General features: G+C 43.2%; 18 protein-coding genes and 2 long non-coding RNA genes across 34 annotated transcripts in view; 6 read left to right on the top strand and 14 right to left on the bottom strand.

The window, feature by feature from the left end:
- The window catches only part of zgc:101765 (uncharacterized protein LOC450036 homolog), a 5,096-nt gene extending 2,402 nt beyond the window's left edge, over positions 1-2,694 (bottom strand). Inside the window, exons 1-2 of one of the 3 annotated variants that reach the window (XM_063187342.1) lie at positions 2,567-2,694; positions 352-2,295 (exon numbers count right to left, since the gene is read on the bottom strand). In XM_063187342.1, the coding sequence (XP_063043412.1) occupies positions 1,429-2,295; positions 2,567-2,605 (906 nt within the window). In that variant the 5' untranslated portion in view covers positions 2,606-2,694 and the 3' untranslated portion in view covers positions 352-1,428. Of the gene's footprint in view, positions 1-351; positions 2,296-2,420; positions 2,482-2,566 lie in introns of those variants that run through there. The other 2 variants (XM_063187343.1, XM_063187341.1) reach the window with 2 other exon arrangements.
- A 160-nt stretch (positions 2,695-2,854) lies between these two features.
- gpha2 (glycoprotein hormone subunit alpha 2) lies at positions 2,855-16,253 on the top strand. Its single transcript, XM_063187629.1, has 15 exons — positions 2,855-2,979; positions 3,439-3,572; positions 3,657-3,702; positions 3,783-3,858; positions 4,058-4,180; positions 4,312-4,343; positions 4,863-5,002; positions 7,043-7,094; positions 7,591-7,642; positions 8,547-8,637; positions 9,091-9,109; positions 10,382-10,409; positions 14,001-14,129; positions 14,489-14,673; positions 16,110-16,253. Exons 2-15 carry the CDS (start codon positions 3,472-3,474, stop codon positions 16,212-16,214), a joined length of 1,179 nt encoding a protein of 392 aa, XP_063043699.1. The 5' UTR covers positions 2,855-2,979; positions 3,439-3,471; the 3' UTR covers positions 16,215-16,253.
- A 556-nt stretch (positions 16,254-16,809) lies between these two features.
- On the bottom strand, positions 16,810-18,073 carry LOC134437583 (glycoprotein hormone beta-5-like). The gene is made up of 3 exons (XM_063187066.1): positions 18,014-18,073; positions 17,342-17,543; positions 16,810-17,222 (listed from the first exon to the last, which is right to left on the bottom strand). Exons 2-3 carry the CDS (start codon positions 17,540-17,542, stop codon positions 17,034-17,036), a joined length of 390 nt encoding a protein of 129 aa, XP_063043136.1. The 5' UTR covers position 17,543; positions 18,014-18,073; the 3' UTR covers positions 16,810-17,033.
- A 5,212-nt stretch (positions 18,074-23,285) lies between these two features.
- ppp2r5b (protein phosphatase 2, regulatory subunit B', beta) lies at positions 23,286-47,510 on the bottom strand (the record flags this gene model as incomplete). Its single annotated transcript, XM_063187628.1, has 12 exons — positions 47,318-47,510; positions 39,932-40,128; positions 38,365-38,466; positions 37,421-37,644; positions 37,243-37,302; positions 34,059-34,167; positions 28,546-28,599; positions 27,997-28,047; positions 27,630-27,749; positions 27,116-27,243; positions 24,901-25,002; positions 23,286-23,412 (listed from the first exon to the last, which is right to left on the bottom strand). Coding segments are annotated over exons 1-12 (1,467 nt in total), but the record flags the coding sequence as incomplete, so codon positions are not given.
- A 7,956-nt stretch (positions 47,511-55,466) lies between these two features.
- On the bottom strand, positions 55,467-60,012 carry batf2 (basic leucine zipper ATF-like transcription factor 2). The gene is made up of 3 exons (XM_063186970.1): positions 59,662-60,012; positions 59,385-59,495; positions 55,467-56,138 (listed from the first exon to the last, which is right to left on the bottom strand). The coding sequence occupies exons 1-3, from the start codon at positions 59,749-59,751 to the stop codon at positions 55,767-55,769; spliced, it is 573 nt and encodes a 190-aa protein (XP_063043040.1). The 5' UTR covers positions 59,752-60,012; the 3' UTR covers positions 55,467-55,766.
- Positions 60,013-63,593: 3,581 nt separating this feature from the next.
- arl2 (ADP-ribosylation factor-like 2) lies at positions 63,594-71,353 on the top strand. Its single transcript, XM_063187340.1, has 5 exons — positions 63,594-63,787; positions 63,948-64,058; positions 64,698-64,860; positions 69,340-69,420; positions 70,841-71,353. The coding sequence occupies exons 1-5, from the start codon at positions 63,723-63,725 to the stop codon at positions 70,973-70,975; spliced, it is 555 nt and encodes a 184-aa protein (XP_063043410.1). The 5' UTR covers positions 63,594-63,722; the 3' UTR covers positions 70,976-71,353.
- A 1,529-nt stretch (positions 71,354-72,882) lies between these two features.
- On the bottom strand, positions 72,883-75,416 carry LOC134437486 (uncharacterized). Its single transcript, XM_063186969.1, has 2 exons — positions 75,229-75,416; positions 72,883-73,620 (listed from the first exon to the last, which is right to left on the bottom strand). The coding sequence occupies exons 1-2, from the start codon at positions 75,287-75,289 to the stop codon at positions 73,004-73,006; spliced, it is 678 nt and encodes a 225-aa protein (XP_063043039.1). The 5' UTR covers positions 75,290-75,416; the 3' UTR covers positions 72,883-73,003.
- Positions 75,417-81,410: 5,994 nt separating this feature from the next.
- sb:cb1058 (uncharacterized protein LOC394209 homolog) lies at positions 81,411-88,095 on the bottom strand. The gene is made up of 3 exons (XM_063187339.1): positions 88,004-88,095; positions 86,981-87,610; positions 81,411-82,737 (listed from the first exon to the last, which is right to left on the bottom strand). Exons 2-3 carry the CDS (start codon positions 87,593-87,595, stop codon positions 82,597-82,599), a joined length of 756 nt encoding a protein of 251 aa, XP_063043409.1. The 5' UTR covers positions 87,596-87,610; positions 88,004-88,095; the 3' UTR covers positions 81,411-82,596.
- A 1,232-nt stretch (positions 88,096-89,327) lies between these two features.
- On the bottom strand, positions 89,328-95,463 carry b3gat3 (beta-1,3-glucuronyltransferase 3 (glucuronosyltransferase I)). 3 transcript variants are annotated; one of them, XM_063187338.1, is made up of 7 exons: positions 95,296-95,463; positions 95,082-95,186; positions 94,790-94,955; positions 92,460-92,826; positions 91,758-92,048; positions 91,025-91,134; positions 89,328-90,165 (listed from the first exon to the last, which is right to left on the bottom strand). In XM_063187338.1, exons 2-6 carry the CDS (start codon positions 95,167-95,169, stop codon positions 91,036-91,038), a joined length of 1,011 nt encoding a protein of 336 aa, XP_063043408.1. In that variant the 5' UTR covers positions 95,170-95,186; positions 95,296-95,463; the 3' UTR covers positions 89,328-90,165; positions 91,025-91,035. The 3 variants fall into 3 exon arrangements, with proteins under 3 accessions (XP_063043408.1, XP_063043407.1, XP_063043406.1); XM_063187337.1 differs by having other exon boundaries at positions 89,328-90,143; XM_063187336.1 differs by having other exon boundaries at positions 89,328-91,134.
- Positions 95,464-95,907: 444 nt separating this feature from the next.
- naa40 (N-alpha-acetyltransferase 40, NatD catalytic subunit) lies at positions 95,908-104,513 on the bottom strand. The gene is made up of 8 exons (XM_063186967.1): positions 104,114-104,513; positions 102,139-102,234; positions 101,163-101,215; positions 100,720-100,815; positions 99,774-99,932; positions 99,000-99,083; positions 98,655-98,732; positions 95,908-97,146 (listed from the first exon to the last, which is right to left on the bottom strand). Exons 1-8 carry the CDS (start codon positions 104,117-104,119, stop codon positions 97,002-97,004), a joined length of 717 nt encoding a protein of 238 aa, XP_063043037.1. The 5' UTR covers positions 104,120-104,513; the 3' UTR covers positions 95,908-97,001.
- Positions 104,514-109,541: 5,028 nt separating this feature from the next.
- On the top strand, positions 109,542-124,049 carry rcor2 (REST corepressor 2). The gene is made up of 13 exons (XM_063187335.1): positions 109,542-109,899; positions 111,254-111,379; positions 111,522-111,578; positions 112,454-112,534; positions 113,034-113,086; positions 113,615-113,776; positions 115,932-116,056; positions 116,311-116,377; positions 116,803-117,036; positions 118,933-119,010; positions 120,050-120,107; positions 121,230-121,453; positions 122,306-124,049. Exons 2-13 carry the CDS (start codon positions 111,256-111,258, stop codon positions 122,717-122,719), a joined length of 1,677 nt encoding a protein of 558 aa, XP_063043405.1. The 5' UTR covers positions 109,542-109,899; positions 111,254-111,255; the 3' UTR covers positions 122,720-124,049.
- Positions 124,050-125,579: 1,530 nt separating this feature from the next.
- mark2b (MAP/microtubule affinity-regulating kinase 2b) lies at positions 125,580-180,674 on the bottom strand. 7 transcript variants are annotated; one of them, XM_063187327.1, is made up of 19 exons: positions 179,322-180,674; positions 160,853-161,014; positions 156,040-156,093; positions 155,575-155,623; positions 152,121-152,186; positions 151,903-151,973; positions 151,679-151,735; positions 149,468-149,704; positions 148,515-148,634; positions 147,962-148,061; positions 147,336-147,448; positions 147,049-147,181; positions 146,260-146,417; positions 145,669-145,754; positions 141,486-141,635; positions 136,995-137,264; positions 133,686-133,712; positions 130,590-130,628; positions 125,580-129,357 (listed from the first exon to the last, which is right to left on the bottom strand). In XM_063187327.1, the coding sequence occupies exons 1-19, from the start codon at positions 179,370-179,372 to the stop codon at positions 128,829-128,831; spliced, it is 2,472 nt and encodes an 823-aa protein (XP_063043397.1). In that variant the 5' UTR covers positions 179,373-180,674; the 3' UTR covers positions 125,580-128,828. The 7 variants fall into 7 exon arrangements, with proteins under 7 accessions (XP_063043397.1, XP_063043398.1, XP_063043400.1 ...); XM_063187328.1 differs by having other exon boundaries at positions 146,278-146,417; positions 179,322-180,673; XM_063187330.1 differs by lacking the exon at positions 130,590-130,628 and having other exon boundaries at positions 179,322-180,673.
- Positions 180,675-188,860: 8,186 nt separating this feature from the next.
- On the top strand, positions 188,861-202,463 carry efs (embryonal Fyn-associated substrate). Of its 2 annotated transcripts, none has more exons than XM_063187326.1 (8): positions 188,861-189,056; positions 189,925-190,197; positions 192,695-194,044; positions 195,301-195,429; positions 196,414-197,367; positions 198,196-198,270; positions 198,756-199,013; positions 200,097-202,463. In XM_063187326.1, exons 2-8 carry the CDS (start codon positions 190,186-190,188, stop codon positions 200,277-200,279), a joined length of 2,961 nt encoding a protein of 986 aa, XP_063043396.1. In that variant the 5' UTR covers positions 188,861-189,056; positions 189,925-190,185; the 3' UTR covers positions 200,280-202,463. The 2 variants fall into 2 exon arrangements, with proteins under 2 accessions (XP_063043396.1, XP_063043395.1); XM_063187325.1 differs by having other exon boundaries at positions 198,196-198,288.
- A 506-nt stretch (positions 202,464-202,969) lies between these two features.
- On the top strand, positions 202,970-232,413 carry acin1b (apoptotic chromatin condensation inducer 1b). The gene is made up of 18 exons (XM_063187324.1): positions 202,970-203,293; positions 210,589-210,654; positions 211,524-211,635; positions 212,046-212,119; positions 212,273-213,991; positions 214,341-214,399; positions 219,006-219,174; positions 223,873-223,918; positions 224,701-224,843; positions 225,649-225,789; positions 225,968-226,148; positions 226,458-226,600; positions 226,947-227,054; positions 227,172-227,279; positions 227,773-228,015; positions 229,185-229,314; positions 230,032-230,132; positions 230,472-232,413. Exons 1-18 carry the CDS (start codon positions 203,156-203,158, stop codon positions 230,829-230,831), a joined length of 4,041 nt encoding a protein of 1,346 aa, XP_063043394.1. The 5' UTR covers positions 202,970-203,155; the 3' UTR covers positions 230,832-232,413.
- Positions 210,604-218,987, bottom strand: LOC134437792 (uncharacterized). The gene is made up of 4 exons (XR_010032482.1): positions 217,656-218,987; positions 211,030-211,186; positions 210,798-210,926; positions 210,604-210,688 (listed from the first exon to the last, which is right to left on the bottom strand). It is a non-coding gene; the product is annotated as an uncharacterized LOC134437792 (long non-coding RNA).
- A 1,359-nt stretch (positions 232,414-233,772) lies between the features above and the next one.
- Positions 233,773-245,375, bottom strand: ajuba (ajuba LIM protein). The gene is made up of 8 exons (XM_063187319.1): positions 242,169-245,375; positions 238,983-239,084; positions 237,937-238,004; positions 237,283-237,345; positions 236,675-236,805; positions 236,194-236,245; positions 235,850-235,918; positions 233,773-234,938 (listed from the first exon to the last, which is right to left on the bottom strand). Exons 1-8 carry the CDS (start codon positions 243,817-243,819, stop codon positions 234,831-234,833), a joined length of 2,244 nt encoding a protein of 747 aa, XP_063043389.1. The 5' UTR covers positions 243,820-245,375; the 3' UTR covers positions 233,773-234,830.
- Positions 245,376-245,855: 480 nt separating this feature from the next.
- mrpl52 (mitochondrial ribosomal protein L52) lies at positions 245,856-249,113 on the top strand. Its single transcript, XM_063187322.1, has 5 exons — positions 245,856-246,283; positions 246,556-246,625; positions 246,776-246,843; positions 248,706-248,770; positions 248,949-249,113. The coding sequence occupies exons 1-5, from the start codon at positions 246,250-246,252 to the stop codon at positions 249,090-249,092; spliced, it is 381 nt and encodes a 126-aa protein (XP_063043392.1). The 5' UTR covers positions 245,856-246,249; the 3' UTR covers positions 249,093-249,113.
- A 134-nt stretch (positions 249,114-249,247) lies between these two features.
- LOC134437789 (ciliated left-right organizer metallopeptidase) lies at positions 249,248-259,211 on the bottom strand. 2 transcript variants are annotated; one of them, XM_063187320.1, is made up of 15 exons: positions 258,987-259,211; positions 257,797-258,241; positions 257,517-257,610; positions 257,273-257,324; positions 257,006-257,155; positions 256,290-256,415; positions 255,561-255,645; positions 255,062-255,207; positions 254,160-254,343; positions 253,437-253,506; positions 253,199-253,295; positions 252,730-252,831; positions 251,961-252,089; positions 251,254-251,381; positions 249,248-250,979 (listed from the first exon to the last, which is right to left on the bottom strand). In XM_063187320.1, exons 2-15 carry the CDS (start codon positions 258,194-258,196, stop codon positions 250,772-250,774), a joined length of 1,971 nt encoding a protein of 656 aa, XP_063043390.1. In that variant the 5' UTR covers positions 258,197-258,241; positions 258,987-259,211; the 3' UTR covers positions 249,248-250,771. The 2 variants fall into 2 exon arrangements, with proteins under 2 accessions (XP_063043390.1, XP_063043391.1); XM_063187321.1 differs by lacking the exons at positions 249,248-250,979; positions 251,254-251,381; positions 251,961-252,089 and adding an exon at positions 252,298-252,349.
- Positions 259,212-259,440: 229 nt separating this feature from the next.
- On the bottom strand, positions 259,441-271,184 carry lrp10 (low density lipoprotein receptor-related protein 10). Of its 3 annotated transcripts, none has more exons than XM_063187318.1 (10): positions 271,111-271,184; positions 270,216-270,403; positions 269,866-269,898; positions 269,079-269,220; positions 267,871-268,055; positions 266,863-267,395; positions 263,788-264,218; positions 263,393-263,587; positions 262,348-262,477; positions 259,441-261,433 (listed from the first exon to the last, which is right to left on the bottom strand). In XM_063187318.1, exons 2-10 carry the CDS (start codon positions 270,262-270,264, stop codon positions 260,738-260,740), a joined length of 2,394 nt encoding a protein of 797 aa, XP_063043388.1. In that variant the 5' UTR covers positions 270,265-270,403; positions 271,111-271,184; the 3' UTR covers positions 259,441-260,737. The 3 variants fall into 3 exon arrangements, with proteins under 3 accessions (XP_063043388.1, XP_063043387.1, XP_063043386.1); XM_063187317.1 differs by having other exon boundaries at positions 270,216-270,441; positions 271,111-271,155; XM_063187316.1 differs by lacking the exon at positions 271,111-271,184 and having other exon boundaries at positions 270,216-271,027.
- Positions 271,185-278,966: 7,782 nt separating this feature from the next.
- On the bottom strand, positions 278,967-279,948 carry LOC134437483 (uncharacterized). Its single transcript, XR_010032390.1, has 2 exons — positions 279,808-279,948; positions 278,967-279,100 (listed from the first exon to the last, which is right to left on the bottom strand). It is a non-coding gene; the product is annotated as an uncharacterized LOC134437483 (long non-coding RNA).
- Between the last annotated feature and the right edge of the window lie 5,703 nt (positions 279,949-285,651).

Raw genomic sequence — 285,651 nt, 5'->3', positions numbered from 1 at the left:
ATGCAAACGATTAATCGACTTTAATCGATCAATGCTTTAATCGATTTAAAAACATTAATCGCAATTAATCATCAATTCAACTGACAAGAGAAATGAGGCATGGTGAAATGGACATATGAAGAGTGTGTGAACTGTGAATAGTGGGAATATTTAAATCACCTTTCCATTAAATAATTTAAATAGAATTAATTTAAATTTAGTATTTTCTCAATTTTGTATTCAAATTTTGAGATTTAGTAGGGTTTTTTTTTTTGAGAAACCGACATTTCAGGGGAAAAACGCAGCTTATCAATTAATCATAAGTCAATAGACAAGGCAATCAACTAAACGATTAATGAATTAATCGATAATTTGCATCCCTATGCGCTATATTCATGTTGTAATACATGTCATTACCACTTTCATTCATCGTCTCTTAAGTGTACACCATCATCTTCTAAGTATTCATTATGACTTTGAAATGTATACTTCCCATATCCTGTATTAAAAAGTGGATCTTCTCCATGTCTGCCATTTTGAATTACCAGTCATACATATTTGGCTGCAAAAAGTACTGTGCTTTGACCAGACCAGTAAATATTAGTTCATCACACAGTAAATATTCATGAAAAGGTCGGATTTGTGAATAGAGCAGCATACATTTTGAAAAGAAATGCCTAGAATTACATACTACACCTTTACACAAAAGGCACAGAATTGCATTTTCCACAAAATGAATGACATTACCTAATCAGGCCTCTATTACTATTACTTTGAACATGACCTTTTCAAAAAAATCAATGACACATTAATCAAGAACATGCATGTGATGAATGTAAGGTTTGTTGTTTATCATTACTACTGCATCTCATAATTTTTTGACACATACAAAATAATATCTTGCAAAACATGTGACTGAGTTGGTTTTAACTCATGTGACCTAACTGTAATTATTTGACACATACGCACATCTTCGCTGCACAAATAAAACATAAATAAATGAAGATGCACCTCACAATCAAAACATTCATTCAAGGCAAATCACAAATGTTACAATGTCTCACAGTGGACTAATGGTCCAGACCATGCCTTATATTTTTTGTCAAGATAAATTCAATTGAGCTATGGTTGCACAAAGCACACAATCTTTCAGAACACCTTAATGTTTCATGAAAAAAAACAAAAATGTTTCTTTGCCAAATTTCTTAACCAGAATCAGTCTGTATTTAACTAATAATGTTTGACGTTGCCAGATAGTGTCATAAAATTGTTCAATGAAAACTCAATGTGATTGAAAACATGAATGCTTGAAGCATTATGCTATTTCATCCTCACCCCACACCATGGGCTAATTCCTTAGGAGAAATGTTCTGTATATTAACGACTCGGAGAACTGATTTAATTTCAGTTATGCTCAATATATAACGTTTTCTGAATTCTTGTTGCATTTTAAGCTACTAATGTGGGATCCCAGCAAAATCTCTGCCCGTTGTCTAAACTGGTCAGTTTTTTCATGTCCTCCTGACTAAGCTCAAAATCAAACAGCTGTCCATTTTCCAGCACCCTGCTGGGGTTGCATGATTTGGGCAGGACGGGGACGTTCTGCTGCACAGCCCATTTCAGCAGCACCTGAGCTGTGTTTCTCTTACATCCACTGGCCACTTCCAGCACTGCGGGATCAGACAGCAGTGCCCCTGTGCCCAGCGAGGAGTAGGCCTCAAAGCAAACCCCTCTCTCAGCACACAGGGCCCTCAGTTCCTTCTGGATGAGCCTGGGATGGAATTCCACTTGGAGGACAGCAGGGACCACCTTGCAGCTCGCAAGCAACTCCTCCATGTGGCGTACAGTGTAGTTTGACACGCCTATGGCCCGGAACAGTCCACGACTGTGGAAGTCCTCCAGGATCTCCCAGGTCTGTGCCCGGTTTACCCTGTTCTGTGGATCTTCCACACGTAAGCCTTGTGTGCCGGGCCAGTGAACCAGGAACAAATCGATGTAGTCTAGATCCAACTGGTCCAGGCTGCGCTGGCAACCTTCAGATGCCATGGGGCCTTGGTCCCGAGGCCCCAGCTTGCTGGTGACAAAAACATCGGCCCTTGAAATCCCATGTTTTGGCAACAGTTCACGGAGTGCCTGTCCTACTTCCACTTCATTTCGATACACAGCAGCTGTGTCAAAGTGGCGATAGCCTGCACCAAGGGCTGCATCCACAGCAAGCATTACGTTCTCCTTGCCTCGCAGTTTATAAGTGCCCAGGCCCAGGAGTGGCATCCGGGTCCCTGTATTCAGCAACACTGAATCCTGGTGGTCAGACATCTGTAAACAAAACACAACTCACTAAAATGCACAGTACAACACATCTCATTGTACATCTAATTAAATAGGTGGCATATAATGCACTCCAAACACTGCTGAAACAAGTTAACGTTCAAACTACTGACACCAGTATTAGTTGCAAGGACAGCAGGAATCTTCATAGCCCTACTTTCCTACTCGTTGTGGGTGCACAGACCAAGGCGCGCGCTGGATGCTTGCTATAATAATCGACCGTTTATATAGAAGGACACTGATAATCTAGTGTTTTTACCTGTGTCTTCCTGTCAGCTTCATTTATTGAGTCCACCATTTCGCAGGTTTAGTAATATAATTTATTTTCTGGGTTTTAAACTTGGTAGAATCATTTCTCACATGTAGGCTACTAGCAACAAAACTTGCTCCCCCACATCACGTGTGTAAACTAAAGTCATGTGACTTGCTGCTGTGGGTGGTACTACGCCTGATACCGACGAATCCTATCACAAAATCTCCACATACGGGCTGTTGATTGGATATCAAGTTGTGACCAATCCAAGTTGGAGATTTGTCTTCATTGGACAACTTGAATGTTGTGATAAAATACCGGTGTCACGACCACAAACTATTTTTAATACATTTTCTGTGTTCTGTTATTAGCCAACATTGTGCATACTGCTGATACAGAGCGTGGACATTGTGTCTTTGGTAACATGCTCATAATTTTCTTTTTCTTTACATCGATAAGAAGCTCAGATATCTTACTAATGGTCTTTGGCTAAAGTACCTGTTTGCTTTGGCTAATTTTAAAGGGTTTAATGAAGAGTTAAAAAAAAGTCTTTCCTGATGTGATATGATATTCAGACTGAAAATGTAATGACTTTAAATATGACAACCACTATTTAATGTCACAATTTATGCATAACATTAACATAGTAGGCTATGTGAATTAAGCTTACTGTAGGTTTTGTTTGCATATGCTAGGTTAGCTATTTCTTTGAGAGTATTGGGATTTTTCCTTTAGTGTGTCAGTAGCACCACACAGTCTGTAACACCACACAAGCCTTTTCAGTTGTATGATAACTGTTAGATTTACTATCAAATGCTGCTCTGCTTCTGAAGCAAGCGTGTATTTGTGATAAAGTTTCCTTATCTGTTGTCTTGAAGATCTTTTTCATCACACAGAGTAGAGCTACCACAATGCCAGTGCAGGCCTTTTCATTCCCAGTGCCAGAGACCAGGTTCTTCCAGGCTGGCCGATGTGTCTTCAAATTCAAGATCACTTGTGGTGGCAACTACAGGCAAGTGGATAATGGCGGTACCTGGTTTGTTGGTTGAAGGGATGAAGCTTATGATTAACTTCTGTCTTTTCTAATGGTACATAGTGGTGAAGACATGGCTTATGACGATTTTGTGAATGAGGAACTAGAGGTAAGGATACTATGCACATGGACATGCTGTCTTCAAACCAAAGAGGGCAATAAATTCACATGTGGGCTTGTGTTTCATAGGATACAATTCGCATCACTCTTGCCAATTTGGATGCCCTTCAACCGTTTGCAACCAAACACTTCATTGTATTTCCATGTAAGTAATGGTGATCTTTTTGAATTTTAAAATGGATATTGCTTCAAAATAATAATAATAATAATAATTATAATTATAATAATAATAGTGATGTCTTACCTTCATTTGCACTTGTGCTTACTTTCCACTACAGTGATAATTAAGTAGTATACGTTCTTCTGTATGAAATCAAATTTGTGAACCTTCATGTTTTCAACAGATAAATGTAAATGGGAACGAGTGTCAAAGCTGCGTTTTGCTCTGGATGGAGCAAAGCTGTCACTGTATCCCTACCTTATCACTCTCTACGTGGAGCCTCGTCTGCAGAGCCACGAAAACACAGGTGTGAAGCAGTGAAACTCTGTCTTATCCGCTGAATAAATGTTATCAGTTTTATTGTATATCACTTATTAGTTATCAGTTTTTTGTCTGTTCAGTTCAGTTATCTTTTTTTGTCTTTTGTCTTTCATCAAGTAGACAAGCAAACAGAGGAATGGTGCATTGCTGTAAGTTTATCCTCAGTTTTTATGCTTTGTTTTGATTATATTTTCCATATATTAATTGTGTCAGCTGAATAGTTTAACTACTAAAAACTAAATTGTTTTGAATAGTGTTGCACCGATACCGATACCAGTATCGGCCGGGGCCCCGATACTGCACTAAAATATTGGTATCGGTATCGGCCGATACCAACAAATAGGGCACCGATACCATTTACAGATGCTAGTATGACAGTTAAACAGAGTCTTGATCTTAGTTATTTTATATCGGTATTTACAGGTAAAAGTATAAAAAGTTCTACTGGAGTAGGAAGCAGCCTGACAAAGCCATAATAGCAATGATGTTACATCCAAGTAGTAGCCTATATAACTTTTTCATATATATACTGTATATAAATTTCGAACAGAGTAGTATCGGTATGGTATCGGTATCGGCCGATACTGCACAATCAGGTATCGGGTATCGGTATCAGGGCTGAAAAATGGTATCGGTGCAACACTAGTTTTGAATGTTATTGTGTGCAGGAGACTGGGTCACTACAGGAGTCTGCTCCTTGTCCTTCGAGCCCTGGAAGACCAAGAAAGCGCAGTAAGAGGGAACAGCCACAAGAGTGTGCCCTTCCACAGCCCAGTATGGACGCACACAACCAACAGCAGTGCGATGAGTAAGCACGCCTTACTGTGTGTGTGTGTGTGTGCGTGTGTGTGTGTGTGTGTGTGTGTGTGTGTGTGTGTGTGTGTGTGTTTGTGTGTGTGTATGCATTGGGTGTCAAGAGCAATCCTATCAACCTTTGTGTGAACATAAGTTATTGTGGTTTTCTTTTTGTCTTTTTTATTTTACCAATTTTACTTATTTTAATTTTAATTACTCCCTGTGCTTTGATTTCAATTGCCTCAGTCTGTCATAGAGACTGAGTAGAGAAATTAAGGAGCCTTATAGATGATGTATGTCGCTCTCTCTAGGTCGTCCTCAGACGAGCCTTCCATCGTTGCTTCCAGTCATGCCGATTCTCCTCCATTCATATTTTCAGTTCGCTGGTACTCTGGGCTCTGGCGTCCTTCTTGAGTATGTCCACAAATGTTAGTGTGGGACGTTTTCTTAACCGGCACCCACGTGATGGTTCCCATAGCACCAGTTTGCTGGCTGGCAGTTCTGCGTGCCTTTGGCAATGTCCTGCAAGTCTCATTCTCCTTATAGCTATCTTCTCGCTCACCCTTGGTATTCCCTCGTATAGGATTTCGTTGGTTACATTTGCACTCTTATTGATGTTAAGCACTGCACACAGCATCCTGGTGTAGCACCCATCAAGGGACTTCTCTAGGGTTGGATTCAGGGTCCAGCATTCACTGCCATAGAGGAGGACGGACTCTACTGTCGCGTAGAAGAAGATGAGTTTGATTGAACGGGGGAGATTGGAGTTCCATACACTGGCCATACCGTTCAGGGCCCTCCACGCAAGTGCCTTCCTCACTTTTAGATCTTGCTCAGTAGAGTTGACCCATGAGCCCAGGTATTTGAAATCGTCGACTTCTTTCAGCACAGTGCCTCCTGCTGTACTCAGAGGTTGATGTTCAGGTAGGATGTTGTAGGTGACTGGCCACAAGATAAGCATTGGAAGCCATTATGCTTCAATGTGTAGCAAAACGTGTCCTCTCTTGATACTTGACAAACATTTCATTCATTATTAGTGAAGGGGGGGCACTTGCTTCGCTGTGTAGAACTAATAGAGGAGGAACACACCACTTGCTTGTTGCTTGTCTCGATTATGTGAGGCCCCTTAAAGTAAGATACTTTAGACTCTGTTATGAAATATACGGTATAGGCCTCCGGGTCTCATCATCTCACTCTCAACCTACTGGGTTGCAGATAATAATTTAGTTCCTGGGGAAACCCCCTACTGTGGCACAGGGCACTGCACACCCACTCTCAGGCGTCCACTGTCGTGGCATTCCATAAGGGGAACAGTCGAGAGCACACAGCTAGCCGCCTCTTGTCCATTCTGGCCCTTTGCTTTGGGGCTGACTCAAACACCGAATGTTTATTGCCTCCCTATAACCGGATGTCCATGTGTAGTCAGTGTTGTGTGATAATGTTGGTGGTAGTCGTGACCAAAGACATATAATGTCTACAGTCGTGACCCTCAGCAAATGAGGTTGCAGACTTGCCCCTGCTGGGCCTTTTGTTTTGGTGTTTAATGTGCTGGAAATGGCCACGGGAATGGGACGTGTCTGTCTGGAGCCGACACATCAAAACATACACACACACACACACACACACACACACACACACACACACACACACACACACACACACACACACACACACACACACACACACACACACACACCGTCCCATACACAAAACTCACAGCACACGCACAAATACAACATCAAGACACACAGACAAACACACACACACAAACTCTCACACACACAGACTAGCACAAATGTCCCCTTTTTTGTGATTGTTTCTCTTTCTCGAATGTTCTCTCTCTCTCTTTCCGCCACCCTCTGTGTTAAAGCACAGTCATGCTTTCAAGGAGATTAATGAGCAATTTAACACAGACAAATCCTGACTCATAATAGCTATGAGACGAAAATAATTCAGCTGAAATAGTGCTCCTCTCTCTCTCTCTCTCTCTCTCTCTCTCTCTCTCTCTATCTCTCTCTCTCTCTCTCTCTCTCTCTCTCTCTCTCTCTCCTAGGGACTCTCCGGAGCAGGTTGATGAGGCAGAAGAAATAGTGTATGACAGTAAGGTAAGTAACTTGTCTTTGCATCTCATCTCTGAATGGGGCTTTATTGGCACCGCAGGGCAGCAAAACTGACACGTTAGCCCAGAAAGGCGCAATAAACTTGGCACCATTACGTTAATTATAGCAGCAGATTAAAAATAAAAGCTGGGAAGGATTTCATATTTTTAGACAACTTGATAATGCTGCTCGTGTTCAAATGTGCAGAAATCTGTCTCTCTTTCATTCATCTACCCCCCGCCCCCAACCACCACCACCACCTTTCTCATGCTCTCTCTCTCCTCACTCTCACTCACTACTTCTCCTCACTCGCTCTCATATGTGTATACATACATACAGGTTTTTATGCATTTATGAACTTCTCACACACATTTCTATACTATTTCTTCATTGATAGATTCGCCTAGTAGTACATGTTAGCATTAAGGTAATAAAATACTTATGAACCTCAAATGATTCACGTTTACTGTGCACACACTCTTCTGATTCCTCTGTCCTCCAGGCCAATGCTGAAGGCTCTGAAGAAAACATGCAAGAAGAAGCTCTTACAGAAGGTGAACATATTGCGACTTAAAGATGACACACTAATGCTTTGGACATTACATACGCATGACAGTTAAATCATCATGGTATAGTGTTACATGTAATAAAGCATCAGACTGTTCGTTTATTTTACACCTTGATCACAGAATTTGAGTTTAATCGTGGCCAATGTTGTTCATCAGCAGCCGTTTATTTTATTTTATTTCTTTAAGATATTTTTTGGTCTTTTAGATTTTATTAGTGACAGGACAGTTTGAGAGACAGGAAACATTTGGGAGAGAGAGATGGGGAAGGGACGGCAAAGTACCTAGAGAACCCAAAGAACCCAAAGAACCCGGGCCGGCCGCGTAGTAGACGAGTGCCGTTAAGCCATGGTAGGGCCATCAGCAGCAGTTTAGTGGTAAAAAAGAGAACTACTGTACATAGTTCGATAATAAACTACACTTATCCTTAACAGAAGCAATGATGAAAGTAAATACCTGATTGATTGGGTTTTTTAAAAGCTGTACGTGTCAGTCCCTTAATACAATGGAACATTCGCTGTCTAATAGACAACCTACATGAAACTTGTGCTCTTTATAATTATTGATGAAATATCATACTATAACATTACCTAAAATATGTCAATCATTTTCATTGCACCTTTCTCTTATGACACTGTTATGTCAATTAAATGTTTAGGAATGTGTTTTATTTAGCTGGCCTTCCATTCAATCTGTTCATGTGCAATTACCTATTCAATCAAGAATATCTGAATGCACTTATATGTTTGCAGGCTAAAAGCGATGGTTGTCTCAATAAAACACATCACTACGAAAGTGCGTAACTGATTATAATAATGTTGAGTGGAAATCTGACTACTGTCTCACTCGCTTCTCTGTCCTCTCCCACTACACTGCTTCATATTCATCACAGAGCTACTTTATGAAGAGAATGATGACGCTGAGGAAGAGGAACAAGAATCACCTGAGGAGGGAAAGCCGAGCATTCTCACTCGAATAGCCAGGTACGTGCCCGTCGGCACAATACAGCTCTGTCTTTAATACATTGTCTCATACAAGCAGGCAGAACAGATGTGGTATACCTGTACACTGGAGCCTCATAATGCACACCGTTCCACCAGTGGAACACTGTAATAGTCTTTGAAAAGTTAACTGCCACAGTACTACACTACTCTAATATAACACATGGCCTTTGTTAAGGCACTATGACTTGGTCATTGTCATTCTGGTAACAGCAAAAATGTATAATGCCATGTCTTAATCAGTTAAGTCTCCAATGAGATACAATACAATACAATACAATACAATTATGCAGTACTATCCAGTATTGCATATTTCATAAGCTTTCATACTACCACTTCCCCTGTATCAAGTGGAGTGGTAAAACTAGATAATTTAAATCCAAGTCTGGTATAAGACAAACATCTAATGACTTGTCCTGTTTATTTTCTCAACAGAGCAACGTTTCCCTTCTCAGTTTTCTTCCGAAAATGAGAGATTCTCAAGTTGTTTCAGTGGTGATTAGTGTTAATCTGCTTTTTTAAGAATGTTATGAGTCTTTGAAATGAGAAAAGTATTTTAATGCTTGTCTTAGATATATGATATAATTAGTAGCCTGTACCTTATTTTTTAACAGCTTGAATACATGCCAAATGCCATGTTATGACAATAGTTATGACAATAAATCATTTTTATTTGCACCAGATCAATTTCCCTCATAATAGGTGTGTGTACGTGACTGTTAAGATGTGTGGTATTGTTTAAAAAAACAAACAAAAAAAACATGAATTTGTGTGCATTACAACACGTAAGACAACTCAAAAGACAAAACAGTGCCAACTCTTATTAAAGATTTCTCTTCAACTGCTTAACACGTCGTGGCTACTCAAGCAGAGGTGTTGTGTTGTCAGAGGGCTTCCCCGTGCCATCTCATCATCACACAGTATCTCTTCTCTCACATGTTGAGCCTTTGCCAGTTATGAAACCGTGACTAAATGCCAATTACTAAGCCCTTTGTTCCTTTAGTACTCCTGACAGTCAATTATCACTGAGGTGCATGTTTTTGATTTGATTGCTTTGCTTTATGAATGTATTCATTCTTTTTCTTCTTTTTTTTCCAAATGTGTACATACTGCACATGTTCTCAGACCCAGTCAGTGTCCTTTTGTCTTAAAACTCATGACAACTGACTCATTTGTTCTCTCACATCCACTGGATCTACTCTACTGTAACCTGGTACAGTATGATCAAGGACATTTAGTTTATCCTCGGGCCTTTTGTTTGATCTCTACATGGCCATTTTCAATATTGAAAATTGGGGCCCTACAATGTCTTAACGGTAGGGCACTCGTCTGCTACTCGGCTGGCCCGGGTTTGATTCGGGCCCGGGTACTTTGCCAACCCTTCTTCTGTCCACATGCCACATAAAGTAGAATATCCATTCTACACATACAGTACATCTAAACAAGGTTTCAATGTGTTTATCAGCTATCAAAAGGCAATTTTCTAGAATGGCAACATATTAGACAATAAAGCTTTTGAATCTTTGAATCTTGAATCTTGAACTTGAGTTCTGTTTATGGTCTATAATTACTCTGGGTCCGTGTGGAAAGTGCTACATTTAGATAATTAGATAAATGGGTATTTGAGTTACGTGTTTAAATAAACACCCAACTGCATCATACTGTATGTAAGGGTCTGACTCCACGACTAGTGACTGTGGCTTGTGCAGCGTCTCTGCATTTCCAGGCAGTTTCCTGTAACCTGGAGACGCAGCGTGCCTTGTAAAACGATAATATTATGAATCTGTTGACTTCCACTTCCACTTTGCGGGCCAGTTATTCTGGGCAGCCTGACGCCAGTTTAGGGCTTAGAGCATTTTCCCCACTCATTATTAAAACCAATTGCACTCGGCTCACCTCTTGCCCTTTCACCCTCTCTAAGGACTTGCCCTCCACTTAATGACTCCTCTCTTCCTTTTCCTCTTCTTTCCCTCTCTTTTACCCCCTTAGATTTTTTGTCTCACTTGATCTCACCTGAGAAATTATTTGTGCATTTTAGGTAATTTAGTATAGTAAAAAGTATATACCAAGTTTCTCTTGGTGTGAGTGTGGTATATTTTAACCATGGATAGGAGAAAGATAGCAGGAGCCTGTTAAGTCACAGGAATGTTACAAATGTGAACGGAGAAAAAAAAGAGTTGTCTCCTGACTGACATGTGACATCCTTCTTGTAAGTGGAGCGGCACTCGGAGCCCATTACACATGTGTGCGTGTGTTTGCATGCGTGTTGTGTGCACACACGCGTTGTGTTTACACATGTGTTTGGCGAGGTATGGGGGGGGACTTAGTGATGTAAGCCATTCCGTTTCCGATGACATCAGGCAAGTGGCCTGTGATGAGGTTGCAGGGTGTAATAGTTTTTAGCGTTTGTGTACATGTGCATGTGTGTGTGTGTGTGGCTGTTGTCAAGGGCGTGGAATATAATTGTGCTGGTTCGTGAGTTGCACCCCTGGAGTACAGGGGACTGTGGCTGCTTTCTGTTAAAACTTGGGGGGTAGGTCAGGCATCAAGGATCTGCCGCCTGGTGTTGCGGGTGGCCCTGGCTCTGTCCCTGTCCTGGCCTGGCAAGACCCGAGCAGGGAGTTCTGCTGTCTCATTCACAAAGTGCTGCACCATGACTGGCCACCGAGACACGCATCACGCCATTCAGTGTTACATTACGAAACGCGATCCTTAAAATGAAACATTCTGCGGCCGAGAGTGCATGTGTAGTCACTGAGGTAAAACAGTATTAGGCATCATTAGAAAACCCTATTAAATACTAATAAACTAAAAAAGCACAGCAATGTGTGTGTATGTGTGTGTGTGTGTCTGAACACAAACACACACACTTGAGTACAAACCCACAGAACCTTATGACCCAGCCACGGACTTCCTCCTTCAACAACCTAGCCCAGAATAATAGAGAGAATGGAAAAGCCAGGCCCAGGACATAGAGGGGGGGTATGTTGAGTGGGGGTTGTTAGCCCTGGGTGTATCTATCGCCCACTTTAACACAACACAGATACAGCACGTCAACCAGATGCGCCACACACACACACACACACATGCAGAGATCCGGGTGTATTTATAAATCGAGGGGGAAAAGTAGTATCCCGAGGATACCATGCTCTCGAGGTTCACATGTAAGGTCAAATACAAAAATGGCTGAAGTTAATTTGAGCTGTATAAATCCCATTTCTTTAGCTTCTACTGGGAAAGCAATCTGCTCTTCCAGTTTTACCCTCAGTCACGCTATCCCTTTCCTTTTGATTTACAACTAGAGGATATTGAGGCTGAAGCAAGCTAGGAAATGAAAGCAAGAGAGAAGAGGTGTTTGACCGGAAAGGTATACATATAGTACATACAACTAACTTAAACTGGAAGGAGGGTTTAAGGGTTTATCCTCACAAACTTAGATTGTTTGAAAGCAGGGGGTGGGTGTGCCTGAGGGGGTGGTGGGGTGGGCTGGAGTGGAGAGGAGTGGAGAGCTTATCCTCACCTGCACTACTTATAGCCCTGTGTGTGAGGCAGTGTCTCCACAGCACACTCACACACCTGTCTGCCTGCTGCACGCCCGTTTGACTTACCTGCGCACACCTGGATCCAGCTAGAACTTGCTTACAGGTAAAGGAAATCAACGCTTCTTTTTCAAACTGAGCTATTGCTAAGCAAAGTTGTATTGTTAAAGTAGTGCTTGTCAGTAATAGTCAAATAATTGTCAACTGTATTTATTTGGCTATGCTTGATTTATTGCTTATCATGTCTTCATCATTGCTGGAAACAGCATACTTTCATCACGTTTGATGTATTACTTTGAGTTATGGATATACACATGGGTACTGCTAACTTTTAACTTCATTTTGCATTTGTAAAAGAACCATCAAGTTTTGTTCAGTAACTTTTCAGCAGAATCAGTACTGATAGCAGTGCAGCATTCTATCATTATTCCTTACAAAGAATGTAGAGGCATGCTTAGCCATGTCCCCCTTTTAGAGGAGAGGAAGGAAAGTTGCCCCCTAAAACGAGGGGGCCAATTTGACATCACGCCCACCCCCCATAATGGTGTCCCAAGACAATAATTGGAAAGCGTGCGCGCCTCTTTTAGAATGCCAGCGCTGGAAAGGGACTGAGATGGGGTCAGGTCATACACACAGCAGGAAAATTGAGAAGCAAAAGGAAACGATGACTTTAGTGCAAAGGCAAACATTGTTTAATCACTCCCAAGGACATGGAGGCAACTGCTAGCGAGAGGCTTTTTTTTTTTTTAAATGTGAAGCATGGTCCAACCAAGAGGTGGTCTGTCTTTTAATGCTGACACTTTGGGGAAGCTAAATGCTCTTAAACCAGGAACTCTCCTCTGAAATATACAATGTATTGTATTCACTTGATTTGACTTGAGAGGATATTATTATACTTGGATTATTTACTGCTATACTGTCAACTCGGATAATAGATTGTTTTTCTGTTTTCCCCATGGTTAAGCAAGCATGGCTCCAGTCTGTCAAATGAGTCGTGTGGTGTGAGAGAGATGGGATTCTGATAAAATACATAAAGAGCACATTGTCTTCCTTCCTACACACTAACACCTGTCTTAATGAGAGCAGAGCAGGTGAGCTGAAGGGGGTATTCCACCTCAGACATCCAAACCATTACTTAAGCCTGATGGGATTCAACCATTTGATGGAATGATAGGGTCTTACTTGCTTAAGCATCAGACCACCTTCCAACAAAGCAAAGCAAACATGCATTCAAGAGGCAATGTGTAATAAAGAAAGGCTGTCTTAACTACGGGTGTGCAAAAATGATCATGACAATATAACGTGTCGGGCCTCTTTACGCATCGTATCGTGATGCATATTAGTTACAGGTTTTGCCAATACTCAGCCTTGTCACTTGTCAGTAGAAACAAGTCCACACATTTATCTTATTTAGGAGTGAAACGCATTACCAGTGCTATCATAACGATAAATAGTTCTAGTGAAGGTGGTGACAGGAAGCAAGTGGGGAGAGAGACAAGGAAGGACTAGCAAAGGACCCGGGCCGGGAATCTAACCCGGGTCAGCCGCATGGTAGATGAGTGCCCTACCGTTTGGGCACGGCAGGGCCGATAGGTATACATTAACACTGTAATGACCTCAAAGGCAGCAATACACACAAAGAAAAATTGCCATAAATGTTGTATCACATGTATCGCAATGTGTGTTGTATCATGACCCCTGTATCATGATATGTATTGTATGGTGAGCTTGTTGCAAATTCCCTGCCCTAGTCTTAACCACAATAAATGAATCTCTATTTGACCTTTGACCTTTTTCTCCCCTCAGACCGTGTGGTGATGTCGAGCTGTGTGACTCCGTGTGTTCTCCTGCTTGTGGTCCCTCTGCTGGCCCTGCTACTTCTCAGCCCCATCAGCCACAGCTATGAGGTCTTAAGCCCTGGCTGCCACCTCTACCGTACGTTGCACACACACACACACACACACACACACACACACACTCTTCAGACCACCAAATACCATACAAACCACACACCACGTACAAATTGAGGTGAAGATTATGGTTCTGTTAGTGATTCACAGGCATTCAAATGATCTCCATCACCATTTATTCATGTAGACAACTAAAACATATTGCATTTCAAATTTTCCTCTGTATCCATGCGATACGATTTTTGCTGTTGTCATGTTGCAGATTGTTTTGTTGTATAGATTAGCTGAGTGGGACATGTTCACAGGTTAGGTTTGGTAAATAAAAACTCGCCGAACATAAATATGTTCTCTTACCCATTCTGTCTCTCTGTCTCCTCTGGACAGCCTTCAACGTGACCATCCGCAGTGACCGCAAGGGGACGTGTCGCGGGACCCACGTGGTGTACGCCTGCGTGGGCTACTGCGAGTCCAGCGCCTTCCCCTCGCGCTACTCTGTCCTGCTGGCCTCCAACTTCACCCACAACATCACCTCCGCCTCCCGATGCTGCACCATCAGCAGAGACACCAAGGTGAGGGAGGACGCAGATACTAGAGGAAAACTAGAGGAGACGCGCGCACACTATCGCCTAATATTTAACCCATTTTGTCCTAAGCCATTTTTGGGAAAGGGTGCCCTCTACCTATTAAATCCTAAATATCGCAGCCTCCGAAGCTCATACAAACATGAAATTTGTTACATTTAAAAGCTAGGACCCTCGTTTTGCCTTAGAATGTGTTCATTCAGCTCTAACTTACCCACATTTTTAATAAAACAGCTCAAATCTCAAGAATCTGAATGCAGCGTATATGTGTATTCAGGATACAATGGGTTAACACAGTTCTTAACTGGGTGCTGAATATAAACCAGATGATAAAGGAAGCGAAGGAGAGCACTCTTCCTGTTTTTCTTTGTTTATTCGCCCACAAATGTTTCGGGCAGAGCCTTTCCTCAGCATGTAAGGGTGATGACATTGTGGGCGACTAAACAAAGAAAAACCTGAAGCGTGCTGTCATTCGCTTCCTTTATTATGGAGGACGCAGATACCCGTCATGCCATGGGGAGGGCTCACCATACAGAGATGGCAGCCTGCATTCACTAGTTGTTATATCCAGGGCCCCGTATTCCAAATAGCCTGGTTTTAGCTGTCCAATTCAGCCAGGTGGTTGCCAGCTTGAATGATCACCTGGTTTACTTGCACAGGTAAAACAAGGTCATTTGGAATATGTGGCACTGGATTATAAAAGCAGTGGTGTAGTCTACGTAGAACGCAGGTATACGGAGTATACCCACTTCTAAATTTTAGGGACTTCAGTATACCCACTTAAAATTGATTGATCCATTGTTTAGAATAGCATAAATATATACAGTATACCCACTTCAAAAAATGCTCAAATATACAGTATACCCACTTCAAAAAAGTAGACTACGCCGCTGTTGTAAACTACTCCATCTAAATTACCCATCACTGTCCATAATGTTGTGGGGAGGGCGGAAGGTAGAAGAGGGTGTTTCTAATATATATATCCATGGCTGTCACAGATTATGAATGCACATTGATGTCTTTCTTAATGTGTAACTTTAAGTCCCTTAAGGTCTTACGAAATAAATGGTAAAAAATACCAGCAGGTATTAACAGCTACCTGTACAATCCTCCCCCTCCTGTATCTGTTTTGTTTTTCAAAAATGATACAACGGGGGGCGCCATGGGTCAGTGGGCTAAAATGCCATCCGTGATGGGTTCAGTGCCACATATTCCAAATGACCTGGTTTTACCTGGTGATTGTCTGGCTGAATTGGACAGGTAAAACCAGGTCATTTGGAATATGTGGCCCTGGAATGTAACTGTTAAATACAGGTTTCCCATCACTGGATGCCATACCATACATACAGGGATCTAGGGAACCCTCTCCTACACATTTCTGCTATACTCTCCCTGACCTAACTTTTTTGTCTCTGCCTCCTTAGGTGAAGGTTCGCCTGGACTGCCCGCGGGGCCGCCGCCATGATGACATTGAGATTCTAACGGCACAGGCCTGCAGGTGTGACATGTGCCGCAAGTCCCGCTACTGACCGAGAGACGTCATGGAAAACTGGCAGTATTCAACCAACACAAACTTAGCAAACTTTAAAACAGAACAGAACAGTGTAACTTGTCATTGTCATTGTGTGTGTGTGTGTGTGTGTGTGTGTGTGTGTGTGTGTGTGTGTGTGTGTGTGTGTGTGTGTGTGTGTGTGTGTGTGTGTGTGTGTGTGTGTGTGTGTGAGAGAGAGTGTGAGTGAGAGAGAGAGAGAGAGAGAGAGAGAGAGAGAGAGAGAGAGAGAGAGAGAGAGAGAGAGAGAGAGAGAGAGAGAAGGTTAATATTGTTATAGTATGCAAACCACTGTTTCTGAAAAGTGCACTTAAACCTGACACAAGTTAATGATGTAGTGAATGTACATATTTAATTTATATTTATGTGTCTTTTGTAAATGAGAAATGTTTTAATAAACTAAATAAAAAATAAGAAAACACGTACTTATATTGTGTATTTATTTCTAATAACACTGCCACACTGTGACCATACAGTACATGGGTGAAGAAATGCCACTTAAGTTCATTAATAAATGAATGAAATGCCACTGAATTTCATTAACAAAAATGTTATTTAACAGCACCAATCTATGGTTGTAGACATCATTATGACAAAATGTTGAGCATTAGTTTGCGCCAATAATAATAATAGGCCTAATAATAAAAAAAAATGTTCATATCTGTGTACTTGGGGTGAACTTCAAAATGTGCGTATGTAACAATATCATGTGGCTATTGTAATGTTTAGCCTAAGAGTTCGTAGTCTCCTATCTCCCGTATTCCGCAGATGTCATCGTCACATCCCTGCCTGTGTCCTCTCAGAAGGTCTGGCACTCGGTGTGGAGCGAGGAGCAGACGGAGCAGTCACACTGCAGCGCGTGTGGGTAGTGGTAGAGAGGCGAGACATTGGGCTGGCAGCCAGGGAGTCTGGCTGTCAGGTGGCGCATGCGGCTGTAGGTGCATACTCGGTGATGGCGCTGGATGTAAGGATGCTCCGGCAGAGGCTTCTTGAAAAACGAGCGAAGCAACAACAAAAAGGCAACAGTAAATTTCAATTCAAACTGTGAGCCATGTTGAAAAAGGATATTGTTTAACTGTGTCGGAATACATCCCGTGCATACCATACCTCCCAGGTGTGGCATCTTCCCCAGCACGCTTCTGTCTGTATGCGCAGTCCCCTGCAGCCAGGCTTGTGCGCCATGAAGGAGAAGTCGCGCACGGCGCAACCACGAAAAGTGTGCAGTTTCGCCACAACGACGGACACCCCCAGCGCAGTGACCAGGAGCAGATGAGCGAGTGGAGAAACTCTGGGCGAACCTGTCCACATTCTGAAGAAATGATAGACACACATAATAGTGAATGAAAAATGCCCTTTACAATCACAATATTCTAAATGCCGAATATGGACATGGTTGGTGATAACGTGGACTTCTGATTTAGCGCCCTCTTTGGTGCCCAAATGGATAGACTATACAATTTGCCTCTTTACCGACATGCATCTGAATTCATTGTGGTGTATTAAAACTGACAAGGAAACTCCCTAAAGTCCCAAAAGCATTGGTACAGCGAGCGATTAAAGTTGTGCGAAATTACGCGGAAAAATAACGCGCAAAATTACGCACTGCACAAACACGTTTACTTTTCATTCAGAAGTTTCGTTGCTCCAACAGTAGGCTAGTCTCTTTATCTACATCGCCTTCTAAGTCAGCTATTGTGTTACACGGAGAAAGAGAAATTAATTGATCGCGCACAGCCTATAATTATTCTAAAAGTCAACCGGACATTGTTTTAAGCCTACCTGTTATTTTCAGGCGCTAATCCTCCATGTAAGTCTGGACATGTATCTCGTGTCGTCTCTCCAAAGAGCATTGTTTTAGCCTGGGCTGTGGGACACTCTGACATCATCACAATTATAGCAGAAATCCCATTAAGAGAGGGATACTCCCCGGAAAATAAGGCACAACTATTTTCATGAAGCTTAATCAAAATATTATGTTGAGGTTTGACCTAGATAAACTCCCCTCCTCACTGCTCAAGAATCTTACATGTGTGTTAAGTATCCTATAGTAGGAATTGGTCATTCATATTTTGGTAATAGCTAATACAATAATATTAGGAACAGATTGTCCAAATTCATTTCATTCATTCATTTTTTCCTATGATGAATTCCCCAAGTGTCAAACCAACATATTAACACTTGTGTCTGTTGTCCATTTTCCCCTGAATATTTTTTCTGTCAAGTGAGGGTCAAGGGCAATGGTTAGTTATAATCAATCAGTAGTTCTAACAAAACATGTACCACTGCAACAAAACAGCTGCCTGTCTCTATGGAGAAATCATCTTTCAGCTGTGTCATGGAAAGTTAAACAAGACCAATTAGCATTACATGCCAATCATGTCATTAGCGGCACTTACAGTAACTAATACCCTCACTTTGGAGACATTTCAGTGATTATGGATAATCATCAACATGAAATGTGTCCATGGTCACAGCATTTTAAATTAAGTCCACGAAAAGTAGAAAGCACACAGCAAAATGTAGACTATATGTTACCGAGTGATAGTATCAAAGCAGCATTATCTACAGGTGTATGCAGGAGTCTATGCTGGCTTCTCCCATGTCTTCTCCACCCTCCTCTAACCTGTGAACACTCCTCATTTCACCCAACCTACAATCTGATGTGTTGGGTGGTGGTTATCAGAACTTCTGGCTCAGAAAGTAGTTGCTCTGATGTTTTAATAAAGTTTTAACCGTTTGACGCCAGGAAAATCCACTTGCGGCTGCCATGACAATCATATGTGGAGCTGAATAAGAAATAAGACATAGAACACCAGCATGTTTCTGTGTATGTTCCATTATTTAGCTACATCTCCACTGTAATATTTCAGATTTGAAACATTCATCATATCTAAAAGTCTCAACAGGTCCTCAAAAATACATGTTCAAAACACCACACATCAACAGAGGGGACAGTGAGTGCCACTTTCAGTGACGCTACCTAATGCGTACATGTTCAACCCACTTTATTGCCTTCTCTAATTCTACAGCAGTCTCTCAGCACTGGACCTCTCGAGAGTAAGGAAGCTGTTCAACTATTTCAGTCATGTTGTTTTGCCATGTCTGTTGGGGTTCATTTTGTCACTCATATATCACACAAGATATTTTAAGAGAACTTCAGCCAGATGACATCTGAACATTAGGAGTCAGTGACGGTTGCAGCCTATCAACATGACAGAAAAAGTTGCCAAGTATGCTCAAGTTAATGTGGTGCAAAAAAAAGAACATGTATGTTAAGAGAAATGAAAAAAATGCACAGAAGGTAGGGTAATGGATTGTTTTTCATCGGTAAACAAAGACAATTCAACTTGGATTCACATGGCTGGTTTGGCACTGTGACACCAGAGACCAGCAGCAATGCTTTCAGGAAACAAAGAAGAACAATCAATCAAAGAGTTATACATTCCAATCGCAAACCCTGTGCTGTCTCAGGACGCTTCGTCATTGTACAACACTCTCTGACATTGCTACACATATCCTAAGAGAGCACATAAATAACGCGCAAAGGCACACACACGCAATGCACACTCAAGCAGACTCACGCGGACATGCGTGCACACACACGCACGCACGCACGCACGCACGCACACACGCGCACGCACGCACGCACACACGCACACACACACACACACACACACACACACACACACACACACACACTCATGCACGCATACATACACGCACACACATTTGTGTCTGTGTACCCAAATCAATCACCTCAACTGTCAATCAATTGTATCAACCATATCATATCAACCATATCCTGTCATATCATATCCTATCCTATCATATCATATCATATGTCACTTTTAAATAAAGTTGCAAGAATAAATAAAAAAAATACAAATAAACATCATAATAAATATCCAGTAACAACAAATTTCCTGTTTCGTAAAAACAAAGATTCCATACGAATGTAAACAAATGTAAAGTAACATTCAAATGGGGGTTTGCACAGAACTACAAAGAGACACTGTCACGTGCCAAAGGAGACGAGAACTCAACCAGGCACACAACCATCCAATACATGATGGAAATATTGCTAAAATAACATCTTTTGGACTTTTTTTCCTTTTATCCTCAAAAATAAGAAATCAAAAGACTAGTTCATTGTCACATCAGATCATTTTTTTAGTCTAGCAGCATACTTCTGTTGAGTTTTTTTTTTTTAAAGTGGTGCTACACTAGGTTACCCCCACCAACACTATATCCAGACATAGATAGAATATTTGTATATATATATAGATTTATATATAAAAACATCGGTTTATAATAGTAGTAGAAGTAGTAGTTGTAGAATAAGCAGAAGTAGGAACTTTATAATCATTACTTTTACAGCATTTTAACCATAAGCTCTCTTTATCTTCCTCATAATTGTCTGGAAGGACTTTGAAGTCCCTTAATCGGTACAGAGTGAAGAGGGTTCTCTCTCTCAGGCAGAGTTTTTTTTAACTCAACCAATTGGGAATGACTGCATGTGGCATATGTCTGTCTGTGTGCATTGTGTGGAGAAAAGAGAGAAGAGATAGAGAAGGGACCGAGATGAGATTCAAAGGGTCAAAGAAAGAAAAAGAGAAGAATCCAGGAAGAAAAAAAAACAGAAAGAAACTGGACACATGATGGAGAGATGTGCTGTGATGTACTATGTCATCATGCATGTGCTGCGAGTGTGTGTGTGTGTGTGTGTGTGTGTGTGTGTGTGTGTGTGTGTGTGTGTGTGTGTGTGTGTGTGTGTGTGTTTGTGTGTGTGTGTGTGTGTGTGTGTGTGTGTGTGGTAATTCAGTGTGTGAGTGCCTTGTAAATTCACGGGTCATAATTATCACATGGCCTGTGACATCATCTGGGAGCATTTGCATGGGAATGTACTGTATGGCAAATTAGAGTATATACTACTCCGAACTACGGCAAGACCAAATGTGAATTCTGTTGACTTGCGATTAGTATTCAGCACCAAGAGATGGATGTAGTGCCTGCTAGATCCACCAAAGCCCCCCAGGGTGCTACTGTACCAACCAGGCAGACCAACTCCTCAAAATGTCATAGTGTACGGATGGATACAGACCCATCACCTCTCACTTTTGACCAGGTTGCTTTTCTGAGCTGTTGACATTTACCACAATTTCAAACAACGACACAATCCACATTCGGCAAAAGATTCACTTGCAATGCTGTTTTGCGTTTGAACCCTTGTAGAGTCTTTAGTACATTGAATCATAGATGAAGCTTGTCATTGGTCAAGAATATCTCCGTTTGTTTGAGATGGTCCCGGTTCCCTGCGCCAGGCTGCATGTGTGTGTGTGTGTGTGTGTGTGTGTGTGTGTGTGTGTGTGTGTGTGTGTGTGTGTGTGTGTGTGTGTGTGTGTGTGTGTGTGTGTGTTTGAGTATACCTGTATGTGTGTGTGTGTGTGTGTGTGTGTGTGTGTGTGTGTGTGTGTGTGTGTGTGTGTGTGTGTGTGTGTGTGTGTGTGTGTGTGTGTGTGTGTGTGTGTGTGTGTGTCTTATGGCTATTGTAGGTGTTCTGTAAATGCAAGTGTGTAGGCTACATTTAGATGATGGAGCTCATGGCACAGCTGGCATGGCACATTTTTGAGGGTCAATTCAGGTCTGTCTGGTCCTTAATCGAACAGTGGACCATTGAAAACTTTCTTTCACTTATCCGCATTGGAATTTGGTCATGTCTAGAAAGACATAGCCTGGCTATTGCGACTACAAAGCTCTGTGAATGTAGTCTGGTCAAGTTGAATTGTAAACCGAGTTCTCAGAGGGTGGGAGGAACCAGTGTCTGTCAAATGGCTCTGTATGCTACTGGTTGATGCTACAATAAATCAGATCACTCTTTTCCTCTGATTGCCAGCAGAACCAATGACAGAACTATAGTAAGTGCAGTAGGCCTTCACCTTGAACCTGCCCCATAGAGCCATTGGAAATGGTCCTTTAACAGGTCCTGATTTGGTTGAGAAGTTGAGATGGCCAAGATAGCCAGGACTGTTTGGCCAGACTGACGTGGTGGTCGTGAAATTTGTGCAACATCGCGCATTCTGGCTGACTAAGAAACGTGCACGTGACCGTTCCCATGTCTAATTGCAAACCGCACATCGTGTACACGCCACAGATCTTAGCGTTCGTGAACTGGAAAGTTGGTTCGCAATGCGAACCGTGACGACAACGTGGCCATCAGCAGGTTCATCCGGGTAACACAGTCACGTCGGAAAAAGTTCAGAGCCCAATATGGCGGTTTGCAGATAGGCATTTTTGTGCGAAACGTAACTGCTGTGGGCACCAGCACCGGCTCCGTTCTGGTCGGCCTGAAAACCTCCACAGAGAGTATGGGCAGCCCCAGCCAGGCAAAGTAAGACAATCACTACAAATTTGGAAATGGGACCAATTTCTCAAAATAACTGAAAGCAAGCAAACATATGAGCCCAGAGTAACTGCTACTGTACACACAGTAAGTGTCTGTCCCCTGTGCCAAGACTTTTACACTACCTAAATGTAGCCCTCCACCTGTGGAGTATCTGTGAATGCACAGTAGGAGCCACTTCTTTTGTCCCCTTCCATGTCTATACCCAGGGGAGCCAACAAGGGGGGGGGGGGCAAAGGGGGTCAGGTGCCCCTTTGTCCTGGGCTCAGCAAAAGCTGACAGCGGCCCTGCGCATACCATGTGGCTTCCACGAGATTTCCAGGGTGGTTAATGTGTATGGGGATTAATGGATATTGCCCAGGCGTTGCCAGGAGCAACCATGGTGCAGTCAAGAAAACATGGTACAAAAACCAGTGGCTTCTACTGTACGGTATGTATATGTGTGTGTGTGTGTGTGTGTGTGTGTGTTGTTTGGAACTGTAGGAAGTGTTGTATTGTGTGCTTGCAGGTTGTTTTGGTGGTTGGTTGTCTCTAGGTGGCGCTGGTCTCTGGCTGAGTGGTGGTAGTGTTGGTGTTGTCGGTGGTGGTGTTGGTGTCGGGTCTCTCCCTCTCCCTCTCCCTCTCCCTCTCCCTCTCCCTCTCCCTCTCCCTCTCCCTCTCCCTCTCCTGCAGGTTCTTCTGGTTGCGGCTGGCCTCCATCAGGCTCTGCAGACGCCGCTGCTGCTGCTCCTCCAGCCCACGCCACAGCTCCAGGCGCTCACGCTCACGCTTCAGCTCCCTGGGACACGGAGAGACGGAGAGAGAGAGAGAGAGAGAGAGAGAGAGAGAGAGAGAGAGAGAGAGAGAGAGAGAGAGAGAGAGAGAGAAAGAGAGAGAGGAGAAATGTAAGAGATATATGAAATTTGTGTGTGTGGGGGGGGCATACATGAAAGATAATGCTTGTTAACATTTTGTCTCGACACACTCCAAATATCATTCCAAACTCAGCATCACCAGACAGCTTACAACACAGCACAAGCCTTTGGGATGATATTTGGAGCATGTGAAAGGGTCGTATAAAGAAGGGGTAGGAGTACCTTTACAGATGTAATTACAACACTAATGGTATGACAGTAGCCTACAAAGCCTAACCCATGTTATGTCAAACCACTGGCTTTGAAGAGTATAGTACTTCTACTTCTAGTTTATACAACTCTGTGAGTAACATCCTCCAACGTGTCTCCTCCAGCGACAACGCATGTAACATGTGTCAAGCATCAAAAATTGAGAGGGTGCAATTTGCCACACAGAGACATGGGACGGCTGCCAAGCGTAGCGATGCGTAGGCTTGTGGACATGTGCGTATGCATTAGGATACCTCAACTATGTAAGCCCGGTTCAAACAATATGTAAACAAACCCTTGCCCACATTAGCTGGCATAGACCTCAGAAAGAGCTGAACAAAAAAACAGAGCTGAGCACCCTACTTCGGGTAGGGTGAGCAGTACAAAGGCATGTTGTAATCGAATGGAATCCTCCTGTAAATAATACGGTGCATATTTTAAATGAATCACTGAAAAATCATCTCACCGACAGGAATAGAAAGTGAGAGACAAAAGGATCAAACTGAGCAACCAATAGAGCACAGGAGAATGTTGCGTGATAAGAACAAGCTAGTGAAGCGATGCAACCTAGTTGGACAGTGTTGATAGCAGAAAAAAAACATTTTGAAGATGTACAGACTCAGCTGGCAAGGCCACACTGGATCATCAAGCAGGGTTGGACTGGGGGAGAAATAAGGCCCAGGCACTTTTGGCTTAAAGCGGCGCAGAACTGACTCACCGATGAGTCAGTGAGTCAGTCAAAAATGTTTTTTTTACATTTCTGAAAATAGGGGCCCGCGAGGGTGCGGGGCCCACTGGGAAATATCCGCTATGCCGGATGGCCAGTCCAGCCCTATCATCAAGAGCCACACATTGCCCAAACACACTGGACGGGACATGCTGTGCTTTGAAGGAGAACAAACTAGAGGGACAGGGCTGCACTTTGTAAAAGCGCCCATTATGAGAATACACGAGTCAACATTTTGTTTTCTTTTGGATTCCAAAACCTCCACACACACACTCAGCCTCTGTTCACGATCAGATCACAATTGACCTATTTTTGTTCAAGCGTACGATGGGGGCAACTAAGAAACGTGCCACACACGTACAAACTCTTGGCACCAACACAATGACCACACACACCACACAGGCATGCACACTCACACACACAGAAGAATACCCACTTCTGTTTCTCCACTTTGTAGGTGGCAGTGAGGTCATCGAAAAGTTTGCTGTTCATCTCCATGAAGGTCTTGAGAACGTTGTAGATGAGGGAGACGATCGTCCTGGTGAGAGAAATGCTAGCTTATTAGAGTTAAGGCAAACTAGATAGACCCATACTCTTCAACGCAGCAGTACAACGGTGAGGATCGAGTGGAGTGTTCATGCATGCCAGTGGTGTAGTCTACGTAGAATGCGGGTATACGGAGTATACCCATTTCTAAATTTCAGGGATTTCAGTATACCCACTTAAAATTGATTGATCCATTGTTTTGAATAGCAGAAATATATACAGTATATCCACTTCAAAAAATGCTCAAATATACAGTATACCCACCATAAAAAAGTAGACTACACCACTGATGCATGCTTCATAAGAAAACTGCTAGGCCTAGTCTAGTCAAATGTTGGAGCTGGCAATACTGATTAACTTGCACTGCAGCCCCATAATGCACGCCGCTCCACCTGTGGGACGCTGTAATAGTCTTTGAAAAGTTAGCAACCACAGTACTACACTACTCTGATATTACACAGGGCCTTTAGTAATACACTACGACTTGATCATTGCCATTCTGGTAACAGCAAATGTAGAAGGCCATGTCTTAACAGGTTAAGCTTCAATGTATTAGTCCAATAGTGTTACTATGTTTAGTGCACCTACATTCCACTTTCTTTAAAATGTCATACGGTGTGACCTTCCATGTATGCTCCCTAATTGGTTTAAATCATCTATTGCTATTAACTGTATATATTTAAAACAAGCTGACTTTTAACTGTCAGCCTTGATGTTGCCATAGTGCACTTGCGTATCCTCCCTTGTCATCCCTTTTCATTTCGTTTCATTTCGAGACGATTCGAGCCAACACAGCCCCTTCTCTATCGGATTTTAATCTGGGGTGTACTCACTTTTGTGAGTACATGTTCAAACATTAATGGCTGTATTTTGTTTTTTTCTGAGTAAGCAAGAAATTTAAGCGGTTAAATATGTTGTTAAAAGGTCACTAATCATTGTGTCAAAGTTACATTTCTGTAATGCTTTCCTATGAAAAGATATACTCAAAAATCTGCAAAACTGTGAGGGGTGTATTCATTTTCGTGATATACTGTATGAGCTAGACATCTATATTGCTTCTGACGGTGACCTTTCTCAAAGGCGTTTTTTTCTTTAAGTAGCCCACCTACGTACCTCCACCACTTCTAATTAGACCACCTACTTGACTGATCAGTTGTGCTACTTCAGAGATGGAGCTCTCTGGTAAACTGGGACAGCACCCCTGGAGCAGCGAGGGGTGAGGTGTCTTGCTCAAAGCCAGGGCACTTCAGAGTTTAGGACAGTGGCTCTCAATCATTTTTGAACAAACGCCCCCATGACCTCATCATAAGCCTCAAAACGCTCCCTTGACCTAATCATAACTCTGCCAGCGCCCCCTTAGTATTGAAAAATAAAATAGACTAGTGTCCCCCCCCCAATGGGAAATAAGCCCCACCCCCCAATCAGCTGTATCCTTCTCAACGCCCTCCTAGGGCTTCCCAACAACCCCGGGGGGACTGTAGCGCCCCTGTTGAGAATCACTAGTTGAGGACATTTAGGACAGATTATTCGCTCCACCACCCGTATTTTCCGGTTACGTACAAGAACACTACTACAGGACGCTGCCAAGACCAACCCCTTAGTCAGAGATTCTTTAAGTATATAGAGATATGCCAATGTAATAGGTTGCTATGGGCACCTAACATGACCAGGTTCCGGTCTGCCTAAAGGAGCGTGTCATAATACTCCTAGCATTGAATAGAACAGTCCTTAGGTCTGCCTAAAGGGGGATCCCCCCCCCCCCCCCCCCTTGCAATAATAGAACCCGGAAACAATGGGCCAATGGAACCTCTCTCTCTCCACTCTCTCTGCCTTAGTGGTTAAATCACACAGCTTCCACCCTATGTGTGGTATGACACAGCATTACATCTACATTACGCACAGCTGACACTTTCATCTCACGCAACTAACAGTTATTATAGCAGGGTATGGATTACAGTATTCGTTTGCAATGTGAGGTCAGCTGCCTTGATCAAGGGAACGTCAACCATTACGTAGTGCTTAGGGTGGGATTCAAAGCTGCAACCCTCTTGAATGAACCCCAAACCATCTCCCTAAACAGGTGAGGTAGAGAAAGGGCTCCTTACTGGTTCCAGTGCTCTTTGGATACTCTGTAGAGAGTGGAGAAGACCAGAGGCAGGATGACCTGGCAGTTCTCCTCGATCAGGCTGAGGATGTACTCGTTATTCCAGAAGTACAGGGCCCTCTCAGCCACCTGAAGACACACATCACACACATCAGTTAACTCAATTCGAGGCTTAACTCAACTGGAGGCTTTCTCGCTCGCAGAAGGGGCAACTAACTTTCTTACATTTGACTGACTGTAATGTTTTACAGTGCATAGAGTAGATACAGTAGCTGGTCTCTTGTCTGTGAAAAGGATATATAGAGTAAGTGTGTGCATGCGTGCGCACATTTGTGTTTGTGAAAGGTCAAGTATGTGAAAGGTCAAGGGTTTGGGTACAGTTCCATTTTTTTTTTTGAGTTGAGCATGCATATTCTCACCAGCCAATGGGAGTCCCCCATAAAGATAGGAATGTGTATGTGCATGGGTGCGCGTGCTTGCATGCATGTACAGTATGTGTGGTTGCTTGCACATACTTGGAAGTGTGGACTGGAGATGCAGGCAGCGATCTGCTTGAAAAGTGGCTCCTGGATGCGAATAAACTGAGACGGCTCGATCACGTCCAGGATCTCCTCAATCTCTCCCAAGAACATCACCTGGGTGGACACAGGAACACCTAGTGTTAGAACGTTCTCTCGACTTCCTGCACAAGATGCAATGCATCAACGATGCGCAACAGTATTAGATTCAATTCCATTTTATTTTATTGTAGTCTGGTTTCACAGAGAGCCATGGCCCCTGAACACACATGGTCACACGTGGCCCATAGCCCATAAAACATTTTAGAGTAGGTCTTAATAGTATTTCTCAATGCCAAAAAAGAAGCATTTCATCACTTCTCACCTCTTTCTGGGTGCATGTTTTTGGCCAATATCTGAGCAGTCCTCGAATGATCTGTTGACAATTCAAACAAGTGGGTAAAATAACACAGAACACTTTTTCAAACAAGTATATGCAGTACAAGACTGAACAATGCACAACCAGTATGGGAACTGACGTCAGCACAACATCAATTTATTTCATGCCCATTCTCTACCTTTTTTAATACCATCTAATATGTCACATCGCTGTTTCTCTAAGGTTTTCACTATTTGTGAAGTTCATGACAGTAGCACTCGTACAGGTATGTTTGTTTCCTGTCCTTGTTTCTCACGAAAGTTGAATGTCCACACTCTTGCTTCCATTTTGCTCATCTGAACGGACTCCCCTTTCAATACAATACAATACAATGGCGGGAACACCCTATTCTAACACCCCCTACCCACCCCCGTGGGTTCCAAAACTCTTGTCCACTCACTGGATGTGGTCTGCATCACTCTTTACCCCTACAGTCCTCATCATCTGTGGTCACTACAGTATGCCCACTGCCCAATATACAGAGAGTCAACTTACGGATTCTGTCACGGTGGCGTCCTTCTCCATGAACTGCACCACACAGTACGCCAGCTGGAGGACACAAGCAGAGAGACAAATTTCCACTCCTTCGAGCACTCAAAGCACTTTACATGGCATGCCTCACATTCACCCATTCACACACCGGTGGCAGTGGCTGCCACACAGGGTACCATCCTGCCACCGGCAGCAATTTGGGGTTAAGTGTCTTGCTCCAAGACACATTGATGTGGACAGGCAGAGTGGGGCTCGAACCTGCAACCTTCTGGTTGCCCACCAGGCTCCTCTGCCACCTGTGCCACCACCAGCCGAGAGCCACGTCAGCCCTCAGATAGCGCGAGCACAGCATTTTAGAATGATCAACTTAATGCCATAGACATTGACATTAACTCATCTTGTATAACTGACATGAAAACCTGTGTGCATAAGTACCAGTGTGCAGTGCGTTTCTGTTTGTGTGTGTGTGTGCGTGTGTGCGTGCGTGCGTGCGTTCATGCATGCATGCGTGCGTGCGTGTGTGTGAGAGAGAGTGAGAGTATACAATTAATTGTTTTGTGTTTGTGTTTGTGTTTGTGTTTGTGTTTGTGTTTGTGTTTGTGTTTGTGTTTGTGTTTGTATTTGTGTTTGTGTTTGTGTTTGTGTGTGTCTTTGTGTGTTGCTGCTGCAGAACACAGGGATTCTAATCTAGTGAGTGTCTGGCCTAATTGGATAGGCACTCTGTAATTTGGACTTCAAAGGTCTGCCGAGTGCCAGGTAGGCTCCTGTGATAAAGTTCCCAGCAGCAGTAGCAGCAGCAGCAGCTTGGTAGGTGGGTAGGGGAGGTCATAGACATATATATATTATATAATGTATATATACATGTCTTTCCATGGGGGAGGTATGCATGGAAGTCAATTTTCCAGCTGAAGAAATTGTGAGGGTGGACCCAAATGGTAAAGACGCTGCGCCTTGCATATAGTGTTTATTTATCATTGCACAAGGAACACATCGAAATGCATCTGTAATAATAAAAACCTCTATGAAAAACCAAGACATGTATATGAGCCATATCAGCCATTGATCAGCGCATGGCCATGAGGGCCTATTGGCATCTCTCTCTCTCTCTCTCTCTCTCTCTCTCTCTCTCTCTCTCTCTCTCTCTCTCTCTCTCTCTCTCTCTCTCTCTCTCTCTCTCTCTCTCTCTCTCTCTATTGACAAACTCTCCATTGATTCTCGCTCACAAAAAAGCCCTCATGCTTCCTCACATTTGGTGCAGGGCACTAAGCAAAAGTAACACACAAAAAAGCTGTAAATTACCAGTCACGTTACAAAACAAAAAGCTCACTGAAGGCGTACTGGTTTACACGATGTCTAACATATCTGATAACATTCCATAAGACAAATCTGAGAGATTTCAGCAAAAAATATAAAAAATATGAATTTAATTATGAGCAATGAAGTTTGAATCTGCCAAATTGTGGAACATTTTGAGAAGAATTGGGAAAAAGTTGGCATATGGACTTAACATATAACAGAAAAGGGGAGGAAAGTTGGTGCCTGTATGTGTTCTGGTGTAATAAAGTGTTATTTCAGTGGGGACCCAGGTAAGATACATGATGACTGAGTAAACACATAGACCAAGCCAACTTTGTTTTGTCTTCTCGCTCTTACACTCCTTCTCTTACTCATTGTTACTCACGCTCTCTCTGTCTCTCTTTCCCTCTCTTTCTCGCGATCTTTCTCTCTTACTCACTCTCTCGCTCTGTCATTCATCTTCACTCCTTCATTCTTGCCTCTTGGTGTGGATTACCAGTCTTCCCAGTAGGAGCATTCCCGGGAGTGGCGACACAATGCTCCTTAAGTTCCTGATCCCTTCTGGGATTAGGCGTTAAGGATCGGAAAAGGGGATGATTTTTCCAGCAGGCGGTTGCGAAGTTTATAGACGATGCTGTGCAAATGGAGAGATACGTGTGTGTGTGTGTGTGTGTGTGTGTGTGTGTGTGTGTGTGTGTGTGTGTGTGTGTGTGTGTGTGTGTGTGTGTGTGTGTGTGTGTGTGTGTGTGTGTGTGTGTGTATGTAGGTGTGTACTCTGCGTTTCCACGGTTGCCCCCTCTTTTCTTCCCCGACTGGTTGCTGTGGTGAGCTGGGGCTGCAGCCACGGCACATATGTGTGTTTACTTCGGAAGGACTGATGTCACTGGAGCTCTGTCCCTTGAGGGGGGAGACTCAACCATTATGAACTCTCTCTCTCTCTCTCTCTCTCTCTCTCTCTCTCTCTCTCTCTCTCTCTCTCTCTCTCTCTCTCTCTCTCTCTCTCTCTCTCCCCAAAGGAGGAAATGGCAGCAGCCAGGAGGTGGGTGGACGGAGAGATGGAGAGAGAGAGGGGGGTTCAGCGCTGTAGGTTAAGTAAAGTGATTAAACGTATTGGCGTAGTGTGTGGGGTGGAAGTCATTGCAGTGAGATCAGCCTCCAGGTCTCTGGGTAAATAATAGGCAGGTTTTAATTGGGGCTGGTGGTGGGGTTAGGCAGGACAGGCACACTGCAGGGGCTTGGGGTACAGAGAGGAGAGGGCAGGAGAGGAGGGCCACAATGATATTTGTCTTCTCTCTCTCTCTTTCTCTTTCTCTTTCTCTCTCTCTCTCTCTCTCTCTCTCTCTCTCTCTCTCTCTCTCTCTCTCTCTCTCTCTCTCTCTCTCTCTCTCTCGGCGACTGAATCAAACCACAGATGTCACCCGGGAGACCAGGAGTCTAAGGTGATTAAGCTTTAACGGCGCAAAGTAAAGCCGCACGACTTAAGGGATATTTGACCCCGCAGACTGATGTGCAAACAAAACCCATTGTTACCATGTTAGCGCACTTCTAGGGTTTAAGCGGAGTTCACTACGTTGGCACCGGAGGGGGTGAGTGGAGAGTCTGGAGCCACAGAACAGATGAAGAGTTTTGTTGCAAAACTACATATCCACCATCTTTTGCGTTTTATTCATTATATATATATTTAATTTCAAATGACTGTTCAGAAGTCCTATTGTCTATGTGTGAATTCTTGCCATTCAAATATTTTGAGAACATACTTTTTAAACCTATATAAAAAGTGTTTTGCAATACAATGCAATGGAATGGTCAATACAAAAATGTCAATTTCCCAAAATGGTCCAAAATGGATATATGTAATTTTGCAACAACGTTCTTCAGATGCAGTGTAGCATTAAAAACGAGAAACTTACGATAAGTGTGATGAAAAAAGCACTACGACTGCGTCAAGAACAAAACTGGTAAAGCCATAAGAATGAGCTATCTTGATGTATGGTTAGCATGTTACTGTGCTTATGGGTTTAAGCAGAGTTCACTACGCTGGCACAGAGGGGGCAGACGCAGAACAGATGCTGTAAACTGAAAAGGAGAAACGTTACTATACTAAGCGGAATAAGTGTGGCAAAAAAAAAGAATCATGACTGCACCAATAAAACCAAGAGTGGTAAAGCCATAATCTTGATCCATTCTGAGCTATATAACACGTTACCGCACTTCTAGGTTTAAGCAGAGTTCACGCCATTGGCACAGAGTGAGTGACACAGAACAGATGGGGTATAATGTCAAACTTACAATACTTAAGTGGCACAAAAAAAGCACCATGACAGACTGCACCAAGACTGGTAAAGACATAATAAGGAACCATTTCGATGTAGGAAATATTCCTGAAACAACCAATTCAACATTGGTGTAAACAAATACAACGCACTGAGCTGTATCTGCAGTGAGCTGCTGACACATCTGGGTTCCTGACCCACTACACACTGTTAAAAATTGCAGGTAGTTAAAAGTAAAAATATAGGTTTCCCTGCTGCCTTCAGTTTGTAAGTTATCTCAACTTGAGAAAGCCTCAAATTCAGTTAACTTACAAACTAAAGGCAGCAGGGCAACGTATGTTTTTACTTTTCACTGGGTTGCAATCGTTCACACTGTAGGAGAGATGCATGGAGGGATGTAAAGGAAAATGGGCCAACGCATACAGATCACTTTCACTGGGGAAAGCAGAGTGGCTGGGCCAAGTCTAATACCAGTGAGCGTCCCGTCCCGTCCCTGTCTGGATGCTCTGCATAATATATGAGAGAGGAGACTGGAATAGACTGCAGGAATGCAGGCCACATTAACACTCTGAAAGTCAGTTAGATACGTACGTGATCGTGGCCATGCATTAAGTTGTGGCCTAATGATTAGGGAGTTGGTGTTATTGGAAGGTTGATTGCTTGAACCCCATATGTCTACAGCTGAGATGCCCGTGAGTAAGGCACCTATAGTCTCACATTGCTTCAGGGACTGTAGCCAATACCCTGTACCTAAATAACTTCCTAACCTACCGGTAAGTCACTTTGGATTAAAGTGTCTGCTAAGTGCAATGTATTGTAATGATACTAGAGATGTAAACAGGTCTATATATTTGCCAAGAAAACACAAACCTCACATGTATTCCCTATGGGTCCGACCTTAATGTACAAGTCCTGCAGGAACGCAGCATTCAGGGATTTTAGCGCCCTCCACTGATTGTGAGTGTGAATAGCTGTGTCTGTGTGCATGGATGCATGAATTTGAGCTATTGTGTCTATTGCAGTGTGTGTGTGTGTGTGTGTGTGTGTGTGTGTGTGTGTGTGTGTGTGTGTGTGTGTGTGTGTGTGTGTGTGTGTGTGTGTGTGTGTGTGTGTGTGTGTGTGTGTGAATGTGCATGGATGGCCCATGATGGCACCACGCATGGCATATAACTCTACTGCCACCCAGTGTTAGTGCAGTGTTAGTGGTATGCTGCAGAGTTGTTGCTGAGACACAATACATTTGTGTGTGTGTGTGTGTGTGTGTGTGTGTGTGTGTGTGTGTGTGTGTGTGTGTGTGTGTGTGTGTGTGTGTGTGTGTGTGTGTGTGTGTGTGTGTGTGTGTGCGTGCGTGTTTTTGTGTGTGTGTGTGTGTGTGTGTGTGTGTGTGTGTGTGTGTGTGTGTGTGTGTGTGTGTGTGTGTGTGTGTGTGTGTGTGTGTGTGTGTTTGGCTGCCTACCATGTCTACTTCATACATACACTGATTTGACTTCAAAAATCGAATTAGAAAATGCTGATGCGTGACATCTTTCATTGATTGTATATTGGTGTGATTACATTATCCTCTAATAGCCTGCTGTAATGTGTGCTAACCGTCCACAACTAGTCATCATCTCATCAAAATACTGTTGTCATACTGTGTGGTGCATTTGGCTGTTGGGCGGCCATTTTAAAGCCTGTGTGTGTCTCTAAACAATTCCTGCATTGGCACTGCTGGCTCTTGCCAAATGTTCTCTAAATGAGATTGAGTTGGTGGGGAGCCTGCCTTTACCTCACACCGTGTGTGTGTGTGTGTGTGTGTGTGTGTGTGTGTGTGTGTGTGTGTGTGTGTGTGTGTGTGTGTGTGTGTGTGTGTGTGTGTGTGTGTGTGTGCGCGCGCGCGTGCGTGTGCGTGCGAGTGGATGTGTGACCACACGTCTGCGAGGGTGACTGCATCTCTCTGGCACTGACCTGTGCGTGAAAGATGGAGAGAGATTTGGCCGTGTGGAGTGGGATCAGGACTCGCACCAGGAACTGCTTATGCTCCGACTTCAGAGGCAGAGCAAAGCCGTTTATGATACTGAGGAGAGGAAAGGAGAGGAGCGGAAAGGAGAGGAAATGAAAGGAAATTAGAGGAAAGGAAAGGAAAGGACAGGAAAGGAAAGGAAAGGAAAGGAAAGGAAAGGAAAGGAAAGGACAGGAAAGGAAAGGAAAGGAAAGGAAAGGAAAAAGAGGAGAGGTCAGTCAGCAAACAGGAGGGGTTAGATATTACCAGCAAAAGGATTGAACAATAAACAGAAGGAGGGGAAAGGAAGTGGGATAGAGGTGTAAACACACATGTGAGGTAGAGGGACAGAAGTTGCATTGGACATCGTACAAGGAGACTAGGTCAGAGAAAAGTGGAGGGCTAAAATATGCGTCTTTCCCTTGTATTGAGATACTGTTTTCGTATTTCAGATCGTATTTTACACATGCATTTTTAAATATTTTATTCAGCCACTATCCTTCAGAACAATGCCACAACACTAACTGACGGAGAGGTCAATAAATTGTCTTGTCCTCATCAAATCTGTACATTCCATCCTCGTTACATTTTGAATACTGATACAGATGTCTATCAGCTGGCAGCGCAGAAGAGAATTAAAAAAAACATTTTTTAAACATTACTCTGTTTTTAAGTTCTCCCTTGGTCATTTTACAGCACCATTTAAACTGAAGTGCGGAAAATGAACAGCGATTTTACGAAGCACCTGCAAGGTTTGGATGCTGTCGCCAACAAGCCATTCAATCATAATCTGCAGAAGACAGTGGCACCTGTCTGGTAGCCTAACCAAACCCAAAGGTAGACTGTTCTTTTGTGAAGAGTTTAACAAGGAGTGGAAAAATACTGTGAAATCTGTTATATTTAAATGTGAAAAACATTTTTCACAAAAAAAATGGGGGTGGCGGTGGGGGGTCGACTTGATATCAGGGCAATACGCAGTTCTCCTCGTCCTCCCAGTGAGTTTATGCCTATCACTTCAGAAGGCAGCCAAAGAGGAAGTGGTTTCATATCGTAACTACACTTTGCAGTATAAATATGAAATTCCTGTGGGCGCGTGTGACAATCTGTCTGTGCTAAGGTCATTGTAAATGCAACAGTAAATGCTTCACTGCTTGGCCCCACATCAATGCTTGCGCTCTATTTTTTCCCATTGAGATTGCTGACCGCAATGCCTTGATGTCCAATAATTATGTAATGTTAGTGTTTTATAAGCGACAGTGGGTTCCATGAAAGGACCTATATAAAAAATATTTTTCCCATTATTATTTTTTGTATTATTATTATTAATAATAATATTATTATTATATTCTCCATACAGTATTTCATCTGCCACATATCAACCTTTTGCTTCAGACGTTTTTTTTGCAGGTTTGCATGGTTTGTACAGGATATGGGAGAGTTAATTACATTCGCAAATCCTATACTTTTGAAAATGTCTAGTTCCATCCTCCATAAATCCCTTTTTCCCTTATCCCTCCCTCTTGCTATGTATAGCCATACCCTCATTTCCCCTCTCTCTCTCTCTCTCTCTCTCTCTCTCTCTCTCTCTCTCTCTCTCTCTCTCTCTCTCTCTCTCCTGTCTGTCTGTCTGTCTATCCATCCTCAGTCTTGTGAATATCAGAGAGGAGATGTGGGAGGTGCTATTAATACTCCAGCTGGCATCAACCTGGATGTGGAGCCATACCGCGTCTCTCCCCTACTGCATACTGACTCACCAAGTCATCAGCCCCCTCCTCTCTTTCTCTCTCTCTTCCTCCCTCACTCTGCTTCTTCACTTTCTTGCTCTCCTTCCTGCCCCCATCATCTATTTCCTTTCCCTCACTCACACACACACGCATACACACGCATACACACAGACACACACACAGTCGCACACACACAGACACACACACACACACACACACACACACACACACACACACACACACACACACACACACACACACACACACACACACACACACACACACACACACACACACAATTTGGTTTCATGTCTTTCCCACTGTCACTACCCCTACCTCTTCCATGTTCCATCTATCTCTCTCTCTCTTTCTCTCTTTTTTGTTTTCTTCTATTTCTCCTTCCGAAAGCTTTGCTGTGCTTACTCCTCAAAAAATAAAAAGACATCATTGTTTTCAACTTACGAAAACTATGATAAACACAATATAGGCAGGACATGACCTCAGAGAACAACTCGACAAAACAAGCAGGCCTGAGGCGATGCAGGAAGGAACAGCCCACTCAGGAAAACTGCAGGTGTTGCAGCCAGAGTCACACGCTGAGCTGAGCTGAGCTGAGCTGCGTTGCTGAGGAGGATGAGATGAGATGAGATGAGCTTCCTCTTCTCTGCATTAAGACTCTGAGTCACAGCCAGGTTGAAGTGCATTTCTCCATCATGAGGGTGTTCAACAGCAGTCATTTGCAAGGCTGAGTTTGCTTGCTATAAGCCCCAGATGGGTGGGCCCCACTTTAGCGCACGCTATGATATTATTGTTGTCAAGGGTCGACGAGAGATGCTGAGTTAAACGCTATGTTTTCATTCGACGATAATTGGATTCTCCTTGCAAGATGGCTCGACTTAATGTCACGAGCTACTGACAAGCAATATGATTTTACAACATGAGCCTCCTGCTGACAGATCCAAGGCAAGACGACACCAAAATATGATTACCACTTAAATACGGTAGCGGCGCATTAAAACTATTCAACTTCTGTTGCCGCCTAGAAGGAGATTTACAGTACAGGTAGGAGAAAGGGTTGGGCGTTTTTAAGTACAGACAGATAGAGTGTAAATGAGGAGAGTGCTGCATAAATAGCCCATGAAATGAAAGGGGGTTGTAATGCAAGTTCCGGCTGTTAACGAGTCTATTAGGGAGGAAATTAGATAGGCCACAAGGTTATTTCTGGCATTGACATTATCTCTCCACAATAGCTCACTAATAATACTTCCTCTAAACTGTTGAACAATATCAGGCATATCCTAACCAGAATGCATTTAAATGGCAAAGTGCGCAGGCACGCTGCGTAGAAAAAGCAGCACTGCTCCATCAAAAACGAGCCCACCGACTCAAAGCACCTCTTATGCACAGAGCAAAATATACCACTTACCTTCCTAAAATCTCCAACAGCTCTGCAACTCCATTGAAATGCTCAGTTTCATATATAAACCTGTTGAAGAAGAAAGACAAAAAGATCAATTAGCTGACAATCAATCAAAAGCTGACAATCAATGAAGATCCCGTTAACAGTCCCATGCACGTGGTGGTGTCGCACGTTGTCACCTCACCTGAGGAAGATGTTGTTGATCTGTTTGCGGATGTACGCTCGAAGGCCGAGCAGCTTGCCGTAGACGCGGTGCAGGATGGTCTTCAGATACTCCCTCTCCCGCGGGTCCTCGCTGTCAAATAACTCCAGCAGCTGCATGACGAACTTCTGGTCGATGTAGCGCTTGGCCATGGAGGGCTGGAAGTCCGGACTCTCCAGGAACCGTAAGAAGAACTCGTAGACCAGCTGTGGAGGCAGGTAGATAGGAGAATGAGTGTTAGGCCTCATTTACATGTATGCAAATATGCCTATGAGCAGTTTGTTTTAATCTGTATTAATTTCAGGTTTACATGATATGTGGATAAAAACCACTTCAACCACTACATCAACACAACTCGATCCACATCAACACAACTCGGTCTTTAGGCTTGGTTTAGGGCATGTGTGGCAGAGTGTGCTTGTGTGTGCTATCAGTGCTGATAAGTGCATAATAATGGGCAGTCATGGGTAAGCGGTTAGGGCGTCAAACTCACAGCCCAAAGGTTGCTAGTTCAACTACTGACCCGCCAGGTTGGTGGGGGTGTAATAAACCAGTGCTCTCCCCCATCCTCCTCCATGACTGAGGTACCCTGAGCATGGTACCGTCCTTCCGCACTGCTCCCTTTGGGTGCCATTGGGCGCTACCCCTTTGCATGGGTGAGGCATAAAATTGGATTCTGTTGTGTGCAGTGAACACTTGTGTGCTGTGGAGTGCTGTGTCACAATGACAATGGGAGTTGGAGTTTCCCAGGTGGGCTTTCACTTTCTCTTCACTTCATGTGTGTGTGTGTGTGTGTGTGTGTGTGTGTGTGTGTGTGTGTGTGTGTGTGTGTGTGTGTGTGTGTGTGTGTGTGTGTGTGTGTGTGTGTGTGTGTGTGTGTGTGTGTCTGTGTGTGTGTGTATGTGAGTGTGTGTCTGTGTGTGTACCTGCAGGTGTGGCCAGGAGGCCTCCAGTGTGGGCTCGTCCTCCTCTGGGTCGAACTCCGGGTTCTCGCTGGGTGGCAGTGTACGGAAGATATTCACTGAAATCTACACCACACCAAATGAAGATAGAAAAATACCTCATCATTCAAAAAAGTACTTTCCTTCATAGTAAAGACTAGCCTGGTAAACCAGCGCCACCCGCTGGGCGCCAACATTTTTCAGCTGCGAGTGGGTCTGGCCTCGGATCTGAGAACGTTTTGAACATTGTGCCCTGAGTCTGGCAAAAAACAATTACAACGCAGAAATTTGTTTTGAATCAAAGCGGGCGGGGTTTTGAGGTAGTGATGACGAAGCTCGCAACACCGTTGGGAAAGCACATCAACGGCAAAGATCTCCGATTGGTCAGAGCACCGGCACAGTTTGAAAAAACAACAGGTTGTTCTCATCAGCAATCGTCGGAGGCATCGTTCATCGGGGCCAGACTAAATTACTCCGGTCTCACATTTAGGCTGGTTTATCAGGCTAAGTAAAGACAGACATGCTGTGCATGCATAGCATGCAAAAAATACTGTATATGCACAAATTTCATTCATTTTTTTTAGGAATCTAATTTTTCCTCCCACTCTCTTTGACATTTGATGCACTGTGGGTGTGCTATTCTGTTGTCCTCCTATAGACTTTTCAGGTGGAGTAAGTGTTTCACAAGTGACTCGTGAGGGTCAAATCAAAAAGTCAGGGTTTACGATTCAATAAGCTGAGCGCTGCTGCAACAGCCCAAGTAATTGTTATTAATGATCTGCCTGAAAAGCATTAACCTTCATGCACACAATCATAAGCAGACACCCACATACTCAAATGTCAAAATGTCTGTTCACTTCTGAGCATCAGTACATTTCACTTTTCATTTTTTCAATGTATGGTGCTTAAATGAATGTACAGATTTGTGTAGAACTTTTAACTGTGTGTGATTTTATTGTTGGACCCCAGGAAGAATAGCTGGGTTTGCGCCCAGCTAATGGGGATCCTAATAAACTAAACTAAACTAAACATTTCCATTTTATTTGTTCTATTTTTGGATTTTATCCTATCATTGCCTTATCTACTCCGCTGCCACTTGTGCTTGAGGAGGGAGGTTTACTAAGTGTAATGTTAGTAAACCTCCCTCCTGAAGAAGCTTCATCAAGTACCAGTAGTGCTGAGCTAATTGGTCTGGTCCTTTAGCTCAGCGGTATCGTGCTGTGCCTCCCACGTCCCAACTGGAGCGTTGACTGGTAGGTGTCGGGTTCAAGACCCGTGGTGAACTATCGCAGGATCACCTCAGTAACACACCCAAACAAGAGATTATTACAATGACGGCAACGGGGCTGCCCCATTGCACGGGTGAGGCATACATGCAATTTAGTTGTGTGCAGTGTGCAGTGTTCACTTGTGTGCTGTGGAGTGCTGTGTCACAATGGCAATGGGAGTTGGAGTTTCCCAGGTGGGCTTTCACTTCACTTCCACCTTTCACTTCATCTCAGAGCTGAGAGGCTAAAGGAGCCCCCCTGTGCCCTGCCTCCCGGCCTCTTACCATCTTGATGATCTCGGGGTAGAGGGGCTCGATGAGCACTCCCCTGTTGGTGGCCAGGCTCTCCACCAGCTCGTTGAGGGCGGCGCGCTTGATCTCTTTGCCCTTCAGGTCGGCCACGCAGTCCAGGAAGTCGAAGAGCACGCAGCACTGCTGCAGCTTCTTGCAGAACAGGTCATGGAGCTCCGCCACGGGGGTGTCTGAACACACACACACACACACACACACACACACGCACGCACACACACACACACACACACACACACACACACACACACACACACACACACACATTTTAATAGTTTTATTTGGATCTCATCAGAAAGACAGCATTACAGATCCTTACACTGGAGTAAAATAATAGGCCTATGTCTGGGTCAGAATGAACACAGTTAGTTTTAGGATGCGGGTAAAGATGGCACCTCCTCCACCAGATTGCTTAACTACCAATTATTGCAGAGATTGAGCAGTGTTTATCATGGTTTTCTGAATTGTCCTTATTACAGTATTTCTCAATTGGTTTTGTACATTTCTCGAATCTCTCTCGCAATTTGCAAAACATAGTATTCATTCTCAAAACAGCTTTAACAAATGGCAAAACACAGTCGATAACCTGCAAAACCGAGTCTCTTGCTCAAAACCCTTATTTGTCTTTCAAAAACCAAGTTTTTGTGTCAATGAACATATCAGCGCCAGCAGAATGGTTAGTCATTGTGTCATAGTGTATGGACAAGCTAGTCGAATCAATGTCTCATGTTATCAATTGAATAATACACTCTTGAGGATCTTTTCTGAAGCGAAATGTTGTTTAGATTGGATGGGAAATGTTGTAAATTCAGTTTTATATTACATTGATCAGATAAGAATGAGATAGTTTCATGCATTCAGTGACAAAGCTTTTTGAGTGATATGACAAAAGCAATTGATAATGTACGAAATCACTGAGAATTGTACACAGCCATGGCATGGTGGACGAGAGCATTTGCTATATGCCGAAAACAATGAGAAACTGATTTGACCATGTGCACAGGTAACACCAGGAAGTCACAATTGAACAAAGACTTTTGAGAATCATTATTCTGTTGTGAGAAATGTACAAAACCAATTGAGAAAAACTGTAAGTCCACAGAGCTGCAGCCCACACAAAGCAACCCTATGTACAAGTCCTAGGCTGCAGACACACACACACACGCACACACACACACACACACACACACACACACACACACACACACACACACACACACACACACACACACACACACACACACACACACACACACACACACACACACACACACACACACACACACACACACACACACACGTCTGTGAAGAGGATTCTCATTCATCCAGGTCATGTTATCCAAAGAGTAGTTTTGCTGTAAGCAGCTGGGCTTTTTCCTTGAGCTTGAAGTACTACTCTACCCATTCCCTTCATCAATCAGAACTGAAGCTGTTCCTTGGATTGAGGAGTGAAACATTTTAGAGCTCAAAGAAGTCTAGTTGTTTACTGCTAAACTGCTTGGATTTATAGTTCTGTTATACATCTATTTAGGCATGTTTAGCTATGCCATCTTTTGCCATGTCCACAATTACTCGTCTAGCACATTGGGGCGCCACTGTAATGCAATTTTGTTGTGTGCAGTGTGCAGTGAACACTTGTGTGCTGTGGAGCAGGATCACCTCAGTTACACACCCAACCAAGAGATTATTACAATGACGGCAATGGGGCTGCCCCATTGCACGGGTGAGGCATAAATGCAATTTAGTTGTGTGCAGTGTTCACTTGTGTGCTGTGGAGTGCTGTGTCACAATGACAATGGGAGTTGGAGTTGCCCAGGTGGGCTTTCACTTTCACTTCACATAGGATTGCAGTATAGCCTACTGCTGTGTTGTGAAATGTACACATCCCCCTATACCAAATGAAGTCATGATGTAACACTTAACTCCTGTTTGGATGCTCACCTACAGACAATGTTTGACAACCTGGATTAATTATATAAGCAGTAAAACGAGTCATTTGAATTTTTTAATTTGACTAAAAAAAACAGTGAAACTACAGTTAAGTTGGGAGGTACTGTCAGGAGAATGCATAGAACATAGTGGATCAGGTTGCCAATTATAGTTGGTATCTGGAAGTATTGTGGAATACTCAAAGTATAATGTAAATATAATATAAACATGAACATATTTTACTTTTGCACAGCCAGCTTATCCTCGTTTGCAATTTTCATAGACTACTTGTAATGATTTCTGTTTTTGCATGAACAACACTTTTGAATAAAATGTCCTGCACAAAATCCATCAAACCATTTTTCTTCCTCAGCGAACACAGCACACTACGTGTAGATGACCTACTTTTCTTTACTGTTACAGAAAGGGGGAGTTTGGATTTATCAATATCGGGTGTTGTTAAAATATTGATTATATGTCATGTTTTAAAACAAAGACAGCAGACTGTGTGTGTGTGTGTGTGTGTGTGTGTGTGTGTGTGTGTGTGTGTGTGTGTGTGTGTGTGTGTGTGTGTGTGTGTGTGTGTGTGTGTGTGTGTGTGTGTGTGTGTGTGTGTGTGTGTGTGTTGTAATGAATGAGGACGTGGGCTTACTGCTGTGGCTTGTGAGAAAAAGACAGCAATGTCAAAATAAGAACTACACATGACAGTCTGACAGTCAGTGGTAAGTCACATGGATATGTAGCATCTTATGGGGAAACTCATGTACTCATATGACTCCATGAATGCTCGCAGATCTCTCACAGGCATGGGCAGTTCTAGATAGGGGCCAGAGTGGGCCAGGGCCACTGTAGATTTCCTCCTGGCCCCTGTTGTGGACCCTGTGCTGAACAGCCAATGACTGTGACATGATAAACATTTTTGTGTATTATATATTCATAATATTAATAGTCTGTCTTTTTTGCAATTTATGTGGCCCCCTGAGAAAATAATGGCCCCACCTCTTCCCCCCTGGTAATTTTGGTCTAGAACTGCCCCTGCTCACAGGTGTCTCTCTCTCACTCTCTGTCTGTCTCACACACACTGTGATCATACAGTGCAGCAATCACATTGTCAACAGTGCTGCCAAATGCAATGAATGTGCAAGTGACACATAACCCAGCACAAAATCCTTCTCAAAGCTGTCCCCAAAAATGCAAACTTATTGAGTTTTCCTTTTTGTTCTCCACATCAACAACGCTTGAAGAAGTTGCATGATTGAGATGGTGCTCTAATCTACATTCTGAGTCATTTCTCTAACAAAAAATGTTTTTTTCAGAATAAATAAATAAAATAAAGGTGAAATATAATTTGTGTTGGCAAGAACAGAAAATGAATAATATTGTAAGAAGCAATAATGTTCTCTGGGAGGTGAGAGGCGGTTCGCTCATGTTGAGTCTCACTTCCTCTGTCTAGGACAAGACAGGCTAAAATCAAATCTATTTTAGTGGCCAGCTATTACAGGGAGAAGTGGTATACCACAAATACGGGAACACATCAAACAACATGTGCCTTCATGTATGTGTGTGTGTGTGTGTGTGTGTGTGTGTGTGTGTGTGTGTGTGTGTGTGTGTGTGTGTGTGTGTGTGTGTGTGTGTGTGTGTGTGTGTGTGTGTGTGTGTGTGTGTGTCTAAGGAGGAGGTGAGGGGGCATTACAGAAAAACAGTGAAAGGAAGAAAAAAGGCCAAGACAGCAAGAAGGGCAGGAGAGCATGCTGTATCTGCTGGGTCAAGGACGGCAAAAGCAAATGTTCTACCTCCTGACACTTAACCTTTTTACAACGCCCAAAGCGGATCCACATTTTTACCTCTCCACTGTCAGCGGCAACACGCACACACACATGCACACGCACACACACACTAACATGGAGGAAGAGAAAGAGAGAGGGAGAGGAAGAGAGGGAGGGAGGAGGTAAGGATGACGGGTGGCAGCAGAGCGAGCAGGTTAAAGCATGACGTCATCCCCTGTGTTGCACTCTCCACCCTCTCGCTCTATATCTCTCCTCCTCTCGCTCTGTGTCTTACCCCCGTTTCTCCCCGCCTCTCTCTCTCTCTCTCTCTCTCTCTCTCTGTGCGTCTGTCCTCCTCTCAGTCTTCCCTTCCCAATCTTTTTCTTTGCACTGTTCTTAACAGAGATTCTCTGAAATAAGATGAGAGAGATGAGCCGGAGCAGCACAACTCGTTAAATAACTATTATCCGGTTTGGGTGTTGTCTATTTTTGGCTACACCCAACAGCCACAGCCGGCGTCACCCTCCCGCTCTTCCTTCATGTTTTTATAGAGCGGTGCAAAACAACACAGCACGAGCCATGATTCACCAGCTGAGATGTGCGTTGTCCATCACTCACTAACTCTTTACTTTTTGCCATGAATTATAACATAGGCCTATATTATAACATACAATCTCTCTCACTGTCATTAATGTATGAAATATGTTGTGTTTATACATGTTATACATTTGTTATTTATATTTGTATGATTATACAATATAAAGAATAAAACAAAATTGCCAACCATTTACCATTTCTGTTAATATTTGAGTGCTGCAAGTATATCTGCACTGGAGTAGTAATCTGACAAGTATAGTCATAACTATGACCATAAGAGGAAAGCACTAGCATTTTGTAGCAGACTCCAATGGCATACCCAGGGGCCAACATACCAGTCTGTCTGTTCTACCACTATCAGGGCTGTCTTTTCTTGCCTTTCCTTCCATCGAAGATCATAGTTATGGGAATTTGTACATGATGCGGTTAAGTTTATTTTTGAATGTGTGTTAATGCCACAGTCACTATCCCCTGTATATCACCAGTGTCCTGCTCTTTTTTAGTGCTCAAGATGCGTTGAGGCAGGCAGGCAGGATGGAGATGTTGTGGCTGCTGAAACCCTACACCAATTAATGCCTGCACATACTGTACACATACTTAACAATACATGCCCACAGCACACACAGTGACTCATGTGAACAATCCAATGCCTTCCATCCAATAACATGATACATGAAGGAACTGATGAGTTGGTCTGATATAGTTTTCACATCATCCTAATGTCCTATGTGGTTCTCATGCATGGGGGCAGCCATGGACATTATGATTAGCTTTTGTCTTGGGCTCAGAGCCTTTTAGGTTTGAATCCCATCCATAGGGAGAATGTGCATTGTCTCCATACCCACCTCCAACCAAGGCTGATAAACCCTTGAGCATGGCATTTAACCCCACATTGCTCCATGGACTGTAATCAATACCCTGTACCTAAATTATATAAAAGCAGTAAGTTGCTTTGGTCACACAGTCCGAATCCCATGCCTGCACCAGTGCACTTAACCTCAAGAGGTGATTCTGTACCTGGGCAAAATTAGCTAATTGGGTGAATATCGAGAGCACAGTTGTCTCACTGGTTTATGAAGCCAGAGTGCTATATAGAGAATATCTTGCAAACATCACAAGTAAGGGACATTAGTAATTCCTAGTGTGCTAGAAACACGAATTTATCCTAGCGATATTAATTAATATTTTTCTATCTTGGGGACAATTTTGATTACTCATCATCCTTTTGAAGCTCAGTAGCTTCTCCCAACCAATCATATCAGTCTATCTTTGTAGAAAACTACTGTGTGGACTTGCACCAATGATGACGGGCCTGTGGTGAATTGGTGTAGTGCAAATGGTAAACAAGTTCCTCTCCTCACTTGATCATAGTGCTGTGCCCTTGTGTGGAGGCATTTTGAAAGATGGCCATGGAAGTAGCCCCACAAACTATGCCTGGCCTATCCATCATCATCACCACATCACGCCGTTTGATAGCATTCTGTCGTCTTGTCTTGTCAGCCAGCATTTTTGTCAGAACCTATTGGAGTTTTTGCAAGTGTAATATTTGTAATGGCAGTACAAATATTTGCTGGGGGGGGGGGGTGTCATATTTTTAATGTCATGTCTGGCTTGCCAGGCGAGAGTTTGACAGCATTCCTGTGGAAAGCAAGCCTTTGGGAGATCATAAGGAAATCCTGAACTTCTATCTCAGGTCCCAAACATGATGACATGTTTAGTTGGGATTCTTTTCAGTTTTTACACTTTAAGTATGCAAAAACTTGGTGTTCATAGTTTTGTTTTTGACATCACCATAAAATGCGGTCATTTTCCAATTGTAACTGAATGCTGACTTGGATGAACTTCAGCACTGCAAGTGGACAGCGAACATCTTTTTTTTTTTGCTGCCAACCCAAGTTTCACTTTAAAGCCAGGTCAGCATGGACATATGAAAACAGCACAGGGGCTAAAAGGTGAGGCAGATATTGGCTGACGTGTGACTATGGGGATAAATGTCCTGAAAGACATTTCTATCAATATCATCTGAAACTCATACACAAACAGGGAACTTTTTGGGCAAGTTAAATCCTTGAGTGAACACTTATTTCTTAGCCCAATGTGTGAACACAAAACAGGGGTCAATGGTGAGAGAGCCAAGGGCCACAACTTACTGATCAAGTCAAGTTAAGTCGGTTTTATTGTCAATGTGTTTACCAGTAATGATGCTCCACATTCTTGTATGTAATTTCATACATTTTGAATCACAAATTGATGATTCAAATTAGACGCACCAATTGGCCGAGGCACACCTTTTTTAAGTTTGGGTAGTCCGTTGGTGTGATTTCATTTCACTAATTATCATTAGCCCATGTGTAAGCCTCTCTGCAATGTTTACCTGATTAGCTGCGTCTGGAAATGGCTGGATCAAACATTTGGCAGGTTTTTTTATGAGGTTACTTCGGTAATTGACACATCTGTTTTAATAGGACTGCTGACTGAGAAGCTTATGCTGAAGGGCCAAAAATATGGCCAAGTATAATCAATGTCTTTCATTTTCTGGAATTTATAGGATTAGCCTATAGCGTCACACCACATTCACCACACCAGTCCTATTTATAGAAACCTTCTCGGAGTTCACACACACACGCACACGCACACGGGCGCGCGCGCGCACACACACACACGCGCGCACACACACACACACACACACACGCGCGCGCACACACACACACACACACACACACACACACACACACACACACGCGCACACACACACACAGCCTCTAATGGCCTCTACAGACAAAATAATATAGGCCCACCATACCATACACGTGCCTCTTTGGAAAGCATACAGCCAATATCACTGGCTGAACTTCATTGGATGTATTTGCCATCTCCCATGCAATAGGAGCCAGTCTTGTTACTATTTACTCGAGAAAGGATTTGGTTACATGATGGAACTCTTGGTCCTGCACTATCAGAGAGGGCTTGGGCTTCTAACAACGTTTTGCAAATACATAATACAATGGCACATGGAAACCCCATGCGTAAAGGGACACGTTGGTGTGCATCCTCCTCCGAGCTAACTCACCTTTCAGTAAAGGCAGCGCTGTAAGCTCCACTTGTGAACTCTGGTAACGGAATTGAGACGAGCTGTGTGAGCGTCGTTGCCGGGCACGACGCATTGAGCGACGGGGAAAGCCATCCACCTTCTCCGCGCTAGGCACCGAGAAGCCGGTGGTAGGTGAAGAGGGGCTAGGGGGTAGCTTGGTGGGAGTCTCCATCACTGCAGCAGTGGTGATGCTTTCGGGGGATACAAACGTGGAAGCCCTTCTCTAGGCTTGACAAAATAGCCTACAAATATATATTTTTAAATCCTGTTTGCTATGACAATGACGATTGGAGATCAGATAGGAAAACAAGTTCACTGATGGTGATGTGTTTCAGGCCGGTATAGGACAAGTGTAGGCTTTGGTGCTCCACTGTATGCCCAGTGACTTTCAGGAAACCAGCTTTTGTGGACTCGAAGTAAAAAATAAAAAAAATAAAAAGATTAATGTCAGACACAAAGGAGCGAATTATAGCCTATAGATTTATATGCCAATGTTGAGACATGGGGTGCAAGTCTTTCGCTACTATAGTGAATGCTTTGCCGTATTTGCGTCATTAGAAAGTCATCGGCCTAAATTTGGTCTTTATTTATATATTTAAGACCGATGGTGTGTTGGAGGATGCTGAAATTAAAAAACAAACCAGACGATTTTTCTTTCCGGATATTCTAGCATCCCTGTTTTCTCGTTTTCAACAGAGCAATTGTTCTGAATCTGGAAACAAACCACGCTTCTCTCCTGTCCAAATAGGCTTAGCCTACAAAATACATCCTTTATCGATTTGGAACGACCACCTCATCGCCAAATGTTTCTCTGGAGCCAGGTCCCTCTGTCTCGCCGTCGTCTCCTCCTGCTGGCGCTCCACTGCTCCTTTCTTCTGCAACGACTCCACCGCTGTCGTCTCACCAGCCTCAGCAAGCAGCATCCGCGCAGGGCGGGGATGGCGATATAGAACGTGCCTACATGTGCTCACCTTCGGAACAGCCCGTCGCAACCAGCGTTGCTCTCAATGTCTCCTCATTCAGTTCGGCTCCAAAATAATGGACACTGCGGTCTATATCAGCGAGCGATGCCAGGCAGCTCGTCTCTTGCGTCTCCAGCTTCAGCACCTCGTTTCGTTTATTGCTTCCGCGTGGCCATCCGAGTGAGCTGGCTCAGGTGCTGAAATGGACTAATATCAGAGCCACACAATGCGGATACGGCTACCTTGGGCTCTTCTGGTGTTTTGGCGTGATTAGCAAGATGGTTGTTCTGTTGTGTCCATTCGTGGACCGTTTTGTTTAGAATCCATCGCGGTATTTACGCAGAGTGGCATCACATGAGATTTTACCCCTCCTCATTCACGTTTGCTCTCTCTCTCTCTCTCCCTCTCTCTCTCTCTCTCTCTCTCTCTCTCTCTCTCTCTCTCTCTCTCTCTCTCTCTCTCCCTCTCTCTCTCTCTCTCCTCCCACCCTCCCTTTTCGGTGTGTCTCCACTCCCTGTCATGATGGTCGCCACTTGCTCTCACACAGCTCTCGTGAGGCAGCCCGTGATGTGCTAGCCTGATTATCATCGACTTTCAAATATCTTCGAGACTAGTGATGTGCAGCTCTGAACCATTGTAGGCTACTGGTGTTCCTTGGCTTACACCAGACGTGGGCAAACTCAGGCCCGGGGCCACATTCATGCGACCCTCAGAACCTTTCCAAGAAAAAAATGCAGATTCATATGGTCACTCATTCTGAAATTGGCTACCAAAAACAAGGGTCTTGGAAACCCAAGATGACTAAAGTCTACATCTAGATACAATTAGTAGGAATGGCATAACTGACAATGGTCTAATTATGTTGGCATACATACACAATTTCTTATTATCGGCATGGGCAAGTTGCCTATGACATCCGGCCCTTTGGTCAACTTTCTAAACCCAATGCGGCCCTTGGGCCAAAATAATTGTCCACCCCTGGCTTACACCCTAGTCTCCTACACAAGTGGTTTTCAAATTGGGTGCTGGTGGTGACCCCTGGGGGCTGCTGCAGGTTATCAGGAAAAGTATGCCAAAACAAAATAAATAACTACTAAATAAATGTATTATTATTAGGCCCTAATAATGTACTCCAAAATAAACCAAACGTAAGCTAAATATTCCCATTAGTTAAGAACTGCATTATAATAATCTATTGCATGTCTGAACATTACTACAATTAACGTTATTATTTTATAAGTGGGGCCTACACTATTGAAATGGTGCGTGCAATGGGCCCTTGGTTCTACCGCTATGGTAGCCTTGTCATATTTGGGAACCCAGAACCACCATGTTGCACGAATATAGAACCAGGCTACAAGTATTGGATCTCAGGTTCAATTTAGTGTGCTATATTTTTGGAGTGAGAATATTTCATCCTACCAAAATTTTTGTGTTCCACCTTTTTTTGGAATGGATTGTAAAAATTGTCTTGCCTGCCTGGCTCTTGCCCGGCTCTTGCCCCACTGTGTGGTTTCGCGCAGCTTCAAGAGCTCTACCACCAGGGAGCTCCAGAGCTACACACTCACACACAGAGGTCTGGTGAGAACTAGGCTTAAAAAAATGTCATGTTGACCACAGAAAAAATGCCAAATAACAGTGGACATGTTTTGTCTTTAAAGTTATTTTATTGAATATTTCTTTTATACAGTCAGCCAAGATGCTGAATTTGTCACATAGCCATGCATACAGTATGTCTTCATATTGATATATTGTGGCCTTCGAATCACCTAAATTTGAAGATTCAAAGCAGAAATGGGAGGTGTCTGGGATTCTTAAGTTTTTCACAATTCAGCCTGCTGGAGTATCATATTTGCAAAGATTAAGTTTGACATGGAAAATAAAAATGATACAGGATATGCTTCTTTGATGTTTCCAAATTAAGATATAGACATTACTGTATGTTTTGATCCCCTTAACCCTATCCAGACTGGGGGGGGGGGGGCTAAAAGTGCCCGCACCAACTTTGATGTCGTATAATTCCTTAACGACTTAAGCTATGACTACGAAACTTTGTGACTTTTCCTAGCATTTAGTTGGCTACAGTTAGGTATCGAAAGATTAGGTTTATTATTTTTTCTGTTGCCATGGCAACGGTTTTCTGACAGGTATGTCTGACCAAAAATCACTTAACCATATCTATGACGCCATATATTTTCATATTTTTTTGTTATTTCCATTAGCATCAGACAACTTTGTGAGCATTTAAGTGGTTTGAAGCATAAAATCATTAAAATTTAAGTGCATTACCTAAATTTGTTGGAAAATCCATTATGGCGAGATTTTGGACATAATAACATAATGATGTCATAATGACGTCATAATAATAGATAATAACACAAACATTATGTCATTCATAGATGTCCATATGTAGATCATCTCCCCCAAGTTTCGTAGTCATACTGTATTCCGTTCATGAGTTATGAGGGGGGGGGTCAAAAGAGCCCCCCCCCCCCAGGCCCAGGAATGCCAAAAAAGCCCAGTCTGAATAGGGTTAATACTACAATCATTTATTATAAGTTGATGGCTCATTGTCATGTGGTGACACCACTACTGATGCCACTCTCGTATTAATTAAACAAATCAATTAACAATATGTAATTAATTGACAAGCAAAAAACAAGCTTATTGGATAATCGAGTGAAAACAAAATGTACTAAGAGAGTGCAGACCTACACCGTGGAAGCTTTTTGACATGTGACATGTTCTATAAATTCTATGTTCTATCTAACATGTTACACCCTAATTTTTTTCAAGTGTTTCTGCCTTGTTTTTGTGGAGTTAGAAACTGGAATGTCAAAATTCACCTTCTCCTGCAATGCGAAGTAGGCCTATCTTTTAAAACGTTCCTGAATCACTTGTTCCTTTCGTCATTTCCAACAACTCCACAAAGTTTCATCCAAATCCGTTCATAACTTTGAGTTATCAGACAGAGATAAACAAGCAGACAGACAAACCAATGCGACCAAAAACATAACCTCCTTGGCGGAGGTTAAAAAAAAAAGTTTAATCATACAATAGTGACATTATCTGTTGTTGCACCACTCTGACATCTGACTAAAAGAACCTCAATGACCCTCATACAGTGATCAGATTTCCTGATTTAGTTGTTTCATTATCACACCCCAAGCTGCTAGTAAGAACATGCTGTATGCATCCATTACAATGGATTAATGGAACTTGTCATGACTTCCAGAAGCGGAAGTCATTGGTATAACACGCCCCGGAGCTGTCACCACCATTATACGATGGAATGGTGACTTTCATTCTCAATCATCAGGATTCCTGGCGCCTTTGCCCCTTCCTTTCCTTTGCCACAACTGTTCTCTTACGCCACAGTAGCTTCCGATTAATATCTGACATCCTCCAAAGTGCCAAATTTCAGTAAAGTCCTAAAAAGGGTTTCCTTCCACTTCCACTTCTAGCCCACTGTATTCCTCTGCCATCTTTCTATTTGTCATCTCACATCACACGATAACACCACTTCTTCTTTGTTTCACCTCAACATTCCTCAGCACTCAGGACGACTTTGGGAATATACCCTTCACATTATACCAGGAATATACCCGACACACTGCTTCTCAGAACTAATGCACACAGTAGTGCACATAACATGCCCAACCCTCAGAATCAAATCAGTTTGAAATGATATCTGGTGTCCCCATAACAAGTGGTGACCCAGATGTGAGAAACACAGTGATTGGTCAAATCAAATCTAAATTAAGAGTGTCATTTACTTATGACCAAACACTGTCGGTTCTGATATTTGGAGAACCAGGTATTACAGAAACCAATCAACAATAGCACTCTTCAGGCTTCAAGTCTGACTACTTCAACAGCTTGACTGTTGATCACTTGTGTTATGTTGATGCCATTGGTAGCAAACACATTTGCCGTAACTAAGATAAAGACTGTCTTTCTACTCAAAACCAAGGACATGTGAACGATTCAGCCCCTCCATGACCTGTTCTCCTTATTACCACTAGATTCTAAAAACTCTGCTGTGTTGTACACCACACCTCCAGAATGGGGAAGAGGTTCTCTTTTCCAGAGAGGGCGTTAGATGATTTAGAGGAATGTGGCACATATGCCACTCCACACATGACACTATAAGTGGTGATGGTGAAAAAAAATCCTGAGCCTGACCTTTTTTCCCTGCTCTAACAACGACAACAATATACTACATAGTGACGTAACGTAGGCCTATTTTGACACATTAGTCAAACATTTAATAGCCTGTGTATGACCATTATTCAAGCCTGATCGTAGAAGAAAACCCTGAACCTGTAACACTTTCTGAGATAAGAATAACCTAATGGCTAATTATTATCAATGTTTTTTTTTTTTTTTGCAAACTCTGTCAAGCCTGAAATCAGGCATCAGCCCTACACTATTCTGGTTATGGCAGGCTACTAAGGCCATGGTAGTACATTTCTCAAACTGTGCCTGGCTGCACCAAAACTCATTCCTAACCCTAACCTGTCAGTGACCAATGTATGTCTAGCAACCTATAAACATGTCAAGCTGTGCCTAGACCAAAACCCATCCCTAACCCTAACCTGTCAGTGAATAATGTATGCCCTGACAAAAATTAACCATGGTTATTCATGGTTTTCATGGTTTTTTTTGGGAATGGTTTGTGACTATGGTTTAACCATGGTTTGACTATGGTTCAACCATGGGTACCCCAAAAAACATTGATAAGTCATAGTAATACTGGTTGGTTCGAAGGACTTTGAGTAGCCATGACATACCATGGTAGAACCGTGGTTACTACATAAAAGCCATGGTAGATTTTCGTAATGTCCACCAACCTAAAACATAGGGATGCCACTTCCGCATGCCACATGCCACTAAATCATCTAACCCCTGCTGTACACATTTCCAAGCAGTTAGACTACTGAGAAACAACTGAGCAACAGACTAAATAGTTCTCTAACAACAAGAAAAGGATACGTCTATGAAAAGGCAAGATATTTTCTGATCATGATGAGCACTTAAAACGTTATATTGCGTACCTTTAATGTGTATAATTAAGAGGCAGCGGATGACAAGGATGTACAATATGTTCAGTGAGAGTGCAGTTGGCATCAGGGCAGAAACTTGTTGCAATATGGAGAGCACATTTTCATAGCCATAGTCTGAAAAAAAATCTAGATTTCACTGTGGCAAGGGCAATCTGGGTTCAGCAGGTCAAACAACACTGATGTGCAGTCCTTGTGCACTTCATATTGGTTGATGCTTATTTCAATGATCAACTCCTCTATCTTTCAGTTTAGTGATAACCTACCCCACCTGATGAATGTGGCTCATTCATCAAACTTTCATCTAGTAGCCTATTATTGCCATACGCTTACTAGCTCTCCGAAGCAGTAGTCTTCACAAAATTCCTTGCACGTGATTGGAAAAAAAACACTTTACATTTTAAATGACATGGTTCTTTAACTACTCACAGATTGCAGAATGAATGTCAACGCTTGAGCCCATGCAAGCTACCATTGTTGTCTGAAACAACGGTCACTTTTCACCTCTTGTTTTCCTTCTCCACTACATTTGAACTTTGACACCTCTGTAAACCCTGCAACCCTGATTAGTCCAGCCACCTGGCAGCTGGGTGAATAGTCTATGAATATCCACCCAGATCCACAAGTTGCTCTCAGAACTGACATGCTTAGAAGTATCTGATGAGAGCCCAGTAAGTTTAGTGAAGGCTGCATGGAAAAACTAATTGCAGTCGCCAAGAGGTAGGACTGTGTACCTCAAACAATTCAAACCACAGGTTAGCACACAAAGCTACTGCCTTCCATGTAGCTGCTCCTATTCTTTGGAACAGTCTCCCCGACCACATCCAGAATGCCCCTTCACTGGCCATGTTTAAACAACACCTTAGACACATCTTTTCCTGGAGGCTTATGGCTGCTCGTTCCACAAGCACATTCACTTACATGCATGCACACAGACACTCACGCACTGACGCGCACACACACGCACACATTTCTACACGATACCTTGTTAAGCGACCTTGGGTGTTTTGAAAGGCGCTATATAAAGCGAAATAATAATAATTATTATTATTATTACTAATAGGCCTATGTAAGCAAACTGTACAAGACTATGGCTGATCATGGGGAAACAGTAGGCCTCAGTCAGCAGCAGTGCTGATGTGAATCATCAGTGTCTGTGTGAATCTCACCCAGCTTCTGGTATGGTCCCTCCGGCCTACTCAAAAGCCCCCGAAAGTCCAGCAGGTCAGTAGTTGAATGACCTCGGTGTTGAATGAGCCATTTCTCGAGAAACCATTTAGTGTTTTTCTCTTGAGGAAATACATGTATGTCACTTAATTGTACAGCATACGCATGCGGTGCTGAATATACAGTAGCCCAGGAGCACCCTGTATGGGAGTTGTTTCATGGGCAACCCATGAGGGGAAATGGTGTGTGTGTGTGTGTGTGTGTGTGTGAAGTGCGTTGTGTGTTCATGCGATGTGTGCGTAGGAGAAGTTGATAATGTAGTGTTATTACTAGGGCAGTCACAATATTCAATAAGTCAATATATTGTACAATCAGTATTTACAAGCATGATAACTTTTTTGGCCAAAACGTTATATTTCCGTGCTTCTTTGTTTTCCTCGTCACTCTCTCTTTTTCTACCCAAGAGACTGAATACCGATAAGGGCATTTCACTCAGCACAATGACGCTTAAACGTTGGTGCACTTTTGATTTTCAGTCAATCTGTCTGCCTTAACTTATCTATCCATCTATCTATCAATCTATCACCCCTGCCACGACGCTTTCAAAGTTAGAAATTATTCATTTGAAAATGACAACGAGAGTGACAATATTATTGTTAATCGCAACAATTTCTTAGCCAATTTATCGCCCTTGCTGTTACTCGCGTCAAGGATGTCCTCTGACTGCCACACTGAAACTGGCTCTCCTGCATGTGTGGTACTTGAGAGACCTGGGTTTGGAGCCATGGTGTGGACTGTCTTCCATTTGACACAGCTCTATATTCAAGGAGAACTCTGAGGGAGATGCTTCTATAGTGCTGGCATGCATGTGCGTGAATTGTACCCTGAACAGACCAGGCGATTGTGAAAATGGAAAAAAAATATATAAACAAAACCTTGATGAACCATTGTTAATAAACAATGAACAATAAATATCCTTTAATTTAACAAATGTACACTTTACAAAGTTCCTTTCAAACACAGAAAAGAGTATAGAATATGTTTGGTATCTGCCAACAAATGGAATATACTTTGTACATTACACATAAAAATAAAGACTTCATTTATTTTCAGCAGAAAAAAAATACCCTAAAAATGCTCTGCATTTACAATAATATTCCGCAACCATTCAAGTCTGCTAATAACCATTGTCTGTTTTGAAACGGTTGGGTTAGTAGTTGCCATTTGTGCTGTGTTTTAAAAACTTGGATTGAGGCCTAAACTCCACAGGTCCGAAGTGCAGAGCTGGGGCAAATCAGAGCTGACCAAGAGTTCTGTAAGGGAGAGGTCATGATGGGAAGCGTCTCCATGACTCGTTGCCGAGGACGCCCCCCTAGCAACAGCTGTGGTGGGGCCTATGTTGAAAGGCAGAGTGGAGGTACTGGTGGTGGAGGTAAAAGACATGGCCTGTGCCGGTGGAGGGACGTGACATGGTGGCCTCGACTTGCTGTGCAGTAAGCAGTGAGGTTCATGTTGCTGAAGAGTTTTAGTGTAGCGCTCCAGCTCAGCTTTGAGGTCAGCGATCTCCTTTTCGAAGGCAACATTGGAGCGCTCCAGATACTGCAGCTCCTGGGGGACAGAAAAAGTCATAGAATCAGAGTCAAGATGCTTGTCAGTTATACAGTTGCAAGTTTGTTGGATGAATGGATATTCAAGGTTTTCTAAGGTCCTCTTAAATGTTTAGGGTACACATGCATGTATGGCAGGGAAGTAGTGTACGTCTATGACAGACCCTTGTCTGGATCTGGAGTACAGTATTCCTCATCATTAAAAAGCTAATGACTCTCCTTATCTTTACAAGAGTGTTGGATTAACTCGCTCCACAGAGAGGGTATTAATGGTGTCCAAAGATGGAATGGTGATACTGCATTTTAATATATATTATTTCTATATTATTATTAAAGGAGCCCAAATGAAGGGTCCTCAGAGCAGCATTGTTGTGTGTGTTACGACAATGACCAAATGGCCACAGCACAGAGAGCGGACTATAAAATTAATGTTTGTCGAAGACGTTAGAGGTTTTCTTTGAGTTCGTTTCCAGCTGAGTTCTTTGAGACAGACATGATTAATCATTATTTGAAGGAACAGTTCCAAGACAAACTGTTCCAGAAACTCAACAACACTCAATCATCAAAGTGAAAGAGAAAGCGTGGTCAACCACAGTAGTGGTGTGTCACACGTGCAAGTTGTAAAATGAAAGCAAAATACAGTAGTAGGCTACTCCAATTCTGTACAGTAAGAGAGTTAAATGGCTGAAAAGAAAAATGATTTGATGCTTAAAAGTCAAATATATGTAGATTTCTGTTTGACTATGAAATAACCTATTTCAATAGAATTTGAGTAGCCTAGTGTTGAAAAATAGGCTACCAAATCGATTCATTTTCTCAAATTTGCAGAATGCAAAGGCAAAAATACTATTCAAGAGCTGAACTGTTACACAAAAAGCAACCAAAGTCATTTCATTTCATTTATTTAAACTCGAAGAATCATTGAGGGCCCAGCCCTCATTTACAATGATGTCGAGTAAAACAAACAATTGCACATATAAAATCATATATAAACAACGAACATACACAATACACCATAAATCATATAAGAGATAAGAATTAAGACAAACTATGAATTAAAACTTATGAGTTAAAACAAGTGCAAGTATGTGATAAAAAACTTCCCAGTGTAACTTTAAAATGTTCTAATGGCACAAAGGCTTGAAGACCCATCCTTAGTTGTAAGTTATTCCAAACTGAAGGTCCACAGACACTAAAAGCTGTTTTACCCAGTTCTGTGCGGGCATAAGGGACCTCCAGTAAAAAATTGCTGCTGCGGGTTTGGTATGGGTTGGAGTGCCAAACTAAAAGAGATGAAATATAAAATGGGAGTTTGCCAGTGAGGGCCTTATAAATAAAAATAAAATAATGCATGTCCCTTCTGTGAGAAAGTGGAGCCCACCCAACTTTATCATATAACAGGCAATGATGTGTACTATATGGATCCCCAGTAATAAAACGAAGAGCTGAATGATAGACAGTGTCAAGTGCCTTCAGATTAGAGAGTGGTGCATGTCTGTAAATAATATCACCATAGTCAAGGGAAGACAGAAAAGTAGCTTCAATTAACTTTTTTCTGCAGAAAACAGGAAAGTGATATTTATTTCTGTGCAGGAAAGATAGCTTTTGTCTGAGCGTAGTGACAAGACAGTCAGTATGTTTCTTGAATGTGAACTTGTCATCTAGCCAGATTCCCAGGTACTTATAATGTGATACTCTCTCAATAACAGACCCATCTAAAGTAGATATATTAAAATCATTTTTCATGCCATGCTTAGATCGAGTAAAGACCATACATTTAGTCTTGCTTACATTAAGTAGAAGCTTAAGACTAATGAAGGCATTTTGTAGGATATTAAAAGACTGCTGCAATTTCTCCAAGGCTAGCTGTACAGAATCCGCAACACAATACAAAATTGTATCATCTGCATATAGATGAATAGAGCAGTTGGAAAGGAGAGAAAGTATGCTATTTATGTACATGGTGAAGAGTACCGGACCTAATACTGAACCTTGTGGGACCCCCTTGGTTATTAGCAGGGGGTCAGATTGAGTATTACCCAATTTTACAGTATGGTGTCTGTTTGAAAGGTAGCTCTGGAACCATTTACAGGCACTTGCATTAAAACCAATACCAGGCAGAATTTGTAGAAGCAGAGAATGGTCCACGGTGTCAAATGCTTTGGATAAGTCCACAAAGATGGCAGCACAATGTTTTTTCTTGTCAAGAGAAGTGATAATATCATCCATTACTTTAGTAGCAGCAGTAACTGTACTATGTTTAGGCCTAAAGCCTGATTGGAGAGGGCTCAAAATATTATTGGTATTTAGAAATTCTTTGAGCTGATCATTTACCAACTTCTCTAGTATTTTTGAGAGACACGGTAGCTTGGATATTGGTCGATAGTTGTTAGGGTCAGTCTTATCACCCCCCTTGTGCAACGGGGTAATGTGTGCAAATTTCCATAGTGTAGGGACAACTCCAGTGGAAATAGAAAAATTGAAAATGTGCAATAATGGCTCTGCTATTATATATGCCGCAGTGCGAAGAAAAAGGGGATCTAGCTGGTCTTCTCCAGTGGATTTGCGACTATCAATTGCTAATAAAGCAGATAGCACTGTATGCTTAGACACAGGATGAAGCCTGAATTCCAGATCATCGTCTCTGACATTGTCTCTGATACGCATATCATGTCCAGCCCTAGGCATAAAGGAATGATTATTGCTATTGTCAAAACTTTGACTGGCTAAAGAAAAATGTTTATTAAGAGCACTGCAAATGTCTGATTTGTCTTGTAGTAGACAATCATCAAACTTAATTGAAGAAGGCATAGGTGTAACAGATTTATTGTTTTTGTAATTTAAGTCTAGCCATTGGCAAGAAGGGCTTATTGGTTGAGTGTGTAATGGTGGTCTGGGGTCGTCAGCGTTTCTTTTCAGAGGCTGCGTTTCCAAGAAATGAAAAGGTTGCTCAATACCGCCGCCTGCTGCCAGCCAGTAAGCCGGGCAGGTAGCCTCCATTGCCAGTGCATTAATGCAAGAGCATCAAAGAGCGTAAAATAATTTAGTATGACCTATAACTTAACACTTTATCTTCTCTTTTAACATAGGCTACTTGTCAACATGATATCAAGTAAAAACTGTGTGGACGGCTAATGGCAGGCTTTGAATACCTCGTTGGTTTTATTTAATCCTGTCTTGTGACCAGCGCAGCAGCTGCATATCGACCAATTATAAAGATGAAAAAGACAGTGAAGTAGGCACATACCTCGTGCAGAACATCAGCTCTTTCCGTCTGTTTTTTTCTGCTCTTCCTCGCTGCGTTGCGGTTCTTCTCCCTCCGCTTTCCAACTCTGACGGGGCCAAAAGCATCTTTGCCCTGTGTACAGCAACAGGTAGATTGGGTTAAGATTCAAATGAATGACATCTCACAATACCCAAAGCCATATTTCTCTGAGTAAAGTTGAACACTGTTTCAGTTAAAGGCGCCTCGGTGTGCCGTTATATTACAGGCCTATTACCAATGTCTACTAAAGTGTATTTACCCAGGAATCTGGAGAGCTCTGGGACTCGTCGCCAGAAAAAGAGGCAAAACTTTCTGCAGGAGTTTTAGTGTCCATAAAAAAGCCCGGCATCCCGCTGTGATGTCTTTGTACGTCGTTTAGCAGAATACAAGCACTTTCATCAACCGAGCAGACGAGTGCCAATCTGCCATGATTTAAGCTTCTTTGGCAACGACGTATTCCAAGGCTCAAGGATGCCAACGTGCTGTCTGGCAAATATTTGAAACTGCTCCAGAATACAGCAGTTTTGAACAGCTGGCTGGTTGTTTGTGAACATTCAGTGAAATTCGTCGTGGCACAGCAGCGATGCGCGAAGGGTTTATATGTAGGCTGCCGATTTTGGCTGTTGCGCGTTTTAAAGGGTCTTGCGTCACGACTGGTCATTGCCCGCGGCGCACAAGGAGGTGGGGGTGTCCATACTTTCAGTTTCAGATTATTCTAAATGGTGGGGCTGCGAAGCAAGCGGAAGCGCGGGTGGGTCGGTGTGGCGTGAACTGAGCAACTTTTACGGCAGCAGCAGTGCCGGGAATTTCTGCTCCAGTGATTGTGTTGTAGCCTTGCTCATTCATCCAGTCTGACCTGCAGTACAACCCTCCCTACCATAACAATACACTTACAGTATGTTATATGGGTCATGCTTTCGCAGATTCCGTTCCTTCCTTCAATCGGTGTGTGTGTGTGTGTGCTTGGGGCTGTAGGATTAATATAATTCAATATCAAATATCAAGGTCAAAAGTTCAACTAATGTGCCTACTATTTGGCTACCACTGGTGGAAACTCAAACAAATGCACTATTCTGCCAATGGTGGTCAGCTGAAAGGTCATTTTTGTAAGTAGATATGAACAGCCTTGCACTTGTACTTGTACATGCGTAGAGTGCACAATATAAGAGAATAATGTAGGCTACTTGTAAATCCAGTGAATGTTTTTTCTCTCTAGCAGCCTGACATAATAGGCCTAATAGGCTATCAACATTTATTGACCATATGACCATATAATGATACAAATCGAAAACGACTCTTCTGAAGATATTAAATCAATTGGCAAAGATGTCAAGCAGACATCTTCACCATTTTATTTTAATTATTCAGAATTGTTGTTTTCTATTTCAGCTATGTCATTTGCACCATGTATTTATTAATGTGCAATATCATATGCAAGATGGACTGTTGGACAATTCTGAACCTACAGTCCACATAGCACATGCTAGCTTTTAAAGTTGGTTAAGAGTTCATTTCTAATGACTTTATTTCCCCAGTAATGTGCTCTTTACAATATCCTTACTCCTCTTGTGGCCTTGTGATGTCACAAGACATCATTGATGACAGAAGTTTAATTCAATATCTCACAAAAGTGCAATTCAAAGGTAATTTTCTCATTTCCAATCGGATGTTGAAAGGGGATAAGTCCCCCAAAAGTTATTGTGGCTAGGTTGACAGCAGGGAAACTGTGTTTTCTCCACGGAGGCGGGGCATCGCGTGAAGTGTGAGGCCACAAGCACAGGTTGAAAGAACCCAATGAATACTTAGAATTTGATGGTGCAAGTATTCATGACAAAGATTACATTTGTGAACGGGCAGCATGACTTCTGGAAAGACACTGCGAAAAAACATTACACAATACACATTACACACTATACACACTTCTGACTCATATCATCTAGAACAGTGTTTCCCAACCAGGGGTACGTGTACCACTAGGGGTACGCGAGCACACTGCTGGGGGTACATGGGAAAATGAAAGAAAAAATGTACGGAGCATAGTCACATTGGGACATAGAGCATGAGGGAGGGGGTACTCATGGACTGAAAAAGGCTTAGGGGGTACGCAAAATAAAATAAAAAAGGTTGGGAACACTGATCTAGAAGATGAGCAAGAATCTTCACAGACCTCTCTGGCAAGCCTTTGTGAACCATTTTTATTTTTAATTCTTTCAAATCAAGCTGTTGCATTAACTGCCTGTTGTGTAACATGACATGGGGGCCAAATGGCAAAAAAGTTGTCAATTTCAAGTAGTTCCTGCCTGACCATATTTGTCTTGACTCTGGACTACATCTTCCTGTTATGACCCGCCCACCCGCATGCCATACGCCCACTCACCTGGCCCTCCACTTGCATCACTCGTTACCCCGTCCCAGATGTTTGCTCTCTGCAGGCAGAGGACTCCCTGGGGGCATCTTTTGCCTCATTGGCCTCAAAAAGTTGGGGCAGGGATGTCTAGCCATGGTGAAGCGGTGAAAGCTCTCTTCCTCTCAATCAGACACCTGTTTAAATACTTTTGATTGATCTCAGCCTATAAAAGACACAGAGTAAGACATTTTGGTGTGTGTTCCAGTTTATATAGTATGGAACTTTTTTGACTTTATTTACCATTGACAAAATATGTGAAACCTGTGCAATGTGGCATAGTGTTTTGCCCAAGCCTTAAGTGAATGTGGCTAAGCATTGTTTCACTTGATTAAGTTCATAGTTTTCAGCATGAGTTTGAGATTATACTACTCTGTTGTGTGTTTTTTTTTAACATGCCAGTTTATTCACATTTTACACATTGACTCACTGTTTTTAAGTCAGCACATCCCGAAATATGAATTCTTAAGTTAGAACTCAAAAAATTCCAATACACATTCTTGACTTCCACTGTTCCATACAGCTGAGATCCCGCACCGTAGGCCTACCTGTAGTTCCTGTGATGGAGTGTCTATGAAAGCGAAAGTGAAAAAAAGTGAAAGCCCAACTGGGAAACTCCAACTCCCATTGTCATTGTGACACAGCACTTCACAACACACAAGTGTTCACAGCACGCAACGAAATTAAATGTTATGCCTCACCCGTGCAAGGGGGCAGCCCCCAATGGCGCCCAAAAGGAGCAGTGTGGCGGGACGGTACCATGCTCAGGGTACCTCAGTCATGGAGGAGGATGGAGGAGGGCACTGGTTCATTACTCCCCCCACCAAACTGGTGGGTCAGGAGTCGAACCAGCAACCTTTGGGCTACAAGTCTGATGCCCTAACCTCTTACCATGACTGCCCTGTAGTCAATTTCATGTTTAGGAAGACACTGCCCATGTAAACCTGTTGGTGAACACAGTTCGTTTTAATAATAATAACTGTATTAAGAAAACATATGCACGCCATGGACATTTGTTTACAACTTTGTATCAATTTTGAAACTGCTAAAATATTCAGAAAAAGGCTGAAAAAGACTGTTATAACCGATTTTTGGACACAAAATCCATCTGGCCTGCTATGACAGGAATACATTGATTCGACTGCATGAAGATATCTGATTTGATGTTACCACTTGCATTTACTGTTGCGCTAGATCGCATAGAACAGGGATGTCAAAGTCATTTTATTTGACCCAAAGAGGTCATTCCAAATGTCTGTGTATTACAGTTGGCCCACATACACCATTACAAGAGCCCTGACCAGTGCAGGGCAGGCAATTTTGATCTACCATATATACAGTAATGGGAATGAGAGTTTGTGAAATTTGCCTTTGTGTATTGTGTGTGTGTGTGTGTGTGTGTGTGTGTGTGTGTGTGTGTGTGTGTGTGTGTGTGTGTGTGTGTGTGTACGCGCAATTTTAGGCTTTTTTTAAATTAAGAAGTTTAGTTTTTAGTTTGGCCCACGACTTCATTCCAGATTTTGATTTTGGCCCTCAAAGTCAAATTAAGTTTGACACCCCTGCACTGGACAAGAATAAACAGTAGGGGCTAGCATGTTTCTGAAACAAAGTACGACACAGATCCCATCACTTTCCACAGGGGGCGTATCTTCTTTAGAAAAATCTGGGAGCCTATCGGTCGTCCACCTGAATGATGGCGTTTTGGTCCAATCGCTTACTCTGCTGTGACGACACGCTAACCACACTGGCCAATGATTGGCCAAATGGGAGGGTCTGTCAGTCAACCTACTTCCTGGTAACAGAGGCTGAATGCTGCATGAGTATAGATGGCTAGCCAGTTTTGTATGTAAACAGATGAGTTTGTAAGGAAGCTGCGTCTTTTTTATTATTTGCTACATATTAATCATTGGATCGCGATGGGGTTGTTAACAATACTGAAGAAAATGAAACACAAGGAGCGCGAGATGCGATTGCTCATGCTGTATCCTTTACAACTGGCAGTTGGGATGTCAGGGTGGTGCCCAATGTGTTATCTCAACGTAATCTAACTAAATTGCATGCTAATATTGATGTTGTTGATTTTGTTCATGTCTGCCGTATCTTGCCAAAGTAAGCGACGCTGTACTTAACAGTGGTTTCAGTGGCCTGGACAACGCTGGGAAGACGACTATTCTTAAAAAATTCAATGGCGAAGATGTCAGCACGATATCACCAACTCTGGGATTCAACATTAAGACATTAGAACACAGAGGGTAGATTTTTCTTGAACATTGATGTTTTAATTTGAATGTTTTCAACACTTTAACTGTACTGTAGTTGTAATGCTGTGCCGTGTATGAATGAAGCCTACACCTAATGTAAAACTAGTCACATCTTAGTCAACTAGTGATGAACTACTTGGATTCAGACCATCTTGTAGGCCTAAGACAAACCACCTGATTCAACATGTGTTGTTATTGTTACAATTTAACCCATTGTGTCCAGGAGACACATATACGCTGCATTCAAGTTTTTGAGATTTGAGCTGTTTTATTAAAAATGTGGATAAGTTAGAGTTGGATGAACACATTCTAAGGCAGAACAAGGGTCCTAGCTTTTAAATGTAATTCATTTCATGTTTGTATGTGCCTCAGAGGCTGAAATATTTAGGATTTCATTGACAGAGGGCACCCTTTCCTAGAAAGGGCTTAGGACAAAATGGTCTAACACATATTAATTGCAATCAGATGGTTTATTGGACATGGTGGCCTACTAGACAATTATATGAAGCCTGGCCCATCTTTGTTAGTGCACTAGCCTGTGTTGATGTTATGGGTTATGTTATGGCTATACTTAATGTGGTGTTCCTAGTGTTGTGTTTAACTCATCAAGGTTCTTGTGATGATCTGCAGGTTTAAACTCAATATTTGGGATGTCGGAGGCCAGAAGTCATTGCGGTCGTACTGGAGGAATTACTTTGAGAGCACAGACGGACTGGTGTGGGTTGTGGACAGCGCTGACAGACTCCGGCTAGAGGACTGCAAGCAGGAACTCAGCTCTCTGTTACTAGAAGAGGTAGGACTAGCTGATCATGTACCATCTAAATACTTTACACGTTACGTACACACTGAAAGAAGAGGCTTCTATACAAAGTAAGTGAGTTAAACAGGGGGTTGGTTACAGTTGGAACAGTGTAGGATTAGGCCGGTGTCTTGCTCTAGGGCACCCCAGCCGTGGATAACGGTGTGGGTCATTCTGTGTGAAATCGGATACTGTGGTGCCAGACTGGCATGGAATTTTGAAATGAAACTTGGTGTGCCCCTTTTAGTGGCAAGTGTAGGCCTATATTGAAACCTGCAACCTTTTGATTACACGATCACCTCCATTAACGCTGCCCCCATTTAGATATTGTCCAGTTATCAAATCTTTATGTAAACCATCACACTGAACACTATACCTCTGTTACATGTCCACGTCAAACAGTTGGCCATTCAAACTCAATTTAAAAGAGTAAAGTAACTCAATTGAACCGGAATGCTTTCTTTAGGAATGCTCATGCTTTTACGCAGGCACAAGTACACGTACACAACATATTCATTTTTCATTTTCATTTTCATTTTCATTTTATTTAAACTCGAAGAATCATTGAGAGCCCAGCCCTCATTTACAATGATGTCGAGTAAAACAAACAATTACACATATAAAATCATATATATATACAACATACACAATGCAACATAAATCATATAAGAGGTAAAAATTAAGACAAACTATGAATTAAAACTTATGAGTTAAAACAAGTACAGGTATGTGATAAAAAACTTCCCAGTATTACTTTAAAATGTTCTAATGACACTAAGGCTTGAAGACCTATCCTTTGTTGTAGGGTATTCCAAAGTGAAGGTCCACAGACACTAAAAGCCGTTTTACCCAGTTCAGTGCGGGCATAAGGGACCTCCAGTAAAAAGTTGCTGCTGCGGGTTTGATATGGGTTGGAGTGCCAAACTAAAAGAGATGAAATATAAAATGGGAGTTTACCAGTGAGGGCCTTAAAAATAAAAATAAAATAATGCATGTCCCTTCTGTGAGAAAGTGGAGCCCACCCAACTTTATCATATAACAGGCAATGATGAGTGCTATATGGATCCCCAGTAATAAAACGAAGAGCTGAATGATAAACAGTGTCAAGTGCCTTCAGATTAGAGAGTGGTGCATGTCTGTAAATAACATCACCATAGTCAAGGGAAGACAGAAAAGTAGCTTCAATTAACTTTTTTCTGCAGAAAACAGGAAAGTGATATTTATTTCTGTGCAGGAAAGATAGCTTTTGTCTGAGCGTAGTGACAAGACAGTCAGTATGTTTCTTGAATGTGAACTTGTCATCTAGCCAGATTCCCAGGTACTTATAATGTGATACTCTCTCAATAACAGACCCATCTAAAGTAGATATATTAAAATCATTTTTCATGCCATGCTTAGATCGAGTAAAGACCATACATTTAGTCTTTCTTACGTTAAGTAGAAGCTTAAGACCAATGAGGGCATTTTGTAGAATATTAAAAGACTGCTGCAAATTCTCCAATGCTAGCTGTACAGAATCTGCAACACAATACAAAATTGTATCATCTGCATATAGATGAATAGAGCAGTTGGAAAGGAGAGAGAGTATGCTATTTATGTACATGGTGAAGAGTACCGGACCTAATACTGAACCTTGTGGGACCCCCTTGGTTATTAGCAGGGGGTCAGATTGAGTATTACCCAATTTTACAGTATGGTGTCTGTTTGATAGGTAGCTCTGGAACCATTTACAGGCACTTGCACTAAAACCAATACCAGGCAGAATTTGTAGAAGCAGAGAATGGTCCACAGTGTCAAATGCTTTGGATAAGTCCACAAAGATGGCAGCACAATGTTTTTTCTTGTCAAGAGAAGTGATAATATCATCAATTACTTTAGTAGCAGCAGTGACTGTACTATGTTTAGGCCTAAAGCCTGATTGGAGAGGGCTCAGAATATTATTGGTATTTAGAAATTCTTTGAGCTGATCATTTACCAACTTCTCTAGTATTTTTGAGAGACACGGTAGCTTGGATATTGGTCGATAGTTGTTAGGGTCAGTCTTATCACCCCCCTTGTGCAATGGGGTAATGTGTGCAAATTTCCATAGTGTAGGGACAACTCCAGTGGAAATAGAATAATTGAAAATGTGCAATAATGGCTCTGCTATTATATATGCCGCAGTGCGAAGAAAAAGGGGATCTAGGTGGTCTTCTCCAGTGGATTTGCGACTATCAATTGCTAATAAAGCAGATAGCACTGTATGCTTAGACACAGGATGAAGCCTAAATTCCAGATCATCGTCTCTGACATTGTCTCTGATACACATATCATGTCCAGCCCTAGGCATAAAGGAATGATTATTGCTATTATCAAAACTTTGACTGGCTAAAGAAAAATGTTTGTTAAGAGCACTGCAAATGTCTGATTTGTCTTGTAGTAGACAATCATCAAACTTAATGGAAGAAGGCATAGGTGTAACAGATTTATTGTTTTTGTAATTTACAGCCTTCCAGAATTTTGCAGGATCAGAGTACGAGCTAGAGACAAGGTTAAAGTAATAGTCAGATTTAGCCTTTCTTACAGATAATGTACATCTGTTCCTGATTTTCCTGAAACTTGCCCAGTCAGAGGCATCCTTGCTCCTCCTTGCTAATGACCAAGCCTTATTTCTTGACTGAAAAAGAGAGGAGAGTTCAGGGGTGAACCATGGGTTTGTTCTACTTTTTACTCTTATCTTTTTAAAAGGTGCATGTTTGTCAACAATGCAAATAAATGAGTTTGAGAAAAACTGTAGAGCCAAGTCAGCATCAGGAATTTCAGTTGTGAGATGAATGTCACTTTCATAGAGATCATTTAAAAAGGCTTGCTCATTAAAATGTTTCATAGTTCTTTTAACCAAAATGCGAGGCAGTGCTTTGGTTAGAGTGCTGTGCCTAATACAGGCAATGGGACAGTGGTCACTGACCCCTAAATCAAAAACACCAGTTGCGCTAATTTTGTTCATCTTATTTGTAAAAAGTAGATCAATAAGAGACGATTTGCTAAAGTTCTTAGAGTTTGGTCTTGTTGGATCATTAATAAGTTGATCCAAAAATAGGCTTGAGAAAACATCTCTAAGATGTTTGGAGGCATCAGTTAGCCAGTCAATATTAAAATCCCCAAGAACCAGAACTTCTGAGTCAGTGAATCTAGATATCAATTCTGCAAGCTGATCTATGGATTTAGAATCAGCTGACGGGGGTCTATAAATCCCAACTATTATGAAGGAGTTGTTATTGGTGCCATAATAAACCTTTAGTGCAATAAATTCAAAGGATTTAGGTTCACTTAAGGAGTACAGAAATGTGACAGAGAAATGTGACTTCACGTAAATAGCCACACCCCCACCCCTCCCGACCCTGTCAATTCTAAATAAATTGTAGCCTGAAAGGTTGACTTCAGAGTCATCAATTTCACTCTTCAGCCAAGTTTCTGATAAAACCAAGATATCTGTGTTAGTTTGAGCAATTAAAATATTCAAGTGGTCCATTTTATCTCGTTGCAATATACTTCTGATATTGAGGTGGATTAACCCAATGCCTTTTCTGTCCTTAAAAACACATGGATTGTCCAAGCGAACAACGTCAGGAGTAGACTCCAATGGACATGTAGCATTCATGACTTCAGGGCTTAGTCCATTATTGAGAGGGATATCAGGAGAAGAATTAGGAAGGACAGTCTCTGGCAGGGAGATATCAGATATCAGAGATACAGCAGGAGAGGGAGAGCTGCAATTATCAGCAGGACCCATAGTAGAGCTGGGTGTGTTTGTGAACTGGATTGGGTCATGCTGTGTTGAATGTCAAGGTGTGCTGAAAGCAATGAACTGAATAAAGTTGGTGGTTAGCTCTAGTAGGCCCAGTTTGTTTGGATGCACCCCATCAGATCTATATAAAAATGATTTGGTCCAGAATATATCAAAATTAGCAATAAAATCATGACCAGCTAGATTGCAGAATTGTTTCAGCCAGGTATGGAGACTATGTAATCTGCTGAAACGCTCTGAATTACTGGAGCTAAGTGGGATAGGGCCTGACATTATGCAGCGTTTCCCGAGGCTTTCAACAGTGAAACATAACGTCTCCAGCTCATTCTGTAGCTTCACAGAGTTCCGGGCCATGACATCATTTGTCCCCACGTGAGCAATGACAGTGTTTACGGAAGAATGTCTGTTCAATAGAGACGGAATGAGATGAGAGATGTCAATAACCCTTCCTCCCGGGATACAGTACGTGATAGCACTAGGAATAATCAGATCTCTGACAATCGAATCACCAACAATGAGAATTTCAGGAGGGCATTGAACATCGCGGTTAAAGTGTATAGAGGTGCGAGGAGGAAGTTGTAGACCACTATTCACAACCCAACAGGTTTTTTTTTGGGGTTTTTTTGTAACTGCAGTAAGATAACTTGATTTCACTCTCACCTGACGGGTGTCTTCTTTTATTTCAGAGGCTGGCTGGAGCCACTCTGCTGGTCTTTGCCAATAAGCAGGACTTGCCAGGGGCTTTGACCAAGGAAGCCATCCAGGAGGTCAGAGAATGCCTTTCTTTCTGTCTTTCTTTCTTTCTTTCTTTCTTCATTATGAGTCACAGTCACACCTCTTCTGTGAGATATAAACCGTGTGGTATTGATTTGCAGATGGACAAACCAGCTTCAGAAAAGTGAAAGTGTACCGTCATGTAATTCCATGCTCTGATTTCATTAGCGAGAAAGGCAATAACTAAGGGCATCCTGCTCTAGTTAACCACTCTGGACTTAGTACAACCTACCAGTCAATGCTCCATCTCGGCATGGGAGGCACAATACAGTAAGGTAACACAATACATAAAGGTCCAGACCGATAGCTCAGCGCTACCTTAACTGTATGAGGCTTTGGAAGGAAGGTTTACTAGCATTCTAGTTTAGTTTAGTTTAGATTCGAGATTCAAGATTTTTATTTGTCACATGCTTTCTTGTGCAGGCACAATTGGCAGTGAAATGAAGGTTGCAACTGCTCTATGCTGTGTAGAATAATTAATAATTTAAAAAAGAAAAATATGAAAACAAGGTCAAGAATAATGATTGTAAAAGAAAAAGTTGTCTCAGGAATTTAAAAAGCGGATGGCTTGTGTAAAAAAAACCTCTTGCATAGTCTCTCTGTCCTGCATTTTATGGAACGCAGTCGTTTCCTTGAGGGTAGCCTTTCAAATATGGAATAGTTCAAACAGGGACCATGCTGGACCCTGTCTGGGCAACGATACTATAAAATGTTGTAGACTGTTTATCATACAATATTTTATCAGCAGCAGACAACTTTTTTCAACCATTCCATCAAAAATGAATAGTAAATCATTATGTTGCCCGGCAACATTACTCAAAAAGTTGCCCTGTGTGTATCATTACCTTTATTGTTGAGGTGACCATCTTGATAACAAGCACCTCCAATCTAAGTGTAAGTCTAAGTCAATGCCTTAAAGGGACACTGTGCAGGAAATGGTCAAAAAAGGTACTGCAACTATGCAGGTCATTGAAACTGGACTGCCTATTGCCAAATTTGATCTTTACATTAAAGTTTACTAAAAAAATAAGCAAATATATTCTAGTATGGTCCAAGTACAGCCCTTTTTGCAGCTAAAAATGGCTATTTTTGGAAATTCAAAATGGCGGACCATGGAGAAGATCCCCCTTTTCATGTATGAAAAGTGCAATATTTCCAGTCATAATGAATACTTAGAATTTGATGCTGGTGGTAAGTATTCATGAAAAAGGTAACATTAGTGAATGGGCAGCATGAATTCTGGAAATAAACAATTAAGAATCTCACACAGTGTCCCTTTAAGTTGCTTCACAAAATTAATGAATGAAGATTTTCCAATCATGACAATCACACACTGACATATCCCCACTATCAGGACAGAGACACTGAGGAGGGCTGACTGACTGACCTTGGCTCTGGGGGTTGTGTTTGCAGGCGCTGGCTCTGGACGACATCAAGACCCATCACTGGTGCATCATGGGCTGCAGTGCCGTGACGGGAGACAACCTGCTGACAGGAGTGGACTGGCTCCTGGATGACATCGCCGCGCGGATATTCACCATCGAGTAACTCACTCGCGTGCCTTTGTCACCAGTGTTGTCAATGTAGACATGAAATTCACTGACACAAAATCAGAACTGTACAGATGCATTACATGTTTCGTGTGCAAACTGAGAGTGCTTTCTACTAAGTTATTTAAGATTTACTTTTTACTTTTACAAAGTGCTTATTTTTTATCACACTTTTGGGCAGTTTTTGTGTTAAGTGCTTTTTTCTGTTAACTATACGTAGCTCTTACGTAATAAGCCTTAGCCTTATCATGGATGTCAACAGAAAATGTCATACGAAAACAAACAGCAGGATGAGCCTTGTGAACAATGGCTGGGGGATTTGTGAGGTGCACACTTAACCTTTTCACACTAATAAAGCAAACAAACATAAAAATAATGTGCTCCTGTCATTAAGAAGAAATTTGTTGATGGATGCAAAGGCTTTGAGGGAAAACAATAAAATGTGTACCGGTACATAATATTTAGCCTGACATAATGACAAATGTATACCTATGAGTATTAAAATGTTTAACATTACTTTGAAATGCAACCATTAGACTCGTAACAAGTTTCTCATGTCAACCTTGCCCTCATAAAACCATTGAAGATGGTATATCAATTATTCTCTTAAGGTAATGAAAAAAGGAGGTGCACACAAGTCTTGTCTGAATGTCTGAAATGTGTATTGGAGCTGAAAAGTTACAAAACTGGCTATAATACACAATTTCCCACACAAGCCTTGTGTGCACCTCCTTTTTTCATTACCTTAAGTCAGGGGTGAGGAACCTTTGTCTCGAGGGCCGTTTGCGGCCCTTGAGGCCGTTTTATGCGGCCCCTGATGTTATTTTAATGTTATATAGCATGATATGCAGCTTCACATGAAACATGGATAATGGAATCTTAGAAAACACATTTGCAATACAATCAAGTTATATTCAGGGGACCTAGAGAAGGTGGGGTCTGTTTTCAACATAGGCCTAAAGTGCAGGGGGAAATCCTGGTTTTTGTTCATAGTACGGCCCTCGTGAGTACTTTTATGGCCCTCGGATGAATTTGAAGTGGCTCCTTGAATGAAAAAGGTTCCCCACCCCTGCAAGTGATCACTACTTTTCAGTAGCGGACGCACCAAGTAATACACAGGTCAGAAGTGTAGGCGCTGACACCAACCTTGCTGGTTTTCCCTTTATATCAATTAATCTCTAAATCATTCTTTAGACCACTTGTGACCGATTCACTGTTCTGCAAAGACCCTGACTGGTGCATGGCTCATAAGTAAACCTGGAGACCACAAATGGAAATGGAAGCTGTAACAAATCAAATTATTTTGAGTACTTACAAGATAATATAGACAATATTAAATTCTACTCAAAATTCTCTGCAATGTTTCATGAACTGTCCAATGACAGTGCTGAATCTCTTGTGGTTGTGCTATTTTCTGCCACAAGGTGTCCCCATACCATCACTTTCTGCTGAGCCGTATATTAAGACTTTCTGAGGATAGTTATGCAAGTAAATACTTGAGTAAACTTTATGGACTGGAGAAAATTAGATATACATATTTTTTATAAAGCAATATACTTTTTCAAGAACAGTATAATTCTTTGAAACAAAAGAAACATACTGACAGATTCATGTTGCTTTATTAATGAAGTAAAGTTAATCTATTTCCACTCCCAGCTCTCACTTCCCATTTGAAACAATCCACGCACACATAATCTGTATAAACTCTACATGCTATCTCTGACTTAACCCTTTGAGGAGTACCATCACAAATATGTGATTAGAATTTTGCCCAAATTTTGAGTTCTCATTATGATGTCATAATGTCTTTGCGAGATTTTTAACACAGACGTCTATAGGAGCTGTAGAGTGTTCCAGTAAAATTCTAGAAGAACCTCTAGAAATTCCTTACTCCTCAAAGGGTTAATTATTGTTCAACCACAGCTAAACTGCCGACATGATCACAAGTCACCTTGAAGGGTTCAACTTTCATGATCCTGAAAGAGTGTAGTGTGAACTCTCCTCCTCCTCTGGTACATTCTGGCCGTCAGACAAGAGCCAGAGCCCCTCCTGCACTACCTGTGTCAGCTTGCCTTTCTCCCGATCCAAGAATCTCCTCATCAGGGGCCGACAGTTTGCCGGTGTGGCTTGTGGTGCTGGTGCTTGGAGCTGAACCCAAGGAAGCAGCTTTAGCCTCCCTCACCAGTCCCTCATCACTCATCCACAAGGTTGGGGAGGCAGACAAAAACTGCTCCACCTCAAGGTCATCAAGCATGGCATCATCCTCTGCAGAAAACAAAGCCACACCAAACGGGGGAGAAAGCAGTAGGTTTGGCCTTGCTTGGCGGTTGGCAGCACCATCATCAGAGTTGTCACTGTCATCATTATCATCATTATCGCGCATTTCCAGTCCAGATGAGAAAGACACAGGGTCAGGTGACGTGGGCAACACTGTGTCTTCTGGCTCAGGCTTGGTTGTAAGGTGGTTCCAGTCCACAGGGGGAGAGGGTGATGTAGTAAAGGCGTAGGTGTCATTCAGGGGGAGATCATGGCCACTGTACTCCAGGTCATCAAGTAGACCTCCGCTCTCACCTGGCTGCTGACCACTGGAACTCAGTTCAGGATGCTCAATGGTGGTGTATCCTGCAAAGGGCCTGCATAACCCTAGGCAGATAAAGAGAGAGAGAGAGCCGTGACGGTTTGTTCAGGCTATGTCTTTGTGTATGTATTTTTTTTAAAGACAAACATACAAACTTGGTGAAAATATAAATGTACAAAATAAGTTTATCAATATGAAAATGATAGGCTGACATAATTATCAAGAATCTGCACCTTACCCTTCTTTTGTGTCTATTCTGAAACCATTTATTTGCTGGGCTGCTAAACCGCAAATGATCCGAGGCAATTCACCTTTGGCTAAGGCCCGCCCTAAAGTGGTTTTTGACCAATCACAGCGCAGCAAAAGGACGACCTCGGACAAACCTCGGACAGTTTTGACAGCGCTCCATTGAACTCAATGCTGAAATCGCATGTTTTCAAGTAGTTAGCGAGATACTGTCGTATTATTATTAAAATATGATTGGAAATTGTGCCTGGGGTATTTGTGAAAAATGTGCAAGTTTCCCCGCGATGTAACAGGTGGTAATCACTTTCCTCTTTACCTAAAACCGGACTAATATTACTAGCAGCTGAATAGTCTGCCTTGAAGGGTCTCGGCAGCCTCACACTCGACTAGAAAGCACACGGATCAAAAACATACTTTGTGTGCTCCGATCATGACACCATCTCATTCATGTCCCTTTTCAGTAAGGTTGTAAGCAAACCACGAACCTGTTTCAGAGTAGGATTTTGGATTTCTGACCTAATTAATGAAGAAACACCGCTAGCAAAGTTAACTATCGGTCACGGCAGGAGTGTTTTGACTAGCAGCTGATGGACGTGACTTTGTTAAGCTACTGAAGATATAAACGCCAAACGTTAATGTTACACATTGCTGTGGTAGCTTTGAAGATGACTACAGCCATTAAGTTGTGTGATTTCGTTTTCGTCTAGCAAGTTTGAGTCAGGGCTCAAAAGATATGCGAGCTCAGCTTACCATGGTGCTGGTTACAAATATCGATACCCATAGAAGAGCCCATAACAGCTGTGGTGCATCGCATGACCGTTCAGAAATTAAATACTTATATTCACAATACTATGAATGCGTTTTTTTTATTTATTATGAGTGAATAACTGCTGCAATTTGCAGTCACTGCATAAATCACGTTGATATCTCAGCATTGAAAGTTTATCTGTCCGACCTAGCAACTGTAACTAAAGAGGGCGGGGCTTAGCCAAAGGCGAATTGTAGCCTATATCCAGCTCAATTGTAATCTCGATTTGCCATGTTAGCGAGTCTGCAATTCTGGTCCAGTGATAAGTTTGTGATCATAAACTTGAAAGGTGCTATCATGAACTTTTCAAAGCTCATTTGTCATGAAAAACATTCTTGCTTGCAGATAGCTGGGCTAGCACCAGACAAACACCACATGTTAGTTAGCTAATGGATGATGATGTGCTTGTTTCTCACAGAGAGGCAGTTTTAACATTAGTGCGATAATTGTTTAGCATTTTAAAGAAATAAATCGATTATTTAAACAATGATAAAAAAAAACCGAATAAATAATCTGGTTGACAGGCTAGGTCCCTTGTTAGCTTATTTACAGCGACCGTTAGCTGCATGGCTGTGTAAATCTGAGGTGAAACGTTTGTAAGACGTGATTGCGGTTTTACCTTGGTTGATTATGCAAAACTGCAGAAGTAAAATCGCTAAAGAATAGGATGCAGTTGCCATAGCCAGTGCCAGACACGAAGAGCAGCCTATTTTTTTTCTTCTTGAATTTATAATTCGACGATAGTTGCTGAGTGACTTTGAAATCCGGGTACCTCGCTGTGAAAAAAATCACTTGTGTGGGATATGGAATCTTCATTAGCATTTTAGGTGCCATGGTAGTAATAAAAACAGCAACAATGTTGCGTTCTGAACTGTTGTCAAAACAGAACGTGTTAACATTCGAATACTGAAACATGAGCCTCATGGGGGAAACCCATTTTGAGATGTCAATGGGAAAACCATAGCCTACAGTGGGACAGAATCTCCCGTCGTCAAATTAATTTGCGAAAGTCCTGCTCGTGGATTTTCTAGCGGAATCAGTGCCTGTAGCAGAACCTGTAGCTAGACCAAAACCCATACCTAACCTAATCTGTCAGTAATAACTGTAGGCCTATTTGTGACCACACGAGGAGTTGCGCCTGAACCCATCCCTAAACCAGACAGATAGCCTACGACTGTAGGTTCAAGTTCAAGTACTTTTATTTGTCACATACATGGTAATTGTAGTGAAATGATGATGGGGTCATCAGCTCTGCATCTTAAAAATTAAAAATTAGTGCACCTACTAGGCTACCAGCCATGAGACGTCTTAAGTGTTTTTTTTGTTTTGTTTTTTTGTTAAAACTTTACAATGGGAAAAGGTGCTTACACAAACAGCAAGCGCGAGACGTTATTATTAACATGTCCGGAGGTATCCTGTATCATCCCGAGACGGAGAACAGGGCTACATGAAAACCGAAATGATCGTCAATTGCACACGAGCACCGTAGAGCGGTGAAGCGTCGCGGGGCAGAAGCGATTTTACCGGTTTTACCGGCCGTGGCGAAAATACATGGAACAGATCTGTCCTTCCACACCAACCGGCGGTAGTCGGGCGGTAGCGGTGCGGGAACCAGATCTGCTCCGCGCAGCATTTGGAAAATAGAACTCGAGTGGATTTTGGGCGGCAGTGACCGGCAGTGTCCCATTCAAATGAGTGGCAAAATAGCGCGCTTGCTTTTGAACAGGACTGGCCGCGCAACGGCGGGAACGGCAGCTTGATGTGCTCTCGTTCCATTGATTGCAGTGGGCCTACCAAATATTCCACGTGCAGTCACGCAGATGTGCATTCTTTCAAAACATTCTCCATGGCAATGGCAAAGGACATCATACAGTTGTCACAACAAACTCAGGCCATTGAAAAAAGCCACAGTTTCTCAACCACACCAATAAGCGATAACATCGTGCGTAACCAAAATTAGTCTTGGTGACGGGCAGGCCTTGCCTATAGCGGCGCTAGACCCACATCGGAATGAAATCAAGTTGAGGAAGTTCGTTGGCTTGTCAAGGGTAGGCCTACAAACAGCCTCAGTTGAAAACCACTTTTTAAATTATTATTTTTTTAAACGCCCTCATGTTGCATTAGTATCAAAGACTGGGGGAAACGGCCAATTCCAGGTAGGGCGCGCCAATTAGAAATGTTGGTTGGCCGTCTCCAACACTCTTACGCAAGGAGAAACTTTGCCAAAAGGTTGAGATCGTGGGCAACAACAGACCAATTCTTCAACGCAATGTGTCACTGAATAGGCCCATTCTTTCACAATATTGTTGCATTTCTCTATACCAAATAGACGTGTTCTCGTGCGTTACCCCGTTACCAAAAAATAAACCTTGCGGACGACGGGCAGGTGAGTAGTCGCGCCACAGTAACCCAACTTGACTTGTTTCTGAATTTGTATTTATCCAGCAATGATGCTACCGTGGCCCGTTTCCACAACAAAACCACCATGGCAACGGCGAGAACCGCAGCATTCGGTAAGATGCGCTCTCGTTCCATTGATTGCAGTGGAACTACCGAATACTCAACGTGCAATCACGCAGATGTGCATTCTTTCAAAACATTCTCCATGACAATGGCAACGCACATCACACAGTTGCCACAACAAACTCTAGCCATTAAAAAAATCCAGCATTCCTCCACACCAATAAGCGATAACATCGTGCGTAACCAAAATTAGTCTTGGTGACGGGGAGGTCTTGCCTAGTGGCGCTAGACCCACATCGGAATGAAATCAAGTTCAGGAAGTTCATTGGCTTATCAAGGGCAGACCTACAAACAGCCTCAGTTGAAAATCACATTTTAAATTATTTTTTTAAACGCCCTCATGTTGCATTGGTATCAAAGACTGGGGGAAATGGCCAATTCCAGGTAGGGCGCACCAATTAGAAATGTTGGTTGGCCGTCTCCAACACTCTTGCACAAGGAGAAAATTTGCCAAAAGGTTGAGATCGTGGGCAACAGACCAATTCTTCAACTCAATGTGCCACTGAGTAGGCCCATTCTTTCACAATATCGTTGCATTTCTCCATACCAAATAGACGTGATCTCGTGCGTTACCCCGTTACCAAAAAATAAACCTTGCGGACGACATGCAGGTGAGTAGTCGCGCCACAGTAAAACCCCAACGTGACTTGTGAAAGGACTTGTGTTCTTGATCTTGATGAAATGCGCCATCGTTCTCCAAGCTACAAACGCACAGTGTATCCGTTTATCCGGCTTGGTGGAGGTATACATTTGCTGCCTTAATGTGTTGTTTGAAAACATTAATCGATGATGGGTAACTATGCGTGTTTCAACAACAAACCATGGTAACGAGAACGCGTCGGCTTTCGGTAAGATGCGCTATCGTTTCATTGATTGCAGTGGACCTAGTTATTACCGAATATTCCACGTGCAATCACGCAGATGTGCATTCTTTCAAAACAGTCTCCATGACAATGGCAACAGACATCACACAGTTGCCACAATAAACTCTGGCCATTAAAAAAAATCCACAATTCCTCCACACCAATAAGCGATAACATCGTGCGTAACCAAAATTAGTCTTGGTGACGGGCAGGCCTTGCCTAGTGGCGCTAGACCCACATCGACAAGGAGATACTTTGCCAAAAGGTTGAGATCGTGGGCAACAGACCAATTCTTCAACTCAATGTGCCACTGAATAGGCCCATTCTTTCACAATATCGTTGCACTTCTCTATACCAAATAGACGTGTTCTCGTGCGTTACCCCGTTACCAAAAAATAAACCTTGCGGACGACGGGCAGGCGAGTAGTCGCGCCACAGTAAAGCCCCAACTTGACTTGTTTCTGAATTTTGTATTTATCCGGCAATGATGCTACCGTGGCCCGTTTCCACAACAAAACCACCATGGCAACGGCGAGAACCGCAGCATTCGGTAAGATGCGCTCTCGTTCCATTGATTGCAGTGGAACTACCGAATACTCAACGTGCAATCACGCAGATGTGCATTCTTTCAAAACATTCTCCATGACAATGGCAACGGACACCACACAGTTGCCACAACAAACTCTAGCCATTAAAAAAATCCACAATTCCTCCACACCAATAAGCGATAATAGCCTGGGAACACCCATACTGCCTTACGTTCTACACAATCGTTTCGATCTGAAAGACATCTCACTTGTGATTAGGTCTGGTGGTAACCAGGCAAAAGCGATAACATCGTGCGTAACCAAAATTAGTCTTGGTGACGGGCAGGCCTTGCCTAGCGGCGCTAGACCCACATCGGAGTGAAATCAAGTTGAGGAAGTTCGTTGGCTTGTCAAGGGTAGGCCTACAAACAGCCACAGTTGAAAACCACTTTTTTTTTAAGCGCCCTCATGTTGCATTGGTATCAAAGACTGGGGTAAATGGCCAATTCCAGGTAGGGCGCACCAATAAGAAATGTCGGTTGGCCGTCTCCAACACTCTTACGCAAGGAGACACTTTGCCAAAAGGTTGAGATCGTGGGCAACAGACCAATTCTTCAACTCAATGTGCCACTGAATAGGCCCATTCTTTCACAATATCGTTGCACTTCTCCATACCAAATAGACGTGATCTCGTGCGTTACCCCGTTACCAAAAAAATAAACCTTGCGGACGACGGGCAGGTGAGTAGTCGCGCCACAGTAAAACCCCGACTTGACTTGTTTCTGAATTTGTATTTATCCGGCAATGATGCTACCGTGGCCCGTTTCCACAACAAACCCACCATGGCAACGGCGAGAACCGCATCATTCGGTAAGATGCGCTCTCGTTCCATTGATTGCAGTGGAACTACCGAATATTCAACGTGCAATCACGCAGATGTGCATTCTTTCAAAACATTCTCCATGACAATGGCAACGGACATCACACAGTTGCCACAACAAACTCTAGCCATTAAAAAATCCACAATTCCTCCACACCAATAAGCGATAACATCGTGCGTAACCAAAATTAGTCTTGGTGACGGGGAGGTCTTGCCTAGTGGCGCTAGACCCACATCGGAATGAAATCAAGTTGAGGAAGTTCATTGGCTTATCAAGGGCAGACCTACAAACAGCCTCAGTTGAAAATCACATTTTTAATTATTTTTTTAAACGCCCTCATGTTGCATTGGTATCAAAGACTGGGGAAATGGCCAATTCCAGGTAGGGCGCACCAATTAGAAATGTTGGTTGGCCGTCTCCAACACTCTTGCACAAGGAGAAACTTTGCCAAAAGGTTGAGATCGTAGGCAACAGACCAATTCTTCAAAGCAATGTACCACTGAATAGGCCCATTCTTTCACAATATTGTTGCATTTCTCCATACCAAAAAGAAGTGATCTCGTGCGTTACCCCGTTACCAAAATAAGCCTTGCTGACGACGGGCAGGTGAGTAGTCGCGCCTCAGTAAAACCTCAACGGGACTTGTGAAAGGACTTGTGTTCTTGATCTTGATGAAATGCGCCATCGTTCTACAAGCTACAAACGCACAGTGTATCCCTTTAAGTTTCTGAACTTGTATTTATCCGGCTTGATGTGGAGGAGGTATACATTTGCTGCCTTGACGTGTTGTTTGAAAACATTAATGATGATGGGTGACTATGCGTGTTTCCACAACAAACCATGGTAACGAGAACGCGTCGGCTTTCGGTAAGATGCGCTCTCGTTTCATTGATTGCAGTGGACCTAGTTACTACCGAATATTCCACGTGCAATCACGCAGATGTGCATTCTGTCAAAACAGTCTCCATGACAATGGCAAAGGACATCACACAGTGCCACAATACAATCTGGCCATTAAAAAAAATCCACAATTCCTCCACACCAATAAGCGATAACATCGTGCGTAACCAAAATTAGTCTTGGTGACGGGCAGGCCTTGCCTAGTGGCGCTAGACCCACATCGACAAGGAGATACTTTGCCAAAAGGTTGAGATCGTGGGCAACAGACCAATTCTTCAACTCAATGTGCCACTGAATAGGCCCATTCTTTCACAATATCGTTGCACTTCTCTATATCAAATAGACGCGATCTCGTGCGTTACCCCGTTACCAAAAAATTAACCTTGCGCGGATGACGGGCAAGTCTTGGTGACGGGCAGGCCTTGCCTAACGACGCTAGACCCACATCGGGATGAAATCAAGTTGAGGAAGTTCATTGGCTTATCAAGGGCAAACCTACAAACAACCACAATATCATGTTGCATTGGTATCAGCAAGACTTGGGGAAATGACCAATTTCAGGCAGGGCGCACAAATAAGAAATGTTGGTTGGCTTGGCCGTCTCCAACATCCTTGCGCAATGTGATACTTTGCCAAAAGGTTGAGATTGTGGGCAACAGACCATTTTTTCAACTCAATGTGCCACTGTATAGGCCCATTCTTTCACAATATCAGAGATTCTTTAAGTATATATCTCTACTCTCCCTGACAATATTGTTGCATTTCTCCATACCATATCATGATTCTAGCATTGACATTAGGTGTTAGGCGACTAAGAGTGCCTCTGTTAAATCTGAATCAGATTTAATGAAAAAAAGTAAAACTTATTTTCATTACTTGTTGAGTAGTTTACGCCATTCGGTGCCCTATTGAAGATTTAAGGCTATTTACAAAATCTCAAACCCGAAATAGACATGGAATGCTTGCCCTTCATGTCAGGAACCACTGTCAGCACTGGGGGCTGAGGACCGCTAAAACGGATCTCTTGTTGAATATGTGATAATGTATTGAATTGTCAATGACTTTTCAAGACACCAACACAATGGATTTGAAGACCTGCATATTGAGGATGTTTTTTCAGCTTCTTTTTATTAACATAAACAACATACAAACAGAGAGTTATTTGACATGCTTATTTGCCATGGACACAGTGCACATTAATAGACACAAAATGTAAATATGAGTTAGTCAAAATGGATAATTTGCACCTGTTGTCCATGGACCGGTTGACTTCACAACAGTTCACAAATAGACACATAAAACACACAGGCACACACATGGCATTACATAATCTCCTCCTCTTGACTCCTCTTGGTACACAGTCCCTACGTCTCATTCCACGCACTTGTGTCAGTGCACTGGCGGTTAGTGCATAGTGCACACATTGCACTGAGGCTTTCAGTGCATAGAATCGTGGAAAAATCTGACCACTATGCACTGCGCCCTCGCTGGAAGTGATGGCTGGGCATGGCATTAGCTCACCAAAATATTGGTTGGCTACTGTTTACATTGCACAGCGTCTCCTGTTGTATTTACATCTCATTCACCCCAAAGGCCAACTATCACACAATACAATTCTCGGCTTGGCATGAAAAGGTTGTTGTCTCAGCGACATTACTTACATAATTAGGAGACTGTTGACCAAACTCCTCTACTGAACTGAACGCCACCTTTCCTCCATTTCATTATCAACATGGCCGTTTAATGCGCGCCATGTCCATTGTTCAAGCACTGCGTTTTCCACCATAGTTAGGGGATTATCCGGGCGCTTTCAGTGCACTAACTCAACCGAAATTTCAGCGTGCGCGCCCTATGCACTGAAACACAGTGCACGAAGTGCACAAGCACATGTATTGAGACACGGGGTGAGTGTTTTTCCTAGATGTCATAGTCAAAAGACTAAACAAGATGAAAACATTTTCAACATGGACAGTAATAAATATAGAATATCTGATGACGTGAATGTTTTTATAATTTACATTTTAAAAAAGTCACAGGCTCACATCAGCACAACAAAATCGGCCTCATTATAGCCATGTGTTAAGTGATTAATAAGGACCATAATCTCAGATAACAGACACAATTGATAATCTTCCTTCAATACGGTCCATTGAGATTTATACCATGCAGTAAAAAGTCTAAATATAGCTAACAGGAAGAACACAGTATCTTCCATTCCCACACAATGTGAACTTTCACCCCCTCCTAATATAACACTGTGTTCTGTGCGGGGATTTTCCATGAGTCAGTTGACCTATCTATAATCGATCAGTACAGATCCACCACTTTGCTGGGCTTTTTGGGGTACTGGAGCAGACGATACAGGACTCAGAGACACACTGTACAGGCTGGTAACAAAGGCCTCCCATCCTCGCCGGAAAGCCCGGTCTATTGCCTGGAAAACAGATAAATCAACCATCAGTGTCAGGCATTTTGAGGTCTGTTATTAACTAGAAATGCACTCAGAGAGGGCAGACCTCCACCAAGGTAATAGAACATGTTCCACCCTAATTCATGTCTTTCTGCCTTGTTTTTGTGGAGTTACTAACTGGAATGTCAAAATTTGCTCTATCCTGGCCGTAATGATGAGAAATCTTTTAAAAATTCACCACCAAAATGTAATCACTTGTACCCTTTGTCATATCCAACCACTTCATCAACATCTGTGCGTAACTTTTTGAGTTACCCTGCTGACAAACAAACAGACAGACAAACAGACAAACAAACAAACAAACCAACGTGACCAAAAACATAACCTGCTTGGCGGAGGTAATTAAAACCGTCATGATAACAATCCTGCCCTAACAAAGGCAAAGGGCAGGAACTACGCCAACACTGAAACTGAGAAAAAAGGCCTTAAAAGTACTGGTATGGGGTTGGATATTGTACTTACTGCAAATCCGACAAAGGAATAATTTCTCTGAAAAGGGGACACATTTGGACCATATGGCTTTGTCGAAGATGTTATGAAGACAATTTTCAGTCTAAGTTCAATTTTGACAAAACATGTCGTTACTGCACTTTGCTTTTGTAGGGCAGACCAAGGTAATGCTTTTGATGATGTTTTTTTTAAATGTTTTTTCTAATACCAACTTATTCATACAAGGGTATGAATACCCTTCAGGTCAGCAGAGACAACAAAAACTGGACACACAGGAACATCTGTCTCAACTTCTACACATTCCATACATGTCACACCTGGAACACAATTCCCAGTAAAATTAGAGAACTGCCAACAGTAAACTCATTCAGCAAACAGTTAAAATTGTGGTTATTAGATTCTCAATGCTGTCAACATAATTTCTCATAGTTAGGCTACTACTGGCAGCTGTTCTTTAACTTATTTGGGTATTGTATCTTGTAATTGTATTTTGTATTATTTATTTTTTAAAATGTGTGACATATCTTTGACTCTATAATTTTACAACTGTGTACTATAACTGTGTATTTTTAGTTTTGTTTTAACCTTGTTTTTTTTAAGGAACATCAAACCTGTCAAGGGACAAAAGATGGAAATTAGCCTCATGGCTATAATCTTGTGTATTTAGCATTTTTGTTTAAATGCTGGTAATATATGCTGTCCCTTTTTAAATAAATAAACTTGTAAACTTGTATTCCATACATCATTTCTCAGAAAGAAAACCGTTAACATATTTTTCTCCCAAATTTCAAATAAAACTTGTGACCTATTTGTTAGGGTGGGGACCACAATAAAACACTTCTCTTGGATTGTCTGTAATAGTACAGTCTGAATATATGGATGTTGTCATTTATCACAGATGGTTTTCCTTTCCATGACCCTGACCCCCTTGTGGTCGTCCCCTTTGAGAGTCAAGGTGAAGCATGTGAGGTGAGGAGACGTAATGGCTCTCTTATCTCCACACCTCAACATGTTTCCTCTGTCCCTCCCTCCCTCCCTCCCCTGCTGTAGCTGTCTGTGTGTATACACTGTCAATAGTCTTATCGCAACAGCAGGGACAAGGGCAACAAAAAGTGTGGATGAATGGAATTTTGTGTGGCGTGGCGTTAGACATGCTAGTGTTAATGTATGATGGCAAACAGACTGAGGAATTTCAAAGTCCTGAGGTAGCACATGAACAAGTGAGCCCATTGTTTTTTGTGGAAGTGCATATTCTAAGTTGCAAGGTCTACAAAGGGGTACAAAAGATGCCAGGCAGCATGTTGACTTGGGGGCAGCTACTGCATGGCCTAGGGTTGGGACATCTGCCTTAAAAGAAGGAGGAAAAATCTGCACACTGTTGCTGCTCACCGATTTCTTCAACACTACGTATACACCTGACGAAGACCGCCTAATGTGGAAACGTGTTGAATAAATCAGTGAGCAGCAACAGTGTGCGAATTTTTCCTCCTTCTTTTACGTGTATTTGTTTGATCCAGCACCTGTTTTACTGGATGTGCATGCATCCCTTGCACTACTTTAGGACATTGACCTCGTCATTGAACGGTTTCATGGTCAAATTGTTTGTTAGGTGTAAGAGCAAATGAAGAGCTCTTTTCCAAAACGCTATATCCACCATTTTTGACTTTTTACACTTTAATATTGGAATTGACTGATAAGTAGTCCTATCATCTATGTGTGAATTCTTGCCATTCAAATGTTTTGAGAACATGCTTTTTAAACCTCTATAAAATGCATTTTGTAATGCAATTCAATGGAATGCCCAATACAAAAATGTCAATTTCCCAACATTCTATAAAATGGATATCTCTCATTTTGTAAAAGAGCTCTTCAAATAGAGCATAGAGTAAATGCTGCCATTTCCTGGTCAAAGCAGGTAAAATTAAATATTTAACATTTTTTTATGACGAAAGTCAAATAAACAAATGGCACCCTTATGCTGATTCCAGTATGCAAATGTCATACTAAAGAATGTGGGCGGGAGAGAAGGTAAACACTGCTCACTCTTCAGTCATGGCTGATGTGCACGTGAGCAGGGCCTGTACTTAATAAAACACTTTGGAAAAATAAATAAATAAATAAATAAATAAATACACGGCGGGCAAAACATAACCTTCTGGCGAAGGTAATAAACTGTACGCCAAGTACAATCTAATCACTCTATACTGCATAATTGTTTTTACTGTGAATCCTACTTTAAAATAACAGTAAATTGTTTTGCTTTTTGCCCTACAGTTTTATCGCCCGAAACCATTAATGAGAGCCTGGTGTTACAGAGTTTATTTTCATTTTCTTTGCTCTACAGGTTTGATTAGAGTAGAGTAGAGTAGAGTATCATTTATCATGTATTAATCCCGAGGGGAAATAGAATTGATGAAAGATAGAGAAAACCTTAGAGACAATATTTACAGTACATTTAATTAAATAAATAAATAAAATAAATAAATAAATAAATGCTTTAAACATACAGTTGTGTAGTGGATAACTGTGTAGAGATCTATTCCACATGAGGTCATTGGGTGATGCCATCATGATGACTTCACCTGACTACTAATATTCATCAGAAGACAACAGGGCAGACATGTGGCACCCTTTGAGCCCACTGTGTTTGGCGTTATGCAGTAACGTTGTAATTATTACCTGGTAACGAGGGAACAGGTATGACTTGTACTAGCACACAGAGGTGAACAACTCATCAGGACTTTATCCCCTTTTGTCACCCTCCCAAATTCTTTGCCATAAATCGATTATGCAACTGTGTGTGTGTCTGTTAATTTGTAACTAGTTGGAGCTCCCAGGAGAAAGACTTCCCTGTATGCAAAACCTGTAGGCAAACTAAACAAGTAGAAGATTGTATGGGATGGCAAAGCATGGTGTCACATGAGAACATTTTTGGGGTCCTCTCAAAAACCAGGAGGTTCATCTCAAGGGGCTATCCAATAGTGAACATTCGGGAATCAGAGCACACTGCACACTAATGCTCAGAATTAACTCAAGATATCATTCCAATAATTAAATAATAATAGCAATCAAAAATGTGTAAGCAATGCATGGAGATTTCTGGAAATTCACAGTCAGAATAAGTATTAGCAATTGTATCAGTATGGTAGCTTGGCTTTAGTGCTCCATTTAGGGATGCAAATGATCAGTTGATGAGCGATGTTTTGTTCCCCTAAATCTTTTTTCTTAAAAAAAAACAAAAAACTGATTACATTTTAGTCAGTTACTGTCTTGTCTAGGCAGGGTGAAACTGGAGGTGGCTTTATACCTATATACCTATACTTATACCTTCCAAATTTCATCACAACTGTCAACTGAGGTATGGTGCCGTTTGTTGTGGGAGTGCCCCACCACCAAGGAAACTTGATGTGAAACCCAGTTTTTGATAAGAGTTTTTGGTCCCCAGTAAGATTTAGAACTAGGATTTAGTTTGTGTTGATGTTTCCAAAAGTCTATGTACTATTCACACACAAATAAAGGATGTTGATATTTGTTGTGGCAGTGTCCAGCCATCAAAGATGCTTGATGTTGAACATTTAAGAACAAAATCTTTTTTACCATTGTGGTTGGTTAAATATCGTAAACCACTCTATTACCATACACATATTAATAGCACACCTCACCAAGTAACATTTAGAACTTAATCCATCTTCATCTTACTTATTGTGGTGAGTTAAATCTCCCAAACCACACGCATACAGACAGTACTCCTCCTCACCTTGCGGTAGAGCTTCAGAGTGCTTCTCTTTGCCATCTTCATCTGCTCATCCCCAATCTTCTGCCCCTGTGTCTCCTTCACCTCCTTCTCCTCCTCCACTTCTCTGTCACAGCTTTGCCCCCATATGAGGGCCCGGTCGTCAGCCTCCTCCCTGATCGAAAAGTGAACGATGGGGGTCTCCGACTCCTGTCCTCCAGCTGGGACTTGCTCTGTTTGGGTGTCAGACGATGACTCACAGATAGGGGGTGTGTGAGAGTCCGTGGTGGGGCTCTCCTGGTTGTCCTTCTCTGTGGTGGAGGAGCTCTTGTCTGCTTTAGCCTTCCTGGAGCTTCTCCTGCTCCATCGGCTGGGTTTGCGTCTCAGCAGGGTGGTCGTGCCTTCGTCGTGGACCATGCCTCGGTTGAAGTGGAACATGCCCTGGTCCGTTTTCAACCGTCCACTTGACTTTGTCCCGGCCACCCCTGTCCCTGGGGTTGCTTCTGATTGGGTGTTCTCTGGCTGGTCTCCATTGTCCAGTTCTGTGTCATCATCTAAACGTCCATACAGTCCTCCTGACTTGTCCAGAAATGAGGGGGCTGAGGCAAGTCTGGTTCTCTTGGATTTGTTGCCAGTCATCGTTGTCTTCCTTGTCTATTTCATGAATAAAGATGTGACATTAACTCACCTTAAACTATCACAGTGCTGCATGACTCACTTAACAGTTCAGATACAAAATAGGCATGTCTTTACCATATACGGATCACCATATACGAATCACCATATCACTATGTTCACATTGACACAAAGAAAATATGAAACTTAGATTGGTTATATACTTATATCATGCCCAGACACACTGAAAATGTGTTGAAACTTTCTCTTCTTCCTATGTTATTTAGAATTGGCATATTAAAAATACCACAGCCCAAATTCTTTGATTAGTTTTTCTTCAACTCCGCATACACAACAAATGTGGTACTTATCAAGACGTTGAGGAGAAATATAGTATCAGTAAAAAATAGAGAAGAAGGTGTGAAGATTTACCTTAAGTGTCTGGAACACAGCCCCGGGTGAGTCTGAGGACTTCTGTGCTCCTGTGTTATCAGCTCAGCTGTTTTGTGTGTGTACGTGCACACACAAAGTCCTGCCCTGCTATATAAATTCAAGTCTGAACCTGGCAGGTCCTCCTTCACTGATATAGAACTCAATGGTTGGTTGTCAAAACACACCATTGTAATTCATTTCACAGGACATACAAAAATAATAGAGTGTAGAATTATTATATACTTGTGATTTGTCACATTTCCAAAGAACTGCATTTCAGGTACAAGACATTGATGAATTGTGGCGAACGTCTCTGATTTTCCATCTTGTGAAATCAAGCTGTTCATGTCTTGGTAGATCATTGTTTGTAATTTATATCATCAAATTCCATTCACAAAAAGTTCTTTAGCAACTACATGCATTTAAAAAATGTATTAAACTCTAAAAGCAGGTAAAAGGTCAGGGGATAATTATTTACCACCAAGTCAAGGCTTATTACACCCACGTACAAAGGTCATCAAAGGGGTGTCATGTTACCATTTGCTACGTCCCCCCCTATTGATTTGATAAACAAATTATAATACTATATATAATTAACCCCCCCCCCCCCCCCGAGTAACAAAATACTTAAATGACACACTATGAAAGTGAATGAAAAGCAAGACTCCATTTTGTTCAGGCAAATATGTATTGAAAGACGCATGGCCAAGTATTTCATAAACATTGGACATTGTAAACATAAGTTTGCCACGATCCATTTTTGCGGCACTGTAAAATAAATAAAACATGTAATATAAAATAAAAAAATGCTAATTTGACCCTGGCACTGCCAAAGTGCATCTGCATGTTTAGTGACTAACTGGTCATTGTCAGTCTGGTTTTCCATACCTCCGTATTAATGTCACACAGAGGGACTGGCCCTGCCTAATTTAACAATGATTTCAGACAAGAGGGTGAGCTCTGTTGAAGTCTGAAATGATTGAATGTGATTTACCCCATCACCGACATGTGGTCATATGCATGTAATACGCCATTGCCAAACTAAAAACCACTCCTCCCATGTAGCCAGCCCCCTTTTATCTCATAGACCAAGTTGGGACACCACTGATGAAGTTCTGTCCAGCAAGATCAGATGTATATAATGTGTAGGGAAAAAGATAATTCAGTGGAAGCGTTAAAGTAGGACAAATACTACTTAGTATGCCCCGCTGGCTCCAAACACTCAATCATATGAGGAGATTTTTAACTTTTAGTTCACTTCACTGGACCACCTACTTGGAAAATAGCCATGGTGTACCAAATGGATGTACCCAATACAAATACATGTAATAATAACATTTTAATTTCAACAGTTCATATAAAACAAATGTAATTTACAAGGCCCGACATCAACAATAGTTTCTCTGCACGGTAGCATGTCCAGATAACAGAGGGTACAACAGCATATTAAATTAGGTCTGAAGAAAACACAGTAAATCAAGACCATAGTACAAGTACTTCCAGTTCACCTTTTAACAACATGTACAAAACACTGGGAGTTCCTTTCATGGCTTACACACAACAGCAACATCAACCAACATGTACATTCATAAAAACAGAATATTCACAGAATGAAAAAAACATTCAACCCCAAATATGTATGTTTATAAATACATATAGAAGATTTTTTTTCCCCGCAATAAATATTTCCCCATTCACCATTACCTTTCTGAGTTGTTCAGTGGCTCAACTGCTCATGGCAAACAAACACACTGGACTTGTCAAGATAGTCTTTTACAAAACATGTCTGTGTTTTGCTTAATAAATAAACAGTGGAGTGAGACTATTGTTGTTTGCTTAGCATGGCATTTCAGATATTTATGAAGTCAAATTTGCAGAATGATTGAAGTTAATGTTCAACGATGATGTCGATTTCAGTTTCAGCGTTCTGAGTGAGTGCTCCTTCACTTTGGCATTCTGAATTTTGTAATGGCACTTCTCTTACTTACTTCTCCAATGCTTAGCATTGCAATGCTGTCTGGATGGGAGACGATTGGGAACGTGGAGAGGAACGTAGGGTGCAAATCATTCCAGTTGATCCAGTCCTTTCCTGCAGCAATTGACCTTGTGCCCTCGGTGTCACGAATAAATATCTTTTTTCCTATGGCAGGCATGTCAATATCCTAATGTCAAATGAGAGAATAATGTCTGAATTATGCCATTGCAAGATATTAAGGGCCTTGTTTAAAATGAGAAAGCCCATACAAAAAAAGGCTTTTAAACGTTAGAGTGCCTGGATTTGTTAAGCCTGGCTCAAACTACGCGACTATTGGCCCGATTCTAGGCTGAAAACCCCCCTTACCGCAATCGCTGGAACGTTACTCCCCAGGACCATCGCAAGCGATTGTCGGGAAAGATTTCCTCGTTGTGGGCGACGTTCTAAGATAGAACTTTAGCAGCTCAAAGAGTCGCTGATCGCAAGTCATAGAAATCAAACACTGTTTGATATTTGCGACTGGAAATAGAACGTCGGGCATTGTCTCGGTGGCTGCGAGCAGCGATAAGATTGACAGTTGCGATTCTCTTCTAGTGTGCGGTGCACCCCGATGCCAAAATCGGACACACAATCGCTAGTCGTGTAGTTTGAGCCTGGCTTTAGTGTTCTAAATATTACCAATTGATGCTAAATACTGCGTATATGCAACCCAGGCTCCTGAAGCTGCATGGATGCAACATTCAGGCTCGTGAGGCATGCAATTTTTTATTTAAAAATGTGGGTATTTTAGAGCTGAATGAACATATTCTAATGCAAGATGAGGGTCTTTTAAATGCAACTTATTTCAAGTTTTTTATGCGCTTCGGAAGCGGAGATATTTAGGTTTTTATAGGCTGAGGGCACCTTTTTCCAAAAAGGGCTTAGACATTTTATCAGGCGTTTTTGCAGGAGCCTTAGGCATTAATGGGTTAAATAAAAAGATCAATGACATCGAGAGGCCAGAGGAAAGGATTGGAGGAACCAGAATGAAGTGCAGCCGTATTTACCTGGGCACCTCTCACACCTCCACATTGGGGTCCGAGCCCAAGCCCTGCTTCTGCAGCGCCTCCTCCCTCTTCATCTTTGGCTTCTCTGTTCGGGTGTGCCACACCAACACCTGAGCACAAAAGACATTTGCACAAGGTTAAAAGTTTACATTAATACTAGACATACATAATAAAATACTGTACATATCATACAAACATAATTCATACACACAAACAGGGGGTTTAAAGACAAACAGATCACAACCATCCATTTGATCTATTGCGGAGAGACAGAGGAGACTTCTGTGAGAAATAACATTGACCTTACAGCCAAAACAGCAGAATATTGTGAGTGACAGAGCAAGACAGAGCTAGAAGTTGCTCACATTACATTACTGTACATTACATTATATTTGACAGACAAGTTTTAACCAAAGCACCTTACAATAGAGGACATAATGATAGTCAGCAGTACTAGTAGATACAAAGGGCACAGAAAATAATATACAATAGGGTTTGGTTTCTTTTTAAAGTATTAGTAACTTAAGTATTTTTTATACTATTAGCACAGTGTCAAGTAGAGCACACACACACACACACACACACACACACACACACACACACACACACACACACACACACACACACACACACACACACACACACACACACACACACACACAGACACACACACACACACACACACGCCATAGAGTCTCCCCCGGGACTGGGGCAGCTGTCCTTGGCAGCTCACCTTGGTGCACAGGTCAGCTTTGGGCTCCAGCTGCTCCATGGTCACCAGCCCCTGCAGGAGGCTGCTCTCCAGGTAGCCCATCTGGGCGTTCCCATCAAAGCGGGCCTCCGGGTTGGCCAGGACCAGGCGCAGGGACACGGCGAAGCCGGCCATGTCGATGGGGAAGGGGCGGTTGGGGCGCCAGCCCGTGTGGAAGCCGACCACCTTCCCTCCCTCCACCAACGGGCGCTCAAACCGCATCGCCCCCACTAGGCCTACAGGCCATACCGACACGCGCTTAGTATCCCGCATCTGGGGAAAGAAGGAAGAACAGATAATGTTAATGAAAGAAATGAAAAAAAAAGATGGTCAAGCCAGCAGACAATACAAAAAGGAATGGTCTTAAAATGATTCATGACTTGACATACTGCTCAGAAAAAATATATATAAAATAGTAAAATAATTAAAATTGCTCTTAAACGTATAGCACTGGCATGGTGATGAATACATTAATATGGGGTGGGGAAAGCAGCGCACGTCCAAATTTGCAATGCATTTGAATAGGCAGTATTACATTAATGGTTAGGTCCAACACAGCATGTATTGAACTCGGCTGGCACATGAGACTACATCTCTTCAAAACTAAGACCCACAACCAAACCAGAAAAAGAGTATACACATCCTTAACATGCACCTCTGTCCCAAAGTAAAGCAGGGGGTCACCTCTTCAAACAACTTCAGGCTGTATGTGTTATCATCGTCCGCAAAGTACACCACGGCGTCCTCCACAGCAGTGTGAGCGTTGGCTCCCTGCTGCCCTCTGCTGGCAGAGGCCATCTCCCGCAGCCAGCGCAGGCCCTCGTTCCTCTGCTCGGCCCCGCGGGGCTTCAGCCAGCTGGGGTCTCCCTCCTGCAGCTTCCGGTCCTTGGGGGTGAGCGTGTGGAGCTGTGTGTAGGCCAGGCCCGAAGAGGCTAGCAGGCTGCGCACCAGCGCCGTGGGCTGCTCAGCGTCCTCCACCACCACCCAGTGTAGCTGCGGCACATGCAGGAAGGTCTGGGAGAGACGCGTCAGCTCAGCCTTCTGCACCAACCTACCGAGGAGGGAGGAAACCATTACACTACATTTGTCAGACATTACATTACATCGCATTGCATTTAGCAGACATTTTTACATAAAAAGGAACATTACATTACATTTAGCATTTTTACATACACAGGTCACAGGAACATTAGGTTTTTTTACATCTAGCAGACATTTTACATACAGAGAAACAAACAAAATGTGGGGAGATACAAAATGTTTCACCACCATGCAGGCTTCATAATAATGATGACTTCAACAACTTTTACAGTTATACAACCTGATGTTATTTAATTATCCAACATTTTACTGCAGTAACTTTACCCATCATTAGGACATTCATAGCCTAGCCGCCTGGCCATCGGTAAGATTCCACTCAATTCCCTACACGCAGAGCCGGTTTTATCAATAGAAATTGGGTATCTCATGAAATTAGAATACTTTCTGAAATCACCATTGTCATTGTTAATACTACAATAATTGTACTTTTGTTAGACACCCAATTCCAGGTTTTTTTGCAGCTGGAAGCCCAAAATATGTAAGAATAAACAAACAAAAGATTAGAAGAGTTTGAAATGTGGGCCATGAATCTATAATCTATGAAAGTTTAACGTTATTGATGGAATTATGGAAATAAATCATCTTTTTCACGATATTCTAATTATATGACATGCACCTGTATATGTCACAAATTCATCAAGTTAATCATGTGAGAGGATGCTGATGCAGGAAAGAAAAAGCAAATGGCTAAATTGTAGATATATATAATGCATCGATGCATAATACACCATCTACCAAAATAACAAAGGCACTTTAGCATACTTTAGCACTGGCCAGAGCGCTGTGGTTAGACACGGTATGTAAGAGTACAGGAAGGAACTTTGGCTATGGTCTTCTGTCTCAACTGTAGTGTGGTTTGTCACAGACATAATTTTGTGCCGATAATAAACAACAGTTTGAGGTTGAAAAAGACACTGTGCATCAAAACATTCCTGTGTCAGGTCAGGGAGTCTTTTTTTTTGCAATAGAAAAGCTAAAGCTGACTGTGTACGGTTTTCATCTCTTAGTCTATTTGCCTTTGGATGTGACCCAAGCTGTTCTGTTCTGTTGCCGTCCTACTGCAAATTCGAGTAGCTTTTCTTATTGGTATACCACGGTGTTAAACTATAGGTTAAGGTCCACTAGGCGTGCCTCAGAAGCATGCACCATGAATGTATAGGGACACTTGAGACTTCTATTCAACACTAACACTCATTCATGATGAGCAAACACTGCCTAGAAGAGCTTTGAATGGAATACTCAGTTTCAAGAAAACTCCAGGTCCTTCTATTAGATACCTCTTAAATTAACCTGGTTTACTCCTGATCCAGCTTTGTGGGGGATTTGAAGACAAACAGATCACAACCATCCATATATTTGCACAATATTTAGTAGAGTGCACACCAGGGCCTGCCCGAGGCATAAGCAGACTATGCGGTGGCTTAGGGGCCCCCGTGAGCATCGAAGTTCCAGGAAGAAACAAATTCTCCTCTAGTCTCTCTAGTCATATTTTTTCTCATGTGCCATTTACTACGAAGAATGAAACAGGAGCAAATATATCGGGTATGGGGGCCCCCCAATGAAATTTTGCTTAGGGCCCCATATAAGCTAGGGCCAGCCCTGGTGCACACACACACACAGACACACACACACACACACAGAGACACACACACACGCACACGCAAGGGGAAACTTGTGATGCACACGCGCATTGTCACATTGCTTCAGCAACACTAATACCTGAAATAGAAGTTTGGGAAAGTAGTCTGTTGCAGACGATCATTCAGAACTTGTGACTTTGTATGTCAGACCATCCATGTTCTCAAAGCTGTGCAATTTCTAATTATGTTGGCTAAAATGCCCATGTGTCATCGCTAAAGTAAGTCTGACAAATCACATGTAGCCATTCCAAATATCAATTCAAAAATGTGTACCTGGCATAGGTGGGCGTGATGACGTAAATAGTGGGTTGGTCGGACTTCTTCGAAGGCTTTATGTCAGACCTCTTCACCTCTTCTTGCAATTTGTGCACTTCATCTCGCAGCCTGGCTATTGCCCTGTCCTTCATCGTGTTGTGCTCTGTACAGTCACAGCGTTGACCTGGAATTGATTTCAGCAATTACACACCGCAGAACACAAACGACCTACTGACACCTTCCAGAAGAAATCAACGAAAAGATCTGACATCAGTGGGCTTAAAGAATATTGTGTGATGGACTGCCTTACCTAATTGCATCAATGCATAGAGAAGCCCAAGCAACGAGACCATGAAGTAAAGCACAAACACGGTTTTCAGCTTCAGCCTCATCTTCATATTCAAAGCATTCTAATCTAGAAACAAACACAACGTTAAACTGTTAGGTATTACTGATGTTAGACAACATACACTGAACTGAATTGAATGGAGGCGTTAGTGAGCTGTCGACACTTCCCGGCTTACCTGATAAAATTGGATAAAATAGCAGCGCCAATCACGCTCCTGGATCATTCTACGACAATCCTGGCATCCCAACAATTATTGAAAGCTGACAAACAAGCACGTAAGGAGCCATTCTTTAACGCCGCGTTAATTTACGAGTACAGTGAAGAAGCTGAAAACATCTTTGCCACCAACAACTTCCGCTATTGGTACAACGGGATAATGTTTCCCTCTGGCCGCATGAGCGGTCAACGTTAGTTCCGCTTACACACAGACATAGTACACTTCAAATTCCGAAACATTTTATGTGCACAGAAATGTTTCGATATGAAATATTTATTGTACCGTCATTATTGGACCCATTATGTGTCGGATAGTAATTCTGAATGGTAAAAGTTTTCTCGAATTCTTCACATTGGAATTAGTTTAAACTTTTATGACAATACAGCAGATTGACTTGATAAATAACTTTCCTCACACATACCCCTAAATACTTTCACTCAGAGAGAGAGAGAGAGAGAGAGAGAGAGAGAGAGAGAGAGAGAGAGAGAGAGAGAGAGAGAGAGAGAGAGAGAGAGAGAGATTCAATGGTCTAGGATCTCTATACAGAACAAATCAACCAAAAGAGGGAAGTTCTCAAATCAAGGAAATGATCTTTATTTGTAACATTAAAATATAACACTTAAGAAACCAAAAAAGACTAGTCCCTTTCTGTACCACCATCAACACAAAAGTCTCATTTCGCTTGACTTTCTTTTTTTGACTTTTCCAAAGATTAAGTATTTTTTTTAATCAGAGAAGGCAAATAGAATGAATATGGCAAAACAACACAGGAAAACTTCTTAACATAAAATAATAAAAGCATGTGAAAGAAATATTAAAAAAATAATGTAGACCGTCTAAACTAATTGTTCTTTGCGCCCACGCCACATCTCAACCACTTCATCAAAAATGTTGAAACATCAGCACGCCTCTCCCCAAAAAACACCTGTTTTATAAAATACATCGAGTTTGGGTTTGATTGCAAGTGACCTGAGACAGAGACAAGTTTGAGGGTCTTAGCAGTTGACAATGTAGAGAGTCAGTTAATATACTCACTGCTTACCATGAGCCATGCAACACTCTGGCAAGCTGACCTGCTTAAATGACCTATTTCATATGATTATATCCTGAAGGAACATTCACAGAAAATCATCAATGGAAAGCTGTGTGGTAAATTCGATCACACATACCTGCGCGATCACACTAACAGCTTTCTAGAGACTTTACCGTTTCAGCATTCCTTTTTCGAGCAGAAGTTAATATGCAGTTTCCTGAGGAGATTTAAAAACTAAACTGCCAACAGTAGGTTTTGCTTAGTAGACCTACACCTAACAAGGATAAAACACTACAATATTGAAGGTTTTTTTTTTTGCAGAGTTGTACCAAAAGTGTGATTTTTAAACCAAAAGTTCATAGCATGACATATTTGGGGTGAGGGGTTGGATAGGGGGTAGGGTGACAATGGCGGCATTTAGGTTAAGATCAAAAGACCACTCTGGACAGGAGATATGTTTTGGATAGAGCACATTCGATTGGGGGGGACGGGTGCGATTGTGTCTCTCTCTATTAGAAGGCGTAATGATGAGGAAGCGGTGTGCGTGCGTGTGTGTGTGTGTGCGTGCGTGCGTATATGTGTGTGTGTGTGTGTGTGTGTGTGTGTAGGTGAGCAGGAGAGAGTGCTACAGCTAGTGGCAGCAGCCGCCACAGTGGCCGCCTCCGTGCCCGTGTCCCGAGGCCTCCCCGTGCTTCGTCCGCCGGCTCAGGATCTCATAGGAACAGTCGTCGCCACAGCAGCCGGACATGCTGGGTGAAGTGTCATCGATCTCAAACCTTAAAGACAAAAAATAATAAAAATATATATTCATTTAGGAGTGCTCTCTGGAGTCATGTGTTTGAGGTGCTCATAGATAAAAGACAAAGAAGCATTCCAAGGCACTCTCATTTACCAAAACTTAAAATGCCATTGATATAGTGGCTTGTTTATACCCATTAAATACTCCAGCACGTTTCATTATTCAAGACTTCATTATAGAATCAAAATATATTGGGTGGGGGATGAGCCAGTATCAAAACCAGGAATCCCACTAGAAATGTCCTGGGCAGCGTGAAATATTACAAATTTAGCAAGGCCAATAAAAGGGAACATTAAAGCTTTAAAAAAGGGTCCCTGGTAGCCCCTTAAAAGCATCCTAATCTTCAATCTTCTGACGCCACCCCTGCAAACAATCGCTGGGTCTATGACCATCACTGGTTGGAATTCCAATTCATTATTAATCAGTTATGCACATCCACAGTAACTATGTTACACAAGCAATCACTTTCAGCGATCAGAAAACTGCTTCAAATTACAATTCCCTTCAAAGTAGCACATACAAAGTGCTGTGGAGTAAAGGGTTTCTGATGCAAATTACAAATTAAAAGTTGGATGGAAATCCAGTTACTGATGTAGTGTAAATAGGTGTTTGCCATTACTGTATCCACAATACATCAACTACACTTCAGTATCTACAATCACAGTACACACTTCACACACAATACATGGACAGGAAGAAAACCGATGACGTTAGAAATTCATCTTCATTTACAAAAAGGGCCATTTACTGTGTCTGTGCACAATATCTCCACACCACTGTCTCTAGACAAAACTATAAGGACATGTACAAGGTCCCACAACCTACGATGTTTCACTGTACCAAGTCAGATATGGTTGAAGCACATGCTTGTGCACATGGCACATGCATGGGAGTGCACACGTGCACCATTGTAAAGTCTTTTTTTTTTTAATAGACATGTAGTTCCGAAAAGAAATTCTGATCTGTACTTGACCATGGGATAAATATAACCAACCTCTGGCTGGTGAACATTTCGAAACGTTTCACCCCTTGTGCTGCACCACTGTCTGTGGTATCAACTGTCCTTGCGGCACTTTGGAAGGTCAGTACTTAGTAGGCCATGTATTCCCGGCCTGATGGGGAAGACTAAGCACACTCTGGCTGCTCTGAAGGTGGTGATGTAAAGGCAAACGTTTCTGAGCAATGTTGCCAGGCAGGCACAACATGAAATGCCTCGATTATTATTGTGATGAGCACACTGATGATGAGCACACTGATGCTGATGATTTAAACTTGCCCCAGGTTTAAAGCAAGGTTCCTCATACCCGTTTGAAACTGCCCAATCATCATGAACACCCACAACATGCATGCAGTACATGACGAGAACTTTTCAAAAGATTTAACATCAATGCATGTAGTGCTCTAATGTAAACATCCAAATATGCCAAGCCTGGGCGAAATCCATGTGTTATGTGCAAGATAAAGACAGAAGGCGGTATGGCTTACTGTAAAGCTTCCCTGAAGAACTGGTATGCCCCATGGTTGTGTTTGAATACCGTTAGCATCACCTTCTTCATCTGTGTGCTGGAGAAAGAGTACAAGAGAACATTTGACTTAATATACATCGAAACATTATTCTTCGGGAAACTCTACATTTGTAAAGAATGTTTAGGCAAACAGTATTTTACAGTGTTACAGAAATACTCAGTTTGCTCATTAAAAAACATCTTAAGAGTGACTATAGTAGTTGGTCATTGAACAGCTCATGTATGAAAAAGTAATCAAACAATATAGTAGTTCAATAGTGTGTAGTGCTTGAGGGACATGAAATCATAACGTTTGACAATGTACCTGTTGGCGATGAGCTGCAGGATCTGAATTAAGAATTTTCCCAGCCCTTTCCTCCGTACCCGCGACTCCAGCTGGATTTCATAGCTGAAAAACAGTTTCTATTGAAATATTTCACACAATTACACTTAACTGGTCTATTTCGACAAAGAAGAATCTGTAAGCATGCGGTTTAACACTATCCCAGCTTTAGAAAGTGCAGAAACTGATATTTGAAATATGATATTTGGAGACTATTAAGATGTTATAAACAATATGTAAACAAACATATGCCCTTATTACTCGGCCAGGATCTCGGAAAGGGACGAACAAAAAAATACTGCATGTTTGGGTAAAGGTAAGGGTAGTGTGAGCAATACAACTACATGTTGAAATTGACTGGAAATCTCCTTTAAGTGAACAGTTAGAAGGTCTATACAAAGGTGAACACAGCTAGGATACTTAAAGCATTATATAACTATAGCTGACAGAGCAACCTAGTCATTTTGGTGCACACCATTGGTGGTAGTCCCGGGAGGAATGTGAGGCTAGGTGCCTTACTCAAGAGCACCTCAGCCATGGAGGAGGATAGGAGGCCGTCCAAATTCTTCCAATTGGTATGAGATTCGAACCTACAACCTCCTGATTACACCACTGACTTTCTAATCATTAGACCATGGCTATGGCTGCCCTCGAGTGAGTGAACAGATTGTATGCATAGCAAGTCTGAAGGGCATACAGAGTCAGCCCTTTTTCAAATCAAAATGGCGTAATGAAGGAGGTGACATGAGAACTCACCAGTAGAGCACCTCTTCGCCACACTCCACATCGAAGCGGAAGTGGGAGAAGGCCATGGGGGCAGAGTCACCGTCGCTGGCCAGCAGATACCACGCCCTCTCGTCCTTCATCTCCTCTCTCTTCTCCCTCTCTTTCCAGCCCCATTCGCTCTGCTCATAGCTGGAGCACATCGGCAGCCATGCAAGACAGAGGAGAGAAGAACAGAGGACAGAGCAGAGCATGAAATTACTTACAGCCATAGACTAATACCAAAGACATGTGAAAAATACACCAGTTGTTTTCTGATTTACGCACTTGGAGAGAATGCCAGCTCATCTCCAAGTAAGTTTTCCCCCCAGTCCTCCAATAATTTCACTCGAACATTCTACAGTTTGCATTAAACTTTCAGTTTACGAGGGAATCGCAGGGTTTAAAATTTCACATCTCACAACTCACATCCTCATACTATACGGCCAGAGGGTCAGATGCGAGCAGAATGCTCACACTGTAAGACATGACAGGCTTGTCTTCAGGAACTGCAGATGACAAAAATTGGGAAGGGAAACGCAAGGATGCCCTCAAGAGCAAATCGCACTGCCCTGCAAATTTGTGGTTTTTTTGCGCATGGGTAGTGCCAAATCGGGTCGAAGCACTGCTTCAACTGTGCGAATTCACTCACGAGGAGCAATCAGGATATCAAACAGTTTTGATTTTGTTGCGACCAGACATACATGCAGATCGCAAGCTGTTAGTGAGGTAAAATGACTTGTCGATGTACACTACACGATGAGAGACTCATGATTAACCTCCAAATGAGCCAAAAAAGTTGTGCGACTGACAAATAGTGGCAAAAACGGGCAACCCCCGCCCCCCAAAAAAATTGCCACAGTGTATGCCTGGCATTATTCCATTTTGTCCATCCATTCTTCCAGCCATCCGTCCCACCACTTGTGTGTTGTGTGCTTACAGTGTCTGCATGTTGGCTCTGGTCAGCTCGTAGGCCCACTCTACTGTAGGGGGAGGGAGACCAGCAACCCGCTTGCACTCGATCTGCAAATTCAATCTGCAGGCAAACAGAACAAAAGAATTGTTTCAAAAGCTAATTTGAAGAGACTATATCTGTGAAGCACTGGGGTTGGAGGAGGGTCATTGACGTTTTTAGAAGCAGACGTCAGGGTGGCGCAACCAGAGCAAATGTCACTACTGTGTGAAGTTGGTACATTAATTAAGCATACAACACGCTTCATTTACATGCCATGGATGTTTTTTCTTACATAATCCAGCAAAAAAAATATGTTTTCAAACTTAACACATAAGATGCAAGAGCAACAAATGGACAAATGAATACAATTGGCAGAGATAAATAAGACAGTAGAAAGGGTCTGCACAAAACTGGCACACAACACGTACCCATTTCTGTCGAATTTTTTGAACACTGGGAATGCAGCAAGTGGATCGTCCAGCTGAAAAGCAAATAGATAATGGTCAATACTACACAAACTCCTTTTTTTAAAGCATGCAACACAATTCTTTGCAGAATGAAGCAACAAGAACCTTTCATTAGGCGTAACCACAATCCCACAGTTGATAAACTAAGGACACCTAAATTAAGGACACCTCGAACAGATTGATTAGTGCGTGAGATTGGCCAGACTAAGCTCCTGTAGGATTGGTTGTTGTGATAGACAGACAGGCTCCCCTCACTATACTGGGGGGCGAGTCAATCGTTCTTCTCCCGTCCTTCTTTGTTGATCAACGTTTTATTCAATATCTTGCTTTGACTTCACTCAAAGTCTCTCATTTGTAGACAGGATGTTAAATGGGAGAAAAAAAATCCACAAGGTTGCTCTGCACTGGTCGACAGCAGGGAAACTGAATTGTTTTCTCTTCAGAGGTGGGGTGACACTGAGGCAGGCTGGACGTCACAGGAAAGGACAGGAGGACAAAGGAGGACAGGAGGACTTGCGCCGTATGGGTACATTCCATTACCCCAACTCAACCTGTACTTGTGGCCTCCGTGGAGAAAACAATCAAGATTCCCCGCTGTCAGCCTACTGTAGCAGCAACAACTTTTGGGGGACTTTCCCCTATTCCACAATCCGATTGCCAATGAGAAAAGGATCTCTGAATCGGGCTATGGCGAGATATTGAATCAAACTATTGTCACCAATGACTTCTTGCGACGTCATCACGAGCACATAAGCATTCTTTCCATAATGGAAAGAACCCCCTAGGTTTGTTCCCCGTAATGTTGCTCGGCACTGGTTGTGAGCGGGGAAAATGTAGTGCTTTCTCCACAGAGGTGGGGTGACACTGAGGCCGGAGGCCAGGAGAGGACGTGCACCCCCGATGTTTGCTCCTTTCCATCTCTCCCTCCCTCCCTCACCTTGTTGGCTGCCTCCACCTTGGCGCACACGGCGTCCATGGCCGCCCTCTCCTCCAGACGCTTCTGCTTCTTCTCCTTCGCTTTGTTGGACTTTCTCTGTGGGGAACATTGTAGTACACCACATTACACACCACATTTGGCAGATGCTATAATCAAAAGTCAAATTCCCACACGCCGTCAATTACACATGCATCCATGTATTGCTCACAGTGCTTCTGTTGTTCAGAAGAATATAGGACAAACAAATGCAAGTGTTGGGTCTGCAGGACTTTGTTCACTTTTGTGAACCTTGGTTATATCCAATACACCGCTGGAATACCATCACTCTATGATGAACAGGTGCTAGTGTTAAACGTGACGATACAATAGAAGAGTTAGGCTACCGATGCAAGGGCATCCCAAATTACAGTCACAACATGGTTCACCCAGCAAAACAAGCACAAAGAAGTTGCAAGCAACTGGAATTGTTTTTGAAGTTTAAACAGAAAACAGTTGCTCACAGCTTAGTACCTTTGACTGCAATGGCATGGATTAATGACCACGTTTACAGACTTAAAAAACATACATATTTTGCATGGCGAAGCAACTCAATGAGACAGGAACACACACTGATCTATAGTAGTAGTAATAGTAGTTAAACAGAATCCCTTGAAATAAGTCTGTAGTACACTACTTTTTCTCACACATGTACTATGCACATGCATTCGATCTGTATGTATTAGGAAAAGTATTGCATGTGTAAACTTTTAGTCATGTGATGCCTATTCCTGATATACAGCCATGAGGGCACTTCATTCTTCAATACTACTTAGGCATAAGCACTTCTTAAGTGTGTTTTTGGAAAACGCCTTCCAGATAATTAATTAATTAATCTGCAGTAACCTGGATTCACAAAATAAAATAATAATACAATTCTACATGCAGGTATAAAACTGGACCATAGTCATATAGCTTAGAGAGTACGTCTTCTATCTCTCGACTTCTCCATTTGTGACTGAAGTCATTACCATCAGCTGATTCTATGTATGGATATGGAGTGGAGTACAGTAAATTCTTAGGCAGGTTGCCAACCACGGGTCGCATATTTGTGTGGCAAGGTAATTAACCAAATGCCGAAACTAAATATCTAAACTACAACTAAACTATAATCGACAACAGTGTGTATCAAGAATATCTCTTTACGATTAAAATGAGATGCAGAGCTTCTGAAAATGAAGAATTTCCAGTTGCAATGCGGCGCGCAATATTATAATTGGGTGGGCTGAACCAACTTCATGGCCTGGAGGGCAAAAGCACGTGCAAGTAATGGACAAACTTTTCAAGACGTCTAGTGAGGCGTTTTTGTTCACATACTTCTTCAAACGTCTTCTTAGCATAGCTGTAAACCCAAACTACTTCTTGGGTTCATGAAGGAATGTGTGAACCTACTACAGTTAGTAAAAAAAATGCACTGCTGTCACACAGCTTCCTCGACTTTACGCACGGAAGTTTTTCTTGCTAGCTCAGGATAACGTGGTTCCTTTGCACTGTGTTCTGTAAAGACTGTTGATAAAGTATGCAACCATTCGTAATACACAATGACCGAATAGTAAAAGGCTTGATAATAATTTTCACCAGACGATAGCTAGTCTGCTTTATTTGCTACCCAACAGCGCCAGTATCCCATCAGCAAAATAATTTGAGGGGCAGCCAGCAACAAAGTTATTCGAAACTGAGTGGAGGAAACGCATTAGGGCTTGATTAAGTCAGTAGGCATAACCAATTCGCTGATGCAAAGAAAAGTACCAGTTTGCGATGCTAACATAACTACCCCTCGACATTGGTAAGGAAGGACACCCCACTTTCTCTCCATCAGTGACTTTTCAGGGATCATGCTTTCTCTACGCACGTTCTTTGTTCGAATCGAAGCAATACTCATTCATCTGCCTTAAACCATCCGAAGTCAAACAAACAGATTGACAGAGAAGGCACTCACCCCCATTTTGAAGTATTAAACGACCACCTTGAGGAAACGGTCTAGCGCTTAGTTATCTTTCTTTAGATCTTGGCCAGCTTGCTGTAAATCAATTTGTGTGAGAGGGGCTTGTTGTGGAGATTGATAAGAGTGCTAGCTAAATGCTAGCTATGTAGCTAACAAAGGCACAAATAACCCGTGGATCACAAGTGAATCCACTCGCGACTTTCACGTATATCGATGTTTACTTTTTTTTCGCCAGATTGGCGCCAAGCCGTGGGGACGAGAATTGCGTCTCTAGGCTGAACTCTCCCTCTCTCTCTCTCTCCCTCTCTTCTTTCCTCCCTCCCTCTGTCTCTTTTCTTTCCTACTCCAGCTTCGTGCAGCGACAGCTCAGGGAAATGACGACATGGGTGCCAGGGGTCAAAGCTGTCTCCCAACACTTCCTTTCACAGTTTCAGTGCATTCTAAAATGTTTCATTTCATATGTAGAATTCCAGTACGTATCAACGTGTTTCATTTCAGATGTCGTACGTATCAACTAATAATGAGCATAGAACAGCCTGGTTGCATTTCATACGTAGGCTACTGGAGGGTGATTGTGCCAAAAAGGCAACAGCCTAGGCAGACCGTCACTGACTGATGCATTAACTGAGGAGACTGATGTTGCCACAATAATTGTCATTTGTTTACTATTACTCCTCTATGCATCAGTTAGGGAGTATACACATAAACATCAAAACAAACACAAATGTTTTGTTTATATGACCCCAACATAGCCAGAACAAAAGATCAACAGTCATGATATATTTAGGCCTATTTGTTTATTCGGATTACATGTGTTTAAAGCAGGGATGCCCAATGTATTTCCCAGTGGGCCATCAGTATTAAGGTTTTTTTTTCTTCAAAATTTGCACTGCCGCATTACATTATGCATTTCACATTTCATTACATCTCGACCTACATCACCAGAAGAAACTATAGAAGTAGCCTATGTATTAACTGATGCCACTGTTTCACACTGTGTGTGTGTGTGTGTGTGTGTGTGTGTGTGTGTGTGTGTGTGTGTGTGTGTGTGTGTGTGTGTGTGTGTGTGTGTGTGTGTGTGTGTGTGTGTTGGGGGGGGGTATTGTTGTTCTGTGCAGATTGAAGTCTGGTCTAAGGCAACTTCACTCTCCTATGCTTTAACCTGTTACATAGAACATTTGACAAAAAGAAACTTTGACTTTGAGATGGCTAAAGAACATTAGGACTGCAGGTTTGTTTACAATAGAATAGAATAGAATAGAATAGAATAGAATAGAGTAGAATAGAACAGAACAGAAAGTCTTTATACCAAAGAGAAATTTCGATTTCAAGTATCAAGTTTCAAGTCATCTGATGAACTTTTTGGTAGCGCACCCAAAGACTAGCCTGACATGGGCAGCCTGGAATGGAAGAATTAGAGAGGGGCTGGTCGTGTCAGGCTACCCAAAGACAGCAACAAGTACTTTCCTGAGATTGAGCGTGCCTATGATTGAATCATAAGGAAGCAGAGCTCCAGCCTCATTCCAAGTGCAAAAGATGTAAACTAGCAGAGTTTGGCGTCAAATGTTAGTAAACCTCCCTCCTCAAGCCTCTATCGGTAGCACTGAGCATGGCTATGGCTAACAAAAAATTGATTGGTCATAATGTTGGTCAAGGCAGTGCAGTTCAGACTTCAGAGGCAATTTAAAACACAACAATAATGGTTTGCTATCACCAAAGACGATAGAGGTGAAGCTGGTTCAGTGACGTTATTAGAGTGTAGTGCAGCATGGCCGGCCACTGGGAGTCACTTTCTTCTTTTACTGTCAGCACTGGTGGCATTGAAAAGTGCAGTGTCCCCATTGCGAGGGCTGGAGTCTTGAACAGGTCACAGGACACTGTGAAATCCCCCCCCCCCCAATTAATAATATTAATTAATAATTACTTAATAATTTGGTGAAAAACTCAACATCAACAACCAGACATCCTTTTTTAACCAGAGCTGGAACTTGCAGCAGCCACTCGCACCCACAATGCAATTCCAGTTCCAGACATCCGGAGTCACCATGGCGTTGCTCCCACTGCCCATGCGCACCGTATCCTCAGGCTACGCCTATGTACTACACCATGGCCAATGCATTTTCTGGCGAGTGATAGTGCTTATCCAATGTAGATTCTTTGGTATCACCCATATACCTCTGTGTGCCTCACCAGGCTTAGTGGCAACCTGCGAAGCTCTGTTGAGCTTCATGCTGAGGAGAGTTGCAGTAAGATAGTGCTGCTGGAAAATAATGGTGGCCACACAAAATAAAAACAACTCTGGGCATTTTCTCGTGGCCCCATAACGCACACCATTCACCAGTGGAACGTGTGAATAGTAATTAAAAAGGTGACTACCATAGTACTACTGTACACCACTATGACATAACACAGGGCCTTTATGGTGCATTCCCCGAGGGTGGGACATGGGATATTTCTGACCTCCTACATGCTGAAATGCATTGGAACGCCTGTTGAAGCGGAATGTTCAAGTCGCGAGCTGGGGCCAAATCGAAGTACCCCGACTTCCAAATCGTGACGTCAACACAGCAATGACAGTGCACAGCATGGGTGCACAGTGATAGAAATAGTTCAAGTTTGACTTGCTGGTTGGAACGATTTCAAGTGGGAGGTAGCTGCCTCCTGGTTGCATATCGGGAAGCTCCTACCACTGGGGAATGCACCATAAGTAATGCACTTTAACTTGATCATTGCCATTCTGGTAACCGTGTTCTAATGCCGCATTCCCCAACGGTGGGAGATGGGATATTTCTGACATGTTGAAATGCATAGGAACGCCTGTTGAAGCGGAATGTTCAAGTCGCGATCTGGGGCCAAATCGAAGTACCTCACTGAAATCGTGACGTCAACACAACAATGACAGTGCACAGCAGGGCTTTGAACCATTATTTTTTTCAAAACGTTCCGTTCCTAACAGAAACTGAATTATAACGTTTCGGGTTATGAGTTCCACCAATAAACTGACGTTCCCGAACCGGTTAGAACAAAAAAATATTGTTCCTGGAACGGTTAATTTCGTTCCTGTCAGCTGATTACTCCCCATAGGCCTAACTGATGTTAATTAACCAAGAAAGACAGAAGTGCAAATGAGTCAGCCTACTTCCAAAATGTTTATTCAAGCGGATGAAAAGAATATCCTCCAGAATTTTGTCATTCAGGGACGACCTAAGCGGAGAATAAACCTCAATGATGAAAATGCGCGTTCCACGCTGACTTGGGTCACGGGGGGCGCTATGATGGCGCTATGAGAGAATGTCTGATGTCACACAGGACATGAACCTCAGCCGTCATGGTAACGTGCACAGGAAAATAATTACTTTTTTTTGTTTGTTTGAGGAGCGGTATTAACCGGTTACCATTATTTTCAAATAAGTGTTTCCGTTCCTGAACATAAAAAATAATACCGTTTCCGTTTTCGTTTCTGTTCCCTTTAAAATACAAAAAGTTCCTGGTTTTCGTTTTCGTTCCCTGAACCGGTTCAAAGCCCTGGTGCACAGTGATAGATATAGTTTAAGTTTGACTTGCTGGTTGGAACGCTTTCAAGTGGGAGGTCGTTGCCTCCTGGTTGCGTGTTGGGAAACTCCTACCGCTGGGGAATGCGGCATAAACAGGTTAAGAACCCACTCACGTGTGTTGCCAGTGGCTTAGATATTAAAGATGACCTGTGTAGGATGGTGACCAGTGGTGCTGCTCATTGAAAATGTGCTGCCTATTACCAAATTTAATCTTTTCATGAATATTTAGAAAAAAAAATTAACTAATATTTACCAGTATGACCAAAGTAGAGCAAGTTTTCCAGCCTAACATTTCTGGAAATTAAAAATGATGGACATGGAGAGGACCCACCTTTTCATGTATGAAAAGTGCAATTTTTCCAGTCAGTGAATACTTAGAATGTGATGGTGGTAAATATTTGTGAAAAAGGTAATATTTGTGAATGGGCAGCATGAATTCTAGAAATAAACTACTGAGAATATAACACAGTCCACCTTTAATGGTTGCACTCAGTTATTTTGAATGAACAATACAATACACATTGACACTTTACTTTCAGTATGCAATGTCTTCAGTGTTGCCCCATGAAAAGATGTGCAAAATATGAATTTTGTGACACACTGTATTCGTTTTTCACTGCATTGGCAATGGGGAGTAGGCATATTCCTAGACGGGGGTGTTCAGAAGCAAACCAGGTGGTAGTGGTAAATCAGATAATAAAAGAGTCTGGAGTCCATTAGCTGAGCCAAATGGCACATTTCGCAGGGTTCAGCACTTTCTGTAAGTTAAAACCTAGGTTTACCAAACAATGGAATACCCATGGATGCCAAACCATGGGATCACCACACCTTTGTTTTAATTTTTAACCCATGTCTTTTCACAGAAAAGATGGCACTTGAAGTAGTAGGACCACATGATAATGACCACTTACTATCCAAAATTACTCTTCATGCAGTCTCAATGTACAGTTATCAAGTATAAAGGCTGAAAAGCGTTAATTAATTGATTAATTCAGGTTAACACTGGAGTAATAGGCCTAATAGAGGATCGAAATGAGGAAGAAGCTGGCGCATGCACTGGCCTACGAATAAGATGCGATATAATAGAGACTTTGCCCAATTGGTTTAGTCAAAACGGTATCCTTCATTAGGGAAAAATGGATAACCGAGTAAGATCACTAACCATTCTAGTTGAATGGGCACCCGGCGACTGCCATTACGGGATTGTTAATCGTGTTTCAAATCAACCCATCCTGAACGTGTTCATCAATTCATTATGTTCTGCTGCCACAGCACCAAACATCATGTAGGCTAGGCCTAACCCATGAGGAAAAAAAAAAATCAGCCCCACAATTTGTCCACATTATTTTACATCGATCTGTCAGATTCCAGTTTGTTTATACATTATATAACAGCATTTTATTGTTGCCTAAATATTTGGAAACATTTGGCCAGTCCCTGCTTCCCCTCAACTTGAATAGATCAGAAGTCTGCACGACCTCAGCACCACAATTCACATCTGACAAATTCATCCGCGTACACCGGAAAGGACCCCACTGACCTAAACAATAATTAATGTAGCCCACGATAACTCGGTTACAATGCAGATTTAAAATGGTTAGAGCCTACTGGTGAAATAAGCACATCTTCTAGACGGCCAATGTCATATAGCTTATAGATAGTCAATTAGCCCCTGCCACATAGAATAAACAACGATAAAGAAAGCCATCTGTCCTCTCATGTTTCTCTCTAATCTGTTCTCCACTCGTTGTTTGAAGTAGATATTATGCAGGTTGTTGGGCGGCATTTATCCACATGGTCATATTAACTAAACCCCACCAAGGACTATTTTTCCATCCCTGATGCCGAAGTTTGAGATGAGCAGGAGACAGTGGCGGAATCTGCGCACGATTGGGGTGCTATTCGGCTCTCACACACGGGTGAGCTCTGTGTTTGAGGCTATTGTACGCGTAGGGGGACGCGTGAATTCTGACTGATTAGAATAAGTTCGCGTTAATACTTTTATCTGGAGGAGTTCAGTTTATGGAGTGTGAGGCCATTTCTGCCTCTAGATAAAACAAGTAAGTTCTGAGAGAAAAATCCACTGAGACTGAAAGCTAGTGGGCTATCCCGGTGGCTTGGAACTACAAATGTTCAACGACAGCTAGCCAACAACTGGAATTGGAGGACGCAAGTGTGGCTTCACACAAAAGGACTGTGACTTGTAAGAATAAGACACAAGGAAAAGTAAGGAAACTGACATTATGGTTTATTTCATGAGATACCAATTTGTTAATTGATTTGCACACATCCGCCGGCTAGGCTCGAACCCACGTTGCTTCCAGTGGGTATTTTATATAATTATATAATTTTCTGCCGGTTGGAGAAAGGATAAGGGAATTGAACGTACACCTCTCATCGGCAGTGTAAGCATAATAAGAAGTTGTTCACCGAGTTGTCGTTTTCCAGTGATTGGAAAGGCTATTTATATTCACAATGACCATTTCTTTAAACGATCCAACCCAATTATATCAATAGTATTACGCACGGTTATTTTATTTATTTATTTTTTTTGCCGTGGAACTTACACTGCTAGACTAGTGACTGTAACTGATTCTAATACTCAACATGCCCATCTGTTTGTTCAGTCATGAAACACATCCCTTGTAGATTACCTTGAAGGGTTGATGTAAGTAGGCGATGAGACGCGCACACTAAACTATAACTAAAACCACACAAAACTACACTCTAAACTGCCATCACCCATCAAGGTGGCGAGCTCAGTTTGCATGGGCTAACAGCCCTGTTCTAAGCATCACAGGCAAGATAATGCGCCGATAAGCGACTGTTGGTTGGGTAGTCCATTGTTGGGTGGAGGGAACGGTCTGCTGTCAGTATAGCCTTGGGTAGACTCTTATGTTGTCTTCATATGGAGGAAATATGAATGAAATGTCTATCTTAAATCGAAAATATGCTAGACTGAGAAGTTTTCGAATTCGAGGAGTTTTTGTGTAAAGCGCAGTCTCCGCTACTTTGTGTGATGTAGCCTACTCCAAACAAAGGGTACACACGCGCATTGTCAGTGGGTCAACGGCAGCCAGGATTGTGCGTAAAGTTGTCTAGTGCGTAAAGAGTTTAAGAGCAACGGGCTGTTTCGGAGAGTGAAGTAAAAGGCGAGCAAGGACACGGCTGTTTTGGATACATTCACTTAGAAATGGGTAGTGTTGCCTCTCTGTAGTGTGGGCTGCCTGTGTAAAGCCAGAGATGCACTAATGACGTCAAACAATATGCGTACCTCCCAAGTTGTACGTCCACCGCAGTGACGTTGCATATGAATTTCGTGACGAAAGAAGAGCCGACTTCTCCTGCGTTCATGGTTGCTTATGACCGGTCTATATAAGTTTTTAAAAGCTGTCATTTACATCTGCCCCTTGTGTGTGCATGTGTACTAATGAGGTTATGTTGAAGATGACCAGCTAAACTCTAACTGCTACTGGTGGGATTTCAGGTGTGACTGGTGACATTTTCAAGCAAATGTTTTCTTTCCATGTGTATTCCATATTAACCCCCTCCCTGCCCTCTTTTGTCCCCTCTCTCTCAGCCATGCCCTCTGTGATGGAGCGGTCGGGCTCTGGGGTTTTGTCCCGGAGCAGAGCCAAAACAGTGACTAATGGCAACAGCCAGCAGCATTCTGAAGAGGAGAGCAGCGACGAAGAGCATGCTCATGGTATTAGATGATTTTCACGACTCCCTCTCTAACATTATTGTGTAAAGTGAGTACTGTTTGGTCACATAAACACCAGCAAAATCATTCGACCTCTCATCTGCCCTTTCTGTCTCCTTGTCTCCTCCACTTCAACTCTTTGCAGACAGTATGATCCGAGTGGGGGGTGACTACCAAGCCCAGATCCCCGAGTTCAAACCAGGTATTTAACTCGCTGGACATAATTAAAATGCAATTTGTTAAGCTCTGATTACTTGTCTCTTATCGAGACAAGCGTAACGGATGCCAACTAGCAGTTTGGCATAGAATGTTAGTAAACCTCCCTCCCAAAGCCTCGGTATCGTGCTGTGCCCTCTATGCCTGAACCGAAGCGTTGATTGGTAGGTGTCAGGTTCAAGACTTGAGTGGCGAACTAGGGCACAATCACCTCAGTTACACAAGCATACTATGAATGGCTTCTTGAAGTAGAGAGCTAGAGGGTGGTACTATGTCTCCAAAGAATAAAGGCCATATCACATATTTGTTCAAACAATTTCATTAATCTTCTGTGCCTAGAAGTGGCTTAACAGGTTAAACTGTATTATTCTGAAAGTCTGCATGGCGAAGTGTTGTTATCTCTTATGGCACCTAAGTCCAAGACCAATTGCCCTTTGGGCAATAACGGTTCGATTCATTCAGTAAAACTAATTTGTAATTAACACAACATATTAATTCAGGTAGATGAATCAATACGTGAGGTTATCTGGGGAATATCTGAATGGTTAGAGCACTGGTCTCTAGGTCAGAGGGTTGCAGGTTCGAATCCCACCTTTCCAGCACCTTCAGCCATGGCTGAAGTGCCCTTGAAGAAGGCACCTAAACCCATGTTGCTCCAGTGCCTGTAATACCTTGTACCTAAAATAACTGGGTCGCTTCGGATAAAAAGCATCAGCTAAGTGTAATATAATAAAACAATACAATTGGGACTTAAACTCATTCAAGCTGGGAGTTGCCCTCTGCTTCATTGATATGGGTGCATGAAGGTAAATGATGTATTTGTGGCGGTTTCTGACATGCGCCTTATGCTTCCAATAACAGACAGTCCCACACGCTATGGTGAGAAGGACCAAAGAAGCATGCTGGTGTGGACTCCAGACAGCCTGGTGTCAGATGCCATGTGTAAGAACTTTAACAACTCTACTTTGGCCATTATTCTAGATTTTACATCTTCACTAAAGGGATGTAATGATGGACACATACACAGCAATATGGTTTTAAGCCCTAAACACATCAGCTCTGACAAAGTGGAATTTCAGTTGTGATCATTAAGCGGTAGTGGCAGAGTCTGTGTGCGGGTTTGTATAGAAATCAATAGAGTTGAATGTTTGCAGAGCAGTTTCTGCACTTTGTTGGAAATGGTGTGCGGAGGGCTTAAGTCATAAATGCAGGAATGCACACACACACACACACACACACACACACACACACACACACACACACACACACACACTTAACAATTGTCTCCACATAATATATCACATATACTGTAATATAATATGATATTAATGTAGTTTAGGATTGAGACTTGTATATAATATATCATATCACATTATACATAACATAATGTCATATTATGATCTCTGTACAATATATTTCTTCCCCTTGAACTGGCCATCAGTGGATGAATACATTCTCATGGCGAAGGAGAAGCATGGCTACAACATGGAACAGGTGCGACTAACCTCCACTTTAACTCATGTTTACTTAGTGGCCTGTAGATCTTAACACGGTGGCTCTTGAGAGTTTAAAGCTTTTTTAAGATCAGTCTCACTGTCTACTTTGTCATTTCTTTTTCACATTTAGTTTTTTTAATGTAGGTAGCACTTTTGTCAACTGTTGTTGTTTAAAAATCAGCCAGAGTGGACTGCATTGTTGTGCATTCTACATAAGCAGTAGTTTCATTCATAACGTTTACATGAGACAATTCATTCTGAATTAACTCACTTTTATTCTGAAGAAAGGTTAATTCCGCTTTGAAAACGTCATGTAAACACTTCACAATTCAGAATTAAATGGAAGATCAAAGTAAACTCGACCGAACTATTTAATTCTGAATTATTAATTCTGAATTAAAAATGCCATGTAAATGTAGCCAATGTATACAGTGTGATTGATGGATGAAATTCCAGTTAAAAAAATGGGCAAAATATTCATTATTTCTTTTGGGTTTTGTCCTCCATTACTTGTTTTGCGCTCCAGGCTCTGGGTATGCTCCTCTGGCACAAGCACGACGTGGAGAAGTCGCTGGCTGACCTGGCCAACTTCACCCCTCTGCCGGAGGAGTGGACGGTGGAGGACAAGGTGCTGTTTGAGCAGGCCTTCAGCTTCCACGGGAAGAGCTTCCACCGCATCCAGCAAATGGTGAGCACATGACCATGACATGATGTACTCATGTCACAGAGGAAGCATTGCTGTATGCAAAGTCCTCACTCGATGACAAAGCATTGTTCTTTTGGAGGAGAACGCCAACGCAGGCCAGAAGTTTTCGAGGTGCAGGTAGCAGGTACTTGTTAACTTCAGAGGGGAAAATACCGCATAAACTTGCCCATCCAATGCTGAATTTTATTAAAAAAACGTTTTGGACAATGTGGCCGTTCTCAAGTTTTTCCAAAGAAAGGCCAAAAGTGTGCGGTATCTTCTCCTCTGAAGAAAGCAGTGTTGTTCACCAAGTCCAATTTCACAACCAGTCAGTGCATCAGTGAAATGCTTTGCCCTAAATATTGGACTTGTGATGTTACGGTGGCTTGCAAGGATATACAGTTGAGGACTATATTATTAGCCCCCCTCCTGAAATTAGACATATCTCTTCATTGATCATTGAGAATGATCATTATTAATAAATGTATGTTATTCTGGAAACGAATACACCATGGAGATAGTATCCAATAAGTTAAATTTGGACTTTTACATTTTCACAATGAGTTTAAACAAAAAAGTGTAAAAATGGCAAGGACAAAATTATTAGCCCCCTTATCATTAATAGTCAATACAGTGCCATTTATGAACAAAAATTGACACCAGGCACTTTGATTAGTTGTTAACTATGTTGGCACATGTCCAACCAGGGATTTTGGTCCATTTTCTTCATTGCAAATAGTTAAGCTGGTCCAAATTGCATGGATGTTGAGGATGGACATTCATTTTCAGCAGTCTTCAAATACTATCTGAAGGATTGAGGTCTGAACCGCTCCATGACCATGGTTTTAATATCCTTGAAGAACATTTGAACTATTTTGGATGCAAGTTTTGGGTTGTTATCTTATTGAAAGATCCAGTGAAGATCTTAACTCCCTCTATGAGCATATTTTTACAAGGTCACTTTCCACATTCTATCATAATTTTCAGTTTTTATGGTGCCGTACACCTAAAAAAGGTTTCCTGTGGCTGAGGCTGCCACAGAATGATGCATCCACCACCATGTTTAATTGTGGAAACCATCTTATAACGATCCAAGGCCTATCCCTTTCTTCACCTGACAGAAGCAGAATTCATGCATCAAAGCAGGTGCAATTGAATATCATCAGATGAAAGCAGAGACGTTCAAAACTCATTTTTGACTTTCAAATGTTCACGGGTAAAGCTCAATAACACTCTGATATGCACTGCCTTTAGTAAAGGGGTTCTTCTGTGATGATGGCCCCAAAGCCCAATATGATGACAAGCCCTAACAACTGTCTTTCTTGGGGGGGAAAAAACCTCCAGGTGAGGCCAGGTCAATAACAATCATCTAGGCAGGTGTCCAATGCTTCTTTGGTCTAATGAGGCTAAGCAGTTTCCACAGTTACACATAGTGGAAGGGCATCAAGTTTAGTCTGTTATTCAGCCTCAGACACAGGGAGTCTGGGTCTGAATCTGGATTGCTGGGTCTTCCAACAACATTGTAACCCAAAGCATACATTTAGATTAGTTCAGAGGTTCTTCAAGGACACTAAAACCATGATATTGGAATCACCCGCTCATATTCCAGTCCTCAATCCCACTGAGAGTCTGTGGTTAATGTCTATGCTCAGCATCCATGCGATTTGGACCAGCTAGAACACTTTGCAGTGAAAAAATGGGCCAAAATCCCTAGTGGGGCACGAGCCAACCTAGGTAGCAACTTATCAGAGCCTGTTGTCAGTTTTGGTTCATAAATGGCACCTTATTGACTACTAATGATCAGGGGGCTAATAATTTTGTCCTTGTCATTTTTGCCCTTTTTTGTTTAAAATCATCGTAACAATAGAAAAATCCAAATTCAACTCATTGAACATTATCTCCATCAGTGTATTTGTTTCCAGAATAACAGAAACGGTGAATAATGGTAATTCTTACTGAGAAATCAAGAGAAATGTCTAATTTCAGGAGGGGGGCTAATAATATCGTCCTCAACTGTAGGTGATTGACATGAGGTTGCTCTTCCTATCTGAGCACGGAAAGCACTACGTTTAGTTTGCTAGCTATGCTCATCTGGTATTTTGTAATGATCAGCTAGTAACTCAATTGAACTTCTCTTGCCTTCTGTTGTGTGTTGTAGCTGCCAGATAAGCACATCCCTAGTCTGGTGAAATACTACTACGCCTGGAAGAAGACCAGAACTCGGACCAGTGTCATGGACCGACAGGCTCGCAAACTCGTTACCAAGAGAGATAAGGAGGACAGGTGAGCAGAACGTAGTGCTGTGCAGGCGTATTAGCTTAGCATGTTTTTTTACTTACTGTACCATTTGTTTACTTACCATACCATTTATTTAGCATTTTTATTGTTGTCGACTATTGCATCACAGTGGAGCTCTAGCCTGGCTACAGTCTAATTTTGTTGTATTTTTAAGTGCATCAACTTTCAAAGTTGCTCACTTCCTGGTTTTGTCACCTGTTTTTTTTTTTTTTTAAAACAATTACGGTTATTCCTTTCAGCAATGACGAGGCTGAGGAAGGAGACCCTGGCAGTGACAGCGACTTTGAGATCGAGACTAAGAAAGAGGTGCGCAAAGTTCTGTTTCTACTACCAGTCATTCTGTCCTGGCCGAAACTGTTACCCCGCGAACACACCAGAAGAGACAAAAGCTACCCAGATTTGCCAAACTGGGTTCATAGCAAGAGCAACACGAGCGGTAAAATTGACATTGTATGACCGTTAAAAAAAGAATGCAAGCAATCTGACATTCCAATTGGCTGCAGCGGCTATCGTAGTAGCATAGTATTTACAGAAGTTCAACTACAAACTGTCGCTCAAATAGACTCTTGTCACCCAAATTGCTTTTGTCTCTTCTGTCGCCAGCTCCTCCATACAAAGTCAATTACTTCTGTCGCTCTTGTCGCTTTTACTTTGGATTCAGGTTGCATTCATATAATGGCACACACAATGTTTAGATCCTTACCAATTCATGTCCACATTGAACCCCTCAGACAACGAAGCAGAGCTCAGTAGGCTCGGCGGAGTGGGGGTCTGGGCGATCAGGTCCCATCCGGAAGGAGAACCAAGGCTCCCAGTACCGGCACCACCCGCTAAGGGCACGGAGACGGCCTCCAAAGGGCATGCACTTGGAACAGGACGACCTCACAGCCCTCTCCGCCTCCGCTGACTCTGGAGTGGTCTCCAACCGCCAGCTGGACACACTGCTAGTGTCCCTGAAGAGACAGGTACACACGCACGCACACACGCACACACGCACACACCAGCCTGATCTCCAAAAATTCCGTGCTCCTGGACACGGATGTTAAGGACACGAAATCCGTGTCCAGCAGCACGGATTTTGCCAAAATTCCGTGCTCCTGGACACGGAATTGTTTTCCGTGCTCCTGGACACAGAATTGTTTTCCGTGATGGGCACACGGAAGTGCTTTCTATAGGCTATTACCACAGCACTGTGTTAACTCTATCATTAGAAAATACATACCAAATGCTAATCCTAAACAAAATAATGCTATAGCAATTTAAGTTGTGCCCTGACCAAAACATTCCCTAACCCTAACCTGTCATTAAAGACATATTTTTGGGAAATACCTTTTCCAGTTGGTTGCTAGGCTATCAAACTCATATAATGAATGAAAGAAAACTAGCTGTGCCCAGACCAAAACCATCCCTAACCCTAACCTGTCAGTAAGAAATGTTTTTTTTTTAGACAAAATATTTGAAAAGAGAAAAATCCCGAGAAAACACAAGACTGAGGGAATAGCCTATAGAAAGCACTTCAAACAATTCCGTGTCCAGGAGCACGGAAAACAATTCCGTGTCCAGGAGCACGGAATTTTGGCAAAATCCGTGCTCCTGGACACGGATTTTGTGTCCTTAACATCCGTGTCCAGGAACACAGAATTTTTGGAGATCATGTTGCACACACACAGACACACACAGACACACACAGACACACACAGACACACACAGACACACACAGACACACACAGACACGCACAGACACGCACAGACACGCACAGACACGCGCACGCACGCACGCAGGCACGCAGGCAGGCACGCACACACACACACACACACACACACACACACACACACACACACACACACACACACACACACACACACACACACACACACACACACACACACACACACACACACACAGATACAGACACACACATACACACACACGCGCATTGAAACAGTTACCAAGAACGGTTTTAGTTTGTTTCAGTAGTGAGACTGTCAAAGCCTAGACTAAATGAAATCTGAATCATTCAACTTAAGACTCAAGTCAAAGTCCGCTTTACTGTCAATTTTTTTCACATGCACTATACATACAAAGGGAATTAAATTACTTTTCACAGGCAGTATACCAAGCCACCTAATCACAGAAAATGATGTTTAACTCCATGACCCAGACATCTAAAGCTGAGTCATCAACGTTGATGTTCAGAAAATGTGGCTGTGGAGTGTGTGAGTGAGCACCATCATGCCTGTAATGTTGGCAGGATATGTTTATAGCAGCACTCCATAAATACCTGAAGTGAAAAGGTCCTTATGGATGTCCTTGAGATGGTTCTTCATGTTAGGAGGCAAGGTACAGGATTACAATTAGCCCACTGGCGAGGGGCTCCAAGTGGTCTCCACTGTAGTTCACTTGGTGAGGGCATTCATTATGTGATCAAGAGCATAATCATCTCCCAGCTCTTTGATGATACATCGCCTAGTCTGGTGTCTGAAGTGGTTAACAGAGGCAGAGCCATGGACGGTCAGGTGGAATGTTTTTTTTTTTTTTTTTTTTTTTTTTTTTTGAATGATTCATATAATTTGTTTTTTTTTTAATGCTTCATATAATGGGGTTGTATAATATACAGATTTATGGACCTGACTCTTAATCTCACTTGACTTAAAGTCTTGATGCTGCCAATAGGCATCCATTTTACTCCACTGTAGGTGGTCATTATGTACTTAATTATTTCGTCTGCCCTCAAATTCATCTGGATAAAATGTCAATGTAAATTTTAACTAAAGCCTTATTAAGGCTTTAGCTAAAACTATTGGAATGAATGTCTGTTTTTTTTACATGGGTCCATTGGATCACCTCTGCTTTGTTGCAGGTTCAGAGCATCAAGCAAGTGAACAGCACTATGAAGCACACCATAGATGAAGGCATCGATACCATGAGGCCTAACGAGGTAAGAGGAATCTCGGTTATACATATGAACCAGTCCTGAGGAACGAATGTTAACGGGGGGGGGCTCTACAGCCCTGGGGGCATTGAAGAGCCAAAGGGGAGCATTGAGAAGGATGCAACTGAGTAGGGACAGGGCTTAGTTGCCATTGTGGGGCATTAGTCTATTTTAATACTAAGGGGGTGTTGGCAGGCTTATGATGAAGTCAGGGGGGCGTTGGGGGCTTATGATGAGGTCAAGGGGGCGTTTGCTGAGAACCACTATGTTAAGAAGTGAACAGCTGCAGTGCTGTATTAAATGGCTTTGGTGAATTATTATTTTTGTCTCTTAAGTTGCTGGGTCAACAATACCAGGGGAAATCTGATCAGGGTTCCCACAGGTCATGGAATTTCTGGAAAATCATGGAATTTCATTAAAGTTTTTCCAGTCATGGAATTTTACCATTTTGTATGCACAGTCATGGAATATCATGGAATTTTCTGAACAGTTGTGTAGAAGCAAAAACTTGTTTTGTTTCGTGTATAACATTGTTTCTTACTGGTTATACTACAACGCTTAGCCAGAGAGAATTTGGTTTCTCGCTGTAATGTACAACATTCTAGGATACGATGAGCTCTCTTTAGTCTGGCGGTGGCTCGGTGTCGGCTCTAGGGGTGAATATAATCTTCAGTTTTCACTCTTTTTAAAACTTAATGTTATTTCTTTTTACGGAAGAGGTCATGGACATTTTGTCTTTTTGGGTCTGGAAAGTCATGGAAAATCATGGAATGTTATATCTGAATTAGAGTGGGAACCCTGTCTGATAATGTGCTGTGTAGTAGTTTATGTGTAACTTCACAGTGGGGTTGCTCAGTTCTATTCTAAATTAATTCTATATTTAATTTCTAAAATTTAAATAAAGTCTATATGCTCAAGGCATCCCTCCATTTTTTTAACTGAACTGAACTGAACTGAACTGAACTGAACTGCACTGTACTTAATATCACCTATTGTATCCATCTCAATTGTACTTAATGTCACCCATCTATCTCCACTATGGCAGCCAAACCCCAAGAACAACTCTCGCTGGACCACCGAGGAGCAGCTCCTGGCTGTTCAGGGTGAGTTGGCCCATGGCCCGATCAAATTAAAGCTTCACATGAACCATAACTCTCCAGAAAGGCAATTACAGTGTGCCGTTTTGTCAAATAAATAATCAGATTATGCAGAGCACAATTAAAACGGCCCTGTAGATTTAGCTTAAGTGAAACTCTGAAGGGTGTTACTGATGTTTGCATATTGGTTCTGCAAATGGATTAGTGGACAACACAGAGGGTTCTGTGTCTGTTTAACATGGGTGAACTTCATAATCTATACTGTACGTCTGATGGTCATTGTGCACATTCAAATGAGCTGGTTCAGGAAATGCTCGTATTGAATATGTGGCACAGATTTTATTTTATGAAGCTAGAGTCACAACTGGATTGCCAGCTGCGATAAAATATGGTGTATACTTCATCAGCACTTTTACTGGGTTAAGCATTTTCAGCAAGTGTGTATGTAAGGAGGGCAGCATTCTGTACTGCCAGTAACACACGCTGTACTATAAATGAAATACTAAATAGTAGCACAGCGAGCTTTGTGTTGCTATATACTAGGTAGAACTGAGATTGGGTTTGTCAATTTGTTGTTGTAGTTTGTCCTGTGTCTTGTCCAGGGATTGTGTGGGGTAAGAGTAAAATGCAAATGTGTCGAGGATTGTTCCATATTTCATGGCAGACAACATCAGCCTTGTGCTCTTCACTTGCAGACAAAAACAATCCCCATGGGAGCAATTAAAGCGCTGCGTATAAAGATATTTTTGAAAACGCATTGGCTTCGAAAACGCTTTTAACCTCTTCTCTAGACTCTGGATTAAAAATATCCCATTTAGGGGGCTAAACACACCTGTGACAATGGAGTTTTTATTGCAGCGTTGAAGAGGGCTCCTTCCAAATGTAGATCACTGGCAGTGTATAACCTGCTGGTGTTGCATGCTTACCCACTTGTAGCGATCCGGCGTTAAGGAAAGGACAGTGTATAACCTGCTGGTGTTGCATGCTTACCCACTTCTAGCGATCCGGCGTTACGGAAAGGACAGTGTATAACCTGCTGGTGTTGCATGCTTACCCACTTGTAGCGATCCGGTGTTATGGAAAGGACAGTGTATAACCTGCTGGTGTTGCATGCTTACCCACTTGTAGCGATCCGGCGTTACGGGAAGGACATGGCGGCCATCGCGGAGGTGATCGGCAACAAGACGGTAGGCCAGGTCAGCTCCTTCTTCAACAGCTACCGGCGGCGCTTCAACCTGGACGAGGTGCTGCGCGAGTGGCAAGCGGAGCAGGAGGTCCAACAGGGGAGCAGCGGGAACCTGGACCACTCCATCAAGGAGCTCAACGGCACCGCAGGAATGGAAGACGAGGAGGTGGGAAAACTAGAGCATCCTCATCTTTACAGTACATGTAGCTGAAACCAGGGCTCTAAATGAACTTTTTGTCCATCACCAGCCAAGATGGCTTGTAGATGCTAATCTAATAACCCCCTAAGGGGTCGAAGTGGCTGGTCAATTGGTCATTTCTGCCTGCCAATCTGAAATTTCACCAGCATTTGGATGGTTTGATGGTGTAAATTTAGAATCCTGGATGAAACTGATGTTTAGTGGTAATTCAAACCCCCATAAAAAGGTCTATTAGATGCTCAAAAAAGGTTTGTGACTGTCCGAAAAAAAAGTACAATAACAAAAATAAAGGTACAGATTCATTAGTTCCTTATCACAGATTTGATATCCATTCCATAAATGGAGTGAGTTTGATAACAGCTTTTCAGGACGGCAATGGATTTCATTGCACAGCTACTTACTTGTATGCATGGTTGGACTCTCATTTTCCAATTTGGGGGTTCAATCACTGTTTAGTCAAAGGAAAGGATCATTTAATTAGTTCAATTGAAATATCATTGCAGAAACTTCCAACTCTGAAATCCTATCCTATCCTATCTGAATGTAGGATGAGCAGTTAGTATTTGGTTGTGTGGTGTCTAAGCCCCATGTGCATAGCGATAGGTTTCACGTTTACAAACGTTCGCACTGTGAGGAAGGGCAAGATGCTAAGCAGCCAATCACGTGAGTGCAATCTCTGATCGCTCAGAAACTGCTACCACTCAGAAAATGCACAGGAATCTTCAGCTGCGTGCGCAGACAGCAATATTTGTATGCAAGAAACCTACGCATGACCATACGTTCCTGTGCCTGAACGCCTCCCTCCCATCTTTTTTCCAGATGAAGATGGACACCAGCTCCCCCCAGTCCCAGTCTGGCACGCCCTCCCCCTCGTCGGGGGCCAGTTCAGGCACCACCAAGACCCCTCCGCCCCTGACCCAGCCTCCTCCGCTGCTGCGCCCCGCGCCTCCCTCCGCACCGCCCAGCCTCCTGCGCCAACCCCCGCCCCTGCAGACCAGGCCTCTGCAGAGCCGCACCCCCCACAACCACCCTCCGCCGCCTCTCATCCGCCCCGCCGTGGCGTCTGGCGGCTCAGGAGGAGCAGCAGGAGGAGGAGGAGGAGGAGGAGGAGGAGGAGCAGCAGCACAGGGCACAGGACGGAGCTCCCTAGGGGGCTCTGGCAATGGCACGACACCGAACCAGATGCCACCCTCTTTGGTGGGGCTGAAAGTGGAAACTCCTCAAAGCCACTAGTGCAGTGATCTGGACAGAGACGGCCAAACTGGATTCAATAGTGGTTATTATGTATTCCAAATGACACTGTTTGACCTGTCCAGTTCAACCAGGTGTTTGCCTTAATTAAGTCTTGCGGCTATGTGAAGGCCAGGTGATGAGGGAAATCACCGGGTTGAACTGGAAAACTTGGCAGATCATTTGGAATATGTGGCACTCTATTGTAAACGAATGAATCCAGGTCTCCCATCACTGTACTTGGGGGTGACTTCCAAGAAGTTGCGAGTACTGTGGAATACCAACCACATTGACACATTTCATACACTCAGCAACATTTGTTTTTCTTCAATTGGATCTCTCCATGTCCATTTCTTTCTCTCTCTCTCCTCTCTCTCTCTCTCTCTCTGTCTCCCCTCGTTCTACCCTTCCACTATGTAGTATTCTTCCGACACATTTCACATTGACTTCAACTCCTCACTGCCTTGTCAGGGACAGACGAGACCAAACCAAAACAGACCATACCCACATCATGATCTCACTTGGTAACCGTTTCCGTGGTAACCAGCAAGTGGTGTCTTATCAAGTTTCAGAACCATGCGTTTACAGGGGTGCCAAGATCTGGTGACCCTGCCAAAGCTGTTCAAATCAAAGAACTCGTAACCAAAATGTCCTCAACAACAATAACAAACCCAAGCCTTCTGAGCCTATATACACTGGATCGTCATGGAAATGAAGAATGCCATGACAACAGGCTCCTGCAGACAGACATACAGACAGACCTCCCACCCACCATTGCCACCTCATATCCATCACTATGGCAACAGTGGAACATGTTGAACTACTGTGCGTAAAGCATGGAGGCAAAATGCACAATGTTCCAAAGTGTCAGTTGTCAGGAAAAAAGGGAAGTGTGTGTTTGTGTGTGTGTGCCTGTTGTTTGCTGACCGACACTCGACACATGAGAGCCATATGCTGTTAGTTATGTGATGACACTTCTTTTGGTATCTTTGTTTTTTTCCTGTTGAAATGTGTATTTTTTAAATAGTTTTTGGACTTTTTTGTCAGGTAGCTAGTCCAAGTTAGCAGTTACACGGTTTGATGTTGACTCAGCACTAAAATGACCCAAACTACTTGATTGAAAGGTATTCGTTCACACAGACGCATGAATAGATTGCTCTTCCTCTTGGTGCTGATAGTTACAGAAGGAAATGCCAAATCTTTAGTGTTTTTTTGAAATTCTGTGTGGACTGTTTACATGTTTACAAACTGGAATTGCTTGTAATGTGAGAAATCTCTTTTCTACTTAGTCTTATTTTTCCGTTTTAGAATAAAGACCAATGCCTATGCTTTACATTTATTGTGGCTAATGGAGTATTGCCAAACTTTCCTAGTCTGAATGTATGGTTAAACTATTTTTGAATATAACTATATTTGCATCACTTTTTTAATAGTGGGTATCACATATCCACTCCATGCAATTGTAGCTGAGGTGTTCCTGCACAGTCCACCACTCGGGGCTTGAACCTGCCACCTCCTAGTCAACGCATGTTTGGGCATAGGAGGCACAACACAATAGCACTATGATACTGTATGAGGCTTTGGGAGGGAGGTTTACTGACGTTCCATGCCACACTCATCTAGTTGGCCTCCGTTACACAATACAACAATCTGATCTGAAGGCAAACGGTATACCATAATACAGCTGTCTAGCCAGTACTGGGGGGTGGTGGGGGAAAGAAGGAATCCTTTAACCGCTGTGTAGAACAGGTCCCCTGTGCTGAATGAACTTCTTAAAGGCACTCGGTACAAGTTTCCAGGGCTGCAGATCATCTCAAGGAGACTCATGTGATCCTTTAGGAGTCAATATTCCAGATGTGAAGTATATTCACAAGAGTTAAGTGTTCTGCCATTATCTAACTGAATACAATGGGGTTCAACTGACAAGAGATCTAATACTGGGGATGAAAGAGCTGCTCATTTATTGCTGCATTAAATAGTCAGATTTCTTTTGCCTGGATACTGTACACAGGCCTAGGACAAGGACAAGTGCACCATTTTGAACATTTAGCCCTTTTTCTGAATCGTCTTCAAAAAAGCAGAGTGGTCCTCACTCATTTCTTGGTGTTTGCTGTTGTCGCCATTACTGTATTTGACTAATTTGGATTTTTTTTCCTAAACTGGCTTTATAATGGCAGACAAATCTCTTCTTAAAACCACCCTAAACATTTTTGAAAGTATGCATCTCACTAAGTGGTTAGGGCACAGAGGTCTGTGGGTTAGGGGTTTTCACTTTCATTCAGCAAGTTTGAAACTGAAATATGGCTTGTCTTTTTTTTTTTTTGCAATTTTGTGAATGAAACGGTGTAAAAAAAAATGTATTTACAAAAATGCTACATAGAACGACAGAGTGACACATTCTTGAAAAAACGATGTTATGGGTGGTTTTGAGAACAGATTTGGACATAGTTGGCCATTATAAGGCCAGTTGAGATGAAATCTGAAGTAGCTAAATAATGGAGACAACGGCAAACATCAAAAATTGGTGAAGACCACTCTATTGTATTGAGGACAATTCAGAAATGGTTGAAACACACACTTACTCTTACCATAGTGCCCTACAAAGGCAAAGTGCAGTAACTACGTTTTGTCGTCAAAATTAAGTTTAGACTGAAAATGATCATTCCACCTCCTTTATCTTGAGACAAATGCCTTATTCACATGTCCCGTTTTAGAGATATTGCTGTCAAGTTTACAGCAGCAACACTATCCAACCTAATACCAATGCTTTGAAGGCATATTTCTCAGTTTCAATGTTGGTGTAGTTACTGCACTTTTCCTTTGTGGGCAGAATACATGATCTTAAAAAACTGCCACACACATGTTAAGATCAGAGATGCTGGAGTTTTAATGATGATGCAGCATGGAGATATTTTAACAGAGAGGACTGAACGTGCCAATATGGTGCCAAACTTTTCGGGAGGACATTTTCATTTCAAGTTACTCAGGACAAAAGCTCTGATGGACCATACCACTTTCACAGATCCTTAACATCAGACCCTAACAAAAAGAGAAGAGAATCACATTCTTTCTTTGCGTGAATATCAACGCAACCGGTTTTAATTTTTTTTGTATCATTTGTTTTTATTACTATCATTGAATCAATCATAACCATTATCTCTGCAAAAAAACCCACATTTATCATCACACCCAGTTCTTGCTAACCCTTTGCCATTTTCAGAGTCTTGACACAAAAAAAATCATTGAAAAAAAATTACAGCAATGAAAATTTTGAAATAAAAATCAACCCTGAAGAAAATATTAATAACAATAATATAACAATGCGATTCCCAGCACCATAGACAACGATCATTTGAGAGTACAACAAAAAAAATGTATTGAAAATAAAAACAGATCATCATCAGAGAAGATATAAAATATACAGTTGTGCACAGGTACCCCAGAAACTGTTTAGCTGATAGGGCTGCATCCTACCGTCCCCCCACCCACCCCACTAGAATCTCTTGACACGTCAAATGTTGAACCTACCCCCCCATTTTACCTCCGAATTAGAGGGTGATGCATGCATGTACAGGTAACTGAACACGTACACAACCTCATACCACAGTCCATCAATCACACACATTTCTCGCTCGCTCGCACGCTCTCTCACTAACACACGACCATTCACCCACAGTGCCACCACTTCTCTTTCTTTCGTCCTGTCATCTGTGCTTTTCTCCCTGCCAATCTATAGTACTCTATTTGACATCACACCATCAACAAAATATCATAGAAAAACAAAAACGAAAGATATTTCTTAAAAGCAATGAGCAGTAGTAAAGTGATGTAATAATCTTGATGTAGTGATGCGTTTCACTGGGGTCTTTCTTGTCGTCCTCATACAATCAGCGTGTACAAGATATGTGTGACAGGTCTTTGGGTTGCAGGCGCCCCGGTCTTTTCACTTTGAGGCAGGCACACACGCACACACCTAACTCCATCCTGGTTCACACACTCATTTCTCACTACCTCACATAGACACACACACGCACACACACACAGCCTCTGGTTTTCTTTCATAAAAATACAATTACAGCGAAATGTGATATAATAACAATTCTAATCAACAACATTAATGCTGATGATGACAAGTTGGGCATCCATTGCACTGGAAGGCAGAGCACAAGCTTCTCATGGGGGGGTTGGGGGAGTGAGTTTTAGAGCCCAAGGCTGACAAAGAGGGGCATCAGAAGCTGAGAGATGGGGCAGAGTATGGGGCTCCTGGAAGATGCAGGTCAAATAGCCAGTCCTCAGTCAGTCACTACAAAGTCCTGTAGGGGGGAGGTTCCTGGGTTTCCTGGAGTTGGCGGGTGGGTGGGGAGTTCAAGTGACCAGCAAAAAATGGGGGGTGTCGGGGGTGTGAGCTGTATACACATACATGGCCATGGAGGTGAGAGTTTTTAAGGATGAACGTTTCTCCTTCTTCTCACATTTCTTGGTGAGTAGACACTAAAATGAGGCAAAATGGAGTAGTTTTCATGTCGTGTATGTGATTTTTGTTTTCCAAAACATCCTCAGACATTCTCTATAGAGGTGGAGGTGGTGGTGCAACCTAAACTCACTGTTAATAATTGCTTGTGAACAACCACAAAAAAAAAGAAATCACCAATCATCCATAATAATACTTATGAAATACATTCTGATTCTCAGTTCAATTCATCTTTTACTCGCAAAAAAAACTGAACAAAAAGGCAAAAAATATAACTGAACTCTAAAAATCCAGTGAAACCCAGCAGACAAGAGCTAAAAGAAACACAAAAAAGTCAAGACAAACTAAATCACCTTCAGATAGTGTCAGCACGAGAAGGTGATGAAGTGTTTGGCGATCCGAAGGGGGTGTGTACGCGTACGTGTCTGTGATAAAGTAAAGGCAGAGACGAGGCAAGGCAGATAAGACTTCTATTTTGCCCACCTGGTCACCAAATAAGCGCATGAAATCACACAGAAGAAAGAAAACACATTCGCAGCAATGAGGCGTTTCAGTCTGTGGAAGTGCTTCAGATGATGTGCTTGCTGCTGCTGCTGCTGGAGGCAGGAGTGCAGTGGAGTGGGGGGTTCAGAGGATATGCCGTGGGGAGTCCAACCACCAGAGATGGGCAACCTGGATTTAGTAGTTTTACAATCCATATGTCATATATTGCAAATGACCTGGTTTTACCTTTACAATTGAAATAGGTGAGCATTCAAGCAAGGGATCTGCACCCGATTCAATTGGACAAGTAAAACCAAGTCATTTGGAATATGTGGCACTGGACCGTTGAAACCAGGTTGCCCATCACTGCTGGAAGCTGTGGGGTATTCCAGAGGGCAGATTAACCGCTTACCTTGATATGAGCAAATGGTAAAGTTAACTCTTGTGACAGACGTGGTCTGTGGCTTTCCCTTGAAGGATAAGTCTTCTGTTAGGAGATTCACAACTCACCTAGGGTTAACCTTTGCTGTGCTAGTAACTAAAACCCCTTATTGGAATACACCTCCTGGTCTTCTTGAGATCAGAATAATGACCACTGACTATGACGATAGCCATCTGTCCCCCCCATCCCACTTCTCCCGAGTCAAGGCAGTCACGCTTTCACCTTACAACACTGATGTAGTGATTCTCCAACCCAAGCGCAAGCTTGAGATTTCAATGAAAACTATTCACAAAGATGAGGGAAAATAATATACAAAAATCATTTCTTACAGAGGCAGCGACAAAAAGAAACAAAAACAAAATAAAAACAAACAAAAAAAGGAACAAAAAACACAGATCACATGTTGAGGATCCAACAGAACCATCGTTTTTCGTTTGGCGTTGCCTCAGGTGGAGCCTTTATAGACTAAATTCTACACCGTTTCTCGTTTTTTGTTCCTCCTTTCCTAACGCCAAGCAGTCCGAGAAGAAAAAAAAGTCAGCTGCTGCCCTAAAAATGACTAAACTCTGTGCAACAGTGGCGCTGCTTTCGACCCCCTCCCCACCCTAAATCCTGCTTGTTCATTCAGTCTTTCCTATCCTGCTCCCAACATCTGAGCCCTCTACCTCTCCCTCCCTCCATCCCTCCCTCCATCCATCCATTCCTCCATCTTCTTCTCACAGCTTGAGCTCGTTGGCGATCTTGGAGGCAATGTTCTTGAAGGCGATGGAGGTGCCGGAGATGCGCTTGAAGCGTACGCCGTTGAGCGAGAGGCGCGGCAGCTTGCACACCTCCATCTCCCACTGCACGAAGTCGTCGCGCGCCGGGTTGCCCGCCACGCACAGCAGCATGAAGCGCTCGCGCAGCTCGTACTCGCAGCTGTTGGCGTCCAGCACCTTGCGGATCTCCTTCATCATCTCGCCGGGCTCCATGGACGACGTGGTCTTCATGCTCCAGGTGAAGCGCAGCGAGCGCGGCTTGGCCTGGTCCTTCAGTCCGCCTCCGCCAACGCCACCCGAACCCGGTGGACCTCCAGTCGTGGAGGTGGGCGGCGCCAGGGAGGAGGCTGGTGGCGGGGTGCCGCTGCCTGGGGACGAGGAGCTGAAGGAGTCCTTGTTCTCGTCGCCGCCGCCGGAGCCCAGCGTGCCGCCGCCTCCTCCTCCTCCTACCTTCTCAGACTTGTCCACTGTGCTGCTCAACATGGACCTGCAGGAGGACAGGAGCGGAGAGAAGAGATGCAAGGGATGGAGGCAGCAAGGGAGAAGAATAGGGAAAGGGGATGTGAGGGGGTGGGGGCAGAGAGAGAGAGAGAGAGAGAGAGAGAGAGAGAGAGAGAGAGAGAGAGAGAGAGAGAGAGAGAGAGAGAGAGAGAGAGAGAGAGAAAATGATAGAGCGATAGAAATAAATAAATGAATAAATAAAGAGAGAGAAAAAGAAGAAAGAAAGGAGAGAGAGAGAGACAGAGGGAGCCATAAAGGGAGGAAGCAGATGACAGATGAGAGGAAATGGAAGACAGGTCAACAAGATGGGTAAAGGGCATGGGAAAGAGTGGTGAGGAGACAGTCCAAATGATGGAAAAGGATACACAAAAATAGTCATTTAAGAAAAACAAGGGGCATGAGTGAGTTCAAATGAGTGCATGTGTGTGTAACATAAAGCATTGCTCCATTTCATTTCAAGTTATTTAAGCTCTAATATCAGTTCACTTTTGATTCTCTTGTGGCATCTTACGATGTACTGTATGTAGACATTGTGATCAAAACTGCTGCCAAGTGTTTGATGGCAGCAGGTTTCTAACTAAGGAGGTACTTACACGTATGCAGATATTTTGAAATGTGGACACCGGATATGTATACTTTTTATCTGTTAAGGTAAAAACACAGCCCCCGTTTTAGCCCCCTGAACGTGATGCATTTTAAAAAACGGAGTTTTGAAATGCACTTTCTAAAATTCTGAATGTTTTCAAAAATGTCCGCATACATGTAAACGGATTTAAAAAGGTGTAACTGACTACTAAGATTCTGGCCTGCTTTGAGACCAAAGCATGAGCAATCAGACATGTAGATCTGCCTAGAACAGTCCAGTCTTGATCATGTGCAGAGCTTGCCAACACATTTAAATAATAGTTAGATATGTACACAAGTAAAATATTAGGTTGAGTGTTTTTATGTCACACACATAACACACACAATTTATCAACAACAAATCAGACATGAATGGTCCAGAGCTGCATGCACATCTCCAGTCATTGGCTTCATCATTGGACTAATCACCTTCACAATTTCCTGGATTTTCAATTTAATCAGTTCAATTACCAGCTCTCCCTCTTTTCCGGCCAATCAAGGCCCTCCCACATGATTTGGTCTGATTTCGGGCTGCGTTTTTCGGTCACATGCTTGTTCTTTTTTTTTTTGCTTATTTGTTTTTGTTTGTCTCACCTGCTCCCTTCCTCCCGACCCTCTGCCTCATATGGTCCCCTTGAGAAAAATTGGCAGAAGTTTAGTGTCGGGTTCTTTTTTCCGTTTTCTTTTATCACTACTACCACCACCATCCAAGAGTTAAGGTGGAGGGGGTTCTAATATTAAGGCCTTTGAGACCACCACCACCACCACCACACAGGAAAAAAAAAATCTCCCCCTTCAAATATTCCATTCCACAAATCTGAACCTCCAGCCCATATTGTTCTTTTTTGTTGTTATTGTTTTTGTTTTTTAACTGGGTGTCCGCGCAGCTCTGACAACAACAGTAGAGACAGTGATGGAGGCATCACCAGGCTGCCAACAACGGCACAAGACCCATTCTCCCAGTCATAGCTGAGGGGAATGTACTTTTCTTGCTTTATAAGACCAAAACGGAGGGGAAAAAATGGCAGGCAAAAAAAAAGTCAGAAATCAAGATAGATCAAGATGGTCTCAGGTGTAGTAAACACAGAGAACATTGGCAGGTGGATGAGATTATGGTAGTTTGATGGGGAAAAAATGGTGATGAGATGGTCTGGAGAAGGAAGTGATGATGTGGAATGGAATGAGAGAGAAGATGGGCTACAATGGAGAGTTGGAGGGCGACTCATATCAAGCATAACACAGTGTGAAACAACATCAAGTCATTCCTGTTACTACTCTAACACAAGCAGACAGACACACACATTAGACAGACAGACAGACAGACAGACAGACAGACAGACAAACAAGACACCTATGAGGAGGCAAATGCCAACATGCACTCACACACAGAGATGCACAAACAAATGCACAGACGTGACAAACTCAACAGCAAGACATGAAACTAGGGGTCACTGGTAAATGCTTAAAGAGCTCTGTCATGGTAAAGGAAGGCTAAACATCCAAACTCAGGCCAAATATGCAGATTGCTTATTATTAAAGAAATGCTTGAAGAATACACCAATTAAAAAGTTGTTTTTTTGTGTTAAAAATGAAACACCACCACCAAACTCTTAAATTACAGCAGATATTGAGCTACAAAATCATCAGATCAGATTGAAATTACCTTTAGGTTTACAAATAAACACCACAGTTGTCTGTGCATAGATTTTGCATTGATACATTATACAGCAGAGCTCAAGGAGGATCACTTTATGCTGTTAACAGGTTTACTTAACCAATTCCCATGGGAGGTTGTTAAAGACCAGTGTTGGATCAATAATGAGACACTTATCCGGTACTTGGGTCAATATAGTTTTTACACGTTGTTGAGGTGGATTGTCCAACACTGACCATGTAACACAGTGGGATTAACCATCCGGTTGACATCTCGGACTGCTTTGGTCATTTGCACTCTTGTTTCTGATTATAAATCTCATAAGATGGCAAATAAAACTACCGAAGAGGTTGCAGAACACTTCCAGGTTTTAAATGAGAAAATGAATCGAAGCCCCTGCACTGCCTCTTAAAATGACAATAGATACCTGTATTAAGACTAACAGCTAGTAAAACCATTCGTTTTTGGTTATGAAACATGCAGTAGTTTGTAGTTTCTGGTCTCAAAATGACATGTCTGCAATGACATGGGGAGTGCAACTACGCCCCCTTTTGGACAATCCTTTAAACACTCACAAACACCTTGGGGGTCAGAACTGAGTAAATGTAAGTCGCTCTAGATAACAGCGTCAGCTAAATGCAATGTAATGTAACAGACACTTAAACAGGCCAAAGATAGTATACACAATCCTTTTATAAAGACTGCTGTAGTTTTGCCTCCATTTTAGATTAAGGTTCATCTAATAACAATTAATAAAGGCGGGAGTGCACACACTCATTTATCAGCACATACACGTTGACCCTGGAACATAAAGCAGACTTCATCTCAAGATATTAAGCCATGGATGGGTTTTTGTCTCTGGTTCCAGAGCACATCCATGGGTGCTTGACAAGCAACAATGGACAACCTGGATTCATCACATAAGATCCAGTGCCACATCACATATTCCAAATGCCCTGCTATTACCTGGCTGAATCATCTGGTTGAATTGGACAGGGAAGACCAGGTCATTTGGAATATGTGGCACTGGATCGTAAACTAATGAATCGAGGTTGACCCATCACTGTTGACAAACGGTGTGGAAGAGTTTGGGGGGTGAGAGGTGAGTGGAGCTTTTCAGTGCAAGAGCTTCAAGAGCTTCCAAAGCCAGCCAGAGGTGAGCTGCAACAGCCCTTCGATGCCCTTTGTGTTAGATTAGAGGAGAACCAGAGGCAGGCAGCAGGAAGAGAAGTGGAGTTTGGATGCAGCTCCAGCAGCCAGACGCTGGTCAACAACAGCCAGGAACTGGAGCTCCTTTATCAACCTCCCCTTGCCCTTCACTTCACACACCTCCTTCCAAGTTTCTTCCTGGAAAGTTGTGTTGGCTCAGAGGAAACTGTGAAAGAGCCTGAAGGAGTTTCTGGGGGTGAATGGGATTATGGCAAGTGCAACATAGCCCACTATTGAGCAGTGCTTTATGTTAACACAACAGAAAACACCATCACCCAATTTTGTCTTTTTTTATCAACCTCCACATAAAGTAGAACATGTTTTAGTCCACCACCTGACTGAACACAAACAGGGGAGATACTTCACAACAACACCATAACTGTGTCCAGAAAGGGACACATTTTTCTGGACTCCACAAGACAGAGGAGTGGAAAAAAAGGGAAGCTAAACCGAGGCCAAGGTATCGGTTGGAACAGAGGCACAGGTGGAGGGAAGGAGAGGGAGAGGGAGAGGGAGAGAGTCCACATGAAATGTTAGGCTTATGGTGGGTAAATGGAGGTGAGGTGACGAGAGGATGGTTAGTGCTGCCAATGAAACATGTCACAAACAGGAGGCAACCAAAGGAGGCCAAACCACAGTGGATACAACAGAGGGGGATCAATAAGCCAAGAGAGGACACGACCAAAACAAAATAACAAAAACTGAAATAAATGAAATGAGGGAGGGAAAGCTGCATAGAACACCAAAAAAGGAGGGGAGAAGGGGTTCAACTTTTTCAAACCAAAAAAGTCTCGTAGGAGAAGGGTTATCGTTGTCTTTTTGCCTACCTTCTGGGGAATCTGAGTGACAGATTTCTACAAAAACAAAAATAAACAATAAATAAATAAAAAGGTCAATCAAAAAGTAAATACCGATTCTCACATAGCAGTAACAGTATTAGTGTGTGCAACAAAGGAAAAAAACAAAACAAAAAACAAAATGCACACTGAATTACTTTTCAACTCTTCATCAACTCTTTAGCCACAACTGGTTCAAGGCTCAGCTCCTGTATTAGTTTATGACATGTACGGTTGTGTGAACAGATACCAGGCTGCAGAGACTGAACAACACCTGCTTTGAAACAAACATCAACACGATGGAAATGAAAATTATGTGATGGAACAAGGCTGTTCGTAAGGCTACACCCACAATAAACTTTCTGCCTCTTGCTGAAACTAATTTTTGAGCTCCGATATGTTGACTAATTATAATCAGGGCCAGTGAAGGATCAAATAAAAAAAAAATAAAAAAAAGCAGCAGAATTGCACAAAAGAGGCTTTGGCATAGTGTGGATGAAGCCTTACAAGCACAAGAGTGAAAAAAATACCACTGTTGCAATTACACAAGGCCTTTTCATAGTCATGATCAAAACTGACTGCCAAAGAGTTTGATAAGTGTGTTTTGCTTGTGTGTCGTCACATCCTTTTGAAAATCTCAAATGGATATTAAAACACCACCAGAGAGTTACTATGTATAAACTGTAATCTTCAGTGTAATTTTTGAGCAAACCTAAGTGTGTGTGTGTGAGCGTGTGTGACTGCGTGTGTGAGTGAGTGTGTGTGCGTGGGGGGGTATCAGCCATCCCAGCCTGTGCTCTTCTGGTGAGGATGAGCTGAGGTCAGGCTGGCTGTGTGTGTGTGTGTGTGTGTGTGTGTGTGTGTGTGTGTGTGTGTGTGTGTGTGTGTGTGTGTGTGTGTGTGTGTGTGTGTGTGTGTGTGTGTGTGTGTGTGTGTGAGAGAGAGAGAGAGAGAGTGTGTGTGTGTGTGAGAGAGAGGTGTGTGGCACTGAGAAAACAGTCAGTGGTGTTGGTGTTGGCGTGACACGGCTGAAATGCGACTCCTGCATGTCCAGGCCCACTGTCCCCCTTCCCCCTCCCCATCCCTCTCTGACTGCAAACACACACACACACACACACACACACTCACACACACACACACACACACACACACACACACACACACACACACACACACACACACACACACACACACACACACACACACACACACACACACACACACTCACACAAAACCACACACAGCAACACTGCAACGCTGGCACGATCTCGCCAAGGTGTCCCTGCCATGTGTATTTATAGTGCCACTGCGAAGCAATACCTCCGCAGTCACCATGGCTACGCAGGAGGTGCTGCACTGTGCAAGCGGAATGTGGAAAACGCTTTTCTTTTCCAAAAAAAAAAAAAAAATCTCCTCAGATCACCATAGAGCTTTCTTGTACATCCCACTATCCAAACAGATGGGTCCCAGGTTACGATTGAGAGCAGTAGACAAGATCCCTCCACACACAGTCGATTACCACATGTGTTAATAGCTTACAACGTTGCAGCTCAGAAATTCAGACAAATGTAATCAAATAAAGTGCCAGCTCGCACACTGTATCAAAGGAGCTCCCTCTTTTGACCAAATATAGTCATTTCTGCAGGATGAATGGTATGAGCAATACATGCATGTGTAAGTGTACAGACAGAGTGTGGGATCTTGTCTAATGTTTTTTTTCTTCTCCTTAGTAGCACCACTTAGAGATGATGAAAGGCTTTCATGTTCATGGGAGCTCAGGACATTTACGCCGGAAGTGAGACCCATATGTCCTCACCCCCTGCCCGCTTTTTTCCCCCCTCCTCATTTTGTTGTGGTTTGATGACAAAAGTAGGGGATGTGAAAGTGACATTCCAGTTAACTTGGCCAATTTCTATCAGATTAGCGACATTGAAAAGCAGTAATGGGGAAAAAAGGCTCGACTTTGCCACATCGCATAAGCAGGCAATTTATTGCTACAGAAATGTCCAAATTAACATTGGAAGAGAACTCGAGGTCAAAGATTTGGTTTTGTGTTACGTTGCGTTGACATGTAGTCAAAATCAAACTCGTCCTTTTTTTGGCTAATGTGTTTGATTGTTTTTGAAAATGTCCACTCTGGAAACCAATTTTCAATGTGTTCATTTTTGCCAGGTGTGTGGGTGGGGGGGTTAAGTGAGTACAGTGCAATTTTCCCAAGCTGTGCAGAACGGAGAGTCCAAAGCCGGCTGTCAGCCACTTTGTATGCCAGAGGCAAACGCAGTTACAGAGCCGTGGCCGGATTAGTTACGACAGACGCGACCTTCAGTGGATGATGTACAGTGCTTGGACTGAACCGCAGCGCACACTGCACAAAGATGCAGTTGCAACTGCAAGTGTTTTGATGTCAAAGTATAATAGGGACCCATGATGTCAGAACATAATAATAAACACTGTTAGTTCAGTAGACCCAGGAACATATCACACAGAAGACACACACACAAAACACACAAAAGTTTAGTGCAAGCAAAGACTTCTCCAGAAGGGCAAAGGACAGGCAAACACACACAAAAACACAACACAACACTAAAACCTCATCCCTGACTGTTGGTGGACAAAAGTGGAGATGAGTGGAGCATGAGTGCAAGTCTGTCTGTCAAAGTCTCTCTCTCTTTATGGAGAGGTGGACATTGGTGGTTTAAAAAAAACTTTCACTTACACTTATCTGACAATTTTATCCAAAGTTATTTAGGTGCAGGGAATTGGTCATAGTCCCTGGAGCATTGATGGGTTAGGTGCCTCGCTAAATTGCACTTCAAGCCATGGATACTATTTGGCCATGGTGGGATTCGAACCTGCAACCCCCCTGAACGCCAAGTCTAAAGGCCTAACTATTAAACCAGATTACTTGTTCAAGCCAATGAACTGAACTAGTACGGATCCTCATTATAACAACTTTCCAGCCATGTATGAAATCACCTGAGTGAAGAGCACAGTCAGAGGCATGGAGTTTCAATGGCAGGACTAATTTTCCAATTTAATAATAATTTGTCCAATTCTCTCCTTCACAGACAGACCTGCACACATCCTCCTCACAGCACACCTTCCTTCCTTCACCCACACCCACACCCTCCCATCAAGACGCCATGTAAGGGGTAAAGCTACAAGACCCAAAACACCCACCCACCAGTCCCCACACACAAACGCACAGACACCCACAGACCTCCCGTCACCACCCACCCCACTTGTCCCAACAGACCCACACCCCAACTGAAAGCCCTCCCACCGCCACTCAAAACTCACCTGCGCACAAACTTGGAGGTGAACTTGCTGAAGATGCCCGAGGCGGCTGGCCGCCTCTGCTGGCTGTTGCCGTGGGAGAGGGAGGGGGAGGCGGGCGGGCCGTGGTGGTAGGGCGAGCCCTGCTGGTCGCGCGCCCCCCGCTGCCCCTGACCCGCGTGGAAGGTGCTGCGGCTGGGGTGCGCCCGCGGGAAGTTGGTGTTGCGGTCGCCCGCCGCCGCGCTGATGTTGTGGGCCGAGGGGGAGGCGCCAGGGGCCCTCAGCGGCTGCGCGCTGTTGATGTGTTGATGAGAAAGGGTTGTGTTGTTGGTTTTTTTTTGGTTGGTCACCCGAGTTAAATAGAAAGGAGGAAAGAAAGAAATATAGGGAAGAAGAAACGTTAGTACCGTGTCCCACACACACATTCTTGGCTTGATTTTTGAGGGGGACAAAGCCCTTCTAGCTGTCTTTCATGGTGTCGAAGAACACCCTGCCAGAGCATGGAACAATACCCTGGAGAGTGTGAAACTACACCCACCAAACCAAAAGTTGATTTCTGGGAACAAAACTCACAAACACACCATGCATTAAACGCAACCCCATATTTCAGTAACTTTTAACTGGACTATAAAAGGTTAATATGGTGCAGGCTCAACGAGGAGGGCTGCTGAATTTGGGGAAGGCTTTGACTCCGTGTTTGAGCAGGCACGAGAGGGAGCACTTCAACTGAGTAGTTCCAGTGCGCGTCCACCCCCAGCTGCAGCTGCGTGCAGTTACGCAACACAACACTGAGGGTGACGGGGACGAGACGAGCCCTCGTGTCTGGCACAATCCCTCAGTGCGTCGCATTGAAGCACTGCTGACAGGCAATCCCTCACAAGTACTGTACTCTCCCATTCTACCAGAAACTGAGGACAACTTCCAAACTTTGTCATCATTAAACATTTATTTAAGGAAGGAAGAAATCTCCTTTTCAGCTCTTGTACAGTATAGCTTCTGATCATCGTATTGTTTGTTGGTCCCCAGGGGGAAAAAAAAAACATCATGATGTATATTTTAGGAACGCTACCTTTTTACTGGCCCTCAAAACATTCAGCTGTCCTAATTATGGCAGATGATCAAGCAACATTTCCCTTCCTTTCTCTCCTGCAGAGAAGATTGCACTTGTACACACCTATACATCCACATTCCACAGATCTAGACACATTTTGAAAACACAGATCTATGTACTCTATATACACAACTAGAAACTCTAGTATATCCGCAAGTGAACCAGCCTAACCCTTAGAGCGACAAAACACAACAGATAAAAACATCTACACAAGAGACCATAATGTAACATCGAGGACACAGCTCTGGGACCTGCTGAACACATCACACACACACTCACACACTCACACTCACACTCACACTCACACTCACACTCACACTCACACTCACACTCACACACACACACACACACACACACACACTCACACTCACACACACACACACACACATCACACACACACACACACACACACACACACACACACACACACACACACACACACACACACACACACACACACACACACACACACACGATAAGGGACTCTCGTTTACCCACTACGCTCATGACCACCATTTACAGATCTAGGGCAACAAATCAGGGGGTTCTTGAAAGGCACCTGCACACACAGATGCAAAGTCACACATAAACAAACACACACACACACACACAACCTAGCTATCCACTGGGAGCCTTGGAGCACTACGGCAACAGGCAAGGAATTTGCTCTATAGTCACACACACACTTCACGGCACCCACGTCCGACTCCAGAGTGCACTGTGCTGCTGTGTCCCCTGTCTCTAGGTACCATGTAATGCATGTTGTTCAAGTCTGATACCATACGAGCGTTACGAGCATATGAGCATGGTGTGGAAAGTAAGACAGGAGACCAATTGGGGACACACGGCAGCATATCAGAACACACTTCCTGTCCGTCTCCTGTCAGAGGGCTCCATCATCGCCAGGTAAAGGGCTGCTCGTGGCAAGAACCGCAAGAATGACAACTATAACGGCTGATGCGCTTTAATGAATCGTCTCCAAACCCTAGTAAATATTAACAAGCAGGTCAGAAATGTAGGCATCAAAATTGTTTTACACTCATATCGTTGCATCACCTTTGTGGTAGTTCCTGGTAAGGATGCGTTGCTTGAAACTGGCTGACAAACAACATGGTGCCTAATAGCGATATTAATTCAATGGTCATATTAAATCCATGGAGGAGACTTGTCTTGGAGTTGTGGTGGCCTTGTGTATGCAAGCTGACATCATGGTGGTATGAAAGGGCCTCAGGGGTTCAAAACAAAACTTTGGTGTTTCTATGAATTGGATCATCTCCAAAAGCATGCAGGCAGCTTTATAGCCAGAGAGGCAACACATATGCAGCCTTATGCACATGCTTGTCCTGTACTATACACAGCGCATCCAATATGTCTGCACCCAGAGGTATTTCCTTCTTACATGATGTTGCCACCTGTAAGACACAAGCTTACCTTTTTACATGTAGGGACAATTATGTTGTTTTATAGTCTTCTCTCCTATGGGTCCAGGTGTATAGGACACCTGGTGTATACCCTTTGACATTTAGGTTCAACAGCAGATAGAGATGATGGCGCTAATTCTGACAGGAAAAGAGGGGGTGGAGTTGACTAAAAAAAAAAGAGGAGGAGGAAATAAAACCAGGCTCAGGCTCGAGCGGCTTTGGGTGCTTCAGTACCTTCTTTCAAGGGTCCCCAACCAGGTGCGGAAGAGCCCGAGCTCACTGCATGCAACAAGATCAAGCCTCGACACAGTCAGTCACAACAGCAGCAACAACAACACACACACTCACACGACAGACTCAACACTGCAACGGTTCAAGCCTCAACAGTCCGTCACAACACACAGCAATTCATGCTCACACACACACACACACACACACACACACACACACACACACACACACACACACACACACACACAGTCACACACACACACAAACGGGCTCAACACTGCAACAGATCGAGCCTCGACATAGTCACACCACACACACACACTACACACTGCTAAATCCACACACACAGTTACGTGTCCCAGGGATTTTACACTCCATTGCTTTGGGAGCAATAAGGTCATATGACTTATGGGGAAGGTCAGTTCACAACCACTATACTGTTCAGACTCAGTAGTAGCCGACTGCTGCACACACTAATACTTTTGTCATTTTCAGAGACGCTAAACGGCCACATGGTGGTACACATGTTGTAGACATCACAGTAGACACACAAAGAAAAGTTGACCCATACTTACAGAGACGTCCTGCTATGGAGGTTCCCTTCAGTTTGAAGAATACTAAGACATTGTGTGTATGCGCACAATTGGCATGTGAAATGTACTTGAATGTGCTAGGCGGAATTTGTTCAATGTTACTGATCAATTAGTGTACAAATGTTAAGTTAAATGCTTGTTAATGAAAAGGGAATTAGCGATGGGACCGAAGTGTGTTTTGAGTTACACGCTTCTGTTCGGTTCAGGATGGAGGCAGGGCGATGAAAAGCCTTGATAATGGGGGGTGTTGGTTGTGAAAGTTAAGCTTGCAGGCCGCCGAACACCTGTTGGGTTGTGCACGTTTTGTCCGGCTAGGCATTGTTTACCTGTTCCTAAAGATATAGTCTTACTCCATACATTAGTCTTACTCCATACATTACTGTACACACTCACCTATTGTAGTGCTGTTGAAAGACAAGTCTAACCGGCTACATTGTTCCACTAGTTTAGTCTTCTGTTTACTACTGATCTTTTCCCTTGTGTGTACATGAGTTGAGCTGTGGTTGAGACATGAGTTTAAGCAGTCATGTTGTTCCAGTACTTAAGTGCCGTTTTTGCCTATGAATCTTTTCCTTTACATGGTTGTGTGTGGTTGTATTGTGTGCACGCCTATGTGGTTGTATCTGTATGTGCGCTTGTGTGCACATGTTGAGCGAGTGTATGAAGAAATGATATTGTTTCACTAGCTTAGTCTACTTTTCACTATTTTATTGATCTTTTCCCTTGTGTGTACGGGTGTCGAGGGTGTGTGTGGGTGTGGATAAGATTTGCTATATTGTTCCATTAGATTTAGTTGCCTGTTTAGCTATTGATCTTTTTGTGTGCATGTGTGAGACTGTGTGTGCGGGGTTTTTTTTTGTCTTGTTCCATTAGTTTAACTTTATTGTTTTACAAATTGATCTTTTCCCTTGTGTGTACAGGTGTTGAGGGTGTGTGTGGATGAGATATTGTTCCATTAGTTTTAGTTTTTTGTTTAGCTATTGATATGTGTGAGTGCATGTGTCTTGTGTGGATGAGACTTAGTGTATGTGCATGGTTTTTTGTTCCACTCGTTTGACTATTGTTTTCTGAATTGATCTCTTCTCTTTTGTGTAAGGTGTGTGTGTGCGTGCGCGTGTTTGCACATTTTGAGTGTGAGATGTGTGTGGATGGGACTTGCCTGGGCCGCTGGTGTGTGTGCAGGTCAGTGGGGCAGGGGTGTGCGGAGGTGGACTGGGACTTGTGGTGTCGGGAGCGTGAGGAGGAGGATGTGTTGGTGAGCACGGCGGCAGCAGAGGCCGTGGAGGCACGGGACCCGGGAGTGTTCAGGCTGGCAGGGGGTGGAGGAGGTGAGAGGGGAGGAGAGGGGTGCCGCACAGACACACACACAGATACACACACACAGGCATGTGCGTGCAATGTGTGCATGTTGTGTGTGTGAGCAGGGTGCAGGGGGCAGAGAGGGACAAAACATGATTAAAAGCCACAACTCAGCACACAATGGAGGGCTGGAGAGAGGGGAGGAGAGGAGAGGAGGGGTGGCGGATGGGGGATGGAGGAGACAAAGAGGAAACTGAGACAAAAGCAGAGGGGAGAGCACATGGAGAGGAGAGGAGAGGAGAGCTTAACAAACACTACAGCTCACTCAGGAGAATGGGGCTTAGCAGTGATGTGATGTGATGTGATGTGAGGAGAGAGAGAGAGAGAGAGAGAGAGAGAGAGAGAGAGAGAGAGTGTGTGTGTGTGTGTGATTGTGTGTGTGTTAGTGAGTGAGTGAGTGAGTGAGTGAGTGAGTGAGTGAGTGAGTGAGTGAGTGAGTGAGTGAGTGAGTGACAGACAGAGAGGCAGGCAAGAGAGAGACAGACAGACAGACTGACAGGCAACCGACAGACAGAGGAAACAGACGGAGACAGGCAGGCAACAGACTGACACACAGGCAGAACGAGGACAGTGTGTAGAGAAGCGTTCATTAGGATATTTAGGAAAGCAGGTTTATTAACCGATTTCTTTCATTTAATATTCATTTAGCAGGGACAGTGCAAAATATACAATTGAGCCAGATTATAGCCACAAGGCTAATTTCCATCTGCAGTCCCTGATTTGGGTATGTTAACTCTGCGCAGGTAGGTTAACCCCCTAAATAGAACTTCGACCACTTTACCTTGACGAGACACTCCACCCCTCCAAATAGAACTTCGATCACTTTATCTAGAGGAAAATTAAGTTAAACTACCTTTCTATTGGGAAGTTTACCAATTAATGATTAACACAATCCGCCTACTTGGAATATCCCCCCCCTGATCAAAGACGTCGGGATTAGTCATTAATCTGAGCATTATCTAGACGGAAACAAATCGAAAACAATCTATATGCATTCAGTCTCCATAGGCTTTTTTCTATGGCCCCAATCTTTGATCTGGACTTGAGCAAGAAAGGAACACAGAAACGGAAAGAAGTGACGCGGTTACAACACAGACAAACCAAACAACGATTGGGTAAGAGTGTGGCGGAGAGACGTACATAAACAGTTTTCTTGAGCAGGGGGAGTGCAAGGAGGTCAAGTGCAAAACCCTGAGCTGAATTAGAAACACTCCCCATCGCTCACCTGAACAAAGGTCCAGAAAACAGAAAGCAAAAACAAAAACCCGGAATGGGGATCATGATTCAGAAACATGAATCAAAAGCAGCTAAGGTAGTAAAATGGCCAGGACAAAGACGCGATGCTGCGGTGTAGCTTCAGAGGCCAAGAGACCCAGAAAGTCACAGAAGCATGCAAACACTCAAACAAAACGCACAACAACAACAACACAAGACGAAGGACAAATATGCAGAAATGTGACAAGGAATAAGGACGACAGCAAAGATCGCAATAGAGCAAGAGGAAAGAGTCAAGATGGCAGTGAAACGAAGGAGAGAAAGGAAGACAAAAGTGACACAGGGCGTTGGGAGGAGTGGGGGAGGGGTGAAGGGGGAAGGAACATGAAGCCCACCAAATAGCACTGGTTAATTATTCAACAACACATGAATGCTGCACACACACACACACACACACACACACACACACACACACACACACACACACCATGCACTACTCACACACACACACACGCACTCACTCACTCACACACACACGCACTCACTCACACACGAAAGAGCATGTGGGGCAGCACAGACTCGCAGCACCATGACTTAAAAAAAGGCATGATCCTTAACAACAACACCACCACACTGCACATATAACAAAGACAAAGAAGTCAGCAGCTCATACACTTGACACCTGAAGCTCTTCAATAAACCAGAATGATGAGCAGGTGCAGAGCGCGCGGCACAGCTGACCAGCACAGGAAAGAGAGGGGCAATACTGCTCACAGGAAACCGCTCGGCCTGCAGGAGGAACTCTTTTCATGTCGCTTGGTTTAAAATAGTGGGGGCCATGAAAAGGACTACGTCATTATGCTGCTGCATGAATGGTGGCGCAGGCTACACACTGGCTGCCAATGGGAGCAGGAAAACCACCAGCAGTGTTCAGAGGTCCTGATTTGAGTTGGTTTGTTTCTCTGGTTGGTTTTTTGCTATGGTTATTAAGCAACTATTGTTATTAAATGTTTGAAACAGGTGCACATTGCAATCTTATTTTAAAAACAAAAATAAACAAACCAAATCAATTACGTTTTTTAAATGTTATCACATGTTCAAAAAAATATCTAATATATATTTGGTCTTGATTTGAGAGAAGAAAAAAAACCCTGCCACATCTCTGACCCAACCACTTTCTCTGAACTAGCTGAACCTAACGAAACAAGTATGTTAGCTCATTAGTGAAATCGCCTGTGTGTGTGTGTTAAGCACTCAAGCAGAAGGGGACACATGGCAGGCTGTTCGCTTCCTGAAGCTGCGATTTTCAGCCCCTACACACACAATGCGATACTCGAAAAAATGAAAATCCAACCAAGCTTACACGCAAAACTTGGCAAGTAATTTATTTATTCACTTATCTAATTTTATTTATCGTACAGAATATAATCCTTCTAGCGATTAAAACATGTATAATGCATGGCTCATTCGAGTGGAGTTCCCTGGGAGCACATTGCCCCTTCTCACCAACAACCTCTAAACAAAAGCCTGGTTATGCATCAGCTAGCTTATGCATACGGCATGACACTAATACATATTACATAGCGCACATAGAGAGGCATGTGAAGGAAGCATGTATATGTATTATGATGACCTGGGCAGGGGGTGGGGGAGGATGGGGCACTGCACACCTGGGGGACAGAGCAGTTAAGACATGGAGAAGCCATAACTCCAGTAGCACTGGAGGAGGGGAGGGAGGCAGGAAACCAAGCCATGGGATGACTTTTAATGTTTATTATAACATGGGAGATGAGTAGAATGAGGGAAGGAAGAGGATGCTGTGTGTGTGTGTGTGTGTGTGTGTGTGTGTGTGTGTGTGTGTGTGTGTGTGTGTGTGTGTGTGTGTGTGTGTGTGTGTGTGTGTGTGTGTGTGTGTGTGTGTGTGTGGAAGGGGATGGAGTTCCTGCCTGACAGAGGAGAAGGGGAGAGGGGAGGGAAAGGAGAGGTGGGTTGGAGATGGAGAGGTAGGCAGGCGGGGGGGTTTAGAGGGGGGCAGGGTTCACGGCTGCTTCCTCTGCAGGTGTCAGATGAGATCGGGCCTGGGGCTGTATGTGAGGATCGGGCCGGGGGGCTGTATGTGTGCATGTGTGTGAGACAGCACGTCTGTGGGAACACTGCGGTGAACCTCCATATAAAACCACCAATTTCCTTTTCTCCCAGCAGCTGATCTCCAGCGTGAGCCAAACACATAGTGACTGCTCTTCCACAGCCAGTTCTCATACGCTGTTGTTGATTGGGCTGCTATGGGACACATATCTGAGAGGCGGATGTTTACAACCATAATTGCTAGAGGTAGAACATCAGACTAGTGTCGACACCGCACACCTTTATTCATACCAATCCTGGCAGCCATTATTTGTTGGTAGACCTGAGAAATGTAAATGCATGGAGAAGCGGCTCACCTCTGTCAAAAATGGCCTAATAATGCGAAAATTCGACTAATATGATTAAAGTAGACATTTAGGCTGACATTTCAACTCTGGTTCTTGGTTAATGCGTCACTCCATATTCACAGTTTTAGGCCATTATTTGACTGAGGTGAGGCGTGTTCTCCATTGATTTGCATTGACTGAAGAGCACAGGTCTATCTCCAGAAGACGGAGTCTGCGCTTGCTGTTGTCCAGTGCTGTCGCGAATCGCCGTGTCGCCTCTAGTCTTAATGTTCGACCTCTGTGTTTGCACCACATTAAAGCGTGCATGTTTGCAGGCGTTTGTGTGCAGTAGTATACCTGTCTTTGCCATTATGGACCCCGAGTGATCTCTCTTGGAGCGGAGAGTTTCTGCTGTGACTTGTGCCGGTGGACAGGATTGAGTTCTGAAGAAAGAAGGAGAGGTGAGGTTAGTAAATACGAGACAAAAGGACGGCAACATGCATCGAGTTGCATATTACTTAACCACCTTTGCCAACATCACTTAAAAGACACCAAACTCTCTGTTGTGCCGGATCAAGCACAAGGCCTTGAGACCCTTGCCTACAAAACCGCAGCAGAAACGGCTCCAGCTTATCTGAAATACATACTATGGACTCATGTTCCTGGAAGAGAACTACGCTCCTCCAGCACAAGCCGTCTGGCTCTGCCACCTGCTCGCTTTAAGAGCTCCCAGTCAAGAATGTTCTCCGTCGTTGTTCTCAGTGGTGGAACTAGGCACATCTCTTTCAGCCTTCAAGAAGCAAGTAAAGACTCTCCTCTTTCACGACTATCTACTACACCAATGCTTGAACTGCCCCTAGTCCCAGGCCAGAGTCTTTGACATGATGTGTATGTGTATGTGTATGTACTCTACTTTAGTTAAAATAATAATAATAAAAATAACCCTACTTTGCCCTTGGCACTCACAGAGGAGGGGGTGGAGCTCTTCTTGTGGTCGCTGGAGCTCATGGGGCTGGGAGGCACCTTGGCCGAGCTGCTGGAGCCCTTGCGGCCCGTCTCCTCACTGCTGTGCTTGTTGTCCCCCTGAGCACGCTTTGAATATGAACCTGGAACACCACACAACACAAAAACCTGAAGTTAACATATTGAACTAAACCACTGACAACATTAGCATAGTCGGAATACAAGCCTAGTAGTGGTTACTTTTTTTCTCGTTTTTATTATAGGCATCACTTATTGCCTCTGGAGGGGGAAGAGTACCACCTTTGGCCAACATGCTACTGGTCTAATCACATGCATTGATTCATGCTAAACTAATAGGCGAGGTGAAACTCCAGGAGTTGGGTTATTGACTGAATTCATTGAAACTGATGGCCAGTATTAACTGTTCCTGTTTGTATTCTTTGGGTTTGAAAATGAGTCTACTTCCTGGAAAAATTGCAGTATTTACATTACATTATATTTAACAGATACTTTTAAAGGAATTCATCTGCATTTAATTAAAATTAACCAAACAAGCAAAAAAAACTGATAAAGGAAAAAAAAACGTCTGCACACTTCCATCCTCTTTGTATTCTTTTATTTGCCAAGCTTTCGGTCGGCAGACCTTCCTCAGGGCTCAGTCATAAGTGGAGCATCCATTCTTCTTTCATTTATCCAAAGCAACTCACAAACGAGGACAAACGAGTGCCCCGCTCAGTGTGGTAAAAAAGGGGGCTGACGTGACTGGCTACCCACCCTGATCTGTGGCCCTGCGAGGCTTCTGCTGCGAGACGCTGCGCGTTACTTTGTGAGGTGGCGACGGGGCGTTGCTGTTGGTGAGGTCACTTCCAGGGCGAGGCTTTGTTGGCAGGTTGACACTCTCGTCCAACTGAGGGAGGGGAAAGGCAGCAAGCTCAGGTCAGGTGTGTGAGCGTGCATGAGTGTTTGGTGTGTGTGATTTAGTGTGTATAAAGGTGAGAGAGGGAGTGCAAGGGTGTGAATATTTTGTGGGAGTCGGGTTTAGAGTGTATGTATGTACGTACCTCTGAGTTTTTGTAGTCCAGCAATAAGAAGGTCGCCGTGACCTCGTTATATTTTTGGTTGACGAGGGCGTCTCTAATTTCCTCTGCGGTAAAGCCCATCTGCAGCATCATATCTAGAGAGAGAGAGAGAGAGAGAGAGAGAGAGAGAGAGAGAGAGAGAGGAGACAAAAGGACACAAACATTAAGAAACTGTTTAGAGGCAGGTCTCTAATGTTACAATATTCACTAATGACATGGGTTTACATTTCTGCAGGCAAATAAGAATACAGTTGATTATTATTACATGCTCTAAAGCCTGCTGATGGTTTTTAAAGTTCTTAATTAAAGGAAAGGATAATAAAGTTCTGCAAAAAGGAGTATATTGAGGGTATTGTGAACACACACATAGAGTACACCAAATTCTCTAAATGTACTTTTGTCATCACCAGCCAAAATGCCTAAAAGATGTTCATGTAATAAGTCAAACACTCTCACTAATGGATCAACGTGGCTGGTAAGTTGGTCTTTTCTACCAGCCAAACTAAAATGTCTTAAGCATTTGTCCGGTTGGCTGGTGTTCATGTAGAGTCCTGCCAATAGCTAACAGCAGAACATACACTAATGACTTAAGAGTGGGCCAAACGCACCCGTCCTCTTGGGGTCGTTATAGTCCAGGTCTGGCTCCAGGTACGGCTTCAGCTCGTCCTCCTCATGGCCCACATTCATCCAGCGGTCCTTCATTATTTGCTTTGGGTGAAAACAAACACACACGCACACGCAGGCACGCACACGGAAGCAGGAAAAGGACAGGAGTGAGTGCATGAGTGAGTGAGTGAGTGAGTGAGTGAGGGGGCGGACAACAGGACCACAGCTCTAAATGTCAACAGCACAAACCACATGGTGCAAGTCAAACAGGTAAAAAGAAAAAAATATATATCGCATTGCACACTTCAGCTTCCTCCAGGGTGTTTCATCAAGGTGGGCTCCTACCATTTTTTTAAACAAATTTAATGTCAGTTACATTGGCACTATATGGTCTAAATGAGGAGCAAATTTACAATGAAACCATCCAAATATGTTGACATATTAGCAAGTGGCATATTTTGTCTAGCTTTTCATCTATATCAGTATTTATTTATTATTGAGCATGGTTGAGTGAGCTGCGCATTGTGTTGTGGCTATTTGGAGTGTGTGACATACTTCCAGGCTGCCTCTCTTGGAGGGGTTGAGAATAAGAAACTTCTTCAGCAGGTTCTCACAGTCCGTGGACATGTAGAAAGGGATCCGATATTTCCCCCTCAAAACACGCTCCCGCAGTTCCTGAGAGGAGAGAAATGTAAACCATAATGCAATTAACCCAACATGACATGAAACTTGAGCATAGAAGCGCAGAGAAAGCTCTGTGTGTGTCTAGACAAAGTTTGGCTAGTTTATCGTCATCCATGCCTTACAGCACAATGGAACTCTTTTGTCTACCAGAACAACTCCCTACTGTTTCCAGCCCTGAAAGACACCAATATGTCTGCTGTTTACCACCAACATGCAAATTGTAATTTGCACTGAAAGTAGAGGGAAAGTAGGGAGAGCTTGTGATGTAAACACTGGTATCTTAGACGAGATGACTGTGACAAGAGACAGTAAATAAAATGCATGTAAAACAACAAGCTGTTTCAGGTTGACAAAGTAAAACCCAGCTACAGTTCCAACACAGATTACTTCACCATGTCTTGATTGCTCATTAAAAATCAGATGATGCAGAGCTGGGTCAAGAAAGCTGGGTCAAGTCCGGGAGTGACACCTCTGAAAACAGATCATTTGGGGTTGCTGTGGCGCAGCACACTAAGGCATGTTTATGAATGGCAGGGGTGGAGACTCTTTTTCATTCGAGGGCCCACTTAGGGCCGTACTATGAACACAAACCAGGGTTTCCCCCTGCACGTTAGGCGAACCATAGGGTCCCCACCCTTGATATATGGTCTTGAATGCCCATGAGGACCCAGGTGCGAGTATGACCTGTCATTTCCCAATTCCTCTCTCCTCTTCGCTTCCTGACATCCCTCGAATTATGGAAAGAAAGGTCTAAAATGCGCCATAAATTCTCCTGAAAAGAAAAACAACATTCTTTGCAGCTGTCTGACACCCTGGTTGCTCACCTTCAGGTTCTGTCCGTCGAAGGGTAGCGAGCCGCTGACCAGCGTGTAGAGTATGACCCCCAGGCTCCAGACGTCCACCTCGGGCCCGTCGTACTTCTTGCCCTGGAAGAGCTCGGGCGCGGCGTAGGGCGGGGAGCCGCAGAACGTGTCCAGCTTGTTGCCCACCGTGAACTCGTTGCTGAAGCCAAAGTCGGCGATTTTGATGTTCATGTCCGCGTCCAGAAGCAGGTTCTCTGCCTGATATGGAGGAAGAGAGAAGACTGTATTTACCCAGAGACGCCAATAACAAGGCAGAGCAGGGTGTTTACAGCAAGCCATTCACGCAACAATGTGATTTATCTTTACTACTCAATACCTTTTCAAGATAATAAAGTATGTACATACACAAAATACTACATTCTAGAGTGAGAAAGAGCATGGGCGAGAACGGATCTCAGATGCCAAAATATGAGGATTGATTGAGAAAAGGGTTTTGCTAGAAAGATGTTTACTCATCTTGTTTTTATCTTTACTACTCAATAGCCAGGTCTTTTCAAGACAACAAGTACACTACATACACATAAAAAAACTCAATTTCAACTAGCAATACAGATTGGTGGACAAAAGCAACATCTGTCTCTTTGTCCCACTTCAAAGAAAGTTTTCCCTTTTGTCATTTAAATATGACCACAATACAAATGAGTCCCTGTCAACTTTGTGCAAAGTTATTTGCATTATGCTTTTGTGGTTGGTGCTCACTGATGGTCACAGACTATGGACAAGTAGGAGCTTAGCAGCAAAGCACACATTTACCAACTCAGTAGAAGGGAGCAAATAGTGCCTAGCAAATGAGCAGTGTTTGAAGCCATCTTTGATGGAAAATAAAGACCTACGAATGGGTTCTTCAGCAATGGTAACAATTTTCACTTTCATATGTGAAGACCAACAGTGTCCATGTTTATGATCAATTCAGGCAAATTTAAACACACACACATAGGCACACACACACAGACACACACAGCATCTCCCAAAGATGAACCACTGTATTCAAAAGTTTGTGGAGAACCGTGGTAAGTCCCTGAGAAACATGATCAAGCACTCAGTCCTGTGATTAACAAGAATGCTGTAAACACCGGACTGGACAAAAGAGAGGGAACTAACTATACCTGCCAGCTGTAGTTTAAATTGAATTCGGCCCTGTTCAGAAAAACTTCCTCCTCAGGCTGGTATTTTCCAGTTATAAAATGTCCTTTCAACACTTCAGAGCTCTTTCAAACAAACAGGGTCAATCAGATGAAAATAATCTCAGATAACATTAATCTGAGACACAAGAAATACCAATCTTTGACATGCCAAGTCTTGAGTTTCATATAGAGTTACTGTTAGCTAGGCAATCTTCACAACATGAAATTTCCCACTGTGCCTGCCATATAATTCTTCAAAGATATCGCAAGGTAAGATTCATGATCTTTGGTACGGCAATACCTTGCTATTCTGCCAAACGTTCTAAAGATAAACAAGTTTTCACATCACAAAAAGCCCCGAAGTGTGTCTACACCATTCGTCATTTTAAACTTTACACCGGTGCCTAACGCAGCCCAAAAACTAGAAACCCTGTAATCTGTCCATTTTGTGTGGGTTTGGGGCAACTGAGGACTGCAAACTGATAGCAGCTCAATTCTTACACTCAGCACAATGCATACAATGATATCCCTGTTGCCCACACAAAATGTAAAGACTTCCAGCACGCTCTGATAAAGTGTTCAGAAGGTGAAAGACCAGAAAGTAATAAAAGCATAAAAACATGTTCGCTCGGTGAGTACACGAGTGAACGAGAAGGCCATTCCTTGAGGCAGCGCAGTGCTGTTAAGTGACTGGCTGGAGATGGGGGAAGGGGAGGGGGGAGCCAGTGTGATTAGCACTGAGGACACTACTGCTACAGATAAGATCTTATTTTAGCTGAGGTGGCATGTGCAAACCATTACAGGAAGTAAAAAACAACATCTACTCCGGCCGTATATGGAGATCCGCTAGCGTGACGGTGAACTGTGAACAGCGACAGTCATCAAGTTGTTTGTGAATGAGGGTGGTAGGGGTGAGAACAAAGAGAAATCTCGAGAAAGACTTTCACTTTTTTTCCGAGTCTGGATTTTGCATTAGGCCTCCACTGGGCCCGATGAAACAAAACAGTTCCCCGACATACCAGAGGATAAGGAGGTTAAATGCACTCACCTTTAGGTCCCTGTGTACAATGCACTTTTGATGACAGTACTGAACTGCTGAGACAATCTGCAAGGGGCAGAAAAAATAGTGAATTACTCCAGTGGCACAAAGTATGCCGAAACTTAACATATCGACACGCTTGTTACGTCACGATTCATGATGCCAACAATGCTGCTGAGGTTGTTGGTAATCGGCTTCGTCAGGGAAAAGCAAACAGCAGCAGACATACACACCTGTCTAAATTTGGCACGGGCCTCCTTCTCCTTCATACGCCCATGAGCAACAAGGTAGTCAAACACCTCCCCTGTAAACAAAGCACATTGACAACCAAAATAATCAGAATTTGAAATAAGACCATAAAATGCGTCTGTATTTAAAATAAAGGCAAAGTACCGAAGCAACGAGAGTTTTACACTAGTGGGATTTGGTATACCAGTGCTATGCATCTTACCTCCGCTCGCATACTCCATTACCAAATACAGGGTCTTCTCTGTCTCAATCACTTCAAACAGCTTCACTGTACGGTTGAACAGCACAAGGGACAAGGGCAGCCATGGGAGAAATGGAAAAAATAGCAATTAAAACAATTCCACTCATGCTTTAACTATTGGTCACTTCAGAACTTGAGTGTTATTAATCTGCTGGCCAAGTTGTACACCCCTGACGACTTTTTTTGTGCTTTCGAATCGCCTGCCCAGTTCATAAGTGAATAAAGAGGCCAATAAACTGAAGTTTTTTTTTCTGGAAATGCGTTTAGATCATCTGAGCACAGTCGATCTACTGTACTATGAGAATAAAAAAGTGCTCAGTAGCAACAACACCATATGCTAACGTGGACATGAGTCCCCAAAGGCTGGCGTGAGCCAGAGCTCTCGAAGAGAAAGAGAGGGCCTGGGCAAGCGATGCAGAAAATCTCCCGCTCTGAAGTTACGAAAGGCAAGTGAGCTCCTCGGCTCAGTCAACAGGAGGCTGAGGCTCAAAACCAGGCGGTGGCGGTGGGTCCAGCGCCAGCCTAACACTTTAACTAGACCAGTGGTTCCCAAACTGGTGGTCCTGATCCCTTTGGGGATGATGCAATGCATGCTGCACAAAAACAGGAAAAATAGGGTCGCGAAAATACTCTTAATTTCAAATGGGGACCCCATGGAAAAAAGTTTGGCAACCACTAGACCATGTGAACACAGGGCTCAGCAAAGCCCTGAGAGAAGGGAGTGGAGGAAGTAGAGGATAGGTTTGTTCGAAAAAACCCTTTTGTCTAGCTAGATCGACAGGTCTTGCATACTCCACCTGTAAGTTAACTTACAGTAAGTGAGTCTAATCACTAATCTTCGACTGACTTGACAACAGATGTATACAAACGTTGGTGAGGACAGACAGATTAGTTTTGCAGAGTCACAGTCGACAATGGTTTGCTGGAAACACAGGTCTGGGCATGTCTAGGTTTGGTCAACTTACAGATCCAACATTCAGAGGGTGAAGTTTTCTATTATGCATATACAGTCCCAAGAAAAAGTTTGTACACCCTTTGAAATTTCTTACCTTTCTGTTAAAATTGGTCATAAAACATGGTCTGATCTTCCCGGAAATCCCAAGAAGGAACAACCAGAGTCTGCTTTAACTAATTCAACCCCAACATTTACAAGTTTTCATATTTTCATTGGCCATAAGATATAAACATTCACAGGACAGCAAGGCATAAGTAAGTACGCCCTAGCATTCAATAGGTTTTAACCCTAAATTAGTCACAATAACCTCAACCAGATGTTTCCTGTAGTTGCAGATCAGATTAACAAAACAATCTGGATGTATCTGGTCTCCCTCTTCTTTAGAAAACTGCCTCTCGTCAGCAAGGTTTGTGGGATCTCTGGAGTGCATAGCTTTCTTGACTTCATGCCATATAATCTCAATTGTTTTTTGTCAGGGCTTTGACTGGGCTATTCCAGAATGTGTATTTCATTATTATGAAGCCATTCTAAAGTCGATTTGCTTCTAAAGTATGGGTTGTTGTCACATTTCAGGACCCATACTCTTGTGTGCTTCAACTCTTTGACAGACTATCTCACTGTTTTCAGTAAAATATCTCGATAAACTTCTGAGTTCATTGTTCCACTGATAATAGCAAACTGAAAAGGGCCTGAGGCAGGAAGGTAGCCGCATATAATGATGCTCCCGCCACCATACTCAAAGGTGGAGATGATGTTTTGGTGAAGGTGTGGTTCTCCAGTTCTCCTCCAAACATGACATTGTGTGTTCCCCTGAACAATTCAACTTTGGTTTCAACGTTGGTCTACAGAATATTTTGCAGTAATTCTATGAAGCATATAAATGCTTTTTCGCAAACCTCAAAGGTGCAGCAATATTTTTTTGGTCAGAAACCCCATTAATTTTAGATTGGCAGAATTAATCCCATTTTTAGCTATTCTTGGTTATATCCTCTTCTGAGTATGGTGGCGGGAGCATCATTATATGCGGCTTCCTTGCTGCCTCAGGCCCTTGACAGTTTGCTATTATCAGTGGAACAATGAACTCAAATTTATTGTGATATTTTACAGAAAAAACGCGAGGAAGTCTGCTACACAGTTGAAACACACAAGAGTATGGGTCCTGAAATGTGACAACAACCCATACTTTAGAAGCAAATCGACTTTAGAATGGCTTCATAATAATGAAATACACATTCTGAAATAGCCCAGTCAAAGCCCTGACAAAAACAATTGAGATTATATGGCATGAAGTCAAGAAAGCTATGCACTCCAGACATCCCACAAACCTTGCTGACGAGAGGCAGTTCTCTAAAGAAGAGGGAGACAAGATACAAACAGATTGTTTTGTTAATCTGATCTGCAACTACAGGACAAGTCTGGTTGATGATATTGCAACTAACTGAGGGTTAAAACCTACTTAATGCAAGGGTGTACTTACTTATGCCCTGCTCTCCTGTGAATGTTATGGCCTTATGACCAATAAAAATATGATAACATGTAAATGTTTGGGTGGAATTAATTAAAGCAGACTCTGGTTGTTCCTTCTTGAGATTTCCGGGAAGATCAGACCATGTTTTATGATCAATTTTGACAGAAATGTAAGAAATTTCAAAGGGTGTACAAACTTTTTCTTGGGACTGTATTAACCCTAGATTTCAACAAATGTACAATTTTAGATTTTCTTTTCTTTGACATGGAACATTTAACCTTTTTATATAATCACATGATTTAACTTAAAAATAAAAAAAATGATCACATGATCTTCCTTGGATTGTAATTAAGGTTGAGGGAGATTGAAGTAAGAATATCGCATACACTGTGTGTTTGTTTGTCGCGGTCAGCATGAAAATGTACAATGCACCAAAACCAACATCAGAAGCCCGTAAAACATGCTTGAGAAACATCCAACTCCAGCAGCTGTGTTTACCGAGCACAACAGCATTTATAGTGGAGGCGTGTTTTTAAAGCCAGCACAACAGTTTGGCAGATCAAATTTGCACATTATCTAAAGCAAAGTAACTTTTAAATAAACTGTATCTGCATTCACTATGTATGTGTTCAGGTTAATGTCAGGCAGAACAAAACATATTTCAACTATGAATTGACTGACTCACAGGACAGTGGTACAGGCCGGACAGGAAACAACAGCCCAAGAACAAACATACAACAGCATAAACACAGGCACGAGTCCCCTCATAATCACACACACACACACCAAGTGGGATCTGGGCTCTCTAAATGTCCAACAGGAAGGCTAAATTGCAGGGGATAATCACGACTTCCTGCCTGAGACAAGCTATAGAGTCCACATAATCACTCCTGACTGTACAACTCCAACATGCTTACGTAAGGCAAATGTTTTTCATGTTTGAAGGACATATGCAAAACAGATCCTCAAATACTGTGCAACACGATCCTCACCTATGTTTGGGTGATTCAGGACTTTCATGATCCTCACTTCCCGGAAGAGCTGCAGAGAGACATGAAGAGAGGAAAGAGGGGATGACGAGGAGAAGAGAGGAAAGAGGAGAGGAAAAGGAGAAGGGAGGAGGGGTGGGTGGGTTGGTTGAAAAAAGAAAAGAGGAAATCAGCACAAAACAATATGCAATCTCAAACCCACTGACCCTCACCAGCCACCCTGACGTTACATCACAATAAGAATGAGGCAAGGGTTTTGTTATGAGTGCACCTTGGATGTTACCAAAATATGAATACCGGCATGTCATGGCCACAAGACGACAGTATATTGGTGTGCAGTGCACGTGTCAGCTTTTAAAAGGTGGCATCTCTAACACCTGCTGTCATGATGCAATTACATCAGTCTGCATACAGGAGAGACTCTGGGGAAGTTAAGACCGGCAAACATCAAATGTAGAAGACCCTCACCTTTTGGAGACTGGAAGAGTTGAGTTGTGTCTTATCTATGATCTTCACGGCCACCTGAGATTGGTGAAAAACACAGAATTGAAAAATATAATTCATGTAAAATGTCTCGAGACAAAAGTCATACACATTAAAGAAAGCGACACAAGGCCTACATAAAACTCAGAAAGTCCCTTTGTCTGGACCATACAATTGTGTTGTTCTGAGGTAACGGGAGAGAACCTCTTGGGCTGCAAACACACAGCTGCACTTCATTCATGAGTCACCACCTCACCTCTTTTCCACCAGTGTTCTCACAGATGAAGAGAGATTCAATTAACAAGTATGCTGTGATTTCCACTGGCACTGAGACAGTGGCGCTCACATGACACTGCCATCCTTGTAACTATGGTGGAGCCAGTCTGAGATGACGCGTGCCACTGTGAGGGACCTGAATATGTCTCTTTACACTATGTGACGGATAACCAACTAGTTTATAATGGAATATCTAAAAATATTATTTTAGCAAAAATCATCAAGAAGACACAAAGCATGGTAAAATGTTTATCTTTTTACAGTAAAGAGGCACGAGGTAAGGGTATTGTTGCGCTCTAGATGTTACGAAAATTAACTAGGTGCGTGGACCCAAAAGAAGTAAGATATAAGGTAGGAGCAGGTTCGCACACTAAACAAGACACAAAGGTCAAGCACAAGGCGTTTTTTTATTAGAGCAGGGTAGAGCAGACGTTTCAGGCTGTTGCCATCATCAGTGCTCTCTGTGCTCAGTAAAGAGGCACGAAATCGAAACGTGACAATACTGTAGTTATAAAATGCAAATATTGAATTTGTGTTACTGTCAGCAGCAAAACCAGAATTTCAACTTAAAGCATTGTTTTTCCCTTTGGTGACCTAGCAAGACTTTTCCTGTGATTCCTTGACATACATTTCCTACATACAGTGCTAAGTTTACCATGCTGTATTTTTTGCAATGACAGGAGACGAAATGGCAAAACCCTAAGAGCGAGGTCAGCGCGTGCGGTTGCAAGCACACACTCTTTCATTAACTGATTCACTGAAGGACCACAGCAAAGCCTCACATCATCTCAAACTCAGCAGCCACTCCTGCACATATTTATATTGCACTACTGAGCTCATGGCTACTAGACACATGTAGACAGTTTAGTTTCCATGACTTTCACCCCAAAAATATTATTTTCCATAACTTTTCCAAGGCCTGGAAACAGAATTTCAAAAATTCCATTAACTTTTCCATTTTTTCCCCCATGACCGTACAAACACTGATATTGATAATGCTGACCTCATGGTTTCTTCTAGACATGTACGTGACATTAGCTTTCACCCGTTAAACCAGTTAGCTGTGCTCACATGTGGGCCGTCCATCGGTGCACAGCGGGGGGATTAACCGAAGAGATTAGCCCACTGACCAACCTGGCTCCCTGACGGCCTCTCAGAGCCACTGGTCACTGCTCCCTTTAGACCAGGGTGAGGAACCGTTTTCATATGAAGGGCCACTTCAAATTTTTATAAAGTCCAATAAATATGTATGAACAAAATCCAGGATTTCCCCCTGCACTTTAGGCCTGTATTCATTTCTTATTTAATGGGTCATTTTTGTGGACATAGAAATGAACATTGGACAGGCAAGACACATGTTGTGAGTGCTTTAGCAGTGAGTGCTAATTTGCCCGCTAAGCAACCTGGCATCAGATGCTTGGAGGCACCAGTCAATGGCCTTTTAGCCGATTCTCGAACCACATGGTGGACACAGTTTAAGACAGAAATGATATACGTCTTACACTTCGACTCAACTCTATGCTACTACCGAACATTTTCTAAAGCAAGATAATCTAGCTGTATCGAAACACCTGACGAAGCATGGGCTTCGCAGTTTACAGTGATTCATCAGCTTTGTTTCTAGAGTACTTGTGACTACGTATTACCGGCACCTGGGTGTTGGCTGTGCATAGGAATTACATTCCCTTTGACCCTTTTACAGTTTTAACAGGCTGGGTGCTTAAGTGTTTATCTGTATAGAATGTCATTTAAGAATGGTCTTGATGCATTTTCGAAGAGAAAGGAAAATGTTACTGTCAATTGATGTGCTCACTGCCAACCATTTAAACTTTCAACCCCTTTTGGCTAAAATTTTAAAATAAAGCATAAAACTGAATAACCCTTACAATGATTACAATGATAAAAACTGAAGCTAAAAGTTCATACAAGGCCGTGGGTGGAATTGTATATGGCTTTCGACACACCAAGTATATTTGCTTTTGAAAATTGAATTACAGTCTTGTCAGAGTAGCAGAATAGATTTTGGCTAAAGTTGCTATGTGCGATCTCCAGATCTTTCTAATGGTGGCGTCTGACAAAAAACATGCACCATAAGACACAAGCCATGCGCCATCTCCATGGCCTCACAGTGCTGCCAAAGATCTCTCTCTCCCTCTCTACTGTCTCATGCTGTAACAAACCACTTCCTCCTCCCCTCTCTCTCTCTGCCATCTGTCTGGTGTCTGGCTACAGTAACAATGTTATTTCCCCTCTGATGACAGCAGGCCTATTACTCTGGTCAATGCTGATGGTCAGAGCCACAGGAGAGATGACCAAACGAGAACATTTTAAAAATGCATTCCAACGCAGAGTATCTAGAGAGATGAAGCAACTTTTTTTTTTTTTTTAACACTACTCCGGGTGCTTTAAAAAAAGTAGGGTTGTTGCTACCCCTCAAAAGAGAGGATTGTTGCCATCCCCCATTATCTTCTATGCCAAACCAACAATCTCACCAGATTGCCCACAAACACAGGCATGTAGGCGGACAGACGGCTAAATTAGCCTTTCCTCTTTTCTAATAAGGTAGCAATCACGTCACTCTCACTCCATCAGAAGGAACCTCAGGAAGGCATGCCCTTGACCTCCCCGAACATGCTGCATGACCATGTATTGGTTCTGACTAATTTTTGGCTCAATCAGAGGTCAATCGTGAGACATGCATTGTGCAGCGTACATGGGATAACAAGTGATTTCACCTCACTACCAGCTTGCGATCAGCAATCATATGTATATTGCAACAAAATCAAAACGGTTTGAAATCTTGGTCGCCCCTGAGTGAATCGCAGAGGTGAAGCAGTCTACAACCTGATTTCACACTAACCATGCACAAAAAGACACACATTGCCAGGGCAGCGCGATTCGCTCTTGAGCGCATCCTCAACTCCACCTCAGGTGCGCGTTTCCCCTTCCACATTATTGTAATCTGCAGTTCCGAAAAAGAAGTCTGTCGTGTCGTACAGTGTGAGCATTTTGTATGCTTCCTACAGTGTGAGGACGTGCGAGTCGTGAGATGTGAACTTTTAAACCCTGTGTTTCACTCATACAGCGTACTCATACTGAATACCCGCAATGCAAAATATTGCACAGTGTATGCCTGGCATAAGCACAGAGAAAACACAAACAGTTCGACCTAGGAATACAGACAGCCAAATTAGCCTTTCCCTTTCTAATGAGGTAGCAATCACATCCCACTCACTCATTATCAGCGGGAACCCCAGGAAGACCATCTCTTCCCTTACATCAGTAACTTTTTTAGACCGAGGACCACTTTGTTCCCCTAAAAATGTTCAGGGACCACCTGTCAACTGAATTGTGATTTGATGGGTGCTAATTTGACACTGCTCATTTCAAAGCAGATCACTTACTTTTTATTCACATTTACAAGCCTGTCTTATTGTGGTGAAAACATGACTTGAGCTATGTTTAGTTTTGTAATATTGTTACAAATATAGGCTACTGCTAGCTTGTCTTTGAAAAGTAGAAATCCCCTCGCGGACCACCTGAGCTCTGTCGCGGACCACCAGTGGTCCCCGGACCACACTTTGAGAATCACTGCCTTACATGATGCAAGACTACGACCCTACACAATTCATGCCATGTATTGATTCTGGCCATGCCAAAAAGAATACAAGCAATTTCTCTTGGTTGACCCATTTCATCTAGCTGGTTGAAGAGCAGTGTTAATATATAATCACGAGTTTGGCAAATGTTTCAAACAAATATGCGGTATAGTGTCTCAGATAACCCACTCCTGAAAAAAAAAATACAATTGCAAGACTGCAGTGGCCAGCCATAGCAGCAAGTAGTCCAGCATGAAAAAAAAATCAACATTTTAGCCAGCCAGGTACTTCAAACTCATAAATTATTTCAGACCCATGTCAGTGGCAATGTTGAAAAGATTAACGTGAAGCCATTTTCAAAGCAGTGCATTGCTCTATAGACCTCTCCAGCTTCCTCCACTCATGCGTGCGATGCATGCACGCACGCACTCAATGGTGTGTCTGTATGCAGCTCTGAGGCAGCTATAAATTAGTTATCAAACACCCATTTCATTGTTATATTTAGCAAAAATCTGATTTCAGGTAAAATGTGCCATAAATAATTCCAATGTCAGGGAAAATAGTTATTTATCAAACAGCATATTCCTTCCATCTTTCACATTAAAACAGTGAGCTTAATATTTAGCTTTTAAATCAATGGAGGATTGAAGTGGTTCCTCAATGTGTTGAGTGCAGAGGTCGTTGTTTATGATGGTGCTTCTTCTCCACTCGAGTTTAGGCCTGGACTGGTAATCTGGCACACAGGGCATATCGCGGTGGGCTGACACTTCATCAGGGGCCAATGCTGCTGGGTTTTTCTCATGTCATCTCTTAAAGACTGGCCCACACCTAAGAAGCGGCTATGCAAAAAATACTCTGGCCTTTTTTTTGGTCCCAGCAGGGCCCTGTCTGAGGTGGTAGATGCTAGAGATTGATAAACTCACCTCTTTCCCCGTCAGCACGTGCCTGGCCAGCTTGACCTTGGCGAAGTTGCCCTTGCCGATGGTCTTCAGCAGCCGGTAGTTGCCGATGTGCGGGTCCTCCCCAGACATGGTGACAGAGTTCCGGCAGCGCGGCATACTAGGACGGCCCCCTGATTTGGAATCCTGGCAGAATGGGGAGAGAGAGAGAGAGAGAGAGAGAGAGAGAGAGAGAGAGAGAGAGAGAGAGAGAGAGAGAGAGAGAGATTGAGTTATGACAGAAGCCCTCATCAGTGGTCATGACAGGCAGTAGTCAAACATTTGACAAGTTTCTTCTTGTCATTACTTTAACGATACAAAATAGTCCCACGCAATCACTTTAATGTGATCTGACAGATCATCCCTGACAACCAATTAAACATTTAGGCCATGTTCCATGCTAGGGTTTAACCAGCCAAATATCCTCTCTCTCCACTTACAAGTGTACTGCTTGTTCAAACCTTACGTGATTGAAAACGAAACAAATATTTGCTGAACAGGACTGGATCAGGTAAAATCCTTTGAGTCACGCAAGAGAAAAGCAAAACTAAAAGTCAGCACAGCACAAGACATAAAACTGGTAAGGTGCGGCAGACTTTACAACCATGTCCACAGTAGACAGAATACTCATGGAGATCATTAACTTTAGCATTTTCTGTGTGACAATGTAAAGTGGTGTGTGTGTGTGTGTGTGTGTGTGTGTGTGTGTGTGTGTGTGCAAAATATGAAGGTACTTTTTTATGAGCACACAGCTAGTCCCATGGCTTATCGACAGACATAAGTTAATTACAGCCTACAATTATTTGGGGTCGTAAGAAATTCCCCCCAAAGGTAGTAAACAGAAATAATTTATGAAAACGTCCCGCCTCGTACCAAATTCGACATTCCACATAATAATAGGCTACATGTCCAAATCTTATTGTGACGTGAAGAGATTCTTGTGTAACAGTAAGACTTTTTGCCCACACCCAACCTACTAAGCAATTTCACCACAGCAAACAGGGCAGGATATTTCCAAAATCAAAGTTTGCGTCTGATTGGATCAAAACCATTTGTCCATACTACACAGAATTTGCTGTTCACTTCTCAGGCCACCCTCATGTGTTCGTAACAGAGATGACACTGATTAAGAGTCTTTCGCTTATCAGTACAAATACCACGTTTGCAAGCAGTGATTTTTACTTTCTATGAGCAAAGACGGTTTCCTTTCTGACTTTAATACCAGGGAAGTTCTAAAGCGTTACAACTACGAAAATCTTTGGTTAAACGTCCTGTTTATGAGGGGCACACATGGACAGAAGATTTTGGAGCCCACGCAGGGCGGGCGGGTAGACAGGGCAGGCGGGCAGGCAGGGCAGGCGGGCAGGCACGCACACAGACACACAGCGTGTCAAAAGTTAGGGAGTGTCCTGAGCCCCTGAGCATTTGTGTGTTGTTGCTGTCTTCATGTGTGATCTTGGCAGACAGGTGAGGCCGCTTGGGGCCAGCGGGGAGCGGCACGGGCAGGGAAGGAGAGAGAGAGAGAGAGAGAGAGAGAGAGAGAGAGAGAGAGAGAGAGAGAGAGAGAGAGAGAGACTGTGTGTGTGTGTGTGTGTGTGTGTGTGTGTGTGCGTAGTAGGGGGTGTTGGAAGCTGACTCCAGGCTCCACAGAGAGACTGGATGCATCCAACATCCAAAGCCAGTCAGACACACACTCACCAGCCAGGGCAAAGGGGCAGCGTTGGGCCTGACAGAAAATAAAATCCTATCTGGAGCCAGCTAACTGCTGTAATCTCTCACACAGAAACGGGCAGCTCTGGACAGCACAAAAACAATCCCAGAGCCTAATCTCTTAAATAATTTGGCGCCCAATCCCAATTTCACATTCGAAAATTCCAATCCCGCCAATTTAACACATTTAAACGGCCCTCCACCACAGCTGCTCTGTGCTCAGATTAGGCCAGATTAGGTGAGACCGACCATCCACCATCTGGTCCTGCAGCAGGGCAGAAATGGACACTAACAGCAATTCATTCTTTCCAGTTCCAAACATACGTACAGAACACTGTGTTTGCGGCTGAACATTTGTTAGTCATGGTGGCTTGAGAGTGTTCGCCTGCATCAGGAACATGTGACCACCATGACTAGAAAGGGTAGCTGACTGTTAGGGATGGGCAATACACACATGTACAGCAGGGCCAACGGACAAAACGCTAACGCCCACTCACAGGGCACTTCTCAAAGCCTAGTGTTCTGGCCTTGCTAGGCTAGGAAGAGTAATGCCCATTTTCACGTCATCGTGACTGACCAAGCCTACCAAACCTACCAAGTGCCACGCTCTTGATTCGTATCATTTTCCAAGGATACACTTTGTGCATCCTTGCCGTGGCACAATATCCAGAATCCTTCACATCTCCATGCTCGCTCTATGCTTTTTTCTTTCACATGTGTGGAAAGCCATGCATGTTTAAGCGCAATACATGGCATGGTTGTTTCCGAGGTGTGAATAGCTTCAAATCACTCACAATTTGGTCATTATTTGTGCCCATTGCGTTTGTGTTGCTTTCACAGCTTTTGGCTATGGAGAATTTGGGCACTGTTATGAATTGATATCAACGTCCTAGTAGTTTTGTTGTGCTTTTCAAACATCCCCCACAAAGAAACACAGCCAACCAATCATGTTTACTAGGCCCGTAACGGTACACTGCATTCATACCGAACCGAACCGAAATTACCTTCGGTACGGTACAGTGCTGTACCGAACGGTACAGTAATATGTTACATGTTTATGTTTTTACTGCCTGCTGCCACTACAGCGGCAGGAGGACATGTGCGCGATTGGTGGAGTAGTCTAGTAAGGAAAAGTCTACTGCTAGCAAGCAACTAGAGCTTGAAGTAGGCTAGGGTTCTAATTTACCCTCTTACTAAAATGTGCAGTTTTGGGATTGGTGAAATATGCAACGCGCCAAATCGCCTTCATGAGACAGACGACATGGAACAGCAGCGGTCAGGAGAGCAAACGAGGTTGGGGGTAAATTTCCCACTGTCCAGCGAATACACAGCAATATAAGCAGGGTGCACAGCAATGTCTTACGTGGGGAAATAGTGTATTTTGCTTTGTGAGACCTTGAGAAAGTGCTATTACTTACACTGATGAAATGTCGGAGTACGACCCAAAGTAGCCGTTTTCACTGCAATACCCGTGTATTATCAATAAATCCATTTGGCAACGTCTTGAATTGATAGCTGAGCTTTAATCTTTGTCTTAACAGTTTCAAAACACACATTCACTAATTAAAATAGCAACTAATGACATAAAAAGGTCCACATGTCTGCCGGAGTAGAGAGAGAAGTCTATTTCCATAAGCTCTGAAAGGAGTGGAGTCCAGTGTTGCTATGGAAACCGAGTTTGCGAGTTTAAAGCGACAGTACACATTTAATCTAATGATAACCTGTGCTATGAATTCTAATTCCGTTAACTTCCCTACATAACATTAATCATTTTTAACATTTTGCAAGGTTTTGTTTAGCCTACTGTTTATAATGAATTCATTGAAATGTAAGAAATGAAACTAAGATTAAATTAAAATTCACTGTAAATAGGGCTAGTGTTTAAAAACTATGTTATTAATAAAATGCAGCGCTTTGAATGTATTTATTTTATTAGCTTGTATTTTGTCAATTTGTGGTGCAATAAACCACGCGCTGAGTAAAAAAAATGTTTTTGCAATTTTATTACTATAAATGTACCGAACAGTGACCCCAAAAACGGAGGTACGTATCGAACCGTGATTTTTGTGTACCGTTACACCCCTAATGTTTACAGTTTATAATCAGGTGAAAACAACAGATTAGTGGCCAAAACGGAACTGCTGTGCCTCTCACTTCCACGCTTCCAAGCATGTTCCGTTCATAATCGTTTGAGATGCTTGCAAGGGAGTCATTCTAGGTTTCCAGCTACTTGCATGCGTGTAGGCTACTGAATGCAGAGCCACTGAATCCCAACCACCACACCCCTTAAAACACACAAGTGTAGTAGACACACAGCAGAACAACAACAAGTACATTCACTTAAGTTCAACACGCACATTGACGTGGGTGGGAATTAGACAAAAGTTGTTCGAAGTGTAAGTGTAGTTCCTCCTTCATGCTGCACAGGCTAGGCTAACCATGTGTGGGGGAAGTAAAATGGACACACACACACACACACACACACACACACACACACACACACACACACACACACACACACACACACACACACACACACACACACACACACACACACACACACACACACACACACACACACACGAATTACAAGTTCCCTATATATAGTAGCCTTGATCAAAGTTCAAAGTGTTGCCGTGCTGGCTGCCTTACGTCAGGCCCCATTAGGCCTACAGTACATGCCTGTGGTGACTAAGGTGAGTTGTGTGCATTAAAAGAGTGGTGAGTGGGGAGCATGAAAATGAACCTCTCATGCCTGAGCAGCAGCTACACCGTTGCATCATCCTCATCTACTTCCTCAGTTTGGGGATGAAGTGCCACTGTGTGTGATTGTGATTGTGTGTGTGTGTGTGTGTGTGTGTGTGTGATTGTGATTGTGATTGTGTGTGTGTGTGTGTGTGTGTGTGTGATTGTGATTGTGATTGTGATTGTGATTGTGTGTGTGTGTGTGTGTGTGTGTGTGTGTGTGTGTGTGTGTGTGTGTGTGTGTGTGTGTGTGTGTGTGTGTGTGTGTGTTGGAAATAACAAAGGGAACAAGTGATTACATTTTGGTGGTGATGGTGCTGTTGTGGTCAAGATCCAGATCCAGGAATTGTTTAAAACATTCTTCACTATTGTGGGATAGGGTCAATTTTTGACACTTTAGTTTCTAACCCTGCAAAAAGACTTATTTCTGCTGTTTTCAGCACCTATAAACTGTGCACCCAATCTTCAACTTTTGAGCGTCATGTGTTGGTGAGTGTGTTTATTATTCAATGTACCATGACAAGGCAGGGAGGCAACAAACATGGCTCAGCAGACAGAGAGAGAGAGAGAGAGAGAGAGAGAGAGAGAGAGAGAGACAGAGAGAGAGAGAGAGAGAGAGAGAGAGACAGAGACAGAAAGGTGTTGAGTTACATCATCAGTGCAGTTGGTGCCATTCCAACACACACACACACGCACACGCACACGCACACGCACACGCACACGCACGCGCACGCACACGCACACGCACACGCACACGCACACGCACACGCGCACGCGCACACGCACACGCACACGCACACGCACACGCACACACACACACACACACATGCACACGCACGCACGCACACACGCACGCACACACACACACACACACACACACACACACGTCTGCCATGGAATCACGACAACAGGTCCAGGAACATCAGCAAAACAGTCCAGTCAATCTCACCTTCAGGGAAAAAAGAATCCTCCCCTTTATATAATTTTTATCTTGCACACAGCTCATAGTTAAAGAATACTCTGATGTCAGATGCAAATTAAATTCTAAGAAACAACATCTTTTTTAAAATAAAAAACTAAAAAGAGCACAAGAGCATTAACTTGTAGGTTGGGCAGACTTTTCTTTTTGAAGTCTATACAAGGCTCTCTGGAAAAAAAAACCTTTGCAGCAGCCATCGCTACGATTCACTACAAGTTATCCTCTGTCAGAGGCAGCAAGCCGTTTGCATGTACATGTGTAACCAACCACCACTGTGATTTCTCTGCCAGAGATAGATTTGAACACTTCAGCAGGTTTGTGTGGGTTGCGGTCTCTGTCTGAGAACGAGTGAGTGAGCGAGAGAGCGAGAGAGCGAGAGAGAGCAAGAGATGCTGCCAACAGCAGATAGATACCTAAGGCTACATTATCTCCATTACTCAAACCCTTCTAATCTCTAGCAGCATAGGTATCACTCTACCAGATCAGCACGCTGCATCTTTAACTTTCCCTCTTTACTTGTGTATGCAGGATGAGCCTGTGCGTGTGTGCGCAGGTGGGGGAGGACGGAGGGATAATGCATATGAAACATACGCGTGAGAAACACAACACGGGGTGTGGGGGTGTGTGTGTGTGTGTGTGTGTGTGTGTGTGTGTGTGTGCCTGTGCCTGTGCCTGTGCCTGTGCCTGTGCCTGTGCCTGTGCCTGTGTGTGTGCCTGTGCCTGTGCCTGTGCGTGTGCGTGTGCGTGTGCGTGTGCGTGTGCGTCGGTTGATATTGTGTGCGCACGCGCGAGTGTGTGTTAGTCATTGTAAAAAGTCCCCCTGCAAGGCTGACATTTTCGCCCTAGTTGCCCTCTGGTTAACAAAAAAAAATAAGCCGAGCAGCTCAGGACCAGACTAGGCCTGCCCCTGTCTCAACTGCAATTAGCTGTGATCTTTCCAGTTCCCCACCCTCCTCTCTCTCTCTCTGGCTTTAAGAAAGGAGCCGTGCTGGAATGGAAGCCTGGTGGTGTGTGCTGCTGACAGAGTCGTGATAGTCATGTTGCCATGGTGATCTATGGCTGGATGGTATTGTCCTCCCTCACTCCATTCATCTCTCTCTCTCTCTTTCTCCCTCTCTCGCTCCCTCTATTTTTTGGTCAGGTGCAACTTGAAGCCCTAACCAATAACCTCCATTAAACATACACAATACTGACAAAAATGTTGTGTCAAACAAGGTAACACACTCATCGTGTGTAACTTAACTTACTGCTGGCCCACTGGTCACATGTGGAGGGCAGTGGCAACGTGTTACAACTCATCGATGAAGGAAAATCCTTTCAGTCTCCCAACTACCATCACTTCTTGTGTTCAATCTCCTACAATCATTCCAAGAGTGTGAGGTGAGGTGAGCAGGTAAGAAGGTAGTTTTATCTTGTTGTGGTTTGTGCTTTGAGATAAAATCTCTGATGCTCATGGTGAAACGTGCATGAGGACATGGCATTTCATTCTCATCCGCTTTGAAGACATTTATAGGTTTACAAGTTTTAGCACAAACAATGAAAATCCTGTAAACGTGTCGCCTTCTAAAATATGGCTCCAACGCTCTGTACCAAACTAAACCATGAAAAGGGTTAATAGACACACCCTCAGTCACACATAGGTTCTCCCAGGAGCTAAAATTAGCGCTCTGTAGACCAGACTCAAGACCACTGTAGTTTGACACTATTCAATGTTGATGCTTTATAGACCTACAGATGTGTTTTATGCACAAGGCACAGAATCAACATTAGGGTACTACACTGAACTCAAAATAGCAAGCAGTATGAATATGGAAATGCCATAACAATAGCCAAGAAAGAATCATCAAGTAGATGGCAGGTTGCGGCTGGGTAGAGGAGAAAAAGAGGGCAGGCTGTTTATAGTTAAGATGGTCACCTTAAAGGTGCACTCACTGTATAATATTTTTATTAGCTTTGGGAAAACTGTACTTTTCATACATGTAAAGGTGGATCTTCTCCATGTCTGTCATTTTGATTTTCCAGAAACAGACATTTTTAGCAGCAAAACTTACTGTATTTTCGTCTTACTAGTACTAGAATATTACTAAGTAAATATTAACGAAAAAATCCAACTTGGCAATGGGCTGCACAGTTTCAATGAGCAGCATAGCTGCAATACCTACTCAGTGCACCTTTAACAAAAAAACTCATCTTCATAAGGTCCCTTGAAAAGATAAGGATTTTGCATTACAAATGCAAACTACCCTTAAGCTGCTTTACAAATCTTGTTTCTTGTGGTACTCATAATCAAACGGCACAGCACAGCCTTTCAAATCACAAATCATGTGTCTGATACCAGCAGCACCAACCTTGACTAGTATAGTTTTCTGCAAGGAAACAGTGCGGGGGCAAGGCTTAAAGGTTGAGAAGAAGGGCAGGAAAGAGGAGGAGGCTGGGATGAGTGAGACACTAGCAAGTCACTGAGGTCATGCATCTGTCATCTGTATGAGGCTCCATAAAACACAAAAAAATCAGTTGGTAAATCAATCATTTGCTTCTTTCCTTTATAACTAGCTATACTCCTTTTGCTTCCTGACATGTGACGAAGTCCAAATGGGACAATGAAAAAAAGACAGCTTCAAGCAATGTCTCCTCACTTTTGTTATGAAAACAATTTACTGTTATGATCGGAATGGAAACCTGTGTGTACAAGTTCTCGGGAATACATGTGGGGACAGCAAGCTTTAATTTTAAGCAAATTAATTAATTTTATTTAATTCATTAATTAAATAAGCTTACATCTTCAAAAATGGTGGAGTGCATCCAACCGTGGGTCAAAAACAGTGATAAACCGAATCGTGAGTTGGGTGTATCATTACAGCCCTAAGTACTACCAGCGTTCGAGACCTGACCTGGTCTCCTTTTGAGGCTGAGGTGTGGTTGGCAGCAGTGACAACGCCGTGATGACCAAGATGTCACCTTACACCAGATGAGGTCAGCACCTTTGTCCGGCACCTACCTAGAAAGTGAGACGTTGGACTGGCGTTGTGTGTTGACAAAGTGCCAGTTGCGCAGTTGGATGTGACACACTGGTAGTTTTGAATTACTTAGGTCAAAGATTTACGTTGTGTCTGTGCCACTAACCCAGTATAATCATCTAGGCTAGCGTCAGGCAAAATAAGGAACATACTAACAGAAGGCAAAATCAGTAGCCTACTCTATTTATGTGGCAAATTAGCAACAGACATACGTTGAAATGGTAATTGCAACATCTCCCACTAATTACAAATTGGACACTACAATATGAGACAGGAAATGAGTGGGTGATGGAAATGTGAGGGGTGAGGGTGGGGACATGACCCAGGTAGGACTCAAACCTGGAACTTCATGGGCAATCTGCCAGCACCTGGCACGGCCACACTAGCAAAGTGTGCCACAGCACCCCCACTAAACCTTTTCATTTGGGTCATTTGAGTACTGTTTTGCTTCACTTCTCTATGGCTTAAGCCCATTGACCATGTTTTGGAGTAACAGTAACAGTCATAATTCCATGTTGGTGACCGAGTATTAATAAACTGGTTTTACCATACCCTACTATTCATTAAGAGGGTCGGGATCAGCCAAATTGAGACGCGTTTACTAGAGAGAGGGGTTGAAATGTGCACCTTATTTTACCTTTTGCTAACACTTGGTCATAACAAATGATTACTGGCGGGAGGGAACAACCCATTCATGCTGGATGCAGTATATACGCTAGTCTGATTATCATCGACTCTAAAATCTCTTTGAGACTTGGTCTGACCAAGAGCATAACAATTAACGTTTCCAAAACAGCATGGTTGACCCCCCTAGGTTTGCTACTGGTTGACTGGTTACAGACAAAGTGGGTGGAGTTCCCGATTTTTCTGGAGATCAGAAACGATATTTACATTGCTCTTGGCCTGACTAGAAGCAATGCCGGAGGTCTTCACTGGCCAGGCTAGTATACGCTGCATTGACCTGGGCGCCTGGAGCAACATAGACACAGCATTCAGGCTCATGAAATTTGAGATATTTTTATTAAAAATGTGGGCATATTAGAGCTGAACCCATTCTAATGCAAGAGGAGGGCTTCAGCTTTAGTTTTAAATGCAACTTAAGTAGTACCGGTACTATAATTTCATGTTTTTTGGTGCTTCAGAGGCCAAGAAGACATTTAGGTTTTTATAGGCTGAGGACACCTTTTCCCAAAAAGGGCTTAGGCGTTCAGCAGGCGTCTTGTGCAGGTGCCTTGGGCTAAAATGGGTTAAGTAAAGTTGGAAATGTCCCCCCTCCTCATGCCTCCCCTGACTAGGCGGCTGTCTGGTAACAAGACAAACACCTGGCCCAGACGTGACGTGGACTACACCGGCAAGCTGTAGGGGATCAGCTGGACGACCAAGACACAGACGTGGACAGCAAAGTTTAACGCATGGTTTAGCCAAACTACTCACAATCTCAGCAATGAAAATCTCAACTTAACCTTCACCAAAACAAAGTGTAAAAAGGGACTGCACACTGAATGACTGCAGACTGAACAGTGGAAAGTAAAATGGGACATGTGAGGGAAAAGGACTTTCTGAACATTTTGATGGAAAAAGAAGAAGAAGGGGGGAGAGTGACCCCTCCTCTTTGCAGTCTAATAAGTCTAATGATTTGCTTCTCGCAGAGCTGTGTCAGAGGATTATTTTTTATGTAACAGGGTCACCAGGGGCCAGATTAAACAGTCGCACTCCAAATGTTTTGCCACATTTTCCACAAGGCGCTGGTGACAACAGACCAGCGATAACTAAACCACTTTAGTGTGACTGGGGAACGGGACGCAGGCTATATCGTAAATGAGCTTGAATAATAAAAGCTTCCACACTCGTCTAGCCTCTACCCTGCCTTGGGAACTGGGTTAAAGAAGTGTGAGGAAAGGGGTCTGACTCACACACGGCAAGTCCACTAATGCCCAGTCATCATGAGGAAAAACGAGGACACCTTCACCAATATACCAACACCGACAACCTCCGCTCAGCTGTCAAACAATGTTTGCAACGCTGTGCCGTCACATCCTATGTTAGCACGCTCTCTAGACTGCTAGACTCCACACACGCACACGCGCACACACATGCACGCACGCACAGAGTAAAACTTAATACCGGCCTGTCTCTCGTTCCAACACCCTGGTCTGACACGGGGTCAAAGTTTGAAGCTAAAGACATTCAGGTTGTACCATAAATATGAGTGAGGGATAAGAGGAGCGAACAGGGGTTGCAAAAAAAGAAAGAGAGGAGAGAAAGAGAGAGGTAGACAAAGGGGAAAAAAGACAGATGAGAGAGAAAAGAAGGGATAAATAAAGGAACCAGCAGGTAATGGATCTGGGTATAAATATCATGCTGCGTCTATTTCAAACTGAGCACAGCAACAGCCAAGGACACAAATAGGCGGCAGCTGGATGTCCTGTCTCTACCCCCACCTCTCTCTCGCTCCCTCTCTCTCTCTCCCATACCCTCTCTCTCTTCCTGTGTCAAAAACTGTCAACAGCCCACAAATAAAGCTGCTATCAATTTGCCTTCCTCAGTGACAGCTCATTTCATTGGAATAAAATAAAAGTTGACGAGTAAGAGAGTATAAAGCCTTCCACCGGCAGCAGCACACCTATGCAATCATGTTGGCACTTGGTTGTTGTGACGAGGGCAGACGCATAGACATAAACGTTAATCCAATTCAACGTGGGTGTCTGCGTTTTGGGCGCTGTGTAAAAAGATGAAAAGACGCACCCCAAATCACTGATAAGAGAGACGGCTGAATGCAAGAACAAAAAAAGAACAAAAAAAAGTTTCATGCATCTGCATCAAAAACCGAAACAAAGCAAGGAGTTTGAAATAAATAAAAAAATGATCCAAGAGTTGTGAAGAACTGAAATAGGGAAAAACACAAACAAGCTTGGGAGAGACTTCAGATGCTTTGATGACAGCAAGAAGTGTCAACATAATCTTGCACTGACCCCAACTCCACTCCCTCCCATCCACCCCCATCCCCCCGCTCATGCAAATACACTCAACTATTTATAACCCCCGTCTTACAGAGAATATGTTGGAAAGGAGAGTGGCTCACAGGGAGAGTGAGCACGAGCGAGAGAGAGCACTGCTGAAAAGAGAAACATTCTCCTTTCTTTCTTCTCTCTTTAGTTGACGTGCGTGGTGGCAAGCATTTGCAAAACTTTCCTCATCTTATCTATGTCAAATGTGCAAGGTAAGCCTACCATGTCTTTTTCACAGCAGTCGGAGCTGAGGCAGAGAGACACAAAATGGAGAAACTAGACAGACACTCTCCCTCTCTTACTCGCTGCAGTTAACGTGACTCATTCAATCATACACAAACACCTGAATGACGTCAAGCTGAAAAAGAGAATAGGGGGAGGGGGAGGAGGAGGGAGAAAGAGAGAGAGAGAGAGGTGAGCCATGGCGCTCCCTTCTAGCTGACTTCACACCCCGCTTGACTGGAAATGCCTGTTTGAACAGAGCCACACAATAATACTGGGCTGCCCTGTCCACATGCGGAGTTACATGTGAGCGGGTGATGGAGAGAAAAGAGAGACTGAGCGAAGAACGAGGATGACTCCAGAACTCTACACTCGCCAATGCCAATACCATTGGCTGTGGTACGGGGCATGACGTGTTCTGGTTACATCTTGATATAGCATAGCGCGAGCTTGTCTGTAAAAAAATGCAAAGCGCTTTGTAATTATGAGCCCTGTTTAACAGGCTGAAGGTCAGAGATCCAGAGCGCAGCGTGTACACACGCTTCGATTGTGCTTGTCCACACACACACCCGCCCACCCACCCGACACCCTCCGTTGGCGTACTATATACCAGGCCACTGGCCTGCCTGCCTGCACGGGCCTAGAGGACGCAGTCCTTATCCATTTACAACGGAGGAGTGGCCTGACGAGGAACAGTGGGAGGCTAGAGTTCCTCAAAAGGGAAATTGGTTTGGTTTGGTTGGGCTGGCCGGCTCTTTTTTTTCTGCTGTGTTTCACCAGTCTTTGATTAAGCTTAGATGTCTAGCAGAGAAACAACTACATTTACCAAGTCTCAATTTCTTTGTGTGCACTGCAGTATTATGGCAAACTGTTGTAAAACCAAAGTGCATCATCACCCACCAGTGATTCCCCCCATGCTTTTATGGCGAACAACAACTTAGCAACACCCCCCATCTTGTCTGCAAAGAGCAGAAAATGAGGTGAAATAAAATGATAGCCTAACTCTGTCCACAAGTGGGAAACCAAGAAGGAATCTGAGAATATTCATTCCAATTCATTTTCAAATTTTACAAATCAGAAACGGTTTTATATTCATCTTTCCACCAGTGCAGGACAGGTTGTCATTCTCCATTTTCTACTTACTACTAGAAGATCTTGATGAAGACCATCTGGTGGGAAACATCAGTTTATCGCATCTGCAAAATGTACATGATGACAAATGTGCCTACCATGCAAAAACACAAAGCCTGAATAGCAGCAGTCTGTTGCTAACTGTCCCATCAAACGGTGGGATGTGTTGCCATGATCGACATCGCAGGCTTGGGTAATGTCACAGGGGAGTTAAAGAAATAGCAAAGCAGTGTCTCAAGAGTAGAGCCTCCTAGCCTAGAGCCTAGGCCTGTCACGATAACAATTTTTGCCAGACGATAACGATAACAAGAAATTATTGCGATAATCGATAATATTGTCTCTCTCGCCATTTTCAAACAATATAATGTGCAATAAAAAACACTGCTATGCAAGGTGCGGCCTCCTTCTTGAAACACTGAATGAATGTAACATTTGGGCCAGCAGACTCAGAGGTTTAAAATGTAAATGTTACATTCAGTGTTTAGCAGGCGTCACTCTTAATTATTTAATAATTAAGATTGACGCCTGCGCCAAGAAGAAATGTGTCAAACAATATAATGACGTAAAATGCAATAAAAATGTGACTACACCCCTTCACATTTTTAAAGCATCACGGCCGGGGATATATATATGTTTTTAAATACATCCTCATGGAGCACAATAGGCTCTAAATAGGCTTTTTTGTATTTATTATTAAGGTAAGTTATATAGTCTTTCTTTAACATTTTCTGTTATTTATCTTTCTCAAGCACACTGAATGGCTTATAGGCCTATCCATGGTGTGATGTAAAATAACCTACTGGTGGGGTATTGTTAATTCACAAATTATTACTTAGACAGCTTATTTCAAACAAATGCACGTTGTTACTAGCTAATTGTCAGTCAAAACCCAAATCAACCCTGTTAAAGGCATTTCAACATCAGCAAAAAGCAAAAGAGCATGAGATTCACAAATTCCAGCTCTCTCTCTCTCTCTCTCTCTCTCTCTCTCTCTCTCTCTCTCTCTCTCTCTCTCTCTCTCTCTCTCTCTCTCCGATACCCTCGACTGGAACAAGTTGCAATTCTGCGCACTTTAAAGTCCTTTATGAACGCCCATACATTGATTCTTATGAGTTATGAGTCGCCATGCCTCTGTTTCCCCTGTAGCGCGCTCAACCGTTCACATTCTCCTGGTGTGACATAGCCTATTTAAATCCACAAATCTTATCTTCATGATTTGCTTGCGGACTGCCTACTCATATTATTAGGTCTAAATAAACAAGAAATATAGCGAAAATCACAAAAAGAACAGACAACGAACGTCGGGGTAGGAGGCGCATTGAAATAATAGTGAAAACTCGGCGAGGTTTAAAATAACAGCCTCAGAGCAAGTTTGTCGCGACGGCACCACTATTTCATGTTTGCACAAACACGTCTTCGTCGTGGATATTGGGTTGCTGCGCATGTTTCAAAATGAACATTTGCCTCCGTGTTGGAGCTGTTCATTCCCCTCTCTGAGGAACGTTGCAGATGCGCTGACTGAGACTGGAAGAATATTGCGACGCGCGGGAACACCAGCTTTCTATTTCAAAGACGCAAGTAGCCAGATCAATGCAATTTTTTCCAACCAGAACTGCACTGAAACTTAAAATTACACCAACATTTAAGCGTCATTGCGCTGCGTTGGCCTATAACGCGCCATCAGTGGTCTTACGGCTACGGTAGAGAAAGGGAGAGAGGGAAAACAAAACATCACGCAAATAACTTATCGTTACTTATCGGGGCCAGAAAAGTGATCGCTCTTGTAAAAAGTTATCGTCCGATTTATTGACTTATCGTATATCGTGACAGGCTTAATAGAGCCTGAACAATATCTCAGCAGCCCTGGCAGTAGCCGCCGTTTCACAGTAGTGACACTGGCATGGATCCACTGTCCCACTACCTCATCGTGGGAATGACATCATGGACCACACTCTGTGCCTGACAGCTGAGGACTGGCTGTTTCACAGAAGAAATGTGGACAATGACATCAAATCAACATCAAATTTGAAATATTCCCTTCTTCACTAGGTCTAAGCTTATATTCTACTTTGAGTGCGGACCAAAACAATCTAAGAAGTCACTACCAATGTATTGCAAATAATGGTGAGCATGTTCGTGGCAGGAGGAAAGTAGTATTGGATGCAAAATCTGATGCAGACGTCATTCCTTGTTTCATCACAAAGACTAACGTTTAACTAGTGTACACCATCCCTTTTCAAAATAAACTTGGGCCTTAAGTGCATTTTTCATCCTCACATTTCTGTAGTAGCTAGCTGCTTCAGTGCTAAGCAGCACAGCATCTCACTCAAGAGAAGATGCACTTTTTCCCCCTGCCCTAAAATTCTCTCCCTCACAGCACCACATGCAGTTATCTAAGACACATCTCATCTGCCAGTTGTCCATCCATCTCTCCAGGAGATTATCGTCCTAATCGTATCTACGTACAACATTTGTCAACACTGACTGCTGATTTGAAAAGGCTGAGGCAGGATGAGCAGACTCCATCAGCTCTTCTAACTCTCAGTGGCAGCAATGCATTACTATGCGTTACGTTGACTGCATTGACATGAGGTAAAGTATATAGGCCACTGTCATGAGTAATTCATGAATTCCAAATTAAATGAACATGTAAATTAAGCATGTTAAACAAAATGCAACCTTTGCATTTCCCTTTATGCTACGATCATTGCAACTGATCGGACAAGGCTGGTAGAAAGGGTGTAGTGTTAAAACAATTGGTCTAAATCGTACCCTAAAGTCTCTGTGATGAGTGTTTTCATGTGTTACATTGCAACATGCTGTAAGTGGTGAAAAGGGTCACTGTATGAACATGGTGGCCATTTCTGGCCAAACTCTATATGTTATCCCAAAATAACACCTGTGTCTAGGTATGTTAATCACATTTTGGTATGAATGGGCATTACCAAGATAACAATTGTATTGTAGCCAATCTAATAAAATGCCAAGCTAAACAGCATTCTATCAGTTGACATTCAGCTCCTCTGTCACATTATGCATCCAGCTACTTTTTACAAGTCTGAAATTTGAGACCAATCCTGTCATGCTTATCTGGCAAACGCTCATATAAGTGTGGCTCCCTGGCCTATGCATGCACACTCACAGGCATTCACTGAAGACTAAATCGTCTTCACATGGCTGAGGAAATAGTCTGATTAAACTTGTCCCAATTTGGTCGGCTTTTTGTGATAGGGCGTCTACTTGTCAACACAACACGGCAGGCTTAGTTTATTTTTCAAACATTGACGTCAGGACATATTAAGGTAAGCGTACCCATTAAGCCCACCAAAATCTAAATTTCTTTATTTTTCAATCATCTTCACATAATTTTTTTATGAAATATTTTGTTAAAAAGTAAGATTTACCTCTCTTCTCAATGTTTGTCACTGAGTTGATGGATATTTCAAAGTACAATATAAAGATTTTTTACGAGAAAAGTGAAAAGTCTGAATGGGCTTAAATGGTACCATTGGTACCATTTAAGCCCACTTGTGTTCCAAATAAGCTCATATAGTTATTTCTCTATCAAAATATCTGGTGAGGTGTGTGAAATGAGTTTAAACAGTGGAGCCTACATGGCATAAATGGTTTCAGACCAAAAATGTAAGATTTGCTAAAAAAAAATAGTGCATAAAACCTAATTAAATATTACGGCATCTTTTACTTCATATACTTCATAAAATTCTACATCCAAACAGAGAAATGTATTTTTTCTTATTGATTATTGTTAGTTCATTACATTACGCCATTTAAATCAACAACTTCGGATTGTACAGCACTTTTTATGTCCCTCAAAGGCATTTTTCATAAGCATGCATGCAAACTTGCATGCATTTCAATGGGGTGTACCATTTAAGCCCACCTTGTACCCATTAAGCCCGCCTATACAAAAAGCTATTTTATGGAAATAATCAACTCCACAAAACATTTCATGATGCATTTCTTTAAAGACCAATGCCAAACAAACTGGAATATGCTTAGAATTCATACCTAACCACCTTAAGTCTTACGGTAGAGTAAGATAAAGATGGTGTGTGGTTGTATCAAGAAAATATTGGCGTGTGCTCGCTCATAAAACACATCTTTCCATTTGAAGGGAAATGCTATAATTTAGTAAAACACTGCATGTATATATATATAAAAAAATTACATTTACCTCTTAGTTTACTAAATATGAAAGTATTTTCAAAACATTTGACTTAAACTAGCTGATATTGTATGATTTCTGACATGTCCCAAAACAGCAAAGTTTTGAGGCAACTTCTTGTCAGTAGTCCTGAGACTGGATTCACTTGGACGGGAATAACTCGACGATAAAAAATGTGATTTGTTTGCAATAAAAAACATTTTGTCAGTTACTAAACCCTTTAATTGGATAGGGTGATGAACAACAAAATTCACCTTTTCCCTTTCTTTAAATTGACCTCAAAGTTGAAAGTGGGCTTAAAGGGTACATGGGCTTAATGGGTACGCTTACCTTAGATTGTGATTAACTATATCTAGCAAGTGTTTGGTGTTTCCCCCCTTTCATTTTCTTGGCGTTGACACATTTGCGCAATGGATTCTACAAAGAATCGTAGATTTGAGTTCTGTTTCACTGATGTCACTCACAAATCTTAAATCACTTCCTCTGATCTAGTTATTACACTGACAAATACATTGTGGAACAATTAAACACACAGGGCATCTATTTCTATCTCTCCGGCATACTGTACAGCCACTATTTTATGAAAAAGTATGCGATATCATCTGCAGAACTTGGTAGCTGCCATTAGCTGGCTAAATGGCATAGCCAGCCAAAGGCAAAGCAATCAGGTATGATGCTCTTGGTAGAACTCTATGGCTTGTGCAATGGGATTCCCTGATTGACGCTCCCAACCCAGGACGCTCCCCTTTCATCTCGCTCCCACTAGCCAGACTATCGGTACCACCGCCATATGACGGAGCTAGTTATGTTGTTGATGTTAGTTTTTTGTTTCTAACCCTAACCCTAACCTTAACCCTAACCTTAACCCTAAACCTAACCCTAACCCTAAATTGCTTGTATGTGGCAGTATATGATAATACGTGAAATATAATCGGGTGGGACCGCACGTCCGGGAGTGATAGAAACACCTGGGACCGCACGTCCGGGAGCGATCTCAGTTGGGAGTCTCCATCCCCTTACCTGCAATGGCTAGTGCGAGGGCTCACAGTGGCCGCATACTAGCTGATCCTCACACAGGATTTCTTTTAAAACTGAGTGGGAGCGAATTAGCCTAAATACGCTTAAAGACTTGCCGAAATTACACGGTCAATTATAAATTGAATGATTTTGCTAGGAAATGCTTGCCTACGAGGGAGAGACTGGTTGCGCTGCTGTGAGCTAACGTTATCTCGCCACAGCCACAATACTACCTCAAACGGGGGAAAAAGACAAGAACCACGAGAAATGTTCAAGTACATTCAATAAACATCGGGCAAATGTATGCAGCGTACATATTTCAATCACGGCTAAATGTAAACAAATTCAGACGCCAATGTCGCAAGTGATGGAATGCAAGAAAAGTCAATGACAGTGATAGCAAGCAAAGCTAGCCCGGAGACAAGTGTTCAGGACTTACCTGGCCTGACGAGTTTTCTATGACAGTTAATAACGGAGGCCGTGATGACATTTTTGGTGGGGTATCTTCAAAAGGGGATCCAGGGATGAAGAAAAATGTCTAAGAATCATACACTCATTTAGCAGTGGGTGTTATTACGGTCCTTATTTGGTCGAAGACCCAGGATCGACAAGGTCCAAAGAGCTAGCAAGCTAGCAAGACAGCTAGCCACGCAGACAAAGATCAACAAGTTGAATCCCACATTAGAAGTACGTGTCCATGTCAACAGAGGTGGAAAAAAAATAATTGCAAAAGTTTTCCAGACGTCTGAACGTATAAATACACTCAGGTTAGTAGCCAATGTCCTGTTGCTCCCAACAACTGCACGCGCTGATATACTGAATACACAAACTGAAAATAGATTACAGAAATGATAGCCAGTCCAAATGAACGTTTGTTAACGTTACCATCAAGTGGCAATCCAACAAAGGAAGCACATCAACGTGTCACGTTCTTGCCTTTCATAAACCCGACTGCAGCACTTGATTTGGGGCCCCACATGAGTATCTGCAAAGAATGAAGAAAAACTGCTGCCGTGTAAAATGTCGGATCTTTGAGTGTTGAGGCAGTCCAAAATCAAGCCCGAAGATTCAACACATCAGGCCGGTCTAAATCGGTTCCAGCTCGACCGACCTTCGCTGCAGAAAATGAATAGCTGGCTTTACCTTATCAACTTAAGCAGGTAACGTTTGTATACGGTGATGATGATATTTGAAGACAAATTAATTTCTTCCAGATTACAAACAGGGGGGAATAACGTCCGAAAATAAGCCGCTTGGTGAAGAAAATCAAGCAAGCTAGTAGGCTAACAACTAATGTTAACGTTCCATCCAAAGTGCCTCTAGATGGGCAGCTAGCACTCGTAGCACTGTGTGGTCTGCTGTGGAATTGCGCTAGCTGCGGAGCTCCTAATCCAAGAGGTAACGTCTGACCAGCGAGCACACACTGGGTGAGCAGTCCACAGAACTCCAATATCCGTGAACAGCGACGTCTCCTCTATTTCCGAGTACGTGATTCGAATGAGGACAACAAATAAGCACAGATGGTGTGCTGAAGTCGCAGTTCACAAAGGACATCCGAAAAAAAATGAAGTTGCAAAATCCAACAAACATACGTGTGATATGTATGCGCTCGCGTGCTCTCTCACGGCGAGAGAACAGTGGGCCTGTGGAAAGGAACGGCTACTGCGTCCAAGCAGCCGCAACGCATTCTGTGTAAGCTACACGGAATCAACCGAGATACCGGAACAAGCAAAAGGCAAGCAAGAAGCAACCACTGGGAGGCAACATGGCCGACTGTGCACAGCTGAGAGGAGAGGGGAGGGGCACTGTCGGTCGTTGGTACCCGATCAGCTACCGGAAGCGCCATTTGTCTTGGTCGTGGGTAACCTGGTACTGACACTGCTGGCTCAAGTATCATCACGTCATAGATACCACAGTGATGAGAGACTTTCCTTAACATTTCTTTTCACATGTTAAGGTCAGATGAAGTAAACTTAGACCCAATGGTGGATTGATGGACTGACGTACTGGGCCTAGGCCCAGGGGGTCACAGGTCCCAAGGGGCCAAGACCAAGACAAAGTGAACCATCCATCCCAGCACTACCCACCTTCAGGATGGAGTCTATATAGGTCGAACTTGCACCGTAGACTTGAGAAGGGATGCCTGCAACTACTGGTTGTGTATGACTGCATTACTTCAGATGGTTTTGGGATGGATCTAGGAAATATGTTTTTTTTTTTCTCCAGTCAAGGAGTCATACACGTCATAGGGCAAGGCACCAAGGTATCATACATTCTGAACCAGTTGTCACTAGGTGGAAATCATAGAACAAGTTGAGTCATTCTGGGGTATGGCACAAGGTAGCATGGTCTAACACAGTGGGAACCTTTTTTCATTCGAGGGGCCACTTCAGATTCTATCATACCATGGTCCCTTGAAAATATAACCTAATAGTATTTCAAATTAAATGGAGGCCAACTACTGGTGTGGAACGTTAGTAAACCTCCCTCCTGAAGCCTCATACAGTATTGTAGTGCTGAGATGTGGTCCTTTCGCTCAGCGGTATCGTGCTGTGACTCCCATACCCGAACTTGAGCGTTGACTAGGAGTTGGCGGGTTTGAATCCCAAGTGTCGGACTGCGCAGGAACACCTCAGTAACACTGGGATGGGAGTGTGGTTTAGGGGGTGAGTGAAACGGAGGCCAACTAGCAGAGTGTGGCGTGTGGTTAGTAAACCTCCCTCCCGAGCCCTGAGGCAGACTGCACAGCAACACCTCAGTTAAACAAATGTAATTTCTAAGATTCATTCCAAAACATGCCAGATTTCATGTGAAATTATTGCACAATATTAACATTATATCGGGGGCCGTAAACGGCCCACGAGCCAGAGGTTCCCAATCCGCATCCATGACTTAACATATCCTCATACTAATTTCATACCTTTTAGATGAGGGTGAGCTCTGTTAAAGTTGGGAATGATTGGACCTGATTTCAGAAAATCACTGATGTTTGGTCTGGGTGATGTCTATGGTGTATTCAAGTGCTCTGGGAATTATGGTAAATACCAAACACAGACATGGGAAGGACACATGAACGCCCCACTTGTGGTATTTTCCACTGGCCAAATCGTTTAATTTTTTTTACAATCGAGACTGGATACTATCTACTTTGGATCGCACATGAAAGGCACTTTAGACCTTGAGCCAGGGGGAATGGGGGGGGGGGGGGTGATCGGTATCATATGGTGGGAGAAATGGTAACAATGTAATTTGGCCACTACTAGAAAAAGCCTGATAGCAGGCATAGGGTGGTAGCAAAAACACTTTTTCAGTGATTCAGATTTCCAGATTTCTTGAAGTTACTACCTCCCCTATAAAATCCCATTTTGGTGATCAGATGTATATTTGGTTTAGGCTCATGTTGGGGATATTGGCAGTAATCTATACCATGGTGCTTGGTATCCATGGAAAGCAAAATGTAAAATCATTATTGAGCAGAAGCTGACAAAGCATGTGGTAGATCATAGTATCAGACAGTACTGACATAGTACTGACCTAAACCGTTCTATAGAATCATGTTGTTACTGCTTGGTGGTGGTCTCATAAATAAAGGCCAATTGCAGATTGTATTTAGCCAATTAAGAATTTAATATTTAACTCGTATGAATGTACCGGTAATACATTTTTTAGCATGTCGTAACAACATGTGAAATCATTAGAAAACACAAATGTAAGTAACAGTTTGTGAGTGGTGAAGATTTGTGAGTGGTGAAGAGAGTCACGGAGAGGTTTTGAAATGTTGGAGTGACCATTATTATAGGTTTCATCACCCCGAGCAGCATGGGTGTCCTCCTGTGTAGGCCGCCCAGTGTACTTTTGACCCTGCAGCTCCACTGTAGCTCCCTCTTCCACTAGGGGGCGGTCATAGCCACTGTGTTGCAGAGCCGTATATGCTCTGCTGTGTTGCAGAGCCGTATTACTGTGTGGCAGAGCTGCTGAGCTGCTGAGCAGTTGTCTCTCCATAGATCTGCTGTCTACAGTATCTGAGCCGTTCCATTGCTTCTGCTTCGCCATATTATTTCAGCATACAGTAGCTTTCTAGAGTTCAGTGTTGCAGGTCCGTCTGCAGGTCATCTCATACTTAGGTACTACTTAGGATTAAGTACTACTTCAATGTTTTTGGGGAAACGCACCCCAGTTCAGTTGCCCTGGCCTGGTCGCAGGGAGAGAGGGGGCCCAGATTGGGTGCATGTTACACAATGTAGGCATTGAGAAGGGGCTCTGTCAGCATCCCTGTTAGTATGAGACAGTCAAATATTTGTTAAAGATTTAAAAAATAAGTTCTTGTCAGCCCTCAACCCATATTGGGCAATTACTCTATGCACCCCCACGATAGTATTATTAGTAGGAATTGTAATATCGCCGTTAAAGTGTAGGTTTGATTTACACCATTGAGATTGTTTATTACCTCCGCCAAGGAGGTAATGTTTTCGGTCGCGTTGGTTTGTCTGTCTGTTTGTCTGTCTGTTTGTCTGTCTGTCAGCAGCATAACTCAAAAACTAATGAACAGAATTCGACGAAACTTTGTGGGTTTGTTGATAATGACCCAAGGAACAAGTGATTAAATTCTGGTGGTGATCCGGATCACGAACCGGAACCAGGACCTTTTTTAAGATTTTGTCAGCAGGATAACTCAAAAACTGATCAACGGAATTCGACGAAACTTTGTGGAGCTGTTAGTAATAACCCAAGGAACAAGTGATTAAATTCTGGTGGTGATCCGGATCTCGAACCGGAACCAAGACTTTTCAAAAGATTCTTCACCATCTAGACGCCTCCTAGTGACCAGAAATTGAATTGCGGGAACACCACAAAAACGAGGCAGAAAGACTTAGGGTGTAACATAGTCAAATGTATCAAGCAGCTTCCCTGGCGGAGGTCTGCGCTCTCTGAGTGCTTCTGTTACCTTTATAATGCCTTGATATTCTTCTGCCATTCTGCTATTAAGGAGAGGAAACTCCTGACATACTTTGGTATTTTTCTATCTACAGTTGGAGTCTATGAGAGACACCTGGCACATGCACCTTCCTATTGAGGTCCGGGGACACATGGACAATGACAAGTATCAGACCCAACAGGACGTCTCGGACACCTACTGTATGTTGACCTGAAGTATCTTCTGTCACAGGTATGTGCAACATTAGGACTGTGTGCTCGTCTTTGGCCCAAAAACAGATTAAGTTTGGGTGTCAGTTCCTGTCACATTAAGATATACTGCTGACAGCCCAGCCTGGTATTGTTATTAGGTGGCCCCCTGGAGGGGGTTGGGCCAGGTATTGCAATGACCCTGTTGTCTGTCTGTCTTTCTGTCTGTGTTTCTGACCACAGTGTTTTGGGTCGCCTGAGGGTGGCGCCAAACACACAACATCACATGCATCAGACATTGCGTCAGACATCAAATCTGATTGCTCTTCTTCGTGTTGGAGGAACGCAGCATCCTGGATGGAACATATAGCTTCAGGGCTTTCAGATAAGATGGAGCAGTTCCTGAGGTGGGTTCGTCTGATGGTCAAAGGCTTGTGCTTAATTCGAGTGGGCACTGCTAGCCAGTTTAGATTGATAAATAGAGGAATAACATGGGCACTTTTGGGTTGACTGAATACCAGACACGCCGCCACAGTCTGGACCATGTGCAGTGGTTTTATTGCACAAGCAGTTGTCAACTGTTGAGCTGTGTTATGTGATACTGTATAATGACAGATTGTTGACATTTTGTGCTGCCCCTACCTAATAATTTGGTACAAAGCAAATCTTGTTAATTCAACACTTACATGCAGACCAACACCATGAGTGTTGACTTTGACTCTAGAGTACAGTAGAGTACTTTTATTAATCCAGAGGGAAATTAATAATAAATAAATAATCTATGTGTTTAATCTATGTGTTTAATAACACTAATACATTTACTGTGTTGCATCTCTGTGGTTGCTAGCATTAAACCCAGATAAGGGTCCATGATCTATCTCTTGCCCAAGGTTGTATATGGACTGACAGTGTTGGGAAAGTTCATTTTCTACAGGAACTAGTTCAAAGTTCAGTTCACATATTTCAAAATTAACTAGTTTGTTCATAGTTCATAACTCTTTAATTGTTTTTGCAAGAGGTTGTTGTGAGCTATATTGTTCAGAATCATTGGCAAAGCCTATATAACACCACAGACCACATTGTTTTTATTAGAACAGTGAAAATATATGTTTTAGATGTCATTGTATGTTATTGGGGCTCTTTGCAATGTATGTCGCTGGGTTTTCACCTGAACACTAAGGAAATGTGGCATCCTATTAAACGAAGGCATGCAGTTCGTTCACAATCAGGCACCAGAATGAACTTGATCATAGTTTGTTCATCAGGCAGTAAATAGAGTGCATTCAGTTCATGAACTGTTAAGGCCTTTAAGCAATTGATGCCGGATGCTGCAAAGTGCAACAATGACCCTGGGGCTGGCAGCTCAGCTGCATGATGCAGCTTTGGACTCATTACATTTCATATGAAAAATGTTGGTTAGAGCTGAGTGAACATGTTCTAATACAGGATGAGGGTCTTAGCTTTTGATTACATTTTCTTCTTGTTTTTATGTCCTTGGCAGGCTGAGATATTTAGGTTTTTAATAGGCTTTGAAGGTGAAAAAGTGGATCTCACTCGGGTTCTTCTTGTCTTCTTTTTTATTTTTTTATTTACATAGCAGCAGAAGTGTAGACAAACGTTTCGGCTGTTGCCTTCGTCAGTGTTTAATAGGCTGACAGTACCTTTGCCCAAAAATGGCTTGGGCATTTATCAGCCGTTTTTTAGGCACCAATGGGTTAACTAAAACATCTTTTCCACTTTGTTACTTGTCTAATGTCAACTTATCTCAGTCAGTATAAGTTAGTAATTTATGCATTCGTTAGCCTATTGTTTATGACACAGCAGGTGTGTTTTTCCACATCAAAGAGCTGTCAGTGCACTCCTGTCATGACACAGTGGAATTTGCTATGATGTCATTGTTTTTTGTGTGGTCTTTTTGCATGTGCTTAGGGATGTGTCTGGGAAATAGTTGGTCAGGATTATTTTGATGTAGTGTGCAGTATCATCAATCATTATTTCATCAGTTTTGAGTTGAACAAATATCCCAAAGTTTATGTCCTGTATCAAGAGGTGTAGATTTGGCTTGGAAAGTGGTGGGGACATTAATATGGCAAATTGTACGGGTAGGCCTATGCTATTTTTGCATTATATTTGTGAAAAGTGGTAGGGACAAGCTAGGTTTATCTCAAAAGTGGTATGGACATATCCCCACCATCCACACATTAAATCATGCCCATGAAGACATGCCACGCTGCTGAATTAATTGGCAAAATTTAACCACAAGAAATTCAACTAAACGGCAAAATTAATGAATCCATAGAGTTTGATTTCAGGTTGCAATGTTTTTGGTCCAGTCTTGAGCTGCAGGTACCAAATTGGTATTAGAAAATCAAAGAACCAAAAATGTGTTATGCCACTCTGTTCGTGTCAGTCAAACCAAATTGGTCCATGGGACTGCGGCATACCCACTCTTCAAATAGTTACACAGATTTATTTTAACACAATTATGATTTGTGTTCATTAGGCCCAGCCTCAAACCAAATTGAATACAGCACGCAGCCTATGAAGACATGTCCTGACAGTAGTCTCAGCTGTTCACAGCAACTCATTAGTTTGCAGTAGTTTCTTAAAGGGACAGTTTGGTCAATTTCAACATGCAGTTGTATTGCTCACGCTACCCTTGACTTGTCAGTACCTGGTGATGCCACATTTTTCGGCTCAGCCCTTTCCGAGATATGAGCACAGGGCCGGTTTTAAGCATAGGCCGGCTAGGCGGTCGCCTAGAGCGCCATGTGAAGAAGGAGCGCCGAAATGGCGCTCTCCGATGCATAATTTTGCGATATGGACTTTTTTTTATGAAGTCGCAATCAACAAAGCGTGGCAAAAGCGCTCCTCACGGCAAAACGCCCCTCAGCCAATAGTAATATGGCTTTCAACTGTCTCTGGGATGTCTGTGAACCAATAAACAGACAGTCCTGAGAAAGGGGGCGGGACGAGTGACAGCGTGAATTTGGAGACTCACTCGAGAGACAGAGAGGGCAAGCGCAAACAGCAGTGAAGCTCTGCTGGGTGGAGAATTGTTATGTTCTCATTAAACCAGTCATTGCATGATGCAGGAGTTGCAGAGGGTGTTTTGGAACAATGTGATTTAATCAGCAACCGTTTGTGATTATGGAAAGCCTAATAGTTATGAGGCTACTGTTTGGAATTAGAGGGGAAAAGAGCTTTGTTTTTGATCTGAGAAATCGCTAGTTAGCATGCTAACATTAGCCAAGTATGCCAAGCAATGAAATCCAGTAAAGTAGCTGTTAGTAGCCTACTCACTACTCACTAACACCCACCTGATATCATAATACTTGCTTAGGTTGACAAGCAATGTAAAGTAAGACTGGTGCAATGTTAAAAACAATTTTAGCTGCCATATCTCCTTCCATCCAGTTTAATGAATTACCTGCTTGTTGTAAGCTTAAAAAACATTGTTTCCAGAATGACATAGGCCTACATGAATCATGTAACAGAACCATGCACAGCATGTTTTCATGCTGAATGATGTAGTATTGCAGACAAGTGAGGCTATTTACTATATTTTGTATATTATGAAATTCAAAAGCGTGACAGCTCTTCTCCCTTTCGCTCACCCAGTCCCTCCAGTTCAAACACATAGATAGCCCCCTTCTCATTCTCCTACTCGCAAATGCACCACTATTTCCAGTCCAGTAATGAAATTGGTTTGGAATCATAGCACAAATGTGTAGCTTATTAAAGTTGTTATGCTGCCATGCTTTGTGATGAGGTAGTGTAGATAGGCTATGAATGCAGACCTCCTTGGTAGGCTCATTGTCTACACATGCATTTTACATGCAAATGTATTGCATCACTCTCATTTCAATTGCATTTCAATTCCATATTCCATATTACAATTCAAACACATTGATGACCTCCTTCTCATCTGGGGTTGGTGGCACCACCACCATCACATCCAACACACCACACAGTGAAGCTACTTTTATGCGTGTCAATCTGATGTGTCAAGAAGAACCAGAAATCCATTTGATGCAAAACAGTTATTGTTCTGATGCTATTTAGTTAAGCTTACTACTGCTCTTGTGTTCTGTAAAGTATAAAAAAGAGGGTTTTTTTTCTTTCAAAGGTAGGGGGGGGGGGGGGGGGGGGGCGCCAGAACTCAAACTCGCCTAGGGCACCAAATAAGCCAGAACCGGCCCTGTATGAGCAATTCTAATGGGGGCAGCGTTTGTTTACATTTTTAAAAAGTGAAACATAGGCCAACTCCAAATATTTTCCCAAAAGGTACTGCTGTTTGCTAGTTGTCTGCTGATGTTTTATAACCTTTTGGATGTTTTTTAGGAATAAATAAAAATGTTTTTTTGAAATGTAAACAAAGAGCTGCCCCCATTACAATGACCAGGATCTCGGAAACGGCTGAAGAAGAAGAAAAAAAAAAATCTCAGGCACTGACAAGTCCAGGGTAGTGTGAGCATTACAACTGCATGTTGAAATTGACCAAACTGTCCCTTTAAGGTTATATATCTCTGGTTCAGTAGCATAACTAGGCCCAGTCCTGCTTCATCATCAGCCCACATGGTTTCTCTGGAGGCAGCATGAGATTCATAATGGCCTATACCGAAATAGCCCAGCAGCAGAAGTACCAACAGCCCAGTCTTATTATTAACACCATTTCATCATAACTGTAATGAATGACCACATACTCAGAAATCACAGTAGTGAACAGCGATATAGTAACCGGTCGCTAGAGGCACCCCATTTCAATTCACCACAACACAGTCGGCTACACGTTTGCAGCTCGCTCAGCCATGGGGCCGCTCGATGGATCTTCAAGTTACAGTGTAATTCTACACCGCCCTCTGTGTATCCTCGATTAGGCCAGGGTAGGGCGCAGCTCAGCTCAGCCCAGCTCGGCGGAGCAGCTAAAGCCCGAAGAGAAACAGGGTAGCGAGAAATGATTATAGTCTACTTCTGTTTTTGGAACATCACCAGGCCTTCATCTCAATTAACGCAACAACATTGTGCTGCGAAATAAATTCGTTTCACGGTAAGCAAATATACTACGTCCTTTTTTTCCATGGATCTCTGTGCCCGAGGCTGAGCCGTAGATGTCTTCTTTGTGCTCTGTCCATAGCATCCAGCAGATTTATCTCCGTTATTTCTGCTCTTTCTTTTTTTCAGCATCGTTATTACACTGTTGATATAAGCAGTTAATACTGTGCAAAATACACCGTATGTGGTGTTGAAAGATATTTGGGATTTATTCCATGGCCATAGCGCCATGAAAGAAATAGTTTTGATTCATCCAAGTGACCATCGCTAGGAAAAATAGGTCCGGGGTTTCTGGGCCGAAAGGCGAAAACGTGGCTGATTTTTAGTCCTACATAATGCGACTTAAACCAAGTTGCCTGCTTGTCTTTTCGTTCGATCGCATCCTACTGTATTTTTTGCCCACTTGACCTGATTTTGTGCGCGATTAAACACGCTGAGCGCTTTGCGTCGCCGCTCGTTATGTTTTTATGTTGACAAGCTATACTGACAAATTGTTTGGGTACCCCGTCTTGGCAGTTCCTTTACAGAGGGCCACAAAATATTTTACATTCTGGTCACAGGCGTTTGTTGGAGGTTCACTGTCTATGTGTGGGAATTGAAAGGTGAAACAGACTGTGACTTAAGTGACGCAAGCTTAACTAGATAAACTGGTGCATCTGGTTTGAGCAACTGAATTTACCCATGCATGTTACAGTGTAGTAGTGTGCCCTTCTTCTCACAAGGGTAAATACACCATGGCTATAACCACACACAGGACACAATGATTAATAAACCACGGCCCATGGCCTGCCATCTGATGTTTGACTAACCTTCAGTGCATGAGTGACCATGTATGATGCTTATTTTCCTTTTTTTGCCAATAGGCTATGGCCACGTCTATGGGATATGGCAGGTGCGGGTAAATGGATCTGTGCTGTGGCCACAATTGTCCCTGTGAGAGTTCCACGGTCAGTGATACCCGCCCCCCCTCGCTCCTCTACAGCCGCACCAGTAATCGCATGCCAAACACAGCGCTGGCACAGATGGACCACATTTTGAGAGCCTAAAAAGCTGACTGACCCTCAGGCCTCAGGAAGCTCGGAGGAGAAACCCAGGGACAGTAGCGCTGTGGGGGAGCTGCCGGCATGTCTCTCTCAGTAAGTAACCCACATTCAGGTCAGGACGGATGAGAGAACAGAATAGACGTCACATCTCCCTCTCTCTGTCGCTCCCTCTCCCTCTATCCCTCTCTCCTTCTCTCTCTGGCTCACTCACTCCTTCCCCGTCCCTCACTGTCCCCTCGCTGTCTATCTGATTTACTGTTTATAAAGCAGTTACTTCTGATGAGTGGTTTTCCCCTGGGTACAGCCATGATAGGGGGAAGGGCTCTGTGAAATGAGCTTTATAGGGGATGACAATAGGACCTCAAACTGGGGACAGATGTGGTCACCCCTCCCCCCCTCACCTCCCCTGCTCCTGCACTGGTCATTAATGCCCCCCCTTCTGTTTAATCACCACTCTCCTCTCATCCGGCTCTTTTTCATTGGCAACCAATGCTCCCTAGTTGTCATGCGACTCATTTGGTTTCTTGTGGTTTACTGTGGTGTACTGGAGAAATAAAATGTACATGCGCATTTGCTCCAGAGGAAGTAGGTCAATGTTTGTACGTGTTAGGTACAAACATAGGAGACATGGTGAAAAATAATCTATGCAGTCGAGATGGAAAAAAATGTTTCATTAGAAAGTGACAGCCTAATAGTAGTTCCACAGGATGTGGTTTCACAAGAATAATACTGTGTGTATTGTTGCTGCCATAGGACTGCTATAATAACCTTTCCTGTTCTAGCACTGTGTCCTGTTCATATCTTAGAGGTTAAAATTAGTCTATAATCGAAAAGCATCGAAACCCCACCAACTGTCTCTTAGCAACGCTACACAGTAAATTCTGCAGTGCTCATTTAACACTTAGAGAGTTCATTTGAGTCCATTTGGACTTAAATGAACTCTGTAAGTGTTGAATTAACACCACTACATTTACTGTGTACATATCATGTAAAGTCAGATATATAACTGGATGTATATCCTTCTGTATGATTGTTCATTGTGTGAAGGGCAACTTCCGCTCGCGTTGCACAACTCTTCATCATGAATAAACTAGGACTAGAATTTGACACAGCATTATTTTGGGGCAGCTGTGGCCTAGTGGTTAGGGAGTTGGGCCTTCAAACTCAGGGTTGTACAGTCCTTTCCAGAAGTCATGTCGCCTATCCATGTTGTTGGAACAACAGCTAATAATGTGACATTCAATTAACTGATTGGCTTCAGATGTCACTCATATGCAAGCTACAAACCTCTTAAATAAAGTTTTGATTTGGATAAGGCGACAAAACTTCTGGAAAAGATTGTAGGTTCGAATCCCACCTGACCTCCATAGACGGATGGATGAAGTGCACTTTAGCAAGGCACCTAACCCCACACTGCTTCAGGGATTGTAACCAATATCCTGAACAAATAATAACTGTAAGTCGCTTTGGTGAAAAGTGTCACCTTATTGTACTGTAATGCATCCCTGACATCCCTGCAGCCAATGGTTCAAAAGGAGGCATGTTGTTTTGGTGACTGCTGTTGTAAAGTATTGGGAAGTAGTTCCAGTTGTTCCCAAGGTCTACATCTGTGCACACGAAAAACAAATAGCTGTGGTCTGTTTCTCTGTAGATTTCACAACTCACAATTTCACATAAGCATTTACTCATAATGGAAATGAAGATCTTGCTAATAATCTTTTTGCAGTGAACTAAAGACATGTCAGTATGATAAAGCATTTGTTCACTTGTGTTGTGGGATGTTGTGTGACATTTCTTAGTTTCTTGGTTTTAATGCTGAAAAAAGTCTTAGAAGTTAGAGGGCATACTCCGAAAGGCAGAGCCAGGGAATGGAAATGACGGAGGTATTGCTGGCAGGCAGCTGTTGTCTTGTAAAAGACATGGCATAGGAGGCCATAGTTCAACTTAATGGTTGCTGTCCTTGCTCTTGCCTCCTGTCCAATGAGTTAGCTGTATGCCACTGGACTTCTTCTTTGAGCTTCGAAACATTTCGCTCATCATCGTCAGTTATACTTCGTCAGTTATACTAGTTAGGCAGGAACGAAGAACCCAGCATTTTCAAGCTTAACTCACTGATGCTGGAGGCTGTGTATACACTGTATTGACCCTAGGCGCATGAAGCGACAAAGACACAGCTTTCAGGCTCATGAGATTTAAGACTTTGTTTTAAAAATGTGGGCATGTTAGGGCTGAATGAATGCTTTCTGATGCAAGAGGGGGGTCTTAGCTTTTAAATGCAACTCATTTCATGTTTTTGTGATTCGGAGGCTGAGATATTTAGGCTTTTATAGGCTGAGGGCACCTTATCCCAAAAAGGCTTTGTGCATTTAGCAGGCATATTGCAGGTGCCTTAGGGTAAAATGTTAAAGAAGAGGTTAAAGAAGAAGAGGTCCAGTGGCTTACAGTTGATGTTGGACTCCATGACCTAGATGCATGAGGACCTCGACAGACATCCTCTCTCTCGCATAATATTTCAGACTGTAAAAGACATGGCGTTGGGAGCCGTAGCTAACGCTTACTGTTTGTGCTCTGTTGTTCCCGTGCGTTTCAGACCGTTTTAGCGAAGGCCCTGTTCGACAATGCAGCCGAGAGCCCAGAGGAGCTGGCCTTCAGGAAGGGGGACATCCTGATGGTCCTGGAGCAGGAGCAGGAGGGAGGCCCGGGATGGTGGCTGTGCTCCCTGCACGGGCGTCAGGGCATTGCTCCCGCCAACCGCCTGCGCCTCCTCCAGAACACCGCCTCCAACCCGAGCCTGGACGCCTGTCGAGCCCCCAGCATGGACTCTGTCCTCGTCTCTCCCCGGCCGCAGGTGACCCGTGCCAACACTCTGGCCACCGACGACGGGGTCTACCTGTCTCCCCACAGCGCCGCGGCGGAGGGGTTGTACCAGAGCCCCGGGGCCGGTTCTAACAACATGTGGCACATGGATGGAGGGCGGCCCCGCTCCCACTCGAGCTCCGGGGCACACCCGAGGCCTGAACGGGACCTTGCCATGGCCGGCCGACCGAGGTCTCCCTCTGTGAGGGGTCGGGGCGTTGACGCAGACTCCTTATATCAGACCCCTACTGGACTATCGCCACTGACCCATTACCACAGGTCACATGAAGGCTTGGCGTCTGACTCTGTCTACCTAACCCCCAGCACAGTTCCGAGGCCTGCCATTGGCCCAGAGGGTTTCGGAGAGGCGTACGCAGGTGGCCAGGCAAACGAGGACTGTTACCTGGTGCCAAGGCTAGCGGCAGCTGCAATGTCCAACGAGGACCTGTATCAAACCCCAACGGGCGGCGCTGCAGCCGTCGCACTGCAGGAGACTCCCAGCATGTACCAAACACCCACGCCCCCCGGGGGGACGCGGACCTCCCCAAAAGACCCCAACCTCCTCAACTCCTCTGCCGCTTCAGTGTCGGGACATAATCACAAACTCTCCCCCCACGCCATCGCCAACGGCTCTCCCCGACCTCAGAACAAGGGTTTGCCCAAAGACCTTGACCAGGCGGGAGTGCCTTCCACCCCTCCAGGGGCTCGGGTGAAGCTGGCGGCGGCCACAGCTGGAGGCAGGGGGTCGCCGCTGCTGGTGCGAATCGGAAAAGGCGGTGTTCCAGGATCGCCCAACTTTGGAAGGAAACCTCCTCCCCCTGCGCCCCCCGTCAGAGGGGTGACCAGCAAGAAGAGCAGCACGCCCCCTACACCAGCTCCCAAGCCAGCTCTCCCAGTCGGCCTAGTCGCCTTCAAACAGCTACAAGGAGAGGGAGACGAGGCACATAAAACGGTTCCAGCCACCAGAGATGAGAATTTCAGTGATGGAAACACGAGGAAGAAGGAGCCAGAGGTCGAGATGGTGACTACAAAGGCAGAGGATAAAGCACATACAGATTTAGATGCTGTCAATCTCGAAGATCAGGTAAGCATTGTCACATTTTCTTTTTTTAAATTTGAGGGCTATTTTGCCTTTACTTTTGACTGGACAGTGGAGGAAATGGGTGGGGAGAGAGAGACGGCGAAGGATCGGTAAATGACCCAGGCCAGAATCAAACCCGGGTTGCCAGCGTAGTAACCCAGTGTCCTGCCGTTAGGCCACGACAGGGCCAGCATGGTCACATTTTCAAAGAAACCCCCTCCTCACTGTTATTTTGGGAATCTGTTATTTTTTTCCGTTAACATATTGTATCTGTTTCTGGTCACAGTACTGTGGATGTCTGTTGATTGTTTGAATGATTAACCAAGACTGTTCATCCTTCTGTTAATGTGTAGCTGTTCATGTGCCAAGGCTAGCAAAATGCATTGAACCCAGCATTACACTAAGCTTGCTTTTGGCATAGGGGGTGTGTGTGAATTCTCAGAACCATTTGACTTGCACTTTTATTCTTCCTTAAAGTGAATTTGATTTGATCATGATACACTTCTTAGAATGTAAATAGGCCAGTTAAGAATATCAGGCGTAGTGTTAAAGCTATCACGAAGGTTCAACAGATCATATGAAAGATACAGTATGTTTTTCTTTAAACATTCATTGAAAAGGGATGCAGGCATATTCTGCAATGCAAGTAAGCAATGCAGGAAGGGAGGCAGGCACTGAGGCGATTTGATGTATATTGTGCCTGCAGATTTGATGAAGGGAGACATATCATGATTCTCAGTCATGAACTGTACAAGTATAATACTTTGCCAAAACAGTAGGAAAGTTGGAAACAACATTAAAAGTACGTAGTTTTATGAGCAGTCGTGTAATTTGGTAATGGTAATGGTAGGTTGTGGCACATGCCATTTAGCTGAACCCATCATTATGTCAGATTACATTACAAGGTGAGCATTTTGACCCCCTGTTTTGTGGAAGCATGGCTAGCACAGTGCCTTCAGAACTTTCCAGCACTCTTTCCAGGTTGTGTCAGTTGTTGACCCTCAAATTTAAATGAGTAATTTCAGTTGATGTTTTGATGAGATTTAAGGAATACAGAGAACACATATATCAGAGCTGTGTGACGAGAGGCTAAGCACATTCTGATTGTGTTAGTTGTAACTTATGGCTCTCAAATGTGAATAATATATTTAATTTGAGTTGAAGTGTAATGACTGTGTAATGAATGCGGAGTAAGCATAACTCAAACTTGTACTGTGTGTTTGTGCGAAGTGAGACTAAGCCATTTAGCTGCCTGACAGGTTTACGACACTCCTCCTACCAACCGCTGGCAACAAGCCCCTTTGGCAACATGTGACGATGAGGACGACAACATCTACAATACCCCACGTGCTCTTCCTCTCAGCCTAGCTTCTGAACAGGACTCAGAGGTGAGATGGATTTTGATTGCCACTAGTGGATTGAAACGTTTGCTAAATAATAAATACATGTTTGAAGCATGCACCCAGTGTGCAGAGCACTTTCTCACATTATCCTCTACATGTGTATGGCACGTGGATTAATCCTGTTGTGGATGTGTGCACTTCAACCTTCATCATATCACAGATTCTTACCAAAATTTTATTTTTCTCTTGGGACTGCTGTTATCAAACCAGCCATTCAAGCATTTGTTTCACACTACATGTAGCTGGATAAGTTGAATATGTTTAAATTTATGAACCTGCACAATGTTTGTGTTGTTGTGTTTTTAACATCTTTTAAAACCTTGTAGTTACCTTGTTCAGTTGCACACGAAAATGTTATGAAAATGCCTGAAAACTTTAAGCATTTAGGCAACTGAAAAGAAGACCCAATTTCATTTTTAGTCCCTCCAGATTCAGACGCGCCACTTCAGCCTGCACTTTCCTTTTTTAGGATTTCAGTTCTAGTTTTTTTTCGCTTTGGTCCGCTGCCAGTTTCAGTGCTGTAGGGAAGGTGACTTGGACTCTCCCGCGTCACCACTGCACCACAACTTATTAGCACGAGGGCCGTGCATTGTCATTGCAAGGCTGCTGGAGATGCGTACGCTGTGCATAGAGAAAGTACATTTTTTGGGTTCAACATTCCGGACACAATTGTATGTCTTTAAAAAGTACCCAGTTCTTGAGCCGGAGCCCAGCGCTGAATAATGGAGTTGCTGTTGAAGGTCTGCAATTTCAGAAAAATAGAGTGCACTTGCAGCCAATAAGCACAGACGATCACTGTTCTCAACACTGAGCTACTTTAGCGCTCTCACAATGGTGATTCATAAGCTCTGCACTGGAGCTCGACGGTGTCTGAGAGGCCGCTGTTAAGAAGAAAATGAATGAATGATTCACTCCATTTCCCCCCCCTTCTCTCTCTCTCGCTTTCTGTCTTTTTTTGTCCTACTACAGATCTATGATGTCCCCACTCACGCTCTTAACCCCGCCACACAGCCCCAGAATGAAACCTATAGTGTGCCAGCATCCATTCCCATCGCCAGCGAGCTGGAGGAGGACGAAGAGGATGTTTACAGTGTCCCCAGCCTTCCGGGTCAACCCGTGGTCCCCGGGGAGCTGGAGGAGGGAGCCGCTCACCCTCAGGTCTACCCAGGCCGCAGCCCCGGCAAAGCAGACGCGGAGAGAGCGCAGCTCGGCAACTGTTCTCTGGAGGAGAGCGAGCCGGATGGCGGCGGGATCTATGACATGCCCGCGTTGACCTTGGACATTCCGTCTACCTCGTCGGTGCGCCGGCTCTCCGTCTCCAGCACGGGCTCAGGGGACACCCAGTGGAGAGCCTCCATCTCCACGCTCATCCAGGCGGCGTGGAACACCACCTCCTCGGCCTCTGCCAGGGACCTGGCGGCCTCCGTCTCCGAGATCCTGTCCGTTTGGAAGACGAGCCATGCGGCCGATGCCCCGCCGCCCCTGCAGCAGGCCTGGTCTCGCCTCTCCGACGTGCTCCCGGCGCTGGCCATCTGTGGGAGCGGACCTCCTTCTGAAGCCTTGCGCGACTTGGTACGATGCGCCCTGGAGGACTCTTCCCTGCTTCTGCAAAGCCAGGTGCGGCCGCGTTTGCCCTCGCAGGAGTCTCTGTCGCGCAGGCCCTTGCCGGCTCTCCCGGTGCCCGATGGGCAGCACATAGCTTCAGGGATGGGCTCCCGGAAAGGCAGCTGGATCCAGGAGAGGCCCCTTCCACCCCCACCTCCTCCTGCCTTCCCTTTGCCCATGCCGCCTGCATCTCTGCCACCCTCCATTGGGAGAGGGGAGGATGACGATGAGCTGGGGAATGAGTATGCAGGAATTGGGTTGACACCCGCACCACCGTCGTTACCTGTGGGTGACAGTGTGGGATATGTGAAGTTACAGGTCAGTCTGCTTTTCTGTATTTTCTTTTTCAAACTTAATATCGTCGCTGCAGGCAGAAACATTATATGTCCACTTTTCACAGTTTTTTACTCATTAATGTGTAAATCACTTTTTTCTAAATACATAATCATTTCAACAATAAAGCCGGTTATTAAATAATACAGTGTATCATACACATGTAATCATGGAGACTGACCAGTAGTACTGACAGAATGAGTATACAATTATTTGAAAAATAGTGGAGGTACAAGGTTTCTGCTGGACAGTGACGATATATACAGCACCTTCTCAAATCCAAAGTGAATTGAAATACCCTGGTGCTACACATCCGTTTCTATGTACTTTCTTTCAATTTTGCCAACTTTTGAAAAACCAACTCGTTTTTGAAAAATTTTCAATGAGCTTGATTTGTTGTCACACCTGAGGGTCAAGTGACAGACTCTCCAGAGAAACTGTCTTGCTCCTACAAGTAGAGTGTCTCAAACTACCTGTATAATCACAGGATACACTATGCCAAAATACACCCTACTGTTAAATTATATGATGCCAGGTGAGCTAGTCCTAAGTGGGATGAAATGTAATATATGTTTATACTTAATCATACAGTGTATTACGTGCAATGAATGAAATTTACTCAGACATTTTAAACACAATAAAAGCTGGATGTTTGTATAGACTTGTATTGCTTCCTTTGCCTGTTGTATTGCTTCATTTGCCTGTTTGTGTTGAGTAGAAAAAATAATGTAAACCCCAGCCATTCCATTATTGCAGGTTGTTGTAAGAGACTAGTCATACTAAATTGAAATATCCTTTTTGTTGTCACCTCAGGGAATGCTGGAACCTCCTGCAGACGGGCAGATGGAGAATAACTGCAGCCAGGTGATCCCCACAGCTGAGACAAGGGTAAAGCCACATTGTCAAGTATGTCATTTTGTTCTCAACATTACAGTAGTCACACAGCACTAGAACTGAATGACATCTCCTGAAAGAAGTTTGAATGATTTGCCAATGACCCTTTTAACCCATTGATGCTGGATGCTGCGTATACGCTGCATTGACCTGGGCAACTGGAGCCACATAGACGCAGCATTCAGGCCCATGAGATTTGAGATTTTTCATTTAAAAATGTGGGTATGTTAGAGCTGAATGCAAGAGGAGGGTCTTAGTTTTTAAATGCATCTCATTTCATGTTTGTAAGCGCTTCGGAGGCTGGGATAAGTTACAGGTATTTCGGTTTTTCTAGACTGAGGGCACCTTTTCCCATAAAGGGCTGCGGCATTCAGCAGGCGTTTTTTTGCAGGTGCCTTGGACTAAAATGGGTACACTGAGATGGCTGAGTTTGTATCTGATGATTTCCCTTTTGGCTCTCTCTTCTGTCATCTCTGCAGCTCAGTCCATCGCCGCCTCTTCCGGTGACACTCTCGCTAGAGGACACGGAGCTGCTGTCCTTTTATGCATCCCAGAGTCTGGCCCATCTCTCCTGTCTGGCCGACTCCATCGAAGCTCTCTTCACCAGCGTTCAGGGGAACCAGCCGCCGCGCGTCTTCGTCTCCCGGGGGAAGAGTCTGATCGTCACCGCTCATAAACTCGTTTTCATTGGGGACACCCTTTCCCGTCTTCTCAGTTCAACGGACCTCAAGGCAAAGGTTTGTGGACACATAAAGTCCTTCCTTAATTGTGAATGGGGTGGTTTTAGCGCTCAGGTTTATGTATTTTACCAGAGGCTTCAAAGTATGGAATGTTTTATAACATAGAAAGATATGGGTTTCCTTCTGTCCAGACTAAATTGCCTTCTCCAAGTTTGCCTACCTGCTTTAGTTGTGTGTGTGAAATGCACTCAAATATCACAATTTCACTTAAAAGTGCACCGTGTAATATTTTTAGTAGTTCATTTCCAGAATCCATGCTGCCCATTCACAAATGTTACCTTTCTAACAAATACTTACCACCACCATCAAATTCTAAGTATTCAATATGACTGGGAAAATTGAAAATCATACATGAAAAGGGGGATCTTCTCCATTGTCCGCCATTTTGAATTTCCAGAAATAGCCATTTTTAGAAGCAAACCTGACTGTGCTTTGGTCATACTAGTAAATACTAGTTTATTACTTAGTACAAATTCATGAAAAGATCAAATTTGGCAGTAAGCAGCACAACTTCAATGAGAAGCATAGTTTCAATACCTACTCTGGCCACAATCTTACACAGTGCAACTTTAAATAGCATTATAGTATATTGTTGTTATTAAACATGTAAAAGCAAACTTTTCCTTGCAGCTAGGTCTTATATAATTATCCAGGTAGGATACTTTAATTATTATACAACTTGCAGTCTAGATCTTACAGTAACTCTGGTGTAGGAGACAGACTGTTGTGTAGACATAAAAGTTGGCCTGACATTACGGTCATTTGCATGTTTGTTGAGGAGTTTGGAGGGAGGGTTGCCATCATTTTACGTCGACCTGTGTTAGCTGTCATACGTTACATAAGCACATCATTTATAAATAAGGCGCAAAGGTGTAATTGTAGGCAGGTTTAGTCACTTTTGTGGGCGATACCCTGGAGCAAATGGCAAATCTCCTAGTAGAGATCTTCATGGTAAAATGAGGGCTCTTCTATTAGAAGATTTACCGTTTTTGAGTTAGCAGTAAGTACTAGGTTTCCAGTGTGTCCACCCATAAGCATCTACTTAACAGTACAGTATATGTTTATTTCTTTTCTCAATAGGTCACTACATCAGGAGCACGGCTCTGTCAGGCCTTGAAGGCTGTAGTCGTGGCAACAAAAGGGGCGGCACAGAGCTACCCGTCGGTGCCGGCGACGCAAGAGATGGTGGACCGCGTGGCAGAGCTGTCCCAGCACGCAGCTGGCTTTGCCGGGCTCCTCCAACGCTTGGCAGAAATATCTTGATGTCATTTTAAATTACCCCTATTATACCTCCCCAAAATGTCTGTCCCACAAAATGCCTTAATTGTATTTTTTAACTTCTATTTTTATTGTCGGTTTTGTTTTTGGAGCAGTGTGTACGATGACGTCACAGCGAGTGTTACCCGTGACTTGGTCATGACCAGTGCCACAAATAGAGACTGTGAGTGAGCGTGTTTGTGTGTTTTTCACTTGGCTTTTTGTTTACATGTCTTTGGTGCCAAGCACACCTGTCCTGTGTGGCTTTATAACTTATTGATGTTTGATATTGGAATGTTTTTTGGACTGTGTGGTGAAGCTTAGTGTGTAATTGATCTTTTTTTATTTTTTGTAATATAAAGGTGCGCTCGGTGGTTTGCACTGACGCTACCCCTATCCTATGTGTAACTGTTGGTATGTTTTTTGTTTTCAATGGCTTTGAGTGGTACTAAAACAAAATGAAGTGTTAAAAAGAGTTATGGTGTGTGAAGCACTGCACGTGGTGGACACTTAAAGAGTAAGAAGAAATCAACTTTGTTAAGTTATTTCCCCGTGTGGCACTGGTATTGTGGTGTGAGATTGTGGAATAAATGGACAAATTGGACTTGGCTGGCTAGATGGTTGGATGGCGTGGTATAGTGTCAAAGAAAATGGAATAAAATAGGCTGGTATATAGCCATCCAATTGGACATGTCTGTAGATGTTGTTGATTTCACTGTTCTTCCCATTTGCTCAGTCATGTTATTACATGTCTATAATTCGTCACCACAAAATGGTTTTTATTCTGATCAGCGGCCGATGGCTCATCTCCAAGGCACCTGCCAGGTGAGGTGTGTGGAAAAAAATCACAAGTTGTATGATGACCATGTTTAAAATGACGTCATGTTATGCCAGCCAGATGTACAGACAGCCAAGTTGAATGAGCCCGATTGGAATCATCTCCACCCACTTCCATGAAAGACAGAAGAGTATAAGCACACTGTGAGCAAATGTATTTGTTAAAGCAACATGTAGGAAAAAAAGAAAGAAGCAGCCAGGTTATAGAGAAGGGTCCGTGAGCTCAGAAACAGCCTGTGTGCTGTTTGTCAATCAGTTGTTTTCTTATTCTTCTCCTCCTTCTCTCTCTCTCTTTCTCTCTCTCCGATGACCCCCATCCTTCGCTTGCTCAGAATCACATGCGAGTCGAGGCATGTTTTTCTGAGTTTGTTTCCCACACCGTTGAGGGAGTGGCGATACAAGGAGAACAGTCAGCCGTTATTCACTTTTAACTCCCTTATTGTCTAGGAATGTCCTGACATGTTGACATGCTACAGGGAATCAATGGCACATGTCTGCCTTTCTCATAGGTTTCTCCTGAGTTTCTGTGCACAAGTGAATAGGGTGGCCAGATGTTATGTCCCCATTTTTCCCAAGTAGGCCCACTGGTGTTGTTTGGTGGTCCGTTTTCAGAAAAATACATAAACCCTACTTTACTCCTATTACTTGTAATAATATTGACTTCAACATTTGGGAAATTCCCGTTTGGGTACTGCTTTTTGTCTCGATCTGGTCATCCTATCCACTGTTACTCTCCATAATGTATGCTATCAGCCATCTTATTCCTCTCTAACGCTTCTCTAAATGCCAAATATATATCTATCTATCAGTTATGAAAACTTGCATGCAGGTTGCTGAGAGACCACAAACTTTTAAAAAAGTATATCAGATACCACTTTGAAGGGATTTTGGTCTCTGGTTGTGAATTGAGCACCACCCAATGGAAGAAAGCAGTATTACTCATGATAATATATGATTTTTTTTTTTTTCATTATGCTTTTGTTATATACATGCCAATTTGACAAAATGGTTGACGAGAGCAGGCCATACACAAATTCATGAAGAAGCCTTATGTTACTCAAAGTCTAGCTTATTCATTTCATCAGCTATGTTTCATAATTATGAAATGTTTGCATGGCTTTATTTTAGGCTACTTTGTTGATATAGCCCATATAAACATGTTAATCTGCGGTGCTCGAACACATCTTATTTTTTATTGAACTCGAATATCGACAACTTAAAATATTTGTATCAGAATGTATTTTTGAAAGCTCGTGTTTTTTTCCTGAGGCCTACCTGGCAGTGACCACTCAATCTGTTTGAGTGGTCAAAATGTGTTCAATTTCCATTGAGAATACATGGTGAAAGACCTTATTCTGAGTGGTGTATTTTGTGTCTCTTTTATTCTTTTATTTATAACAGTTTAGGATGCTATTGGGAGGATTGCATACAAGTAAAATGGATTTTGTGCATTATTGAACATGCGTTTTGTTTTATGTTTGGTCACCAACAGGTCAGGGGCCCTGTGACTCCTTGGAGAGTTAATTAGTATTATTATTATTATTATTATTATTATTATGGGGGGGGGGGGAGGTATGACTGCAGGTTTTGGCAGGAATGTACTATTTTGGACACGAAAACATTGCAAACCTACAGAAAACTGCATATATTTACACTGCAATGCATTTAAAAAAAAAAAAAACAACCTACAAACCTGCAAAGCACTACTAGTATTGGGCCTAGATCTACTAAATTTTTAGGGTAAGCCCCCTAGCTGTGACAGTAGTCTACACAGGCATGCACTGACCATTGAGTAAAATCTAATCCTTACAAAAGCCATTTTACCATCTGTAACGTTTTAATAGATAAACAAACCCAACAAAACGGGTTACACAATGTTAACAGGACAGGCACGTTTGTTTGACAGCAGCAGCACAGACAGCCAAAGATCTTCCACAGGCCACAAGCGCAGTCGCTTCCGGAAATCTACCGTCCTCTAGTGCCGACGCACGAGCGCCAACGCCGCGTACGTTGATTTTGTGCGCTTGTAGTGAAGGAACGGCAAAATGGCGGAACTCGAAGACGTTACCTTGGATGGGAAACCACTTAATTCCCTTCGTGTGGCAGATTTGAAAACAGCGCTAGAGCAAAGAGGTCTCACAAAAAGTGGCCCGAAAAATGCTCTCATCAAACGACTTAAAGGGGTAAGTTCGACAACAGTACTTTGCTTCCGCAAAAGTCAAGCTAACACGGACTGGCTTCGGAGATAGGCCAAGCATCAGTACACATATGTGGCAAGGCTTTGCATTATAACATCTCTTAATACACATCCAATCTTGCAGGTGGCGCACCTAACGTCTTACTAAACAAAATACAAAAATGTTAGACGGCGCTACATACGTTGCAGGTTTAGCTAACTCCGCTACTTTGATCAAATTTAGCTTCGTGCTATGACAAGATGGCCCGCGTTCGGTGTGTTTACGAGTCGATTAGGGCTGCCCAGAGTTTCCTCCCCCTGAGTTGATGTTTGTTTCGTCAAGTGAACATCATGCTGTTCAGGAATATTGTTACCGCATGGTTCGACGCGCAAACTGCCACCATGTAACTGTAATGCGATGACCTGGCAAATCCAAACCTTTTTGTCAACTGAAACGGACTTGTTGACTGAAAATGCCGTAGAATTGGCGGCCGTATTGATCTTTTCGTCGACAACTAGCATGACTTGGCTGTCAGTTCTGTCATGTTGTAAATGGAAATGTCAAAACACGCTTTAGTTTTTTTTTAAATTGCACTTTCCTCCTAACCAGCTTCGCTAATTTCCATAGTTTCTGTATCTTACTTTACGATAACGAAGGAATTTGGTATCCTTGCAAGAACCGCCTAGTTTGTTCCTGCATTGGCGGAATGGAGGTTGTCAGTCATCATGCGCTGCAAGATGTCACGCATTGGATAAGTTCGCTGGAGATGATTACAAAGTCTGTTGGATCTGTGAAAGTGTTTCACCAATTAATTAATCGTAATTAAGCAAGTATGTGGGTCATATGCAGCACCACACAATCTACAAGTGGTTGTTCTAGTTATTATGCCGATTTTTTTTTAATGGCGGGATCTCGATTTGGGCAATGTCCACCACTGGTCAGTTCAGTTACAGTAATAATTATTGCCCATCACGTTTCGTGCACTCTGCAGTGCTAGTGTTGCAATCATCCTTATAGTCCAGCGGATGGGTGATTTGATCGTGCACTTTTGAGTAAAAGCATGAAAATCGGTACACATATCCTTCTTGATATGCTGATTAATATTAGCGTTGGAGGCGTCGCGAAAAATTCTGCGTTTTCAAGATGGCCGCCAAATCCAATATGGCCGACCCATATTAATTAATCTACCTTACACTTTGTAGTAAAAGCATGAAAATGGGTACACATATCCTTCTTGATATGCTGATTAACATTAGCATTGGAGGTTTCATGAAAAATTGATCGTTTTCAAGATGGCCGCCAAAACCAATATGGCCAATTCGTATTTATGAATCTACCTATCTACCTAACACTTGGTAGTAAAGGCATGAATATCGGTACACATATCCTTCTTGATATGCTGATTAATATTAGCGTTGGAGGCGTCGTGAAAAATTCTGCGTTTTCAAGATGGCCGCCAAATCCAATATGGCCGACCCATATTAATTAATCTACCTTACACTTTGTAGTAAAAGCATGAAAATGGGTACACATATCCTTCTTGATATGCTGATTAACATTAGCATTGGAGGTGTCATGAAAAATTGATCGTTTTCAAGATGGCCGCCAAAACCAATATGGCCAATTCGTATTTATGAATCTACCTATCTACCTAACACTTGGTAGTAAAGGCATGAAAATCGGTACACATATCCTTCTTGATATGCTGATTAAGTTAAGCGTTGGAGGCGTTGCGCAAAATTCATCGTTTTCAAGATGGCCGACAAATCCAATAAGACCGACCCATATTAATTAATCTACCCAAGACTTGGTAGTAAAAGCATGAAAATCGGTCCACATATCCTTCTTGATATGCTGATTAACATTAGCATGAGTCACAAAAAAATCATCGTTTTCAAGATGGCCGCCAAATCCAATATGACCAACCCATATTAATGAATCTACCTGACACTTGGTGGTAAAAGCATGAAAATCGGTACACATGTCCTTGATATGCTGATTAATATTAGCATTGGAGGCGTCGCGGGGGAAAAAAACATTGTTTTCAAGATGGCCGCCAAATCAAATATGGCCAGTCCATATTAACTACCTGGTAATTTGTGGTAAAAGCATGACAATTGGTACACATAGTTACTTCTTTACATTAAATGCTTATTCATATTAGGGGCCATGAACAAAAATCAATGACTGACCCATATTACAATACAATACATTGCAATGTGTATTTATGTAGCACAGTATCACAATTATGAAGTTTACTCAAAGCGCTTTGAAAAAAGACATACACGCATACATACACATTCACACACCAGCTGTGCACAGTGTGCCGTACCGCACCGGTTGTCACGCGACACACACACACACACATCTCAAATCTTCACATCATTATCATGGTCTAGAAATGAATCCTAATACTGTACATGTAAACTTTTCACTCAAGTTATATTTTACATACCCTGAGTTGACTTTTTGATGGCCATCATGTTCCAACTGTGCCATTCACCATTTATTCAAAGTTTATGTCAATCTTTTAATTAGGCATTATTGGCAGTTTGATTGATGTTGGCCATATACCATATAGGGCTGCTCGATATAGGAAAAAAATAATATCACGATATTTTCTGCAAATATTGATATCACGATATTTTAAGCGATATATACGAAATTCCCAACCCTCGCCAATATTATCGTAGTGGAGTAGCACGCATAATGGCTTTCTACTTTCTAGTGCTTTCTAGTAGCATAATGTCTAGTAAGTCTGCATGAATGTAGACTTGAGGAGAGCGTGAGACTCGAGAGGTGTCTATTTTTCTCGACATAGAGCTAGTTCTGATGTACCACCCCTGCGTTTTGCTTAATCCCTTGGCTGCCATACTGCACCGTAGCGTTGCAAATGACAAATGACAAAATATCACGATATATGAATTTTGATATTGATATCACGATATATGATGAATATTGATATCGCGATATAAATACGATATATTGTACAGCCCTAATACCATAGCCTGTGAAATCCTACTACTTTACACAATTGTTCTGATCTGAAATGTAGCATGGATTCCATCCCTCAGTGAGGGTACAAGATCTTGGAGGGCAATCAGGAGAATGAGTAGGGGTGTTAAGGCGATGGCTGCAGTTTGTTTGAATAGATACAACTGACATGATTGGATATGGGCTACACATATGCCAAATACCACATTTTTAACGACCTATAAACTGCCATGGGCAATCGTAAATCACAACTTTACTATGAGAAATTGTTTAACCACCAGATTATCTGACTTGTGAGATCAAAATGTGTTAACCAGGCAAGATATACCATACAACTTGCATTGGGTGCAGGATTGCAGTTTGTTTGAAAACCTTGTGCAGCTAGAAGTAGTCATCAACTATTAGTTTCTTTTAAGTAAGCAATCATAACAATGTCCATGAATTAACAAATCAAGTGAACTTTCTGTCTAGCAATCTTGAAATCCTGGCCCTTTTGGATTTTTTACAAGGCCTATGCAGTTATCACTAAGCGCGAGAGGTGCTGTACATCCCACAAGCCCCTCAAAAGCCTTGGATTTGTACATAACGCTACTGACGTATTACCTATTTGAGGCCTCAAGAATGCAATCAGTGTACCTATTGAAGAGTATTAGCACAGAACATTTCATACATATCTGTCCATCTGCACAAAACCTATAATGCAAACAAAGTCAACAATCTTCAAAGTGTAAGGCTTTAACACTTTATCAGTTCATGTACCTATTATAGAGTGGTAGAACACAAGAGGTGGTGCAAACTCTTGCACCTATTCTAAAGTTATCACATTACAGAAAATAATCTATTGTGGTGGTGGCAGACACAATTTGGGCAAAACCATAACATATGCAGTAGAGTAGAGTAGAGTATCGTTTATGCATCACTTCATTTGATAACATGCCAATAATGTTTAATCATTGTCAATGGTATTTTGTGAGTGTTAATTATATGCAATGCCAAAATATTTTTGTTGAAAAATATGTAATTTCTTATAAACACTATCTTAGTTGGCCATTTTGAAATTGTGTTTTTGCCCACAATGCCTCAATTTCTAATACTAATGAGCAAATCAAGAAGTAAATGTGGACCAGTTTCCATGGTTTTACTAAAAGTGCCTGAAGGATTTATTAAAATGCGTTTGCCATATTTGATTTGTCAGCCATCTTGAAATGTAAACTTTTTTGCAAAGTATCGAGTTCTTTTATCAATCAAAATATAAAAAAGTAACTGTGCACAAATTTCCATGCCTTTAAGCTTACTACAAACTGTCAGGTAGCTTCATTAATATGGGTTGGCCATAATGGATGTGGTGGCCATCTTGAAAATACAGCATTTTTAGCAATGCCTCCAATGGTAATATTTATCAGCATATCAAGAATGATATGTGTACTGATTTTCATGCTTTTACTACCAGGTGTCAAGAAGATTCATTAATATGGGTAAGCCATATTGGATTTGGCGGCCATCTTGAGAATGCTAAATTCTTCGCACCGCCTCCAATGCTAATATTAATCATCATATCAAGAAGGATATATGTACCAATTTTCATGCTTTTAATACCAAGTGTCAGGTAGATTCATTAATATGGGTCGGCCATACTGGATTTGGCGGCCATCTTGAAAACAATGCATTTTTCGCTACATCTCCAATGCTAATATTAATCAGCATATCAATAAGGATATGTGTACTGATTTTCATGCTTTCACTACAAATAGAGCTCTTCAGCGTTGACGTCAACTTGTATGCTGCGTTTGGACTTCCGGTTCGATGGCGATTTTTTACATTGCAAAACGCCATAGAGATTCAGGTTTGGCAAAAATATAAGTTGCACGGACAACGAACAACGAACATTAGCGTGTCCCCGCATCCCTTTCTCATTAGTGGAACGGATCGTATCATCATGTTGGTGTATTCACATGTTAAATCATGACGATTATAATTCAATATTGCTAACCCCTTTCTGATCATTAAAACTTCCGAACTACATACTTTCCTTTGGTTGCCATGGGTACAAGCCTCCGCACGTACATGCCGTTAGATACAGGCGTCGCTTCTGTAGTCGCCAAAAGCTTCCGGGTTTAGCATATGGACGCAACATCGTATTTATGTCGAAGTTTGACACAAAATGATCAACCATGTCATACCTACAGCCTATTTTTAACACCCTCGACAGTTTGCGGGTGTTCGCTAAGCGCGTGCTTGCACTCGGAGCTTATTTGAAATTTACCCCTATTCATTCCCAATGGAGGCCGGAAGCCGATACGAACCAGGAAGTCCTTAAATGCTAACATGAAAGACTACAATCTACTACATGCTTCCGCGTTACTGAAGAACTCTATATCAGGTAGATTCATTACTATGGGTTGGCCATATAGGATTTGGCGGCCATCTTGAAAACGATGCATTTTTCGCGACGCCTCCAACGCTAACATTAATCAGCATATCAAGAAGGATATGTGTACCGATTTTCATGCTTTTACTCAAAAGTGCACGATAAGGCCCTTTTGTGTGTCCCATCCGCCGTACTATTATGTAGACCTCCTTGGTTGTACCACAACCAGCAGCAGCATTCTAGTCTACCAGTCTAGCTTGTATTGCGTAACGGAGTACTTTGCATTTGTAACATTTATGTATGCCTTTTCTAGAGGTTTGGCCTTTGTGCTGAAAATTAAAAAAAGAAAGAAAGAAAAAAGCAAATAATTTACAAGTTAGCCCAATTTAGTCTGGCGGCTGCACAAAGCCTGTTGATGGGACTAGTTGAACCAGTCAACCCTTTGAGTCCACTGATTTCATACACATGTTTGTGTTTTATTGGATCTGTATTTTTCTGGAACCGAAATAGCCTACGCAGGCTGGTGAGAATGACTTGAGTGCAAAATTTGGATGTCGTGCTGGCCTGGCAGTATGGGCAGATCCAGGATAAAACTGGACGGTTGCTTTTGGCAACCAACCAACCAGCTATTGTTCATTCTGTAGGCCAGTGTTTCCCAACCAGGAGTACGTGTACCACTAGGGGTACGCGAGCACACTGCAGGGGGTACTTGGAAAAATTAAATTTTAACAAATATATGGAGCTTAGTTACATTGGGATGGAGAAAGCGATATAGAACTTGACATAGGGGGTACTCATGGCACAACAAAAAGGCTTGGAGGTACACAAGACAAAAAAGGTTGGGAAACACTACTGTAGGCAACTGACCGTCGCAGCCCAATGTGTCTACCCAAAACCCTAGAACTACCGTAATCAAATTCACTTGCATCATCAAGTAAAGGCTGAAGGTCTTCATGATTAAACACAAATAAAATTGCATAGCTCAAACCTGTTGAATTTTTACTAGGATCTACAACAAAATGTTACATATTAGTAATTACACACTATTTTTCTTGTAGTAGGATTATGTGTAGAAATCAAAGTGGCATGCACCTGAAAGTGGAGCTGACAACATTATCCATATTGCATTGTAAAATTGTGCAATTTGTTTGAGTGGAAAATATGTAGCATTTCCATACACAAAAAAGACGCATTGACCCCAAAATGAATGATTACACTGAGAGAAGAAACAGAAAACACATTTGATATTGGATTCAACATCATACTTAAGTGTACAAAATCTGAGGAAATAATTTGTGCAACATTTGGGTGAGGAGGAGTGTGACGAGAGAACAATAACACCCCCAACCCCCACAGAGAAAAAACAAGACCTACAGTTATTTATTGTTTTGACAGTTTGGTTCCAAAATGCCACTGAGACTTCAGGAAGCACTAAGGAGCACTGCGCAATTGCAAATGCTCAATTAGAACCATATGAGCAAATAAAGCCCTACTGCCTTTTAAGGTAGCACTCACATGCAATTTGCCTGGTCCATTTCTGAGACACCTTTAGTGAATGTGTTCAGATTCTGCATGTTGTTGATTCTACATGTTGTCTAGTCCAACAGTGGTGGCTTACCTTTGACAATACAATACAACATGCATTTATATAGCGCAATATCACAGCTATGAAATTGACTCAAAGCACTTTCAAAATACACCTGTTTACATGCATACACATTCCCACATTCCCAGCTCTGGAGGCCGCCGTATGGCCAGGCTTCACGTGAGCGTACACACAGACACACGCATGCACACACAGAGTAATAATAGTCCTGGATTATTCTGGAAGCAATCGTAACAGAGCCTATTTTCATAACATCAAGACCTAGCCTCCTAGCGCAGGAAGACTGCAGCTCTACATATTGTACTATCTACTGACTGTGTGTGTTTGTTGTAGGCTCTCATGCTGGAGAACCTCCAGAAGAGCTCCACCCCACACATCGGCCTACAGCCCAACTCTCAGGTGAGACGACCGCATCGCTCTCTGACAATAGAACCTGTAAATACAGAGGAATAAGCAGAGGTATGGGTACGTTTTGCAAGGGGATTGAAGCCCACTCATCTAAGTGTGTACTGGGCACAAAACCACATCTTTTGACTACCCACCTGGTCCTCTTTAATGGCAGTCCAATAGGAGACTACCTCGTGCCAGTAATCCTTTTTTCCGCCATGGGAAGATGCTGAGAGGGACACCTGTCTCATAGTTGCATCCAGGCTACAGTGGCACAATAAAATCTGCACAGGATTAGAATAGCGTGCTGTACTTAAAAATGTCTGTAACAGTAATTGCGTAATTAATTAAATAATTGTTTTGAGGTTTTGGACTAGTTTTTCATACTCCTTTCCAAAGGGATTAACAGAGGCATCGTTTTCCTCCCTGGTGGTCAAAAGCATATGGCAGGCAGGCGCCTTGTGAGGTCACTGGGGAATAAGTCCCTTCAGTGTTGAAATCAGTAATGATGCTCCCTGAAGACTGCCCATTGAAGCCCTGAGACCTGAAAAAAACATTACACAGTCTCAGTGGCTGTCATAGTAATTTTATGAATAGAAATGCATATGATTTTCGTAGCCTATCATTCTCTTAACATGACAGTTAATTTATGATTAGTTATGATTATTGGTGGAGAGGTTCAATTACATAAGCTACATATAGGCAACGTTCAATAAAGTCAGTGTATTAAGAAAAAAACACCTTCAATTAAAACTCAAAGATTCTAACTTGTTTAGTTGCACCCTCACTTTTTGTACAACTGAATAAATCAGAATGTTTGAGTTTTCTGTAATATAAGTACAGTTATATTAAATACTGCTATGACATGTTTCTTCTGACAGATTGGTGCGGAGATGAGTCAGAACAGTTTCATACAGCAATATCTGGCAAAGCAACAAGAGCTACTGCGGCAGCGGCTGGAGAGGGAGGCCTTGGACGCAGGAGAGAGCAAAGGTAACGCTACCCAATCCCTACGGCAGTCAGTGGGCATTGTTGGGAAAGGTCATTTCCTACAGGAACTAGTTCAGAGTTGAGTTCACATATTTCAAAATGAACTAATTTGTTCATAGTTCATAATTGATTATAGCGAATAGCTCAGATAGTATCAAAAATAAGCTAGTTCTTTTTTGTCTTTGTTTTTGCAAGAGGTTGTTGCGAGCCATATTGTTCTATATAGGTATATTGTTTTATAAGATGGCTTATTTTACTAAAAACGTCACTTCCATCCCGTATTATATTCTCAGCAAGTTTCCACAGTGACCCAGCACATGCCACAATGAGCAAGCTTTTCCATGGCCAGACCAAATGTGGAACTAGTCTGCTGTGCACAAGGTCTGACCGCTGTGCTTGTGGTTGTTCATCAGGTATGGAGAGTCCTGGTGGAGACGAGGAGGAGGAGAGCTCAGAGGCCAGTGATCACGCCCCCTATCGACCAGAGGTTAGCATACACCCCCCGTCAACTGCATTCAATTCAGTGCACATCATGCAGAAGTTTGGACACCCTTATGAGATCTGATCATATCATTAATGTGATCCTAAATCGCTGATAGTGGATAATGGAAAACATTTCTTCTTTTTATGACTCCCTCAGCATAGCATCGCAGCTGCCCGGCCCATAGTCATGGAGACACAGGAGGACCGAGGCCTGGGCTTGGGCCGAGACATGCCGCCTCAGCGCGCTGTAGCCTCCCTCTCCGTCCGCGTTGTTGGAGAGCAGCACCCAGCCATGCACATCCATCCTCCGGTGCAGCCAGAAAGCCAGAGCACCACCACCACCACCACCAGCTACCCAGAGGCTGCTCAGTCCGCACAGTCGCTCATGCAGCAGCAGCAGCAGCGTGGCCGCTTTGCCCCAGCCGTCAGCCAGTCCGCTCAGGACGACAGTGACGATGACGACGAGGATGACGACAGCAGCGAGGAGGATGATGAGTGGGGTCCCGGTGCGAGGAAGAGTGCCGGCGGACGCAAAGCTGCCATGGCGCCACAGTACCTGCCCACCCCACAGAGGTCCCGGCGGAAGTCCCAGCCCCCGCAGCACATCCCCCCGGTGGTCCAGCCGATGCTCCAGCAACAGCACCAGCAACAGCAGCATCAGCCCCAGCTCCAGCAGCAGCCGCCCATGCAACTCCGCCAGCCCACCCCGCCGCCCTCTCCTCCGCTGGAGATGTCCTTCCCCCTGCCGGACACCCCCAAGCAGAGCCCGCCTGACCTCAACCAGGCTGCCGCCATGCCAGCAGCAGCTGGGCAGATGCCTCCAGGTCCTCTTCCCATGGGCCTCCAGAGACAGGACTCCAGCTCCAGCTCCCGCTCCAGCAGTCCCGAGCCACTGCCCAAAACGGGCCGTGGACCCCTCAGCCTGCTCGTCCGCAAGATGGAGTCGGAGTTCCAGGAGAACAGAGCTTCCACGATGGGTCAGCGGCAGCAAGGTACACCTGCCATGGGTGGTCCCATGGCTGGTCTGGGATTGGTAGTCCCACCTGGTGCTTCCAGCAGCGAAGGGGAGAGGATGGTCTCTCCCGGTGCACAGCCTACCCCCCTGCTGCCCCACTCCACTCCTCTGTTGTCTCCCTCTACCCTACTGTTGTCTCCCTCTACCCTACTGATGCCCCCCATGTCAGAACCGGCGTCCACCATCACCTTCGGCTCCGGGCTCCCTAATAGAGGCGTCATAACGACTCTGGTCGACAGTGACAAGCCTGATCACATGCAAGGTCCATCAGAACAGGAGACGAAAAGGGACGGCGAGCAGAAGACGAGGCAGGAAGACGTTCACGCACAGCAGGCACAGCAGACCGCCACCAGTTCCTCCACGGTCTCACCACAGCCTCTCACTGGCGCGTCCATCACCTCCCCATCCAGTGCGGCTGTGCCTCTCCTGCCCATGGCAAAGAGGCGATTCTTTTCCGACGGCCCCCCACCAACGTCGTCGGTCTTGTCGCCCACGAAGGCTGATCCCGCGCGTTCCGACACGCTGTCCGCCGCTTCCCCACCGCCCGCCCGCGTATCGGTTCTGTTCTCGGGCCTCCAGCAGCAAACTACCACCCAGCCGCTTGCCACCGAAGCCCCAGCGTCAGACGCCAAGCTGCCTAAGGAGGTGGAGAAACGCCACACGTCCGAAAGCTCCTCGGCACAGCCAGCGGCTCTCTTGCCACCGTCGCCACCACCAGATGAGAGCAAAGGTCAGAGGAAAGGACGCGAAAAGGAGCAGAGCGCCAAACGTCCGTCTTCGGACTCATCTTCCTCTGACTCGGATTCTTCTGACTCTGGGTCGTCCGACTCCGCAAAGAAATCTCCTTTGGCTCAGAAAAAGGTGAGTGAGGAAAAGGTAAGCCAATAATTGGCCAGTAGTAGCTGTTATAATCCATGGTGCATTTATTAATTTATCTTTTTTACAAAAAATGGACTGACTGAAGTACCAGGACAATGTCTAAATCATGTATTTGAGGCAGTTTTGTTGTGTGCTGTTTCAAAGGGAACGTCCTGCAAACTGTTCATTTGCAAGGTTTAATTACAACAGCACACCATCAAGCCACTTAGCCACTTAACAGCTGACCAAAGGAAGTTTCAAGAAGCCTTCAAACATGTTGTGCTGTTTATCAAGCAATAGCTACCCCCTGTCTCTTGTCCATACTCCTCATGATGCCTTCTTTTGATTGTAGGAACAACAAAAGCAGGGAAGACCTGACGGCAAAGCTGACATGAGTGAATCCATGCGCAGGTTTGGCCCAAAGTGTTACTGTTTCACTTACACAACCATACACATTTACATTAAAACTGGAAACATGCATTCATATGAGCCCCAACATCAAACATCTCCATTACGAAAAACATAAGAAATTTAGAGAACATACTTGATGCGAAATGTAGCCACCCCGAGCGGCAGCAAATGTTTTTCACTGCCGGGTATGTGTTTAGTATAATGATCCACATGGCTGCCATTGGGTGCTCCGAAGACTGGCAGACCCTATTTCACCTCATCTTGATGTGGGCCATGCATATGCAGCTCACCTACCTTTGTTGGTTAAGTTAGTAAACGTCCGAGGTGTAAAAAGTAAAGAAACCGTTTCCTTCCAACACAGGTAACTTAACCGTGTAACCAGTGTACTTGTCTTACAATAAGCTGACTCTGTGCTAGTTGTATCAAGTTTGTGGTGGGTTCTTCTGAGGTTTTTAGTGTTTTCAGGAACAACAGTCTATCTATCTCTCATTAGTTACAATGGAGTAAATGTTTTTAACAGCTATGTAATATGTGCTTGTGTTGTACTGAGACTGGATGGATTTCTTATTGCCTAGCCCTAGTGTCTCTCTCCGCATTTTCATAGCAATCATAACCTTTTTTCAACAGCGATCAGGCACATGACCTCTAGTCCTTAATTATTACTGTACTTGCGTGTGACATTCTGATTACATTCTTCTGCGTGTTCATTTACTGTCGCTTGAAAGAACACAACTACATTGGGTTGTCATGATTTTTCACAAAAGATAATTTTGTGTTAAAGTTTATATTGTTCAGCTCTCCTAAACTTAAAATAGAATTGCTGCAAAATACAAATTCGGTATGCATTCATGTTGGCTTACAAAGCATTACGTGAAATTTAGTTGTTGACCATGGTTTGTACATTGTCCTTTGTTAGAGAACTGATTTTGGTGTTATCCCTCTGCCAATACTCAAACACTTTAGTGACTTCTGCTGGGGGAAATACAGCATGTCTACCCTTAGACTATTTGGCAAATGTGCATTTGATACAAGCTAGCTCCCCCTAATGGCCAAGTTTAGCACTTGTCTTCTTTCAAGACTATTTTAGGAAACGGGAGTTCTCTGGCCTCTACATACTTGCATGGGTGGAGTGGAGAAATGAATTTCAACCAGGGCTTTGGTGAGGGCAAGGGCGCCTGTTCTGCATAAGACTTGTGGCCAAAGGCAGTTCTGCCACAGCTGCCACGCAAAAGGGCATGGGGAAGATGACATGAGGCGTGTTTCCTTTCGCTGTCTCCAAGCGAAACTTGAATGTGCCTTTGTTGGTCTAAAAGGAGGAGGAGAAGGAGGGTCATATTCGTGCTTCTTTTTTTTACTGGATGACCACATGCAGCTGTAAAAAGACTGCAGATTAGTAGCTCGACATCGAGTGGAATCGCTGGTCTGTGGTCATGTGTCAGAAATAAGACGTCCTCTTGTGACATTACTCTGGAAAAACTTTCCATTGAGAACCTCAAATTAGGGTTCTCTGTGCAGTCACTGGAACAGGGTCTGAAATGTGGACAAAGTTGACTGAGATCTGTTAACTGTATCATGCATCTTTCAAAGCATGCATGTAACTCATTTAATAATACCGGTATTCATTATCTATTCTGTTTGCAAATGAAAAAATGACGTTATTCTTGGCTGAAGAGGGCCAGAGGAATGTAAAATGTATACTGGCTAACGCACAACTTTGCTGCCACCAAAAATATGCTTAACCTTAGTTTTCTTGAAAGAAGTGTGCTTGGTGTGCTTACGTCTCATGGTCATATGAGAAAATCTTACTGTCTTATCAGAAGACTGATATTTAAATACTGATATTAAGTTATAGAACGAGGTCAACAACTGACCCATAGTTGCTGGTAAAGCAACTGGCCTGTCGTCATATAGCTATGCACTATGCAGTGTTTCTCAACAGGGGTGCCGGGGCACCCTGTGGTGCCGCGGGTCCCCCTCAGGGGTGCCGCGGAAACGTGGCTGATGAATAAATTATGTAATATAATACATATTTGTCTAAATTGATAAGTTAATGCTAGTCAGTGGAATCTTTCATCTGCCATTTATGCAATAAAGTAAATATAGGTCGCCCCAGTCAGCTGCAACTTCGAACATAGGTCGTGTGACATCTCTAAATGTATGACTTTTCTATGCTTGTGTGGTATTGGATGCGATGCCATGTTACGGCTTGTTGGTTTGGGGTGCCTTGAAATTTTTCATGAATTGAAAGGGTGCCTCGCCTAAAAAAAGGTTGAGAAACACTGCAATAATCCATTTGTTAGCTGAATATGGACGGATGATTACAGAGAAAGTAACACAGTATTTCCATGCCTGTAAGGCCAGGGGTATGCTTGCTGCAGGACACACGTGTGCAGGGGAGAACATCTCATACAAGTCAATACAAGCCAAACAGTCAATTAGCTGTTAAAATGAACATACTAATGCTGGTTCTAAGCGGCAGGGCTCTAATTTAACAGCAGCCAACCGGCCAAATGCTGCCTGGTGAAATTTCAATTTGGCTGGTAGAAAAGAGCAACTTACCAGCCACTTTAACCCATTAGTGAGTACCGGTATGTGTTTGGCTGGTAATGAAAAAAAGTTAATTTAGAGCCCTGCGAAGCCTTGAAGGAACTCAAATCTGCAGATGTTTCATGGTGCATATTTCTACTCAAGCCTGCTACTGACATCTTCAGAAGATAGCTCAACAAGGTCAATCACAAATTCTTGATAGACTTATTGCCATTCAGAGGTGGCTGTGGTCTATTGCCATTCAGAGGTGGCTGTGGTCTCAGTACAGGTGATTTCACCAGTTAGCTCCATCAGTCTGACCTAAGGGGTGTGCTAATTAGGATGAGCTGGTTCATTGAATCGGTTGGAGAAACAACAACAAAAGTAACAGGCTTTTTGCTTTCTGGGGCTGTTTTCCCCACCTCTGCTGGTATTCTCTTCAGTGTCAATATAATGCACCGCCAATTGATGTTCAAAATGTTTGGAAATTAATTTGAGCAATGTTGTTTTTTTTCTCCATTTCAGAAGATAATTAGCTAGAGGATACTTTTAAACCACAAACATGTCCAGGCCAAATGATCTGGCCTAGCATATAAACTACACAATATATTTGTGTAGGCCATGTTGGAACCTTTGATATAAAAATTATTTCTGGTAACTTCAAGGATTTTCCTTCCAAGAGGAAGTTAATGCCTTTTTTTAAACCCCAATGGATCAAAAAGAAACTCACCTGCGCATCTCTCTTTTCTCAGGTGATAATGGACCACTCTACTTTCACCTCTCTTGCTACTTCAAGAGTCAAATAGCTTGGATCCAACTGGGCAAGAGTAATGGCTCAGGGTGTATGTCATAGGGTTACAAGCAAGGAACTCTAGCAATGAAGTCATAGCTTAGCACTACTGCTATGTTTAGCACGTTTCATTGATCAAATACGTTCTGTCTCAACTGGATGTTAATAAGTTGCCGTCGGAGTTGTGTTTTACACCTGCATGGACCGCGAATCGGATAGTTGTCAATGAATCGCATTCCAAAATTGTAAAGCTGCGTGGTTGTGTCTAGCGCGCCGTGGCTGGTCGTATTTCTTATCAGGCAAGCAAAACGACAGCCTGGAGCGGTGTTACCTTGGCGAGAGGCCGACAGTATGTGGGTCCTTTTCTTGTGTTCGGCTTTTCACAGTTCCTATTCATGCTAGTCAACATGGCTGCCGTCTTTATGCCGCTGCCCTAGAAGAGACGCATTGCACTGTTTGCCGGCTTTTAACGTTGTGCGCACCTCACCCGCGTTTTGGACCGCGGTTACGTTTAAACCAAAGACGATGCTTTTTGAAGGTCACAAAAACGGGTGAGGAATTTCTTGGTGATATGGAAAAAAAACAGTGAGCAGTCACAAAGTGTTGCCAGTACAGATGGGAGGGTGACACAAAAATAGCATGAAAACGCCTGGGCTGGGAAGCGCCTCTCCTGCGTCTTTGAGTTCACGTTGCGTCTTTGAGTTAGCTGAACAAGCGCGTTGATATTTTGACTATGGCATGGTCTCATTCGGCTATTTGCACCTGACCTCATCAATTAAAACTCACTGTGTTTCTGTGTTCTGTCACGTTTGCACACTAGAAAAATAGCTTTCAATGCATTTCCTGTAAATAAAAAAGTAATATAATATAAACAGGAGAAGAAATGGCTCTTGTCTTACCTTTTGGCTGGCACGCTAAACAATGTGAGGTATTTTGAGACCATTGCCCATAATGACAGCACATAAGACTATTGTGTTACTGTCTGAGCTTTAAGTAACTTTTCTGGGAAGTATACAAATAATACAGATGCAGTGTTTGCTTTTTGTGGTCTGTAGAAAAAAAAGAACATTACGCATACTTGTGTAGAATCATTCATATTGATTGCCAATGTGTAATGATCCATCCCCACTGGCCATCTGTAGTGCTTCGATCACCCAAATGCATCATATCAGAAGACTATTGCATTGAATAGTAAACTTTAGGTCAAATTTGTGTGAGTTATAACATTTACTTTTTTAACTTACCAGAAAGTTACTAAAAACTTACCACCGCGTATTTGTCTTGCCATAGGGAGGTGAAACGCTCAGCCCTGTCCGAGTCGGCGGATGCTGGCCCCGCGGAGGCGATGGAGGGGATCCTGCCGGAGCAACCTGCTGCTGCAGCTGGTGCTGGTGCTGGTGTGCAGGGTCACACAGAGGCTCAGGTCGAGCCAGAGTCTAGTGAGGAGATTCCAGACAAGGTAAGAGAGAACCTGAGTAGTGGCCTTTCCTTGGCCGAGGGTAGGCGTGACCAGAAGGTGAGGCTGCTGTCAGAGAGCGTGCGCGTGCGCGCGTGTGTGTGTGTGTATGTGCGAGTGTGTGAGAGAGAGATGCCAGGGGTCAGGTGTTGTGCAGCGTGTGGATACGTTAGGTGATGAACCTCACCCTCTCTGTACCTCCCTGGTCTTCTGGTATGTAACATAAATGCATGAAGTGGTCTATACAAGTCCTGTGGTCACCATTATGTTCACAAATAGCATCAGGGCATTTTACTTGCTAAACACGCTCATTCTATTTGACCTAGACCTATTTTGTGGGTGCAACTGGTAGCATTTTCTTCACACTAATCATTGAAGGATGTCTTGTTTATCACAGCACAAGCAGATTAAAACGAGCCCTTCATACTGTACCCAAATCATAATAAGACTAGCAGTGGCTCTTCACTTGAATCACATCAAATAACTTAATTGTCGGCTCTTTTAATCATGATTTAGCCACAAGTTAATAAAGGCTCCCTCATTATTTACTTGGAGTTGCCTGGATTAACCTTTTTTGTTGAATTGGACTGACCCAAGAGCACCCAATACACTGTGACAGTTTGAGTTAGCAACCATCATTTGTGGAAAAAAACAACTTCATTTATTTATCCTTCTTAGTCATGCTTACATTCTGAGCTCTCGGGCCATAGTTTTCTTTGCCATAGATGCTGTGAGTAGGACCGGTTTAGCTCATCTCTGCTTTTGTGAATGCTGGCCTTAGCAAGCCATTTCACAATGTTCCAAGAAAATGCCTGAAGAATATTGGCATAAAGAAAGGAGGAACTATTTGCGAAGCCGCATTAATTCTAGTGACCTTGTAACTAAGGTTTGTTTGGGGGACTAGTGTGTTCTGTGAAGGCACTTCACTGTACTAAAAGAATAACATAGCCTTTGCTTCGAAAGACCTGGCGATGCTGCTACAGCAGCTCTGCGCCTAATCATCTACAGTAGTAGTGATGTAGATTGTACACTATTAGTTGGTACAAGACAATGCTGCCTGTTGCACCTTTTGAGAAAAAAATGGCCTTGGAGAGAATTGGACATGAAAATTTTACTTAACATCATTATTCAATCTTGTTCCTTTGTAATGTGTATGTGTTTGTGAATGGGTGAATGATGTTTAAACCCTCCTAGTTCCATCACGTAAGACAAAACAATTTATGACAGTAATGCTAGAAGCTAGAACACATTCTACAACTCATTGGTGGTTCATCTAACCTGTATTGTTTTTCTTGGTCATAAGAGGCAAAAAAATAAAAATAAATACAGATTAGATGAACCACCAATGAGTTGTAGAATGTGTTCTAGCTTCTAGCATTGCTGTCATAAATTGTTTTGTTTTATATTGCCATCATTACTGAACTAATGAACCTTATTTAAAGTTATAATATAATTTCCAATTGAGTTAATTTGCCTTAGCGTAATTATGGACTAGCTTATGTCTTGATTGATAGATTATGGAACTGGTCAGGGAGCCTTTAGTGAGAAGCGATGCAGGTCTATTTGAATTATTCTCCCTCTCTTCTCAGCCTCTCCACATTCCACCTCCTCTATGCTATCCTACTTTCTCTCCCTTCTCTCTGTCTCTCTCTCGCTCTCTCTGTCTATCTGTCCCCTGCCTACCTCCATCCCTCTCACCTCAGCTCTGTGTTTGGTGGTATGTGCCTGACTGTTTGAAAAAAAAAACCCAATTGATTGCTTTTTTGTGAAGGTGCCCTTCCCTCCTTCATTGCCCATAACGGTACCTGCCTCCTCCTCCTCCTCCTCCTTCACCTCCTCCTCCTCCTTCTCCTCTTCCCTCCTCCACCTCCTGTTGTTCCAACATGATCAGCACCTCCTCCTCCACCGTCACCTCCACTTCCACTCCTCCTGTGTGGCTATGGCTAAGCGTGCCGGCTGTGCCCGAGCTAGACCCCCCAGATTCAACACCACTGCCCTGAGTTAGCCAGAGAACCGCTGCGGGAAAAGCTGCAAGGACGCGTCAGACACGACAACGTCTCAAAGTCTTGTCACAGAAAAAGACTCTGAGTCATGTTGACAGACCCCCTCCGAGTTAGAGAGAGAGGCTGTTGAAATGCTACAAGGACACTGGCTCAAGAAAGTCACCCTGTCACAGAAAAAGACTCAAAAGGCCCTGTTGACAGACCTCCTGAATTAGCCAGAGAACCACCGTGGAAAAGCTGCAAGAACTCGTCAGACACGAGACCATCACTGCTCACAGGGAAAGACACCGAAAGCCCCATTCACAGCCCCCCACTACCCCCCACTCCCCACCCCGGGTTAGCGAGAAAATCAGAGGATACGCTGCCAAGGATACACAAGAATTCTGCTGCTGGGGACGAAAGCAATGCGACTTCCCAGACTCAGCAGTCCTCAGACAACTCGTGGAGAAGCTGCCAAGGACACAGAGGCAAAAACGTCACGGGACTGCCACAGCAAAGACTTCCCACTGCCCCCCTCAACACCCCCCACCACCCCACCCCCTCCTGACGTAGCAAGAGTGGGAAAGCTGCAAGGACGGACACAAAAGCTTCAACTGCCAGCAAAAGACTTTCACCCCATCCCATTTACCAACGAGCCCCCCACCCCACCCCCTGACTCCAGCTGTTGAGGAATCAGATTCAAAATGGCTTGTGGCTGTTCCATGTTGTCGTTCTACAAGGAAAAGCCCAGTTCACTCCCTTTTGAGGAAGGAGTGGAGACCTCTGCCTGAACTCTGCCATCATCTGTGTTTTTGTCTCTGGTCCCGATTTTGGCAGAAAGATTTCCTGAAGGCTTTCACCAAGTTGACACGAACTCTGCCGCTGTCCATTCCAGATTGTACAGTCAGTTGAAAATGATGTGAGGACATTTGGCACTACCCCTACCTGTCAGTTGTCCATCTTTCTCAATGGTTTTGGACTTTCAAAAGAAAAACATATTCATATCGAAGCTTACGTCACCTCTGTCACACCCCTGAACAAAAAGACCCACCCACCCCCAACTTCAATGGACTATCACTCCTGGAAGTAGTGTTTTCAAAGTCTGATTGCTCATACCAGTTGTTGACTCATGGAAGTCATTTTGCCACAATAGTGTGACTGCCATCCTAGCCTTGGAGTTGTCCATGACTTGAGTTTGAGTCGTGCTAATATGATATTGCATTATGGACACTTTTTTGTATCTCAACCAAGGATATCCAGTTACGCATTTCAAATGGAAAAGCACACAAGTCATCTTGTTTCCCCCCATGTCAGCACTATTTCCAGAGACAATTCGCCCTCCAAATGGACTTTTCGCAATGACATTCCAGAGGTTTATGAGTCATGGACCTGTCCAAAGTGCAATAACGGAACTTTTGTGCCACTTGGCCAGTTGACACCGACATCGTGTGTCACCCCCCTACCTCACTGTTCGGACCCCTTGTTGCCTAGATACAGTGCACACTGCGGTGCGATTGGGCCATAGCCAAGCCAGTGAAGAATCAGGTGTTCAATGGTACAAGGAAGTACATTTTTTACAAGATTAGATTACATTTTCATTAACTGCTAGTTTATAAAAGTGTCTTCACAACTCAGCAAGTGAAAAGCAGTCTTTTTTACTCTCTAATGTGTTATGAAAGTGTTAATATTTCTGAAATAATCAAATGGCCTTTCTCATAGCACTGCCGGAGAAGGAAGTGACATCATTGTTTACAGAGTTTAGTGGCACCGCATGTCCTGGAAATAGTCGTCAGCGCTTAAATGACAATCCTGTGGTAGACTAAGAGCAGTCCTTCAGAGAGACAAAATCTCCAGTGCTTCTTGTTAAGCATGCAAAAGGCCTACATAGCCTGATCATTTTGAGTGATACAGGGTGTCATGAAGTCTTTTTACAATTTTGCTCTTCTTGGAAGAGAAGGCACTTTTTAAGTTTTCTTTAAGCTTAATCTCTAATAGCCTATCTGGAAAATACAAAATACAATGTGAATAAAATGTTGCTAACTACTGATTACTTAAAGTAAATAGTTTTGACGTGCCAGTTGTTAAGAGACTTTCCAGACACCCTGTATAACTTGTATAAAGAGTTGCTATTCCTTTGAAGTTGTTCACGTTATAACACCAAGAAATGATACTGTAAGTTCTAAGGCAGCTGTAGTCTTGATCAGTACTGTCTGGTCTTGAAAACAACCTTTTGAATTCGGTTATTGCATATTATTGGTAAAGGCTTTAGGCCTCCTGACAAAGTATGTTTAATAGTCGGGCAAAAGATGGCAAGCACTATTAATTTACTTTGTTTACAAGCGATCTCATGGCTTGCTAAACACTTAATCTATTCCTGTGCCCTGTTGATGAGAAAGTCACCATATATATACATTTCCCCAAAGAGTACAGTTGATTCTCAATGAATGATTTATAGCTGCACTGAAGACTGTCTCTCTGCACTGATTGTTCTTACTGAAGCGTTTATCCCCATGGTAGTGTTGTTTTTGAATGGTTAAATTCTTCTCTCATATGGGTATCCCCCCCGTTACCTGTCTGTCCTCTCGTCCCCACATCTCTCTCTGTCCTCCCCTCATTATGTGTCGGCCTGTGGAGTCTCTCCATCTCATCTCGCACGCCCCCCCTGCGGGGTCTTTTTTGTTTGTTTGTTTGTTTGTTTGTCCTCTCTTTTCCCTTGCAGACTGCCACAGCGAAAGGGCTTCCCACACGAAAGATTTCTCTGAGTAGTGAGTACAATGTCCATACTGCATTAAGCACTTGTACAGTTAGTGGAGTAGGCATAGGCTCAAACATGATTAGGAATTGACTTCTAATTGTAGTATCCCAAGCATAAACATCAACACATTGAAGTTCTTGAGGAGGTCTTCTCTAGATAAATTTGGCAGGCTCTTTTGTGTGTCTTCATTTTCCTGAATAGAAAACTCAAAATAAATATTTCCAGCCTTTACAAGATTGGATCACAAGGTGGCGCTTTCACATTGAATCATCAACCTGTTGAGGTTTCTGTGACTGTCTAACATGTCCGAATCTCATGCAGGAAGGTAAAAGAAAACTGACTTGACATGCAACTTGAAAGTGTATTTGTACTAAAGAAATCCTTTAATCACATTATTCTGCCTTGTAGCTGAAACCCATCATGTCACCAGTCAGCTTCAGTGTTTTATTTATTATATTGTTTACACTTTGGCTCTTTTTGTGAATCGCTAGTGGTTATATTTTGAGTTTTTATAGTCATGGTTACTGTTTTTGTGAAATAAAAGTAGAATTACATGGTACTATGAGGAAAGGTGTGTATTCAGTAGCAAGGAGAGGTCTTGACTGACCCTGACCGGTCCTTTTTAAAAAAGTAGAGAATGTCTGAAGTTACACATTAGCTGCAAAACATAGATCGTAAATTAACTTCCAAGTGTGTGTGTGTGTGTGTGTGTGTGTGTGTGTGTGTGTGTGTGTGTGTGTGTGTGTGTGTGTGTGTGTGTGTGTGTGTGTGTGTGTGTGTCCTCATGAGCAGGCAGTAAGACGTCTCCAGATGACAACTCTGCAGAGACTGAGGCGCAGGGTGGGGCAGTGGGCCGCAAGAGACGATGGGGCTCCAGCACATCCGTCACCACCGCCAAGAAGCCCTCCATCAGCCTCACCACCGACTCCCTCAAGGTAGGAGACTCGCTCTAGTGCTAACACTGTACACGCTACAAGGTAGGAGACTCTATTTTCAGTCCAGACACGGTGCATAGTGTTCAAGTCAGGCATGAGAGGTGAAGACCCTCAGTCACTCCTGTGCACCTGACATGGGTGAATAACAATGCTCAGCTACCTGTCAGATGAGTTACGGGTTCACTGGGATATTACATTACAAAAAGTACTAGAGGTGCACTGAAAATTCGGCCGCAGAAAATGCAAAAAAAAGACACTTTCGGTTTTCATCCGAAAGCCAACCGAATGGCCGAATCGGAGGCTGAATAGAAAATGAATTGAAAATGGCCATTAATTACACTAATTTCAGTTCTACTCTAACATTTGAAGACTTCAAATACACATTTATTTTCTTTTAAAAACATGTCTTAACATTTATTGTAAGCAGTAGATTTAAGCAATATTTAAAAATTGTGAAAAATCTAACTTTTGATGACTTTTAACTGAATTGTAATATTTTGTTTCGGTATTCGGCCAAGTGATTAATTATGTTTCGGTTTCGGCCACAAATTTTCATTTCGGTGCACCTCTATTAATGGCACTTGAGCTAACTATGGAGATGTGAGGTAACACATTTCATGCTACTGGTAAGAGCGGGATGCAAACCTGTATCCAATCGGATCCAGAAATCAACTACAGTGACATAATTCAGGAAATCATTTGTCTATGAACTGATGAAATGCCGGTAATCAGGGTGTTTTCCCTTAACCAGAGATATCTGCCAAATATTTTCTGAAGTAAATCACTTTAACCCTTTGTGTCCCAGTCTCTGATCCCGGACATCAAGAGTGTGGAGGAGGCCGTGGTGGAGCTTCACCCGGAGGACGGCTGCCTCTCTGGGGACGAGGAGCGCATGGAGAGCCCAGACAGAGAGCCCGACTTGAAGATCAGAAGGACCGTCACACAAGTACTTTCACTTACATCACCTTACCTTAGCTTATGTGATCACCTTTTCAAGTTTGTTCAAAGTAACTTAAATCGACCCTGTGCAGCTAAATATTTCACATCGTATTTATTTGAAGAAACACTTTCTTGTGACTAAGGTCTTCTCCATTGTTGGAGTTTAATAATTGTTTGTGTGATAGGTTGTCCCTTCAGAAGACACGACTGAGAAGGAGAACGGCCAGACGGAGCAGGAGGAGGAGGAGGAGCGTGAGGAAGCTGGTGAGAAGGACAGGAGGAGATCACGGGTAGATGATGAAATGGAGGGTTCACCTGATGCCTCAGAGAAGAAGAGCTTTTTCCATGACACAGATGACAAGAAAGGTAATGCCTTTGGAGATGATTGCCTGGTTCATTGCCTGCATTAGATTTGCACTTAGCAAATGCATTTGAGCCAATTACGTAATGAGTTTTTTTAGGCATGGGGCATTGGTGACAGTCCCTGGAGCACTGCACTGTGAAATTAGGTACTTATTCAAGGGTACTTCAGCTATGGACGATTTGGAATTTGAACCGGCAACCTTCTGATTTCTATACCATTTCCTTAACCATTAGGCCATGAGTGGTACTTTTCTAATAAGTGACTGTTTGTTTCCCTCTATTTCACCTCTCCCTCTCCATTCCTCATCTCAGCCACTCCTGGTGACACGCTGATCCGCCGCTCCATCAGTAATCAGAAGACGGGCGTGTCCGTCACCATCGACGACCCCGTGCAGGTCAAGGAGCCGTCTCCTCCACGCCGCAAAGCCACCACGATCATACACGTTCGGAACCTGGTGAGGCCACCGCCTCTTTACTAGGGGTGTTCATAATAATCAACTTGTATCGATGCATCAGTCCTAAATGCAGCGATTCAATTGATCGATTCATCAAGACAATCAATTAATCGTTAAACGCAAATAAGATATATTTTTGGCCGGAATTTGGATATGGAGCGTACTTTCTAAAGCCCGAATTGATCCAGCTTATACATTACCCTTTTTTGTGTCTGGTAGTGCATTCGTAACGGAAGTAATTGCTAGTGATTTAATGCAGAAGCAACTTGCTGCACAGCAGTCTTTTCTTCCCTTGATGCCAAATAAAGTGGAGCACTGTGTGACTGTGTGTTATTTCTCTGTCCAGGTACGTCCCTTCACCCTGGGCCAGCTGAAAGAGCTCCTGGGTCGCACAGGCAGCGTGCAGGAGGAGGGCTTTTGGATCGACAAGATCAAATCCCACTGTTATGTCACTGTGAGTCACACTCCTGGCCTATCTTTCAATGTCAAAAATAGAGCAGTTTCGTATCTAGCACTTTACTGTGTTTAGTCAGTGGTCATAAGAAACTAATGGATCTTTCTTCTCTCGTAGTACTCTACAACAGAGGAAGCCGTAGCAACACGGGCTGCCCTGCACGGTGTCAAGTGGCCTCTCAGTAATCCCAAAGTGCTCAGCGTGGACTTCAGTGAGCAGGAGGAGGTAAGACCCAGAGGCAGTAGTGACAACCAGAGTGATGGAAGTGGACTTGCCACTTGTTTCAATATCAAGCAGCTTTCTGTTTGTAGACTAACACAGAAGCACATTACACACATGAAGCAGTGCTGCTTTTGCTAGGCAGCGCACATACACACTTTTGCCAGTTTGATGCATTGTGGTTAGAAAAATGTAACCAGAATGCATCAAACTGGCAAAGGGTGCAAATACGCTGTCTAGCAAAAGCAGCACTGCTTCATCATAATCGTGCCCACTGACTGTACTGTGAGCAGCCCTGAGCCACCATTTTTGTGTATAAAAAACTGGAGCATAGTGGTTACTGGGATTAGCCAGAGTCTCCCTATAGAGGGCTCTGGTAAGACCTATATTGAGACACCATCGTCAGTGATGTACTGGCACATGTTGTAGCTGTAGTCCATATCTCACTGGGTTTCATTAACCAATCAAAACGTTTCAATCCGTTTTCTCCGTCATGCAGTTGGACTTCCACAAGGGTCTGACGGGTGATGGCAGTGCAGATGGCCGTGGTGCGGTGGGCCACCACCCCAGCGCTCGTCCCGCGGGGCCCCCTCCCCTCATGGGGGCCAACCTGGAGCGGGGGCCCATCGGGGCCACCACCACCCTGGAGCGTGGCGGCGTTCGCGACCAGTGGGCGGAGCGGGAGCGCGAGATGCAGCGCCGCGAGAGGGCCCGCGCCGAACGCGAGTGGGACCGCGACAAGGTGTGTAGCATTATTCAGGTTCAACTTGCTATATAATATAAGTGGGACCGCGACAAGGTGTGTATAGCATTATATGGGGTACCATTATCCTAACTCCCATCCTCGACCTGTGTTTGAAGAGTTCAGATGCAAAACCCCCCCCCAAGTGCCTTTTCAGAAAATAATCTTAATTCGTTTTTATTTAATACAAAGCTATCAAAATTGCATATTTTTTATTTTATTTATGTAATATAACTATTTATATGTATTATCAAGTACATGAATGTAAACCAAACCAACAACGGGGTTCTCTAAAAATATAGAAGTGCAGGTCTTCAGAAATGGAGTTAGGGGTTTTTTGCATCTGTACTCTTCGTTTGTTGCCCAGCTGTCAGCCTAGCCACAACAACTTTTAGGGGACACTTCCCCATTCAACGTGCCGATTGAAATGAGAAAAAGACATTTGAATTGCGCCTTTGTGACATCTTGAATAAACTTCTGTCATCAGTGGTCATCACGAGGCCACAAGCACAAGGGAAAACAGGAGTTGGGGTGATGGAAAGAACCCTCAGTTCGGTTTGGGAGCTCTGCGTATCTGAAATGCACCCAGCTCCTTGAGTAATCTTGTGAAGCTGAGCGCAAATACACAAGGATCTCGCGATAGTCAGGTCTTAAGCGGCGTACACACACAAAGCTAGCTTTTCGCTTGCTCGCCTACTCGCCACTCTTTCATGGAACGTTAGCTGAAAGTTCCCGCGGCTTTAACTGCCAATGAACAGGCGAGAAGTACCAAACTCTGCATTCCAATTGGTTACCCGCTTACTCGCCTCGCTCGAAGATAAAATATTTTCAATTCGGGATCCGCCCACATCGCATTGCTTGTACAGTGCTCGCCTGCGAGTCTCGCTGGAACACATCGACATTCTATTGACTTCTTTCGCTGAGCGAGTAAATAGTAGCGACGTGTGTTTACGGCCCTTAAGAAATGTAAGCATATACTGTATGCATATGCAGCAGCTGGTCGTAAAGGTTGTGTTGCACAGATGCTGCTCCCAGTCTTGATGGGTTAAATGAAGTAGTACTTCATAATGTCTTTGTGATTTTATTATTTCTATTCATTTATTTTTCACAGCACTTTGATACACTGTTGTTTTGTAAAGTTATCTTATCAACAAATTGTCATTATCAAGGTGCGGGAGTTTGGCAGCAAAGCGGGAGAGGAGCGCGACGGCAGACGGTCGCGTTCGAGAGACAGAGATCGCCGACGGAGGGAGAGAGGCAAGAGCCAAGAGAGGAAGAGCGAGAGGAAAGGGGAAGAGAGTGAGTGGAAATGACTTTGACATGAATTTGTTTTGACGCATGTAGCCTTTAAGGCAAACTAGGCAGGCTAACATTTTGAAGTGAATTAATCACCTTTGTGAGTCAGCGGCTGCTTAAATGACTCATTGAAGGCCTGGAGATTAAGGGGAAATGATGGCCTTTAGCCTTAATACGTGTTATGTGTTTGTGGTGTATTGCTGTTTTGTGTTGTCCCCATGTTTTTGTGGAGTATGTGGCACTGCCTTGTATCGTCTGAATCCAGGTTGCCCATCACACCTGCTGTTGGTGAAAGGATAACATTTAGCAACTGTGTTAAAGGTGCACTGTGTAGGATGGTGGCCAGAGAAGGTATTGCAACTGTGCTGCTTGTTGAAATTGGGCTACCTGTTGCCAAATTGGATCTTTTCATGAATATTTAAATTGTGAAAAAGATAACATTTGTAAATGGGAAGCATGAATTCTGGAAATAACAGTGCAATAACAGTATTATACAGTGCACATTTAATTCAGGAATATTTATTATATTGTTTTTTTTTTTTCTCAAATGATTGATAAATGCACACTTCAATAATCAGATGAAAAATAGTATTTTTGGTTGATTGCATCACTGTCAGTATGGAAGGTAGTGTCATGGCAGCTTGTCTCCGTGCTTCATGTTTGTGGGAGAAATTGAGATGAGCGTTAAAACGGCTTGTCCATCCCACTTGTTTTTAACAGAGAAGACGGCTGAGGAACCCCCTGCTAAACTACTAGATGATCTATTCCGCAAAACGAAAGCCACACCCTGCATATACTGGCTCCCCCTCTCAGATGAACAGGTTAGTTTCTTAAATGGACACACACGCACACACACACACGCGCGCACACACACACACACACACACACACACACACACACACACACACACACACACACACACACCATTATTCCACCAGCAACCATGGGGCCTAATGTAAGAAACGCAACAAAGTAGAAACATTCAAACAGTGGGCAAGTTAAGAAAAAGACGACAACATTTTTTTAATGTTACATTTAGCTGATGCTTTTATTCAACGTGGGTTTAGTTTGTTGTGAGCAAACATGTGGGAAGGGAACTGCCTTCACACGTTAAGCATGCAGGGAACTGGAGCTTTGCCATCTCTCCTCTTCATATCCAGGCCGCACAGAGAGACAACCAGCGGGCCGAGCGCAAGAAGGAGCGAGAGAGGAGGCAGAAGGAGCTGGAGGAGGAGGAGGAGAAGAAGAAGCGAGGAGGAGGAGGAGGAGGAGGAGGCCAGGGGAGAGGAGGAGGAGGAGGAGGTGCGGGCGGAGGAGCCAACGCTACCACCGCTGCTGGCCGACCGGGAGATCGGGAACGGGAGCGACCGCGGGAGAGGGAGAGGGAGCGCGGGGTTCGAGACGGGGAGAGGAGAGTGGAGTACAGGAGTCGGGAGGTGGAGTCCAGGTCCTCGGGTGGCAGCAGAGCAAGAGGACGCTCTCACAGTAGAAGCAACCCGCCCAGAGACAGATGGCATTGAGCTTGCCCTCTGTGTGTGTGTGTATGTGTGTATGGATGTGTGTGCGTGCACACCTGCCTGTGTGTAAGGGTGAGGAAACACTTGATCCCAGACACTGAAGAAAAAGAAAAAGATGCTTACTGTATCCGAGGCTCCCCCAGCCCTTCCCCTCCCCCTTGCCTCACTGCATCCTCCACTCCCAGTTCCACAGTCACCATTTCACCAGTCACTATTTCTTCAGTACACGCTGTCACACCTGTAGGTCGGGGGTAGTTAGTCTCTCCCCCCGCCCCTCACTGCTAAAGATGATAGTCTTTCCTCAGGTAGGCTGCTGTTCTCCTTCCTGCTGTCTGTCTGTCTGCCCATGCGTTCGAGCCTTGTTCTGCCATTGAAGGATCATTGGAATGGTTCCGTTCTTTCTGAATTATGTTGCTGTTTCTTGTATCATTGGCTTGATGCTGTGTGTTATATATGTATTACCCCACCCCTTTTTTTTTCTTTTTGAAGAGGTTTGGGGTTGTGTGATCAGATATGCGGGGTGAAGGAAAATAGACCACTGTTTAAAAGGACTATAGTTCCTTATACATAGGTGCTAGTACTACCATAAAAAAATAAAGTGTATTCTAAGGTTTTGCCAGTGATGTGGTTTATGGCCATATAATATATCCCGGTAATAGTAAGACCACCATAGGTGCAGGAGGTGTAGTTGTTTAAAAAGTGGTCCATATTTTTGTTTTGATGTGGTTTGTTATGTTTTTTTTCATCCACCTTCTGTGGAATGTGGAGGTTTGGGTCATGAAGGACAGTAGATGGTTCAGTGCTGCGTTAGTTTTCATACCTGCGTCATATTTTTTTGTTGTTCCACAACAACCAGAAACAAAGTGTCTCAAAGACTTCATGTAGACCTTCAGTCTTAATTTAAATGAGTCTGATGTCCTCATTGACCTTCTCTATGCGGCTCTTCTCCTGTGGAACTACAGATGTGCGACTGCAACTTTTTTTTGGTCTTTGTAAATCAGACAAGGGATGAGTTTTAAGAAAAAAAAATCAGAAAAGAAACTTTATAGAAAAAAAAACAGAATTGATGCTTTAATAATGTGCTTATTTTAAGTTTTTGCCTTTAGTTTGAGGTTTGAAGAATTATTTGCATTTTGGTTTTATTTTCATTCTCTACGTGTTGGATGTAAAAAGAATAAATAAGAATATGGTGTTTTGGTTTTTAAAAAGTGTTTCTTTTGCATTGGGCAGCTTTTCAGTTGAAATACGTAGTGGATTGTGTGATTGGGGATGCCTGGCAACGAGGAATGCATGAATTATCAAATTCATCGGTGAAATAAAAAATTGATTCTAAGGTTTCAAATTATACGTATATTGGTTTCACACAGTTGTCAATACTATTTTTTTATTTCTTATTTTTGATGTAACAATTCCCTTGGACGGGGAAACAAAAGTGTTCGTTCAATACTGTAATTTAATTATTTCTAATTATATTAACTATGTTTTAATTTCAGCCCTTCATGGCATTTCTGTTGACACAACACAGCATTTAAATTGTGCAAAGACGATCCAAAATAATAATAAAAAAAAACATCTGACAAGATCATCGGTAAAATGTAATTATTTGACGTTATTGGAGTGCCATGTATTTGCAGTTAATTACTGTGTTGAGAATAAAGTTAAGAGGAAAAGAAAGATTGTAAGACATGGGATGAAATTCAACTATCTCATGTAATATGGCTCAGCTGGTTTAGGCAGACTGATGTAAAATGGATAGATCACTGAACAGCAAGCTGGAATATAAAGGGAAAATAACCACCGACATGTTCCTGATACAATCAAAGATCACTTCTACAACAAATCACAAAATGCCACCTATATTACTCCCTGCTTGGGTATCACAAAATAAGGCGGCACAACTTGGATGGTGGTAGTCGTGCATGGGAACTGGATGGTTTTGGTAAGTGTTTGGAATTATTCTTCCAACTGTATTCACCATTGAACAAGTAGTGGTCAAGATGTTAATCTCAATTGCACGTTTGGTCAAAAGTACTTCTTTGTGTTTACCTGGCCAATGCCATACAGTGGTTTGACGCAGTCAAAATAAATATTTACATGCTCTGAGTTTGTAGTGCTAGATGAAGAATGCTAGACCTGCTAATCTGGTTTACAGGTGTTAATACAGCCTACACAAACACAGTAATAGACCATTCAGTTGCCCAAATACTATATAGACCTAACACTTCACTTTCATTTTTCAGATTTTCTCTAGCCTAAGGTTACATTCTAAATCCAAAACCACTGGAACATCCACACTGAAACCAAGAACTGAGCCTCTATATGAAGAGTTCAGATGCAAAACCCCCTAACTCCATTTCTGAAGACATGCACTTCTATATTTTTAGGGAACCCTGTTGTTGGTTTGGTTTACATTCATATACTTGATAATACATATCAATAGTTATATTACATAAATAACATTTTAAAAATAGCAAATTTGATAGCTTTGTATTAAATAAAAAATGAATTAAGATTATTTTCTGAAAAGGCACTTAGGGGGTTTTGCATCTGAACTCTTCATATGTCCAGAAGTAGCTTTCAACTGATGCATTTTCACAGAAATATTGCCGTTTGGCTTTATTATACACTGTGAATTTATATGGGTTTCAAAACGCCTCTTCTGACAACATCCAGTATAAATGTAGTTATCAATTTAACCTTTAACATTCTGTTGTGCTACTCCTTGATTGACTGTATAGGGCCTACATTTGAAATAAACTAGCTGTCATTGTGCAAGGGTGAATAATGTGTTTTATTTTAGAAAACACAACTAATAATATAAATTAATAAATAGTATTGAGGAAAACAGATAAAAAAACCTGTGCAGGCAGGTCAAAAATATGTTACATATTCATGAGGAATCTCATGACTCGGTAAGGAATAGTCAAAAAATATTCATGAAACGTTTCTCAGAAACCACGCAAAATATTTATTAATTAAAAAAGATACAGGAATGTTTCATCTTTTTTTCCAGGTACATGTTCTTAAATCTCTTTAAAAAGGTAAACATTTTAAGTGCAAAACCATTGCTACTGATATTAAATATGAGACTTCACAAGAAACAAATAATCCCTTGTTCTTTTCTACAGCACACAGTAGACATATAAAAAGAACAACAATAATAATAATAACAACAATACGCAGTAGTTTGTGTGTTTTAGTACTTAGTTTGTACGGCAAATAATATAGCTGTGGCTTTGTTCAAAAAGCAGAACTTCGACCTTGAAATGTCAGCAGGAAGGTTTGTTTTTTTTTGCTCTTTGTCTGAGCAGACAGTGAATTCATGGTCAGCCATAAAAGTAACTGTATAGCACTGACCATGGAAGAAAGTAACAACACTTTGCCTGATAAAATGGCATTTTAAATACCATCATTCTTGATCTCTCCGTCCCTACAGTTATCTACACTGACCGAAGACTCTTAATACCAAGTCAAAACGGTAACACTTGTTGACCCATAGACAGCAACAGAGACACAGTAGTGCACCTCCCCGTTGACTCTTGATCCTTGGGACAAAGCATGCAAGTCATTTCTCAAAACTCACACCCTGTCCTCTTTCCTCATCGTTGACTTGGGTGAAGTTGGTGTTATATCGGACATTCATCTAACATTGAAAATACAAATGTGATCTATCTGGGGGAGAAAAAAAAAATCACACAAAACCAGCATAGACAAATTTCCTCATGTGCCACAAGGCTAAATTTCTCTTTTCCCAGATGTAATCATGCTTGTAGTTTGAATGCTCAACACAAAACTGACAAGAGGACAGAGGACTGAGGAAAGGACGCAGGTTTGTAAGAAATGACTCGTACCCCAAGAACCGTACAGACTGGGCGCTTCCCTCCCTCCTGTGTGGAATGGTTGGTCCTTCTCGTCCCCATGCGGCTGGGTGATGTGATGTGGGTGAGGGGAAGACTATGTGCAGCGCTGGTGGTGGTGATGTTGATGTGGGTGAGGGGAAGGCTATGTGCAGCGCGCAATCCGAATCATGTGGCAGGCATGACACAGCAGGTGGCCTTCCAGGGGGAAGCACTGGGCACCGGGCTGATCAGAGAGCTGCTTCCCACATTCCTGTGGTAAAGACACACACACACACATAATCATCAGATTTACACACACACACCATCAGATGCACACACAATCATCCGATTCACACACACACAAAAACCATCAGCCAAGCACGTACACACACACACCGCCCGCACACACACACACACACACACACACACACACACACACACACACACACACACACACACACACACACACACACACACCGCAGCATTCCAGTGCATGGCATCACATGATGTGGGATCATGCCTATACATGTTAACATCCTACTGTGGCTACCCACTGCCTTCAGTTCAAAGCGCGTCCCTCCCAGGCCAGTAATAATACCCAGGTGCACCTTCTTGCATACAACTCCACAGAGTTCCAGTATTAGAGGTAAAAGCAACACCACGCCACATGACTTTCTGAACTAAGGATGGGCAATATGACGATACTTATTGAGATCATGATAGAAAAGTGTCTTTTCTCGTCTGTAATTTCTATTGTGATGAACTAATTTAATCCCTTAATACAGCTAATATAAAATTATGAAATAATTTAACATGAACATAAGATTTCGTGCTGTCACACTGCACACTCTAAGTTCATAACTGTGAAAAGAAGAATAAATGGTTAGAAGAAATATGGTTTGGCTACAGCACAAAGAGGAAATAAAGAGAATAACTGATAGAATACGTAATTGTGGTTTATCGTTATCGTGATATAAAGTAATCATGAAATATGTGTTTTTCCATATGTCCCAGCACCATCCTGAACCCCTTTTTAGTGTGCGTAGTGCATCAGTATATTGAAAAGTGATTGAGAAGAATTGAGAGAGAATTGAGAAGTGGATAGGCAAGTGGATACACTTGGCAGAGCTTTTGGGTTGAAAACGTTCTTTCATCGATTGTCTTCCAACATATTTCGCTCACCTCACAGTGGTAGCACTCAAAGTGATAGTCTTTGTTCATGGACACGACCCGAAGAATCTCCTCACTCCCCTGAAAGTAGAAGAAACACACGCCAGTCAAGCACTATTCTTTTTTAATAGTCAGTTAAGAAGATTAGCCCTGAAATACTCATACAAACTTTCTTCGTTTCAAAAAGCTAGGACATCACCATTAGTTGCACAACTGAAGAAGTGCTTAGAATGAGAGATGCACCACTTTGCCTCATAAAGTGCAATTCTACATTAAAATCCTACAATAAACACATTTGTAAATAAGCATCGAGTGAAAGCATCAGCAAATCCATAGTCATAGGAGTCTCTGCTCACCTCAGCAGGCAATATAGGCTGTAGACAGGCAGCACATTTAGGAGCAAATGTCCTAAAACATAAAAAAACACAGAGGACAGTCACATACTGGTATACAATCAGCTAGAGTTCAAGATGTCACAATAGGACAAAGTAGGGGTCAAACACTGCTTAGCCAAAACAGCCTTAAAATGGAAAATCTGTGTCATGTCAAATCAACAGTTACAATCCCTCCCCATCACAACAAACATCAGATGATCGCAGTGACTCTCGTATGCTTTTTTCCATCAACCTGGGAGAGGCTAAAATAACATTTCTTGAAGAAATTCTCATGCTTCTGATGGCACATCATAATGACCAGCCTTCATCTAGGAGAAAAGAATTCTGTAAAAACCTTGTTATACTCAAACTTCCCCGCATGGCATATTTCTATGTACTGTATGTGACAAAATAAAACTCCTTGTAGATCCTTGCAAATAGTTGATGCTTTGTGGCGTCTTACCTGTTGTAGTCGGCAACACAGTAGACATTGTTTTGGTAGTCCACTGTGAAGGGAACCCCGTCCAGGGATTTGGAGCACACGATGCACCTGAAGCATCCCGGGTGGTAAGAGTTCCCAATGGCCTGCAGGATCTAAACACATTATATTACATTATGTTAGAGTACTGTCGTTTCCACCCAGATTCTACCTAGATTTAAAAAGGCCTAAACAATAAAAGCGATTCAAAATTAGACCATACATTACTAGTACATCCTATTAATAAATAATATTAGCCCATTGATACCTAAATCACCTGCAAAAAAATGCCTGCAAAATGCCTAAACCATTTTTTGGGGAAATGTACGGTCAGACTATAAAAAAAACGTCTGCCTCTGAAGCGCATAAAAAACACCAGGGTCAATGTTGCACTACACAGCATCCGGCATCAGTGGGTTAAGTGACAGTGAGTCAAACTGAGTGACAAGGATAAGTAAATGATGAAGTACATTAGCCATTGTAGGCATACCCACCCAGATTAATTTTGGTTACACAGCACTAGAGCTAGCAAATAACTAAAACCTTCATCATCATATTCTTGCGTTAATAATGAATCCGTTACGTCCACTCACCTGTTCTAGGATAAGGTGGCCACATACACAGCACTTTTCAGCAGCCGCTTGGAAGCCAGAGAACTGGGAGAGATGATGAGAGAGAAAAACATACCGTAAGAAAAGAGGAATAGCAGTGTTCGAACTGAATACTCCATGAAACCTAATTGGATCAAATTGATGGTGGTTATGAATCTAGGCTTACTTTTACTTGTTTTCATGTTTTACGAGTTTCCTTTTTTATTACATTACATCACACTTAACTGATGCTTTTATCCAAAGTGACTTAGTTATTTTACAGGGTATTGGTTACAATCCCTGGAAATGTATAGGTTTAGGTGCCTTGCTCACTTGGCCAGGGTGGGATTCGAACCTGAAACCCTCTGGTGTAAGACCACCTCCTCATTATGCCACAGCTGGGAGCTTTTTGTGATTTTCTTGATAGGACGGTAGAGATTGTAAGGCAGAGAAATGGAGTAAGGCTAGGAAATTACCCAGGCCGGACTTGTACCTGAATCCTCATGGGCATGTGAGCCTATTTGTAGTTGCCTTGGTACTATGCCACAGCGCATTTTTTTTAAAATGGCTAAATGGCCATAAGAAGTGTTCAAGTTAACCATGTATTCAACTTCTAACAAACAAACATGCAGAAGGGATGTGCTCTTAAGAAATTACCATGTAGTCTTCTTTACAGTAGACTGAGCCACCGACATTGTAAAAATCCTTGTTTCGCAGGGTGCGACCTGGAAGAGAGTTAGAGAGAGAGAGAGAGAGAGAGAGAGAGAGAGAATTGAGTATCTCAAGTCTAGAAAAGACTCCAATCCAGGTCATAGTGCATCTTAAACTCAATTGCACGTACAAACATGACCGACCTAAATTTGAGTCACAGGAAATCCTGAGTAATGAAGGCCATTTATAGGGTTTAAGTCAACATTTTTCCAAGTGAAGTGCAGGAATGCTTTAAAAACACACCTTCCCAACCTATAATTTCTTCCTTTCAAATGCCATTTTACATGTAAAAATGATTATACTAAGACTTGCATTTATAGACACTCAAATGACTGTACAGTCAATCCGGAAAGTATTCACAGCGCTTCACTTTTTTCACATTTTATTATCTTACAGCCTTATTCCAAATGCTACAAATGAATCTCTGTTGTCAAAATCCTACACAAATTATTCCATTATGACCATGTGAAAAACAAGTTGTCTTGACAGTTTTGAAAATGTATAAAAATAAAAAACAAAGCAATCATTTTTACAAAAGTATTCACAGCCTTTGCTTAATAGTTTGTAGAACCACTTTTGGCAGCAACTACATTCATTTTTTCATTTCGAAATGAAAAGGGATTAAAAGGGAGGTCATCGTTGTGTGTTTCAACCTTTCATAACATTGAAATTGCACATTTTGAGTCTGCACCTGGCTAAAATAGATGGGTGTGAGTTTTGAATGAAATCCTATGGAGAGTATCATGGTCTGCTTCTGTGGTCACAGTGCATGTTGACATGCATGCTTCTTTAGATGTAATTCAGATTTCCAATGTTGACAGCATTCATACATCCCCAAACGATGTCAGTCCCACTACCTTGCTTGACTAGCCAGGTGATGCACTTTTTTAGTAAAATTCACTTGTTTACCACCCGACATGCTTAACACAATCTAAAGCAAATTTGTTTGTGTGTGTGTGTGTGTGTGTAACAGCAGGTTGAGTCCAACTCACCACAAGAGACGCAGGTGAAGCAGCGTGTGTGGTAGAGGCTGTCCAGAGCCTGGCAGGCGTTGTCGGCCCCATAAACCCCTTTGCCACACTTCACACACGGCCCTGCAGGGTAACAAACATACACACCACTTATTATGCCAGCCAGGGTGACAATACAGCAGGTGCAGCCTGTCATTTCTGCCAGAGGTCACATGTATGAATTACTGTTATGTATGAAACCCAGAAGTTCGGGGTGGGGGTGGAGGTTGTCAACAGTTGAACAAGAAATTCTCTTTAAAAAAACATTATGTCCATTTAAATAATTATCTTCCCCCAAAAATTATGTGGATGGATTTTGGTAAAATGTTCAGGGTGGATCAGAATCTGACTTCTGATGGGTCATGAATCCATCTTAAATACTCGTTAAGCCAGAAAGTGGATTGTAAGTGACTCGTCACCATTTTTTATGTTTTTTTGTGAACTGTGGGTTACTCAGAAATGGCAAAGCACTAGAACATTTAACAGGGCTAATTTGACAGATGTCTGTGCTCTCCGGGTGTCTTTTTAGTTTTAAAAGTTTCTCCAAAAGCCAAACAAAACAAACGGTGCATTGTAAACTAACAGTTGTTGACCTCCATAGTTCTAATCTCCGAGTAAGTAGGGTCCCATGACACCCGACAAGTTAAACACGTTGGTTTAATAGAGGCACTTCAAATAGCCTTAGACTGTTAATATGTCTTTAGTGGGTGTTAGGAGAAGCTGATCAGAGACCAATTTCATGTCTGAGATATTTCAAAGAGCAAATCTACAAAGTAAACAATATTACCACATCACCATGCATTTAACGTAGCCTTTAAATTATTTAATATGTTGCAGGTGAGAATAATTGTTACTTAAAAACTAGCCAGTACAAGCACAGTCACTGCCCCCTCTGCCTACAACAACCCACCCACATACACCACACATGCATACCTAACTCAAAGTGGCTTAGCTTGGAAAACAAAACAAAAAAACCTGCCCATGAAATTTCACCGCTACACTTCACAGAAAACCTTCCCTGAGGACTAAAATACCTGTGATGCAACGCACACGCCAGCACATGCCGCCAGGCAACACACACACCCTCACCTAATGCACACACACACACACACACACACACACACACACACACACACACACACACACACACACACACACACACACACACACACACACACACACACACACACACACACACACACACACAGCTTGGCGTCATGCCAAAGACGAACACAAACAGTCCCTGAACCCTCCTCATAGGCTGCCTGCCTAAATGGCCTGATGTTTTTAAAGGCAGCAAAGCAGTTTGTACTCTAGTCTGTGGCCATTACTCACTCCTCAAAAGCCAGTCAAAAATTCCCCGGCTGCTTCGCCCCGAGTTCCCAAGTCCCACTTTGTGTGCTTTTTTGGGATTTAGGATGACGTTCTCAACTATGCCACCCAACCCCACTCCCAAAACCCAACCCTTCATATCTTTAGACAAAACAGGATTTGGTCAGGGAGGGACGTTTTTTTAACATTTCCAATTATCATGGGTGAACCAACCAGCCTAAGATGGAGAGCACACTCTTTATTAACCTTCTTGTTTAGGTTAAAACATCTTTCTGTTGTGGATAACCGTGTACCATTTGACCTTTCACCGAAGCAGTAATTGTCTTCTGGATACACTAACTATATTTGGTAGTGGTGCTGGTAGTGTGTGTGTTGGGGGTGAGAGGGTGGGGGTCTGCTCACTGCTCTGTAACCTTCTTTCAACATCCTTTTTGGCTGAGCCCCTTTGGTGTGGGTGGCTAACATTGGTCCTCTTTGTCCTCTCTGACTCATACCCTCATTCCACATTCTCCCACCTTCACTGGCACTCCTCTGCTCTTCACACTAGCCAACTAACGACTAGTTCACAAAAAAACAAGCCCTTGGGAGACGAAAAAAATCTGTAGCCGTTATGACAACACATTCCACACCACCTGGTTGTGTCAGTGCATTCAATAGGCGATGTCACTAACTTGTTTACCTGGTGAAAGAAGTGTGCTGGTTGGGACAAACCAATGGTCTAGCAAATTAAAGGAGGATTTTGGCCAATTTCAACATGCAATTTTGTTGGTCGCACTACCCTTGTTAGCACCCATCAACGCATCTTTTTTTTTTTTTGTCCTTTCCGAGATCCTAGTCCTTCCAGTGCAGGGGTGGGGATCCTACGTCTTGAGTGCCATTTACAGCCCTTGAAGCCATTTTCCCCCGACATAATTGTAATGTTATGCAGCTTCATATAAAATATGACATATTTTGTAAAGGAATCTTAGATATTCCATTTGCAATACAATTAAGCTATATTCAGGGGACCCAGAGAAGGTGGGGTCTGTTGTAAAGGTGGCTGCCTTAAATATAGGCCTAAAGTGCAGGAGGAAATCCTGGTTTGTGTTCATAGTACGGCCCTTGGAGGACTTTTATGGCCCTTGCCTTGGAGCAATTTGAAGTGGCCCTTCGAATGAAAAAAGGTTCCCCACCCCTGTTCTAGTGGGTGCATGGTTTGTTTACATTTAAAAAAAATCTAAATAGTACACTCCAAATATCATCCCAAAAATTCAGTGATGTATAACTTTTGGGATGATATTTGCAGTAGGTTACGTTTTTCAAAAATGTTAACAAACCAAGCCCCCATTAGAATCTCTGAAAGGGCTGATCAGGAAACCCCCTGGCAAGTCAAGGGAAGCGTGAGCAGCGCAAATGCATGTTGAAATTGGTTGGAGTTGGTCTTTGAATCAGAGGGTTGCAGAAGCAAATACCACCCTTATCATTGGGAACAACGAAGAGTTGGTATGGGTGGTATTTGAATCTGTACTGAACCTCACATTGATCCAGGGACTGGAAACAATACTCTGATATCTTTAAGTCGTAAAGTAATGTATGGCCTTGAAGCTTGGAGCTTCTGAGACCAGGTTGGCCATTAACTGTTCCAAAGCAATCCATACTCACAACCAGCTGCACAGATGTACTAAACCTACTGAATCAAAGACGCATTTTTGGGGGATATGACCAACCTCTTTAGTGATTCATTTTAATCACGAGGTGAACATCCATGCATCAATAAGGCTTCACTTCTGACTTCAACTAGCATGTTCCCAAAACAAACTAAAGAGAGGCGCCTCTGAAGAACCTCCATTGGCTTACCAAAGAACTCCTGCCTGTTCTCCCCACCGCCCTCTCTGGCAGCTCCAGGCTCCTCGTGTGCTTTGAAGGGTCCTCCCGAGGACAGGCGATTGGTGGCCGTAACAGTGGCGGTGGCAGTGGCGTGCCCAGGTCCAGACCCAGAGCCGGGGGCCGCCGTGGCTTTGGAGATGTGGAGCTCCTTGAGGGTCAGGCCGCCGAGCACGTCCTCCTCCTCCAGGGCCGCGTCTCTCAGGAGCAGCCGGGTCAGCTCCTGCTGGTACCTCACGCCCGGCAGGTCCGAGAGCCGGGACCGCGCCAAGACCTCGCTCTCCGCCATGGGGCCTGCCCGATGGTCCGTCCACCCCTCCGCCGGCGACTTGCCGGTGGTAGCGGGTGGGTAGGAGTGCCGGTTCTCTCCCGCCGCAGCCCCCTCCCAGTCCCAGGCCTCGATGAACTGGGAGCAGGGTCGCCCCCCTCCGCTGCCGCCGTGGTGTGGGTAACATTGCCCACCGCCGCTTGTGCTGCCCCCGACTCCACCCAACTGCGCAGTGGAGAACTGCTGCGGATGGAAGGGTCCCGAGGAGGGCGTGTGGCGCGAGTCGTAGCCCAGGCTGATGCCACTGGTTCGGTTGCTGCTGCACCGGCTGCCCATGGGGCTCACCCCGCCGCCCCCTCCGCCCCCGCTCGCCGTGCTGCTGGCGAAGCTGGAGCGGGGGCTGGCCAACAGGGACTCCTGCAGGCTGAAGGAGGAGCAGGGGCTGAGGGCCGTGCTGCCCGGCGGGAAGAAGCCACATCCTCCAATGCCACCCCCGCCACCGCCCCCCAGCCCCATGCCTCCCCCGCTGCAGTCCAGGGCCCGCTGGGGAGGGTGCGACAGGGAGGCAGGCCGCACGCTGTCCCAGAGCTCGCCCCCCGAGCTCAGCCGCTTGTAGAAGAGCGCCTCCTGCAGGGAGAAGCGCTTGTGGCGCTCCGGCTCGGGCATGTAGCCGGGCGACTCGGTGCCGCAGGTGGTGGAGGAGCGCGGGCAGGAGGGGTGGGAGGGGTACATGGGTGGCATGGAGGGGGGCGGCTGGGAGAGGAGCTGCTGCCGCCTCACCAGCTGCTGGAGCTCCAGAGAGTAGCGCCGCTGGTTGGAGAGGGAGGCGCGGGGACTCAGGCCACCGCCGCACTGGGGCTCCCCGGGGTCACTGCACCGCATGGACACCCCCACCTCACACCCCCCTCCTCCTCCACCTCCGGCCCGGGCATCGCACAGGGACAACGACACGCCCTCCACCATGTAGCAGCTGGGCGGCCGGAGCTGGGGCGAGGGCCGGCGCAGCGGTGCCAGGCTGGCAGCAGGGTGGAGCTCGCTCTTCTGGCTGCCGCAGTCTGTGGGCGCAGCAGCAGCAGCAGGGGCCGCCATGGGGGCCGTCGGCGAGGGACACATTCTCCCAGAGGCCCTTCCTCCTCCTCCCCCTCCTCCAGCTGGGCCGCCTGTCTGGGTGCCCACATCACTGGAGCTTGTGGTGGTGCTGATGCTCACAGCAGTCGGAGGGTTGCTGCTGCTGCTGCGGTTACTGTTGTTATTGGTGTTTGCCAGTTCATTCTTTTTCTTGGAACTGGGAAATTTTACACTCCCTGAATCAGTCAGTTTCAGTTTAGTCAACAGCTTGCTGCCAAGTCGGTCCATTGTATAGGTTTACAGACACCAGTAATATATTAGGGGTTTAAAAAAAAATCAACAGGTATAGCCTGTTACTTAGCTGCAAAATAACCCCACTATGTAATAAATTATTCTACAGTGTGCATGCTAGAGATTCAAGTAGGCTTATATATCTACAGCAGTTGAAATGTCTAGGACCAGCAATGTTCAGATTGTACAACAGAACAAATGTCTTTACAGCAGTAAACAAACAAACAAACAAACACCCCCCACAGACCTTATAAATAACACGACTAGGGCATTGTAACAATTATAAAAGTTCAGACGCACAAATAACAACAAAAACAAAAACAAACTGCCCTTTAGGTTACAATCATTGTGTTTTTGCCATGGTTCGAGGCAAACGTACCATATGCATGCAGCAGACTTGCGCAGTGCAGCTACAATGTTAAAACAAGTACCTCACCTGCCCATACCTGGTAGTAGCCCAAGTATAATTAGTCTGTCTGTAACACGTTTGAGACAGACCAATAGCAACTAAGTCAAACTATTAACTGAAGTTCCGAATCGTTGATTGGCAAGGTCTTGGTCTGAAGCCTGTATTCGGACTCTAGTTTCCTCTCGAAATGAACGGTGCGTCCAGACACGTTGGACTAGCGGTCACATTTGTGAAGTTGTTGTCACTATCCAAATTGGAGGCTACACTTCAGCAGTTGCAAAATACTTCACTGCATGGGGAGTTTAAGTCCGGAGTTTCTTTGGTTTCCGTCAGCAATTCGGTTTTTGAACTGAAATTATAAAATGTGACCCCGCTGCTTCCCCTGAGATCTTTGTCGTTGTGCTCTGTCCTAAGCACAACCCGTCTGATCACGGCTAGCGGAGTCCAAAAAAGAGGAAGGAAAAGTGTCCTTTTGATACAACTCGTCTTCGGGCGCTTTGTTGAACGACTCCGCGGTAAATCCAGTCCCTCGGTTGTTAGTAGAAAAAAGTAACTTCAGTGTTTTCCGAGTGTTTGGTCTCTCACCCCCTCCCCGCTTGAAAAGGCAACATTACCAAAAACGGCAGGTTTTCAGAAAACGAGGAACAATCCAGGAGAATGAATATTCCTCGTGAACATGAATGAGAGGACATTTTAACCTTACACTCATTCTGAAATCCAAGTGTTCCACATGCATCGATAAGATCGCAATTTCCCACTCAAACCTCACTGAATCTTGTTGCCTTCCGTTCTTTCTTTCTTTCTTTCTTAAAATTATCTACCTCCACCTCCTTTCTTTCTCACTGGCTCTTTCCCCAAGCCGGAACACCTTTCGTGCAGACTACGCGGATGAATCGTATCTCCTACTTGTTTCGTCACACATCCCAAAGTTTCCTTGTTGTGTCTTCGAGATCAACCTGCGAAATGAAAGGATGTCATGGGTGCATGCAACTTGGTTTAAGTTAATTGGACATAATTTCAAAGTGCGGTTGAAACAGACAAGCAACAATATATGCAGTTGGTACTTGGGACTTGAGTAAAATGTTAACACAAAAAGTGTTGCGTTGTCTGCCCCGTTGTTTAGCTTAAAACAGAACAATACATTTGTTAAGCCATGCCCACTCTTTCCACGTTGAATGTTGAATGCTGGCCTACTTTTTCGCGCGTTTAGCCTGTGGAATGTGCGGAAGGATCAACCCAGGGCTAGTCGGGGACTGTGGTTTGGCCGCGTGTGTGCTCTGGAAACGCAACAATGTGTCTGCTTCTCCTGAAAATACCAGCCGTTGCCCCGTAGTTACCAGCAGCATAAATCCCAATGCAAACTGGCCGTCCGGTTAGGCTATATTTGCCAAAGCCCACACAGGGTTCGGTACTACAGTCTGCCATTCCCATTCCACGGACTGTGCTTTTTCTTTACCCTGAAGCACCCTCTCCTTCATATCTTGTCTTTGCCTGCCTTTGCGGTTTGTGTAAGCGCGTGTGTGTCAGCGTGTCGCAGCCTCTCCCTGCTCTGCTCGCTATCAACGAGTGGGAACTTGTTTGATGGCGCACACGAATGCTCCAGAGCTTACTCAGTGTCTGGAGGGATGCAATATGCCCACTTCAAGTGTTATTTGAAAGTGGGGATGCCAGAAAGACGGAAGAAAATGCAGCCCCGGCTACTGCCAAGACAAGTAGAGGATTATTAATTTTATAACAAAATAAAAAAAGACTAGCGTCTTCATTCATAAATCTTTTAACGAAGTTTTAACAGCACCGTCTCAAATGTGTTGAAGTATTTAGAACTGAATTATGTCCTGACCCCTGTGAAATAGGCTACTTCTTGCCCTGGCTCATGCACATTTTCAAGGTAAATAATTGAATTGGGCATTTCACGCGCTCTTACGCCATCTTGTGGTAAAAAAAATAAGCGCACGAGACCCTTTTGTGTTCCATGTATATTGTACTTTCCGACTTGCCGTACTTGGCAAAATAACAAAATGGCTGCCCCCTTGAGGAGTCTGTGTAGCACAGGTAGGACACATAAGATTTACGTATTTCGCAAATGCAAATGTACAAATATACAAATGTGTGTTAACATCTTGTTAACAATATCCGCTTTCTTTTCTTTACGTTACAGTGTCTGTTTAGTCGTACAATTGTACACATTGGTGATAGCGCTTATGGTGTACATCTCACCAGTTTTCCCCCTTGTGCCTATCGTTAATGTCATCATCGTTATACATGAATTATGTTAAAGGAATGCGTATTGCCTTTGTAATAAACGGTCAAACTTTTATTTTCAGCCCTGAAACATTATTGTCGCTCATTTTCATCCACGAGCTGTACTCCAGCGGGTCAGATTTGGCGAGAGAGGTAGGCTAGTCGCTACGTGACTACCACACGGCTACAATGTTTCTTTCTAATATCTTGTTAAGGACATCTGAGGCTGCTTAATTAAAATCGCGATTCATGTATTTAGGTGTGTCGTCTGTGGCCTAATGACATCTCTTTTTTATCGTCTAGTTTCGGGTTACCATCAAAGGGATCTGAATATGGTCCTCTGACAGATTTGCCTGACTGGTCGTATGCAGGTAATTTGCATCATCACGACATCACTTGTTTGTGTTCATAAGATTTTTGAATCAAAATGGCTTGCCATGTCATGGCTGAGCAAAACAATTATAAGTAAAAAATGTCATGTACAGTGGTGCTCATATGTTTACATACCCCAGCAGAATATACGCTTTCTTGACAATTTCTCACAAAGTATGAAGGATTACACAAAACCTTTTTTTTCACTCATTGCTAGTGACTGGCTTAAGATATTTATTAGCAATCTTCTGTGTTTACTCTTTAAAAAGCATGATCACAACCCAAACTACCCAAATGACCCTGTTCAAAAGTTTACATACCCTAGTTTCTGATGCTGAATATGGCCCTGTTTAACATCAGGGACCGCTCTAAATTGTTTGTGGTAGCTGTGGATAAGGCTTTTAATGTTCTCAGATGACAAAACAGCACATTCTTCCTGGCAGAATGGTTGTTTCCTATAAAATTATTGGGTGTCTTGCTGGAACCTCACATTTGAGGTTTCCCCTGAATGGCTCAATGATGTTGAGGTCAGGAGAGTAAGCCGGTCACTCAAAAACATCATTTTATTCTTTCTGAAGCTAATGACGGGTTGATTTGGCTTTCTGTGTTGAAATATTGTCATGTTGGCATGTCCAAACAATGGACCATGTGCAGTTTCAAGGCTGATGAGTGTCAAGTTTCCTCCAGTATTTTCCACAGGGCAATGTATTCATCATTCTGCGAGTATGGACCAAAAGTAATAGTGCATTTGTAACTCAGATGTCCCCATGACATCAGTGGTCCATGACCATGTTTCAAAGAAGGGCATGGTGTAACTTTCATCATAGGCTCCGTTGACTGTTCTCCAAATGGTACTGTTAATAGTGGCTGAAAAAAGTTACATATTGATCTAATTTATCCAAATGACTTTGTCACAGGCATTCTGATGCTTCTCACTATGCTATTTGGTGTATCATATGCAAAATAACATGTTTGCATTTTTGTAGTAATGGCTTTCTCCTGGCAACCCCCAACAGCCCATCTTTCCTCAAGTGCCTCTTTGCTGTACAGTTTAAAACATTTTTTCATGTTGTCCTATATTTCACCTAAAGTTATTTTTTGGTTGTCCTATGCCTCCTGAACAATTTCCCTTGCAATGATCATTGCAATGCAATGATTCCCTTGCCCAATGGCTTGATTCCAACCAAACCCCCTCATATTGCATTTCTGAATTGAAATTCCAACATTGCCAACATGACAATATTTCGACACAGAAAGCCAAATCAACCCGTCATTAGCTTCAGATAGAATAAAATTAAGGTTTTTGAGCGACCATCTCACTCTCCTGATTTCAACATCATTGAGCCACTCAGGGGAAACCTCAAATGTGAGGTTCCAGCAAGACACCCAAAGATATTATAGGAAATAACCATTCTGCCAGGAAGAATGTGCTGTTTTGTCATCTGAGAACATTAAGAGCCTTATCCACAACTACCACAAACAATTTAGAGCAATCCCTGATGTTAAACAGGGCCATATTCAGCATCAGAAACTAGGGTATGTAAACTTTTGAACAGGGTCATTTGGGTAGTTTGGGTTGTGATCATGCTTTTGAAAAAGTAAACACAAAAAATTGCTAAAAAATATCTTAAGCCAGTCACTAGCAACGAGTCAAAAAAAAAGGTTTTGTGTAATCCTTCATATTTGGTGAGAAATCGCAGAGAAAGCGTATATTCTGCTGGGGTATGTAAACATATGAGCACCACTGTATGTATGTCTTTCTTGTTACTTCCTGGAAATGTTAAGTTTCGTTGGTTTATTTATAGTGTAGTGCAACCCTATCTTGTATGGTGATTGTATTGAAGTCGTTTGTCATCCATAGATGGAAGACCAGCACCACCCATGAAAGGACAAGTACGCAGGCAGCAACAGAGGGAAGCTTTTGCGGTAAGCTTCACCAGACATGTTCCATTCTTCTCCAATTCTCTCCTGCTGGCTTCCCCATCTCTCACCATTCCAAGCTGTACTCGTGTGTAATAGCAGTAGGCTAAGCTTCAGTGACCACAGCTTAATACAAGTAATCTTATTAAATTCTTATATTATTCATCTGTTCTCTCGCCTACAGAGACGAGTGGTGGCTTTAAATTCAGAAGTCGATGCAGGAATGCAGCAGTGGCAAGACAAAAAGGACGCTGAGGTGCAAGCAGAAGAACATAGGAAATATCTCATACTGAAGCCGAAAGGAAACCATAAACTGAAGAAAAAATAAACATATGATTGTATTACAAGACAGTAATCTTTTTGTGAATATATACTTTGTGAAGTCTTTTATTTGTACGCATTTCGCACAGTATGACTCAACTGCTGCTGGATGATAACAATACACAAAAACAATACACAAAATAGAAAAATAAAGTTAATACATTTTGATGAAGTTGTTGAAATGGTGGTATCGTACATAATTTTTCCCATAATGGAAATGCAGGGTTCCCACGGGTCATGGCATTTCTGGAATATCATGGAATTTCATAAAAGTTCTCCTAGTCATGGAAAGTGATGGAATTTTACCATTTTGCATGCAGAGTCTTGGAATATCATGGAATTTTCTTAATAGTTGTGTAAAAGCTAAACCTATTTTTGTTTGGTGTATGACATTTGATTCTTACTGGTTATACTACAATGCTTCGCCAGAAACTGTTTGATTTTGCGCGGTAGTGTGCAACATTCAATGCAATGAGACCACTGAAGTCTGGCAATGCCTTGGCGTTGGCTCTTAAGTTGAAGATCATCGTCAGTTTTCACACTTTGAAAAACCTTTTAGCGTCTTTTCTTTTTACGGAAGTGGTCATGGAAATTCCTCTTTTTTTTGGTCTGGAAAGTCATGGAAAATCATGGAAGTTTATATCTGAATAAGAGTGGGAACCCTGGAAATGGTATGGACCGGGAAGCTTAACACATTTGTTGCATTATACATTTTACAGACTTTACACCAAAGACAGTTGAAACGTGACACGTGTTTTCTACCTTTGAAAAGCAAAGTTGTTAAAATGACTGCAGTCTCTTTTTTTCAAAGGGGAAAATTACAATGGGGGAAAAAAATGCTATTCATGTATGCATATTTCTTATTACACATCATGTTGCAATTTGTATATATTAAAGCAAAAGCTGTGTTTTACATGTACAATTGGATCACTTCTGACAATGTTATGGGCCAAATTGTATTGGATGTATGTCATGGTTGTCTAAACCCTTTAGTAAACCTATGCCTGGGCAATCTAACCTTTTGTAGGACTAGAGCAACCTGAAGCATGAGGAACAGGCCACTCATTTTTAGTACTCCAATTGTCCCGTCAATATTGAGTTTTCAAAAGGAAAAAATAAAAAGAGCAAAGTCGTCAAACAAGTGTGTGGTAAACCTTTTTTTCTGTTTTTACCAGCACCTAGAAACTGTGCATAGCTTCTTATACTTTTGATTATTGAGGATTTCTAATGAGTACAGTCAAGACAAAGGCGACGGAACGAGTCTTAAAGTGGTGGTGCAATTTTTTCCTTAATTCTTAATTTCTTAACAATGTTACGGCTGCTGCACTCCACTCACTTGTCTGCTCTAAAAGTTGAGAGAGCCTCATTTAGGCTGCCTAAAAGTGGGGATGCAAATGCACCACTGCATCCTCCCTTTCAGGCACCTATGAGTCAAGAATTTTAACACTGAAAGTTAAACAATGAATAAGCCTAATCAAGGTTTATCCAAACCATCATACTCTTAGACTATCACAAGCAGGTGTTGTCCATTAGGTCTGTGTGTGCAAGCACACTTAAGGGTAAGTGGGCTGTCAAAGACTCCTACGTGAGTTGAAATGCCTCAGGACCTTCCTGGGGCGCTGCCCTGAGTAGTAGCCATTTAACCTTAATATATTAAAGTTTAATAAAGTTACTCTACTCTACTTTTTATCCGTTTGATGGCTCTGCATAAACTCTGACCTGGGAATGAAAGGCCTTGTAGGCAACTCCCAAGACACAGATGACCAAGGATGAAGTGCAGGCCACTAGGATTGATACAATGGCAACTGGACTTGTCCATGACTTTGGGTTAAAAGGCTCCATCTCTCTGGTCACTTCAGGATGTGTTGTTGTGAGCAGCACATGAGGGTACTTTCTAAAAGGGGAAAAAATAGATACATTTACCGTAAGGCATTTGGAACCATCAAAACCACACAGAGATTGTACTAACAAAAATTCTAAGTGTTATACAACAGGGCGAAAGAGTCAAAGTATGGAACAAATCAGCAAATGTGTATTTCTGATGGAACTCTTGTCGTAAGAAATCAGCACATGTGAAAGCTGAACAGACATGGGAGGTTGGGACAGGGAAGTGTTTCACAAGTGGTGGTCCTTTATATATTAATTTACCCTGGAAGGATAGTACTTACAGGTCAGCCAGTGCAGAGCCAAGGGCAGCAAGAATCCAGTGGTTCTCAGTGTTCAGCGAAGTGACGTAGCCCACATGAGAACATAATATTCTCTCTGGGCAAAATACAACACCTCTGTATCCTGGCACCTGTTTTAATTGAAGCAAAGACTGATTAACGGTTGGTCAGAATTGAAGCATTGAGTTTGCCTAGCCTCCTTAGACCCAGTTGAGGAAAGCAGTGAAATTTGTTTGTGACTACTGTGGGTCTAGCACGGCTAGGTAAGTATTGAATGGCTGCTGACTGTTAAGTTTATTTGCCATGCCTGGTTCGAATGCCAATGCCCATTTTAATGAGGTGAATATAGGGATTTTCCCTCAACACTTGAGATACGTCTCTGTATAACATTTAGTGAAATGAATTGGCCTGTGCAAAAATTCTGCACGTGAAAGGGGGTAGGTGAATAATTTTATTGATGGATTAAATTACTCTCTCAACAGGGGCTCTACAGCCCCCCAGGGGTCATTAAGGTGTTAAGAAGGAGACAGTTTAGAGGGGAGGCGATCACTTGTATATGGGGGGCATTGGTCTATCTTATTTTTTAATATTAAGGGAGACGTTGACAGACTAATGTTGAGATCAAGGAGGCATTTGCTCGAAAAACGTTGAGAACCTCTGGATTAAATATATTGACTCTTCCTCCAGGACTTGTAAAGATTTGAGAGTACCTCAATGGTGCCTCCTGCTGGACAGTCCATCCAGTCTGTGTCTGCTGCTTGTATCTGGTACCTGTGTAGCCCCTTACATCTGTGCCTGTAGCAACGGCCTTCCAGAGGAATACTGTGAGAAATAGTGCTCTTCAGAGGAAGAGACAGACAGACAGACAGACAGGCAGGAGAGAAAGACAGAGACAGAAATAGCCAGCATTGCTTCTCTCGGAAGACACGGGTACTTTCCAGACCATACACAGGGTCCAGCTCAGTTTTCAGAAAGGATTATACTTTGAAGGCTCTCATGCAAGAAGAGCTCAGTCTGCCAAGCCAGTCGGCGATCCAATTATAGGGAGCGGTGGATCCTATGTCTGGGTGATATAATTTTAAACCAACGTTGGGTCAACCTAAAACCAAAACAGAATTCCACTCAATGTTTAGACCACAACAAATGCAGTGGAAAATGCCACCAGGACATACTACCACTGAATTCTAGAATGTACTATTCATCCTGTCAACCTGCTGCTGGCATTTTTTTTTTAAAGGTTCCCCCTCCCCCTCCATACAGTAATGACATTCTGTTGAGGCCGAAAAGTACCCAGAGTGTGAATGGTCAGGCCCCCATGGCCTGGGGGAATTCCAGGAAGGTGACTTTTGAACTCTGCAGCAGTTTTGGTGCTCCCTTTCTTTGGTTTTGTTATACCAGGATAGTATTGTAAACCCACTTTCTGATAGACCTGGACCTGGTTATTTAAGAACGCTCATGTTTTCCTCTTAATTACCATACCTCTTTGCTGAGGTTGGAGAAGAAACAGCGACTGTCTGAGTGATAGATCTCTCCACTCCATCCCACACCACCAGGTTGGTTCTTCTCTTTCCAACATTCACTCTGCAGGGCACAAGTCATTAGCACTATTAGTGATAATAAACACTGATGAGTATTAGTAGTTCACAGGGGGGTTTACAGGCTATAGAATCATAGCCTCTAGTCTAGCTTTAGGCTTTGGGCATGGCGAAATCCATTTTATACAGGTTTAAAAAGTATCAAAAAAGTTATCAAAATATTTTAATGGCAAGAATTCACACATAGATGATGGTCACATCAAAAAATAAATTTAGCAACGAAACTCTTCAAATATTCCTAGCTATATGATTAGTTATATGGTTTTATGATTACCGGTAGTTATATGGTATTATACTATATGGTTTGTTTTATTAAGACTATCTACTTCCCATGAGATTGCATTGCCCCTTACCTTATTTTCCAAAGGTTTGTAAATGCGGCACCCCTCAAGGTACAGGTCAGTCACGCACTCCGCCTTGTGGACATGAAGGTAATGACAGCCCAGCCCACTATGAGCAAATTACATAAATACAAGATAATTATTTATACAAGGTTTATATATACAAGGTTTTAACACACACACACACACACACACACACACACACACACACACACACACACACACACACACACACACACACGGTATTTACCTTCCAGTGCAGAAGTACAGAGACATGTTGTCATGACAAGTAGGCAGTGAACCAAAAAGCGAGCCTTCACCTGTGAAACGTGAAAGAAAAACATTGTCATACATGTACACTGCTGTTTTACCATGATGGACAATCCAGACTTGAAATCTGCAGTCTAGTAAAACTGTTACTTTTGTCTAGCCATTCACCAAACTGATAGTAAATAACTGTAATTAACGCCAGTAGAACCAGGCGATTTATTTGATCGTGCCCACTGAGTATGGTTGAAATGTTGTATTACACTGATATAGTGTGCCTTTTAAAGCAGGTTGACTGTCAATAAATCCTTACATGTGAATGTTGATACATCACATACTATGGTTGAACTATTTTTTAAAGGAGCACTCCTGCCAATTTCAATATGCTGTTGTATTGCTCACTCTACCCTTGACTTGTCAGTACCCAGTGATGCTGCATTTTTTGGCTAAGCCCTTTCCGAGATATGAGCTATTCCAATGGGGGTAGGTTTTGTTTTCATTATCACATTAAATTATTACATTACATTGTTTACATAATCGTAACATAAGCCTACTTAACATGAGCCTAAAAATCTCAGGTACTGACAAGTCCAGGGTAGTGTGAGCATTACAACTGCATGTTGAAATTGGCTCGAGTTATCCTTTAATATTCATTTAATGAAGCTCTATGGCCCAATATTGTGTGGCACTACTGTGCATTTCTTACCCTGCCCCCACACTAGGCTTTGGGCTCGGCTGAGGTTGACCGAGTACCAGCCTGTATCCTGCAGCGCTGCCAGGGTAATCTGGTCGATCTGCACGCCGGAGGGCTCTGCCAGGGTGGCGGACATGATGGAACCTTGGAGAACTCGAGCCTCCCAGTGGGATGAAAGCCCAGCGGAGTCAACATCCTGTGGGAGAGGTAGGAGAATAATATGCTTACTCACGTCCAGTTTCGCACGAAGGCCCAAATCTTTTTCATGGAACTGCGCACACACACACACACACACACACACACACACACACACACACACACACACACACACCTCTAAAAAGCTCTACAGCATACATTACATGGCCCACTTTTGGCTTATTTCAAAATCAACATGCCTCAGCACCAGCTCAGCACATGCAAGTTCTAGAACCTCAAGTGGAGTCAGACAGAGGTTAGCCGAGAAGAGAACGACATAGAAATACTATGAAACACATACGTTTAGTATTATGTACCTAAAAACTTTGCATTAAAAAGAAGCTGAGTGTTGGGTAAGAAACAACATGTGCATGTGGAAATCATGTGTATTAACTTACAACAAGTGTCCCTCTTTGAACCGGCCACATATTAGGTTAGAACGATTACAAACAAATAATTGATTGATAAAAGAGATCATATCCCTCCAGTACTTGGGTCATTACACTGGCTGCCAGTGAGGTTTAGAATTGAGTTTGTAACCCTCTATAATACTTCCTATACTTTCTACCTTCTATAATATTTTCTTCTCTCTTCTCTTTCTTTCCTCTCAAGCACATTGAATAGCAGTCACGTATGATAATGTGCTATACAAATCTTATTACTATTGCTAATAATGCAGGTTTGTGCAGAGACAGTGCGGGCCTCGCAACACCAGGTACCAGGTTTTCAAGAGGAGCTCCCAAAGTAGTGTCGGTAGAGTTGAGATGCTCCTGAAGCACGTGCGATACTGATGGTGTGTAGATCCGCATCTGGCCCTCTTCATCCAAGTTAGTCACCTGGCCATGAGGGGAGCATTTCCCGCCACCTAACAGCAAAGAAAGGAGAAATATGTCTGCTCTAGACCTACAACTCCAAAACCATATTACATTTTTTGCATTTTTAATGTTGTCTACTTGCTGTGCATCTGTTTGTTGTTCCAAAAAAAATTTCACTATAATAAGTAAGTAAAAGACAATAAAGAATCTACTCATTTTAATCTTAATCTCTAAGCCTGAGAACAGTACAGTATTACAACATACTGTATAGCCTACCTTAAACGTTTGTTTTCACATATCAAATAAGGAAAAAAAAACGCTCTACTTATTATTCCTACTTCAGCTGAATGAAAATCAGCTGAGTAATAAGTGGGATGTAGGGTTGGGATGTGAAGTTGCTGACCTTTGATATTGTGGGAGCAGTCTCTCCAGGTGTTGAAGAGTGTTCTGGAAAACCCCAGAACATGTAACAACTCATGGAGAAGGAGCTTTAAAAATGGGAGAAAATCTGAACTTCAAAAAACAATGTAAATAACCAACTCTAATGTAATGTAATGTAATGTATAACAGTTATGGACAGTCTAGCTTCAGAACCTGCAATCCAGTATCACACAATTGTTGAAAGCACACTATCCTAACTACGACAAATCTTCAGTTCTGTTGTTACTATACAAATACACAGGTGTTTTGCAGTTAGTCTAATGGGTATAAATGACTACTGGATTCCATAGAAAACAGTGGGGTGTAAGTTTGTCAATGCCACCGGATGCTACTTGCGTATACCTGCTTCGAATGCATTGAATTAAATGTGACGTCTTTGTGACCTCAGTGTACAAGTTGCTCATCACTTGACATAAAGGGGTGGGGAACTTTTTTTCATTCAAGAGGCCACTTAAATTTGTATAAAGTTATCCAAAGGCCGTACTATGAACACAAACCAGGAAATCCCCCTGCACTTTAGGCCTTTATTGAAGGTGGCCACATTTACAACAGACCCCACTTTCACTAGGTTCCCTGAAAATATAACTATTTGAATTACAAATGTAATTTCTAAGATTGCTGTACAAAATGTTGTATTTGTGTTGTGAAACTGCATAACATTAAAATGGCATCGTGGGCAACTGGGGATTACCTGCACAGTAGAGTCATGCCTGTAGTTCTGGTGCCTCAGTCGATCTCTGCAGATGACTACTGTTCCTGCCAGCGGTCGGCCCAAAGGGTCAGACTGGCAGTGGGCTGCATAGGCCAACATACTGGGCTGAAGGGAAAGAGTTTTAAAGTGGCAGGTGATGTGAACAAATTCTGTACACTTATATGCCATTAGAAATAGGCTACAACATCAGCGACTCTTTTTCTGGTTCTAGAAGCATACATGTATATCTGAAGAATATTAGGTGTTGATTACACACATGCAGATTTTTAAGTGTGGATATTTGTCATTATCCGTTTACGTGTAAACATGACACATGGATTAAAATAAAAACTCTATTGTGACGGGTGCGTTTTAGCCTCCTAAATGGGATTTTTAAACCGGAGTTTTGAAATGCATTTATGTGTTTACGTGAAGGCCTAAAGTAACGAGAGGCCAAAAGAAATGTGCTTACAAAAATGTCCATATAGTGCATGTAAACAGCTTCTTATTGTGGCCTTCACATTCCATACGGACTACTGGACAACTGCTGTTTGGCCTTAAACTAATGAACAGTAAGCTGATCTTTTTGGGTTTTTTTCCTAGGGCATCTTTTGGGATTTTGTGTAATTTACTGTGTGTTGACATGTAAGTTGAACGATGGCTTCTAAAGAGATGGTTGAGTATGTATGTACATAGGCCTGCTGTATGTCACCCACCTGTGTGGTGCATCGGTGAGAGTTTTGGATGTGCACATACAACAGGAAATCTGTATTATTTAGTCCCGCCCCCTCATGCCTAAGCTCTGTCCTGTCAGGAGCATCAGGGTGATGGAAGACAGCACATCCCCTTAGATGATCATCAGGTATCTGTAGCAGAATAAATAGCACACAATTTCACATTACATTACACTTAGCTGACATTTTTTTTTATCCAAAGAGACTTAGTTATTTTATAGCACAGGGTATTGGTTACATTCCACTTACAGTGACACTCAGGCAGGTTTCATTCTTGTAACTGCTGTTCGCCCGGCCACACCTGGTTGTGTATGAACACGTCAGTCATTTAAACAGGCATAGCACACTGCAATCAAAACACCCTACCATGCTTTCATCCACACGATGAGCGAGAGAATACAAACACAGTTACAGTGCAGCTACTGAAGGTGTGTCTGAGCTCTTCAGGACGTAGAAAGGATTATCCTTCAAGACATGTACATTTGTGCCACACCTGTTGTAGTTGGTTGCACTCACATTCCTCCATATGAACTTGCAATACTTGTTGATGTCTCTGCTTAGAAGTAAAGGACCGGCAGTGTGCCTCACTAGAGAGAGAGAGAGAGAGAGAGAGAGAGAGAGAGAGAGAGAGAGAGAGAGAGAGAGAGAGAGAGAGAGAGAGAGAGAGAGAGAGAGAGAGAGAGAGAGAGAGAGAGAGAGAGAATCAGTATAACGCAAACTCCAAGACAATACTGTATGTTAGAACATGCAATCGGTGAGAATTGTCTACTGACCTGAAAGCAAACTGGATATGATGCTCACAGTGTGGTTGACAGCTACAGCCAATCTTTCTCTGTCCACCTCAGATAGTGCGCTGCTCTCCTGAGCAATCCAAGTATGAATCCTGATGGGTGACATGGCTATCATCATGGCCCTTTCCATCTGTCTCTGAACCTGAAGATGCTGAGAAGAAGCACTTCCTCTGGCTACAGCAGGATGTCGCTGGATGTTGGTTCTGCTCTGCTTTGCTGCCCAGCTGCCAGTTGATCTATTCTTTACAGTAGACTCTTCTGCTCTTGTTACAGTAATTGATTGCTGCACCTCATCAAACACACACTTCCCATGTGAACTGGTGAGCCACAGTGACAGCAGAAACAACAGTGCTGTGCTGTGCTGGTGTAAAGTGTGAAGCATGGTGTGGAGGTTTGGGGATGAGGCCGTGGATTTCTACTGGACAGCCTAAAACCAGACAGACAAAGGCATGTGAGCATGTTGTATGCTGTGAATATGTTCTTTTATGGACTACTAGGTCTCATCATGCTGATAGTAACTTGAAGCTATTCCTTGTCCCATCTCTGAATCAATTAAATTAAACGTTCTTAAGTATTAATTAAAGGGTTATACAGTCACAATGGCTAATAATAGGCTACTTTACTAAGCTAAAGGTACACTATGTAAGATTTTCAGAACTCATGCTACCCATCCTCTAATGTTACCTTTTTCATGAATACTTACCACCACCATCAAATTCTAAGTATTCATTATGACTGGGAAAATTGCACTTTTCATGCATGAAAAGGGGGATCTTCTCCATGGTCCGCCATTTTGAGTGTCAAGAAATAGACATTTTTAGCTGCAAAAATGACTGTACTTGGGCCATACAAATTTAGCAATAGACAGCCCAGTTTCAATGAGCAGCATAGTTGCAGTACCTGTTTTGTCCATTTCCTGCACAGTGCACCTTGAACCGAAAATAACCAACGCGTGTTGATCAAATACAACTTGTTGCACACGTTTTGGAACCACTGAGATTTCGTTAGCATATGTAAACACATTCAACTGAGCTTAACGTTTGTGAAAACGACATGGAGAGATTCTTAAGTCATCAAACATTTGTTCGCATTATCAGTCTCCACACGCCAAAAAATACTACCTGTACAAGGGGGAAAAAACGGACTATGCGCAATTACGCAGAATCACTCACCTGTAACCAAATTGCGCGTCGGACGCAGTGCTTCTTGCGCAGACCTAACTACCGCATAGTTGTGGTCTTCAGTGTCGTTGAATTCACACCAGCAAGTGTAACCCCTTGTTGCTTGTTTACCGGTCGTTTTGAAATGCGTATGGCGCCATCCTATGTGCGGCTTTTCAAAGCAACATCCCCACTTCCCCTTCCTCACACACCCATTCTTCCTGAGCCAACAGAGGAGATGGAAGTAGCCCTGAAGTGTGATGTTAGGGGGCCATTCACACAGACAACAATGAAAAGAAATAACAAACACAGAGACGTTTAAAAAGTGCAAATCATCTTTATCAGTGGAAGTTGTGGAAAATTTAGCCCGATACTTATTCACATGAAATTACATCACTCCTCCCATTAATGGTAATCACAACCCCGACTACTGAAAACAAAAAAAAACAATGTACATTCAATGAAACAGAAGTCATAACATCTCGTCTGAAAATAAAACTAGAAAGTCTAAAAAACAAGAAAATATTTTTCCCTCATTTTCTAAATTAGCAATGGCACTGGCTAGATCCATCTTGCTCCTTCATCATGTAAGTTTTTTTTTGTTTCAGGATTATTTCCATGGCTAGGGCCTTTTTGACATGAATCAATAGTGGGGAGTGTAATTGACTGGAGATTCTCAATCATCCAGATCATGGTTGTGTCTACAGGTAAGCTTGTCTATTGTTGGAGACTTATTTCACCAATGGCAATGAACGAAGTATCATTAGAGCTCACGGCCACATTTATTCCTATAAAAGTAACATTTTCATAACACAATGTATCTGCAGGCTGACAAAGTTGGACAACAGAATGCTTTTTTTTCCGCCACTGGTTCAGGGAAAATAAAAAAACACACACTGATCCTGCCAATGTCGACATGCAGATCAAAAATATTCAAGGTGGTTGGCATTGGCATTTAAGGACATAAAGTGCTCTACCAAGGAAGCTAAATAGGCAAAAGTCCACAAAGATTTATACAGCTAAATCAGTCTTTAAGCGTGCATGGGTGAATTTTTACATCCTTCACCCCACAAAGCGTGCTTCCTCTTCCATCCTTGTCAGCATGTGAAGGAAAAGACATTTTCCTTGATAGGGGCGAGGTGATGATGATGTGTGTGTATGTGTTGGTGAACAATGTGGGTTGTGCGTCAGTGAATGTGTTGTTCGCCATAATCTCTTGTCTTATTGGTTTGTATTAGTCCTGTGAAAAGCGAGCTAAAAGGCACTTGAGTGTCTATCATTCAGAACTGGATACTGATTTGTTTTTGGAGGCCAGCATTATACAAACCCCCCCCCCCCCATCCCCCCATCATCATCTTTCAGAAGCTTAAAAATACACTGTAGGGGGAGAGCTTTTACACGCTTAACGTTAAATCACCACTTCCATCAGTAGCAAAATATCACAATAAAAGACACCTTTTTCGGGGGGAGGGCCAGGGAAGGGGAGGGGCTGGAAGGCTCACCAGCCTCTCTCCTCAGTGTTTTTGAAACACATTAGCAGCCCCCCAATCCCCCCTCAACACACATGCATACATTTACACACACAGGCAGACACGCATACACACACTATGGATAAATCCTATGCAGTATCATAAAATCAGTACACAGGAAAAGAAGGCACGTGGCCATTGCAGAAGTGCACAACGGCGCCCCCTGTGCTCATAATTTAGAGGACGCTGGCAAAGGGGGTGAGGGTGGGGGGGTCGGGTGAGGTGAGAACGGAGTCAGGTGAGCATTGGCACATCGTCGTCCGAGACGGAGACGGTGTCCTCTGACAGGGGAATGAGCAGCACCTCGTCCTCTGAGGAAGAGGAGGTGGAGGTGGAGGAGGAGGAGAAGGAGGGGGAGCAGGAGAGCGGCAGCGAGGCCAGCGAGGGGGCCGGGCTGGGCCGGAAGAGAGAGATGTTGATGCCCAGGGAGTGGAAGATGGAGGAGAGAGAGGGGCTGCTGGGAGGGGGTGGCACGGTGACTGGCAGGCTGTGGGGCGGTTCTGGAGCCTGGGTGGAGGTGGGGGTGGGTGCTGATGATGATGATGATGATGATGATGGGGGAGGCACTGGGAGCTGGGAGGTTTCCTGTGGAGATGCAGACTGCTGCAGCTGTTCGCTTTGGGTCACCAGGCCGGCCTTCTGGGGCAGTGACTGGCTGGAGCTCTCCCTGGCTGTTGCCTGGCTTCCGCCACCGGAGCTGGGCTGGTTGGTCTCCGGGCTGCCAGCAGAGGGGGCGTCTGTGGGGTTGGGGGTGGAGCTGGTGGGGTTGGCGCTGGAGGTGGACCTGGGCGCCGGCCTGGGGATGAGGCCCCACCTCCGCAGGCGACGCACGGCCCGCCGGACGAATCGCGGGCGGCGGCGGCGGCGAGGGGAGGAGCTGTTGTCATGGCGGAGGAGCTGCAGGATGCTTCGCAACGACAGAGAGGTGGCCTGGAAGACAGAAGGAGCAAACAGTAAGATGTCTGGCAGTTGTCAAGAAATGATTTGACTCTTTACATTGCATTACCATTAGCAGATACTTTTACCCAAAGCGACTTAAAAACTAAGACATAATCAGTAGCATACAATATACAGTATGAACGAAATCCTTAGTACACAGGCCAAGCAGGGCAAGTGCAGAGGAGCATGGTTTTATTTTTAAGGAATCAGCCATTACTGCAACAGTTTCATAACTGCCCTGTCACGAAATCATCCTATTCAACTTTGAAAGCAATGACTGTCCAGTTGAAATCTAAATGTTCAAAAAGTTGGAATTGAAATCTGAAAATGTATGGACATGGTGAAAGGATAAAAGATGACGTAAAGTATCTGGTGTGCACCAGAAACACACAGGTTTCCATCCTTTCACCATGCCCCTTTAAAGGAGCTATAGACCTGAATCTTTAAAGGTGCCCTGTGTAATATTTTTAGCAGTTCGTTCCAGAGTTCATGCTGCCTATTAGCAAATGTTACCTTTTTCAAAAATATTTACCACCACCATCAAATTGTAAGTATTGACTATGACTGGGAAAATTGCACTTTTTATTCATGAAAAGGTGGATCTTCTCTATGTCCGCCACTTCAAATGTCCAGAAATAGACATTTGTAGCTGCAAAACTTACTGTACTTTCGTCATAATGGTAATTATGTAAATATTGCTGAAAAGACCTAATTTGGCAATAGACAGCACACTTGGGTCATATACTAATAAAGATTAGTTTATGAATTAGAAAATATTCATGCAATAGACAGCACCGTTTCAATGAGGGGCATAGTTGCAATACCTACACTAGCCACCATCCCACACAGTGCACCTTTAAACTAAAAAAGAGAGAAGTGGGAAGTGGCCGATCCCTGCTCTTTACCTCGTTGGGGTTCTCGGTGGGGAAGTCCTCCACTGGGGGGATGATGCCCTGGGCGATGAGCTGTCCGTACGAGGGAGGAGCCTGCTGCTGGATAAACTCCGCCTCTTGACGACTGATTGGAGCAAACAAGCTAAAGGGAGCAGTCAAGAATAAGGTCAGTCACAAACGCACACCTTGCTTTCTTTTCAATATCCTGACACCCGTGTATGACCTGTTCTTGTGGCCTCGCGCCTCACGTGACGCCCCGCCTTCGTGGAGAAAACAAGCAAGTTTGCCTGCAGTCAACCTAGCCACAATAACTTTTGGGGGACTTTTTCCCATTCAACATCCTATAAATGAAATGCAAATGCCAAATGACCTTCCAATTGTGCTTTCTTGCGATATTGAAATAAACCTCTGTTGTCAATGAGGTCATGTGACGTAATCACAAGGCCACAAACACTTGAGAGGATGGGAGTTAGGATACGGGACCCCTTATATCCAGCACCTTATTGTACGGTCATGCCTCTCAATCTTCAACTGTGTTAAGATTTTTCTCTTCTAAGCCAGTTTTCCCTCCACAGCAAACTAATTTTATTCACCTGCACCTTGTTCAGCTAGTGTGTATACTGTAATCACCACACACACAGCAAGTTGTTTCTCTCATTTGTTGTGTCACTTTGGATACAAGTGTCAGCTAAATGAAATGTAGTATAATGTAACCTTCACTCTACTGTAAGTAGCACAGGACACATACAGTACTTTCGGGTGCCATTGAAGGCTGCCCCCTTGCACAGGTTGAGGCATGAATGCAATTTTATTGTATGCAGTGTGCAGTGTTCACTTGTGTGCTGTGTTGTGCTGTGTCACAATGACAATGGGAGTTGGAGTTTCCCAGTTGGGCTTTCACTTCACTTTACTGTGTTGGGTAAAAGTCTAGTGTGAGTGTGAAACCTTAAAAACAAACGCCACCCTCCAGTTCTAGAGCAAGGCATGTAACCACACGTTGCTGCAGAGACTGTACTGACATGTATTTTCCTTGGCAATAAATGCAGGCGTGCGGTACCTGTATTCTCGAGTGCGTAGAGAGTAGAGCTTGCAGGTGCAGCCCATGGCGATGACGAGGAGCAGGCCACACACCAGGCTGCCCACGGTGGCCGCGGTGATGACCTTACGGGGCAACGTGAGCGTGCAGTTCATCTCATCCGTTCCGTCCTTACAGTCCGTCTGGCCGTCACAACGCCAGCTCTCCACCACACATCTGCACATCACACCAAGCGGGACGTCGCCATTAATTCCCTCACTTTCACATTAGCCAATCTTAATGTTCATTAGAGTAAATTAGTGAAAAAAATAAATAAAAAGGCTGCACTATGCATGAACAACTTTTCCACACTGTTCATATGTGATTTCATTATGTGATTTGGAACAGATGGCGTTGGGTGGTGACGGCTTCTGTACCTGTCCATGTCGCAGTGGAAAGTTCCGGGCTGGCAGATGGTGCACTCCCTCTCGTCACTTCCGTCCACACAGTTCAGCTGGTAGTTGCAGCGGTCCTTGAGGGTGAAGCAGACGGGACGGCTTCCGTAGTGGCCCGGGTGGGACGCGCCCGGCGCCCCGCACAGAAAGTGACCTTTCGGGCACCCCCCGCAGCCCTCCTCGTCGCGCCCCGTGGCCGCGCAGTCCCAGTGGCCGTCGCACTGCTGCTTCTGTGTGTAGCAGCCGCCGTCCGAGCCGCCGCACACGCCCTCCCAGGGCAGGCAGTAGCCGCTGATGCGGTAGGTGGCGTTGAAGCCGCGGCCCTCGGAGGCCGGCATGGTGTGGTAGGCCAGGGACATGACGCCTGTGCGCGACTCCACCTCCACCACTTTGTAGTTGGACGCGCAGGTGATCTGGCAGAGAGGACAATGGATGTTAGTTTTCAACATGACATCCAAAATGTAAACAATAACACGCTGACTTGAACCATCTATCCAAAAAAAAGACCAAGGAAATGATTCTGGACTTTAGGAAGAAACAGCCAAGGCATCACAAACCCCTCTCCATCGGGTCAGAGGTGGTGGAGAGAGTCAGTACTTTTAAATTTCTGGGAGTGACCCTGGCGGAGGACCTGTCCTGGGGCACTCACATCGCCTCTGCTGTTGGGAAGGCCCAGCAGCGCTTTTTCTACCTGAGGAAGCTGAGGAGCTACCACATCCCCAGACCACTGCTGGTGAACTTTTACAACTGTGCCATCAGCAGTGTTCTGACCTATGGGTTCCTAGTGTGGTTCTCCAGCTCCTCCAAAGCAGATCAGCAGGCACTCCAGCGTGTGGTGAAAACAGCAGGGAAAGTCACTGGAATGCCTCTCCCGGAGATTAGTACCATCTACACCACACGCTGTCTACGGAGAGTGCAGAACATCCTGCGCGACAGCCACCATCCTGCCTATCATTTGTTCCAACGGCTACCATCAGGTAGAAGGTACAGGTCCCTTCAAAGCCGCAATAAAAGAATGGCCAACAGCGTTTACCACCAGGCCATTAGACTTTTGGACTGCTGAGGAACATTACTGTCTAAAATGTTTTCCATCTATCCTTTGGACATTTCTCTTTATGTGTGTGTGTGTGTGTGTGCGTTTAACAGAGAGAGAGAGGGGGGGGCTGGGGGGGGTGCATACTTCACGTGGCACTTTGGCGCGTGTGGCGCGAGAACCATTAATGACGTCATCGCTTGCGACAGACTATTCATACTTCAAAAGCGCTTTCGCTCGCATTGTCGGAAGTGCCCTCTGCTGTTCATGAGAGAAACGGCAGTATCTTTCGCAACTCGCAGCGTGAGTTCTACGGATGTATAAAATAGAAAGCCAAACACGGCTGCTGTAGGGCTACTGAACGTCTGACTTGTGACTTACCACATTGAAACATATATTTTTTGTTGTAGCCTACATTGCCAGATCATTCCAAGACCATGTGAGAGCATTGTTCTGGCGGCAGAATTTATAAATAGATCGCCGAACACAACGTGCTTCTGAACAAAGTAAACAATTGTTTCACTGAACAACATTTAAGAGAGAAGATAAAATAACTCTCTAGGACATTTTATTATCCTCAAAATGATGCAGGATCCATTCTGTAGTAGCCTACAGTAGTTGTAGCCTCTCTTCGCAACTCCTGCTTTGTCTGCCTACCTGTATGGTCGCTGGTGGCGCACGACAAGTTACAAAAAATCTGGGGTGCACGACGTCGCGACACGGCAGCTCGCGCCACGGCGTGTGACGTCATTTTGGGTCACGTGACGGCGCGAGTGAGGTCGCGAGTGAGGTCGCGAGTGAAGTATGAAGGAGGGTAGCGCCAGTCACGACAAGTATGAATCCCCCTCTATGCACTTAATCTCGGCTGCACTTTAAGTGGGATGGGGGGGGGGGCTGGGGGGGTCAAGCATTGGTGTCACTTTTACCTCTTATTGCACTTTACTAAAAAACCTGCTGCTACTAAGTATTGTACCCCAAACACAATTTCGTTGCCTTTTTGACAATGACAATAAATTCTTGAATCTTGAATCTTATCGCGCGCGTGTGCTTAGACTTTGCATGTGAACTCGTGCTCTAAATTGCAGCTGTATTAGGGTTAGGCGTGGTTTTGGTCTGGGCACAATTTCGCCACTTTCCTTGCTTGTTTTGCTTTTGTCTTGGCAAAAGTAATGCGACAGATATGTTGCTTTACTGACAAGTTAGGGTTAGGCATGGTTTTGGTCAGGGCAGAGCTCTGCATTTTCACATTTTCCACAATTTCCTGCCTTTCACTTGCCTTGTTCAAGCCTGGTCACGTGACAAAAAATGCTTTTCTACGGCTTTTCTAAACATGCAAAGTCAATGCACCACAACATGGACTGCATTAGCGTGAAATAATTAAGCCTTTGCATGACGCCAGTCTGCAGTTTCAGCTAACTCCACCACGACGACGGAGGTTGGTATGGCCTTATCCCACGTTCTCCTTAACAGAGATTTGCATTTATGGTCAACCTTTGTATGACTAAATCAAACAAGAAACTTGCACACCTACAGCTGCTGACGCAAAGACCTGAGAGATTTTCGGTAAATGGGGAGCAGAAGTTTTAAATACACTGCAGTATCAGGCAGTCCTTCATCCTGGTTGAGGCCAGGATCTAATGTAAAAGAGTGCTATCCACCCTGGTTTCATCGAATTAACGCGTCATCAGGTTCATGTGCTCTAGCAAACAGCAGTGGCATACAGACCCACAGCCATCTATTCTCAGGTCATCAGTATACACATTTTAACAGTCCCACAAGGTCAAAGTGAATGGTGGAAGTGAGTTGAACACCACTATCATTCTGTCTGATGCATCATGCAAAGGTGAACTTCTCCTAACTACTACAAACTACTTCTAGTCCAATAACTGTCAGAACAGGCACTCAAGATTTATAGTATAGCATAGTAACATTAATATATTATCAAGAAGATCATTCTTGCCTCGTACAGGGATGACAAACAGTGTAGCTAAGCATATTGCCCCAAACACCCTAACCCCACTCACTGTCTTGATGACGTTGCCTTCCCCGTGCCGCTGGTCCGTGATGTTGATGGTGTCTCCGGGTCCCAGCTCCAGCATCTGGAGCTCCAGCCGCAGGGGCCGCGGGTCCTCCGGGTCCACCGTCCACACACACTCCTGGGGGGGAACCAGCCACCCCGCGGGCCAAAACGAGCCGTAGAAACTGTGCAGCACCCCACCGCACGTGCCGTTGTGAGGGCCGGGCATCATGCCGGGGCCCTTGCGGAGGTGCCAACGGCCGTCCGGCAGGGTGGGGGCCGCGGATGGTGGGGTGGTCGTAGTAGTAGTGGTGGTGGTGGTGGTGGTGGTTGTGGTCGGTATTGTGCTGAGTCTGACATTTTGCTTGATGTCACCGGCAGCTACTGGCTTCATGAAGTCCTGGTACATGCAGTCCACTTCGTCTGAGCCAGGGGAATGAGGCTCCCCCAAACATTCGGTTTGGCCGTTGCAGCGCCACGCCATTGGGAGACAGTGGCCGGTATAGCATCGGAACTCTTCCCATGTGCAAGGTGGGGAACCTGTGGGAAACGTGAAGCGCATTTGATTTAATTTCATGTGATCAGGTGTGAACATGCCAGCAAATGTTAGTCTAGTGCAGCTTAGTCAGCTTGTACATGAATTATCAGCATCCCCAAAGTTGAAATCCACTACATCTGCAGTCGCTAAATGCACGTAATTACCAATTTTAGACAAAAAAATAAAGAAGTATTTCAACTTCCTTTCCCATTCTACAAAATGCCAGTGATCTTGTGTGATGGGGAAGCTACCCACACCTCCAAACCGCTTTGGTTACGCTAACCAAGGGAGTGCTGAAATTTCGTAAACAAGACTACAGGCTTTGGTGGGAGCTAGGGAACTCTTATTTTTTTGTAATGGGCTATCTATATCATGTACTACTTTCCTATCCTTTCATAGTCCAAGGTAATATTAATTAAAACAAGTTGCACATTTCCACTTAAATATCGCAGAAAATATTACATTAAGGTAACCCACCTTTGATATAAGACAAGCGAAACGCCTGCTGAGATCCGCGTGGCAGGAAGTGATGTGTTATGGTGACGCGCCCCGTCAGCTCAATGGGCCCCGGCCGCTCGTAACCACAGAGGGAGACGGGCTTACTTGAGGACGATGCAATGGTCAGCCAATCTCTCCCGCATCGGACAGAAAACTGTGAGAAGCTGGATGGAGGAACAAATGTATCATGATATCACTGGTAGACACTTTCATCTCACATACGTCATATTAATGGACAGTAACTGATATTAGTCAACAACCAGACATCTGCGCAGTCAGGCATCATGCAGAGGTGTATATAAATGTAAGTTGAAAAGTGCTCTTCCTGATTCCAACACGGGTACATGATCTTGTTAAGTTTTACCGAATGAGGTAGATACCCTGTAAAGGTCAGATTAGACTTCTGCAACTGCGCTCGTCAAAAGTCGCGTGGGAGTGGCCACTAACCAACATTGTATTCATGCATCTGCGAGTTCTGCGAGGTCCGAGGTCTCGTCTCGAGCCACATTTGAAATTGCGCGATCAGGCCTACTTTCACTACATTGTAAGCACTGCGGTCATTATTAAGCAATGTTGCTTTCTGGCCCGGTTAGCTAGGTATTTCACACAAATTGCAAAGGCAATGCACTGGTATCATTATTTGACATACCCAGTCTGTTTTCACAGGCAGAAAATGCAAGCATGTAAAGACAGTTGATTTTGCCGATGTGTGTTTACATTCAGTGGAGGAAGCTACGGTAGTAAAACCGCAGGCATTGTGTCAGGAGTGTTCAACTGATGCATTGTTTGTTACTTAGCTTGTAGCTTCGTGTATTTACACACATTTACACACAAGGCATTAATATAGTTTTTAACAGAATACAGCTCTGCTCTTGCAAACTACTGGCATTGCGCTGCCACAAGAACAGAACAAGGAAGTAGCGAGACGGACAGACAGAAGACGGACGGATGCGGAGGCTATGCGTCCGAAGCATAAATCTAGCTTAAGAGTGTCTACTTTCTCTGTAGTCTCTCTCTCTCTCTCTCTCTCTCTCTCTCTCTCTCTCTCTCTCTCTCTCTCTCTCTCTCTCTCTCTCTCTCTCTCTCTCTCTCTCTCTCTCTCTCTCTCTCTCTCTCTCTCTCTCTCTCTCTCTCTCTCTCTCTCTCTCTCTCTCTCTCTCAGATGTTTCCAATGACAGGATAGTCACCTGATAATGACCGGCTCCCGTTTGCCTGCCAGGAGGACCCAGGTGCTGTTGACCGGCCGCAAGGGCCAGCGGCTGGTCACCATGCCGCGGATTTCCCCCTGCCGCTCCGGTAAAACTTTCACCGGCCGCTCGCCATAATGAGCTGTGAAACAAGAGGCAACTCTTGGTTACACTTCACATGACGCCAGTGTCATACGCATGTCATAACAGTGTCATGACACAGTCATGGACGTGTCATAAACATGAGGTCAATGTCAAACGTTTTATGGTCATGAAAAGTTGACAGTTAGGGCTGTCTTTACCATAACTGAATGTCACTTAAATGACAGTCATGAAATGTTCATGACATTGACATATGACATGCATGACTGTGTTACGACACTGTTATGTCATATAACGTGAAGTGTTACCTAATTCTTCAAGTCAAGCCCTATCCTTCAACTGCAGGTCTGTAAGTTTGATCATTGTCATGATCATTGTTGTTACCATACAATATCCTAGCCTCAGTCACCTGAGCTACTTTGTCAAATTGTGAAACATAATTAAAGTACAACCTTTGAATTAAATGGGCTATGCAAATGCAGGTAACAATAATAATAATAATAATAATAATAATAAATATGCTTAGTCTTTCCTTTAACAATAAACCCACGTACAAGTGCAGAGAGGTAAACAAAAAAGAGAAGGCATTCCATCATCATATGGCAAATTCCTATTAGATATGTTTAAACATTTACTTATTACTAAACATACAGTCAAACACAGAGAGAATAGGACAAAATCTTACCCGAGCTGGATGCAAGTTCCAGGTTACTGTAAACTGCAAAGACAAACATAAAATGCATTTAAGCAACAGGTGCCCTGAACACGTCAAGATGCCAAACCTGTACATTGCCCCTGTGTGTAACTTATGTGCACCAACATAACATTAGTTTAAAACGAAACTAAAAGGCCTACATTATTGACAGGCGCGCCCAGTCTAGTGCATGCGATCCAACTAGGTAAGCCTAAAATCTTCAAAACTAGAAAAAGCCACAGCAACAGTACACCTTGGTGGATAATGGCATCGATTTGTTCGTGCCTTGGGTGTCACACATACATGCATCCAAGATTGTTGATATCCGTCAACAAACTTACCTGTCATAAATAAGACGTTGAGGATCCACCAATTGGCCGAGAATGACATGATGGTCCTATTGTGGGCTCAGGCGCACATGAAGAACGCCAATTCACCAAAACAGAGGACTAGTCTCTAGCCCCCTTGCTCCACCAGGCCGCCAAGAAGAACAGCGTCCTAGTCGTAGAGTGTGGACCGAGGACGTCGTCTATGCGGGGAAAACAAACATCCCTGACGTTTACTGCGCTGTGGATTAAAAACAAAAAACTGGCTTTTAAAAAAGCTAGATACGACCCATGGCTAATGTGATATGACACACCATAGCCTCTAGTTTATAAATCGCATATAAAACAACAAAACAAGGCATAGGGCGCTCCACGTCGTTCATTGGAAATAAAAAGTACAAAATGCTCCCAGTCAACTCAGTCATTTCCTGGTGCTCAACCCAGCAATGACGTACATGGTGTTCTACAAGTCTGAAAATTAGCCGTCTGGCTAGCTAACTTCCTGCAGATTATACCAGACTAAATATTTCGACTGGTCTCATAACTACGCCAATGTTGAATTCAACACCAAGTACACGTCTTTCACACAGTATGTTTCAGATCAATCTCCAAAGGACGAACGCTAACTTTTTCACATTCTGCTAACAATCTCCGTTAGCACCAGCACACCCTGAACACCTCTGTTTTTGCCAGCAGGGATAATGCATCCGTCTATTGTGAGGCTAGCTTGTGCTACTGGAGCCTCTATGCTACTACTGTCAAAAGCGCTGGCTAACTTTTGATAGCATAGGTCACTCAACTATTCAAAACTCAAAATCCACATACTGAAACGTTGCATCTGGCCAAATGTAAAATTACAGGTAAAAGGCAAAAGGCGTTAAATGTAGATGAACAACACTGCTGTATTTACCGTCTCTGTTGTTGACACTGACATTCGCTGGAACTCAACTTCCGTAATTTACTGACTGACACGAGGAAGGGGCGGGGCCTGTATAATGCCTAAGTGATGTCAAAGTCCTTTTTTGTAGCATGAAAATGAAATTCATGAGCGACCAGGACACCATTGTATTACATTCTTTAAAACGAAGACGTTGTAAACGTCCACTAGTCTTTCACATTGTTCTTGACTTTTTCAGGCCTGTTGCAAAGTGGCTTGGATGTTGGATCATTGTCTTCGCAAGGATGAATCTGTTGAAGCATCCTATACTAAGATCATCACAAATCCTTGGCCAAATTTCACATCCAATCCAACACCTGGTCCTCCAATGATTATCTAGAGACCTGGTCTACAAACCACATTGTCTTGCACCTGCTGTAAAATTTGGCAAAGAATATGTGATGATCTGATGGTGCCAGAAGGCTGGAATCGGTCAGTTTCATCTTTGTAGTAGGCCTATGTGGCTTAGGCCAACGCACCCTTAGCAAAGTTATCATGGAATAAAACTTGCTTCCCTTTAGGATAAAACAGACCCCACCTTCAAGGTCCCCTGAAAGTATAACTTAATTGTATTGCAAATGTAATTTCTACAATTTCCTTACAAAACATGTGATAGGCTATCTCAAGTGAAACTGCATAACATTAAAATTATGTCTGGGGCCGAATAAGATGGCCACAAGGGCCGTAAATGGCCCTCGAGACACATAGGTTCCCCACCCCTAGAGTGTGTTGTAAAGTTTTAGGCCTTCATACAGTGAAGGGCCTAGGCCTAAAGTGTAGGGGGAAATCCTGGTTTGTGTTCACAGTGGCCCTTCAATTCAAGTCAAGTCAAGTCGGTTTTATTGTCAATTTCTTTACATGCGCTGGTCATACAAAGAATTGAAATTACGTTTCTTACTTTCCCATGCAGACAGACATAGACTCATAGGCCCTTGGAGGACATAATAAAAATTGAAGTGGCCCCTGGAATGAAAAAGGTTTGTCTTTTTCAGCAGGAAAATGCTCCAAACCGCACAGCTTAGTGTGAGAATGGAAGACCACCAGATCAAGACCCTTTCATGGCCAGTCCAATCTCCAGGCCTGAGTCCCATTGAAAAGTTTTGAAATGTGGTCAAGAGGAAGAGAGATGGTCACAAGCCATCAAATGAAGCTCAGCAACTTGCATTGGAATGCAACCTGGAATGGAAATAACTAATCCAAGAACAATGCGAAAGAGTGGTGGAGAGCATTCCAAGATGCACGAAAGCTGTGATTTTCTACAAATAAATGCTCAAATGACTGCACTCCTTTCCCACAAAATTCCCCCTCTGCCTAGTCAACATGTCACTATTTTTTCAGATTCAGGTTCCTCACTGAAAATGAACCAATCTCAATGTGAAGGAATAATAATTGATACCATTTTTCTCAAGCTAAAAACTGGAAATGGGTCAAAATGACAGGAACACGTTAAGGGTTAATTACCCCCATCTTTACATTTACCTTTTGTTACAAAATGTAGCGTAAATTCTTGTAAAATAAATATTTATTCGTAAGCAAATTCAACATTTGTCACAGTGTTGGAGGATTTTCGCCATGCCAGGTGAAAACATGGTGTCAAAACAGGGATGTGTGACAGAGGATTAATGGACCTCCGGTACAGGTGTCAAAGTGCCATACTCAAACGCGCAAGCGGTCTAAAGCTCTCAAAAAGCGCTCCAAAGACAGGGCCCCATTTGGAAAGCTATAATGCACGGCACTTGATACGCGTCGTAGTTAAATAAAGTGTATGTTAAGTAAAGTGTATGTAGGCCTATCCTATGCAGCGAAAGTAAATAATGGGCCCGTGGCGGGCTGCATGATTTCGCGCTCAAACGCGTTCCAAGCTAGCGCATCATTTGGAACGCTATGACGCACGGCAAAAGTGTCCGTCAAGAAAGATCCCGCTCGGGAGCGCATTCCACGCCAATTCCACCTTTTTACGCACCTTTTGTATTTTAAGACTGGATCAATAAAAAATATGAATTGTTTTAGCTTAGTCTGTTAATTAAATGTATTGAACAATGGGTCACGTTCATTATGAAATGTGCTGGTAGGCTATAGGCCTACACCATGAATCTAGTATACGAACGTCACTGCTAACCAGACTCAACCCCGCTGGTGTCCTTTTGTATTCTCAGACTAAAAACAATTGTAGCAGAGTGGATCTTAATGGTTTTTTAGAAAGGAAATTGGAAATTGTACTTTTTTTATTAGGCTATTATTATTAAATCTCGATTACCAGTAGGGGTAGATTGTAGCAGGGCGCACCTGCAGATGTGATGCACTGCTTGATTGACAGCGGTAGGCGGGCTTAAGGCTATAAAACGAGTGAGGCCTATGCTTCCAGGACCAGTACTGACGTTTTCTGTTCAACGTAGCCAGGCCTCGTTGTTGGCAGTTGCATGGGCAGTGTTGCTGGATACCGTGGACCAAATGGTTACACCGCCCTGTTTTAATTAATGGTCGCCCGGAGTGCGCTAAGACGCTGCGTAAAGTTGATGCGCTTTCGCCTGTTTCAGTCAAGGGTCAGTCGTAGCCCTCCCCACCTCCCTATTCGAATTCCTTTGCTATTTCGGAATCACATACTAAACCGTGGCTGGTGCTTCTTGTAGCCAATAAACCTGGTGGCGAGTAAGCTGTGGAGTGTGGCCATTTGGAGCTGTTGCGCGCGAGTGCACTCGTGTTGTAATAAGTGTCGGTGGTCTCCAGAGCCAGTAGGCTACTAGTGGTGGGGTGCCTGCGTGCTTCGGCCAAGCCGCTGTTTTGCCTGGAGGACAGTTCTACTGCAACTAATGGACTCGTTCAATCCGGGTTTAACGCCTGGCGCAGTGTCTGTATATGTGGGCGTGTGTGTGCATGATGGTGTTGATACATTTGCTTGGCGGGTTTTAGCGCAGGTGCGGGCGTTTGTGTGCGCCTGTGCGCGCCTCTGTGTGTGTGCGCGCCTATGTGCGTCCATACACTCGCACCTGCACGCATACGGGACACGGCTTGCGCGCCCACACACTTGCGCGCCCCGTCCAAGCCACTGCGCGTGACCAAACACTCTGCGCGCACGCACACTCTCGGACAAACGTTGTCATTCAGATGCTGTCTTCACATTGGTTGACTTGACGATGAACAAAACGGCAGCTCGCCACAGCTGACAGGCCAAGTCGGAGATCAGGTCACCTGCACACACAATCTATCGCACAACACATGAGCCACCAAGCAGTTAGATTACTGAATTCATGCTGAAGACAACAAGGCACTTTCTTTGCACTTTTTTTTCCATCCCCCACTCCCTCTTTTTTCTTTTTAAATCTGGTATGACACAAAAAACACAACCATTTTTCCTCTTCATAGGCTGCACACCTAGGCCTATAATAAGACGTAATAAACAAATCTTGAATCTTGAATGTTGAATCAAACACTCCCTCCCTGATTCATAATAACCGTGATAGTTCGAGCCGGGGACACCACGATTGGGGTGCTCAATTCATCTCGGGCTGAAGCAGGCAAAAAGGCGCGCAGTGACACCGACATATTTCGAGCGAGATAAGGATGGCAAATTAAGTACAAACATAATTAGGCTATGTCTGCTATGTGCGACAGAGAAAGGGACGGCTACATACTGAGATTCACACCAACAGGTGAACTAGTTACAGCAGTCCATCTAGAAAGGTCCCGCTCGGGAGCGCATTCCATGCCACGGCCACCTTTTACGCACCGCACGAATTACAGGCTTGGACGCCCAAATGATAACAACTTGCCCTCGGCGAAAGTAGCCATCAAACAATAAAATCTGCCACTCCTCCGTAGCTGTCGATGCCACAGTTTTAAAGAAACGCCGCTCATGCCAATTGTTGCCCGTTATTAGTCACATAACTCCCAGCGCGCAAACAGTCTGCTGCGACTTGAAGGCGCAAATGCCCGATATGCTACACAATATTCACTGTTTTATCTTATATTTACTCTCTTAATTACGACCCGTTTTTCTTGTTTTTTCTTTCTGAAAGTAAATAATGGGCCCGTGACGGGCTCCGTTATTTTACGCTCAAACCAAGCCAAGCCAAGCCAAGCCAGCGCACCATTTGGAACGCTATGACGCACGGCACAGGTGTCATAGTTAAATAACCCATACGGGTACGGACACGGTGGCGTTGTGGTTGGTGCGTCTGCTTGCCGTACAGGCGTCCCGGGTTCAGGTTCGCCCAGGGATAGAGGGTCCCTCTGAGAGGCCTAAAACCGGGCGTAGCATCGGTGGGTTTGGCGACCCCTGCCCCAAACGGAGCCCATGCGGGACGAGTTCCGCCTCCTCGCTATGTGCATAGACCCAGTCGGCAACTCTGGGCCCGTCCATGAAATTGCTTGTTTCTCCCCACGTTAGCTAATCAATATGCCAAATGACTGGCAGTGATTGAACCGCACGAGCACTCGGAGGGGGAAACAATGTTAACGGGCGGCTCAGGGGAGTCGACTGGATGATGCGCATGACAGGTGAAAGAGGGAAGGGGGGATTCAAAGCGCGAAGGCGGGAGCAAGCAATGACACCCGTCAATCACCCTCGGAACCCCCCCCCCCCCCCCCCCAACCAAGCTCACGCACAACATCCACGGTCAACAGTGCAGGGGAACAAGTCGGCACCCTCTTAGGAGAAAATAAAGAGCAGACAAACCAATATCCCTAAAACACGAATGATTTTGTTTGTTTGTCTATCAATATGGAGATAAATTGGCAAAAACATACTCCTCTTCAACTGTCATCATAGCTGATGCTGGGAGTGGAGGATGCTATCCTGTATCTTCTTCACAGGGTACATGCTCACTTGGATAAGGGTGGTGAGAATCACGTTTTTTGACTTCTCCAGCGCATTTAACACCATACAACCACTGCTGCTGAGAGATAAATTGGTGCGGATTGGGGTGCAGCCTGGCTTGGTAACTCACCGAGCGGTCCCAGTTTGTAAGGATGGGTGACATTACATCTGACACAGTGATTAGCAGCACAGGAGCGCCACAAGGAACGGTGCTCTCCCCGGTCTTGTTCACCCTGTATACAACTGACTTCAGCTACAATTCTGGGAAATGCCACATGCAGAAGTTCTCAGACGACACTGCAATTGTGGGGTGTATAAGAGACGGCCAGGAAGAGGAGTATCCATCATTTGCATTGACGTCACAATATTACGTAATCGATTTTGCTGGACGGCAGAAGTACACATTCGTACATAGGAATTATGCAGACGAAGACAACTTTGACCATAAAATACCAAAGAAACACGTAGTTCTTGTATTTTTTTTAAACGGGATATGTACCTGGCGTTATCAGGCTAGGTTGGCCACGGTGGATGTGTTCAAATCATAGATTTATTCAAATGTATTCTGCTCCACTAGATGGCATAACGGGGACGGGCGGTACGAGAAACTGGGAGAAGAAGAGAAAGTTGTTGCTTGCTTCCAGCCATGAACTTACTCTGCCTGCGATGTATTTTTTTTATCCCGTGTTTATTTTCTTCAGTAAAGTTGTGAACTTAAACCAAACCTCTGAATTGGCAAAATAAGCACATTTATGCACCGTTTCTTCATTGGTGGCTGGGCACCGCGGCTGCATCCTCTTCTTCGTGGCATGGCACAGGTAAGATAATGCTGCTAACCTAACTTACTAGGCTACAAGACGCACGGTACATTTTGTGTCAGGCATTTCGCAAAGTGGTGTTTTGAATAGCATATCTTTTCATCTCAGATGTATTTTGTAGGTTAACTTGAATTCTCTCGCTTCGTTTCATTCACGTGGATTTCATTGTTGTTCAGCCACGTCTGCACAATGTAGGCTATTGTGAAATATAATTCTACATCTTATCTTCTGTTTACATGTCCAATATGTTCATTTGTACTGTATTATTATTGACCACTTATGTTACCAGTCCATCACTGCTACCTGTCCTGTCTTGCACTTTCTGTCTGTCTGTAATTGTCAGTCCTGTCTATGTCCTGCATGTAGAGAGAAAACGTCGTTTCCCTTGTATGACCATAAATAAAGTGACAATAAAAGCTGACTTGACATAGCCTACTTCAATGTTTCAAATCGGTGTTGCATTACATTGCACATGTAGAAACACATAGGACAGAATGTCGGTTACATACTTTGATTAAATAATTTTGATTTGATTTGATTTGATTAAATAAATCATTTGAAAAGATGACCTTCACAAGAGAAAGAAAAGCACAACAAACCTGTTATTTATCTTTTATTGTTTTTATTGTTTAGTAATTGCAGGTTCATCAGTCAGGTGGTCAGCACCCAAACTAAAACCATGAGTCATGGTGGCCAGGATGACGTCCAAGAATTGCATCCCAGCAGCACAGGTAAATACATGACTAGTAAGTTGGGATGAGTGTTATTTTCTGACATTTTACATCACATTTTAATTCAGACAATATTGCCAAGGGAGTTAATTATTCAGTACTGTACCAGTACATTACAATGCATGGCTAGATTCATTTTTATAGCATGTTTGTCTTTTCTTTTTTTCTAATTAGATGGGGGAGCCAACATGAAGAGGTGTCCAGAGAGGCTTCTTCCTCTTTGGCTTTGCAGCAGCACCAGGACCTCACCATCAGTGATGCTGTTCCCCTCATCCATCGGGCCTACCCTTACATTCCTCCCCTGATGCACTGATCACCTGTACCAGTTGTTGGAGTTTTCAGAAGGGCTCTAAATTAACTTTTTTTATTCACTAGTACCCAAAATGGCTAGTATGTTAATCTCCAAACATACCGGTACATTAAATAATGGGTCAAAGTGCCAAGTATGTTTTCTTTTCTACCAGCAAAACTTAATTTTCCCAGCATTTGGCTGGTTGGCTGGTGAGCCCTGGTTGTCATTGATGGTGAGTAGCTGTGATAATAAATAACTGAAATGATGAAGTCCATCCAGACATGTCTTGCTTATTTTATTGTACTAATACAACAACGTAGGACATTTTCTGTGAAAGCCCAACTGGGAAACTCCAACTCCCATTGACATTGTGACACAGCACACAAGTGTTCACTGCACGAAATTGCATTTATGCTTCACCCGTGCAAGGGGGCAGCCCCCAATGGCGCCCCAAGGGAGCAGTGTGGCGGTACCATGCTCAGGGTATCTCAGTCATGGAGGAGGATGGGGGAGAGCACTGATTACTTAACTCCCCCCACCAACCTGGTGGGTCGGGAGTCCAACCGGCAACCTTTGGGATACAAGGCTGACACTCTAACCACTTACCCATGACCGCCTGTCTATCTTCAGTCTAGTCTAACTAATTATATTGTCTCCACTAAATGTATATCTCAGGTGACATAGGTATACTGGTATGGGGATAGTGCTGTATGTAAATAATATTAACCCATTTCAGCCGGCACCAAAATGCCAGCTAATTGCCTATGCCCTTTTTAAGAAAGGTGTCCTCATCCTATAAACCCCCCAAATAACTAAATAAGTCTCTGAAGCACATACAGACATGATATGAGTTTTAAAAGCTAAGACCATCCTCTTGCATTAGAACATGTTAATTCAGCTCTAACATACCCACATTTTTAATCTAAAAAAATCGAATGTGTCATGCCTAAATGCTGTGTCGCTCCAAGAACCTAGGTCAATACAACGAGTACACAGCATCCAGCATCAATGGGTTGACTATTACAGGCCTAGTTCAGATAACCATTTATTAATATAAATAAGTACTTGCACGTCTATTGTACATGTCCACCCCACAATATATCCCCTCCCATCACCTACAAAACCTTGAAATGTATTTGTACTTTGTGTCTAAAAATAAAGTATTTGAGCCATTGAATGAACTGATTACTACATTGAGTTGGTGTGATTAAGAGGTTGAAATCGGCTAAACTTGACTTGGTGTGCTGGACCTCTGGCTCTTCCATACATCCAATGTGTCATGACATCAGATCATCGCTCTTCTCATCTGGAGACACAGAAAGATAACACTTAGCTGACACTTATCCAAAGCAACTTTGTTACTCACAGTGAATTGTTAACTGTCCCTGCAGCATGGGGCTTGGTGCCTAGCTCAAGGGTAGGCCTACTTCAGCCTGGATGGGAGGTGAAGGGAGAGGTGTAGGATGGGATTTGAACCTGCAACCCTCCAATCGTAATACCACTTCCCAAACCATTAAGCCTCTGATGTGTGTGACTGATTTCAGAGGGCAGACAATTTGGATGACAACACAACAAAGTGGTGGACTTCATATTATTGACAACAACATCGACACTGGTGGGCCTATGCATGTCATTATAAATAGGCCAGCATGGATAAGGTGATTGGCATTTCATGACAGCATCATGCTGGAGAGTAGGCCTACTACTTGGGAAATCAGCGCTAGAGATGTACACATGGTTTATTTTTACATTTGAACCTTAACAGTATGAACGTCATAGCCTTGCTATTTCACCAAGAGCTTTATGAATTTCGTGTTTATGTTACAGCCTGCAATATCTTAGCATACGTCCATCATAGCGTAATGATGCTGATAATTAACGTTAATCATGGAAAGCATCTTACATTGACCTCACAGAAAAAGCCACTGAAATTGCACATTAGACTTAAATTAACTAGCGTTCACGAATTAAGAGACAAATGATGATACAAAGGATGGCAAATGAGAAACTTACCGTGGTGCTCATCCAGCTACTTGAGTAGGCTAGTTTGATGGTTTTCCAGTTGGTTGCCGCGATTCACCTCAGCTTTCTCGTTTTATTTTGAGATCCAGTGAAAAGTCACGCCTGGTTTGTAACCCTATCTGTTTTTGTAACAAACAGCACAATGGGTGTTCACAGTGTTTAGTTTATCGGCGATCTAAGTTACGTTATGAGTTACTAAACGTTGCGAGTCCCATAGGAATCCATTCATTAATGTGGCACTCTTGCCGTCCAGTAGCCGTCCACTAGAACGTTTGACGTCACATGCAAATCATGGATAGGGGACTGGTGGATGACTTTTAGGCCTATTTGTAAGATGGTGCCAAAACAATCAGCTGCACCTGAACACCACCAAAACCAAGGAAATGGTGATTGATTTCAGGCGCTCCACCCCGCCCTTGGTGCCTGTTTCTATTGGGGGAGAGAATGAGGAGACTGTCTGTACTTACAAGTACTTAGGAGTGCACCTCGACAATAAACTGGACTGGTCCACAAATTCAGATGCACTTTACAGGAAAGGCCAAAGAAGGCTCTATTTCCTCAGAAGGCTGAGGTCCTTTAATGTCTCCAGCCAACTTCTGCTTATGTTCTACCAGTCTGTCATGGCCAGCATGCTCTTCTATGCTGTGTCTCGCTGGGGTGGAAGCATTATGAAGAGAGATGCGGGACGCCTTGACAGACTGGTGAGAAAGTCAGGGTCAGTGGTGGACATGGAGCTGGAGACTCTCACCTCAACAGCTGAGAGCAGAGCTCTGAACAGACTGGACTGTATTATGGATAATCAGCTACACTCCCTTCACACCACCTTCAGTAACCAGCTGAGTCTGTTCAGCCACAGACTCCGCGCTCTCACTTGCAGGACAGGCAAGCTAAAGAGGTCCTTTGTCCCATGGGCCATTCAACTGTTTAACAGTATACAGAAGGACACTACTTTAGCTTCACAGACTCGACGACCATGAAAATGAAACATTAAATCCAGGGCTTCGAACCGGTTCAAGGAACGAAAACGAAAACCAGAAACTTTTTGTATTTTACAGGGAACAGAAACGAAACCGGAAACGTTATTATTTTTTATGTTCTGGAACAGGAACACTTATTTAAAAATAATGGTAACCGGTTAATACCGGTTAATACCGTTCCTCAAACAAACAAACAAAGTCATTATTTGCCTGCGCACGTTACTATGGCGGCTGAGGTTCACGTCCTGTGTCAGACATTCTCTGACTGAATGGAGGGAGAGCTGTAGATTACAAAGTCTTCACTCCACATCTTAATTAAGAGAAACCACTGTCATACAAAAGGACAGAGTTTGCATTGCATTATTGTAAGACATTGCAGGGAAGTACGTGCAAAGCGCACCGACAATGTTCGGCGTCATTGGGCATCCATGGCCGCTTCAAATATGCACAAACTCACAATGTCCATCATAGTGCTCCCTGTGACCCAAGTCAGCGTGGAGCGCACATTTTCATCATTGAGGTTTATTCTCTGCTTCTCCGCTTAGGTTGTCCCTGAATGACAAAATTCTGGAGGATATTCTTTTCATCCGCTTGAATAAACAGTTTTGAATGTAGGCTGACTCATTTGCACTTCCGTCTTTCTTTTTTAACGTCAGTTAGGCCTATGGGGAGTAATCAGATGACAGGAACGAAATTAACCGTTCCGGGAACAATATTTTTTGGTTCTAACCGGTTCGGGAACGTCAATATATTGGTGGAACTCAGAACCGGAAACGTTATAATTCCGTTTCTGTTCGGAACGGAACGTTTGGAAAAAAATAACGGTTCAAAGCCCTGATTAAATCTTTATGTCACGTGCATTTTTGATCGCACTGGTGTTGGATTTTAGCCATTTTGTTCCAAACGTTGTAAACCCATTTCCAAATCATTTTCCAAACTTACTATGTGTTGGCTAGAATCCAGCGTGTTCTTTTTAAAGAGTCAGAGAGCATGGTGTCCAATTCTTGATTTCAGCGGGTTTATTTATCCAAAGCATCTGGCATGAAGTTACAAATAATTAAAGCATTTTTGAATTCTGTTCTTCTGTGACCTCACCCTAACAGCAACAGCCTAGGAGAATTCTGTCTTTCCCTAGTGTATCTGTCTTTTTGTAGTAGTGACCATCCCCCGTCTGTCTCCAAGCTGTGGGGGCTCCCATTGTGTCCAGGTAAACCTAGGCCCCTTGGCCAGACCTCCTGAGGTGTGTCTTGATCACACAGAGAAAGTGGGTTGGATGTGGCTGGTAACCCTTCGCAAAATATACAGCATATGATCATGACCCTTATTAAACATTCTCAATGTCAATTTACAAAAATGTATGCCAATATATTTTCAATTCCCTCTCTTGATTCGATTCAACATCGAATCACAAAAAAAATATCTTAGCATGTCCATCTGCTATGTCTTTATCTGAAATGCAATCGAACGGCTATCACTTGGGTTATGGTTGGAGATTCATAGGCCTACCCATAGTAGCCTATAGGTATTGAAATGCAAAAAATCTGTTCAACCCAAAACAACAGTTCAAAAATAAACAACCAAACCTAAAAGAAGAATACAAAACAAGAACTAAAAATGCAGTCAATATATTGTCACCCCTTTTCTCTGGAGTCCCTCTCTTCAACTGAAAAAATATCGTGGCAACATCATAAAAATAGAAATGTTCTTTTTTGCCCCCGAGAGTGTCAGCTATGGTGAAGTGCTTCTCAATAGTTTGTTAAACTCTTTAATAGGAATGATAAGCCCAAAGAAAGAAAGAAAGAAAGAAAGAAAGAAGAATAAAAGAAAAATTCAAAATTGTTCCAAAATTGCATTTTCATCGCATCACCCAGAGAGCTATAAAGACAATCCACAACAAAAACCTGGAATAAAAGAAAATGTTTGCGCACCATTTATCATGTCAGACCCTGCCCAACTTTTATGTCACACTTTCCATGGGTTGAGAAACCATAAAAACGTAAAAACCATAAACCATAAATAAAAAAATAAAAAAAATGCATTTCTGAAACAACAGCAAAAAATTCAATTTCAGCCCTTTGCCTCTTTACTAATCTAAATTCATAAATCAACTTTCAACTTCCAAAATTATAGTAAGGAAAAAAATCTGAATTCTTAGAAGGGGGAATATTACTTCTCTTTGAAAGAAGAAGGGGGGGAATACTTCTCTTAGAAAGCTAAAGATACAGTCAATGACATGTCCCTTATTCATCCACCATTGACAATGAAAATAAACTCTCCCTCTCTTTAATCTGTATGGCACAGCCAAACAGATTAATCTTTAAAATAGTGGAGGTGTGTGCCAAAGTTTATGTAAGTTATCCCTTCAACAAGCAGAGTGCACCCCCTTGTTTCCAACTCTAGGACTTTGTCGTCCCATATCATAGATCGAACCAGCGTAGTTCTTTGTGTCCCGTCATGGACACCCTACAGTACTTTGCTCAATGCCCTGGCAGAGTACCACAGTTCTCCCATCTGACTCCGTATAAATCTCCTTGGATTTCTCAACGTTTGCAACTGCCAGACAATCGAGAGTACGTACTTTACTTCATGACACCTGGTTTCCTCCAAGTTGACCGCTGATTGATCACATGGTTGCACTCTGTTGAGATTCTGTATCAATTTAAACTATGGCACCTCACCGCCTCTGGGTTTTGAGCCCAAATTTTGGAAATAAAATTAGAACTGGGGGATGAACTTGGAAGACGGCAAAGTCTGTACAATAGCTGTTTAATTAAAGTTTCATGTTAAAATGGCATTGTTTATGACTTATCGCTGAATATTACTTTTTATAACTTTTTAGTTTTCTTAAAAACCCATATCAATTACCCATATCATAACATACCTAACCAAAGTGAGTTTTCTTGTTTAATAAAAACAAAATGTATAAAGGGAAAATTGGTGAAGTCAACTAAAGAAATAAAGCACTGTTTAAAGTAACCCAAAACGATGAAAATATAGTCATGGAAACTATAAACTAGAAATCCTATGAAGCTTATTTTAATATAGTATCTCTAACTACTGCATTTTGATGGAACATAACCAAATAAAGTCATATTTTCCTGAAAGAAGAACACGTTGTAACAAGAAAGCCACCTTTCTAAAAAGCTGAAAATGATTCCTTTGTAACCCAAATAGTAAATAAAATGTTGAAAAATATCCATTTGAAACCCAAATAGTAAATAAAAATGTTTCTTACTTCAAAACCAAACTCTTTGTTGACCAAAAAGAGAAAGAAAGACCCATCTGTTTTTTTTAAATAAAGGAAAACACCGCTTATTAAAAGAAAAATGCTCACAAAGAGGTTCAAATTGATTCATTTGAAAACCAAATCAAGACGTAAAATGAAAGCATTATCAAAACCAACTTGAAGAAACCGAATGAATAAACTCAAATCAATAAATGAAACAACCCAAAAAATGTGTAAAATAAATGTCATGACGTCACTGTAAGTAGGCCTCTGTTAAATTGCCATATTAACCATGTTCTTCTCATTTTTTTTTTAATTCAACCTTTGCACGTGCACTCTCAATTTTTTACATGAACACACATAACACAGAGACAGACATAGGGCCCATTGACATACAATGACAGACACACAAGGAATACATATATGTTAGTCTCCTGTTCTTGGGGAAAAAAGGGAATGAAACCTGAAGTTAATCAACCATGGTTACTTCTTGATGATAACCTGTTATGACACACTGGTTCCTTCTTATCGTTAACCTGTAGATTAAATCAAATTCACATATAGCATACAAAACAAGAGATATGTTCACATTCCCCAATGTGTATCGGTCCCCTGGTTTCACTCCATGGTCATGTTCCTGAAAGGACTAAATGATTAAGGCAATTCAGAGTATATTCCTCTCTAGGTGTCGACTCCCAATCTCATTGTCTCCAGACATCCTGAAGGGATTAGGTCAACAACGAGCTTTGCACAACAGGCAACCGTATCCTGTTATCGTCTCCTAAGAAGAAAAAAAAAATGGACAATTAGTTAATCTTCACTTAATTAAATCACACGAAACCAGGTCGATTAAATGCAACTTAATCCTTTTTCAAAACAAATTGTATGATTTTTCCAAACCTGAATGAATTAAAATTATTGCTAATTGATATCCAAAATTTGAAAACCTTGCCCATTTCATACAATTCTTTTATCACCCCAGTGTCAGTCAGGTTTCTGCTCCACCTCTAATGAATACGGCCAATTCCCCAGGGTGTCAAAGGACCCCAGGGTGTCGACGCCCCCCAAGGCATGCCCACACCCAAATTCTGAAACCCTGATCCATGGTGTGGCGAGGGTTGTGGTAATAGGTACGCTTGCTGTGGGGTATACCCATAACCCCTTCTATATTGATTTGGGATGTTTGGGAACCCTCTCCACTGCACTTTGGGGCACATTCTCTTCCAATGACCCAACTCACCACAGCCATGGCATTTGTCCCATGACCTACGCCAACCAGTCCTATGCCTCCTGCCCAATTCCCCTGGACCTCTTTTCGCTTGGTGGAGGGTCTGTTGAACCATTTGATACTCAGATTTATTTTTTGTGTCACCCACTCTGTTGCGAGCCTCCTCTAACTGCAGTTTCAATAGTTCCAGTCGTGCTGCGTCTGTCTCCTCTTTTGCCTCCTGCTCCTTAGCTCTTTGTATCTTCATGTGATGTTTCAAGTGCCTTTCCCATTGTTCAGTGGTACACCCTGCCAGGTCCGGATTGTCCTCCATGGCCTTTCGAATTGTTTTGGGTACGCTTCCCATGATGGCTTTTCTGAATTGCAATGTCTGCCACTGTCCAGAGCCAGGGTGACACCCTGCT

The sequence above is a fragment of the Engraulis encrasicolus genome, chromosome 21 (assembly GCF_034702125.1).
Source record: "Engraulis encrasicolus isolate BLACKSEA-1 chromosome 21, IST_EnEncr_1.0, whole genome shotgun sequence".
Classification (NCBI taxonomy): Eukaryota; Metazoa; Chordata; class Actinopteri; order Clupeiformes; family Engraulidae; genus Engraulis; species Engraulis encrasicolus.
This window is presented reverse-complemented; position numbering and strand designations above follow the sequence as displayed.

Coding starts and splice junctions, on each gene's coding strand:
- lrp10 (XM_063187318.1), bottom strand. CDS start 270,264: ATGTCATTCTCGGCCAATTGGTGGATCCTCAACGTCTTATTTATGACA. Junction 268,056..269,078: donor CGGGAGCCGGTCATTATCAG/GTGACTATCCTG, acceptor TCCTCCATCCAG/CTTCTCACAGTTTTCTGTCC. Junction 263,588..263,787: donor TTCCACTGCGACATGGACAG/GTACAGAAGCCG, acceptor TGTGATGTGCAG/ATGTGTGGTGGAGAGCTGGC.
- gpha2 (XM_063187629.1), top strand. CDS start 3,472: ATGCCAGTGCAGGCCTTTTCATTCCCAGTGCCAGAGACCAGGTTCTTC. Junction 3,573..3,656: donor ACTTGTGGTGGCAACTACAG/GCAAGTGGATAA, acceptor AATGGTACATAG/TGGTGAAGACATGGCTTATG. Junction 3,703..3,782: donor TTGTGAATGAGGAACTAGAG/GTAAGGATACTA, acceptor TGTGTTTCATAG/GATACAATTCGCATCACTCT.
- rcor2 (XM_063187335.1), top strand. CDS start 111,256: ATGCCCTCTGTGATGGAGCGGTCGGGCTCTGGGGTTTTGTCCCGGAGC. Junction 116,057..116,310: donor AAGAGAGATAAGGAGGACAG/GTGAGCAGAACG, acceptor TATTCCTTTCAG/CAATGACGAGGCTGAGGAAG. Junction 116,378..116,802: donor AGATCGAGACTAAGAAAGAG/GTGCGCAAAGTT, acceptor TGAACCCCTCAG/ACAACGAAGCAGAGCTCAGT.
- ajuba (XM_063187319.1), bottom strand. CDS start 243,819: ATGGACCGACTTGGCAGCAAGCTGTTGACTAAACTGAAACTGACTGAT. Junction 239,085..242,168: donor GAACAGGCAGGAGTTCTTTG/GTAAGCCAATGG, acceptor GTTACCCTGCAG/GGCCGTGTGTGAAGTGTGGC. Junction 238,005..238,982: donor CTTCACCTGCGTCTCTTGTG/GTGAGTTGGACT, acceptor ACTCTCTTCCAG/GTCGCACCCTGCGAAACAAG.
- acin1b (XM_063187324.1), top strand. CDS start 203,156: ATGGCGGAACTCGAAGACGTTACCTTGGATGGGAAACCACTTAATTCC. Junction 203,294..210,588: donor TCATCAAACGACTTAAAGGG/GTAAGTTCGACA, acceptor TGTTTGTTGTAG/GCTCTCATGCTGGAGAACCT. Junction 227,280..227,772: donor ACTTCAGTGAGCAGGAGGAG/GTAAGACCCAGA, acceptor TCCGTCATGCAG/TTGGACTTCCACAAGGGTCT.
- efs (XM_063187325.1), top strand. Junction 195,430..196,413: donor CTTCTGAACAGGACTCAGAG/GTGAGATGGATT, acceptor GTCCTACTACAG/ATCTATGATGTCCCCACTCA. Junction 199,014..200,096: donor CAACGGACCTCAAGGCAAAG/GTTTGTGGACAC, acceptor TTTTCTCAATAG/GTCACTACATCAGGAGCACG.
- batf2 (XM_063186970.1), bottom strand. CDS start 59,751: ATGCCGGGCTTTTTTATGGACACTAAAACTCCTGCAGAAAGTTTTGCC. Junction 59,496..59,661: donor AGAGCTCTCCAGATTCCTGG/GTAAATACACTT, acceptor TGCTGTACACAG/GGCAAAGATGCTTTTGGCCC. Junction 56,139..59,384: donor GAGCTGATGTTCTGCACGAG/GTATGTGCCTAC, acceptor TCTGTCCCCCAG/GAGCTGCAGTATCTGGAGCG.
- b3gat3 (XM_063187336.1), bottom strand. CDS start 95,169: ATGAAGATGAGGCTGAAGCTGAAAACCGTGTTTGTGCTTTACTTCATG. Junction 92,827..94,789: donor ATCACGCCCACCTATGCCAG/GTACACATTTTT, acceptor CCTCCTCGGTAG/GTTGGTGCAGAAGGCTGAGC. Junction 92,049..92,459: donor GCCTGAAGTTGTTTGAAGAG/GTGACCCCCTGC, acceptor TTCTTTCCCCAG/ATGCGGGATACTAAGCGCGT.
- LOC134437486 (XM_063186969.1), bottom strand. CDS start 75,289: ATGGCAACTGCATCCTATTCTTTAGCGATTTTACTTCTGCAGTTTTGC. Junction 73,621..75,228: donor GTTTTGCATAATCAACCAAG/GTAAAACCGCAA, acceptor TTATCTGCCTAG/GGTTATGCAGGCCCTTTGCA.
- mrpl52 (XM_063187322.1), top strand. CDS start 246,250: ATGGCTGCCCCCTTGAGGAGTCTGTGTAGCACAG. Junction 246,284..246,555: donor GAGGAGTCTGTGTAGCACAG/GTAGGACACATA, acceptor TTTTATTTTCAG/CCCTGAAACATTATTGTCGC. Junction 246,626..246,775: donor GGTCAGATTTGGCGAGAGAG/GTAGGCTAGTCG, acceptor TTTATCGTCTAG/TTTCGGGTTACCATCAAAGG.
- arl2 (XM_063187340.1), top strand. CDS start 63,723: ATGGGGTTGTTAACAATACTGAAGAAAATGAAACACAAGGAGCGCGAG. Junction 64,059..64,697: donor AAGACATTAGAACACAGAGG/GTAGATTTTTCT, acceptor GATGATCTGCAG/GTTTAAACTCAATATTTGGG. Junction 64,861..69,339: donor GCTCTCTGTTACTAGAAGAG/GTAGGACTAGCT, acceptor CTTTTATTTCAG/AGGCTGGCTGGAGCCACTCT.
- LOC134437789 (XM_063187320.1), bottom strand. CDS start 258,196: ATGCTTCACACTTTACACCAGCACAGCACAGCACTGTTGTTTCTGCTG. Junction 254,344..255,061: donor GAGCTCCTCTTGAAAACCTG/GTACCTGGTGTT, acceptor CCTCTCCCACAG/GATGTTGACTCCGCTGGGCT. Junction 252,832..253,198: donor ACAAACCTTTGGAAAATAAG/GTAAGGGGCAAT, acceptor TGTGCCCTGCAG/AGTGAATGTTGGAAAGAGAA.
- sb:cb1058 (XM_063187339.1), bottom strand. CDS start 87,595: ATGACTGGCAACAAATCCAAGAGAACCAGACTTGCCTCAGCCCCCTCA. Junction 82,738..86,980: donor CTCTGAAGCTCTACCGCAAG/GTGAGGAGGAGT, acceptor TCTGTTTTCCAG/GCAATAGACCGGGCTTTCCG.
- naa40 (XM_063186967.1), bottom strand. Junction 101,216..102,138: donor AGGTGGAGGCAGCCAACAAG/GTGAGGGAGGGA, acceptor TTTGCTTTTCAG/CTGGACGATCCACTTGCTGC. Junction 100,816..101,162: donor AAAAAATTCGACAGAAATGG/GTACGTGTTGTG, acceptor GTTTGCCTGCAG/ATTGAATTTGCAGATCGAGT.
- mark2b (XM_063187327.1), bottom strand. CDS start 179,372: ATGTCATCACGGCCTCCGTTATTAACTGTCATAGAAAACTCGTCAGGC. Junction 156,094..160,852: donor ACGTGCTGACGGGGAAAGAG/GTGAGTTTATCA, acceptor CACCAATCTCAG/GTGGCCGTGAAGATCATAGA. Junction 130,629..133,685: donor TCACTCAGATTCCCCAGAAG/GTAGGCAAAAAG, acceptor ATTTTTCTCAAG/GGGACCATATGAGGCAGAGG.
- LOC134437583 (XM_063187066.1), bottom strand. CDS start 17,542: ATGTGGACAGGTTCGCCCAGAGTTTCTCCACTCGCTCATCTGCTCCTG. Junction 17,223..17,341: donor GAAGATGCCACACCTGGGAG/GTATGGTATGCA, acceptor TCGTTTTTCAAG/AAGCCTCTGCCGGAGCATCC.